The sequence below is a fragment of the Vicugna pacos genome, chromosome 1, assembly GCF_048564905.1.
Source record: "Vicugna pacos chromosome 1, VicPac4, whole genome shotgun sequence".
NCBI lineage: Eukaryota > Metazoa > Chordata > Mammalia > Artiodactyla > Camelidae > Vicugna > Vicugna pacos.
The window spans coordinates 58,320,697-58,564,489 of record NC_132987.1 but is presented as its reverse complement, the minus strand read 5'-3'; the positions used below and the strand labels follow the sequence as shown (position 1 = coordinate 58,564,489).

Below are 243,793 nucleotides of genomic sequence, written 5' to 3'. Positions count from 1 at the left end.
ATTTATAAATTTTGTTGTGGTTGTATTTCCTTCCAGCCTTTGCTCATGTGCAGACATAATTTACATTTGGCTTTTTTACACTGCATAAGAGGAACCATTTCTCATTCTGCCTCACAGTTATTATAATGTAAAATGGCTATTAACATTCAATTTCTCATGCTCAAATGAAGCCAAATGGTACTTATTGACCATTTCTTATACCCAGGCCATGATTCTTGGCCTCAGAACCTTTGCATGTGCTTAAAATGTAGGTCCATCTTTACATGTTCAAATGCTACACATTCTTAAAGGCTGAGTTCTAAGCATATGATTTCAGTACAAGTGTTCCTGATCACCTTTTCTCCTACCCTCCCCAGATAGGGTCCACCCCCCTCTTTCTCTGAATTTCCAATTAGGTTTCACTTGCTAACTTGGATTTTTCCCCCTTGGTCACAGTTGTGCATAAAGTGCACTCTTTCGCTTAACTACCAGATCACTGGGGAGAAAAATCCATGTCTGACCCTTCATTGTGTCTTCTACAGCAACCAGTACATATTGGAGACAAATAAATGCTAACCAAATAAGTGATATGCATGCTGTATTCATTTTCTATAGCTGTCGTATCAAATTACTGAAAATTTGGTAGCACAAAACAATTTTTAAAATCTTACTAGTTGGGATTGATCAGAAATATAACCCAGTTCTCACTGTGCTAAAGTCAAGTTGTCAGCAGAGTTATCCTCCTTTCTACAGAATGTTCTAAGTAAGGGTATGTTTCTTTGCCTGTGTCTTTCTTCTGTGATTACATCTTATTCTCTCCCTGACTTAGCTGGGAAAGTTGCTCCGATTTTAAGGACTCATGGGATTAGACTTGGTCCATCTAGAGAATCCCAGATAATATCCCTATCTCAAAGTCTTTAATCATATCTGTAAATTTACGTGTGCTGTGTAAGGTACATATTCATAGGCTCCAGGGATTAAGACCTCAGTATCTCCGGGGCACCATTATTCTGCCTACCATAGATGCTCACATTAGGGTTAAAATAGAATGGAGCTGAGAAGTATTTTAAAATGATTGGGAATATCACCTTCTTATACAGACAAGAAAACATATTCAGAAAGGACAAATTTCTTGCCCTGAACACCAAATATAGTAAATGGAAATTTAAGATCTTGACTCACTGCGCAGATTTCCCCATTTAATTTTTCCATTTAATTACATATATTCCCAACATCACAACTACTTATTAGAAACAGAAAATAATTTATTTTAGAAGATGTATAAGGCTCAAAGAGGTATTTGCTCAAAGGCCTGAGTTTCTCATCTTTATGAATTCCATTCTAGTTATTTCCCTCGTACACCACTCTGGTCACCAACCCCACATAAATCCAATAAACAAATGCTGAAAACATCCAAATAATGACTCACAATAACAAAAATGAATTTATTTTTAATAGTCTCTTTTTTTTTTTAGAGATTCCCTTCTACTTGAGCCTCACTGAATGACTGTTTCTACACCTGCTCCTTTCTGGGATCCGAATGTGTGTGGAAGCTGTCCTTCATCTACCTTGTTGGAAACACAGAGTTTTTGTGTTTGGGACACAAGCCTACCTAGAGATACTGGGAGGCCTTCGCCCAAACTTGGTTTTACAAGGCAAACTGCCTTTACCTTAAAACCGGCTCTAGAAAACAGGCTGAGAAATGGGGGTAAGTGTGTCTAGAGATAGTCTCAACAATAACAAAAGGTGTTCTTAAGCTAAGTTGTCTAGATTCCCTTGGGGGTTGAAATGGTGGTGGGGGTGCTGCACTGCCACCTCAGAAGGAAATTCTGCCCGAGAGTCTGGACAATAAGGTAATACATATTTTTTGTAAGGACCATAAAGTATATCCTCTTTGAGTGCCCATGGGAAAAATTAAAATACTGGAGATAACATTAGGCTCAAGGCAGGCCAAGCCAGGCCAACTGTATTGGTGAGGAGAGTGAGGATTCTAACGATCATCACTGCTCCACTGAGCAAGGGATAAGAAGCCCCAAGTTTTTGGCAAGAGTGAAGTAACCAAAGGAAAGAATTTCTCAAATTTTTCTACAGAAGGAAAGCTAACAGCCCTATAACCTATTAGAATTTACATATGACTTTCACAACTCTCCAGTTAATTCTCACAATACCTTGTGAGGAAGGGGTTCTTCTCATCCCCAATTTACAATTAGGAAAATTAGTCTCTTATCATCTTAGAGGGACTTTGCCAAGATTTTCTCATAGTTACTCTCACCAAATTTTTCTTATGATGTCATTTTGCTAGTCTTCATATAACTACAAATTAAAATGGTCACAACATTAATCAAGGGCCTAGATAGAAAAAAAATGAATATAACTGATTTTTGAGCAGTCTTTTTCCTTACCCCCTCATTGCTAATTATGTGCTCAGGGAGCTCTCTTGGACAAGCTTTTCATCTTCCATATAAAATCTACTATTTTTTTCCAGCTTCTAAACTAATGTTCCTCTTCTGGGGACAGTTGTATCTGTTGGGGACAACCATCTCCAATGGGTGCTGCCATTTCTCCCAGACAATGAACTGCTTTCAGTAGATGCTTACAAGCTCTTTCTGGGTACCACCACCTTTCCTTGGTCCATATCTGCTTCTTCTTGAATCTCCATGTCCACTGCTTACAGAACTTGTTTCCACTAGATTCTGCCATGTTCCAGTTACCTTTATGTGCTGTTATGTCTACCAAACCTCACAATTCCCATTAGGCCCTACTACCAACATCACTAAGTATCACTGAGGTCCTAGAGATTTCACTCTGGAGTAGAGTTCTATAAATATTCATTTGATTATTTTTGTATTTATTCAGTTATCAGAATAACAAATTATCAAAACAATGATTCCCTGGACCCTAAATGCCTTACAGAAATTTTAATAAAAATAATCATCTTAGATTAAACTTATACATAGTCTATGGGAGCCTTCTCTACTCTGACAATTAAAACCTTTTTGTTCAAACAGTCCTGACCTATTCTCTCTTCTCTTAGATGCTCTCTTAAAAGGTTCCTCAGCCTCCCAGGAAGATTTCTAAAAGGCTCATTTCCTTATGATTCAGGCATGAATTGATCTATAATATAGCATTACTTTGACCAATTAATGAACTGCAAGAAAAGAGAATTCATTTGGCCTTGACTTGCAGAAAATCCTCTTTAGTGACTCATAATATTTTAAGATTACATTTCCTTTTCTCTACAGATCCAATTATACAACTTGGTTCTGCAGTGAATAAGATTTACATAATCTTAATAATGTAAACACTGTTGGGTTCTGTTTTTCACAGTTCCGTAAACAAAGTGTAGAATTCTCAAGCCTATAAACCATGGAAATGTTAAAATAATGCTAAAATTCTTAGAAACTAAGAGATGGAAGAAGGGAAAAAGAGAGACAAGGAGTTTATATCTGAGAAAATTGCATCTTTTGCTTTTGGAATAAACTGCTACTGCTAAAAGCTAATGAACCAAGAAATGCAGCTGCTATGTTTCTTTCTTAAACTTATGGGTGGTGAAGTAGGGAATACCAGATATCCATCAGAAAAATGTAAATCAAAGAAAAGTAAAAGAGATTCACTCTTGCAGTAAACCTACAGTGAGCAGGTGGTGTGGGAGACTTTCTATTTCATGCTCCGCCATAGAAAGAGAATATTTTGGGGATCAAGCTGTTGCATTTACTTGATTTCACATGGACTTCACCTACCCTCGGCAATATACATGAAGTGCTGGTTGGAGAGTATCAGCCTATTGTAACACAGAATGGGGATCCCTGGTTTTCTCACTCTTACTCTATTCCAAGCAAGAAAAGTCACTCACCACCACGAGAGTCCTAAAGATCAGGGACACAAATCCTTATCTGACCTGACTTTTCTGCCACTACAGTCTTTTGCCTCCTTAAGCCATGCTGTAGGCCAAAGCCCAAAACCAGGTCCATGAAGAAAGCTGTTGTAATTTATAAACACTGAGGTTTCTCAATTATTTATATATGTGCTATCATGAAACGGAGGACAAATCCCATGCTATCCACAAAAGAAAACGTTGTAATTCAGGTAAGTAGAAATACACCACACACGTGATGAGGAAACAAGGAAACAGCACATATGAAGAAAGGGTACTGCCTTGAGCCATTTTCTGGTAACCGCCTTTCAGTCCTGCATTGTTTGATCCCTGCTTATAAACTGCTTGTCACTTAGAAGAACGACATGCACCAGACTAGCCTTTTAGAAGAGTCCTGAACATGCTAATAAAAACTGTTAAAAAAGAAATCTTGTTCTCTTCTAAAATCATAAGGTCAATGTTTGTTAACCAACAGGAGCTGTAAAAGCTTATATCACAACATCTAGGAAGTCCTTTAAAACCATTTATTGAAAGCAGAAATTATAAATAGAATATTAAAAAAGGTAAACTATGTTGCCATAAAGGTTTTTTTTTCCCTAAGATCACACAAAATGAGAGCGTAAAAAGAAGCTATGAATTCAATTGCCCATCAGACTCCTCTACCATCCTTTTTGGAAAGTAGGAATAGAGAGATATTGTTTCTATATCCAAATTACAATCCACATGTGATACTTACTAGGAAATAGGGCATTTTGTATATCATAGTCATAAATCTTTTTTTTTAAGTCTGTAACTGAATGTTATTTTTCCCTGTTGGAATAATTTTCAAAATTATCTGGACTTTCTAAAGTTTATAAAGCAGTGAACTGTTCTTTTCCTGTTTTTTTATCCTGTGGAATAATTCTTCCAGCAGTTAGAAAGCATTTGGGTACACTGCTGATTTACAGTCTGCAAGGATTTTATATATATATATATATATATATATATATATAGCCATAAACACTAAACTTTGGATGGCCCATCTAGTGCACGATACTGATTCTAAGATAGCAAGGGATTAAGTGAATTTCAAGACTGCAACTCACCAGAAGAGGCCCAGAGATTATATCGATCCATATGTGTTTAAACTGCAGAGTCATTCAAGAAAATATTGCTATTATAGCTCCAAGCCTGGAAGTGATTCCTGATCATCTTTGACATTTTCAAAAATAGAAAATTATTTGGATTTATTTTAAATGTCACTCCTCTGCAGGTGAAGAATTTATTCATTTCGGAGAGTGCAGGATGAAACAAACTGTGCTGGTGCCTACTGGCTACAGAAAGTTTGGTAGAATTGACTACATTTTTGTGAAACAGACTTTGAGTATCTGCTGAATCACATGAAGGCAATGATCAAAAGAGAAGCTTATACTTAATCTTCAGAAGCAGTAAGGTGTGGTGGGAAGTTTCCTGGTCTAAGAGTCAGAATGCAGGATTTGAGTTCCAACTTCATCAATTACTAGCTCCGAGTCTTTCGGCGAGTCAGCCTCAGTCTCTGTGTCCACACTTGCACCAGCAAAGGTAGTACTACTAGCTCTCTGGTCTCTTCAGAAGTCTTCGCTTCCTCAGAAAGTCATTTTATATCTCATCCTCAGTCTCCTCATCTGAAAAACAGGGCTAAAACTCCAGGCCCTGATAATGTCAGAAACTCCGAGAATACAACTGAGAACATGGATGTGAAAATCATTAAAAAACCCGAAGTATTTATTAATTTATATAGTTGCAAAATAATATATTAAAAAAACTATTGCCTCTATTTGCCTAAAATTTGTTTTTATTCTAACCAAGTATTAAGAATTTTGACAGTTATGTTTATAAACTTAATTTATTTGAATTGATTGGCTATTTCTAATTTCTTAATTCACATGGACATGTTATCTCTTAGGAACAGATACGGAATTTTCTTTCTGGATGAGAACACGAATAGTTGAGCATTTGGACCAGTTATTCTCTCAGTCTGTATCAAAAGCCTGCAGCCTGGCTATTGAAATAAAGGGAAAGTAGCAAGATGCAATCATAGTCATCAGAGTCAGCACCTTTTCTTTTTCTTTTGGAGCACTGTCACACCAGTGTCATTGGAGAAATGCAGTGGTATTTTTTTTTCTCGATAGGAAAGAAAGCTCATAGCCATTCTGAAGCAGCTTCATGCTTTCTTACGTGAGTCTCTTCATTGTTCTGCCCTTCTGCCATTCTGTGTGGTTATAAATTTGGCATCACCTGAAAGAATTCCTATGATGAATATTCTTTGTAAAACATCTCTCCCGACATTTTTTTTCTGCCATTCAAAAGCGTTCCCTACAGTCTCTACTGCTACCCCAATCAAACTCAATTTCTCACTAGTCACTGTATATTACCCCTTACTTTCCTATTTCTGCTCATGCTCTTCCTTCACTTGGGATCCTATCACTCAGTGGTTGCACGGTCAAACTCTCTCCATTTTTCAAAGTCCATATGAAATGCCAACCACTGGATGAAGACTTCTCTGATGGCCTTGAAGGCTTAAATGTCTCCATCCTCTGGAATTCCATAGCCTTTTAACCACATTTTAGAAGGTATTTATCACTTTTGCTTTTGTTGTTTATCTACCTCACCCCGCCCCCCGCCTCTTTTTTTTACAGGGAACAACACACTTTGTTCGGCACCAGTAATGCAGTACGTGCAGCACTCGGGTCACCAAAATTCATTCCAACACTGAAATGCTCACCCCGGTAGGGATGGTGTTTTCTGAACTGGAATCCACGGTAGCAGCACATTCCAGTCTTTTGTTTCTTTGTCCAAGTTTATGTAAAATTCGGGCGGCCAAGTACCACCACCACCCCACCCCCCACCGCCGTCACATATTGTCACTCGACTTTTGACTTAGCTCACAGGCTGCTCTGCTATCAGATTCACGGCGAAGTCTTCATTCACCTTTTTCTAACGACCTACAAATCGAACTTTCCTGTAATCTTTATCGTCCTAAACCTGGCTGGTGTGCGTGACTTACCCCCGGGCGGCCTAGTTCCGCAAGCCAAGGCATTTGGCGCCAGACGGCAGGCTCCGCGCAGCCGCCGCGCCGCTCCGCCGCCCAAGGGACACCGCTGCTGCCGCCACCTTGCGGGCTGACCCTTGACCTGGCGCGCCAACGCGCCGAGCCCTGACGCATGCGCACGGCTCTCTCGTTGGCCTCTGCATCCAAGTGCCTCCAGGGCAATACGTGGTCGTTACAGTGTTTCCAGGAGCACTTGGCACATAATAGTAAGTGTTAAATGAATGGTATAGATTGTTAAATTTAAATGGCACTAATTATCTCAGTTTTCAGCAGGCTACTAGTAAAACTAAGGTCTCATTACATGAGTAACTGAATCTTATTAATTCTGAGTCTCTAGCACCTACTGGAAATTCAATCCCCTGCAGAAAGAGGCCTTTTCACCCCAGTCTTTCTGAGAATCACCCAAGGAGTCTGCTCGTGTTTAGCTTAGGAACGTTTGTAATGTTCTGTAATGGTTATTCAGCGGATGGTACCTCATGTTGCCATACTTAGTCTCTTTGAGGTCAAAGGCCAGGTGTGGTTCATCTCTGCAGTTCTTACATTACCTGGTACATTACCAAGTACATAACTGTCGATCAGTAAACATTGGTAAAGTCTAAAGTATATGAACTACAGAGGACAAATTCAATGGAATTTCAGCATTTGCCTTTCAAATGCTGTATCACAGTTGTGCAAACAGCCCAGTAGCATTAAACAGAAGTAGAGTACAAAGGCTAAGAGCTCCAGAATCCTAGCCCAGGGCCCCACTAGATGTGTGGCTGTATCTACACCTCAATAATCTTGCTTCTCAAGGAGACACAGCTCTGGGTATGTCTACAGTCACCCTGAGACAACAGTGGTATTGGTAAGACTCTCTTACTCTCTCCCTGACTGTCCCGAGTTGTTCAGTTCCACCAATTGCCCGCTGATTGCTCTGCTATTTTCAGCAATGCCCTGGTACTTTATTTTCACTCTACCTACTAATCCATTCAAATTGTAGATCCTTTAAAGGAATAGTTTCTGAGGTCAGTGCTTGGTATTTGTTCTTATCCCAAAAGGACTCCTCTCAGCTGCCTCATTCATGGTTCTCTTCTGCAAACTAGTCAATCTACTAGTCAATAGATTGTATCTTCATTAAATCCACATATCTCCCCCCAGGAGCTGTAGGCAGGCACAATGGCAAGCTTCTCTTTGAGTGAAAACCCCACAATAGGAGCTGAGCCCCTGGTAGGTGAGTGAGGGTTCAGCCAGTAGTCTGAAATCATCTCTTCTTGTGACTCCTCTGGCATCTAGCCTCTGACTCACAAGCCAGGGCAAGGACAATTATCGCCCCCATATTCTCAGCAAATTGCACCCAAGGCAGAGCCCCCTTTTCATAAATAGGGACTGAATAGGAAATTAAAACCCTCACCTCTCAGCCAGATGTGCCCAGGACTTAGCTTCAGCAGTATCAAGGCAGAAGTCCTGAAGTCCTGCTCCTTCCAGTAAGAAAGCTCTCTTATTGGGAGCTGAGGGGAGAGAGAGTCCTGTGTTCTTGGCTATAGCATTCTGAAGTGAATTCTCCACCTCACTGAGCTGGGAGGATTTAGAGAGGGAGTTCAAACGCTACAGATTCTGGCCTTTCCCAATTCTTAAAGATTTTCTTGAATCGATATTTTTTTCATTGGCTTCTTGCTCTTGCTCTTGCGATCATTTACAGAAGCTTTAAATGGTTGCTTTTTATAATTTTCACTGTTTCTCTGGGAAGCAGGTCAAAAGAGTTCCTCACACTGACATGCCAGGAGTCAGTGGGCTAAACATTTATTCGTAATAAGAAAATTATGGAAAACTGTGCCAAGACACTATTATTAATCAAGCAGATTAGCAAAATGTAAGTGTGTTTCAACACACTCTGTTGGTGACACTGTGAAGAAACAGGCCCTCCTACACCATTCAGGTTGGGTATAAATTTGTATGCTCCCTAGAGAGGGTAGTCCTGAAAAACAAGTTACAAAAGCACTTACCCTTTGACCTGGCTGTTCTACTTTTGGCCTTTATTCTACAGGTATATCTGCATGCATAGCATTACTGCTAAGAACAAAATATTGGAAATAATTGAATATGAGGGGCTAAATAAAGAATGAATATGTGATTTATGTCATATGAAAAGAGCTCCATGATATATTCAATGGGGGACAAAGGTGTATATTAACTTCTATGTGAGAAATTGATGGAAAAGACAAATATATATTTATTTGAATTTTTATAAAGAACTTCTGGAAAAGGGTATGAGATTAAGAGATAAAAACTACTATGTATAAAATAAAAAAGCAACAAAGATATATTGTACAGCACAAGGAAATATAGCCATTATTTTCTAACAATATTATATGAAGTATATATAATCAGTCAAAATATTGAATCACTATGTTGTACACCTGAAACTAATATAATATTGTAAATCCACTGTAATTCAATTAAAAAATTTTAAAAAGAATCTCAGAAGATATCAAAGAAATCAATAAAAGTGGAGATTACTACAAAACATGGTAGATATGGCAGGAGTGGGAATGAGGTTTCCATGGTGTTCTTTTGATATTATTTTGCACTTTGAACCATGCAAATGTATTGCCTGTAAATAAAAAAAAATTAAATTTACAAAAGAATGAAAACAGAATTTCTAGTAGGATAAAGTTACTAGGCAGGAAGTGGCCTTTGTTATCATCATATTCAAGTCCTAGAATTTACAGATAAAGAAATAAAGGTTTAGATAGAAAAAGGGACTGCACCAGGATCCATGCCAAGTTATTGGTAGAATTGGGACTTAAATGTTCCAATTCTAAATCAGGCCTCTGCCCACTTCTGCATATTTGCTTTTGATATTAGAGAATCCTGTGTTTAACTTCTACTGTGTATAATGGAAAGGAAGTATCATACTGAAAAATAATATACTCTGAGCCCTTTCTGCCCTGCAGTGCCCTGTGTCCATCTGGAGTGTGGGGCCTGCTTCATAGCAGCCTCCACATCGCCCCTAATGAAGGCATGACAGCTCTATATGCTGGGAGCCCTTTATTAAAAATTCACAAAAGCAGGCTCCACGTTCTGCAGCATTTTCTTCTTGCAAACCACTTTATTGTTTTTCTCTTTTTGACCATCTTAGGAATACTCTTTAGGCATCTTTCCACCTTGATGACGGCATGAGCACCCTAACATCACTCACAGCCTCGGTAATGCTGCAAAACCACCTGTCCTGGAGATGGCAGGGAGAGTGTCTAAGTTACTGGTTACTAAATCGGAGATGAAAGCTGTAGAGAACAAGGCTTCACGGAGGTAAATTTAAGCACTTTCTACAGATTTTTTTTAATACACTGGCCCTGGCTGCTTCTCAAACTGTACAAAGTGGGCATAATTTTTCTCTGTATAGTCTCTCCCTATTAATCTTCTCCCCTGCCCATTCCCAGTCCCTGAGGTTCCAAGACTGTCGACTGCACCAGCTTCAGGATTAGGCATGTGGTCCAAACGTAGCCAGAGCACCCCATCCTCCTGACCAGGGAGATTAAATCAGGGCAGGCATATAACTCAGCCTAAGCCAGTGAGAACACAAGGAATTTTGCTGGCTATATCCAAAAAAACCTCACCTTTCTCTTGAGGTTGCTAAACTGGAAGAACTTAAGTCTGTAGATTCCAGTAGTCAACTTTACTCTCACACCAAAAAGTCCAAATGCAAACCAACACGGAGAAATCAGAATCTGAAAGACTCTGGATGGCAGTGTTTATTTAACACTGTATCCATCTGTGTCCGAAAATGTGTCCCTTGAATTTCCCAGTTCTATGAAAAGGGAAAAATAAAATTCCTCTTTTTGGTGGTTATTTAGGCTAGATTTGAAAAAAAAATTTTTTATCGACTTATAGTTAATTTACAATGTTGTATTAGTTTCTGGTGTACAGCAAAGTGATTCAGTTATATATATTTATATATGTGTCTGTGTGTGTGTGTATATATATATTCTTTTTCATATTCTTTCCCATTATGGTTCATTACAGGATATTGAATATAGTTCTCTATGTTATACAGTAGGACTTTGTTATTTATTTTATATACAGTAATTTGTATCTGCTAGCCCTAAACTCCTAATTTATCCCTTCCCCGCCCCTCTTTCCCCTTTGGTAACCGTAAGTTTGTTTTTAGGCTAGATCTGAGTATCTATCTCATGCAGCTCCAAAATCCAAACAGAAAATTTTTCTTATTTAATTATAAGATATAGATACATTTTAGAAGTTTTAGTGTTCTCCAAAGTGTAAGTATATTATTTATTCTTTCCAATAAAACCTCGATTAAAATGGAAAGATTATAATTAAGGAAGCAGATATTCAACATATGTTCCTTACTTTAATCTCAAATTCTCTGGAGCACTTAGAAATTTTTCAGTAGAAGAACAATATCCTGGAGAAAAAAAAAACATAAACGCTAGGAATAATAATTTTTATAATCCCTATTACAAGTTATAAAGCATCATCATATGCTAACAATTTCATTCCCCTACCCCTGTAACAAGGCTTTTAGGTGCACAGCGTGTTAACAATCTCATTTTGAAAGTGAGCAAAGCCGAATTTCAAAAACCATTACTTACCCAAGATCACACAGCTAAGGAAGGGAGCAGGAGTTGAACACAAGTATACCAATTTATTCTTCATGTGTCCATTACTCCACGCTGACTCACATATGGATAAACAAAATCTGACTGGTCAGTTGAAGGATTTAATCTCAATTGCAACTGTTCCTTTTCACTTGGGTTCTAGAAATCATATGGATTTCCTCTTTTGCATTTGCAAATCAGTAAATCTTCTGGTCTGTTTTTCCTATACCAGCGCTGCTCAAAAAAATCCGTGTTCACATTATACAGAGGTATTGATTTTGCTCACCCAAGAAATATTTTTAAAGTGTTATTTATGAAGAGTATAGGGGAAAACTTCTTTTGTTCATAAGAGGAAAGTAAACAGTTCTTACAAAGCTGCCTGGGGCTGCTTTCAGATAATTTAATTTGACTCAAAAACCACTTACAGAGTTGATGCATTTGTAAACCCTGTGAAATGGTGTTATTTTTTTATGGCAGATAAAGATGAGGAAAATGATCAAGCGAAATAAGACACAGTCCCTGTGCTAGGGAGACGGTGGGTGGGGAGGAGGATACGATGTGTTTCTTGGGGTTTGGAATTGCAAACCACAAACTTCCTTCCATTTTACGTAAAAAAAGAATCTGCTTTGCACGTTAGGTGACTCAAAATACATCCAAGGTAGAGACAGAGTCAGAATTGGATGTGTGCCACCAGGAGCAAAGTCCAGGGACTGCTTCTGCAGGCGACACTGTTACCACTGATGAGGGTGTGTGCTGCAGCTCTCCTGGACGCTGGATGCCAGAGCCTCGAACACTGCTGTCCTCAAAGGCCAGACAGTTGGCCACCGGGCTTGCCTGAAAATGGCTCCCATGGGGCAAATGCTTCCTTAGGTTGCTCTTTTGTGAGGGTGTTTCTGCTTGGGAGGGTCTCGGTCACATGCTCTGCTGCAGGGAAGACCAGGAGGACAAATTTCTGGATTCTAAATTGAGAATAGGGACACCCATTTAATTGAGGAAAATTCCTCAAACATAGAAAGGATATATAAAGGCTCCTGGCATTTTCTAAGCATATATATGTCTACAAGATAAATTAGAGGAAACACAAAGGAAAGTTTTTAGCAGGAAATCTTACATCCTGTGATGGAAGATGTGGCAGACAGACTTGGACGTATTACTGAGAAAGATTGTTCTTGAAACACATTAGGCAGCGAAGGTGTACTCCGAGCGCCCTAATTATTCTAGTCCCTTTCCAAAAGGCTTCCACATCCCTTTGCTCTCTACTCCTTGTATACCTCAGATAAAGTAACTGTGCACTAAAGATGATTTGAGAAGCTTTCAAGGTGTTTTTATAGAGATAATAATACTAAAATGTAAATTGTCCCCCTCGTGGTCTCAAACATCAAAGTTAGATGTCAAACTCAAAACTGAATCCAACTTTACTGAAGTAATTTGGCAAATGGACAAAACAAAACTCCAAAATGTTAAGGTTAACATCTAAAAATCTAATGATGAGTCAAGCAAAGTGGTTCACATCACCTTTTTGAAGTGATCCCCAAAGTGCTGAATTATGATAGCCCTGAGCTAGCATAAAGCTGTTCTAAAGAAATCTTTCATCCCTGCTTTAAATGGATGACAAGCGGAGCATTAGAGGAAGAGGCCAGACTCTGCTAAAGAAGAGGCAAGTTTCATGATTATAACATCCTCCAGGGCATTGTGTACGACACCGGGTCACAGGACGCCATCCCCAAGCAGGCCTCACTAACACTCCAGCCTGTGCCTCCCCGACGAAATGAGTGACTTCCAGGTGGACTGTTCACCCAGCCGGACCCTAGTGCATTTAAACTTTTTATTTGGGGTTTAAAAGAGCAGTAGGAAAATGGACCATACTCTCGCTTTCTCAATGTCAAGCATACATCATTTACATGGTAATTTTATTATTTCTGGAATTCATTCAGTTAAAAAGAACATCTGTTATTTAAAATGGAATACCATGCAATGATTATAGTTATGTCTGGGGAGAAATGAAGATTGCTAAATATCTTTGATATATTTTTGAATGCACAGAAAAAAATCTGCAAGGATATATACTAAGTTTGGATTTTGTGGGGTGTTTTTTACTTGGCTTTTACTCCTTCTTTATACCTTCCTGGATGTTCCAAATCATCTATAAAACATATATATTACATTAATAATTAGAAAAGTAATAGTGAATGTTTCATTTAGGGTATCAAAGTCACGATTACTTGAGTGCAATATGAAATACATGATAATTTATTGGTGTTTTGAATATATGTTATCCCCAGAAAATTATTTTCTAAATTACAAATTTTAATAAACTCTTAGGGAAGTTGAGCTTTCTAAACTGGCCTGCTTCCTTACTGAGACAGAAATAGCAAGCTTAAGGAGCACTAGGTAACATTTTCTCGAGGCCTCACGTCAGCATCCTGGACACTCACAAGTACTAAGAAGGGGCTGACATTTTTTACTGCAACACTTAGTGTCTCGAGACTCCTCCATTTCTGAGCGCTTTCATTGACACATTGTCCTCTGGTATGCACTTCTGTGAGGCCGGGCAGCTATGACCATTGCCCCCCTGAAGCCAGCACCACTTTCTCCTGCCCTCACTCTCTCCTCACTTCTCCTCGTAGAAGAGCGAGTGGAAGGAGCATGCATTTTGGTACCACACAGCTTGCATTTGAATTCAGATTCTAGCATTTACTCACGCTCATGGTCTGACCACTTAATCATCTATAAAGTGGACATGTGGATGAATAATAGTAACACAGCCACCCAAATAGTATCCAGTAGTAACCAACAGTAGTAATACCCAGCAAACATTTAATTTGTTGGAAAATTGAACTGGTCGGGACACATGAAAGCAGCTTTCAAACTATAAAGCAATGTGCAAAAGGTTTTATTCTTTTCAATTCTAAATTTGTTCCTTTTAATAATAAGCCATGGCTTGAAAAATCAGATAAATGTATTAAGTATAATTAAGAGAAAACTAAAATCTAGCAAATGAGTTTTAAGTGTTGCCAGGGGTCTGAATGGAACTAAAGATACCAAGTTTCTTCCAGTCTAATACATACATATTGACCCACAGTTTCAATATTTCTAAAATTGGGGGTGGGCCTTAAACTGATAGTGTCTTATAATTGGCATTTGGGACGTGGTCATCACCTGCCTAGGGGCAGGCATCAAAAGCACTACCCTCAACCCTTGCAAAATGGGTGTCTGCAGCCTGGAAGAAAGTCCCAAAGTGAAAAAAAAAAAAAAAGAAACATAAATACAAAATGGGAACAGACTCATAGACATAGAATACAAACTTGTGGTTGCCAAGGGGAAGGGGAGTGGGAAGGGACAGACTGGGATTTCAAAATGTAGAATATATAAGCAAGATTATACTGTATAGCACAGGGAAATATATACAAGATCCTGTGGTAGCTCACAGCGAAAAAAATGTGACAATGAACATATATATGTTCATGTACAACTGAAAAATTATGCTCTACACTGGAATTTGACACAACATCGTAAAATGAATATAAGTCAATAAAAAATGTTTTAAAAAAAAAGACATGAACTCGTTTACAAAACAGGCACAGATTCACAGACATAGAAAACAAACTTGTGGTTACCAGGATGTGAAGCGGTTGGGAAGGGATAAATTGGGAGTTTGAGATTTGCAGATACTAACTACTATATATGAAATAGATAAACAGCAAGTCTATACTATATAGCACAGGGAACTATATTCAGTATCTTGTAGTGACCTGTAATGAAAAAGAATATGAAAACAAATGTATGTATGAATATGTGACTGAACTATTATGCTGTACACCAGAAATTGACACAACTTTGTAAACTGACTATACTTCAATAAAGAAAAAAAAGAATGAAGAAAAAAAGAAAGTCCCAAAGTGAAAGGTGAAGCACTTCTTTGAAGAAATGCTGCAACATCAATTTTCCTAGTGGCACAGGGGATGATATTGGAAGAAATGACAGGGATGTGGCAGTGAGTCCAAACACATCCAAAAGAGTCAGACTCTGTATGTGGAGAAGCTTCAGGAAAATTTAACCCATTTTTTTGTGTTTTCATTTTTTAGGTATGTATGAAGACAGATATAATTTCATAAACTGTCACAAATGACTTAAAAAGCTCTCTCAATACAAAAATAAGTGCAGAGTGGCATAAAAACATGTAGTATTATTTTTATTGACAACGTTTTCTCTGTTATTAAACAATAATGGTGCATCTTACAATCAGTGGTGTCTTGGATACAGTGAAATAGGGTAAATGTCCAGTTGTTCTTTTTTTTTTAATCCTGTTACCCCAAATACTTCATTCAGCAGGCTCTCTTAGGAATAAGAACATTGTCTTAGGGAATCGTGGTACTGTTAATACATCACAGAAAATGGACAATACTTCCATAATGTCATCTAATATCCAATCTATATTCAACCTCCTGCAAATTGTCCAAAAATGTCTTTTATGGTTTTTCTTAAACCAGCAGCCAGTCAAGTTTCATGCATTACATTTGACTAAAATTGTTATTATTGTTAGCCCTGTGTACCAACTACTCAGTAGAGACAAATTTACTTTGTTTTAAACCTGCCCCCCTTTATCTTTTAGGGCATAAGTGTTCATTTTGTTTCATCCTGCTTTTATCTTATGGAGCTTTTTTAAGGTAGGAAGTATTTAGCAACCTTACCAAGAGATTTGCCCACTGGAATCCATATTAATTGTTTTACTGAGTTTCTTAATCTTTCAGAGGTAGGAATAAATAGAAGGTTATTTCTGAACTTCACTGTTGCATTGCAGCAGGACTAAGTTGCTGTAATGAATTTATCAAATTGCTCTCTGGGGCAATACATATGTACACCAGAAATCCCAAATATCTGGAGAAGCATTGCCTTTTGAAAGTTCAATGTCATGTTCCCTGAGTGTTTTGGGTTTAGCCGATTATGAGTAACTTCTTTATTTTGACAAAATATTCCAATCTTCTGGTTGCCAAATTAAAAATAGTTCCTTTCATATTTCCTTTAGAAGGGAGTTAGTGCTTTGAATATGATGTTCGCATCTTGGAAAGAATAGCATTTCTTGATGAATGAAAACACGTCTTTTCAACAAAGGACTTGCTGTTCCATTCTTTTATAAAACGGTTTAGTGCTGGTGTGGAAAAAAATGTACAGACTTGAAGAAAGTGTATGGACTAAAGAACAAAACAAATTGGATGTTCAAGATAGCAGGATGGGAACACTGCATATTTCTTATTATGCTTTTCATTTATGTTGAAGCAAAAAAAAAGGGATTTGGGGGAAAAATTGGATACTAAAAGTCACATAATACCCAATATAGTGTACAATAGAGATTATCAAAGTTACCAAGTTATTTCTTTTTGATTAAAGAGTTTTCTATCAAGTATGCCAGAATATTTAATTGAAACTGGCAACCCTACTGCTGAAAGTGTGTTGTATAGTCCTGTTTTAAGTTGTTCAGAATGGATATTTTGTCCGCTTCTAGCTCTTAGTAGGGTTTTCTGTAAGTAAAACATCTAGACAGTGGAATTCTGTACAGGTAGAGTTTTTCTGCTTATAAAAATTTCTTATTTGTTATTCAGTTGTTAGTAAATAATAAGCTAACCCAGAAGTGTGCAATGTCTAATGTGTGTCTAGTCACTGGTTTAGCATAATGCCTCTATTTGGTTATTATATAGATTTACTATGTTAACCAGTTTCACAATGGATTAGTCTTAATTTCCAGTCAACTGATAACATTAGTGAATAAGTGGACAGACTCTATCAACAAACATTCCCTCTTCTTCTGTTTCTACTATACTCCCAAAGTAATCATTTTTAAAAATGAAGCTATATAATATTGGAATGGAAGTTTCCTTGATTATACTTCTATGCGCCATCATTACTGCCTCGGCACTAGGACCTCAGTGGGCAAGTAAAGTCCCAAGGCCATTTCTATTTTTTGAGGTTCCCAGTTGCAGAATAAAGAAATGCCAAAATATGGCTACAAAACTGATGTATGTTAAAAGTTCACATTTAACATTTTAATTATGTTTATGCTCTAGAGAATTCAGTCACTGTGTCTGTGACATTGTAGAGATAATCTCAAAATTGTATTTTTGAGGCTCAACATTCTGAGAGACCCTGGACTCTCCAGTCACTCTGCAACGTATGGTCTCACGTTAAGTCCCGCCAATCACACATTCACTTTGTTAATTACATAGAGTTTTGATTTTCCTATCATCCCCAACTCCTATAAACTATTTTCAACTGGTTACTGTAGCTTTTTTGTCATATTTGTATGTAAACATGTGTCATAGTACAGTACCAAATACTGATACCCACAGCAATAAAAAAAGATTGAAAAAAATTGATCAATATCTTGTTCCACATAACTTTCGTGAGGACAAATCCTTTTATATTTTTAGTATACCATTTCAATTTCATGGAGGCTGTCCAAATTTACAGGAAAATATGTTTGCAAATCCCCAGAAATATTGTCATTTCTTTTTTTTCAATCACAGAGGAGATTTCTCTTACTTCCCAAGGTATAGGTCATCATTCAATTTCCTCCTTTCACCCCGTCGCTGTCCATCAATAAACAACTGTATCTCCACTTGCTCTTATCATTTCTCTCCAGCCTCACAAGAAAGTTGATCTTATATATCCAGTCTAAACATAATCCTTCAAACTGTGCCCTAAATCGTATTTTCCTTCCTTAGAAATCTCACAATATCTTCTTTCTTTTCTCTTTCCTCAACAGCTGTCTCCACTGCTTCCCTTCTCTTCACACACACATACATATACATCTCTCTCCCATTATTAAAATTTAAATGTGTGGTTTAATTTCCACGGTCTTCTAGGCATCCTCTCATCTCCCTGATTGCCTCTGTAACCAGCTTCTTTTAAAGTAGTCTACATTTCCTCCTTTCCCTTCTGCCCTCCCCCACTGCTATGTTATCTCTGCCCCTCTCTCTCCAGGAAACTTGTTCCCACAAGAGTGATCAGTTACTCCTTTTTTCCTAATACAATGAATACATTTCAGCCCTGATCTTACTTTATTTCTCTGAAATATATGGAAGACTGAACCAAACTTTTCCTGAAATTGTCTCCCGGAAGACTTCCATGACACAATTCACTCCTATTTTTCCATGTACATCTGCAGCCACCTCTTAACCTCCTGCACAAATTCATTTTCTTTCAGCTACCCTTTAAAAGAGGCACCTAAGGAGACATGACAATTAAATGTAATGTGGGACCCCTGGATGAGATCTTGGGACAGAAATAGGACATTAGGTAAATACTGAAGAAGCATGAATATATTACACATGTATCATTTGATCTCTACAGTCATGTAAGTATTTTTATTTTTTTACTTTACAGAGTTGTAGTAGGCTAAGAGATACTATATTAATTTGGAAGATCATATACATACTAACTAGTAGATCCTAAAATTGATCCCACATCTTTAGATACAGAGTCCAGTATTCTTTCCGATACTTAATTCTACAGTGTGTTCTTAAAGACATAATATTAAAAAGAGTGTAATACACTTTTTCTTCAACAAAGTTATTCAGAGTAAGCATATCAGGTTATAAATATATAGGGTTTCAGTTGTATTTGCTTTGTTGAGATATGCTTTCATTTTAAGAAAAAAAGTACCCAAAGTTTTGATTCTCTAAGAAGTAGAAACCACTATTAAAAGATAACTATCATGAAAAGAAAGAGAGAGAGAGAGAGAGAAAGAAGAGAGAGAGGGAGGGAGGAAAAGGAACGGGAAGGAAAAGAAACATCAGATACTTCATTTTCAAGAAAAAAATGGTGCATTAGATATGTAAAACCATCCATCTTTTAAATCTCCAACTCTTATTAGCAAACCCTATATAAAATTTTGTTCATATAAATATGTGTGATTTTCTGGAGAAAAGCGTGTAAGGTTTTCATCGTAAGTGTTGTATTATCATCAGGGAAGTCTGTCTCCCAAAATAAGAAACTGTAAGAGACAGAAAATAATGAAGCAAAATGTTCTAAGAGTAAAGAAGAAGCAACTGAATAAAGCAGAGGGAATCTTGGAGGGGCTTATGAAACTCAAGGAATTTGTGACAGGTTGACTTTCAACAGGAAAGGAAAAAGAGGAGCGGCTTTGTACACTAAGAGAAAAGTAGGAGCAACAACACGGAAGGAAAATGTACATTTGAGAAAACACGGAAGTTGCAAGGTAACTAGAACTTAGACTGGGTTTTGGGGTTCAGGTGGGTTGGAGTGCTTCATGAAGGGAATTAAGTTTATTTTCTTGTTTTGAAAGCAGGTTATGTTAGCTTTGGTGAGAATAGTAACAACAGAGTCTCTGACCTACAGAAGATTGTGTGTTTTCCCTTCTTTCTTTCACAGAGGAGAAACATGAGCCCTAAACGTAGCCTCCAGCCCTGCTCTTTCTCCCTAGATCTTATATATAAAGGACAAGTCTACGTTGGATTCCGTTACAGAAAGCCTCTGTAACTGCTTGTTACATTGACTGTGCGTGTTTCCTGCCTCACGCTCATGAACGATGTGGTAATTTCTCCCACCAAAGAAATCGAATATTTTCCCCTAAGTGTATAGACAGAGAAGACCTCAGAGCATATTTGCCTTTTGGATAGTGTGGATTCTAATTATAACTCTTTGAAACAAGCTGAGTTAACATCCCAACCTAGTCCATGCTTGCTTCTTTTTGAGTGCTTTTTTCTCATTCATCCACCTAAAACATTGCCAAGTCATACAATTCAAGAAAACTGGGTTACTTGAAGTCACGTGTGTCGAGAGTAAATTTATGTCATCCTTTTCATTGCTATCTCAGTCCAGCACTGAAATCTTTAAGGAAAGAATTGTCTGTGGTATGGAAATTACTTTGGAAACTTAAGGTTCATTGGTTAGATGAGCTCTAAAGTGCTTTTCTAAATACGCTATTATTTTATGTTCTCAAATTCTTTTTCTCTAGAGGAAAGTAAGTTTTTATATACTTTGGTGATTTTTAAATTGCTTTAATATGTTTGAAATTGTCCTAGATTATTATGGTGTCGTGGCACCTTATATAGCGATTAATTAAATGCTAAAATCAGCCCAGAAGGTGAAAATGCTGTATTCCAAATTACCCTATATGTGTGTACATGTATGTGTAAATATTCATATGTAAAATATACTATGGTAATTTAAAATAGAGCTTATCAAAGATACAGAGACAGGCAAATCCATGAGTTACAGAATGAAAAACATATGGAGTTGAAAATTAGTAATCTAAAATGCCGTTTGATGAAACCTCATTATATATTTAATTACAGGACCCTGCATTGATGGTAGTGTATTAGTAAGGGGAAGTGTGCTAAGAAATTACTCTCTTGGCATTAAAAATTACTGTGATTATGTTGGTTAGTTATCAGTTTGCTCACCCTTCTGTATTCGTTTCATCCTGTGAGATACTGGGGCTCAGACTGCACCAACTCTATTTCCCAGATTCCCATGCTGGTTGGCTGACTGTGATCTCCACCAGGAGGCAGCACTCCGAGAGCAATCCTGGAAGGTATAAGAAGGGGACAAAGAATTTCCTTTCAGCCTAGGTCCCTACCCCTGTAGCTCCTATAGCAATGATACTTGGCCAAGCCTGCAGCTTTTTTTTTTCTTTTTTCTTTGGTTCCCCAGATCAGCCACACTGTGTCCCTTATCATCACTATTTCCTCTTTACCCCGGCTTCTTCCTGTACCTATTATCCTAGGTCGCCAGTGTTTCCTTTTTGCTCTTTTAGCTCAACTACTGTGTAATGACATCCCAAATCAAATCTAGTTCATTTTCAATGACTAATGGAGTTTCATTTTCCCATTAAGGTTCCAGTTGATGCTCTTAATTTTCAGTTGAATGCCAGTCTGTAAATGCTTGACCATCTCCTACAATGACCATAGATGGGTATGATGAGAAGCCAGGGGTGGGGGTAGGGGATAGGAATAGCTGACGACAGTGTCCTGCCCTTTGGAGGCAGAAAATAGTATAGTAACAAACATGTGCCAAATCCATTGAGCAAAAGATATATTCTCTGAAGTTACTCAGAGCAAACCAAAATTCTGTACACATCAATCACTCAGGAAAGAGAAGTAAAAGGAGAGCAATTTTGTAAGAGAGCTTCCTAGTAGAAAGTGGGCCAAAAGTGGGGGGAGGGGTTGAGGGACAACTTTTCTTCACTTCAAGAGTTTCAACATTATTTCATGCTTTTCAGCTTCAAAGTGGCTTTGTTCATAAAAGCTTTATGAGTAATTTAGGTATTTTCTGCAAAGAGGTACAGAATATACAATGAGTTTCTGAGTTCAGGGTTTTTCTCCATTAACAACTGATGTCTGATTCCTCTTGAAAGGCACCCGAGACATGTTGTCTTTCAATTATCACATTCTTATTCAGGGAAGAATTAAATGAAAACTGAATACCATCATTTTAACGTAACCTTGGGGATAAAGGTAATGGTATTTTATTTTATTTTTTATGTTCTTTTTTTTTATTATTCAAGAATAGTCAGTTTGCAATGTGCCAATTTCTGGCACACAGCATACTGTTTCAGTCATACATACACATACATATATTTGTTTTCATATTCTTTTTCATCTCCAGGTCCATCCATGTTGCTGCAGATGACATTATTTTATTCTTTCTTATGGCTGAGTAGTATTCCATTGTATAAATATACCACCTCTTCTTTATCCAGTCATCTGTTGATGGACATTTAGGTTACTTCGATGTCTTGGCTATTGTAAATAGTGCTGCTATGAACATTGGGGTGTATGTATCTTTTGGAAATAGAGTTCTCTCCAGATACATGCCCAAGAGTGGGACTGCTGGGTCATATAGTAAGTCTATTTTTAGTTTTTGAGGAATCTCCATACTGTTTTCCCTAATGGTTGCACCAAACTACATTCTCACCAGCAGTGTAGGAGGGTTCCCTTTTCTCCACACCCTCTCCAGCATTTATCATTTGTGGACTTTTGAATGATGGCCATTCTGACTGGTGTGAGGTGATACTTCATGTAGTTTTGATTTGCATTTCTCTGATAATTAGCAATACTGAGCATTTTCCCATGTGCCTGTTGGCCATTTGTATGTCTTCATTGGAGAACTGCTTGTTTAGGTCTTCTGCCCATTTTTGGATTGGATTGTTTGTGTTTTCGTTAATAAGTTGTATGAGTTGTTTATATTTTCTGGAAATTAAGCCCTTGTCAGTCACATCATTTGCAAATATTTTCTCCCATCCCGTAGGTTGTTGTTTTGTTTTGCTTATGCTTTCCTTTGCTGTGCAAAAGCTTGTAAGTTTAATTAGGTCCCATTTGTTTCTTTTTGCTTTTACTTCTATTGCTTGGGTAGACTGCCCTAGAAGAACATTGCTAAGATTTATGTCAGATAATGTTTTACCCATGTTTTCTTCTAGGAGGTTTATAGTGTCTTGCCTTATATTCATGTCTTTAAGCCATTTTGAGTTTATTTTTGTGTATGGTGTGCGGGGGTGCTCTCACTCCATCGATTTACATGCAGCGCGCATCTTGAGCTAGAGATCACAGGGACCCTTGGTGCTGGTTTCTCTCAGTTCTGTCTGCCAAGCGACTGCTGCTTCCCCCTCTGAGCCTCTGAAGCTCCCGTTCTGTCCCTGCTGACCTCCCCACTGGAGAAGGGGCACCCCAGAGTGAGGGCACTTTTCCTCCTTTGCTGCTCCCTCCCCAGGGGACAGGTCCTGCACTGATTTCCTTTTCCTTTTTCTTTTTTCTCTCCTATCTATTTTTGTGAGGAGTCTTCTTGTATTTCCATAGTAAGAGCTATTCTGCCAAAGTTCAGTAGGTATTCTGTGTGAATTGTTCAGTCTGTAGACATGATTTTTGGTGCATTCATGGGAAAGGATGAGCTATGCGTCCTTCTACTCTGCCACCTTCGCAATCCCCCCAAGGTAATGGTATTTTAAATGTTAAATGTTTTAGTTCCAGAAATCAGCATGGCACTTAAATGTCTATTAGAATGAAGGCAATAAATGGCACTGATAGGTCACCTGCCAATGTATTTTTGAGCCATAATTTTATGGCTACAGCCAACTTAAGCCTTTGATATGTAAATTACGACAGAATTGTTCTAAGGATTTCAGTAAGCACAGTTGTATTGAAACCCCACTGAGTGGTGCCTGTAGAAGTAACATAGAACCTAATAAAAGTAACCAAGGACCTTCAAGAGCTCTGAAATAGAGAGGCATGTATAGCCCACAGGTGTTAAGAGCAAGCTAGGTTTTCCTCCTCATCTGTGAATATTCGGACAGAACAATTAGTTCATTATATTGATGTTCCTAGAGACAGACTATTGTAGCACGGTAGTTTTGCCCCTGCTCATTTCAGTCTTTTAAAAATACAATCATGTCATTTCATATTTTAGAAGAATGTATAAATTCTTTCATATCGCTTAACTAATATGATCCACATAGAAGCATCACTCTAACTTGACAAATGAAAGACATGAACACTCCTGAAAGTGGGGCCTTGGGCCTGATTACACAGATACTGAGTAGGGAGCCCAGGCTGAGTCAGAATCATCAGAAAGCTGGAGAACGTGGCCCTCAATATTCTCAAACAGAGAGGATATACTCGGGGTTTGAATTTCATTTTTTTTTCCCAAAGGAAAAAAATAAAGGTTTTATTTCAGAACTGTTCCAGGGATATCAGAGGATAAATTGTTTCAGCCAGACCCAAGCAAGATTTTATCCTGTCTTCAGAGGGAAATGAAAACAAATTATTGAGTGAAATAACATTCCTTTGGAGCCAAAGTCTTTCTTTCAAAAAGGAAAGTCCAAAGAATAAAACGTTTGGTCTAACACAACCTAGAACTGTCCTTGAATGACTCACGTGTGTATAACAACATAAAAGATGTTGAAGGTGCTCTGTAAGCTAAAAAGCACAGAAACATCTAATGAATAATTGTAGGAAAGGAGAGTTCCCAAAACCTTAGCATAGTCAGGAGCAGTGGTTCTCTGTGATTCCTGGATCAGCAGCCCCAAATCACTAGGGAATTAGTTAGAAGAGCAAAATCCTTAGGCTCCACTGAACCATAAACTCTGGGGGTGGCACCCAGAAATCTGCCTTTTACAAGTGCCTCCAGGGAATTCTGATGCATACAAAAGTTTCAGAACCTTAGAGCTCATGAAATAATTAAAAGTCATGAAATAATTTAAAATAATTAAAAATTTAAAGTCAAATTTGAATTTGTAGAAGTGTCTACTGTGTAATCTAGGATAAATGATTCAATTTTTCATAGCCTAGATTTATTTTCTGGCAAAATGGAAAAAAAAAATCTCCTTGCTGTATTAGAATTTGAAATAATCAGGACAGCCAGTGTTCTCATGCTGAAAACTCAGCCCAGATAGACCCTAGTGAAGAAGAGAAAGAGAATCAAATAACTATTCCACAAGGAAGCTACTACTGAAATAAAATCCTGTAGACACCTGCTTTACTTTGAGCAATGCTTAGGCCATAAAAGTTTAAAAACCACAGAGGTTGCTGAAAGACTCCACACAGAGAAGACCATTCTGTAAGAATGCTGAGAAGGGTTTATGCATTGAGGCAGAACTCAGGCCTCATCCATATTGCATCACTCTTTTGAAGAGTGGATGTACAAGATTTCAGACCATAAATAATTTACCTAAATACCCATGGATCTTCTAAGTATTAGGGCTGTCTTTTTAAATAGGCCAAAACCTGTGAAAATTTGCCAAAGAGAGACAGCTATGCCTAGAGCAAAAGATGTTCTTTTGTGGGAGCCAGGGGGAGTAATGGAACGGCAGACGTTCTAGGACAAATCTCACCCCTGGAGTTGGGGGATTTTCTCATTCTCTTCCCACTGGGTCTGCAGGGCCTCAGAACCTCACCGGGGTCTTCCCAATTGCTTCCAGAACAGATCTAATCTAGCCAGTGTCGAGCTTTAGAAATCTAACTTTCTGAAACCTTATGCACACAATGCCAGCTGGTCTCCCTGATCACACAAAGTTGAGCTGATTGTGTCCTGGGAACCCCGAGGAATCTTTTTCCTGACGCTGTCATGAGGCAAACCCCACTCCCCACCCAAGGAGAACGTGGCCCTAAAGGCCACGGGAGTATTAGAATCCAAGATGAAGATCTCAAAGACTCCTTCACATCTTCTGGAGCAAGCCAGAGTTGTCACTTGACCTCTCGGCTTAGATCAAAAGCCAGCAGTCATTAGTCAGCATTCCTATCGAAGTTCTAGATGAAGTCTGTTGAAATTCCATCAGTGCTGACCATGCAGGTCTCATAGTCACACAAGGAGCCACAGATCAACCGTGATGAGGTTGATGCCCTCAGGAACTGGACTGAAATCTACCATTAGAGATTGCATTATGACTGCATCCAGAGAACCTCAATTCTGAGACCCCTGGAAACTCCCACTCAGCCTGGACAGTTAATATCTCTGGACTAGAGGAGCCTCCTAGGTGAACTTGACCAGATTCTTGGGGAGTGTTGACTTTATGTGAAGAGATACTATATGACTGAATATCTCAGGTGCAGGAGCCAAATTTTAGCGGTTTTTACTACCAAAAACAAACAAAACAGCAACAACATCAACAAAAACCAGGCTAATCCAAGTGTTTAGGCGCCCAGCTGCCAAGGAATTCCGATAGTTAATAAAAACCCTCCTTCTCCCTGAAGTGGGACACCCATAGAAGAAACACCTCTGCAAGGCACAGAAACTCTCTGATAGTAGCGACCTCTAAGAACCAGGGACTCTGGTGAGCCATTCTGGAGTCCATTTCACAGGTGGTTACTCTGCGGTCAAGTTTAGCATTAGCTGACACTGTTACTTCCTTAACAAAGGTCCTGGAAGCCAACTATTTTTAATAAAACTTGTAAGTAATACATGTTTGCTATAGTAATTTTAAAGTATAGTAATGCTAAAGTAATTTTTTAAAAAATACAGTTATTTATAGAATAAAATTGTTTCTTCCTTTCTTCCACTTCTTCTGCAACAACTTGGCATGTATTTGTTCATACTCTTTCCTATGTGTGTGTGTGTGTATATATATATATGTACGCATAGATATGTAAAATATATACAGGCACATCTATATTTGACTGTTGGTTAAATTCTTATTGTGACACTAACAAATAGAATTATGCATGTAGCACATTCAAGATAAATGTCAAACAGCCTAAGGTCTAGGTACTGGGCCAAGCACCTGCACTTTATCATTCAGGTGCTTTTTCAAGTAAGAAGTAAATGATACCTATGAGCTGCTGCTATACCAGACAGTGGTACAATGAACAAGGTATTCAGATCTGGGCTGATGGCTTCCAGGAGCTCAGCTTTGTCCCTGTGACCACATGTCCCGAGTGTGTAGTGATTCGAGGATATTACAAGCTGTGTCTAGTAGTCAGAAGACCCCACTCTGCCTGTGTCATGCGTGATCTGTTGTTGCCTTTCATGGATCCTGTCATTAAGTGAAGAAAACTTGGTGTTGAGTAAAGCGTATTCTTTTTCTCATGAGTTTATCAACTCAGACCTAAGATGAACACCCCTGGTCAGGCAGAGCAGGCCTTTCAGTCTTAACTTGCATCTCTCTGATTACTGTTAGGTTCCCACCTGCATTTCTTCTCCAGACCATCTGCTTATATTTTTTAAAACCTTTTTCTGCAGGTTGTTTGTGTTTTTCTAATTACTTTGTTGGGATGTTTTGATCCTAGGTATAGTAACCCTTTATCAATAAGTGTTAATTTGTTCTCCCAAATTATTGTTTGTTTTGTGACTTTGTTTTGTGTGCCTTTGGCTGTGCGGAAGTTTTTATTTGTATGTGGTTAATTTTGTCCTTTTGTTGTTATTTGGGGCGAGTACCCTTTATCTTCTTCTCACAGTTGTACTTTAAATTTGTTACATAATTTATTTGATCTTTTTTTCATTTAGACTGCAGTGTACCACCTACCACTGTAAACTGCATACCAATCTTCATTACGTTCAAAGGAAGGTCAGCTGTCCCATTGCTATTTATTAAATGATCTGTCCTTTTTTCTTTTCTCCTGAATGGAAATGCAGACTATTCAGATACTAAGAAAATATATATTTACCTTTATATTTAATTCTGTTTTCATCGTCTGTGCTGATCTACTGGTATACTTTCCTGATATCTATTCCTGTTGTTTTTGGTTGTTAAATCACAGTAGCATTAGAGTAAGCTTTAAATCTGGTATGCAGGTCTTCCTCCATTATTATTTGTCAAACTCTTCTTGAGTTTGTATTGGATGTAAGATAAGCTGCAGGGTATGTCTTGTACAGCACGGGGAACATAGCCAGTATTTTGGAATAACTGTAAATAGAGTGTATCCTTGAAAATTATATAAAACACTTTTTAATATCAAAAAATAACGCTAAAAACTCTTCTTCAGTTTCTGTTGGATAACGATGAAGTGCTTACACTAGCTTTACACAGATGTAATTGGGCAGGTCACGTTCCGTCCCTGGAACTCATTTAGAAAATTAGCCGAGTAGTTTTCATTGTGTCCCCCTGGCGGTTCAGGTACTTACCTTCGAGTTTCCAGTTCTCTCCTTAGTGTTCCCGGAGGTGTCTTACCTCAAGCTCAGTGTGTGCTTTCAGCAGAACGTCAGTTCCCTTTCATCCAGTCCCCGGAGTAGCTGTGTGTGTCTCTGTGTTGTAGGAGGAAGTTTCTGCTCATCTAGTCGGCCATGCAGGTAAACATAATAGAAGCCCTGCCATCTCTAAGTCTCAAGGAATTTGTCTCTGAAATGAGGGTGTTGAACCAGGTCTTTGCTCCTTTGTGTGCTCCCTGGGGCAGCAGCATGGGCATTCCTCGGGAGATTATTAGAAAGGCAGACCCTAAGCCCCCACCTCAGACCTGCACTTTTAACCAGACCCTCAGGTCTGGTTTGCGTATTTGAGTTTGAGGAGCATGGAACTAAATGTTCCAGCGTTACAGAAGTCAGTAATTCAGTTATAATCCTGGTTTACCTGATTATTTCCTACATACCAGACTAAATTAAATCTGGGAACATGCTCCAAATTTTAAGAACTTCTCAAAAGAGTTAGTAAGAGGGAGAGTGAAAAGCAGTTATGAGGTTTTCTTGTAATTTTCCCTGTTCATGATAAAGAACAGCCCTCTCGTCTGTCTCTCTCTCTTCCATTCTTTCTGTAAATTTCCGCTCCCCTGCTCAACAGCCTGTAGCTGACTCTTGTGCTCCTGACCCCACAGCTCTGCTCCAGCCTGTGCAGGGTTGAGAATGGGCTCCCTGGTTAAGAAAGAAAAAAGAGAGAAAAAGAAAAACAGAAAAAGAGCTCATTCATTTCTGGCATTCCCATATTTTTGTATTTTACTATTAGTTAGAAAATGAAAGATAATTTACACAATACATATATATAGCCAATAAGCATAGGGAAAAAAAGGTTACACTCTCTAGTAATCGAGGAAATACAATTTAGACTACATAGTACTTTTTACTCTCAAATTTACAAGGATTAAAAATAATGTCCAGGGTTATACACGATAAAGGTGTTTCTCAAAGTGGGAGTACACAGCATTGCCCACTCTGAAGGAAGAAATGGGTGTCAAATTCTTTTAAAAATGCATAGTAATTATATTTCCAGGAGTTAGTCCTAAGAAATTATTTAAAAGGTACACAGAGATTTAGCTACAGAGCTAGTCACCAAAATGTTGTCCCCTTTAGGAAAGAGAGAGGGGAAAAAAAAAAAAACTTGAAATGATGTAAATATCAAATAATGTGAGCTAATTTCAATTGCTTATGATACTATACAATGAAACATTTACATGGAAGGATAGTCACAGTATACTAACTGTAAAGGATGTGTTACAAAATAATACGATCCCATGTTAGTGAAATAGATGTGTGTTTGCATGTGTATTTGGCTTGAGGAGAATGTGGATGGCCTCATCTTTTGCAAGATGTTTTCCCCTCCTGCTTTCTTTCGTGCATGTTCTAATTTATCTGCAGTATTTATGGCTTTTAACTAGAAAAAATAAGAAAAGAAATATTAACTTTTAAAAAGTACGGAGTCTTTCTCCCAAGGCTGATGATGGATGAGAAGGAGATAAAACCTAAGGAAAAATTCACCTTGCCTTTTTCAAGTCCCTATCTTTCATTGTTTTTAGATGAAGGTTCCAGATTGCCAGCAATGTCTGTCCCTCTGTGGCCAAACTCAATTATTTGGGGATTGATTATTCATGAAATAAAAATGTAACTCCTGTTACCCCTTCAGTAGAGACAGTGTCCAGGTAATTTGTTTCGTCAGGTATTCTCTGTGCATGACTTGGCACTTTTTAACACCTTCACCAAATGGGTTCAAGACAACTGTATGTATATTTACCCAAAAGGCTCAATTTGTCCATTTTTATCGGCTTCAGTTAAAATTCAAGTGTTAAAATAGTTGAGAACTGTTAGTTAAAGTTTGAGAAAGAACAAGAGGTTTTTTTCAATTTTTTTCATGTCAACAAGTAGGAAAAAACAAATACAAAGGAAACCACTGAATTGCTGATTTCAACAAGGTTAAAATAGGCACCAACCTTTTGCAAATTAAGATGCAAAATAAAGCTACTTGTAATTTTAATTTCTAAACAAGATGGAATAAAATCTAATGAAGAATTTGCAAGTATAATAATTCTGTTGTTTTCTCATTTGAACAAATAATACAGTCATTTGAATAAGTTAAGAAAAAATAGACAAGCAAAAGGAAAAATATATTAAAATTACCCATAAATCCCACTGCTAAGTAATGACTCTTCTTAACATTTAAAAGCTTTTTATATATTGTTTCAGTCTATTTTCTGTTCTAAAATATACATGCACACATAGCTTATGTAACTTGAATCATAGTTTGTCTGTTGTTTTATAAGCCTTCATTTCATTCAAATATAGATCACAAAGATATTTTATGGATTAAGATTTTATCATGTAAATGTAACGGCAGCAGGATGAGCTACATGACCAGCTGTCCAATTTTTTTTCATTTTTTATATTGAAATTTTAGATTCACAGAATAGTTGCAGTAATAATACTGTACAAAGTAATCCTGAAATTCTTTCACCCAAATTCCCTAAATATTATTTTACTGCATGTGTTTGTCTCTGTGTTTCTCACTGTGTGTGTGTGTGTGTGTGTGTTACACATTTTTTTTTCCTGAACCATTTAAGAATAAGCTGCAGACAGGATGATGCCCTTTCACCTCCAAACACTAGAGTGTACCTTTCTATAACAAAGGACATTATCTTACATAAACACAGTACAATTGTTAAAAGCAGGAAATTAACATTGACATGATACTTCTGATATATAGACTTGATTCAAATTTCTCCAATTGTCGCGTTTATGTCTTTCACATAAATTTTCTTTTTCAGAAATTTTCTTTTTCTTATCTGGGACCCAATCAAGGATCACACATTGCATTAGTGAATTGGGTAGGAGCCAAATCATGGTGGACAGTAAAATATAGGTCTATTAAGAAGTTGTTACTTCAAATTTCTTCTATATAGCACAGGGCACTACATTCAGTATCTTATAGTAACCTTTAATGAAAAGTAATATAAAAATGAATATATATATGTATATGTATGACTGAAACATTATGCTGTACAGCAGAAATTGACACATTGTAACTGACTATACCTCAATAAACAGAAAAAAGTTGTTACTTAATTTTATAAAAGTAGAAGACATTGGAGGTTTTAAGCAGGAGGAAAGAGTCCCAGACTGCTTTGTGCTGTTTTTTCAAAAAGGCATTTCTCTTGATATTACAGAAAATGGTTTTGCAGAAGAATGCATTCTAATAAATTCCTGGAATGGTGAGAGGAGAGAGGACAAGGTGGAGACTGGATGGGTGGAGAGGAGGGAAAATAAGAGTTGGACCAAAATCCAGTGTGCAAAGGTAACCCCGGCTCCTACACTCCACAATAAGAATAAGACAGTTAAAGTTTGTGATGCCAGACCTTCTCTTATCACTGGGATGAAAATTCACATCCACACAAGAAAGAGGGCAAGAATAGGTCCATGCTTTTAACTAATGCAGGCAAAGGAATGCTCTAAGGCTGAGTCCATATGGGTTGCTTATTTCTTAGTGGAAAGGCTAGGTCAGTATCACACCTTCCCATTTGATTTCTAAAACCCTTTTTATACCATCACAGTCCCCTGTGTAGCAAATTAAGACAGGGCCCAAAAGGCTTTACTTTATCCAATAATCAGCATAGTTTAGAGATCAGCTCTAGATTTGTACTTGATTTCAAGTAATCATCTCTTGAGTTACCTATAATGCTAAAAACTTTTGCCATGTAACAAGCTAAATTAAGGAATAATCAACAGCCTTATGAGTTGAAATAAAAACATATGCACAATGTATTGTTTTCCAATCCTGTAAAGCCTGAAAGTCTATCCTGAAAATATACCCATCAATTAAATGTCAGAGTCCAGCCTGAGACTTAGTGCATCACAGATTTCAATTTGCATTTGACTCTTCTGGGAATTGAGTTAAAATGTAGATAGATTCTATGGGTTTGGGATGAGGTCTAAGAACCTGCATTTGAATGTTCTGCTGGGTGTATCTATGAGGCTGGTTCCCAGATCACATTTTGAATAAGAAAGATATAGAAATCATCAATTGCTTATTGCTGGGTAGTAGATTTTTACTTAAAAATGGAGGTGGGACAACAGGTTGAAAAGAGCACAAGCGTGGGGTCAGGGTAAGAAATCCAAGACCTGGGTGCCATCAGCAAGCCGGGTAACATGGGGCAGATCCTGGAATTGTTTGGGGCCTCAGTTTCTACAGCGTAGAAATCTGCAGCAGAAGAGCGAATTGTTTTCTAGGACATAACGCATGTTTTCAATAAAAATTGAACACAATCTAAGGCTTCAGAATGAATTAGCTACAGTGGGTTTAATGGCAGTAAACATTTATCTCAAAATGGTAAATGTTTTCCTGCCGAGAATGCAATTCCAAATAGTTGCCATGTGATTATAAAGAAAATGAAAAACTGTGTTACCTCGATGAGAAAGTCACCCTTTCTCTTTATGAGGCCACAGTCTGAAACAGTAAACAAAGATGTGGCCAAAAAACTGTGATCTGGGAGATTAAAATATCCCTTCTCATATGGAAATGGACACACTACTTTTCTGCCTTGAGCATGGCTTTTAGTGAAATCTGCCCTTTGAATCTGGAAAAAAGCAGATTTTCATTTCATTTCAACATCTGGCTCTGAACTGATGGGAGGCAAAGAAAAAGCAAGTGTTCAGATGAGTCTTCACAGAGCACTCCGAGAAATAAAACTGGAACGCTGAAAATCCAAAATTGTAGACACTGTACAAAATATGTCTTAATAAACTGCACCTGGCAAAACAGAAAGGATGGAGTCTTTAAATGCAGGGAGAGATCACTTAACTTGACCGAGCCTTATTCGTTCACTTTCTCACCATCTTCGGGATCAGCTGTATTTTTGAGGCAGGCGGGTATCCTGGGGTCACCTTTTGCCAGCTGCCTGAGTCCTGTGGTTTTTGCTCACTTTCTCTGGCAGATGTGATGTGATTCTTTTTGCCAGCTCACTCCTCTGCATCTGCTAACTTGGTGCCCATCTCACTAGCCGGGCTGCCTCTGGCTGAAAGCACTGCCTCCTGCCACAGGCCCCTGTCATCCCCTGACAGCCCAGACTCCCACAGCAGCTCTCCCTCTGGTCCTGGTGTCAGATTCAAAGGCCTGACCTGCTTCCACCAGCAGAAGCTGCCTCTTCGTTGCTAGAGATCAGAAGGTACTGAATGTGTCTATTAAAACAGAGTGGAAGAGGGGAGAGAGCAAAGTAGGAAAGATCTGGCAGTTACCAAGATAACCCATTTCTTGCTGGGCTGTGGCTTTCTTTGTGCCTCGTGGTCCTACAAGATTAATGAGCAGGTCATTTCTCACCAACACCATGAACACAGCGCCCGGTTTCAGCACCTATCTCCTTTGCCCTACTCTCGCAGACTTCTCTTTCCTATAATTTGTTCTCTTCTTTAGCAAAAGGGTTTGTCCCTGGAACTGCCTACACATTTCCATGAGAGAACCTTCCAAAGCACACATACAGATATCATGAAAGGAGAGGCCCCATTTCTTTTCATTCACCCATTTGTCCTTTGTCCTTTCCTATTACATTCCACTGATGTGACTAAAAATTTGAATTTTAGAGCCACAAGGGGACTTCACTACATAGAGTCTGACAGATGAGTGAATGGAGGCCCGGAATGTTGAACTGACTTGCACGGGGCTCCACAGACACCCTATTTCCCACCTCACTTTCTAGATGGTGCACTTTCATTGCATAGTGATGTTCCCAGGCTCACTGAATTTCAAGAACCTGATCTAAGACCTCGAGAGGCCACCACATGTGGGGTTGAAAACCAAGCATGCTGTGCCACGTTGGTCCTGCCCCTTACCGGCTCCCTCCTCCACACAGTGGGAAGGTGGTCAGTGTTGGCAGAGCTCTCCGGCCCTAATGTCGGTGAGTCCTACTCTACAGACTCTTACATGGAAATTAGAAGTCAGAGGAGGTTGATGGGTTCAGGACAAACCCAGAAATATGGCACCTGAGCATACTGAATATCTTAAGCTAAAGGAGGTGGGGAAAATGCCGGAGTTAGAAAGTTCACCCTGACCTCCCGCCTTGCCCTTCTTCCCTGAAACAGGTCATCAGACTCTCATGTGAATGTGCCCTCCTTGTTTCAGGAGCAAAGGAGATGTTCTTATCCCTAGAGATGGGGAGTTTGGAGCCGGGAAATCTGTACGAACAAACCTTATTAAACTCACCCTTATCGTCCTGGTTACTTTCTCCATAAGTTAGTGCCTCGAGCCCAAACACCTTCATCCTGTCAATTGTTCACAGATATATTGTTTCTTTGTCCAAAAGGTGTAAAAGCCTCCTGCTCTGGTCATTTCTTCAGCTCTTCTTTCTCTTGTGACAGCTCCCACGGACATGTGAAAATTCAGTCAAATGTGTATGCTTTTCTCCTCTTAAATCTACCTTTCTCAGTTTAATTTTCAGACCCTGCCAGGGACCCTAAGAGGGTCGAGGAAAACTTTTTCCTTCCCTACAAAGTAAAGCCTTTTTTTCTCACTCAATTTATTTACTGTATCTCAGTAAGTTAGAGATCAGCACTCTCTCATTTGGTAGATCGACAGATTGCCAAATTCTATTTTTCCAATTAAGCAAATAAAAAAATTCACTTACTAGCACATCTATCTTATAAACTAAAGGACACCTAAATTTAAAATAGCAGAAAGGGTACAATATGAAGAGTAAAAACAATCGTTCTCAAAAAGGAACAAGACTTTTGCTTCTGATGAGAAAAATGCTGTCCTGGGCCAGTGTCAGCACAAACCCTGGGGCTCACATACCCATCTCCAGCTCGTCTTCTCCTAGGAAGGAAGAAGCATGCTGCCAGAGGCTGTCTGTAGCCCCTTTCCCTCCTGCCTTCCCACCGCAAGGCTCAGGGGCTCTGACTGAAGACAATTTCCAGGCTTCTAAATAAAGCAGCTGCCAATCACCCAAGCCTCCACCAGTGTTCTTCAAATCTGCACATAAATCCAACTTGCCAGAATCAGGAGCCCCCAGAATCTTCAAAGGTAGACGACAGGCAAATCTACAAAATGAATCGTAACCTGGAAAAAGAGCAAGCCCTGACCTTTGTTGCAGAATCCACCTGCGCTTCTGGGGAAGCCCATAAGAACGGTGCAAGAAAGACAGCCAGCCAGCCTAATAAAAGATCAGCGTGGGCTTTAGCTGCATGAACTGTATCCATCCTTCGGATGGTGACGGCCCTACTCAGTTTTGTGGACTTCAGACCGTGCCTGGAAGTGAGGTGCCAACAGTGACAGAGACAAAGACAGGCAAAGAGGCTATCCTAAGTGCCAAGGCCCTGGGCTGTATCATTAAAAGGACCCTAACGACCCAGGGTCGACTTGTGTCGGAGAAGCAGAACGTCAGGGAGACACGGTCACTATCTTCAGATATCTGAAGAGCTGTCATGAGACGAGAAAATAAAACTGCCAGAGGGCATAGGAAAGTCAAATGATTGGAAATAAAGAAAACCAGATTTATGCTGCATAAAGAAAAAACTCAACTCTTACAGCTGTCAAGAGGAAAGGAAGGTAGGGCGGGGTGATGAGAGGACACTAGGTTCCAGCAAGCAGCGGGGCACCTGAGAATCCTGCAGTTTAATCTTGGCTTCTTTCTCTGTCTTCCTTTCCCCACAGTTGAACCTGTTATTGAGGATGAACTCAGAGCATCCTTCTGGTTTGGATATGTTCTGGCTTCTATCAATAAACATGTCTGGGCTGGGTTTTCCCCCTTAGTTTTGATTAAGACAACTATCATTTATTGAATATTTTCTATGAAAAGACTACTGTAAATTTTGAAAGTAGACTATACTATTATCCCCATTTTATAGATAGGGAAACTAAGCCTCAGAGTTGATAAAATATAATTTGTCCAAACCACACAGCTGGCAAGAGGGTCAAAAACTTATTTCTAACCCAGATCTATCTGATGTTCTTAGATCCCGGGGTGCATGGCCTAAAAACGGTTCAAATGTATTATCTTGAGAGTATTCTCATTTAACTCTAGCAGCCTTTGCCTCATTGCCACGTTCTATGCCTTGAAATGAGACAAATTCTGGTTACTCAGAGATTACCTTGGAGATTAACATCATGAAATTTTTGCCCTTCCCAGATCTTTTTCTTTGTTACTAATGCAAACCTCCATGACAACACCTTCTGCCATGTTCTGGGACTCCGTGCCCACGTAAGTGACACTCTGGACCACCAAGGGTTCAATGCCCTTTCTTGGCACTGCACTGCAACTCCTTGGGCTTAAGTCCTTTTCTATATCTAAAATATCCTCCTTCTGACCAAAACATTTCATTCTTTTCTCTTACTCCCTTATTGCCTGACCCTTGCACCCTGATCAGCGTGCTCTCTTGGAGAACTGTTCCTTCTTACTTAGACACATTACTCCCCTGCCCCTGAGCCTCATCCCAAGATCTCATGGGGCCTCACCTCAGCCTCTTTCTTCCTGGCCCTTGGACTCTGCTACGCATGCCCATTTAAACCCCAGCGATGGATCACTTCCAATCATTCAGATCTTCTGCTTCTAAGTATGGGTTGCTGATGCAGCTGCTATGAACCAAGCTTTCATGAAGACGGATGCCCCTGTGAATGCAGACAATCCAGTCACAGCTGCCCTCACAATTTCCAGTGCTCAGCAATCCCCAGTCAGTCCCCTTCCTTTCCCTTGACCATTTTCCCAGACTGTCACCATTCTCCACTGGCTTCTAAATCACACTTCTTTTGACTGTAGAATCTTTTGACTGTAGAATAGAACCTTGCTTCTTATTTCCCACTCCCCAGACTCCCAACCTTACACCCTCATTCTCACCACAGGAAATTCTCTTCTGCTACACAGAAAGGGAAAAAAAGGAAGGATGGAAAGAAATGAAAGACAGAACTTCATCCACTTCTACTGCCAAATCTATGCCACCTACACAGTTTTCTCCTGCCCTCATATTATACATGATCTATCTATAATGTGATCTATAAGGCAAATTCATATTCATGTCTTTGTCTGTTATACACATATAATGTGTATGACTATGTGTCTCTGCTCCTCTGTCAGAAATTTTATTCTATCAATAGTGAAAACTTTCTATTAATAGTGCAAGTTCTTCAAACTCTTTTCACCCTGGTTGATCAATCTTATCAGTTTTTAAACACACTCATATCTCTCTGAAGCTCTCATTTCCCCTAATGTGACTACAATTACATGGAGTTTAATCTTATGTATAGAAGAGAGCCTGGAACAGAATGTAGTAAATCGTGTTTGTGGTTATGTTTTGGAGGGACTATGGGTGACACATTAACTGATTTAAATTCTACTTACCACAATTCAAAAAAATTTCTATAATCAATATATAATTTTATAAAGTATTGCTTTTGTAAAAGTTTGATTTTTTGTAACGGAACTAGTGTATTGGTTTTTATAGCCAGCCAATACAGTAGAGTGCCAAGTCTGAGCACGTCACGGTTTAAGCTTTTTTGCCAGTTCCGAGCGCCCTCTGCTGGTAAATTGTGGGTACAACAATCAAAAACGGAACTGACAGTTTGGTGAAGGTTAAAGAACACCACTTCGTACTGATCAGTCACTTTGCAACTTATAAAATATTTTCACATCCATTATTGTTTAAGAGCTAGTTAGCTTGTTAAAATAGGGTTCTCCCTGTCTCCGTTTGAGCTGATGTATGTAATGTATCTGTGCTGTCCTAGACAGGAGCCACGTGTGACTCCTAAGCCCTTGAAATAAGCCTAGTTTGAATCAACAGGCCTATGTGTGTAAAATACACACCATACTTAAAACGTTATTATGGGGAAAAAATAAACATACAGTTAATAATGATTGGACTGATTGTTGAAATGATAATATCTTGGATGCATTGGGTTAAATAAGATATCTTATGAAAATTAATTTCAATGTTATACTTCTACCTCTGTATACATTACAGCATGCTCAACACAAAAATAGTTTCCACCCATCACCATAGAGCTGGTCCCCTTTACCCAATTTTGCCCTCCGCCCCTCTTTGCCTAAGTAACCATTACTCTATTCTCTATGTCTGTGTGTTTGTTTTTGATTTGGTTTATTTATTTATTTTGGGTTTTGTTTTATTTTTATACTTCACATATGAGTGAAATTATTCAGTATTTGTCTTTCTCCGATTGACTTACTTCACTTAGCATGATACCCTCCTGGTCCATCCATGTTGTTGCAAATGGCAGGATTTAATTATTTTTTATGGCTGAGTAGTATTTCATTGTGTGTATATATACCACATCTTCCTTATCCATTCCACTATTGATGGGCATTTAGGTTGTTTCCATATCTTGGTTATTGTAATACACATTGCAGCAAATATGTTTTCAAATTAATGTTTTCATATTCTTTAGATGAATACCCAGAAATGGAATAGCTGGATCATATGGTAGTTCAAATTTAACTTTTGAACAACTTCGATACTGTTTTCCATAGTGGATGTACCAGTTTACGTCAGCAGTGTATGAAGTTTCCCTTTACCAAAAATCCTCATCAACATTTGTTATTTCTTGCCTTTTTGATAATAGCCATCCTGACAGACGTGAGGTGATATCTCATTATGGTTTTGATTTGCATTTCCCTAAAAATTAGTTGATATTGAGCACCTTTTCATGTGCCTGTTGGCCATCTTGTATGTCTTCTTCAGAAAAATGTCTATTCAGCTCCTCTGCCCAATTTCTAATCAGGTTGCTTTTGTTGTTGTTTTGGAGTTGTATGGATTCTTTATAAATTTTGGATATTAACTCCTCTCAGATATATCATTTGCAAATATCTTCTCCCATTCAGTAGGCTATCTTTTTGTTTTGTTGATGGTTTCTTTTGCTGTGCAAAAGCTTTTTAGTTTGGTTAGGTCCCATTTGTTTATTTTTGTTTTTGTCTTCCTTGTCTGAGCAGACATGTCCAAAAAGATACTGCTGAGACTGATGTCAAAGAGTGTACTGCCTGTATTTCCTTCTAGGAGTTTTCTGGTATCGGGTCTTAATATCAAGTCTTTAATTCGTTTTGAGTTGATTTTTGTGTATGGTGTGAGATAGTGTTCTAATTTCCTTCCTTCCTTCCCTCCTCCCTCCCTCCCTCCTTCCTCTACCCAGTTTTCCCAGCGCCACTGACTGAAAGAGACCATTCTTCATTGTATGTTCTTTGCTCCTTTACTATAAATTGTCCGCATATGGGTGGATTTATTTCTGGGGTGTCAATTCTGTTCCATTGATCTATGTATCTGTTTTTGTGTCAGTACCATACTGTTTTCATTACTGTAACCTTGTGGTGTGGTTTGAAGTGAGGGAGTGTGATACTTCCAGCTTTGTTCTTTTCCCTCAGGATTGCTTTGGCTATCACAGATCTTTCATTGTTCAATTTTAGAGGTTTTTGTTCTATTTCTGTGCAAAATGCCCTTGGGATTTTGATAGAGATTGCATTGAATCTGTAGACTGCTTAGGGTAATATGGACATTTTAACAATGTTTATTCTTCTAATCCATGAGCACAGAGTATCATCCCATTTATTTGTCTTCTTCAATTTCCTTCAACAATGTCTTATACATTTTAGTGAAAGGTCTTTTACCTCATTAGTTAAATTTATTCGTATGTATTTTATTCCCCACTTTCATTGTATTCCACAGACTTTTTGGTATGTTATGTTTTCGTTTGTCTTCAGGTATTTTTCGATTTCTCCTTTAATTTCTTCATTGACCAAATAATTGTTCGTAGTATGTTCAGTCTCCACATACTGATTTTTCCAGGCTCCTTATAGTTGATTTCTAGTTTCATACCATTGTAATAAAAAAAAAAGATGCTTGATATGATTTTAATCACCTTAAATTTATTGAGACTTATTTTGTATCTTACCTTCCTTTTTTCCCCTGGCTGCCTTTAAAATGCTTTCTTTGTGATTGACTGTGGACAGTTTTAATATAATGTGTCTTGGAGAAGATATTTTTGCACTGAGGTGATTAGGTGTTATGTTCTCTTCATGGACTAGATCCTTCCCCAGATCTGGGAAGTTCTCAGATATTATTTCTTTAAATAAACTTTCCACTCCCTTCTCACTCTCTTCTCATTCTGGGATACCCTAGTGTTGCCCTTCCTAAAAGAATCAGATAGTTATTAAAGAACTTCCTCACATTTTTAGATCGTAATTCTCTTTTCCCTTCTACCTGTATCGTTTCTAGATTTGTTTCAAGCTCACTCTTCCTCTCTTACAAATGGTCTGCTCTGTTTCTAGTGTTTTCTAATGCATTCTCATCTCACTTACTGACTTCTTTAGTTCCAGAATTTGTTTGGTCTTTTTTAGAGTTTCCGTTTCCTTGATAAAGTATTATTCTCTTCATTAATTTTATTCCTGAGCTCATTAAACTGCCTTTCTGTGTTTTCTTGTGGCTTATTGAGTTTCTTCATGACAGCTATTTTGAATTCTCTTAACAGATTGCAATATTTTGTGACTTTAAATTTGGTTTCTGAAGAACTGTCACTTTCTTTCTGTGATACAGTTACTGTGGTTCTTCATGGTACTTAACGAGTTGTTCCTTTGTTAATGCATTTAAAGTAGTGAACACCTTCCTTCTTCAAAGTTTCTTTTCCCTTTAATTTGATTCTAAGGATTCAACAGGTTACAAATTAGAAGTCTTTCTTTTATTTCCCAGTAAGTGGCATTATAGCACAATGTTTTGGTTTCTCTAATCTGAGCTGCCTCTGGTTAAATTTGAGATCCTGCACTTTCCAGCCTCCACCACCTGTCGGAGGTTTCACATCAGCTCTTACTGCTGCTTTTGTCACTGGGGTTGTCGGTGCCTCGCCACTGCTGCTGTCCTGGCATTGCTGTCTGGGGCACTGGGATGGTGGCACTTCTGCAGCATGCAAGATCTCCTGAGCTGCAGGCTCTGCTGCAACAGGGGAAGGGAGAAGAGGAGAGGGGAGCCAAGGTCACGGGTGCCCCCACTGCAGGCAACCGTCTCGGGGGCTGGAGTCGTTGTGCACCACCTTTCCTGCTGATGCCAGGTTCTGTGGTGCCGCAGGCTCAGCTGCCATGGCCGGGGGAGGGGACCAGGGTTGCAGGCACCGCCTCCACTGTTGCCCTGGTTTGAGATCTTCTATCTGTTCCACTCACCTTTAGATGTACAGATGTGTGGAATTCTCTGGCATCCTGGTGTGTTGGGCCGAGGCATCTTTGCCGAGTTGTGGATGTTTTACTGGCTGTAGATTGAAACGGAGGGACAAAGGAAATATCTCACTCTACCAGGAGGTCGGTATCACTCGCCCTGTGTTAATTTTATTCTGTGTCCTGTAAAAGCCTTCCACCCCATTTTGCAGTTTGCCAGAAGACTCCACTTCATACTTTGTCCACTTAAATAGTTTGCATCACCTAAGTTGTCTTGTTTTTTAACACTCTGCGTAGTAAATGGGGATCCTAAGAATGTCAAGGTCAGAAAGCCCTTCTTTCCATTCATCAGTTTATTCAACACTGAAACTCCCACACTGAGCTCCTACTATGTGTGAGATACTGTGCTCGGCAATAAGATGTAATCCTAACCAAGGTTGTATTTAGTGAGAAGTTAGTTTCCCGGCGTAGCCCACTTCACCTTGAGAAATTTTTCATATTGGATTCTGTTTACATCTAAAGTGAAATTACTAGAGTCTCCATGTTTGGAGAAGGCGCGTTTAGAGTGGCCGGAGCACAGTTTGATGGGCAGCTTGCTACCTCCTGAGGCAGCCCCCCAAGGCAGCTTTGACTGTTAGAGGAGTTCATTTGTGCACTTTGTCAAAACCATCCTGGTTAGGTGGAGTCTGCACATTTACGAAACGTTCCTTTTTACTCTAGGGGCATTTCTACTAGTGTTTGCCATGTCGGATATCTATCACAGCTTTCTTTCGGTTAGTGTTTTCGTGGGACTTTTTTTTTTTTTTACTTTTAATCTTTCTGTATCATATATTTTAAATATTTCTTATAAGCAGCATATAATTTGGTTTTCTCCATCGGATAGTCTATGTCTTTCAATTGGATCACTTAGTTCACAGTTAATATGACTAAGGTATTCAGGTTTGAATTTGCCATCTGCTTTATACTTGTTTCATTTTTTTGTTTCTTTCAGATTGATTATATTTTGTTATTCCATTTCCCTCACTATTATCTTAGTCATTTTACGTTCTTTTACCACTTTTTGATGTTATAATTAAGATGACAGCAAGCACACTTGACATATCAAAGTCTAACAGAAGTGTTTTTACCTCTTCCACAACATTGCAGCAACTTCAGCTTGCTGCTCAGTGTGTTCTTAGACCGGCAGCATAAAAATCACCTAGGGGCTTGTTAAAATGCAAAATCTCCTGTCCCAGTCCAGACGTTTTGATCAAAATCTACAATTTAACAAGATCCCTAGATAATTCGTATATTAAAAGTTTGAGAAATACTGCTTTCCGGTACTTTAACTCCATTTACTCTCATGATTCATATACCACTTTGCGTATTTTACTTAATACTTTAAACCCACAAGGTTACCTTATCATTGTTTTAGACAGTTGATACTCATTTATATTTACCAACAAATATGTACTTTTCACTTATACTTCTTTCTTTCTGTATTTTCTTTCATCTCAGATCTTTTTTCTTTTGCCTGAAGAACACATACATACTTACTTTACTGTGGCTTTTTGTAGTTCTTGCTTGAAAATTTAGTTCCGTGTTACTTTTAAAAATTTACTGTGGACATTTTCAAACATATACAAAAGTAGAGAGAATAGTATAGTAAATCTGGCTTACCCATCCCCAGCTATTGATACATAGCCAATCTTTTCTTTTTTATACCCCAGGTATGCCCTATCCCCTGACACTGTATCATTTCATTGATAAATATTTCAGTATGGATTTCTGAAATATAAGAATCCTTTTTGTTTACAACACAACCCCAGTGTCATTATCATACCAAAGAAATTAACACTAAGTTCTTAGTATCATCAAATATTGTCAGTATTCACATTTCCCCAATCACCTTATAGATTTGTCTATTTTCAACTAGTTAAAGTATCACTTGTATCTTTTATCTTTCCTTTTCTTCACTTTCTTTAAAATTAAATTTATTTTGGAGAACTTTTGTTATTTGTTTTATAAAGTTTCTCACGTTTACTATTAACATCCATTTTCAAAATCCACAGAGTGTCGTGTGGTGTAGACTCAGTTGCTGCCCTCATGGAGTCTTTAATCATTCAGATGATTGTGGGAATATCCAGCTGCCCGATTTTCCCTTAAATACATCAACCAAGCCACCAACCACCACGCACAAAACAAAGCCACTTTTCTAACCAATTTAGACTTGGGAGTATTTGTTGAGAATTTTAATGTACTAGACATTAAGTTACAGTAAGCAGACGGAACTGGAGTAAGAGAAAATGCTACTGTTGTTAAGTAAAGATATATTAGGGCTAACTCTGTAAAGAAGAAAAAACAAATTAATATTCCCAGAACGTCCCATCCTTGAATGCAGTAAAGAAAACAAGAGGCAGAGACCCCTGACTTAACAAATGGATGACTTTATTGAGAGAAGGACAAGACTGGTGTTTGCCTCAAACCACTCAGGAAAACAAGCACACAGACTTATACAGTACTTTGGTTTAAAAATTACTTGTAGTATCAATGTTGAAGCTGATGTTAAAAGAATCAAATGGGACACAAGGCGTAAAAAACGAACAGCTGAAGCACAAGTCTGCATAGATGAATTAATGGAGAGGTGTAACCGGCACTGGAGCCTGAACGACGTTACCACCTCACCCTCCCGAGACACGTGACAAAGCCTCCAGCACCATTTTCTCATTTTCCCCAGTGAGGGCCCGAGCAGGACCTGCGCCGTGTGAAGGCGACCAGCCTAGCCCACAAGGGTGCATACACACCCACCGGTACCCAACACCAGTCACCTTTAAGGCATCCACAGTGTCCCTCACAGTTTCACTTAATCTCTTCACAGGCATGTGGCTTGAGGTGGCCTCTGTTTTCTGTCCTCAGCCGGGCAACTCTGTTCCATTAAGGTTCTGCTCAGGTCCATGAAGTAACTGTATCAAAGCTGCCTTTCCCTTGGGGCTCGGCTACAAGCTGATGAGCAGCTGGGATAACATCTCACTTGTATTTAAACATCTACATTCCAAATGTCAAAGGAGTTCTGACCAAAGGGTCCAAAACCACCTGGGCACCGTGTAGGATCTCTCCAAAGGCGGTACTTTTCCTAATTGTAAGACGAATGTCAGCACCACCTCAAATTTCCTGAGCAACTCGATTTCCATGAGCAAACTCTTGTACTTTGTAATTCAGCACGTTTTCAAAATACAATAGCGTGCTGGGATGGGTTCTTCTTAAGGAAAACCGCATTACAGAGAATTCTCGCTCTGGAACGTCATTTTTCTATCCTACCTTCCCATAGTACTTTATGGACTAAATACCAGGCAGTTGCCTTTAAGAGGCAGGTGAACAATACAGCCGTATCCGAGAAAGGGCGTTCGGCTTTCAGTTCATGGGAAAAGCTGAAGTTACAGCCTACAAGAATCTCAGAGGCTGATTCAGTAAGCAATTTAAAAAATTCTGACATGAAGAACCCTCTCACTAAATTTAACAGCAAGAAACCATTGTAGCAATTAGAGTCTGAAACTCAGTGCGACAGAGACATATCCTCAGTATATGCTGGGCAACAGTATATTCTCTCAACCATCTGCTCTTTGCTGTTCTTTAATCCTTGCTCTTTTGTGAATGAAATGTCGCTCAAACCCCGCCTTTCAATTCCTCCATTCTTTCTATCGGAACCTCAGCAACGAATCATGGGGCACTAAGCTACACAATTAATTCTGTCCTTATCTGAAATGCTGAAACCAGCACAGTGCTGGCTCCCTATACTATGAAAATTTACTCAAAAAGAGAAGAACATTTTCTAGTTTGCTAAGAATACACACAAACATTTAAGTCTATTAGGAACATATTTCTAGGCAGTGTTCACAAAGATTTAAGGGCAAAGAGAATGGTTTTTGGGACCAGGTTATTTCCAGAAATCAACATGATTTCTTAGCTGATTGTGTTAGTTTGTGGCATCAAATACAACCTTAAAAAACACTCTGGGGTCTTCCCTCCCGTAGCAAAAGTTTTCCTGGTGGATGTTCTCTTACAAGTAATAAAATAGAAACACTCTTCACATCAACAGATCTCCCATTGGAGCAAACGTCTCTGTTTTGTTTGGTTTTCTCCTTTTTCTTTTTTGTTAATGTATGCATTTCAATACACAAGAGTGTTGGTGAAATTCTTACAACAGTAACGAGTGACTTCACTGCGTGACAGAACCTTTGGAAATATCTTCTACACAGTCCTGCAGGAAAGGAGGACAGCCAGCTCTCCACTAGTCAGGAAGTGATCACCTGGAGGGCCTGGGCGGGAAGGTCTCTCTCCTACCACCAGCCTTTATGATCACTGCTCATTCATTAGAGAGGCCACTTGAAATGAAATGATGTACCTAGCAGTGTGCATGTCACCCCCAGCTCAGGGGGAGGACGTCCACAGCTACTGAGGACAGGATGTTTGGGGCTCACCTGTGAATCTGGCATCTCAATGGAGAGCTGGCAGTCATTCATTCACACACAGAAATACAGTACCCCGACCTTGGTCGGAATCAAACTAATTTAAGGCAACCCTGCTCCTCACAGACATTGCTGGCAAAAAGTGCAGGTCTCATGAGAAAAGTGACTCTGTAGAAGTGACTGTTTCCTACTTTACCCCTTCCTTGACTTCTCCAGAAGTAAAGTTCAGCATTTCTAGCCAGAGTTCAACAGCAGGAGCAACAACAGCCTCAACTCCTCGCGTTGACAATCGCGTCTATCATCAGGTGGAAAAGAGATTCTTCCAGGAGAATGTGGGCGACACTGTGCCCCATGCGGAATGACTAGGACCATCTCCAGTCTGCGCTCCCTGCCCGGATGACCTATGATGGACTAGGGAGGAAAAAGGAGTCTATCAACAGGAAGAGAAGCAGTTATGGCTTTAAGACTCCCAGGCACCACCAGATAGAAGGAAAAAAATGGGACCATTTTTATCTACTCACTTCTCTGACTCTGAGCAGTAAGCAACGGGCAAAGTACTTTAAGTCTGTTTTTCTCTTTTTGCTGAAAGAGCAGGTTTTGATTTTTTTTTTTTTTAATGCTTGTTTCTAAAAAGCCGATGTTATCAGAACACGGCGCACTGTGGAACAGGAACATTCACCTGAAGTCTTGCCTTTCTGTATTAACGCTGCCCAAACAGCGCTTTCCCCAAAGGGGAAAAAGCCTTTGAGGGCAAGTCCTTTTGTTCTCAGTCCTTCAGAAAACTGCTTACACAGGCATCTCCCTCCTTTATTAGGCTGAAGATATTACAGCCAGTCACTCCAGTTTTCCTTCAAGAAAACTGTCATTGAAGAAACGAATAATCTTGGTATTCCCCAAAGTGAATTTCATACAAAGACAAACACTCATTAAAAATCAAGGCCCTAAAATGTAAACCACTTTACATGGTAAACTGAACGCACCCTATGATACCAGGTGTTTCCAAAGAGCAACTTGGCACAAGACAAAATTCAGAGAATATCTGACAGGATTAAAGAAAAATAATTATCAGTTAAAAGTCAGTTATGTTTATACTGAAAAGTCCTGCCACGGTGGCAAAGGTATGGACAAACTCAGCAGCGGATCTAGCATCACCCGGTCCAGCTGCAGGCCACAGCAGAGAAGGAGAAGGGGCAGACAGGTCCGGTTCATGATTTTCTCAAGTGAATTCAGTGAAACACAGGGCCCAAAGTCACACATTTTAGAATATGCTGATCTAGATCCCAATGGCCACTGCCCTTCTAAAAAGGTTTTCCTCTCGGGAGCATCTACCCGTATCTTTTCTAGTCGAGACGTTCCTCTGTGATCAAAAACCATGTGGTCTTTTCTGCAGTTCACTGGCCTGTTGCTGGTTGCTGTAAAGTCATTTGAGAAACAGTAATTCAGTGGTACGCGAAGTCACCTTCTAAAAAGCTCAAATGTTATTTTAACAAAACTGTCGAGTCTCCCAATAAAATTATACATAACAGTGGTTTGACACTAGAGACAAATTTGTTTTAACTCAGAACATTTAACTTAACCTGACCCTTATCTAACCTTGCTTCCAGGCGATGATTTACAAAAAGTTCGGATGGGGGGCGGGGGTACCATGTCCAATAGCCTGAGGATGAGGCGCCAAAACACACTGTGCTCATTCAGCAACACTGATGTTAACAGGGCCTGGCCTCCAGAGAACAGAGGTACAGGAACAGAAAGATCTTCCAAGGCCACAAGTGTTAGTTTACATCACAACATTGAAGCATAATACATCGTGGACCTGGACGCTAGATCGCGTGTGTTCCAGCAGTAGGAATGGGAACCAAATGAATGCTTCTGTATTTATATAAAACTGACAAAGTGAAAAGCAGAGAACGCAGTGAAGAATGTTTGGCAGTTCCTTAAATACAGTTGGCAGTTGCTTCCACAGTCTCAAAGGTAACAGGTTATCTGAATGAGGATAAGAGGATTCAACTGCTTGAGTTCACTTAGTCTCCTTATTCACAGGGAAAGAATTACTCTGATGCTCCTTAAAAAGTGTTTGCTTCACAAAAACATTGCATTAAATTAAAATATTTTAAAACTCTAATCTTTTACAAACCTTAAAAAAAATAACAAATTTTCAATACAGATGCTGAATTGCGTATCACAAGGGAAACACCACCTCTGGTCACTCACTAAGACAGCTGAAACACGAACATCTGGTTAAGTGCTAAGTGACCTAACATTTTTTGAGTGAAATATATCCAGTTAGCATTTTCAGTAATAAATACGACTGGATGAAGTAGTACATGAGAGGCAAGAGAAATATAGAATTTTAAAAGCAGAACTGATCATTGTATGAGATAGAAAAATAAACATTTATAAAATAAAAATACGGCAAACGATGTTGCCCATTTGCCTGATTTTCAAATAAAAATACAGTTTTTTTTTTCTTTAAAGCTACCATAAAAAAACTTTTTAAAAATATGAAGCAAAATCACAGGGCAGACAAAGAAAAATATAGCATTCCTATAAATCAACAATGTCTAACCTTTGGATATTGAAGCCACCCTCTGGAATTTAAGGCTACGACCTCCATTTGGTCTGCCCTTGAGGATTTGTCCTCATTCATTTCATCACGGCCATTCAAAATCCTGTTATTTCCCTCTTCCTTATTTCTCCAAAGTGACTACATCCCTAAAGTTTGTTTCTTTGCAGATGATCATTTTCCCGAAACTTAATTCTTAGGGTTTTTTTATACAAGTTCATACAATCCAAAAACTTTATGGAACTAAAGATCTTTCTTGAAAGGAAAAACCCAAATCCACTCTGAGAAACTATTCTAAAAGCTTCCTGAATACTGTCCTACTCTGAAGACTATCTGGAAAGATAAGGCAAACAGAAGGCAGCTCCCAGTGGGGGGAATGGATTCTCCATCTTTTCCTCAAGTCACCTGTAGATTTCTTTCCTAAACAAACACCACACTAAAGTGCCAAAAATGTCAGACTCACACAATGAAAAATAATAGGCTGTTCAGCTGAAAGGGTATTTGTATCTACAGCATGGCTGACATTTATGCTAACTAACTAGTCTGGGGGAATACGTGTTTCCATGAGGTTAGAAGCTGGACAGAAATTCCAGACTTCTTGAAGAGGGGCTTAAAGGCCCGGCACAAAGGAATCCAGTGCCCACGTACTACCACTAACAAATGAGCAGAAACAAACCCTTGGATGAAGAAGCACTTTATCAGCTTCAACTTCAAGTCCAGTGAAATCTACTTACTGACAGATACACAAAATATGTTGAGAGGTTGCCGAGCAATACTATGTTTTCCAAGCGAGAGAAAAATTCTGATCTAGAGCCAGAGGAAACGATGGCACCATCGCTTACATAAACACCTCCCCAGTTCACTCCGTTTCCCCAGGCTTTGTAAGTGAGTGTAAACTGAGAGAAGGGATACCAGGTTTTTCATTTTCAGCTGCTTTTACATAGACCTGGGATTTCATAGAAGTAAATTTTTGCCAGTAAATACTAATAAATGATCCAATGCCCAGAGGCTTCAGAAAGCCTTGCTCCGAGGAAGCAAGAGCAGAGACAGTGCTGGAGAATGATCAGTTTTCCCAGGAGAGTGTGTAAGGATATGTAAAATCTCTGCAGTCCTGGTGGTCAGAATTACGTAATCCAACTCTCCTAGGTTTTTTGTGTTTTAAATACTTTATGGCTGTGATTTTTTTTTCTTTTCCTGAAGGGTTAAAAAAGGAAAAGTCTCTGTCTTTCAATATATCATACACTAATGCACCAAAAAAGGCTATTTCTTACATTCTTTTATTCTGCGTTGCATCCAAACAGTATGTTTTACTTTACTCTCTCCACAAAATTCTAGTTGCTAAAGTCTACTCCCTAGATATCAACACTCCATACCTAATGAAAACGACATTTTATACAGCTCTCAGATACTATCCCAGGAAGCATATGCAGCATAGAGGTGGCCAATATTCAGAAGCTAGACTTCCTTGTACTGCCCAAGTGATCAGGAATAACCAAAAAGTTTTAAATGAATGAAAATTATTTATGGTCAAAAAAAACACTTGAGGATAAATCCCAGGAATACAAAATACAGGAGGAAAAATATAAGCGTGGAATGCGTTCTGTATCATCCAGTAATTTTGCTACAGTGAGTCCGTTTTCAAGGCAGATTCCTAGGTTTTTACGGCTTATAATGGTAACCTGGGGAGAGGAGGAAAAAGAAGAAAAATGATTAAGGAAAAAATATCTTTCAAACTGTTTTTCTCCCTGCTCAGACAAAATACTTTATCTTTATTTCTATGCCATTTCATGTGGTTCATCTTTTGTTTGTTCTTAGTTCTAAGAATATAGTCAGCTCTCTATATCTGCAGGTTCCACACCCACAGATTCAACCAAACATGGATCAAAAATATTCGGAAAAAAAAAGAAAAAACTTCCAGGAAGTTCCAAGAAGCAAAACTTGAATTGTCCATGTGTTGGCAACTATTTACATAGCAATTTTACATTGTATTAGGCACTATAATAAGTCTAGAGATGATTTTAAGTATAGGGGAGGATGTGTGCAGGTCATATGCAAATACCATGCTATTTTATGTAAGGGGCTTGCATATCCAGGATTTGAGACCCTCAGGGTTCCTGGATCCAATCCCCTGCAGATAACTATGGACAATTGATTTATACTCAGAATCAATGTATTATTTTAATATTATGTATCCACTGTGTCAAGGACAGGAAGGCACCACTTAAAAAGTAATGCGTGTATGTAATTTGAGACAAAAAATCAGGAGCTACCTCCAGTTAAACAAGGGATGGTGAAAAGGCCACCAGATGATAAAAATCGTAGCATATAGATTGTTTTGATAATGTCCAACTAACCTCATCTTTTAAATGATGTCTTTTTGTCTTATTGTCAACATTGGGTGAATATCAGAACGACAGGGGAGCAGGAGGAGAGCTTTTAAAAAAGTACAAATGCCTGGCAAACCCTGCTCCCAGAAATTCTAATTTAATTATGACCTCATTTTATGAGTGTCATAAAAATACACATAAGTGAATACATATGCTTGGTAGAGGGACTAGACCCAATTACTCCTTTCACTTTAAAGACGTGGTCCTAATTAGATCTCATTTTTTTTCTCATTTTCTTTGTCTTATTTTTCTTTTGCAGAAGAGTTTTGTGTGATGTGTGTATGTGTGTATTTTAATCTAATTAATAAGAGTCATGGGCAGATGGGAAACGAGCCAGAATAGAAAGAGCCAAGTAGATCTAAATGGGGAACAGAGTCACCCTTTACAAATGTGATAAAAACGTATGAACTCTCCCAGGAGAAAACGCAAGTACAACTGACCTTTGAACAACGCGGGGGTTAGGGAGCTAGCTGCACAGTTGAAAGTCCACGTACAATTTCCAGTTGGCCATCTATATACACATCTGCAGCTTCGACCAACGTGGGATGGTGCAGTACTGTGGTACTTATTACTGAAAAAAATCTGAGTATACATGGACCCCGGTGCAGTTCAAACTTGTGTTGCTCAAGGGTCAACTAACCACACACAGAAAATCCTGCATTCAATTTAAGATGTCTGCTTTCTGTTTTTTATTCTTTTTTGTTTGTTTTTAATAAATGAAGAATACTATAATGATCTGCTGAGAAGGATAACTTATTTTTCCACTCTAGTGATTTGTAAGACAGCATCTGATTTCTCCACCATAGCGTGAGGATTATGAAAAAAGATCTTAAGCCTGACCATAGATTTTTCTTACCTTTATGAGAAGACTCTGACTTTGAGAAATGACGTGTAGAATTATGCTGGTTTGTAAAATGAGTGTAAGCCAAATCCTCAGCATCTGTCACGGGAGGTGGTGGTGGCCTGAGGGAGGTCAGAATTTAAAGAGATATTCTAAGCAGTGATGACCACAGTTCCACCTCTCACTGGGTCACTTGGTAAAAATATTTTTGGTAGAAACACAAAGCCAGAATATTGTATAATACTCCTGTTGATTCCTGACCAGTTGCATGACTGTGAATAAATTATTTAATCTTACTGTTCCTTTGTTTTGATACACAGAATTCAGTAAAAAGAAATACTTGCTGAACACCTAACGTGTGTGGCATTTGTGCTAAGGGCTACAGAGCAAAGATGGATGAGATGTGATCACTGCCGTTAATGATAAATTTATTTTGTTTTGGTGGTTTTTATGAAGAAAAAGAGAAAGAAAGGAAAGGACAGAAAGGAAGAAAGTAATTAGGGGAGAGAGGGCGGCAGGTAAGAGAGGATGGAGGGGAAATAGGTCAACATAGAAAAGTTAGAGCAAAGTTCCTTACACCACTAGGTGGCAGAGTAGAGCTTAGAGAAGGAAAGGTTAGAAAGACATCTGCAACTTTTCATGTCAAAACAAGAACAGTAAAAAAAAAATTAGGAAATTTTTAATACTCCAAACTTTTTATTATATTAATTATTAACACAGATTTTTGCAAATATTTGGCATTGGTAAAGATGTAGAACAAAATCTCTCCTGTTTGCACTTGTTTCCCAAAAATGTGCTCAGACAGCATTAAAGCGTGGGACAAGATGAAGTTAAGATTCGTCAGATATACAACCATGCTGTGGAATGTGCTGTATAGTTCTATATACCATCTGGAAGGCATAAGTATTCTGAAATTTGGGAAGTTATGGTCAGTTTGGTACAGTGGGTTCTGTCATATAAGAATAAAGACAAATGTTTTCAAATTTCTCACCCTACCCAAAGCAGGAGGTCTCTCCCTGGGTTCTCAGTGTCTGGAAGAGGTGAGCATGGGATGCAAACTTGTGTACATACTGTGGACCATACTGTGGGCTCTACACAGAGGACCTCAATCAACTTTCAGGACAAGTTTGCATGGGAGCCATCGCACACACATCTTAGAGTCAATCAGTGAAGTGACCTGTCCAAGTTTACGCAGTCAAGTGGCAGAGAGGGCGCAAACTCAACTGGGCTTCAAAACCAGCGCTCTTACCTACTATCTGTGCTCTGCTCGTCAGGTGTGCATTTTTGTCAGCAGCATTATCTGCATTCAAGATTACACACATACACACACACACACACACACACCCCTTATACTTTCAAATGGTACATGGCATATATTTTTATACTTTCATACATTTTTATGCACATATGATTAATATGACCCTAACATTTAATATGGCACTTTTCTTGTTTTTCTTTTTGAACCATTTGTTTACAAATATTAGGAATTAAGTAAGTGTTTTCCTTTCATTATCCACTGGCATTTAGAACATTTACCTTTAAAAAGCAACATAAGACTTGGCAGGAGGAGTGAAAACAAAGCAATCTGACTCCAGGATTAAGAAAGTTAACTAAAGAAGTCACTTAGGCCCATGAAAACAGAATTGGGTAATCAGGATGGCAGGGTTTATTTTTTACTCTTTTATTGTCCTCATTAGGTGACCGGACACCAAAGACACAAGCCAAGTGGTACTGTCAAAAACAACTCACCAACAATTCATCTTCAGGGAGAAGGATGCTGAAGTGAAACAGCACAGGACACAAACAAACTGTGTCGGACCCCCACAGGTAAGCAAATCAATCTAGAAGGCCCTGTGCTCCCTTGGTGCGCTCTGTTTCCTTTTTGGTTACGTGGGGAACAAACGCTGGCTTACTGGGTGCAGGGTTCCTACCACATTACTTGTTGCACTAGAGAGAGTTGTTTCAAAATTAAGAGTATTCACATCCAAAGTCAGAAAAAGCTTTTTAACCAGTATTTGTTTTATAGTTTTTGATGTATTGGGATTACCTGTTTTCCAACCGTTCTTATGAAATTACTTGTATTTGTGATAAAGCCAAAGATGCTTCAGAATTCACTCAAAATCACTTCTTCAGGAAACCCTCCCAGATACCCAGAAGAGGTTAAGTGTCTCCTTCTACTCTTACAACAGCCTCTACTTTTCACCCACAGCATTTCACACAATCGTAATGGTTATTTGCATAATTATCTGTTTAGATGATACATTTCGTAAGAGCAGGAAACAGTTCTTGTTGACTGCTGCTTACTTCAGTTCTGAGCAGTTACTAGGGTGCGCAATAAATACTTCGCAAATGAGTAAGTGGAGACTAATATATTTCATATTCATAAGAATACTGTAGGAACAAAGTGAGATTTATAAAATCTTCAAGTTTTTCTAAGGAAAAAAAGCAAACAAGATACCAAGTAGTAGTATTAATATACTATCCTGTAGTTAAAACAACTGGGAACTTGGGTTGAAACTTTTTCCAGTTACAAAGAATTAATTTAGTTTGCCAACTAGCTCTCTGTTCCCTTAGAGAGAGTAGAAATCTTACACTTTTAACCATGACGACTACAAGCTCCACACGAGCGTCTGTTCCCCTCTGCTTCAGTTATCACTGCACTGAAGTCATCATCTTAATCCTCCTAGGAGGCTCCACGTTTGTCAGTCCTTGAAACCACCTCTTTCTGAACAAATGGCTAAGGAAACGTCCACCATGATGAAGTGTGAAAGAGGATACCATGGACCCTAACCCGGAAGCGCACATTCTAGTATTAGCTGCACAGGATATTTATAATAAGGTGGTGCGGCTTTCAGTTTTAACTATGAAAATACACGTTTCATAAAATTCTTATTCGTTTATATTTTGTCATACAGATAATCTTACTGTAAATGACACGTAAATACAAATATTCCTCTCAAGTCAAAAAAGACTTCAAGTCATAGGCCATTTTTCATATACAAAAGCCATTTTTAACACAGGATCATTTGATTATTCATTCTTTCAATATATCGAATAATTTTTAGAGTACTTCTTACATTACAAAAACTTGTTTTCAACTGTAATAAATCTTTTAAATAGACATTTCAGACTGTTCTACTGCATCTGCTGTCAAAGTTATTAGTGTTCTAAAAAGCCCAAGGACTTTGAAAACTGCAAAATAACTCTTAAGATGATTTTAAATCCCTTGATTAAAAAAAGCATAATAAGCCACACCACTTGCCTACTGAGAACAGACGAGTTACTTACTTACTTTGATATTGTAGGGATATAAACAAAGCTAAACTATGTAGTTCTAAATCTGCTTTAGAAGACATTTGGTACATGCTTAACTAAAAGCCATAAGAACCAATTTTACGCAATTAGACAGATTACACTCCTGTTGCCCTAAAAGCTTTACAACCTGATATAATTTTCTGAAAGGTATTTATCTTCTGAAAGCACGTGGGTTTAAAAATAGAGTATGGTTTTTAAGGACACTAAATATATTCACTTTTAAGGAAACAAGTCCAGCAGATTGAGTGTGAGCAATGAGTGGCAAGGACAGTGTATATTTTTCAGTGTGATAAAAGTTATATTTTAACAATTAATTAATATATTATTAATAATCATGTCCAAAATACAAGGTTTTAATAATTTAGAGTTTTCAAAATGTTAGATTTAGTGTCATTTTTGTCTTTTTCTATTTAATGTTTTATCTTCCTATTCCAATCATATTTTCCTTCGAAAAGCAACAGAAAGCAAAAAAGAAAAAATAAAGGTTGTTTCCCCAGAGACTTAAACGTTGACTATTTGAGGTGGAAAAATAGCAGTTGCTCCATAACCGTGACCCAAGACTGCCTGAGGGAAGTCAGAAAGCACACGCAGCACAGCCACAGCTGTTAGATCTAGTGGGGCGCTGAATGGTCTGCAAGACTCAAATGACAATTTGCCTAGGACGCTGAGACTCACACAGGAGTGAATTTAGGCATGTGTAATGTCATGCACACACCAATATGACCATGGAACTCAGTAACTATTTAAAACCTGAGATTCTACATAGGAAAATGGTTAATCCCGTCCCTTCTTAGCTGAGGGCAGTCAACTGAGTGAATCCAGAGACAAGAACTGGTCCTAACAAAAAGGACATCTTTCCTTTTACAGCCCAGCTTCTGTAAAATTCCCCATCTTCCTGATTTGACCTGTTCAACCCAATCTAAAGCTGGAAGCCAAGTTTAAAAATAAGCCTGCAAGACTTGATACCACCTCACGATGCAGATTTCTGGATCGCCTCTCCAAAGCACACACACGCTTCTCGGAACCAACAGCCCCTTACTCACCCCAAAAGCAAGTCCCTCACTCTCCTTTTCAGGTGTCATCTTACCGTGCTGGCCTGTCATTCTTAGAACGGTGAGGTTCATCGCTCTCTTTTGACTTCGAGTGTGCTGATTTAGCTGTTTTGGGCTATGGAAGGAAGGAAGGAAAAAAAGAAAAGAAAAACACACACACATACAGAAAATAACAAAGAGAAAGATTAGATTTAGAAATTATCTTAATGATGCCAAATTCTCCTTTAGTAATTTCAAGTTACTGACATCCAGTTGAGCACCATATAATAATTTTAAATACAGTCACTCAGAGACAAAAAAAAAATTACAGCCACGAAGGTGTGTTGCAGGCTGTCAGTGCAGCCAGACGAGTGGGCTAAACACACAGGAACATGCTCCCCACAGAGATGCGCGTGGCCGCCCATTATTAACGCAGCAGCTCCGCAGCCGCTGCCAGGGCCTGGTGGCCTCCCAGAGTCTACGGAGTCTAGCGTCATGTTCTTAAACTTGTTTCTGAACACCTGACTTAGGGATGATGATTTTCAAGCCCAGAAACTAAGACATATTCAAGCCAACTTTTCTAGGAGAGAAACTATTCCAGAACCAGTTAGAGCATCTAAAAATTACAGAAATCCTGATACTTGCTAGAAATGTGGCCTTCCTCCCTTCCTTTCCAGGTTCGTAATCCTTAAAAACACCTACTCCATCACAGCTGAGTTAACAAAGAACTAGGCAGCCCCTGGGCAGTCACTTGTGGCTTAATTTACGTAACAGAAGCATTTGGGACCCTTCTACTAAAATGAAGTATGTTTGTTAGGAAAAATCCTGAATAACTAGAGGGTGAAAGAGAGAAAAATAACTGATAAATAATAATTAACATGGAAATAATACCTTAATTTGCTTTTAGACTGACAACTGGGTAAGTGAGAAACCGTAAACAGTGGAGCAGTACTATCACCAGGATTTCAGTGTCTTCATTTGCCTCACAACATATGCTGAGCCTGTGACAGGACCAGAGGCCCAAAGGGCAGAGGGAGGGGGGAGAGGGAGGGGAGGCGGGGAGGAGAACAGAGCTAAACATCGATAATACCGTGGACCCACACCCTGGTTGCATCCTTCCAGGCCTAACGTAAGTTCCCTCCCTAAGAGCCTTTACTGTGTGAATTCCCACTCCTCCTCTGTTGTTCTTCCATGGGGCATTTTTCAGCCGGCCTGACCTTAGCTGCCAACAGCCTGTCTTCCTCTCTACATTATACATTATTATAGGGAAAATCTATCTTTGTCTTTCCCTAAGTTCAGAGTGCTGCTCTGCAAACAGTGACTGATACGTAGGATCTGTTACACTGAACTTGCACATGACCACATACAACAGCTAGTTACAGCAGAACGAACTGCAGTCACTGACTATTTTGTCCACTATTTCTAATCGACAAGGGGAAGGTGACATTTCAAGCTCATGCCAGACGGCTTCGTAAGCAACGGCTGCTGGTGGCAAGAACAGCTGTCAGTCTGCCGTGGATCAAGAGATGTCAGAGGAGAGACAGCTGGTCCCGACCCAGGAGGAGGGGCCACCAGCAAACAGGGAGAGTGGAGAGAAGGCCACCGCGGAGACCTACGAGCACGCGCAAGCACGGTGTTCTCCTGCAGGGAGAGCACGCTACAGCCAAGACGGCTCGTGGCCAGAGGCGCCCGCCTCTCGGTTGGCCTTACAATGGAGGGAGGGGAGTTTCCAACCTTAGCAGTAACTTTTCACATAGTTACTTTCAAGAATTCGGTATGATTTTTCACAGTGGAACAACTTTTACAAGTCAGATTCACCTCGGCAACACAGATCATTTGTGAGCTTGCCCTAAAAGAGGACTCCCCATTTCAGGTCTAATTTTATTTGTAGCTAAAAACAAACAGACCCTACCTTCCACTCGGGGTCATGCTTCCTTTTGTCCAGTGATGATTTCTCCCGCTCTCTGGCTTTCTTGTAAGCTTTCTTTTCTTCAGCCATTAGAAGTCTAGCGATTTCCTAAGCAAAACCCAGTCAGTGTCACCAACTGCAGGCTTACAGGTGGAAAATTACTGGGATGCTTTGAAAGAATACCGGCTGAACAAGTGAACAAACGTGAACTCACCTCATCCTGAGCCACCTGAGCTGCTCTCATGTCCACCTGGGTAGCCTATGGTACAGAAAATCCAAAAAAAAGTGTAATTTAGTTGGACTCTACGTTGTCCATTAAAAAAAATCTTACATAAAAATAAACTGGTATTTGAAACTAGTTGTGATTAACATCCCTGAAGTTGATAATCGGTGGGTATACTTTCATTAGCCAGAGCGGGGTCTCTTTTTATCAAATCCAGCAGCAGACTCTCAGAGAATTATCAGAACTCAATAATGGAGAACCAGGGATATGGAGTTCTGTGGTTAATGTTGACTCAGTAACTAAAACTGGACCCTCGATTCCTGGTATTTTGATTTTTTCATCATAAAAAAAAGGTATCAGTTTCTCAACAAGACAGAGAACTGTAAAGCTCAGTAAATAATGCAAGATTGATTCAATTCACAAAAAACCTATTGATTCACCTAAAATTTTGCATTAAAGTTTGCTCACCAAAATTTCTTCTTCTTGCAGTTTTCTGGCAATTTCAGCATCATACCATTCCTGATCCCTGTGGCTCACCCGTGATGGAGTAGAGACAGCGTCTTTCATCACTCTGGGCTTCATTCCTAGGAAAAACTCAGTGTAATAAGGCAACTGAGTTGTGTTTTCTGAAAAGCTGCAAAATTTAAGATAAAGAAGTATTTAACAGTGAAAAACTGTCTGCAGTTCAAAATTCAGTGTAGGGTGCGCTGGAAATAATTTTCCCCCTAGCCATGTGAGTAGTGATGCAGATAATCCAGACATTTACACAAAGTTACCCATCCAAATCTGCCTGGTAATAACTTCCCCTCACACAGCTTCTCCAAGAGGAGAAAATCATATAAGGAACTGTAAGAAAGGCTTTTGCAGAAGAGGAAGTGAAAAAGATTAAGTCACTGAAATAAAAAGGATTTAGAGAAAAGAAAGTTAGATGGCGTCTTAAAGATACTGTCAAGGCTGGAGGAGATGAGAGGCTTCCCTCTCTCTGCCTCAGCCCTGCACACCTTGCTTCAGAGGCAACACACACAGCACCACTGGGGAGCTCTTGACGGTACTTATTAACCACCCAGGGGCCCTGGTTTCGTAGTTTGTTTTAAATCTTATTAGTTGACTCTTAATTGCAATAACGATTGGTACTACCAGTTTCATGTATTATGTCCATCAAAATAACTGTATGTGAAAACATTTTTCATCAGAATGTTTCATGACACGATTCACTTGCTTTAAACAGAAGAGGAAAAAGGAGAGAAAAGAAAATACAACTAAATTCTGAGCAAATGAAGAGTTTAGGTTATCTGGTGAAGCCTCCCTTTGTAGAGCTTTAAACCCAGTTGTGTGGTTAAATCCAAAAGCCACAGACTCATCTGCTTTACCCACAAATGTAGACTATTAAACCTGACTTTCTTAGCTGCAGGCCTATTAGTACCTGATCACCCAGAATACGGAATCCACTTCACACCATCTCTAAAGCCACTGAATATTAACGCTGGGCAGGGCTGGTTTTAACCCAGCTTTCTGAGTGGTCTGGGACAGTCACGAAACAGTGGCGTACTCCCAAGAGTGGATAAACTGCCTTGGGTTATGATTAGCTTGGTCACAATTAGAAAGGAAGATTTCAGGGAAAAACACATGAAATTACGTAGGAAAGCTGGCACTGGGCGAAGTCAGTGGACAAGACAGGTTGCTATACCACATGCCTATCTACAGAAAAATGACAATTCCATGAGCAGCCAGAGCGTAACTGAGGACTATAGGAGAGATCACAATTTTGCCTTGCTCCTTCAATTCTGCCATCTGGTGAAAGAAACAGAGTGGAATGTGCCCAGATTTCAAGAACTAAACTTTTCCCACTATTATGCCTCCTCTCCACACCACAGAATTAACTGAGAAAACGCTTTGTTCTAATATCTATCAAAGATGCTTGGAAGGCATTCAAATGAAACGGTCAAATGAAGAGACTTAATTGGTTTGACAGGGTGATAAGATTGTGAACTCTTGGCAGCTAAAAAGAGAATGACACATGGATCAATAGAACAAAACAGCGAGCCCAGAAATAAGCCCGTGCATATATGGTCAATTAATTTCTGGCAAAGAAGACAAGAATATACAATGAAGAAAGGATAGTCTCTTCAATAAATGGTACTGGGACAATTGGACAGCCACATACAAAAGAATGAAATTTGATCACTAATTTATATCATATGCAACAATGAACTCAAAGTGGATTAAAGACTTGAAACAATAAAACAGCTAAAAGAAAACAAAGGCACTAAGCTCCTTGATACTGGTTCTGGAGATAATTTTTTTGGACTTGACATCTAAAGCAAAGGCAACAAAAACAAAAAGAAGCAAGTGGGACAATATCAAACTAAAAAGCTTATGCACAGCAAAGGAAACCATCAACAAAATAAAAAGGCAACTTACAGAATGGGAGAAAATATTTGCTCATTATTTATCTGATAAGGGGTTAACATCAGAAATATTTAAAGAACTCATACAATTCACCAGCCAAAAAAAAAAAAAACCCACCAAATAATCTGATTGAAAAATGGGCAGAGAATTTCAATTGACATTTTTCCAAAGAGGACATACAGCTCGCCAACAGGGATATGAAATGGTGCTCAACATCACTAATCATCAGGGAAATGCAAATCAAAACCACAATGAGGTATCTTGGTTCACACCTGCTACAATAACTATTTTTAAAAAGACCAAAAATAATAAGTGTTGGCAAGGACGTGAAGAAAAGGAAACCCCTCTACACTGCTGGTGGGAATGTAAATTGATGCAGCCACTATGAAAGTTCCTCAAAAAATTTAAAAAATATAATTACCATAAGATCCAGTCATTTCACTTCTGGGTATTTATCTGAAGAAAATGAAAACACCAACTCAAAATTATATATGCGCCCTGTGTTCACTGCATCATTATTTATAATAGCCAAAACATGGAAACAACCTAAGTGTCCACTGATGGATGAATGAATAAAGAAAATGTAGCGTAAAATATATATATAAATGTAGCATAAAAAATAAACACACACACACACACACACACACACACACACAATGGAATGTTATTCAGCCATAAAAAAGAATTAAAACTTGCCATGTGTGACAACAGGGATGGACTTGGAAGGCATCATGCTAAGTGAAATAAGTCAGACAGAGAAAGGCAAATACCATTTGATTTCACTTATATGTAGAATTTAAAACAAAACAAAATGAAAAAACCAGAAACACCCTGAGCTCAGAGATACAGAGAACAGATTTATGGTGGTTAGAGGAGGGGGTGGGGGCGGGCAAAATGGGTAAAGGGAGTCATAAGGTACAAACTTCCAGTTAAAAAATAAGTAAGTCATGAGGATATATTGCATTATAAGACTAAGTATTGCACTGTGTATCTGAAAGTTGCTAAGAGACTAGATCGTAAAAGTTCTCATCACAAGAAAAAAAATGTGTAACTATGTGTGGTGATGGATGTTAACTAGACTTACTGTAGTGATCATTTTGCAATATACACCAATATCGAATTAATATGTTACATATTTGAAACTAATATGTTATAGTCAACTGTAACCCAATATAAATTAACAGTTAAAATTAGAGTAATATCTGCCTACGTCCCAAATATTTAGAAGGAAAAAGAAGAGTTTATCTGAAATCTGGACATAGCTTTGAAACTTGCATGTCTCGTAAGCCAAGAATCTCTATAGCCTGGAATATCACATTTCTGGACTGACAGGGCTGCCCACTAAACGCACTATCCTTCGTACCACAGGTGAAAAGAGCTTTCAGAAGTGTCTAAGAAGGAACTTCAGATAGTGCAGTGTAGGGCTGTCATTACAGAAAAGAGATGCTTTAAAATGGTACTAAATATAGTTAACTGAAAGAAATTCATGAAAGTGGCTGTCTTCATTTTGGTGGCCTAAACATAATCTGGAAACTAGCTTTCAGAGAGACAGGTGAGCCGTATTTTCAACAGTTCCACGTTCATTTCTTAAAAGAATTCTTGCTTGTATTTTTCTGTTCATCATTCTTCAGTTTGAGGACACAAGAATCCAACCCCCACCAATAAACACAAAGGAAAGCTTACCTTTAAAGAAATTCTGATAAAGTAACATAAAGGTGTTGAAAGTACTGATATTCAAGATAAACTTATTCCAAGCTTGGAACAGGGTAAAATGACACATGGATCCTTTAATAATCATAAAAGAGTATTTCGTGAAAAGCCAGCCTGACACGAGGGGAATGTCATAGCAGAATAGTGTTTTATGGTTCTGAGAGGCTGGAAGTTAACCTACAGAAAGTTAATAAGCTTGTTACAATTTAATAGTTCAATAGAGATGTTACCCTCAAAGGTGGCATGGTATTATACTGCCCTTTAGAAAATGAATCAATCTTACATTTAATTTAGCAATTTCATTTTGTATCCCTTTTTCAAATGATTATAAAACCCTGTCCTGAAAAATCAATGCTCTTAGAACTAGCTCTTTCCTTATTAATAAGTTAAATAAAACTTTGGCTTATGCTAACAACTTTAAGAACTGTGCATTTACAACAGCAAGGACAGGCCCTGAGTAACTATATTTTAATGTAATCCCCTTACCTATGGGGGTGGAGGTAACAAAATCAGATGCCTACAGGCCTACGTGGGTAAAATTTGCAAAGTAAGTTGGATATAAAATTACAGACACCAGCAGCTCTGTTGTAACCATTTTAGTACCTACCTAGTCACATTGGTTTTTAAACCTTATGCTATTAAAATAAAAGAAGCAAAACATTTGCCTACAACTCCAGTAGTAGGGTCTGTGAGTCAGTGTTTGTTTCATAAGTTTTTCTAAGCCTGTTTAAGATACTCTCAAGCATAACTAAAAGCCATAAAGGTTACCCAGCCCTCAGAGCACACGTATGAGGTCAGATTCACAGAATCCGAAATGCAATGGTAGATGTAATCACCACTCCTCCCCCATGCCTTTTAGACTTCAACAAGTCTTTCTAAATCTGGATATGGTGTAATTTACACACAAGGTCAATTCCAGGTAGATTGTATCACTTCCTCCTCTGTTGCTTCTTTGTTCAAAGTGTATCTAATTTGCAATTGCTTGTTTACATATTCATCTTTCTGGCTTGACTTACAAAGCTTCTGAGGCTCAGATCCAAGCAAAAATCCCCAAACATGAAGCCTGTGAGGCAAGTGTATTTGTGGCAGAAACCTGGTACGGCCTGCTGAACTGAACTTCCTTGTTCTTTGCCACCAAGTCCTTTATAAGCCTTTAAGGACTAACAGGATAGGGAGAGACAGCTTGACAGGAAGAACCGACTGAATCAACCTGAACCTGCAACCAGAACCCACTTTCCAGACCAGAGTCGAGGCTGGCTGGGCAAAAGCATGGGGGAAACAAGAACAGGAGCCTCCTCGGTGCTCCTTCCCAGTGACCCCTGCGTCTCTGTAAAACTCCAGGAAGAGTGAGACAGAACCAGGGAGACGAGCATGGTCCAACTAGAGCACCGGAAGTGCAGCGCTCCGACCCGAGTGGTGCAGCCACATGGAGACCGTCACAGCGGCGGTTCCCAGATGAGGACAGCGAGAACCATCCCTGGGTCGGTTCTGGACTTCAGAGCCCAGAAACTTGATGCTTACATCTAACATTTACCTCATTCCTGCACAAATACCAAGAACTCACCTGATACCGGCACTCCAGAACACCAACTGTCGATGAAGAGCTGAAGAAGATTAAAGCCCAGGAAGTCACTCAGGGCAACCGTTCTCAAACTTTAAGTCCCTAAGAACCATCTCCAGGTCTAAAACGAGCCCGAACGCCAGGCACTCCAGAGGCGGCAATGTATGTAAGGCTCAGAAATCTGCATTTTTAGGAAACAGCCCAGCTAATTCTGATGAAGACAAGCTGAGGCTCACAAATGGAAGACACACTGTCTGAAGAGGTGCCTAGCCAACCTCTCACGTTACAGATGGGAAAGATGAGGTCAAGAGCACGCAGTCCTTCCGGACCTGCTGGTCTTTTAGTTAGGTAAATACTACGAAGGCCATGTCACCAGGCTTCCGGGTTCACAGAATTAAAACCAGAAATTCAAGAGCATTGATTGGGTATCAGAATCACCGAGGTATGGTCTTGGCACATTAAGAACTGTATCTGGGACGGGCACCTCCACTGCAATCCGGGGCTGGAGGAACCTTGTCAGGAATCAAGAGTACTCTCTCAGAAGGCAGGAGGGAAAAGGTACGAATACTTTCCTCCTTGAGATCTGAAATTAAGTAAATACCGTTTGTAGTATTTGGCTCTAGGGTTTATTTCAAAGCCATGAGCACAAACCAGAGCGAAAGAACAGGCTGCTTAAGATGCTTAGTAAATACACTTGTTTGTAAGTATATACAGGATACCGGGACTTGCAGCGAGACTGTCCTTCATTACCTGTGTCGTGGAGCGGGAGCCGCTCCTCACTCGGCGAGAAGGGAGGAGTCCTGGGCCTGCGCTTCCTTCCTCTGTGCTCACCTCGCCCCCGCTCCCTCCCACATACGGCTTCCTTGCAGTGAAGCCCTGCTTTCTGTGAGGACTTGGGAGAAAGGCGGTCCTGGTGGCGGGACTTCTTTTCCCAATTCCGAGTCTGACGGCTGTGGTTAGCCTCCCAGTCGTCCTGCTCGGTGCTCAGAAACACCTCACCACTGACTCTGGGAAGAGGGGGTCTCCGCTGCCTCTCGTGGCCGGGCCGGCTCTTATCGCGCTGCTCAGGGTTCAATTGGGGATCGTCCCTCGCTCTACCCGAGCTAGAGGACAACAGAGATCTCTCCGATGAACAAGGCTCTTCTGGTTCTTCCAAGTTCTCCTGGGGGTGTCTGGACTCCTCCTTCCGCTGCTTCGCAGTCTTTGCATCACTTTGGAGTCTACAAGGCCTTGAGGCTCCAGAACCCAACTCCCTTGCCCTCCTTGACCGTGGCTGGTCTGAGTGGAGGTGGAGGAATGTGAAAAATAGAAATGCAGGTTAACTTAATGAGAGTGCGAACTCTCTACGTGAGAGAGACAGGGCCCAAGACTACCATGTGACAACGGAGAGGACTACTTTTCCCAGTTAACAAACTGAAAAGAAGGGGCGAGCATTTACTGGAGTGGTCCAGGCACACATGAGCGATTCTGAGCACACAGCCAGACAGGGAGAAAACTAAAACGAAATCGAGTGAAGTAAATCTGAAAGAAAAGCTTGATCATGATTAGGGAGAAGCCAACATGGTACTTTGATATTTGCCAATAACAAAAGTTCCAGTCATTAAAATGTTAAATTCTATTTCTAAAACTATTTTGGAACTAGTGTCTTAGTATTTGGAGGGGAAGTGAGAGCTAAGGGAGTCTTAGAAAACAGAAAAAGAAGTAAGCTTTGTGACTTCAAAGGCTTTAGAATATCCTTATCGGAAATAATTGATCTGTATCAGAACGTTGCTAGTGTCTACTTAGTTCCAGAGATGATCTGCCGATTTTCGTTTTCCTCCATCCTCTCCCTTTAAGTGGCCAAAGCAAACACTCCCAGGCATACTTCAGTTCAACGTGGAAGAGGATGGAGTAAAGGAGAATTTTAGTGAGTAAATGACCCTATTGTCTTTGGATAACTCTGCTCCTAATCTTAATTGAAGTTTGGTGGAGGGAAAAATTAAGAAGAGATGCCCAAATGGAATACATAAAAAGGAGTCACTTCCTAATTAAACATATTTCAAAAAAAAACTTTATATTGTATTCTATGTATAAAAATACAATATATTCTAAATATAGAAGTCCTTAAGTTTAACATAAACTTTAGGAACAGCACGTAAATGGGTGCTTTTCTGTCAGGTCCCATTTAGGAACAAGCAAACTGTGAAAACAAAGGAAGTAAATTAACAATGCACACTGCAAGGGCATATGTCTTTTAACATTTTCTAAGACTTTTACTACCATTGGGAAATAACAAAAAGAAATCCAAATTCCATGGAAAATTGCTAAGACAGCCAAGATTCCCTGCTAGAATTAGCCATTTGCTGAACTGCATTTGAAACAGCTACCCTAATTTGATAGGATGTACAAAAAATAAACGACTGTAGATTTTCTTAGTTATTAGGGTTTGTGTTTTTTTTTTTTTGGAGGGGGCTGTTTTGGTTTGGGTTTTCTGTTTTTGTTAAAGACTGTTATTGTGAATCTGACAGAGGAACAGAGGAAGGGGAGATATGTGCTAAACGCATCACTGATGCCGTAAGCTTCCACTCAAAACTGCAAGTTGCTTCTTCTTGAGCTTTCCGAAGAACATTTGCCTCAAAGGTGACATCAAAATTAAAAGCTGTCCTCTAAAAAGTCTGTAAAGGCATTTATTTTGATAATTTATAGTAAAAATTATTTTTACTTAAAGCAAAAATGAAACAGAACAATTACTCTCTGGAATAAAAAAGTATCTACTCTTTTAACCAAACTATTATTTTAAGTGTATACTGACAACTGAGAAAGAATCAATTCACTACTGCCGTGAATTAACAGAATACCGACCAGCTACTTAAATGATGACCACAACCAGGAAACAGTGGTTCAGTGTTAACACCAATGTTCCCACAGTGAGCTGTATCCATGAAGTCTGCCTTTAGGCCCAAAGAGAAACATGAAAGGTTTTGTTTTCGACATGGATTTATGAAGTTATGATTGTTTTGTTGTTGTTATTTTTAAGTCTTTCTAAAAAGTTAACAGATATTCCTAGTTTTATTTTAGCAAAGTGTGTTGCAAGAATTAGAACAGAACTGTCACTACATTTTCACACAGTTTACAGGAAAAAAATATTTATTGTCTACACCACTTGTTATATCTTTAAACTTGGGAAAGAAAAAAAAAAAAAAGACAGGGGTGGAGGAATCTGTTTGAATCCTTTAAAACCCTGTCCAGTTAAGGGCTGAGACTTTCATGTTTTTTGAGACCAAGTTATTTGGCAAATATACTTAATTTCCTTATACCAATACATATATATACATGCACACATACACGTATATATATGTAAACGTTTTATTTGTGTTCGTCCATGTTTATCTTCCAAAATAAATTGATTTTTGTTTAGGTAGACAAAATACTATGTTGTACACATATTACATTGATATACGTATAAATAATAGTACTTTAGAGTTTATCGAATCTTCAGAAAAATTATATTGTTCAATCTTCTCACCATTCACCTGAAGGATGTATTTGTAGGATCTCCATTTTATAGATGAGAAAGAGACTTAGAGTGTTTGTAGTAGATAACTTCCCTAACATCACAATTTTTCTAAGGAAGGGACAGAACTTGAATCAAGATCTTATGACTCCAAGGACCATGACTTTAAAAAAACCCACTAATATGCTTGTGATACAGGTAAGAGGCTTTGAAAGAAAAACATGGATTCATAAATGAATAAGATTCACCATTTCAGTTGATATAAATCTGATAGATCCTTTGGATAATTTCAAATTTGTAGAAAATCTATAAATGATCATTTTAAAGATTAATTTATTAAAGTTTAAGTAAAATAAAAGCTACAATAATCACATCTGTAATTATTTGCTGGGATTATTATGTAAGACAGACAAAAATCATATTACACATTAAGATAGAGAAGTACAATGAAAGAATGTCTGCTAATAGCGTGTTGGGAAAGGACCACTGCAAAGAAGACAGGATGCTTTGTGAGTACGAGCTGGACTGCAGTGTGACTTCGCGGGAACTCAACTTGGTCGAACTCAGAGGCATATAAATGAAGATCACATGCTCAGCAATATATAATCTCCACAAACTGCAACTGAAGAGAAATTCCAATAGTACTCTACACGCACAAGCTCAGGAAGGCACCGTTTTCTATTCCCAGTCCCTTCCAACTCCACAAAAGTAGCACATATGCCATTCTCTACAAGTTCACAAAAGCAATTAAACATAGATTTAAAAAATTTTTACGTTTCCCTGAAAATCCACTGAATTCTTAATGTGGTCTAGAGAGATGAATCAGGATGACAGCACTCTAGTCAAAACAACCAGGTTTGAGTCCCAGTTCAAGTTAGTAAAAAGTCTTAACAGAGGAATGCTAAAATCAGTGCTTTACTGTACTGAATTTACTTACCACCCTAATGGTTTTAGACTCAAAAGTTTAAAACGGTTATTTTTATTTGTAACGAACATGTCTTTAAGGCAGAATTACAAATACAAACAAACAAAAAACCCCACCAGACCACATTTCCAGTTTTAATTAAAAGCTAAAGAGAAACTCGTTACCTTCTGACCTCTATGGCAATATTTTTCTTCTTAAACGATGTAACATATGACTTGATTAGAAAAACCAGCATAAGGAAAATGGCTATCAAAAAAGAGCTGAGCATTTTAAATACGGGACAACACAGCAAGCAATAAATAGACAATCAACCTGCTTACTAATTGTGTCACAGGGCTGAGCTCTGCTGGTAACAATAGCTTTAGAACAATGTGACTGCACGATTGTACTCGAACTATAATTATTCTATCGTCTACATATAGAGATCTTTCATTCTATTCATCTAAGACAAACACCTACTTACCTTTTATAATGAAATTATAGAAAAGCCATTGATAATGAATTTTCAGGGAGCTTTGGGATTACTGACCTTAAAATCTTTACTCTCCAGAAGCTGCTTTTAGATTTTATTTAGCTGGTATCCTAAGTATGTATGGTCTATAAGTTGAATTACAATAAATACTGACACTAAAAACTATAGGAAATGTGCTTCCTTTGACAGATCTTTAAAAAGGACTGAACAATATTTGCAAATACTCATTTCCCAACACACTGTTAAGATAAAGAATCGCCACCATGAGTGCCACCACTACACCATCACCACCACCATCACACGGCAAAAGCAGGCACTAGAGAAGGGACTTTTCTCTCTCAGAAATTTTTCAATAGATAATCAAACAGCAAAGAAAGCACCAAGAGCAAAAAACGAACAGAGAATCTTAAAATTTAACTTTGTCATCAGCAGGCTAACCCATCGGCTGAGGTTTAAAAGGTAAGAAGTGTGAAAAAAAAGCTGTGTGACCCAGTAACTGATAAATGGTGTATCTCCTTTATTATCTGTGCCACTTTGCTGCTTTAAACAGTACTGCCCAGATTTCCTTGAGAAAGATCAAGCCCAGAGACTCATGTGCCATTTTTCACACCCCTTTTTATGTGCTTAGAATGTAATCCAGCATTCCAAGTAGCAATAGTGCAAAAGAATGCACACCAAACCTTGCTAAACCATACTTAAGTTTTAACAGCCATAAAAATAGCCCTGGTCAACCAACTGCAGAACAGATGAATTCATTGGATAAGATAAAATTCCACCACAAATCTAAATATCTCTAGTTTAGAGACAAACTTAAAGGGGTGTCTTGCAACTGAGTCTAAGGACAGAGGAAGTCATGAGTCATGATGCAGGAATCGTTACCTCCGTCTTCATAATAGTAACTGTCACCATAAGCTTTGCCTCCAGAGGACTCTGGAAAGTGCTTCTTTCGCTTTTTCTCCTCCTGTAACTCCTTTTCTTGCAAGAGGCGTGCTATGTCCTGCAAATACAGAGAGAACGGAAATAAATATTACCGGAGAAGGAACACAGTCCATACAGTGGCCCCACATACAGGTCAATGGTTTGACGTTCCACTGCCAGACTTTTGTGGGCTCTGCCTATGGCTCTCTAGACTTTCTGGCATTAAGCTCATACTATCCAAATGCCAACGATGACTGCTCAACAGGAGTGGCACACGATCCAGATGACGGGTAAAAGTGTTGGTTTTTTTTAATTGAAATTTCAATCTAACTCAACCTGAAGATGTTCAAATGTAGTATTCCTAAAGCTGGCTATAGGACAGAATTTTAAAAATATGTATTTGTGGGTCCTTTTTCCAAGATGATGATTCACTAAGTCTGAATGAGAAAGAATGCTGTAATCTATGGAACTTGATAAACTGTATTTACAACTTAATTTAAAAACTTTTCTAAAGCGTCTTTCAATTGACCCTGTTTTAGCTGCACATTAGAGTTCCACCGTCTTAACTGAAAACGAGAAAACCGTCTTCCTCCTGCCTCCCCTCTGCTTCATCTCCAGGCAAGTTTTTAGGAGTCACTAAGTGATGACTAGCGTTCTGACCCTGTCCCCAGAGAGATTACCATCCCCTCTATGAAAACAAAGGTATACACAAATAACCACAACACAAATCAACTATAAATGCCTCAAAAAAGAGGCTAAAGATGTCTATGAGAGCACAAAAGAGGGAATATTATTTCTCCTTAAATGCATTAGTTCAAGGCTTTGCATTTATGTTAGGTTTTGAGCAAAGTAACTACAGTCCAATAGGCAAAAGGAGAGAGAGAACATGAGCAAAGTTACAAACACTTCAGTGGGCATCAATCTAGAGAACAACCCATAGCCCCACGAGAACAGAGGACGTGGGGGGTTACAGAGAAAGCTGAAGCTAGAAAAAGTCAGAGGCTGCATCGTAGGCACCCCTTACGGACAATCTTAAGAAGTCTGAAGTCTATAAATAAGGAATAAAGGACTACTAACGGTTTTGAGCTGGAATGTGACAGCGTTTTGAATCTTAAAGAGTATTTCTGTGAAAGGTCCAATGAAACAGTACATAAACTTTGTGCAGGTATACTTTTTTAGAGCGAAGATCCCTAGCTGTCACCAGACTCTTAAAGATCATACAAACACAGCAATACTCTCTGGTGCAAGTGAACGGTAACAATAGTCGCAGGTGTCTGAGATGCTTACTTCATCATATTGACAATGAGGAATACAGGAAGTGCTTAGATGTTAATGATGCATATTTTGAAGCAAGAGTTAATCACCACTCTTCTTTTTGCAATTTTCTGAATAAGTCAAAATGAAGAATATCCTAAGGCTGCAAGACGGATTAAAAAAATTCATTTAAATAAGTCAATTTCTCTCATGTCAGGATAGAAATAAATAGGGTGCTGAGGCTAGGTTAATTAGCAACAACTACCCACATACTCGGCTTTTAATGTTCACGAAACAGTCTTACAAATCTGCCTTTATGTTAAGTAAATGCCTAAATTCAAACTTATAAATATATTATTACTGTATAATACTTTAACTGATTTCTATGCTGTAAATTTCTCATAAAACTATGTAAAAAACTATATATATATATAAAATAAGTAATCTTTGTAAAAGCACTTACACTATGTTGCAGTTCAGAATGAAAGGTAAAGAACACAATCCTACTTAAAACACAAGTATCATTTTCATGCAAAGAAATCTGAATTTCTAATACTTTCATGGGGAAAAAAAAAAACCCCAAATCTGAACGGTTAAGATGATCTTCTTTTCCCTTCCAGTTCAAGTCAGATGCTTCAGAGACACTGGAGGAGACATACTAACTAATATAATGGATTTCTTTGGGCTTGAATTCTTTATCTGTAAAATGAAGGGTTTGAACCACTCAATCTTAAAGTCGAAAGTCTTGACTCCTAATGCACCATTTTAATAAATCTGAGTGTTACCAGCTGCCAGCCCCTTTGCCAGGTACTGCACTTGACGTCTTACAAAGCAATACGGCCATGAGGAAGAGAGACGGGTGTGACAAGGTAAGTTGTTCTCCCCAAACTAGTATCTGTTAACAGAATTTCCCAAACCCTTATACTTTTTACTGTGGAAGTAGGTAGAAAATGTAAATACTTCCCTGAATGGTCACGTTTACTAAGCACCCAACACTACATTTTCCTAAGTGGTTTCTTTTACTGAAAACAAAAAATTTCCCTTGATGTAACAGTAAAAATATAACAGAAAATTATCGGGTCCAACTGCCAGTGGAAATTATTAAATTGTACTGCAGGGACTTTATAATCGCTTTCCTGCTATTGAATTTAGTCGTAATGAATGCGGAGTGAATATATATATAAATGAATAAGCCACTTGCTCAGTGTGAAGAACCAAAGATGAACCAAAGAGAAACAAAGATGATGCCCCTTTTTTGTACAAGGCGGCAGCTAGTCAAAAGGAGTGCTTTTATCCAAGTAGAAAAATAACAATCATAATGCGTCATGTACCTTAGCATCCAAACCTCTTGCTTTTTTAACTCAGCTCTTTTTTGAGTAAGCTTCTACGGTGTGAGAACGGCTAGCTGGACTTGAGGAGGGAAAGGATAAAGGATTCAATGGAAAACTGCTGCCGTATTGTAACTGTGGTTTAGCCCAAGTCAGTTCTCCTCCCTGCTTTCTGACATTACTGCCCAATGGGCTTAGTTAGGCGATTTCAGTACAAAGAATTTCCCCTGCAACAAGCTAAAGATGGGAATTGATAGTCACAACGCTTGGATGCAGATTAGTCAACCCTGACACAAACAACCTCCTTGGTCCTCAGCTTCCTTCCTATAAAAGGTTAGTCGAGAACAGTACTTCCCAAAGCTGTTTTTGAGAACACTGGTATTAAAAGGTTCTCCAAGAAAAAAACAAAAAAAAACCCCAAAAAAACCCAGAAAGCATTCAACAGAAAACATGTGTTATATCTAACTCTTTCAACCATTTCAAAATGTGCTAATATATTTTGAAATTTTGATAAAAGAAATCTGTTATCTTCCTGTAACCCAGGAATTTCCAAATTCATTTTGTGACAGAAGGCTTTTTGTTACATAAAAAATACAAACCTTATGAAATTAGTGTTTGATAAAATGTAACCTGGGGAAAAAAATCTAAAAGAACTCATAAGCCTTTTTGAAGTTATGTTCATTATTTTTTTCATTAATCATATTAATCAGGTAGACTTACTTTCAGCTAATATGCAGAAATAACTCTGTGGCATAGAAGACTTTCTAGTAAGCACATGTATTGAAATAAGAGTTTATCATTACATCCCATCTCTCCCTTTTCTGTTATCCAAGCTCACTCAGCTCTGGAAAATTTGAAGCTGTGAGCTTAAGCGCACTGGTAAGGATGGGTAGAATGCTAGAGGAAAGTCATTTTAAGAAAAACACAGATTCACTGATTCCCTTCAATGGGTCAAACATTCTGCTAGACACCTCCTGTAGCAAAGAAGATGTGTGGTCAATATCATTAAAGCTCTTATCTATGAAGTGTTAGAAGCAAAATGACCAAGACGAAAAGATGAGTCCTGTAAGAGAGGCATTAATACAAACCAGGTGGGAAGGAGGCAGAGGAGCCCCACTGAAGCAGGTGACAAATTGCTGAACCACCGTGTTGGGTTCCTTAGGGTATTTTTATGATTTACATAATTTTATATCAGGGTTACTTCTCCCTTGAAGGTTCCATCTCTATCGTACAACAGTAGTGGGATTCAAAATGAGGAAACCTTGGCTATAAAGACAATCTAAAGGAGGTCTGAAAATGTGATTGTCAAATCACTATCAGAAGAATTTAAAAAGGGAAAGCCATTCCGTTAGATTACTAAACTTATTTTATTAACTAGCAATTAGTATATTAGCATCTAACTCAGTAGGGAACTCAAAGCAGGTATAATCCCCAAAGGGTTACTCTACAAGACCAGAAAAACAGGGTAACACCAATTATATGGATATAAAAACCTCACTATAACTAGGGTAAGACGAGAGAAGAATTTTCTCAGCCAGAGGCCTCCCACTCACTTCCCTTGTCTGGCTATATTTGTATAAACTTATTTTCTAAGTGCCAAAACATAGGAAAAAATTTTAGCAGCAAAAATTATTCCTATCTGAACTATTCTCCAGATTTTATCAACTTAATATAAATATTCTTTTAGAACATGAAATTCTGATCACCTTAAGAGTGCTATGAAAAAGCACCATGGCTCACACCAGATTAATTTTTAATGTAAATTGGTTACTAAGTTTATCCCAGAACAGCTCACATTACAAAATGGCTTCAAACTGTTGGACTAATGCCACAGATGTCTCATGACATGGTTGGCCACGCTACTGCTGTTTACTTTAGGGGAAAAAAAAAGGTTTTCCCTAAAATAGTTTCATGTTCACATATATTTGGACCTAGGTTCCAAAACACACACATGTATGTCTACATTCACTCACACAGTTAAGAGTTTTATTTAAGAATAACTAAGTTAAATGAACTAAACACACATTTCTTGGCTTTGTAAATAACACTGGCAAATGCTTACACTGTGACCAAAGAGAAAGATCCCAATAAAATTAGTCCACCTGTATTAGCCACATACTCATACAGTCCAGTGTTCCAAAGACTGCAAGCCCCTGCCTTGAACAGGGCACCCAGAGAGAAATGCAACTATTACTGTATTCAAGACGCTGGTGTAAAAGAGTTAAAAAAAAAAAAAAAAAGCCAGGAAGAAAGGAAGGGAGGACGAGGGAGGGAAAAGAGGGAGGGAAGGGGAAGGCCACAATGCTAGTAAGAGTACAAGAGATCTTTTTCTTTTTTTTTAACTTTTCTACATCTGTCTCCCCAATGGAAATGCTACTTTCCTTACATCTGGGCTCTGTTAAAAAAACACAAAAAAGACAAAAGCTAGACAAGCTAATTCACCCAAAATTGTATAATTCTCTTCTCATGAACAATGTTGTTCAGAAAAAAAAAAAACCTGTCCCAAGAGAAAAGGGGCCTTGAATTCCACATCTGGTTGTTGTGGGTGATTATAAACTCCCCAAGAGAGTTGATTCCAAAAATCTCTAAAAAGAGATTTGGGTGAAAATCCAGAGAGGAATTTGCCACAGCCCTGCTGCTGAGTAAGAATTTAGCAGCTAAGCGGCCTCTACAAGGAAGCGGAAGAGCAGAGGGAGGAACAAAGCAGAACCAGGCCAGCTGACAAGGAACAGGCCATGCTCTCCCAGGAGCTGGCCAGGAAGATGAGCGCTGCCTTCGCAGTCTCAGTCTTCCCTGTGAAGCATCCTGGACTGAAACAAACTAATATGCACTGTCATGCATCCTTCAACGTCAAACTTACGCAAATCTTGTTTATTCAATATTACAACATACTAGTCAGCGGGGAGTCACATTTTTCTACGATAAAAGAACATTTTGGCAGGACAGCCATCTTCTAATCTCAGGCATCAGTGAAAAGTCCAAAATGTCTGCAAGGAGTTTTTTAAAGGCTAGTCTCACTGAACCTCCACGACTGGACTTCTCATTTAATCTTCCCACGGCACCGGGGGCGGGGGGCCGTTTCACTAAGTCAGAAGTGGAAGTGGGCGAGGAGGTGGGGGGCCTGTGAAGGGAAGGAGGCTCCTGAAGATGCCTCAAATTACACCATACTGGAATATACTTAGGCCCGTTTAACTTTCCCCCTCTCTAACTTAGCACTTCTCTCTGTGAGAGAAATCTGAGCTGTTATAAAAGTCAGAATGGTGGGGAAAACACCTGGCAAGAAAGCCAAAAGGGAAAGGCAACCATTAACTTAGTGTGCAGCAGAGACCTTATCCACATGATCTTACTTAAACCTCACAACAGCCCTTTAGGGTGGCGTACAGTTATCTTGACTTCTTGGATTTGGAACCTGAGGTTCCACGTGGCTAAGCAAGATGCTGAAAGTCGCAGCTAAGAATTAAACAGTTTAGATTCAAACCCAGGACAGCCTAACTCCAAAGTCTATGTGTTCCATTTTGTATCACAGTTTAAGTCAGAAGCAGTCAGTCAGGAGACTGAATTGTACAGACATTCCTCTGGCATCTTACTATAGCTTGGGACCAGTCATTTACTTCTTCAACACTTAATTTCTTCATCTGAAAAATGCAGTCATTCACTACACTGCCTACTTTATACAGTACTACAGTGAGATGTATTGTGATAGCTGTTTAGTTTTTACATGAGTAAAATAAAGTGTTTTGGTTTCTCTAATACTGTTTTTCCCTGAATGGGGGGAAGAGGGGATCACAGGACACCAGAAGCATTTAGAAGAAGCCAACTTCATTACTCTGTTATTTTTAAAATAGAAGCTTTCCTGTCTACAAAACATAATTACTTCTTTCAGTTCCTAGTTTCATCCCCAAAGCAGTCTCGACTACAGAGAGGCAACACATCCAGCAGTAAGAAAGGGCTCCTGTGTTGGTAACAGGAAGGATGACAAGGAATCCCTAATTCCTACTTGCAATTCTGATTATCATAGTCATGACTTGTTTCTTAAAGAAACAGCTAAATACACTCACACCAGGTGTCTCACACTCACCTGGCACTGAACAAGGAGTTCTAGAGGAACCAGGATGGCTCAGCAGGAGGAGCAGAAGATGTGGGCTGGTTCACTGATGACCCTGACCGTACCTACTTAATAGGGTGACTGTAAGTGCCAGTTTGCCCAGGAGAGTCCCAGTTTATGTAAGTATTAATAGTGTCCCTTTAACCCTGAAAAGTATCATATAGTCATTCTACTACTAAAAGTGATAAATCACTTTTCCTTATTATAAATCAAGACAAAGGCCAAGAATAGCATAATACATGTGAAAGAGACAGACACAGAATCAATGCATATTTAAAAAGAACTGTTAGTAAGAAATGCTGAAGACACAAAAGTAAGTGATCACTGAGTACAAATCAAGTCTTCTTACAAACCATATCCTACTGCTAATTTTAGTCATTTTCGGCTTTAAACACAATACAATTTAAAAATACACACAGACTCAAACAGACCACTGCTTTGAGGCAGCTTATCATAAGAGAGTGAAACCATTAACAAAAGAGAGCGAGAGCCATGCCAGTCCCTGACTCCTGTTCAGGCTAAACTCAAGGTCTGCTCTTCCTAAAGCTGTGGGAGTAGCCCACAGCCAGCCAGCCTGTATTGGGTTGAAGTGTCCCTTAAAATTCATTTATACCAAGAACCTCAAAACATGACCTTATTAGGAAATAGGGTCTTTGCAGATGTAATTGGCTAAGAGGCGATCTTAACAGTGGGTTACAGTGGGTCCCCCATCCAGTGACTGGTGTCCTTGTAAGAAAACAAGAGAACAGGGAAGAAAGCCACGTGACAATAAAGATTGAGACCAAAGTGACGATTACAAGCCAAGGCATGCAAAGACTGTCGGGAGCCACCAGAAGCTAGGAAGAGGCGAAGAAGGGTCTCTCCTAATAGGTGGCACGGTGCTGCCAACACCTTCATTTCAATTTGCAGCCTGCAGAACTGTGAGAGGATACATTTCTGCTGTTTTAAGCCACCAAGTTTGTGGTAATTTGTTACAGCAGCCCTAAGGAACCTAATCCACGCTTTATGTCAAATTATCCTTTATCATCATCTTTTAAGATTTCACCACTTACACAACTGATCAAAGCAATTGAAGGTGGTCCACGGAGAGTGGTACTTGAACTATGCACCCCAAAAGGGGAGCGTTCTGCTGCACATCCAGCAACCCTCATCTGAGGCTATGAACACAGAGAGTCTCTGCTCCGGAGCTGAGCAGCCCTTCCTCCTGGGGGGGCGGGGCATTAACTAGGTGGTACCTCATCCTTCTTCTCCTGAATGCGTCGCTTCTCTGCTTCAATAGCCAGCTTCTCCTGAATCTCCTGAGCAATTTCACAGTCTTGTTGTTCACTAAAAAACAAAGGTGAAAACAACATGGATAAAGAAAACAAAGAATGATTTTTCCTAAACAGAACACAATTTCCTGAACACTATGAGCCAGTATATATTTTTATCTCACTTAATCCTCACAATAATGATGCAAAGAGGCTGATACTGTCACATCTTACGGATGAAAAACTTGAGGCCCAGAATAGTGAAATCATTTCCCTAAGATCACACAGCAAGTAAGTGGTAGAACCAGAATTTGACACCCAGACACTTCAATGGAAAGCTCCATGCTTTCTCTATACCACCATATCACCTTGTCCTACTGGAGCCGCTCTACAGAGACACAGGAATGTTTCCTCAAGACTCTGCAAAGGAGCTCAACACTATGGGAATGATGTCCACAAATATCCAAACAAGCATAGAGTACACAGACAAAAACTGGGAGCGAGCTCACTAAAATGTCAGTAATACTGTGGCCACCTAGAGGTGGTTTTCTAAATTTTTTAATTACATGAATTTTTTTTTTCAGTTTCCATAAAACTTTAAACAAAAGAAAAAAAATGTATATTCCCCAGCTTCAGTTCTAAGTAGAAACCTCTCTTGTTGATGCCAGTGTTCTTAATACTCTGGCCACTAAGAAAACCAAATGTAGTAAAATACTGCTGCTGCCACAGTTTTGTTTCGTTTTCGCATTCACGCACTCAAAAAAAGATTTAAACAGCATCTGCTATCATCCAGGCACCATGCTCAACAATGAGGATACAAAAATAAATAAAGGATGAAGATCCTGAACTCAGGAGTTCACAGTACATCCTGGTGGGAGAAAGGAGACAAATCATTGTGTTGGGAGAAAAAGATCCTTTAAAACAGCGGTTCCAACAGAAAATGGGGTTTGGACCTCTCAGAGATGGCTGTAAGGACACAAGTCTTCTGTCTCAGGTTTCAAGAAGTCAGTGGGCAGCTTAAAACTCCAGAGTGTGGTACTGCCAGGGAGCCCACCTTTACACAGAACTGTTAGCTAGGAAACAGACATAAACAAGTTTAGAGTTTACTATCTAAAAAGATGCTGGGATAAAATTACCATTGTGGTTTATATATGTAGTTCATTTGCTAAACAAATATTGCCTCTTATTGACCTGCTGCCAGTTGAACTTAAACTACTCAGTGACTCCAGGCTTGCATATGCCAAGTTTAATGGCAGTCTTTTGTAACCGAAAAGTGTTGGAGGGTGAGGGGGCGATATCCCAACTTTTCTGGAGGAACCAGACTCCCCATAGTCTATTCTGACAAAAGTGAGCGGATGAACACTGTTCTCATTTGTATAAGGAAATGGTCACTTTCAACATGTCTGGAAATAGATACAGATGTTGGTAAACTTGTACACACGGGTGTGTATGTATGTGTGTGCGCACACAGGACAGAAAGGGAGGAAGAGAACACAAGACGGAGAGCACAGGCCGGAACTGGAAATGACAAGCTATTTTAGAATCGGTAAGAAAATCACCGGAAAAGTTGCCTGCAGACCTAACTTCTGGTCCTGCTGCCGTTAACCGGTGAATCATGTCCTTTCATGTCATCTTATCAGTGATAAAAGTTTCTGGACTTAATGACTTCATACTAAGGTCTAACACTCTAGGATTCTTAACCATTCAAACCACAGAACTAAAAATAAGTATCTACTCAGAACAATTTTCATTTCTATATCCTCCTTCCATTCACTCACTTCAAATAGTTAAGAATCATACACAGAATCATACATCTTAGTTTTTGAAGATTTGTCTACCTGGATCTCCCAAACTAACATAAATCCGCACTGGAGTAAGCAACTACTAACTACATGCAAGGTGCTAACAGCTGGGAAGAAAGCAGAGGAGCACAAATCCAAACAAAATGCTGAGGGTCACAAGTGACACAGAAGATGCATCTCCCAGATGGAAAATAAAGAAGTAAAGTTTAGGCTGAGCCTAATTATTTCAAACCATATTTCCAAGAAGGACCAGTTCTAGTTCCCTCAGCTATTGGTACAGAATCCTCAGGAAGCAAAATCAAGTGAGAAAGGAGTCGTCAACCGTCGGTCAGCCTGACTTTGGACCAGGGCCCCAGGATCCAGACAGACCAGGTGAAAGGTTCCAGTTTGTTAATATCTATAGCATTTCATCCTTCCTTTGATGTTCAGATGGCAAGACTGCCAGGCTGTAAAAACTGAAAAACTTCCTTGTTTCAGCCAGGAATACCTCCAAAATCTTGAAGTCCCAGGCAGAAATATAATACCTAGTTCTCTCACTTAGGACCTATAAACCATCACTCTCTAAATTCTGACGTATAATCACAGTGCTTCATTTCGATAATCTCTGAACTTAAACTCATTATCACTGCCCTACTTCTTAAACTTCTGCATCACCCGGAGAACTGGCCTTGATAAAAGAGCACTGAGAAAAATGTAAAAGGCAGCAGTTTAGAACTCTGGACTATTCTAGCTCTAGCTCTCATCTTCACTATGTTTGACACTGAGCCTCCCATACAAATCAAATCTGCCTCTTCTAACTCCACTAACACTCCCCTGAACTCGAGCCCCATCCCCTCCCTCCTCTCTCTCTGTCTACCACCCCCTGTCCCCAGTTCAAGCCTCCTCATCTCTTAATTTAACCACTGTTCCCTTCAATCTTGCCCCCTCTGATCCTTTGCCCCAGAGGTCCCAAAATGAAAATCTAAAACTCCTTTGATAGCCCTCTATCACTTACAAAATCTACAAAACCTAAATTCTTTAACATAACCATGTGACCTTCTGGTCCAACTTTTGACTGCTTTTCTGGCCTCATCTCCTGTCTATGCCTCTAATTATATTCTCCACTCTAGCAATACTGTACACCTTACAGCTACTGTGAGATTCCAGGTCCTTTCACCTCTTACCTTGATGACTGCTATGCTCTTTGGCTAGAACAGTTTTTCCCAGTTATCACTATAAACTCCCAGTTGGCCATCAGGGTTTGGATTAAATACACAACCTGCATTGGGATAGTTTTCCTAGTCTCTAATCTTCATAGGCATGGAACCTACCATTTAATCTCCTGTGCCTTGTGCACCTGTCTCTAGATACAGAATGCTCAGAGTTTTTTCCAGAGGCCTTTAAGGGCAATGGCTAAGTTTTACTCATATCTACGCTCTCTGGTGCCTTTCATGGTGTCATGGTTAACACGTGTCAATAAGGATGTTTATGTACAAAATAAGGAAGCTCAATAAAATCATGAATAGAGTCCTCTCTGCAAATAATAAAACAGAAAGATAAATCTTTCCTCCAAGTCAGCAAAAGTGATGGGCTTTCCTGTTTATCCAAACACGACCACGGAAGTAAATCGAGGGGTCCCTTCACGTCTTCCTTCACCCCTCCCTCTTCAAAGCAGTATCTTGTGGTTATGTCCACCATTAGAGATTTTAGGTATAAAAGCCACTCTCAAAGAAGAAATATACCCTGTAAGCTTTTAAAACACTGAAAAAGAATAAAAAGTCATTGTGCTGGAAGAGACCTTAGGTAGGATCTTTCCGTTTAGGAGGAGACTGAGAAATAACTAGTCAGAGACTGAAGTTATGAAGAGAGCTGAGGGGACAATTCAGAGCTTTCTAAAAGACTCTGCCTCTGTTTAAAAAGAAAGGGGTTCAAAGAAAAAAAAAAAGCAAACTGCTAGGAAATAGCAAAGGAACTCAATACAACTCATAGGCTTCTTTGATATCCAGTATTCCGCTGGATTCCCCGAAACCACCCGTGAGGCAGAGGGGCCAGCGATCACTTCCTCATGTGCAGGGAAGGAAAACTGACTCAGAGAGGCCGACCAAATGGCTCTGAGTCATCCAGCGAGACGTGTGAATGGTTCACACCAGAATCCACATTTCCCGAAACCTAGTATTCCAACAACAAAGAAAAATTTTCAAATGGAAGAAAACTATGGGACAGCCACTCTAGGACTTGTAATCTAATAGTAAAAGGAATCAGAGGGACAGATGGAGAGCCCTCTTCCCCGCCCTGGTTGCTGTCTCCAGAGAAAGCCCGTCCTGGCATGACCCCCCCCCCCTCCGCCGCCCACCGGTCCCCGGGCCTCACAGGTCCTTGTAGCGCTTCTGCAGCTGGGCCTGTGCCTTCAGATCTTCCTCTTGAAGCTGCTTGGCCACCTGGAGGTCATGCTGGACCAGACGGTTCCGCTGAACATTTGATGCCAAATGATGCTCAACTGGAAATAAGGATGGGAGAGAGGAATTACAATGCTTTTCCTTGTTGAAAATAAACCTAAGAATAAACCCGAGACGAGCCTTTCCATTAAAAAGAGCCTCACATCCATCATTTCATCTTATGCTCTCAACAACCTGTATAATAGGCAGCATGGCAGTTTTTATTCTCATCTTTCCATTAAGTAAAAAGAGGATCAGAGAGGTTAAGTAATCTGTTTTTAGTCACGTGGCAAAACAGTGGCAGTGCCAGGACTTTTACTCAAGTAATCTGAAGCCAGGGCTGGCGCTCTTTCTGTTCCACAAGTTGACACTTTACTTATAAACGGCATTTTTCAACGCTGAATTTTTATACTGACACACGAATTTAATGATTCACAGGTTAGGTATTCACAAAGACGTACCTTTGTATAACACGTATAACTTCGATTCACTTTCCATAATCACATATATAAATATTCAGAAAAAATCTACTATCTAAATACTTCATTGTCTGGGAAAAGGTGTCCAGGCCCCTAGCAGGGGAAGGAATATGTCTCTCTGCCAGCCCTCTCCACACCCCAGATACATGTATGACCAGTGTCTCCCTCCTACTACACTAAAGCAAAAGAAATGGCTCAAATCCCTCTTTTCCTCTGATAGGCCCAACAGTCCTCTTGTTGCTGGCAGCTGTACAACTTCAAAACACCTTCATTCTTCACTGAGGTCTCATTTACCTAGACAGATCCCTCAGGGAGGATGGGTGGTGCAACCCGATGGCTGTTTTCTCCAGGCCTCACCCTAAGAAATCTGCCTCGAGCTACCACTAAAAAAGGCGCGCATATGCATGAGGCTATGATTACTCACTCTCTTGTTCCTGCAGGCTGTGGGCCAGGGTGTGGTCCTCCAGGACAGCAAAATCTCGGCACACTGCAGAGGATGAGGGAAAAGGGCAGACAGGAAGGCTCATTAATAGCGCTTTAACATACAAAGAAAAGGATTCTGTTCGGGACTTCAAAAAACCAATTCTGATATTTCAGGATGATCACCTTTATAACCAGCAATGCACAAAATAGTGACTAGTCAGTATAAAGTCTTCATTCACAAAAACCCACATAGTACCTGCTCAGTGCCAAGCATGAGGTATTACAAACTAATGGCTGGCTCTGGCCCCTGGCCTAAGGCTATGAGCCACAGACTCAGAACCCAGAGGTCCAGAAGTTTTAACCCACTACTACGAAGGGAGGGCAAGCACTGCTGTAATAATAAAAGACACAAGAATGTTTTGCAGACTGCAGCTGAGAAAAACCTGAGCTTTTGCATGGTCAGAGGAGTTAAAAGAAATCTAGCCTCTGCCTCAGCCATCTGGGGTTCCTCCCAGAGGCTTAACGTCTGTCTATCCTGGTGCTCTTAAGGAAAAACACATCTTCCTTATTAGTCCCTTAGGCGGGAACAGGATAATCACATTCTTCCATGGGTCCACACCCTCAGACAGGAGTTAGAACTGGTTCTCTAGGTCTCTCTAAATGCAGAGCTGCCTAAAAAGAATCCACAAACCAAAAAGACAGTGGGAACCTTGGAGGATACCAGGCATCTGCCTTAACTCTGCCCCAACTCTACCTCTACCTGGAGATGCAGGCAAGCGCATTTTCTGGTCTATTCTCTGACACAAATAGGAAGATGGCCACAAAGGTCCATTCTACTACCCGAAACTGCAATTTAAACTCCTCCTTAAAACAAACAAAGGCATGAAGGACTCCTATCATGAAAGATGCTGTTTCGTTTGTTTTAAGGACATGTAGTTTAGGTGATGTGTTCTTATTCTATTCCAAACCTGCAACTCACATTAAAGAGGAAAGTTCCCAAAGCCTCAGACTACTGCCATGTGCAGGACTCGTGAAACTATTTTCTGGTGCTTACTGGAGTTTCTGGATTTCTTTCTGCAGCTCTGCCTTTGTCTGTGAGGACATTTAAGTAAAGCGGACTAAAGAAACACCCCTTTGCCATTCTTAGCTCTTAGATCTGTTCACATACACACAAACAGCCCCATCCCTGAGAGAGAGTACAACACAAAGGCAGTCAGAGCTTGGCGTCGTCAGGATTGCTATGGAAAGGTCTTATGATGGAAAAATCATTTATGCCTAAGAACTATATTCAACTAAATATGACCTGCTTACCCCTTGTTCAAATGCAACTACAAAACCAGTGATTCCATTACAAAGTCCCGTTCTTTTACATCAGATATATTCTCAGCAGATTCTAGCAACTTGAGGCCTGGGTCAAAGTTCCCCAACATCTCACAAAATGAAAGTGCTTTCAAGAAGAGCTAGTTAAACCTCTTATTTAATAGGGGAGGAAAATGAGGGCCAAAAGGAAGAAAGGACTTATCAAGTCTACAAACATAGTTTGTTGGTGGCAGGACTGGGAGTCAGCTTCTGAGCAAGCAAGAGTTTTTTCTTTTTTTTTTTGACACCATGACAGCCCTCCTCGACTCCTGTTAAACCACAGACAGAACAGACTGACGGGAGACATTTTACACTGACCAGCATGCATTCTCTAAAACACTTCGCTAATTAATTAAATGGCTAAGACATAGGAGGACTTAATTCATAGAAAACAAATATTCAGAATGAATTAGCCAAAATGAATGTAATGAAACTTTGTACAAAAGAATGCTAATACCCTACCTTGTTATTTGAAGCATTTTTATTTTACTACAAAAGCTTATATTTGTATACTAAAGTCAGTATTAATTTTAGACCAAGATTCAATTTTTTAGATTAACCTATTATTAGCTCATAAAATCAATTTACTGAGTCTGGGACAAGCATCTCAGAATGAATAGGCTAGAAAATACAGAGTATATCACACACAGGGTATATGTACTATATCACACAGTGTAAACTATGGTTTGGAGAAATTTTTTTCAGTTTTACATATACATACCTGTGCATATGATACATACAACTGTATGTGTATATGATACATATAATACATGCGTATATGACACATACACATACGTGTGTATATGATACGTATTACGTCACAATGTAAAACATTATCATTTGGCAGATTACATTCAAAAAAGTTTAAGTCACTTCAATTTATGTTATTAGGGCAGAAAATTATGCCAAAATAATGGATTTTATATTCATTTAATATCATGCTGAATAAAACAAAAATAATAAAATGTCTTTATGTGGGTAACCATGTGAAAAACTGCAGTAATGTTATTTTATTTTAGCATGACATTAAAAATATCATGTTTACGGATACATACACCTGTAGTAAAAACATGTTTTTAATATTTGGCACTGACACAAACCTAACTGAGAACAGTGGTTACCTGAGAGAGAGGAGCAAAGGGCAGAAGATCCTTCACCACATATGCTGCTCCCGCTGCTTCACAAACAAAGCAGAGAAGACTGATGCAAATGAGGCAAAATATTAACATTGATTAAACTGGGTGGTAGGTTCCTCGGTTTCTGTGTTTTCTGTAATGCTCTCTATATATTACATTTAAATTCTATAATTAAATACAAAACTTTTTAATTCACAGCTTTTATTTCATCAACAGCATATATTTCTAAACCCTAAAGATGAAGACACATTTGACATACCACAACAAGCCAAGGAATTTATGAATTACTGATAGACATAATAATGACTCATCTCAATGCTTTCTTAATGTTTAAAAAGCAAGACTAAGGTGCATTCAGTTATTGTGATTTGACTCTGGATTACAACAGTTTACAAGAGCAAAAGTTTCTTTAAAATCCTTGAGCCACAAGTGAAATGATCAGGCAGGAGGAAAACTTTGGATGGGAGTCTTGTCATCAAAAATAAATAATTTCATGAAGCTGCTTGAGATCTGAACCAAACTAAAAACAAGAAGGTGGGGGGCTTGAAACATTTGAAGAACCCCCTGCCCACAACTCTGTAGCACCGTGGGCCGAGGGAGGGAGGGCAGGAGACCTTGGCCACACCATCTCGGAGCAGGAAGTCGTGGCTGGATAGGAAAAGATCTGGTTCTGATGATGCAGAACTGCACTTGTGACACCAGAGCTGGGTCCGAGGAGCAGGGCAGGAGGATGGTGGTGGCAGAGCAGAACCTTACTTAAGGCAGAGGCTGAATTGGTACCCACAAAATAAGGGCAGGGCCTGAGCTACAAAAGATCCTAGAAGATCTTCCAGGACTACAAGGAGGTACACGCACTCATACACACGCGGAGCTATACTGTTAATAGACTGAGCACTTCAAAGTTTACTAAGAACTTCCATATATATTACCTCATTTACACCAAAATATTATTTGCCTATTAATCCATAATTCCTTATGTATCCACTCTAGTTCCTTCCATAATCTGCCTCTGTAGTCCCTGCCTTGCTACTCTAACCCACGCTGGAAAAGTCACACATGCAGCCACCTCTGTAAATCAGTAACCAGGCTGGCAATGACAGAAAACATTTTTCAGCCAGGACAAGTTCAGAGCGTGGATTTTGCTCCTCCTCTAATCTACTCCACTCTGAAGTAAGCAGCTGTAAACAGCACTGAGGATAAATGGGCATACTCATCTCACTACGTTTGCCTGCAGGCACATTTAAGAGGAACCATTGGACACTGGGCTTTTATGATCACACTTCTCAAACTTTTTGCCTCCTATGTTGACTTTCATTGACCCCAATCTCAGGCTGATCTTTTTCCCATTAAGCCAACCCCATCAGTCTCCTTCATTCCCATCCAGACCTCAAGGGCCCTATAATCTCTGTACCTTCCACACAATTAGCACTGGATATAGTATATAGTAAGACGTCAGAAGATGCTCCTTAATAGAAAAAAATGAAGAAAAACTGGTTAATAAAGACAAAAAACAGTTTAAGAGTTCCACAAAGGAGGAAAACAATGTTAAGAACAGAATTAAGTTCTGCTGTTAATGATAGCATCACAGAGACTTGTAAAAACTTTTTAGACAATTAAATAAAAACTAGAAGCCTCTTCCATTCCCATTAAAAGAAAGCTATATTCGACATCTTACAGTAACCTATAGTGAAAAAGAATATGAAAAAGAATGTATGTATGCCTGAAACATTATGCTGTACACCAGAAATTGATACAGCATTGTTAACTGACTATACTTCAATAAAAAAATAAACAGACCTTTAGTGATTTTTTAAAATCCAGATATGTACATGTATATGGTGAATTAGTTTACATTAAGCCAAGCAGGTCTCAGAAATGGGAAGTAAGATTCACTTAGGCAAACACACACACACCCCCATCAATTTTCCTTGAAAAGAAAGATCATTTTCATTCCTCTGTGGATCCCCCTAAATAAACAAACGGCATAGTCTGCACGTAGTAAACACGTTTATCCAACAAACATTTGCTGAATTCTATTATTAGGATGAATAAGTCATTTACAAGCCATCAAGGAGGTAGAAATGACAGAAAGGTAAATAAGCATAATATAAAACTTGATAAAGGTTATAAAGATCTGTAGAAAATTCTCTGAAGGCATAAACATGGAGCAGTTCTACCTGTTATAAGCTGGGGCAGCTGTAAGCAGTGGAGGTGACTTGGCAGGGTGGTATCAGGAAGCCTTAAAGTAGTTAACATACAAAACCAATCTCAGAGAAAGATGGTACCCATGGGCACCAGTGGTAAGCATTCTTAGAAGGACCAGCTGACCTTCTACAAGCTAGAAGAGGAGAGAAGCCATTCTCTTTTTGTCATTTTTTTACCTACATCTCAAAACTTGCTGAAAATACAGTTTTTGTGACTCAATCTTAACAAGCTTCCACTCGCGTAAGAATGCCTGGATTAGTAATACATCCACTAGAAACTACTTTTTTCAACTGTGTATTTGCCTTTTATGTTCTGGTATAATTTGGTGAATTATTCTGTTTTTGTGTAAATGCTACGAGTAGCAGATAGAACACATACTCATTGCTTTGAGGGCTGTGTTTACTTTTGCTTTCCTTCTGTTCACATGGAAACACCCTCTATGAATGAGGAAGATGTTCCAGACACACACTTTGTCTTGAAAAGTTTGGGAATGATGGGCAACCACACCTGACACTGATACACTGCTCTGTAGATTACCATGCACTTTCACACTTACCCTTCCTAACCATGTGAAGATACAGGTTTTATCAATATCCTTGTTTTATTTCTGAGGAAATTTAAGGCTCAGAGAAATAAAGTGACTTTACCAAGATAACCCAACAAATGAATTGGAACAAACTGAGCTCTTCTAGCCCCAAATACTTCAGCTCAAAAAACTAGACAAAATGGGCCTATGTTAAAGCTTGTCAGAAAAGAGTGGTAATATTAAATACTAATTAAGCCAAATATGCATTAGATTCTTTGAAACTGAGAATGAAATAGAATTCAGGTAAGGGTGGTACATGTGTTCAGAAGGTGGGTTCCAGGTCCTAAAATAGAGTGATAAATATGGGACACAGTTTACTCAGTCTATCTTCCAAGAATAAACCTCTAGCAATAACTGTTGGCCTGTGTTCCCTTCTGAAAGACAAGGGCAATAAAAAGTTCCTGTCATTTGCACTGTGTTTCATAGGTGACCTATAAGAAAAACCCTAGGCAGTGACTGCAGTGGGAAATTCCAAGGAAAATCTCCCTGTGGAATCTAACCACTTCCCCCATCTGCCCCACTGTCCATCCAAAGTCAACGACTTTCCTTCCCTTTGGTAAGAGAGTATTGATGAAATTCAGACTAGTATGTCTAAGAGTTGTTAAAGACAATTTTAGCTAAGAAATGATAACATCTGTAAACCCTGAAGCCTTTTGCTCCCTGCCCTACAAAAGAAATGTCTCTAATATATTAAAGAAAAGTCTCTTCCCTTTATTTAAAGTTTTAATAAAACTGTCTCAGTAGAAGAGAAATGGGATGCAGGGAAATTGTGAACAGATCTCATCCTAATGTGAAATCTTCCACATTCTCAGCCCCACTAAAGCTATTGTACACAGGGGCTGAGATGACATCAACTTCGCCACCCATAATACCAGCACCCAAACCAACCCCTGACCCCATCACCCGATCAGTGTCTACACCAGCAGCTCAGGAGCTTCTTGGAGATGCTCAGCTATAGAGCAGAGACACTCTCCTAACCATTGGCCCCAATTATGAGCCCTGAAATAACAAACACAGCTTTGAGTCACTGGTTACTCTGACAACTGGAATTTCCCACTTTCAGGCAGAAAATTGAAGACAATGAGAATAATATGTAAGTAACGTTTGAGCAATTAATTTATTAGGGCTAAAAGGTAATGCAAATCCTTGATTCCTCTCTGACTTTTTGGTATCTATAATTTCCGTCTTGTTGAAATTAACAAAATCCAAGTGCAGTATGACAGAGGGAGCAGGGTGGCACCTAATCTGGGCTGATGCCAAGGTTGTAAACAACACAGGAGTTCCATCCTCATTTACTTTGTCCTAGTCAAATTAGCCAACGGCAGGGCTACTTTTCTGATTAAGTGTCCAGATCGCCTGTTCTTTCCAGTAAACTATGGTTACTCCGTCTGTCTGGGAGATAGAAGATCCTTCTGAGCAGAGACCTATAACATAATTAAATCAGACCCACCCTTTGTACTTTTTATCCTTAGAATAATTATCCCCCCTTACTACACTACCCACAGAGCACATAATTGATTTCTGCAGTTCCTTTATGAAAAACGACGACTTTCATTCCACAGATTGTACAAATGATTGGGGCATCGAGTATCATTAACGAATGTTTCAATTGTTTGGGGATTTTTATGTTTATTGGTTTTGGTTTATGTTTTTTTTTTTTTTGGTCGGCTGGTGTGGGTGTGAAACAGAATGGGAGAGCCTTGCAAGGCTGAAGGAAGCAGTCACCATGACAAAGATGGTGGCGGGAAGAACTCTGTTCTATCAGTTCTGTCTGTGGCACCACTCCACTGTCTAAAAAATTCTTAACCTTCAAAAACCTCATTCAAATGTCACCTATTAATCCAATCCTATAGCACATAACAACCAAAATCATCACAACTAGTGAATTTACTTATTTTTTTCCTCCAGTGATTTCACAACATGTAGTAACATAGCACTGGAGGATTAATCATACTATAAATACTTTTACTCATTTGCTTTCCCAGCTTATATTCAAGATCCTGAAAGGCAGGAAAAAAAAATCTTACGGATCATTTTCTCTCTAATTTCTCTCTAACTTATCCTAGGCCCTGGGATAATGATTTTCAAATAAATCCTTGTGAAAAGGAGGGCTCCTGAGAAAAATGATGACTGGTATAAATGATGTTCAGTGGAATCTTGCATTTTCTGCAGGTGTGATTCATCCACATTCTCCAGCTCACATAAACAAAGCTAAGGAGCTGCACGTCTATCCACACAGCCTTGGGTTTCTGCTCCCATCACTGCAAATTTCAGGTGTATTATAATGGGAAAGCTACCTACCTGATAGACTCCTAGAATACCCAGAAAGGCTGTACATCCAGGTAGGTGGTCAACTGTTGGTCCCTTCAGATGACAATTAAACACACCATTCAAAATGGCTCTGAGAGTTGGAATAACATGCCAAAGGTCACAGGTAAATAAGTGGCACTTCCAAAATGAGACACAGGTCTATCAGACTCGTGTGTGTGCATGAGGACATGGTTGTTAAGCTAAACAACCTGACAGTGTACATAGGATGTATGTGGCATTTCGAAGCAGAATGCATTGTGTGCTGAGGTGCTGGCATGAATCTTCAGAATCTGGAGTTAGTCCTCTGAGTTATTTGTTTAAAAAAAAAACTGTCCCATGTCCTCAGAAGTCCTCTATAGCTGCAGGCTGCCACACAGTCTTGCAAAGCATATAATGTTAATAAATTGATTGTAACGTGTAAAAAATGTCAAGGTTGACAGAACCAAAAAAAAAAAAAGTGGGTGGAAAGAAAAAATTTGAGAAATACGGTAAACAGAAAGATGCTTTCAGGGTTAATTATCCCTCCAAAAACATTACAGAAAGATAGAAAGCTATCTTCTTCATCAAAAGCTCCACAAAGAACAGAAAAGTATAACTGAAGATTTTCTGCAAAGTTCTACCAAATATCTGATTCTGCTAAAGTCACTACTTTGGTTAGAATTCCAAAGTGTTTTAAGAGTATCAAGAGGTTTTTAATCTCCTCAAAGTATCTCTGAAAATAATAAAGGCCTTGGATGACAGATTGAGTTCCCAAGTTTCCTCAGGTATTTCTAAATTTCAGTCACTGTTCATGAAAAGGTGCTAAATGATTCATCACTTTCTTAAAATTAAAGAAACTGATTATCAGAAGGAGCTTGAATAGATGTCAAGCCCAGCCTTATCCTGTCCAAATAACCATCCAGATTCCTCTCAAATATTTCAGCCACAGGCAGCCCACTTCCTTTCAGCACAGCCCCCCAGATAACTATAAAATGGTCTGCAGGTGGACAAGACCTGTCACTCTGCAGGCAGGACCCACTGGTCCTAGTTCCAGCCCCGGAGCACTCACGTTCCCTAGATTGTATGTGGGTCTTTTCTATAAACCACCGGCACTCCAAGTCTGGTGTTTTACGCACACTGCAGACGGCCAGCCGCGTGGTACTTCATATGAGCCACACACAGATGATATCCTAAAGGTGCTCTCCATGATGTGGGCAGGGCCCAGGGCTGGTGTGAGCCTCTCTATAGCATCCTCTGAAAAACCTCACTTTTCAAGTTAGATTTTATTTAGAAAATACTAGAAAGGATAAACATCAAAACCCTAACATTGACTACGTACTATGAATTACCATGTAGCTTATTTTTCTTTAAAAACACTTCTATATTTTCCAATTTATCTACCGTGAAAAGAAATCTTATTATTTTAGTGGACCCATCAATATTAGTTAAAGTATGAGTTTTAAACATGTGCCTACACACACACACACACACACACACATACACACACCTTGAACAAAAGCACAAGACTGTGCTCAGTGAAGAGACATTTTTAAAAACCGAAACAAGTGATTTAATCCCACCATTTAATTTCGATGCAATTTATCAAAATAAGTCCCTGAGCATTTTTTTTTCTCCTAATTCACCCAATTTAAAGTTAAATGAAAACCCCAGTAACCCAAACCACTTGCTTGGCAAGGAGATGTATTACAGCTAACCACAGACAGACTAGCATTGCAGGCAAGTGGGTTTTGAAAACGCTGAATTAATGTAAGTCCTCAAATCAGAAGTACTTCAATATCATAGACCACTACATCATTATCGGAGACCACAGAGTAACTGGGTCACTCATTGGAAAAGTGAAAATGGCTGAGTCAGAAATTTCCATCTGACAGGGTAGAAGATTGGGGGGTAAAGAAACAGTGAAAAAAGGAAGGAGGGTAGCAGGGTGGAAACAGAGCCATTTTCTCACTCAATCTGGTAGAACTGTTGAATAGAGGTAAGATTCTGCATCAGGAAATATCTGACTCAAGTTCTCTTAAATGATCAAAAAACACCCACCAATATAAACGCCCTACAAACTTCCCTGTGCTTCAGGCATAAACTTTATGGTATGGTGCTTTGAGGCCAAACCTTTTTTGCTGGCAGTAATAAGACAAAAAAGCTACCCAAGAAAAGTTATAACTCTCCAAAACCCCAAGTGAGGTGCATTCACATGGTCCAATGTTAGATGGAACAGGTATCAGAAAGGCCTTCCTTAAGCTGAGCCAAATCTGTATGTTCTACACATCCATCATTATTCTATCCACTAGGGTCACAAAAATTTTTTTCTCACAGTATATGGTAGTCACTAGTCACATATAACTATTTCTTTATAATTAACCAAAATTAAATTATAAAAATCCAGTTCCCTAGTCTCACCAGCCACACTTCCAGCACTAAATAGCTGTATGGGGCTGGTGGGGAACACAGAACATCTTCCACCGTCACAGAAGTTCTGTTGGACAACAGTGCTCTAAACAATAATCACAGTATGACAGAAAGGACAGTGCCAACTGGATCACTTAGTAGCATTTAAAACCATTTTAACCATTCATATGTGTGTGCGTGAGAGAGAGAGACAGAGAGAGAGCGTGGGGGAGGGGGGAATGCATGCTTATGTTTTAACCGACAGATACAACTCACTTTGCCAGTATGCACAACCAAGGGTCTTGAATCTACTTTCGGTCTTGTGGTAGCTACTGATTTATCTTTAAAGTGCTTGTATATCATTTCTCCCATTTTTTTTTCCCTCAGACATTAAGGTGATGGTAGTTTTGCTAACCTCAGCAGGGTGAAAAGAACAAGAGTTGGTCTACATTTATCAAGCAACCACTGTACAGATACAGTCACAGAAACAAAGTGAACAAATACCCTCTTGGAAAGGAAAGTGAATTGTTAATTCAGCATAGTTAAGGGAATTCAATTCTGTGAACTACTACTGCTACCAAGTAAACTCACCAGAGCTTTAAGATCTTGCCAATCACTTCCTGAAGAACTCTGGATCCTGACTAGCTGATGCATGCAATTGTGAATTTCAAGTGGCCTGGAAAATTAAACTGATCATAATCAGAGAAACATTCTAAAACTTACTGGTTTGGTGCCTTCCTTAAAGAGCAATTGCAGGAATATACAAATTTATACAGCAGCTAAATAAGTAATTACTATCATAAAAATGACTTAAAAAGAAGCACTGTTGCTTTATAGTGATTCAGTTGATTTTTAAATAGATTTATAAGATTCCACAACTAAACATAAAAAGATGACTACCAAAATTACACTTAGAAAAAAAGAAGACTCTTAAACAGTGTTTACTATCGTACACTGTACAGAGCACTGGTAACATGAGATATTCTGGGAGTCCTTACTGCACACAGATGTACTCAAGAGTATTCTTACTTGATTCCAATCCTGGCTCTAACACTCACTAAATGAATAATCTTTAACAAGTGAATAACTTATGTTTGCTCACCTGTAATATCAGAGTAATATTAACCATTCTAAGTATTTAAGCACTGCAGGAAATTTGTATTTTTTTTAAAGTACCCACAAATTATCCTGATGGAGATAAACCTTCTGTGTAGAAAACAACAGGCCATTGATTAAAAACACGGGTCCTCAAAAGGGTAAATACCCTCAGATAAGCAGTAGTAGATAGAATTTTTTTCAAAGCAATTTTCCACTAAGAATAGCCAGACAGTAAGAGTTTATTTCTTTCATTGTGATTCCACGCATCCCTAAAGAAACTCCGACCTTCTGTTCCTTTATTTGAATGGCACTTTTCCTGGCACTTAAGCCCTCAAATGGTTTGGCAGCCCTCGAATGGTTTGGTTTCTCTGTTTGCCTTAGCCTAGAAAGAAAAGCCACCCATCCCCTTAAACCTCTTAGGATAAACCCAGCCATGCCCATTAAAACCCAAATGATCACATCCAACCCAACTTAAGTACAAGTTTACACCGAGGGAAGAAAAACCATTTTGGTTTATTGGCTTCATATGACATGAGAGTTTCCCTAAGTACCAGCTACTGCAAGTTCTATTTATCGTTGAGTCAGATTATTTCCACTTTCAACCTTTCTTCTGCCAGTAGATACTTCAGCTAGCACTTTCTCTCCTATTAAGATTAGTAAATTCATTTCAACTTCAAAAAACTGAGAGTAATACTCAAAACTAAAAACCAAACAAACTTTTAAAGTGGTCATAGGATACGCAGACATGGGAAAATTATTCTCTTAGAATCTTATTCCTATAAAGCAAATTCCAACACTCACAGTTCTGCTCTGGTAACCGTCTGTCAGAACTCTACACACATTTCTAGTAATCTTGGATTAAGTAAATCTGGAAGTCCAGACATTAAACGAATGGGTAAATCTTGAGATTTCTGGACTTCTACTCTGATATGCTGCCACATGCTCAATAATTGGCCATGTTTACTGACTAGAAATGTGTTTTTCTAAAAGGTTTCTTGAGATCATGGGTACATTCCGAAGCTCAACTCTGTTTTCACACTTACAAGGGGAACGAATGCCTCCCCAGAAGACCAGGAGATTTATCTTCCTAAATATAGTACAAATAGGCTTACATTAAAATCAGCTTTCCTGTCCTAGAAAAGCAGACTCTGTAGAAGAAAGTGAAGGTAACGTCCCAACAGTAAACTGGAAGCAGCTAGCCTGTGTTTCAAAGTATCCCCAGAAATTTCCCACACAGATAGCAGGCGGTTGTGCGTAGACTCTGTCCATCACCTTTGCTCTCTGTGTAAGTTCATCAGAGGGGATATTTTAACTTTCTTTTTGAGAAAGAAATTTGTATTCACTTTAGTGGTATTTGAGTTAGATACGAACTTTTGATGGTTCCCTACTCCCAAAGAAAGCTGGAAACTCAGCTAGAGCGATGGAAAGAGAGAAGCAAAAACTGAAGCTAATAAGGAGGAAGCTGAGATTCCTTCAGTGCAAAAGTAAACGGAGTACATAAAATGGCATCACGGTTCTGATTTGAATTTTACCTAATGTCTGAAGACTATTTCAGAGAAGGAAAGACAAAACAAAAAACCTTTGGAGCTATGCAGAGCAGGATTCAAATACTGCTTTCTTACTGGCTAAAAGACCTTAGGCAAGCTATTTGATCTCTTCGAGCCTCAGGTTCCTGATCTGTAAAACGAGGATAAATGTTGTGAGGACTAAATTAGGTAAGTGAAGGGCCACAGAAAACATCTGTCACTTAATAAGAGGAAGTTCAATAAATGGACCGACTATTATTGGCATCATCAGAGATGAATGAATTCTTGATGAAAGAATTAATGAATTCTTATGATTATTTTCTATTAAGTATTTCTGCTAGCCAAGTCCCACTAAGTCACTGATTCACACAGACCTATCACTTCTCTGGTATGGCCTCTATAATGGAATAGGCAATCACTGCTTCCTCTTATGAATATATGGAGATGTTTCCCGACAAAGAATTACAATGTAATCAACAGTCTACCACATCTCAATAGCTCCTTCTAACCTCATACGGCCAATTGAGGGAGAACATGTTTCCTATACAAACATACTGTGGGCTTGAATTAAAAGGAAATCAATATGTCTAGAATGTTTAATAAGTTCCACCACTCCACATTTTTTTCAGATGAACATCCAGGATTAGAAAGCAAAGTGGAATTCCATCAGAAAGTCATGTAATTACAGTTTACTAAAATAGAAGAACTATCAAAGTATCATCATTGAGGATAACAGGAGGGTAGACTGTTGAGTAGAAGCATAGCCAGTCAAAATCTAAACAATACACTTACATGTAGATTTAAAATACTGCATGCTTAAAACTAGCTGGATTTTCCTAATTCCAGTTTCTTGAATTGCTCTAGTAAAAGCTTCCTGTCAAATCCACAAGGCATTTTGGTATCTTTACTATAAGAAATGTAAGCATCCCCAATCTATAGAAATATAATGGCTTTACTGTAGCATGTAAGGAACAAAGTGCAAAGTACAAACAGCCTAGTTCTTCATTCCAGATACCTGTCAGAATTTTAGTTCTGGCTCTGTCACCAGCTCATCAAGTGACCTCTGACAAGTTACTTTCCAAATCAGAACCTCAATGTCTGACCTATTAGGAAACAGTCCAAACTATCTTTAAGAACTCATCCAACTTAGAGATAGGGTAGTGTGAAACGTAGATGGTCCAGTGTAAATGATGTACACTTGTATCCTGGATGCAAGGATGTCATCTAAAACATCACAATCTTAGCCTATGTGAAGGACTATCCACACAGGATGACTGCTATGCTTTCTTCTGCAACAAAGACTGCTTTCTTCATTGCTGCTGTTGGTTTTACCATTTCTACCAGTGAAAACTGCAAACATCTGTTTTTATCCTTCAGTATAGTAGCTCTCACCACCAGTAAGTTTTAAAATAACCTTTCACTCAATCTAGTGTCCTATAAAAAGGTAGCCTTATCCTGTCTCACCAGCAGTTCTCACACAGCCTTTAGTATCAGGATAAAGTGAGACCATACGATCATTCATTTACTGTCCAGGAAATACAATTGTGGACTATGCCGTTCCCTAAAAGGTTAACTTGGGGCCAGATGATCAAATTACAGCCTAGGAAAGCTGTTCACCTTCCATATTCAGAAGTCTTCTTGAAGATCACCAAATTTAAGTTCAACTAGACTGTGTTCTAAATGTCCTGGATTTCTCTACATATTGTTACTGAAACTGGCTTCAGTACATCCTACGGCATATTTGGTTATCATGTAATTCCCCTGCAGAGGAAGTGAAAGAAAATCAGAGGCAGCCTGCATCTGTGAACAGGAAGACAAGCTGTCCAAATACCTTTCTGCTCTAAGGGAGTCATCTGTCTCACTTTTTTTTTTTTTTTAAGAATTCAGTCATTTTGATGATTTTTTAAAACCTGCTAAAAAATCTACCTAGAAACATAAATTTGTTTTTTGTAGCATTGCATGTTTTTAAAAGTGTTAACTTCTAATACACCATACGAAGCTAAAGAAACTGAACAGTATGCTGTAATTTAGAAAACCATCCTAAAATAAGTATGCATTAAACATATCCATCCCCAAAGCAAAAACTCTCGAGAGCTTTCACTCATGCTTTCGCACCCTCTCTTGAACATAAACCATCCCAAGTTTGCAATCTGTACACTCACCTTTTTAGTTTCCAACCCCAAACTTTCAGATTCTTCACAATTATCTTTCTTCTCAATCAAGAACTTAAAAAACACGTTATATGTGATCTATTTCATTAAAACTTTATAAGAACTTTGACCCCTTTATCTAAAAATATATCTAAAGGAGAAAATAGTAAATACAAAAATTCTGAATAGAACCCAATATCATCTAAGAAACTAACTGGACCCTCTAGTAACAGCAACAAAATGACACCATTATCACATTCCTGGAAAACGTACACACATTACCAGGGTCTTGCATAACTAAAATCAATCCATAAACAGGTAAGATTATTGCCTCCAAAGGAGCCTACTATGTGTTTAGACCTTGAGTTAACCTTAATACCAATCAGTCTCCTACAGAAAGGCGATAGATGGGGAAAATTCATGCAACAAATATAAAAGTGGTAAGCTCCAAGGCCTCTATTCCTACCCCAGTGAATTCATGCAAATTACCAGGGCTCTTATTCTAGTGCCATTCGTCCAGTTATCTCAGGTCAGTTTGCCCACAGAACATAGGTCATCAGATAGTCCAAAAAGTTTTCTGGAGTATCTTCTATGTGTAAGGATACCCAAGAAATGCTGAGATCAGTCGGCGACCATTCTTGTCCCGACAGAGAGCTAGCAGACCAATACAGGAATGAGACATGTTCCTTAAGGAAGAAAGTACCTCAAAAGTAGGTTAAAGAGACATACAGGAAAGAAGCAGAGTAGACTTAACAGAGAATCAGCATTTGAGCTAGGTCTGGGGAGGTCAGGGAAGGATAGGGGGGTAGAAAAAGGGTATATCTGGATAGCATAGAAAAAGATACCATGTTAGAGGGTTAGGGTTCAAAGAAACAATGGTCTGGGGAAAGGAAAGTAGGAAAGCAACTTGAACAATAATATCACTGACACTGTATGTGGAACACTACATTTTACAAAATATTTTCAAATCCATTTCTTCAATTAACTCTCATCACAAGTCCATATATTAGGCATAGTAAATATTATCTCCAAAAGATAAAACTGAATCTGAGAGATTCTGAGGGTTTTCTCTGAGTCCTTACACCAAATGAGTGGTAAAGATGAGATGTGGAAGCCAAGTTTTGTAAATCTAGGTTCAAAGTACTTCCCTTTACAAAGACTATGTCTGCTTAAGTTTTATACAAGCTTGACTTCAATCTGGACAAAGTAATTTGTAAGCTAGAGCAAATACCACAATATAATTCTAAGAGGAGCTCAATTACTAAAAAGATACACAGGAGAAATATAAAGAGTAAAAAGGTAGCCTCCTACCCTATTTAAAATGAAGAACAATGGTAGTTATATTGCATATCGCGAGGTAAGTAGGAATCAGAAATGTGTGCATTTCCTACCTCCCTTCAACAGCACAGATCTTTTCAACATCCATTCGCCACATCTGGGGGGAATATATGCAGAGAATTCATAAATAGGAAATGGAAAGAAAATTGGCTAGATGAAAGAATTTTGAGAAACCTAAATATGAATAGCTACATGAAACCCTAATATTTTTACTACATCCTGCAGGACTTGTTTCATTTAGTAACCCATTATGAAATAGAAAACACATTAAGAACCTCAAGACAGTCTCTGGGAGAGAGGCAGGTGCCCTTCAGGTTTTAAATGGCAATGAAAATTTTATATATTCAGAAAGGGTTTTTTAACAAGGACCTCACGGTCAACATATCCAACTGCCTGTGATATTTCAGCAATGTCTCCTTCAGTTGTGTGGTCACGAGTACACACCTCTTTCGGTAAAATTATTAGAATCCCCCTTTATACTCACAATGTGTCCAGGTTTGGCCTAAAAACTATTTGGCGGCCCTGGCCCTGCCTTTAAGCCTCAGTAGTTATCCTAGTTTGGAGAGCCTGAGTGACATTGCATCCTGGAATTCAGGGATGTTAAAGCAGGGTAAAGGAGTCCATCAATAGCTCCCTAACCATTTTCTAAACCTCCAGCTTTTCTCCTCCAACATACACACATGGCCAAAATGATCTTTCAAAGATTCGCTCTGTGGAGATTTAATGGGGTAACTATAAAGAGAAAAGAAAAGAAATGGTTCATGGGTACGCCAAAGCCCCATTTAAAATAATGAGGTATGACCATGGAAAACAACAGAAGCAGACACAGCAAGTTAGAGTCCAGCCATCACTGACACAATGAGAAACTGTTGGAAAGCAAAACCAGAAAGCGATCTGGAAATGCAGACACTGAGAAGGCACAGTCCTTTCTAACACAGCTGTTGGCAGATGTTAGGCCAAACTCAAGATGTGCAGGTGGGAGGATTTGAATCTTAATCGAACCCCTTGTTTCTCTTTCTCTACTTCTGGTTTCCCATCTAGGCACTAAAACCATTTTGACAGTATTTGCCAACCCTAACATTTTATATTTTACAGAATTTTATGATATAAAAGAAAAAGCTAATACTTAGAAGCATTTGATGGAAAGGTACTACTCAAAAATTAGTGAATGTAATAAAGTAAATCATGGACTCCTCTATACAGACAAAAAAGGAAAAAAAAATTGTTGTTGAAGGGGAGACAGTGAAGAGGGAAAGATATCCTTATAAGTCATTCATGCCTTACTATATGCAGTTAAAAGTCCTGGAGTCAAGTCAATGGAAAGTGACTCAGCCTTTATGACTCATTACAAAAATAAAAGCCAAAAAAGTCCAGGGGAGACTCCCCTGATATTTGGTCATTGAGAAGCTATATCAGGACTGGAAATGCTTATCACACACTAAGCCTTCAAAGTTTAGTGGCAAATCAACCTAGGTACCTCTGATACAAGTTTCCAAGAAGACAAAGTGACACTTCATTCATGCAAATGTTGGTAACACATTTTGAAGAGAGCCAGTGAAAAGTAACAAGCGAAGGTATAAGAATCATAAGCAAACTTTTTAAAAAGCTGAGTTCATTTACTCCTGCACTTCACTCATCAAAGTCCCACAGACCCTTACTCGGAGCTGGTATACAGAATATTCCTACTTCACAAAAGATTTCTACCTTGATAATCAGTTGTGAAACCCCTAGAAATTTATGTGGAGAGCAAATTTTCTTCTTAAAAAAAAAAAAAAAGAAAGAAAAAATCAGGATGTTAAGTCTATATTTTTAAAAGTCACTACAGAAATAAAACATGCTATCATATGAGTTCAACCGACAACAGTCTCCAACAGCACACCACTGAATTAAAGAAAAGTTCTGGTAACTGATGTTCATGGTAATAACAGAAATATCCAAAGATATTAAATAGGGAAGTTTGTTTTAAAAGGTTTCATTGAAATGGCCTCAATTATTTTTTTTCCATAAAGTACCATAGAGTCAAGAATTTAATCTCTGCTGATCAGTCTCTTCTTCCACAATTACTCAGCTTTAGCAGCATGAAGACGGCCACAGACAATCCGTAAACAAATGAGCAAAGTTATGTTCGAATAAAACTTTAGACACTGAAATGTGAATTTCGTATCATTTTTATCTGTCACAAAGCATTCTTCTTCCTCTTTTTTTTTTTCAATCATTAAAAAATGTAAGAACTACCTTCAGCTCACTAGTGTAAAAACAAGCAGCGGGTGTGCTGGACTGGCCCACGGGCTGTTAGTCTGCAAACCCCTACCTTAGAGGAACTAATTTCAATTACTGAAAGGAAAGAAAACACTGCTGCTCATTTTTAACACTGATAGAAAAATGAGCTGGCGCTGGAAAACATGTAAGAAATTAGAGTAGGGTAGAATCGACCCCTGCATTAGGGTGGCCACAATGTTCTTAGTATATTCCAAATGCCCACGGTCTAAGTCCAAGTGCATAATCTAGTATAAAAAGTACAAATTCCTGGGACCACCTCGAAGAGATTCAGCAGATATCAAGTGGGGCTATGAATGTGTTCATAGTAAAGCTTGCCACATCATTCTAATGTTGTAACAAGGTTTAAAAACCACTCACATTCGCAAAATACATACCTGATTAAAGACTTGAATTCAGAACATGTAAAGAACTCTCAAAATACAATGAAGTTTATATTTTTTTTTTTACAAAAGGCAAGTTTGGAACATACACTTCAACAAATGATATAAGAATAGGAAATAGGCACAAAGAAAAGAGGCTCAAATCATTAGTCATTGGAGAAATGCAAATTAAAGCAACATGAGATTATATTACATACCTACTAAAATATTTAAAATTAAAATATATATATGTTGACAACATAAAGTGGAGAAAAGGATGCAGAGCAACTGGAGCTCACATACATCACTTGTGGGAATGTAAAATGGTATAGCCACTTGGAAAAACACCTTGGCAGCTTCTTATAAAGCTAAATATACATTCACTATGTGACCCAGTAACCCCACCCCAGATGCTTACCTAAGAAAAACGAAAACATGTTCACTACCCCCTACCCCCCAAAAAAACTGTATGCAAATATTTACAGACGATTTATAGCCACCAAAAGTGAAAACAACCCAATGTTTGTCAGCCAGTAAGTGGATAAGCAAATGGTGGTACAGTCATACACTGGGACTCAGCAAGAAAATGGAACAAAACTACGGATACACACAAGATGGTATCAGATGGATTATGCTAAGTGAAAGAAACCAGACTCAAAAAGCAACCTATTGTATGATCCCATTTATAGGACATTTTTATAGAGGCAAAACCATACGGCCAGAAAACAAATCAGTGGTTGACGGAGGTGGGGGAAAAAGGGTGCAGCAGTGTGGGGGGTTATGTAACTGGTCTGTGTCTTGTGGTGGTGGTTACAAGACTACACATTTGCCAAAACCCAGAACTGCATACCAAGAAGGATGAATTTTTATTGCATGTGAATTATACCTCAATGAATCTGACTAAAAAAGAAAAATATTAAAAAAAACTGATATAAAGCAAGACTGGTTACACACTGCTTCTAGTTTAATAGAAAGTTTTCACTGTTTTTATGTCAGTGTATGGTTACCAACTATCATATGAATACCTATGTATCTTAGCACATGTGTGTGTTTTAATGAAATAACGGCAAAAAAAAGCCTAAGTTCTTTTGTGTGTGCATGTTTGTCACGTCCCTTTTTTAAAAGTAATATCTGGGAACTTTTTTGTACCAGTTTCTAAATTCAAACATCTGGACATAAATGGTCTAAATAATTCCCAAGGTATATAAAACCAATTCTCCTTTGTAGGTCTTACCCAAGATCTGGGGTATCCTAATTTTACAGTTTTGAAGCACAGAATGTCTTTAAATAGGTCATCAGTTAAAAGCAATCCAACAGCCATTCCAGTGGCTACGTCTGAAACTGCAAAAATAGCGGAGATAAGGTTTATTTTCTCCCCGATAGGTCAGGGTAGTTAATTTTAAAATACACTCCTGTCCTTAGAAAACTGGGATTTTAAACAGAGTTTACTTACGTTTTGTGATATCATACTGCTTTTTGATACTGAAGCAAAATTTTTATCAGTCAAAACTCCTATGTCCCCGGAAAGAACTAAGGAAAAACCACGGCCTGTGGCTTTCTTTATGCCCCTTATACTTTTAATCTTAAACTGTCCAAGCCTCTAAACACTAGCCACTTAAGGCTGAGTGTACCAGAGAGGAAATGTAATTTTCAGACAGAAAAAACATGGAGGCAGGAGTGTGACCTCCTGTAGTTTACCCAGTAATTCATTTGCTGAATCAAAATAAAACCTAAAAAAAGAAGCTTTTAATTAAAAAATAAAATGAAATCTATGTTAACTCTTTAACATTCACATCAAACATTATCCCTAAAATAACTTCAGAAAAATCTCTGAAATTGCTTTTCATTATTTTTATTTCACTGTTTTAAACATGACAGTATTAATGAAACACATCAGGAGTTACTCATGTATCTACAGAATAATTTAAAAGAAAGAGAAGAAGAGGGAGAGGGGTAGAGGATGGGAGGAAGTGGGAAGGGAGAAAGAAAAGAAGACTGAGCTATGTGGATATGCAGTTTTAAACTTTTCTAATTCTAAGCCCCAATGTGCTGCTAATTTTTAGCCTCAGCAGTTTGGTACAACTCACTTCCTCAACCTGGCTCTCAGATTTTCATCTGGAAAATCTGCTTGGCCTAGATCAGTGGTTTTTAATGCTTTCTACTCTGAGATCCTTTTTAAAAATAGCAATTAACTTCACAGTTTCCCACAATGGAGAAGTTGTCCTTTAACTACTTGTTTAAAAAAAAAAAAAAAAAAGAAAAGCACTTTTCAAATAAATTATTAAAAGAATCTTTATTTGACAAACAATAGCTATTTCATTTATTAAAAAGCATTGATTCATTTAAGAAGGCACTGCATACCTGCATATAGCAATAAACTGAAAGATGTTTCTTCCCTTTTGTGAGAGGCATCTTGGGTACACGGATGGAACATCAAGGGTTCTCCACAACTCCTTGAACTCTTCAGGACCGCCTCTCCACCACAGTGACGATCAGGTCCCTGCACACAGGGCACTCTTAATTGGGAAACTACCTTCATGCCCTAGGTAGCACACTGCACATGAACTTTTTAAAGATATGTTTCTAAATTTCTTTCCAGCTTCCACATTATGCGATGTTGCTTTGCACTTCAAGAAAAAATTAAATCTATTACTCAAAAAAAATCAAAACCACAACACAGAATTTTTAAAAATGTTTTTACTAAAATTTTATTCTTAACAATGACTACCTCCAAACCAGAAGAAAGGCGTGCATTACCTTTTTTTCACTTTCTATATAACTATGTTGGATGGATTCTATTTATAAGATGCATCTATGAGAAAACAATAGAAAAAAATAGATTAGAAGTTTTTATAAATTTACTACTGGCATGATGAAATGTAATACCCATGGTTAAAAGGCATTATCTCTGCCCTTTGAGAGCTTACACTCTGAGAAGGAATATGAAGTAATTATGCCAGAGACAGGACTCCTAAACCAACAGGGAATGTCTAGTATTCAGGATTTACTCATTCATTCATTCACTTTCAAATATGTGCTGAATTATTTGCTGGCTATGTAAAAGACCTGAAGCCAGATGACAATAAAGAAAAAAGTCACAAACCTCCTAACTCAAGATCTAGCCATGGTCTCATTAAAAAACAGGCCCCCCCTCCCCCTGCTCAAAAGACTGCTGTGGAATTTTGAAGAAAAGAGAAAGTGAGTTTGCCCTGGAGCCAGATAATGTATCTCTCACAAACTGCCATCACATTAAATGTCCTGTGTGTGTGTGATATGCTTTAGATCTCTGGGACTACTTGATCAATTTATTGCCCAGACAATTTTGTATCTTTCCCCTTAAACTTCTGGATTTATGCCATTAATTTAATTTACCCCATTATGCCACTGGAGTATCCTGGACCTAAAATGAATAGATGCTTTCTAGGCATATTTCTGAAAATGTGTTAACTTTTATCTTTCTAGAAAGAAGGCTTGCTCTCAGAATAGCTAGCTATCTTTATTTCAAGAAATATCTCTACCAAGTGCACCAATTTCAAATGCTAATTGTGATTGCGTGTGGGCGCGCACGAAGTGTAAACCAAATGTGGAGATGGAACCTTCCATCTGAAGGACAGTAAGAATACGTAATACATAATAAAATTCCTTACTGCTATAAGGAAAGAAAAAAAAAGGCTGGCCTTGGGAGAAGATGGGAGGGTTGGTATATAAATGCTAAATGGTTAAAAGTGGGAAAACTCTAATGACTAAAAAACTGCAAAGGAGCTAATAAAGTTTCAAAGGGTCTAGGAATGACTTTGATGGACAGGTCAAGTCTCTCAGAGCAAAACTTTAAAGATAATGCAAAACCTTTGTTAGATGGGGTAAAGGGCGAGATTATAGCGACTGGTGAGCAATTCAAACCAAGTAGAGAATGGAATCAGCCTGGAGAGAGCACAAAGAAAAGTAGGGGGTCTGGATTGTTGTTTCAGAAAGAAAATTCAGCAAAGAAGCTAAAATTGACCAAAAATCTAAATTTGTTAACTAATGAAAAGTGCTCCCTTTTTAGGGAAAAAAGAGCTCTGATCTAAGCTAAAAAACTTTCAGAACATTGGAATGTTTGTCTATTTGCGAATACCTTGTCTAACATTCACAAACTGCATGATGCATTTGAGTTATACATCTACTGATTAAAAAAATGGCTAAGAATTATTTCAAATCTTGTTGCAGAGAACCTCAGAAGAAACAATGAAACAGAAACAAAAAGAAATAAACAATTCTTAAACAATGACAATGGTAACTTCCAGTACAAAAAGTATGCAGATGTTCCAAATATGCTTTTAAGCCAAAAATAATGGTGTGTGTTGACATTTAGTTAGACCTCATTCTTTTCACTACATATGAACTCAAACATGTCCCTCCGTCTCCTATGTTAAGAGAGATATCCTAAGGTAATAATATTGCTGGAGTTATTTTTTTCAAAGGTGTGTGCAAATGATGAACATCTTTGACCAGTTTAAAACTAAATAAGCAAGCAACCTAGAAAAAAACAAAAAGCTTTCAAATATTCCCTTTCCCTGCTGTCAGCTGCTACCATGACCTCCATTGAGATGTTCACAACAAAGGTCCCAGGGCTCTCCACCCCCTCCTAAAGAAAAGGTCAGTGGTAACGGGCAGACATCCATTGCACTATTCTTCTCAATCTCTACTGGAATCTACCCCATGATCTCAAATTTTAATTGTCTAGGAGAGAAAGATTTGTGCCAGAATACTAAGCAAATCATTACTAAATTTCCTTTTCAAACTGAGTTGGAGTTTCAGTATTAAGAACAGTCTCAATGTTTGTGCGTGCTTTACTCAATCATGGGCACCAACTTTATTTTCTTTAATTAGGGTCCATAAATATTGTTAGGGAGTAACTGGGCCATAATTAAGAGTTATACTACCTAAAGATACACTTTATTAGATGTGACTACTTCCCAGATCAAAAAACAAACTACCATTAGGACGTTTCTAGTATAGTACATTACTTCCTTTGATGATCTTTGAATCAGAAAAATCAGATGCTTACAGAGACAGTGATGTTCTCAACAATTTCAGACCACCTTCAAAGCAAATCAATATTTAATTCTAACTTAATGAAACAGCCACATAAATTTCTTTACCACTTTACCAATACTGTGGAAACTGGACTGCCTGACACCATGTTGCACAAAATGAAAGCCAATTCAAATGTGTTAAACTCGAGTTTAGCAATGGAAAAATCCTGCAGTTACAGGTGAAATCCTTCAGAAAGAATATACTAGAATAAACCATTCATGTCTTGGTTAGAAACCAGAAGACCTAAGAGTCATACAAATGCATACACAGAAAGTGAGTTTCAAGTTTGTTTCAGGTAACTGACATGTATAGGGAGCTAGATAAAATCAAAACATTACATGACTAATACTTTACATATTAAAGTTGTTTGAACTCCAGTTCTCATCCTACTCATCACTCACCCCCAAGGAAGCACTACACACTTTTTCTCTAGAGACATCCCCTCCACCACACACATACAGACGCACACCTCTCCTACCAGAAAGGTTAAGGAGAGTCTCAAAGACTGCGACTTTGCCTTTCCTATAACTCAGGCTCCAGTCCTGACAGTGCTAAGAAGAGTACATTTACATGTGAATGCCAGAATCTTCACCAAAGCCAGGCTGGCTGGGAACTAAAAGGTTGAAAAACACCACTTGCTAAAATCTCAGGCCTAAACTCTATTATCCTTCAGGAACAATAGGACAAGCCCATAGCCCCATTAAAAATTCTACATAAAACCAGAGATTCTGTCTCCTAGTGCTTGGAACTCTGGGAAATAAAACAGAGAAACTTTCTTCATATTTCTAGGGTCAGCCTGAGCGCCCACAAGCCCATTTGAGTCAAATCAGGTTGGCAGTAAGACACACAGTTCCAAGAAAGCAAAAGATTCTTACTTTCAATTCCACATTCCCAAGACAACTAAGACCACTAAGACCACAGGAGTCAGCTGAAACAAATGACATCCACAAGAGAGACAACCTTAGCAAGCCCGGATAGCACCCTGAGGCTTCCATGCTCTCTAGGGCTAAACAACAGCCAAAGAAAACTAAATACTAAGGCGGTCCAGTACCCAAGACCTCAAGAAAACAAAAACAAAACAAAACAAATAACTAGGTCTTGAGGATGGAAGGGAAGTCAACGGGCTCTTGCTAGTAGCCAAGCAAGACCTGCAGTAATTAATCTTGATTTTCCTGCTCATTAGTGTAGCGAGGCAGTGAAAATGAAGGTCACAGTCAGTCCCCTGTCCCCCCTCGCTCACTGCTTTTTGTGAAGAGAATGCTTAGAACAGCTTCCCGTCCGCCTGCCCGTGCTGGGCAGTGCCCAGACTAAACTTTTAAACCTGGAGAAAGGTGGGAAAGTCAGCCAGCCAGACGCAGGGCTAGGAAAAGTAGACAGAAGGAGGGAAAGAGTCAAGTTTCAAAACAAAGGCTCCACACGGAACTGAACGTCAACCCCTCCCCACTTCCCAGCCTTCAAGCCAGCTAGGCTGGGCCTTAATTTTTCAGAACACAAGTAAGTCAGATGTACCCAGTTGTGGGGCGTTCACTACGGGCACTGCTAGTCCCTAGGACATTTGCACAACCACTTGATGCGAGTGGTGCTTGCCTCTCTCCCCACCATCTCCTCATATAGGAAAAACCCGAGGCTCAGAACGTAAGTGACTGGCCCAAGGTCCCACAGCAGACCGTGAATTCGATTCCCTTCGCGGCCAGGGAAGCCCGGACCAGGTGGGCGCCAGCGAGGGCGGCGGAGCACGCCGAGACGAGGCCCCCGCCCGGAGCAACGCCGGGCTGGGAACCGGAGGGGCCGACTCGTACCTTCTTTGACTCCCGGCAGCTTGGACTGGTCGATGCCGACTTCAGCCATGTTGGCCCGGGGTCCAGGCTGCCGTTGGCCTCCCGCTTCCCGGCCGCCGCCGGCACCGAGCGCGGCCCCGCGCCCAAGAGCAGCAGCAGCGCCCGACGCGGCGCAAAGTCGGGCCGGCAGCTCGCGCGGGTCCGGGGAACTGAGCGGCCCGCCGGGCAAGGGCTGGCGACAAAGGCGGCGCGAGACGGGCCCGGCGCACCAGGCGGGAAGCCCAGCTGCCCGGCCGCAGCCACCTGCTCCCGCGCCCCCGGCCTTGATCGATACCAAATACCCGGAGCCCGGAAATGGACTCGGGCCGGCCAGTACGGAGGCGGAGAGGAGACAGAAAGGCTGGCGGGCGGGCCTGGGTGGGGAGGGGGAGGGAAGCTGCAGGTCTGTAACCGCAATCGCGAGTGGCTGGCGAGAGAGGATCGGCTCCCGCGGCCGCCTCCCTGCTGTCTCCTTTGTGCCGAGTGACGCGCCCGAGGCTGGGGCCCCGCTGTGCCCCCGCCCCCGCGCCCGGCCTCCCTCCCAGCCGGGGGTCGCGTCTTTCCGTGGGGGATTTGTGTCCTGAAGGCCTCCGCAGAAAGGCCGCAGGGGTCACCCCGAACCCAGTCGTTACTGTCTCCTCTGTAGTCACCATTCTGTCGGCATCCACAGGATGCTTCCTGTGTGCCTGGCTCTCTCAGGCACACTTTGCTTCCCGGGATTAGAAGAAAGATAGTATACGGGCATAAAACAAAAACAAAAACAAAAACAAAAACCCTCTACTACAACGTCCAGGACTAAAGAGTAGCTGGTAAAAACCTGGGCCAGTTTAGAGAAGAGTGTTCACGACCAGCTGGGGGAACTGAGTCATTCATTCATCAGAAATGCGTGAATGTCTAGCAAGTGTGATGTTCGGTACTGAGGGTGGTAACAATATTTCTCAGACATCTCTCTCTTCTGGCATGTCACACATTGGACTAGAATTGTGACATGTTTATCTCCCCGAAATAGACAGCATCTCCTGGCAACAGAATTCTCCCACCCTTTGGGAAGCCCTCCTCGGGCTCTTCTCCCAAGCTTGTGCAATCAAAATCTCACCACTACCAGCACCCTGCCTCCCTCACCCACATGCATTCATCTAAGGATGAGTGTGTGACCAAAACAGGTCAGGCAGACTACTCTCTGGGATTATTACATGAAGAAGGACAGAAAAGCATTCTATTTCTTGTGGAGAAGGTTTGCTCTTTCTAGTAGGCAATGAAGCCATCCTGAAGACAGAAGCCAAGATAAGAAGAGAGAGGAAGAAGGTGTGTTCTGATGTTACCACAATAGCGAACCCGCAGGTCCCTGGAGCAGCTGGGATTCTGCTCTGGGTTCTGGGGTCTACCCCTCACCGTCCTCTCAATTCAAGCTAGTAAAATTACTATATTAAACTTGTAAAAGTTGATTTTGTCCCTCAGAGCTCACAGTCACAGTATGAGAGGCCACGTGGAGGGGACTTTATTTGGACTTGACACTGAAAAAATGGGCAGACTTTAAGCTAGCAAAAAATTAAGAGCAGGCCAGAGGGTGGCAAACCCTGGCCCACAGGCCTAATCCAGCCCACTGGATTTGAATGACTGCTTTTTAATGTGTTTAAATGATTACATTTTAAGTGGTTCTGTAAATACAACATAATATTTTCAATTTTGCCTCTTAGGTCTCAAAATACAAAATGTTTACTATTGGACCCTTTTCAGAAAAAAGTTTGCCAACCACTGTGGTAGGCAGACAGAACACCCAGTAAATTAAATGTGTAAATAAGAAGGCAATAATATTAGAAAAACAGTTTTTCATGGGGATTTTGAAGTTCCCTGCCTTCTGTGATTTTTTTTTCAAACTTCCTGTGGTCACAGAGAATATTTAGAAGCATTTTTGTCTGTTTCCCTCCCCAAATCTATTGTCTTCACTTCTCTGTCATGCTCTGCCCTGGGAGGTTGACGTTTACGAACAGATCACCAGGGCCTTCTGGCCCTGTGGCTTCCTTTTGAGTTCAACCAATGTGTAGCACTGGCAGAAGATCAAAAGAAAGGAGGCGAAAAATATCAGGGTGTGTATTTTTTTTCATATTTCAAATAGTTTAATTTTTAATATATTCTATTCAGTGCTAAAAAATCTCTTCCCTCCCTGTTGCCCATTTCCATTTTCTTAAACATTTTTGAAACAAAAAATAAAATCACGAAGTTCAATGGAACATGCAGATTTAAAAAAAAGAGAACTTTCTAGAAAATCTGAGCTGAAGGATTACTTTGGGGATGGATACTGTTGTCAGAACCTCCGATTCTTACTGGGGCAAAGTTTGTGGCAGCAGTGCTGGGGACTGTGGTGAGGGGCAGGGAATACTGGAATGAAATGTTCAGGTGGAAATAGGAAAGCTGTGTGTGTGTGTGTGTGTGTGTGCGTGTGTGTGTGTTGGGGGATGGACATGGTTGTAGTGGGAGACAACCGTAACTTTTATGCTAGGCTAAAATTTTGGTCCCGTACTGCGTCTCTTTGACTACAATGCCTATCTAGAGCCTCATTCCCACAGTGCCAGCTCTAGTGGGTCGCTAATGATACCATTTCCTTCAGGCCTATGATGGTTATGGCTTCATGTTGCTAGTTCCCTTCACTGTACCCACACCTTTGGAAGTAGTCCCTTCATTTTAGCTTTTCCAGTTAAACCATTTTGAGTGTGCCTTCTGTTTCCTGCCTAGACTCTGACAGATATAGTAAGATATGCCAAAGATTCATTGTTTTGTGTTTCTTAAAAATACCTACGTTTCTTATGATCGATCTCTTAAAATCATAAGACATATTAATCTGTTCGTATGATCGCCATGTCCTATTCTCCCATCCCTTCTTGAACCTGTTCCAACCATACTTCTTAGTCCCACCACTCCAAAAAAAAAAAAAAAAAGTTATTTTCATTAGAATTAACAATGACCTCCACATTGCCAAATCCAGAGGTCAGCTCTCAACCATCCTCTTATTGGGTAACTATTACCATGTAGTAGACTTGATTCTACCCGTTTTCTTGAAATATCTTTTTTGTTTCAGTTTTGTTTTGTTTTGTTTTTTCTTTTTGCTAATCTCATTTATCTCCCAAGACATTTCTACACCACTAGCCACATTGTTGAAAATGACCTACACTGATGAAAGCTCCATTTGGGGGTTCTTCTGGATAGTGGTATCTGCCAATTATTGGAGATAATTATAGACTAACAGTTCTGCCCAAATTGTTTCTACCAGGTTACAAAAAGTATGTCTAAAACCAAATTCTTAGATGTATATACACACAAGTTTATTAACAAGTAGGTACAAAAAGTCAGAAAATATGCTCTGAAAACTTGATAAAGTCCCAATTTCTTGTCCTTTTATGAGCTCTAACTACACAGTTCATAAAAGATTTGTACAAACACAGACATTATTTTGGAATCATGCCTTGGGCACTGCTGCATAGAGTACAGGCTGAAAGGCTTCCTTGGTTCTTATACCCTATTCAAACAAGAATGGAGAATTTCTTTTGAATATTCTTTTGAATCTGCATGTCTCTACATATTTCAAATACCCACAATTTTAAACTCATTTCTAATATTCATTAAATTATGCTATAAAAGCTCTGCTGTTAATCTAATATTTAAAAAAAAATTACCTTAAGCTCTTATAATTCCCTTTAGAGTGTAGCCTTCTGATAATATCCCAGGTTACAACATCTGCAGTTTACACTCCTAGATAGAAAAATCACCCACCCCTAGAATGTACACCGAAACCAAACACACACACACACACACACACACACGCACGCACATTCACACTCCTGTATCACATTCTTTAGGGGTTCCTCCCAATTTCCTGGACCTTTAATGTTGGAGTGTTTCAGACAGCCCTTTAGTTCTCAAACTATCCTTTCCCAACTATTCTTTTTACTTTGGGTGAGTCGTTGTCTCTTTGCTTTAATTGCTTACTCTCACGGTAAATGAAATTTCCAATATGGCACCATTTTGACTGAAAAAATTAACAACGTGGTTCAACCTAATATTCTGACAACTCCTAAATTTATATTTTCAACCCAAACTCTCCCATGAGTTCCATATTCATGTATCCAACTGCCTAGTTTTCATATTCATTTGAATATTTAATTGATTGTTAGGGGCTGAATATCTATGTCCTCCTAAAAGGGTCTTTGGCCCAATTCCAATGTGTGTGTGGAGGCTATCCCACACCAACATGCAGTTCCTGGACACCAGCAGGGTGTCTGAGAATTTTACTCAGTCCTGACACTATCTACCTGGAGATATAATCAGATTCTACAGGTAAAGAACTCAGTCACACAAAACCACCCTCCACTTTAGACTTTAATCACAAGCCCAGGTTGTTATCTGTGCTTCTGACCAAATTAGAGATTCCAATGATCCCCACCTTGCATTCGATTAATTTCCTAGAAGTTCTCACAGAATTCAAGAAAACCATTTATGTCCTAGAATGCCAATTTAAGGATACAAAGCAACAGCCAAATAAAAATATACTTAGGGTTAGGTCCTTCAAACAAAGGAGCTTCTGTTCTCATAGAGCTCGTGGCCCCATAGCATGACACGCAGAAGTGCTTGGTTTCCCAGTGTGGACGCTCTCAAAACCTCGTCCTTTTCAGCTTTTATGGAAACTTCACTACATTGTCGTGGTTGATTAAATCATTGATCATTGGCAATTTATTTAACCTTCGGTCCTTCACCCCTCTCTGGAGATCAGAGTGGAGTTTAAAGTTCCAGCCCATGAATCACAGGACTGGCAATGAGCCTCCATATTTAGGTGAGGTCCAAAAGTCACCTCAGTAACATAATGCAACACCTTTGTTGATCTCATCAATCAGGAAATTTCAAAGGTTTTGGGAGCTGTGAGCCAGGAACTGTCATCTGAATGACCAAATATATATTTTCTTATAAATCATCATATCACAACCCCCAAGATTCATATGTTGAGGTCCTAATCTCCTGTGTGATGGTATTTGGAGGTGGGGTCTTTGGGAGGTGATTACGTTCAAGTGATGTCATGAGAATGGCGTGCCCTGATGGAATTAGTGTTTTTATAAAAGAAGAAAGACCAGAGCTCACTCTCTCTGTCATGTTAAGTCACAGACTGAAAGCAGTTATCTGCAATCCAGGAAGAGGGCTTGCACCAGGAACTGAATCCCCTGGCACCTTGATCTTGAACTCAGATTCCAGAACTATAAGAAATATCTGCTGCTTAAGCCACCCAATTCATGTTATTTCATTATAGCGCACAAGCAGACTGATACATTGGCATTTAAACATGAATGACTAACACTGATCCCTTCATTTCTTCAATACTTCCTGCTCCTGCTATGTACTTCATCCCTTTAGAGAACACCTGAGAACACGGTTGCTGGGGTCTGAGATGTTGGCCATCTATTGGCTCCTTTCATTCTTTTGTACCCCACATCTATCCATTAGCAGATGCAACCAACTCAATCTTGAAAATATAACTACGGTTTGACTACATCTCATTACCTGACTGCTACCACCATAGTCTGAATTCTCATTATGTCTCACTTGGATATTTGTTAGTCTCCTTTCCAGACTTCTTGTTTCTGCCCTTTCTCCTCTAGAGTTTATAATCTATGTAGCAGCCAGAATCACTCACATATTTTTTATTGAAATACAGTTGCTGTACAATATTATGTAAGTGATGGGTGTACAATAGAGTGATTCACAATTTTAAAGTTATACTCCATTGTTAGTTATTATATAATATCATTTATTTTCCCCATGTTGTAGCTCATTTTATATATGCGTATATCCTTATAGCTTATCTTATACCTAATAGTTTGTAACTCTTGCTCCCCTACCCCTATAATGCTCTTCCCCCTTCTCTCTCCCCACTGGTAACCACTAGTTTGTTCTCTATATCTGTAGAATCACTTACACTTTAAAATATAAGTTAGAGAATATCACTCCTTTGCACTTAAGCCTCCAGTGCCATCTCTTCTTTAGAAAACATACAAAGTGCTTACCATAATTTACTAGAATCACCCCTACTGCTCTGATTTCATTTCCTTCTTCTTGTCCCCTCACTCACTGCCCTTCTCTTACCCTGACATCCTGATGTTCCTCCTAGGCCGTGTTTAGTCTTGCATCAGGGCCTTTTCACTTAATTGGTTCCTCTTCCTAGAAAGCCTTCAGCCAACCCCATCCCTTGCCCAATAACTGCGTGATATGCTCCCTCAATTTCATTAAATCTACCCAAGCACCACCTTCTCAAAGAGACTTTCCTTGACTTTCTCTAAAATAGTAATACAATCTCTGTCATTCCATATATTGTCCACTCTTTATTTCTCTTCAAGTCACTTATCACTGCAGATATTATATGGTCATATGTTTATTTATTATGTCCTTCCAATCTAGTAAGAGGATTGGAACTTGTCCATGTGGATTATTACTGTATCCTCAGTACATAGAATAGTGTTGGCACATAATAGCTGCTCATTAAACATGTATTGAATAAATTCTTGGCTAAAGTACTTGGTAAAGAAGTATTAAAGCATATCATGACCAAGCTGATCAAACAGTATTTTTTAAAAGTAAAGTTTTCAGGAAAACGTGTTTTGCAAAAAGGAATTTTAGGGAAAAAAAAGCTAGACCTTACTAGATAGTAGCATAATTAAAAAGATTTAGAAAAACACCTAGATTAAAATACAGAGAAATCTTGATTTTCCAAGAGGAAATTTTAGCTTACACCGCTACGCCCTGAAGCCTGACTCTTGTTTAAGGAGCATTTATTTATTACATATAAATCATTTCTAGTGTGAAAAATAAGAAACAAAATTATGGACACCACTGTCATTTGGGAGATTTTTTCATGTCTGCCATGAGATTGCATACAAGAGACAATTATGAAGAAAGTGAGTCCATACGGAGTGAGGACAAGAAACTCTTATCCAAGAGACTTGGCAGGGACTAGGATAGGATGTCAATAGGTTTCATATCCAGAGATATTAAACATACTGGCACAGGTTATGATTAGTGCAAGGAGGACCATGATCTAACACAGAGCTAAAGCAAGATTCAGCAGTGTGAGCTATGGTAAAAGGTTCTTAATCTCTGGGGTGCAAATATCCGGTATGCTGGAATTATCACAACGAATTTCACCAATTTATATACATATCAAGAATTACCTGTAGACTACATGAGTTATAACTCTCATTAAGCATATTTCTATTTTTGAATGAACTCAAGTACTTTTGTGATTAATATATAAACATTTATTTACACGTATTACTAAGATCAGTGTAGCTTTTTGTGATATGTACTTTTTTTTCAACCAACAGTTACTTAAAAAAAAGGTATGGAGGGAGGTCTTAATTAAAAGGAAATCTTTAGCCTAGAAGACATTGGAATCCACTCTGAAAGGTGAACTGCGTGGTCAGGTTTTCTGCAAGAGACCCATTATTTAGGAATCTTCTTTCTGCATGTTATTTTCCTCATCATAGCGGTAACTAGAAGGGCAGGACTATAAATTCACATTGAGAGAGGGAAAGAGGGTGAATCTGTGTAACTCAAGCTGTCAGCAGTGTAATGGTAGATTAGCTGATTCTTAGGTAAACACATCTAGGGAATCCCTGTCCTATAACACATTTGTGAGACTCCTTCAATATTTTGCTTGGCTCTATATGGAGAATGCTGGAAGTATGAAAGGCATTCAGTGCTAGAGAGAGCTGTACTAATGGTATAAAAATATGAATGAGAAGTTTACACATTGATGACAGTGGCTACCTCTGAGCAGGGGGAGGGGGAGGAATAGAGGATGTGGAAAACTGAGTCTTAGATTACATTTGAAAAACTGGCCACAATATTGGTTCCTATCACACATGCCCTCTTGCAGTATGACAATGTAGCCTTCCATCAAAACGTGGAGTCTAATTCCCCTCCCACTGAATCTAGGCTGAATCTGTGACTACACTGGCCAAGAAAATGCAGCAGAAGTAGCATTCTGCGACCCCAAAGCCCTGGTGTTAAGAAGGCTTGGTGACTTCTGTTTCGATGCTTTGAAAGAAGTCAGTTGCCTTGTAAGAAATCTGACTATCCTCTTATCTCTATGCAGTGAGAGACTCAACTAGCCATGTGGAGAGGCTGTCGGGAGGGGAACAAAGCTCCCCAGCCAGAAGCCCTCATGGAGCTTCCAACTGACAGCTAATACCAAGAGGTCTGCCAAGCATTTTGGAGATAGAGCTTCAAAAGCCAGCTGAGACATTCCAAATAAAGCCATGTGGGACAAAGATGAGCTGTCCTCACTGACCTGGTCCAATTTCTTGAATATTAAACAAATACATGAATGTTATTGTCTGAAGCTAAGGAGGTGTAGAGTGGTCTATTACATAGCAATAGATAGCTAAAAGAGTATGTTTCTATTATATCTGTAAAGTTTCCATTCTTTGAGAAAAGGCCACGTATTTGAGACAAACATGGAAAAATGTTGACCTTGGTCTGGATGTGATGAGTTGGTGACTATTACATTTTCCATTTTTTTCTTTACATACAAAATACTACATACTTTATCATTCACAATTTATAAACATATTTAGACTTGCACTTCTTGCTAGGATAGAGTGAATAGTTCCAAACATGTCCTCCCCCACTAAGCAACTACAAAACTGGAGAAAATGGATGTGGCCACAGTTTAAAAGTCCTGGGCTTTAGGTAGTATGACCCCTGAGAGAAGAGAAATACATGGAGTGAGCCTCCTGTGCTCTTGCCAACTCTGCAGCTTAGCACAATTTTCCAGCTTTCATAAAGGGAGAGGGAGCCCAAGCAGTGTCTCTCTGAGAGGCATAAAACAGAGTGTAGGGATGCTGACACAATCAGACCTTGTGGGTTAGGGGACTGGAGAAGCAGGAGCTGCACACAGGAGTTCCCAGGTGCTTGGTCAAAGTCCGCACTGCGTATCTGCAAGGTGAAACTCTGTGAAGCCTAACAGAAAGCAGAATCCACAGAACAGAGGATAGGATGGCAATCCTAGAGGGTTCTAGGTGCTGGGAAGGTTTGATTAAAGATCCACTGCACAGTATTATATGTAAAATAGAAAAACGACTATTTTTAAAATGACCTACTATACAGCACAGGGAACCATATTCAATATCTTGTAATAACCTATAATGGAAAAGAATCTGAAAAAAAGTAAGTTTTCATACATGTATAACTGAATCACTTTGCTGCACACTTGAAACTAACAATGTTGTAGATTAACTATGTTTCAATTTTTAAAAATGGTTTAAAAATTTTAAAAAAAGACCCACTCAGAGTGGAGAGACCTCATTAACACATCTGGTATTCAGGTAAGCTGCCAAAAAGGCCATAAGTTAGAGGGATAGTCTACTTGCAAAGGATGCTCTGTAGGTAAACTAATAGAGCCTAAACTAAGCTTTCACAGAAGGAAGGAGAGTTTCTAGCAAACAACGGCCTGCAGAACAAAATTCAACAATCATTTAAAAAGAGGGGGGACGGATTTAATCTAGACTCCTTACAATGTATCATGCAAAATCTCCAGCAAAAAAACACAAAAAACAAAACACACACACACACGCAAACACCCACCCCCAAATCCCAGTTTGCCCAACAAAAATTACTGGACATGTAAAGGAGCAGGAAAATGTGGCAAATAATCAAGAAAAAGGGGACAATCAGAGGGGACAAACACCAAGGACCAAGATGTTGGAATTAGCAGCCAAGGACATAAAGAGGATATTATTAGCAATTATTATAAATGTTTTTAAGGACTTAAAGCAAAATATATGGTCATAATGGATAAGAAGCTAGAACTCTGAGTAGAGAAATAGAAACTACACAAAAATCAGTGAACAGACATAGAATTTTAGCAAATAAAAACCAACAATGTAAGTGGAAATTCTACAAAAACAAAAAGTACAATATTTGAAGTGGAAAAAAAAAAAAACACTGGATGGGCTTAACGATAGCTTGGAGGTGGCAGAATCAGACTCAGAGAACTTGAGAGCAGATGAATAGAAACTATTCAGTCTGAAAAAAAAAACCCAAAACATAAAACAGATGAGTTTTTTTTTTTAAAAAAGACCTTCAAGTTCCAGTGGAATAATATCATACTGTTTATAACACATGTGCTTAAGAACACAGAAGAGAGAAGGAGAATGAGGTGCAAAAAAATAAAAAAACAACAACAACCAAAAAATGAAAACTAAACTTGAGAAAATAACGGTTGAAAGTTTCCCAGGTTTTATTTCGAAGCACCAATCTACAGATCGAATAAGCTCAAAAAACCCCAAGAAGGAGAAATACGAAGGAAAAGCATCGAGGCCACTCTAGTCAGACTCTATGACAACCACAGGTGAACAGAAAACCTTCAAAGCACCCAAAGAAAAATGGCATACAGGGGAACATTATATAAATTATGTCTGGCTTCTAATCAGAAACAACACAGGCCAGAAAAGAGTAAAATTACAATTTTAAAGTGATGACAACAGCAAATACCTGTCAAATCAGTGTTCAATATATAACAAAATTGTCCTTAAAAAATCAAAATAAATATATTTTCTGATAAACAAAAGCCCAGAAAATTTGTAAGCACCTTATCTACACTACAAGAAATACTAAAAGGAGTTCAAGAGGCTGAAGGAAAGGATAACAAATGAATTTCAGATTAAAAGGAAAGAAAGAAGATCTGAATGTGTAAACTTTTGACAGGCTAGCTTCTTCTCTTTTTTCTCTTTATTTCCCTAAAAGATAGTTTATTGTTTAAAGCAAAAAAAAAAAAATCGTTATAAGCTAGAGTTTATAAAGTGTGTAAAAGCAAAATTCGTGACAACAAAAGCACGAAGTAATGTGTGGATAAATGGAATTAAATTGCTATGAGGTTGAAGTGAAAAAGACTTGCATGAGTCAGGAGGAGGAAACATGACCCAATTTATTTTATGTCCCTAGTGTAACTCTGAATACAAAACCTGACAGAGATATTATATGAAAAGAGCAATATAGACCAATATCCCTTATGAAGGTAGATACAAAATTTCTCGACAAAATATTAATAAATCAACAGGAATACACAAAAGGAATAACATATCAACACCAATTGAAATTACTCCCAGGAATGCAAAATTGATTTAATATTCAAAAATCAGTCACTGTAATTCAACGTCTTGATCATTTTAATAGAAATTATCAAAAAACAATTCTGACAAAATGGAACACCAATTCATAATTTTAAGAAAAGCAACTCTCAGCAGAGTAGGAATAGAAGGAAGCCTCCTCAGCATTGTAAAAGGTATCTAAGAAAATTAAAAAGCTTGGTGAATTATTGTAGTATTTCCTCCTAGGTTGGAAACAATGGAAGGATATCAATTCTAATTTTATTCAACATTTTTCTGTGCTTTTCACAGTACAATAAGAAGGATAAAAAATAAAGTCCACTCAGATTGGAAAAGAAGTAAATTTTACTTATATATGATATGATTATTTACATAGAAACTATTTAAAAACAAATCAACTATTAGAAGAAATAAGTTTAACAAAGGCACAGAGCACAAGGTCAGTATACAAAAATCAGTTGTATTTCTGTAATCTAGCAACAATTAGATAATAAACATTTAAAAAGTCAGTTTCCTATAGCATCAAAACACATAAAATTCTTAGGAATAAATTTCACAAACACATGCAAGATTTCTAGACTGAACACTACAAAATATTGCTCATAGAATTTGAGGATCTAAGCAAAGACTCATTCAGTGTTCATATATTGGAAGGATTAATATTTTTCAGGGGCCAATTCTCTTAAGACTGATCTATAGATGTAATGCAATTCTTTTTAAAATGACAACATGCTTTTTTGGATAGAAATTGACAAGCTGATTCTAAATATAAAGAGATTAGGAGTTCGGGATTAGCAGACACAAACTACTATATATAAAACATATAAACAACAAGGGCTTACTGTGTAGCACAAGGAACTATATTCAATATCTTGTAATAACCTATAATGAAAAAGAATATGAAAAAGAATATATATATGTATAACTGAATCGCCATGCTGTGCATCAGAAACTAACATAACATTGTAAATCAAGTATACTTCAATAAAAATAAATAAATAAATACAACAGAGGAATGCAAATGATTAAGATGGTGAAAACAATTTTGTAAAAGTATAAAGTTGGTGGATTCACAGCACCTGTTCTCAAGGCTTAGTATAGAACTGCAGTAATCAAGACGGTGTACTATTGGCAGAGGGAAATAATTTAGTGGAATAGAATAGAGAATCCAGAAAGAAACTTACATATATACTTTAACTGATTTTTTCTTAAGAATGTCAAGATAATTCAATGGGGAAAAGTTAGTCTTTTCAATAACTGAAGGAACTGGAACTCATACATTACCTCTGTGAGTGTGAAGTATTACAACCCACTTTGGAGAACCGTTTGATATTATTAATGTTAAATACACACTTACCCTTTGACCCTTCACTTTCTGTAAAAAATATGTTCACCTTGTATTTATTTTCCCTTCTTTTTGCCTCATTCTCCTTTCCTCTGTATTCCTGTTGCCTCATACCTCCCAGCAAAGTGTTAGCTTATAGTAGGTTTTGCCACGAGTTCTGCTTTCAAATGGCCCCAGGGAAAGATAATTAATAGAAAAAGTAGCCCTCTTTGTATCAATTATCTTTGATCTTCTAAGTTCTAGAACATAGGCTTCACTCATGTTCTGGAAGCCAAAGCAATTCACTCCATTGCTATTGCAAAGTGAAGTCACAAAAATTCCCAGCCTGTAATGGAATCACAATTAATAAAGCCTTTGGTTAAGTGAAATGAAGTGTAGGTGGAAGAAAACATTAGGGCTTCAAGTGGCTGTTACCCCTGGTGGGTGTAGAGGCATTTATAATTACAAAGTGCAGATTTGATGGGATTCCTAAGACAAAGGAAAGAAATGAATCCCTGAGGCCAGAGATGAAGATATTTGGGACTTTGAACCTCCTAAATTTCCCGATCTCACATGGCCAGGAGAATCAGCTCTTTCCACTTGCCAGAGGGAAACGGCCTAGCCTGAAGACCATGTGGTAACCTCACTAAAAGTACATGACTTGTAATATGACCATTGATGTCCTCAAGATCTGTGACTATCGTTCCTCATGCCTTCCAGAGCTGGTAGCCAGAATCAGGGAGACAACTGTAACCTTAACCAGATTATAACTACAATCACTGCTGCTCTACCAGGCATCAAGAACTGGGAGGGGTCCGAGATTTTACTCCATCTGCAAGCTGGTAAGTTAGCCCGTCACAGTTTCCTGGACACTGGCACCAAAGACAAGATTCCTGGGTTAGAGACAAAAGTCATTAATTATTCAGAGAAAAAGCAGTAGACAAAACATCGACATTTGCCCCCGTTCCTCAAGCCCCAGTGCACACACGATGATGCAAAGAGAAGCAGGTGACTCTTTCCAGCTCAATGGGGTGTATTATGGGAGAGGAACCCCAAGCTTAAGGATCCTGACCCTTTTACAACAGAAAGTAAGCCTGCTAGACCTTTGTCTTGATGGGAGATATTATCTTTCTTATCCTGGGCTGTAAATGAACCTACCATTTGCTCTAAAAGGAGATCCTTTCACTGTCTTCCTTGGCTGTTCACTACATAAACATCCTCTGAAAGAGCCTAGAGCAGAGTAAGTCAGTGCCTTTGCTCACAAGATATACAGATGTGTCTGATACCCTTTGGGAAATGACTCCTGATAGCAGGTATATTATTTTTATTGAGGCGTATTAACAGTCTCTGGCATTTGGTATGCTATTATCAAATTAGTATGGAAGATTGAATGAAGTTTGCTTCACACGGCTATGTTAATTGTACCACTTTCTTTTGGAATATAGTCCTCAGGTGTCTTGACCACGATGATCACTCTCAGATTCTGCAGAATATTCCAATGGTCTACTCTACAGATGATCATCATTCTGATTGGCCCGGTAAGTAAGAGGTAACAAGTATTCTCAATACTTTAGTAAGATACATAGATGCCAGACAGTGGGAATAAAGCCTACAAAGACCCAGAAGTAATGTTTTTAGTGTCTGGTGACCTGGGACACACTGAGTCATTTAGTCTAAAGCAATGATTATCAGCCAGGGATAATTTTTGTCCCCATGAGACATTTGGTGCTGTCTGGGGACATTTTTTGGTTTTCAAAAATCAGGGTGAGTAGGTGGCATCCAGTGGGCATCAGGGGTAGAGGTCAGGGAAATAACTAAAGTGGGTGGAAGGCACGGAAGCAACTAACCATCATGCAGTGCACAAGAAAGTCCCCTCACAACAAAGAATTATTCAACCCTAATTCTCAGTGATGCCGAGACTGAGACTGCTTTAAAGTGACGTATATGATATTGCCCCTTGCAACTTCTACAGGACAAAAACAGATAGAGTACATGTAAGCACCTTTAAATTTTGCAGGTAAATTTACAGCAGTTGATAATATATTACTGTGACCTTGAATTGAGTGACTTAGAGGCTATACTTAAGCATGTGACCCTGTACAAGAGAGTGTTCTGTTGCAATGCAAGCTGCCCTGTCACTTGGAACCTAGTTATGTGACTCTTCTCTACATTTACTCCTGGCCCGAGCATTTGCCTTTCTTCCAGGCTACAGAGGTTTTAGCAATAGCTCTTGCTATTCCTGTGATGATAAATTTACAACTCTTTCTACTTCTCCCACCAACACTAAGAAAAGACCCCCTGCATAAGGCGCTGACTGACAAGGAGAAATCACTGCCGTGGCTTACTGGCGGAATGAAGTTGAAGAGGCTCTGACTTCCTTAGCGGAAACCTTGGGGGCAAAGAGGGAAAATAATACAGCCTGAAAGTTCAGGGGAGATAGCACTGCATGGAGTAGACCAGTAAGGCACGAGAGATGAGATGGAGGTAACAGAGAATCCCTTGCGTTTCCAGTCCACCATGGACTCTTGAAGTCAGTCCAGATTTATCTCGCAGGACTCAGGTGACTCAGGGAGACTGTGGCCAGCACAGCAACACATCACTCTGTATTCAGTTTCCCTCCTTCCATGCCTGACTTTTCCATTTTGTCTCATGCCCCGTGGTACCATATGAGAGTCAGAATTGTACCTCTAATCCTCTTCCGGGTTTTGGTTGGGACTGAGAATTAAATTGGCATAGACAGATTAAAAGGAGAAAAGCATAAGTATGAATTTAATCTAAGTTTGATATGACAGAGAGCCCTCCTAAGTAAATGAAGACCCAATGAAGCAGTTAGATTTGAACGCATATATATTCTGAATTGGACCAAGAGTAGTAAATTGTGAAAATGTAACAAGGTAGAGGGGCCAGGGTGGGTAATTGGTAGAGCAGTGACTAGAAAGATAAGTGTTAGTTTAACAAGATTTATTTTTGTAGATTTCTCAGTGATAAGAATGTGACTTTCCTCTTGGTGTAAGAAGGGCATGTTCCAAATGGGGATTTTATCTCCTGCTTTCAGGAGGAAACAGGGGAGGTCACAGTGCCCTTCTTTCACCTGCTTTATTTCAAGAGTCTTCATCTCAAAATAATCCTTATGTCAAAGTGGCCTATTTTAAGGTGGCATATTCTGTCACTCTTTAGTACCCTCCAATAAAACATCAGCATGTAACTCTGCCTCAGGTTTTCTTTTCCAAAGGATTGAGGCTGAAGCACAGTGTACTAGAATACGGAGGGCGTGTGGAAGTGTGGTCAGCACGGAGACTGCAGGGACAGGTCGAGGCCAGATCACAGAGAGCCTTCAATGTCAAGCTTAGGATTCAATGTCAGCTCGGGTTCCAAGAATCTGTGATTCTGTATTCACACAGAGCAGTTGGAACAGAATTCTGCATCAGTAAAGTGAGTGAGTGCCTGTCCAGGCATTCATTAGCTAATTAAACTGGGGAGCAAAGATTGCTGATTCTTTCCCTTCGCGTAATTCCTATGAATCTCTCTTTCACTTAATTATGTGGGTTGCACTCCCGTTCCTGTCAGTAGCCCATCTCTCATGTGCTGGGGAAGAAAGGTCTGCCAGAGGTGAATCAAAGCTTCTTCAGGGAATTAGTTAATGAGAAATCTGCTGCAACCTCAAGCATGAAATTTCCCCTCCTTACTGGAGGGGACTATTTAGTGCCCAAACAGTTGAAGAACCCCAAAGCAGGTCATTTGTGCAAATATCAATATCTCTATGATGCTTTAGGCGATTTCTGAAACTAATGTGGAGTCTGGTGACTTAAATTTTGGGGGGAGGTGGTAAAACAAGAATGTAAACTAACAAAAATATATGACAAATGGATCCTTGCAGGACATTTGGTCCTGTCCAAAGCATCCATAATACATTTGGTCCATGCAAAAGAGTCCTTGGCATTTGGTCCTGTCCAAAATGTCCATAAGACATTTGGTCCGTAAGACATTTGGTTCATGACAAAATGTTCTTATATTCGCAGAACCATTTGGTCTTGCCCAAAACTATTTGGCATGGACCAAATATGCTCATGGACATTTTGAATAGGACCAAATGTCTACTAACCCCAGTAGATTATTTGAAAATTGTAAGATGTGCTAGAGTTAAATCATCATTATACCTAATTCATAGATGACAAAATCAGTGAGCAGTAATCTCTGAAGTTAATTTGTGCTCTTTATGTTTTTACAGCAATGTAGTCTTTATCTTACAGGGTAAGTGAGGGAAGAGATAAGCAACACACACATATCTTGTGTTTGCTGAGTTTCTGTACAATGGAGTTTTGATGTTAAAAGCAAGATTGAATATCATATTCACATTGTATTAAATGTGTTTTCATACACTTTCTGCAGAAGCACACCTTGAGACAAGGATTACAGCACAAATAGTTTATTTGGCAGGAAATAGCAGAAGAGTTTGATGGGGAAGTGGAGGTGACCCTCGGAAAGGAAGGAAGCCAACTGAGTGTTTATCAAGCGAGTTACCACAGTGGGTACCTGGAGCATAATCCATAAGGGAACTTGGGGTGACAGTGAAGAACATACTTCAGAGTTGTCCCAATCAAGGTCAAGGAAATCAACATAACTATTTTTCAAATCTCTTTCACTGGTCAAAGGCTGCTTCAGGAGTTCTCTTAGATATGTTTTAAAGCCATCTGCCAAATCTGTCATCGGCAATATAGCCTTCACCAAGTTGGACCTAAACAAGCATCCTCCATCTTATTCTGTGTCTGGCTACACAGAACGCTGTACCCCAGATGGCTGGGTATGGATCAATATCATGTGTATAATACTCCACAGATAATAAGCAGTTGTTCATTGTCATCAGCCTGAAATACTGGGAAGAACAATGGATGAGGGAGAAAATAAAGGAATCAGGACTCACCCATTGTCATGACATTCACGAGGAGTGCATCACAGATTGAATTTAGGCATTCTGAATCTTAGTGATGGGTTCTTACCATTATAGAACCCAGCCTCTTTAATGATTTTATCCCTCACTACTTGACTCACTGATGGTTACATGGTTGGTGATAAATAGGTACTTGTGAATTAACTGTGAGGTTTTTTTTTTTTCCGAAAGAGGATGTGCTCCTAGATACCACTGTCAAATTCTTGTCTTAAATTCTCCCTTCCCAGAGGAAATATCTGTTCAAGGGATGTAAGGGGTGCCTGATGGAGATGTCTCACACCAAAGCTATGTAAGGAGCTGAATCTCAGCAGTTAACAAAATTGATTGTTTCTACATCCTTCATTTTCCAGGGAGTCTTCTCCTCTCAACTGACACTTCTTAGCAAAGCTCCCAGGAGTGGCAATAAATCTGAGCTCATCCTGTAATAGTACTTAATGGACTTATGAGCAGCTGAGCCGAAAAGTCATACCCAGGCAGGAGTTACAAATTATACAAGTCAGGATAAAAGCGTCATAAATATTGACTGCACCTAATGGTTTGTGTCAGAGGAAGAAATCTCATTATGATAATGGCATCTCCTCCCTAAAGCGCTGCTCTTTGCTGAGCTTCTCTAGGTGTGTTAATGTTGTCAAGAATTTAGTTAATAAAACAGATTTGTTCAATATCTAACTTCATCCATTACTTAATGCATTGATAACCTAGATGATTTCTCACAGTAAAATCATGATAAAGATTGTGGTGAGAAATGAAAGGAAATTTGTGGATGGCAAAGTAGCATCACGAGTCAACCAGGACCAAGCACCATGGGGTATGTGAAGCCAAGGATTTTGAATGACTTTGCTTTCCAGTCAAATCTTCAGTCTACCAGCTAGAATGAGACACATTCTTTTGCTGGTTTGACTAAAGCTTATATACATTCTTAAATCTGTTTAGCCACTCAAAAAAAAACTTCCTGGAATCCACTAAAATGAAAGGCGATGGCTCAGTCAAGGAGAGGAAGGTGACATACTGTGGGTGAGCAGTAAACAGAGTATACTATAAATGAAAGAAAAGGAAGTAATAACTAGAATGCACACACAAAAATAGATTTTTCCTCAAAAAAGGGTAGCCATTTTTAAGTGAAACAAAGCAGTGATGTGCTCATAATTTAAATCAATGAGCTTTTGGGAAGCTACGTGTGGATCTATTATTGTGTTAGGTACTACGTTGGGTGTGAAAATGTATGACAAGAACCTTGAATTACCTTTTTAAGATGATTTTGCATGCTGCAAAAAGCCTATGAGAAGGCATTCAGCAGAATATTGCCACAGAATGTTTAAGAGGAAAGGATTTCAGATATAATTCAGCATCTTACATGAGGAGAGTGGAGCCCAGAGCTTAGAAGTCCCAATGCAACATGGTAGAGCAAAAGATATTAATTTTCCTCCTAAGATAAGTGACCAAAGAACATTTAACCTGGCTGGACAACAATGTGAATATTTCTTTACTACATTTTATGATGAATAATGTTTTCTTAAAATTAGTTTTCTTTGTAAATAGAGATCATTTGAATGAAGATAATGAATGGTAGAATAATTATTCATTTTAACCAACATTGATATCACAAACTACGTGGCATGCACTATGCTTAATTTCTTGTGTCTCATGTTTTCTCATTTAATTCCCACCACGCACTGAAAGATATCTATTACAATGAGAAATAAGGAATTACTATCCTTGTCTTGAAGAAACTCAGATTTAGAGGGAGACTCAGACACTGACTTAACCAGTAACAAATACAATGCAACAAGTGCAGTAACATATAGAGTTATTTTATACTATAAGTATATAAAAGAAGAAGCAATTTATTTTGCCCTAAGGAGACCTTGGAAATCTTGATTGGAAAATATTATCTTGGACCTCCGAATTTTAAAAAAACGGGTTCCCCAGTAGGTTAAATGGAGGATAAGGATCTTCTAGACAATGGGAACTTTATGAACAAAAGCATGAGCTCTCGAAAGTATTCTCCAGTCTCCACTGTACAGTGAGGCAACCTGTAAACCAACTCTCAGAGTAAGAGAAAGGAAAAAGCTGAAATCCGAGTCAGAGAAGAGCAACCAGGACTCCCAAGATTAGTTCCTAACCAGAGTCAAGTCAGGACAATGGCCAGACGCAGATGTATGACTCCATGCGTCAGACACACAAAGGACAAAACTTTTAGTTTAATCCATGGTCCAAAGCCAAAAGTGGAGATTGGAGAGACTCTCAGACAAAAATACTTTTTGCTCCTGACCTCCTGGAGAAAGAGGCTTGATTCCAGCCCTGTGGGACCTGCAGGATGCCTGCCAGTTTCCTTTTCCGACATCACTTGGCTCCCAGTACTGTTCTTCTTCACAGATAATGGCATTCTTTCTCAAGCATAGCAAGCATCATTGTAGTTTATTGCCTGGTCTATATCCACATTAAGGTGTTAATGTATTATTAGCTAATTTGCCTATGAATTCAAAGACATGTTTGGTTCCCCTTCACCAGCTAATTCTTCACTTAGAAGGAAAAAATGAACATATGCCAGTCTCTGCCTTTTCTTTTCCTCCTTTTCTCTGGGCACTGAGTTTCTGAATCCGGAACCTCAGCCCTGCCGAGTTTTGGAGACCCCTGTCCTCCCACTCTCCCTGAGACAGCCCTATTCCACGTCCGGAGCAGCCAGGAAACTTCTTCTCTCTAGCAGATGGGGTTTCAATTAGTCACACTAATGGAAGGCACCCAAGCACACAGAGAATTACAAATGGACTCATATTCTACTTATTTATTCAATTTTTAATTATTAGATATTCTGTGGGAGACCATCGTGGGCCAGGACTTCTTCTGGTGGCTGGGGATATAGTTAGAAACAAGGCAAACATAAACCTTACAGGCATATTGGATCTTACAGTGCAATGGAGACAGACAATGCACAAAAATGTATGTAAGCAATTCATTTAGAGTTAAGATATAAGCTATCCAGAAAGATACAGCACAGTGAGAGGTTATGACAGAAGGGCCCACTCAGTCTGGAAAAATCAGAGATTTTGTTGAGGAAGTGACAATTTTAACTGAGGCTTAAAAGGGAACATGCGTGTGTGTGTGCACGCCTGCACGCAATTGGGGAGAGGAGAGCGTGCTTCTCTGCAGGTACAAAGTCCTTGTGGCAGACAGTAATGACATATTTGAAGAACTGAAAGAAGATCATTGTGGCTGAACTGCGGCGAGGGAGAGATGGGTCTGGACAAGACTGAAGATGGAGGTAGAGGCAGATAATGCAGGGCTTTATAGACCATATTACGACTTTTGATCTTTACCCTAAGTGTAATGGAAGAGAATCAAAAGATTTTAAGTAAGAGTATTACAGACTGGTATTTGCAGTTTCAAAAGGTTACTCTAAAAGCTTTTTGGAAAATTGCTTGAACGGGATGAAAGTGGGTGTGAGGAGAGTTGGCGATAAAGGTACTTCAGTAACATAGGTTTGAGATAATAGCTTCTTAGTCTAGGATGGTGGCAAGAAAGAAGTGGAAAGATTTGAAAGATACTTAGGAAATTTAGAGAGAAATTTGCAGTTGGCTAGAAAAGATGGACGGTAAGGGGGAAGAAGGGATTTCTTGAATGAATAACTTGGTAAATGACCCTACTTCCTCAGGTAGGAAACATTGGGAGACAAGTGAAACATTAGAGTAAAAATGAATGTTCACTGTTGGATGTGGTTGAGGAGCTTATAAGAAGTCCAGGTATGGTAGTTAAGAGAGGTGAAGTGAGAGGTAGAAACTTTGGAGTCACTGGTATGTAGATAGTGATTAAAGTCATGCATTTCCCAGAACAGACTGAAGCATGATAAGAAAAGAGAATCTAAAATCAAACCCAGAGAAAGTTCATCTTTTAAAGGTCAGAGGAGGAGGAAATGGTAAAAGAAACTGATGAAGAATGACTAGCAAAGTAGGAGAACACCAGGGAGTTTTTTAAGAAAAAAGGGTGTGGTCAACCAAGGAGGTTCTGAAAAGATATCCAGGAAAAGGAGGAACTAAGTGTTCATTGCATTTTGCAGCAATGAGATTATTGGAAAGGACCATTTCAGTGTCGTTGGAAAGGAGACGGTGAAAGCCAGGTTTAAGTAGACTGAAGCAACTATATAGGAAAGAACTGGAGGCAGGAAATGATTTCAGGAAGTTTGGCCTTGGTGGGATGGAGAAACTAGGGACAGTAGGGGAGAGACTACGTGAGTAATCTCATGAAGTTTATTTATTGTCTTAAAATGGGAAAGAAAAAAGGTTTGATTAAATGATAGTGACATATGGAGGTCCTGATACTTGGTAGGAGGATAGACCGTCTTTACAACTTCATCTGCGTGATAGCTGAAGGAAGAAGGTGAATTTAGAGACATTTTTCATAACTCAGGACCCCTGTTGGCTGAGGAGTCTATGCTTTAAAATAAAGCCCAAACCATTTTCTTGACGGTTTCTTCCTCTGTTCTCAATTCTAAGAGTCTGGTTTCCTGCCGCTTAGAACATTTTTAGGATTAGAGAATCTTTTTTTCTTATACAGACACTGTTTATTTAATTTTGTATCCTCTAACAGAGCCTGGATTTTGAACCCAGTTTTTCTTCTCTTTCTGTTCCCATAGATTTGTGTTTCATATAACTTCTTGCTCAGAGATTTCATCTGCATTATAATTCTGAACGATGTTCCATTTTGCATCACGTACAACAAGTGGAGAACCATATATTTGATCCTTGACTTTAAACCTCTAGTCTGACCAGAATCTAAGCCCCTACTTAATTTCTACTCAGGTACTTACTATGCTCTCAATCATTATCAGAAATGTTACTTGAAAGCAGACTAAATTCCCACATTACATTGTGTCCATGCCCAAAAATTCCTGCTGCCATGCCCATCCATTGGAGTAAAGCCCCTTCAGGATGTCAATTCTTGTTGGTGCTCAACAGTAAGTGTATACATTATCATTACCATTACTCTGCCCTGGGTTCTGCCAGAGAGGTCTCTGTATCTCTTGGCTCTTCTTTATAAATAAGTGACAAATATCTTAGGGTTTCATTTCTAGATTTAAAACATACATAATCAAATTCCAAATTACTGCTAATCTTACAGAAATAAGAAGGCACATAAAGGAACACTATGAAAAATTTTTATTTCTTACAGAAATAAAAAGGCACATAAAGGAACACTATGAAACACTAAAATGGTTGGTTTTCTAGGTTACCAACCATTAGATAACCTAGATGAAACAGACACATTCCAAGAAAAACACAAACTGCTAAAACCAAATCAAGACATATCATAGACCTATAATAAACAATGAGATTGAATTAATATTTCAAAAAAAATTCCCATGAAGGAAAGTCCAGGATGAGATGACTTCACTGTTGAATTCTACCAATTATTTAAAGAAGAAAGAACACCAATCCTTAGAAACTCTTTAAAAATGAAAAGAGGAGAGAAGGCTTCTCAGTTAATTCCATGATGCTAGTGTTATCTGATACCCAAACTACACAATGACATAACAAGAAAAGAAAACTACATAACAATATCTCTTATAAATATAGGTGTAAAGAATCTCAGTAAAATACTAGCAAACTGAATCTAGCAGCATATTCATAAGAAAAATACACTATGACCAAATGGAATTTATTCCAAGAATACAAAGTTTATTTAACATACAAAAAACTGATCAGTGGAATACACCACATTAGCAGAATAAAGAATAAAACCACATGACTGTCTTAATAAATGAGAAACAACATCTGACAAAATCCAACACTTGTATAATAAAAGCACTCAACAAACTAGGAGTTGAAGGGAATTTCCTCAGTCTGGTAAAGGGCATCTACAAAAAATCCAAAACTAATATTGTCCTTAAAGGTGAAATTTTGAAAACTTTTCCACACAAGATCGAGGAACAAGGTAAGTAGATCTACTCTTAACCATTTCTGTTCAATATTGTACTGAAGGTTACAGCCAGACAATCAGTAGGAAAAAGAAACAAAAGTCACCTAGATTTTAAGGAAGGAGTAAAAGTATATTTGTGGATGGCATGATCTTCGAAATGGAAACTCTGAAGAAATCAGCAAAAACAAAGAAAAATGTTAGAGCTCATAAATGAGGTCAGCAAGTTTGGAAGAAACAAGATCATTATACAGAATTAATTGTTTTTTGTACTGCAGCAATGAACAATGCAAATATTAAGAAAATAATTCCATTTTTATGACATCAGAAAGATAAACTATTCAGAACAAAATTGGGCAAAATTAGTGTAAGACTTGTTCGTTGAAAACTACAAAACAGCTTTAAAAGTAATTGAAGACCTAAATAGTTAAAAAGATACCCTGTGTGAATGGATTGAAAGATGTAATATTTTTTAAGATGGTGATATTTCCCAAACTGATCTACAAATTCAAGGCAATTCCTATTAAAATCCGGTTGTCCTTTTTTCATAGAATTTGACAAGTTAATCCTAAAATTTATATAGAAATACAAGAGATCTGGAAAAAGAAGGACGAAACTGGAAGTCTCAGACTTCCTAATTTCAAAACTTACTACAAATCTACATTCATTGAGACAACGTGGTACTGGCATAAGGATAAACAAATTGATCAATGAAATAGGACTAAGAATCCAGAAATAAAACCATACATCTATTGTCAATTGATTTAGACAAGATGCTGAGACCATTCAACGGAGAAAAGAATGATCTTTTCAACGGATGCTGCTGGGCCAACCAGATGTCTGCCTGCAAAAGAAGAAAGCTGGACCCTTTCCTCACATTATATGCAAATATTAATGCAAAATGGGACAGACGCCTACACTTAAGAGCTAAAACTATAAAACTCCAAAAAAAACCCCCAAAACAAAAAACCCATAGGCATAAAATCTGCATGATTTTGGATTAAGCAATAGTTTCTTAGATATAATACTAAAAACACAAAAGGACAAAAGAAAAAATAGATAAGTTGGGGACTTTATCCAAATAAAAACCTTTATGCTTCGAAGGACACTACTGAGAAAGTGAAAAGACAATCAACAGAATATAAAATATGTTTGCAAATTATACATCTGGTAAGGGACTAGTATCCCGAATTCTAAGAAGTCTTATAACTTAATAATAAAATAACAACCCAATCTAAAAAATTGCCAAAGTATTTGAATAGACATTTCTACTTTATTTCGACAAATAAAGGCCATTCAGAGCTCTTAAGAGAAATCCAGGTCCTGGTTTGCCAGAACGCCCGAGCCTCTGCCTTTCCTTCTTCCCTCTGCCGGCTGTTTTCACTCTCTTATTTAACTTTTTGTTAGGAATTTTACCAAGAACTAACAGGGTCAGGGAGAGGTCCAAACGAAATGGTTCCATTTTCCTACTTACTGGGAAAAAAAAGCCCAAGAGCTTTATAGAGTCAGAAAGTAACTATTCAAATGTGTTTGAGTCACCACACGGGCTGTATCTGCTCTTTTGGTGTCACTCATTATGAGAAATTGTTCGGGTATATATGAATCTTAGAGCTTTCTGTAAATTATAACTTGACAACGTCTTTATTGAAAACATAGAAATGCTATTGACATGCTACAATTGAAATACAGACTAAGTGATCAAAAAAATTGCTCTTGAAAATGCAAAGTGTAAGTTTCTTAAAATCAGGGTCTCTGTTATTGGAACAATTGATCATTTTTCATTCCTGTTTTTCCCGTTAAGGGTGTGGCTTTGCAGTTGGATAGAGCTAGTTTTCCTTTGCTGGAAAAGGTGAAATATTACAACAATTTTATAATTATTGAGGGACTGTGATAGGAATTAAGGAGATACTAAATGTGGAGTGTTTAGAACATGGTCTGGTATGGGATGATTGCTCCCTGAATGACAACAATAACCTTGCTCTGTATTACTACTGTGTATACTAATGGCTACAGAAACAAATATTTTAATTTCATTTATCTGGTCAATACAATCAGTAGTGAAAATTTGTTTTTATTTCAACAATTAATTTGGTTATACACTCATGAGAGAAATTTAGCAAAATAATTTAGTTATCAAGGAGAGAGGGATGAAAGATTTAATGAAAGGTCTTTGTAAGCTTTTTTCCAAAGTGGATGGATGGATATGAATAAGGAATCTATTTTTCATCACTTTGCTGACATCAAATAAAATACCACAGAAGAGAAGATTCAGAAGATTGTATCAGATTTCCTGAAACAAGCATTTGTGAAACCATACATATATATACATAATTTTGTTTAAAAATGAGTCACCTTATCAGAGAAGGCAGATCAATTATTTCGCCCCTTTTAAGAAAGCAACCCCTCACACTCAGTTCACATTTAGAATAAGGCAAGGTATTATTTTAGTGAAAAATAATAATGCCACCTGATTCTGTTAATGCATTAGTAGTTACTAGAAATCAACAGAAATTGAAAAAAAAAGAAAACTAAAAAAAAAAAAGACTAAAGCAAACAAACTAAAATATTTAATAAATGTGTTGAGATTGGTATTAACAACATTTACCAAACACTGAATGCTGAATATTTTGCATAAACTCAACGTTTAGTCCTAACTATAGGAAACATAATTTTCAGTATATGAGCCTAATATGTTTGATAAATTTAATGTTAATTTCTATCATGTTTTTATAGTACTGTAAATGTTAATTTTAATTCCAATTTCCAATTGTTCATTGCTGTATCACAGAAATATGTTTTTCAAAGTACTGATTTGTATTGTGTAATACTCTAAACACTTACTTGTTCTATCTGCTTTTTATGAATTCTTTATGTTTTTCATATTCATGATCAAGTCATAATAAAAGCAAAAAAAAAAAAAAAAAAAAAAGAAAGCAACCCCCATGAGAATTGGGGTTCCTTGCTCTTATAACAAAATTTTAAAAAATCTGAACAATCTTATTTACATATATAATCTTTTTTTTTTAAATTAAGGAACCATGAGCTGAACATAATACTGGCTCATATTTAACTTTCTCATTTCATCTGGTAATTTATTCTTGGGTCTTCATTTTGAATTATTAGATTTACTGTCAGTATATTTTATATATGATTGATCAGATTTTTATCTGTATATTACATACATGATCTTTACTTTTTTCTTTAATGTTTAACTTGCAATTATACTATTTTTAATCATATTTGTATATTGTTTGTCCATCAAATGATCTTGATACCAATTTTCCATGTTGGTATAGTTGTTAAAAAATAGAGTTTAAAAAGCTAACCTAAATAATTCATTGAATAAATTATGATAGGTAGCAACAAGGTGTATGAATGACAGAAGCATGATAAACTTTCAAAATCAAGTTTCAAAGACAGTGTTTATTCTTGAATTTTTAGACTCATGATAAAACAATTCATTGAATAAATTATGATAGGTAGCAACAAGGTGTATGAATGACAGAAGCATGATAAACTTTCAAAATCAAGTTTCAAAGACAGTGTTTATTCTTGAATTTTTAGACTCATGATAAAACAGACACATAAAGGATTGCAATTATTCTTTTCACTTATTTTGCCTTGTAACTAGATATAATGCTGGAGAGCATTACCCCATTTGCTTTTAAATTACCAAACAGTTCACTCACACAACATTGTAAATGAGTTATTCTTCAATAAAAAAATGTTACCAGACATTTCAGTTATTCTTTATTCACACATCAACTACGTTTTCACTTATTTTTCCTTTAAATCATTCTGATTCTTGCAGATAGGATAGAAATGACTTTAGCAATAACTGCTTTCAAAGTATCTACTATTTAATAGTGGAGGCGGACACACTGTAATGAAAAGAAGAGTGGGTTTTGAGCTATGATAGATTTATAAACAAAGTGTTGTGGCAGTGCAAAGGAGGCAAAAAATCAAAGTTATAATTATAAGGAAAAAAGAGAGAGATTCAAAAGAGTAAACAGAGCTGGTGGCATTTGATCAGAGGCTGTGGACTGAGTAGGTGAAATGGTGGTGGAACTGATGCAGGAAGAGCGGATGTGGGGCCTGAGGAGGGCCCGTGTCCCAGGCTTCAGTTGAGTCCCTGGGACGTGCCCCACCAAGTGTGGGTCCTTGGCTTTGTGCAGGGAAGAATTCAAGAGCGAGGCACAGTTGAGTAAAGGTGGATTTATTTAGAGATACATCAAAAGGCAAGAGAAGGGCCATGAGCTGTGGGGGTTGGGTGCTCAGATTAAAGTAAAAGTAGGTACACACTCCATAGACAGACTGTGGGCCATCTCAGAAGACAGAGAGAGAGGGGTCGGCCACAAGGCTCTGTGTTGCCAGTTTTTATGGGCTCAGTGGCTTCATATTCTAATAAGTGGAAGGACCAGTCTAACTAGCCCGGGGAAGGGGCTGGGATTCCCAGGAAGATGGCCATTTCCCACTCTTTGACCTTTTGTGGCTAGCCTTGGGATTGTCATGGTGCCTGTGGGCATGTTATTCACAATGTTAATATATTATATTATAATGAAGCTCAAGGAAGTTAAATCTCCCACCATCTTGAGCCTCAAGGCCTACTGGGGGTTGAATCTTTTGCCATTCTGGTGTTAATTGCTGTGTTGTTCCTTGAATGGCTGTGCCCTGCCCTCTTCCTGTCTCAGAATGAAGGGTCCAGGCAGATAGAAGTGTGTCAGCAAAGCCCTGGAGTGAAGGGAGTGCAGGGTATGTTCAGGAATTGGAAGTCTGCGGTGGCTTTTACATGTAGTGGAAAATGACTCTGTGAAGAAAAAACAAGCCTGAATATCAAACTAAGCAGTTTAGACTTTATTCAGAAAATGTATTAAAGCAGTAGGTTAGTGAAAAGTTTGATCATTCCGCGTCCTTAACATTGCCATGTGCTGCAGTTTATGCCTGTGGAACTGAGTCAGTTTTAGAGCTAATGCCTCGTAAGTCTCTTGGGAGAAGGAGTAGTGGCCAAGGCCAAAGGTCATTCTTGTATCTTCAGAGCCATAAAATTGGAATTGTAGATATACTAAAAGACTTCGACTTAAAAATAAAACCACCACAATTAAAGCAAGTATTAAAGAGAGTAATTGGTGGGACATTTGCCAACTTTGAATTAATTAGATTCAGTCTTAATTTTTAAGAGTGCTGGCTGCAGCAAAATGAAACCATCCTTCTCCAATAGAGTGAGACTTTAATGTTCCCATTATGATTCATTTTCATTTGAGGTCTTCCCAGCTCAAATCTATTTGGTAGGTTAAAAATGAAGTGATGGTTGCAAATAACATAACTATCAAGAAGACCACATCTGGCTGTAAATTAGCCAAATGAAAAGTATTGTTCCCTTTTCATTGTTATGACAATCTAACCCGCAGGGTTCTACAGTCCCAGCTTTTGCTTTATGCTGTGCATGTGTCTCAGTGCACAGGCATGTCTGCTTTTAGTGAAATGGGCAGGTATGAGAAGTATTGATCGGGTTCTTCTGTCATTAACTGAGTAGCAAACCTGTCACTTCTCCAAGTAGTGAATCATGTTGACAGGGTGCATTACATTTTATAAGTTGCATTTTTTTTTCCCCTTCGTCCAGATCATTTGTAGTTGAAGCACACTTGCCGCCTTTTAAAAGTGATTTCTGCAGCATTCCAGAGCCATTGAAATATTCGTCTCGATCTGGATAGTCAGTTTCTCCACTAGTGCAGAAGAAGAATTTTAACATGAACAAGATCCTCTCAACCATCATTTGTTTTGGACTCCTGACTTCGTTATCTGTAACGATCTTTTTAGAATCCGTGCAGGGACTGCCATATTTTATCCAAGGTATGTACATACGACTCTAAAATCCTACATGTGGGGTAAATAACCTGTATCTTCCTGTCTGCATTGCTTTGACTTTTCTACCATTGTGACAATAATGTTTTAAACATCAATATAATTAATCAGCACAGAACTCTACAGTAGTTACTGTTTAAAATTAAACATAATCGGTGATGTTGTTCTCAAGTAAACTAATTTTAACCAAAATTATACTAAGTTTGTTTCAACTACACTTTTTTTTTTTCTAATCATGGGGCACAGCTTTCTTATTTCTAGTCCATGACCAAAGATGGGAATGTATAAACAGTAATACAGTGCTGTGCATATTTCAAAAGTACATCTTAGGGAAAGAAAAATGAGATTTTCAGTAAGTTAGTTTTTAAAGGAGAGTGGCTCAGAGAAGAGCACAGCAAGATAGAAACTTGTGCTTGCAGAGATTTGGGGGGAGAAATGCATGGGGAAATTTATATAGTATTTTTAGGAGGATGATGCTAATGCCAACATTATGCATTGACTGTATTTATCAAATTTCTAACATATTATGTTAAGTAAAATAATTTAGCTTATGACATCTACAGATATGATAAAGGTAGAGAAAATAATTTTTTGCTCTTACAATATTGTAACTTGTATTGATCTTTAACATGTTCAATACATTCTGTCATGGAAACAGCTGTTAATCTGGGAATCAGTCGAGCTAGATTTATTAGGCAAACAACCTCACCTCATTGAAACTTTTATGTATTTCTTTACATTTTAAAATCAGTAACTTAAAAATAACACTCTTTAATATCCCTTCCAGTTTGAAATTCTGAGGTTATCTACCATTTAACTGACCTCTTTGTCAGGAAGAGGGTGATAGCCTTTTATTTTTGTCTTAGGGGAACCAAGACAGAATGTAATAAATTTTGTTTACGTGACACTGGGTTGAGAAAAGGGATCAAGTTTCTCTTTTCGGATCTAATTCAACTTTACTAGACCATGTTGCCTCAAATGTGGTTTTAAAAGTCAGTGAAAACTAGAGCAGTTCTTTTGGCAGTGGAAATAAAATTCCATAAACCCTTATTATCTATTTATGGGGATTTTCCCTATGAAAAACAAATTGTCTCAGAGACCTAAATACAAGCCTGGGAATGAGATTCTGGATTTTACCCACGGCACTCACATTTTGTCCTTGGCCAGCCAAAATCATTGTACTTGGTAGGCCTTCATTGTTTTTCCTGTAAACTAATGGGATTTTCAGTGTTCTTAACACTGTAAATGTGTGAGGAAACCTCTGGCCATTCATTGAAGACTTTGCAAAATTAGGGTATTAGTGATGACTGTAACTTCTGATGTCATGTGTGTTGACTGAAATAAATGCATAACCTAAAAGCTGAGGGTTATGTTTTATTCGGTGAACAATTCTGAGGACTCTGCCCAGGATGACAGCCTTTCAGATGGCTCTGAGGGACTGCTACGAAGAGGTAGGGGAGGAGCTAGGATATATAGGAGCTTTACAACAAAGACCAGGTAGTTGGAACATTAAAAGATTGCTTGTTGACTAAAGAAAACCGGACACCTCAAGTTAAACAATTTAGCGTTTTTCTATGTATGGGAGGAAGCAAACATGTGGGCTCATTGAATTCATTCCTTTGGCAAGCACCTAGCTCTCTAGGGCCAGTATCCTATCCTTTCTTATTCCGAGTCCCCTCAGAGGGCACCATTGTGAGTGGCTGCAGAGGCTGGTCTGCAGGCTTGTCTTCACTGGGGGATGGCAGCAGCCGCTGATGACTTGATGGCTTTAGCATTCTTTGTTTACTGATAAGGCTTGCAGTATTTTTTGTTCACATGTGTATATGAAAAACAGAAAAATCCAGCTCAAACATTTTGCTAGATTACAGCTGAGTAACACTTCTGACCCCAGAACATCACCCAGTGAAATGCATGTGTCACTGGCAACATACAGGAACGTTTTCTCTCTGGGCCCCTCTTTGATCTCAGTTCATTAGCTGTAAATGGAGAAGAGGAGTTACTGGTAAGATTATTTTCTAATCTAAATTGTCCGTGATTAGACAGCCTCTCTCCATGCACATTTTTCAAAGCAACTAAGTGTTTGACTTATTTCAGTCTTTTAACACATTGTTTACAAATAAAGCATTTGTCTATTGACAGACTAATAAGATGAGGTTGCCATTCTTCTCTCTGTGTGAGACACTATCCAAGACTAGAGGCACAATCTGCCATATTTCATTCAGTCGGGGTCTCAGAAAAGCATGCCTCAGTGGATGGACCATGAAACTGGGCAAACTGCCTACCGCAAAAGGTGGAGAATTAAATAGCATGACCAGAAAGACCATAGAAATTTAATTTTTTGGATATATTATCATTTTGGGGGAGTGGTTTCCAGATTTTTTTTCTGGCAAAATTTTCTCTATCTCCAGTAAAAAAAACTTCACATTTGAATGACAAGCAAGGAGACGACTTATGTCTTTTAAGGGTCACCATCCCAAGTATTAATGAATCAGTTTTTTTTCAGTCTGCAAAAGCAGTCACTCCCTCATGTCTGAATAACTTTGCCATCACTATGATAAAAGTTTGATCTTTTTTAGGCCACCTAACAAAGTTCATTTTGTTTGTAACACACGAGTTATTATTTTAATTGCTTTATTTGTTAATAGATATCTTGTTGCATCTTCATGTTTTATAGCTTGAATAAAGTCTTTTTTCCTGATCCTACTCTGGAATGAAAATATCTAAGAAAATTTGGATGATTTTTCTGTTTTTAGAGTGCTAAGAGAGTTGCGCACCTGACCAATGAATGGTCTGGGAGGTAAACGAACAAAGATGGAAAGATATCAATATGGAAAAAGAAGGCACCAACCTGCCTCTTCCACAAGATTTTCTTGAATGTTTCAAAGGCAATTCTCAGAACACAAAATGGCTCATATTTAAATGGGTCTATCAAATAAATCTTAACATCAAGTGTTATTTTTCTTTTAAAAGCTGATTTTAATTGATATTTCTTATGTTAAACACAGTAGAAGAAAAAAAAAATACACAGATTGAAAAAAAAACCCAAAAAAACCCCAAAAGTAAAATTTACCTGCAATTCTACTGCCCAGAAATGATTATAGGTAAAATTTAAGCTATAACCTTCCAGGCATATTCTCTGTCTCTGCCTCCCTCTCTCTCTCACAATTTCTCTTGGAGTGTTCAGAGACACACTCAGTGATTTTTTTAAAACAGCCCATCTTCTTGGATTACACGTCTCTCCACACCCCTTTTAATGATGAGAATACATATTGACAGTTACCTACAGAACCTATTTAATTAGAAACACTTCCAGTGACACAGATTGAAAATTGAGCTTTCATTACATGAGGGTGATTATTTACGGGGAATAAATTGTTTCCAGATAAAGAAGACACAAATCATGAAGATCTCTTGCTGGCTCTACTAACTAACAATTTTGATTTCCAAAGAGCTTCCAACATTGGTGAGTTAAGAATAAAGTCAAACTTTATTTATTTTATCTTCTGACCTGTTCTTTCTACACTTTACCTTAGCCAAAAGGCCGAGAAACAATGACCTGTCCTTTGTTAAATTACATTAAATAAAATAATGACTACTAATTTTAATGCTGCATTGAAGGCATCAGTGTTTTTCTTATTTTATATTCATGCTAAAATCAATGGCGTTATTAAAAAATATTGAAATGCTATTTTGTTCAATTAGAGGGCCCTAAAGAGATAGCTAACCATCTAGTTATAAAATGGTTATCTTTACTTATATTTTCCTCTCATCTGTCCAACTCCCCACTGGGACAGTTAATGTTTTCTTTTACTAAATGCTTTAAGAGTACTACTCAAAGCTTCAAATCTGCTCACAGGTTTCCACTAAAAACTTCTCAAACTTACTGTGGTTTTGTGGCAGTCAAGTTAGCACTTTTTGCAATCAAGTCTTCTAAATTTGGGAAACGGTTGGAGTAGAAACCATTGGGAAATGTAGGCTACACCAACTGAGCTTTTTTTTGCTTCTTCTTTGAAGAACAGAAAAAACTGATTTACAGTTAGGCATCAGACTGGCCTCTAAGAAGTGACAAATATTGTCAGAAAGTTAGCAACTCTAACCTAACAGAAAATATGACAATGTGGTACCCTCTCAGAAGACATCTGTTCTAAAAAAATTGTCTATTCACAGGACAGTGTACCAGTTAAAACAATGCTTTACTAAATACTGTAAAATACAGGATTTGAAAGTTAGAAATAAGATATTTTCATTGAAAAAAATAAACAAAATTATAAAAAGAAAAATTTTTACTCAAATTGTAAAACCTAGAATGGGTTATTGTTAATATTTTGGGGAATTTCCTTCTTGATTGAATTATATAGATAAAATTTATGGCCTGCTTTTTTTTCACTTAATATTGTTTCATGAGAATTTCCACATGTCAGTAAAATAGTTTATTTCTGAATAGTAGTCTTTGTTAGAACTACGGTCTCTTTTAGAAAACTTTGTGCTTATGGACAGAAATGAATTATTTTGTCATTATATTACTGATTACATTTCAATATTAGAGGCATTGAACAAATGTTTGGGGCTTTATGTTAGAGACAGGTGGGTGATCTCAAATTATATTAAAAAGACCTTTATCTTTCTGAATGTGTGACGTGAAGTGAATTAAATATTACTTGCAATGTACCTTTTTTATATGACAAATGTATCTTGCAGATGCAGAACTGGCTAACAAATTGGAAGAACTCAACCAGGTGAGAATGTGAAATACTTAAAATTTCAATTTTAATAATAACTATGTGGCAATTTCTTTTAATGCAATAGTTTAAAAAATTACTAGTACTGTATTGTACAGCTTTATTCCTGCTAGAGAAAAAGTGAAATAATTCACTAGGAAAAAAGTAATCAAATTCCATTAAAAAAAAGAAAAACAGAAAAAGAAAAAAAACTATAGCTGACGTGATCGTAGGATAAAATGTCTAGAAATTTGGATTCCAGGCTCAGTTCTCCAATTGCTTAACTATGAGACCATGGTTAGCATTAAAATTAGAATGAAAATTCTCTAGACCTAAACCTCTTTTGTCTGTAAAATGGAAGACTGTAGCTAGATTGATGATTTTTCAAAAGCTATTATTATTTTTTAAAAGTGGAAGTACTTTTTTCCAAACAAAATTCTATGGGGGTCCCAGTAAATAAAACCCAAAAGTGGAGCTGTTCTGCTTGAAGCAGCTAGTTTGGGGAGGCCAGGAGTGCCTTCTTGACCTGCAGTTGGTTTCTGTGCAGGGAGTCCCCTCGCAACCTTATCCCCCGACACCCTGCTATGAAGAAAATTGGAAAATCATTGGATTAGATTTCTTAACTCTTTCAAACACAATTGCATGCGCATCCATTATTACACAAACTGTGTGGCGGTTTGTGAGAGGGAATTATGCCCCGTCACTCCCAGCAGCTAGGACACAGACACCTGCCGTAGCTCAGGATGAATTCTATTTTGGTAGAGTTCAACTTTCAGGGTTTTGGCACTCAGAGAGCTGGTTAAAAATTAACATGGCTTAAACTCTGCGTAGAAACCCTAAGGCTTCAAAATACTTCTCCTTTCCTGCTAGAAAGGACAAATATTTCAGGAAATCCAAACACTCACGTAACTCCTTGGAGCTCCTTGGAAAAGACCGCTCACCATAGCTTGGCTACACAGGCTGTGTTTAGGCTTCCTGTTCATGAACACCCAGACCTGACCAGACTTGACATACACCTGTTTGTTTCTGATCTCCTGTTGAGTCATTGACCTTTTCCAACCAGTCTCTAAGTGCAAATTTCCCTTTATTTTTAAAATTTAATTCTTTTTGTTTATTTTTTATTACTCTTTGTTTTCTGTTCATTTTCTCTCTTTCCTCTTTTCTTCTCTTTTCCTTTATTTGATCCATCTTTCTTCTCCTTCGATAGAAAACAACATTGCTACCATTAAAGACTAATTTTCATATTTGATTTTTAACAGCTGGAAAAGCTAAAACAGCAGCTCATGGAAGTAAAAGATGCTGAGCTATCCTATGCTATAGATGATCTGTCTTCTCATTCTAATAAACGAGGTAAACTTTCACTTCAAAGATTTAAAATTGACTTCTAAAATATAACTTTTGCAATTATTTCTGAAAGGGAAGAGATTAAGTTGACATTTCTTAATCCTATGGTGATGATCAAGATCAAGGTTCATATTTTTTAAGAAGATTCCAATGAAAATGTTCTCATTTGAATGTATCTGAGTTCCGTGAATTTGACAACACTGGGTAGCAAGGTCATACCTTCCAGAGTTAAGTAAGGTAGGCCCTTACTATTTTAAAACCTATGTCCTACTCTTGCTATTTTGTTTAAACGCTGGGGCTGAGAGGGTCACAAATAGAAATAACCAAGGTTTAAGTCCATTCAGAATTTCAGAGCATCTTCATTGAAGTAAGGAGTACCCTCATTGCAATCACACTTAATCCAAATTTTGATTTATAATATTTAATTTTAGAAAGATTCATCTTTTGGATTCCTCTAGCTTTTTATAACATTTCCTGGAAAATTCTTGTTTCTTGCTGAATTAGTTCTTATAGTTGAAAAAAAAGGTATGTATGTTTCTCCATTCCTGGGGTGATATGAGATTCCCTAAGGTACTTTTAATTCATTCTTGCTTGCTTGTCCTCTTCCTCCCAGATTTGTCTTTCACTTCGGTAAAAACCAATCTTTATAATGGAAGAGGATGAACTGGCATTATTTAGACACTTAGCATATACCTGACTTTTTATATTTCAGTATCTCGAAATGTCACGGTCGCACATGTAGACTCTATGGCTGGACTGCCTGGGTTTAAATCCTAACACGGACCCGTCCTACCTGTGGGAACTTGGACAATTATCTGACTTCCTGTGCCTCATTTTCTTTGCCCCCCAATGCAAATAATAATAATTATCTTTATGAGATTGCTGGGGGGTATTTTATGTTAAAGGCATTCAGAATCATGTCTGGCATATAGCAAGTACTATGTGAACCTAACTTTTTTTTTTGTAATTGTTTTGGTTATTATTCCAATAATTATTATTTTACTCTCATCAGAAACACCATAAGATAGCTATTACTATGCCTGTTTTATAGATGAGAAAATTACTTCTCAGAGGGGTTAAACTGTATGCTGAAAATAACCCAGCTGCTAAGGGACTTCAGTAGTGAGCCCAAAGGAGAGATTGGTAGACAATGAATTGGAAGGCGGAAGGGAGAGAACCTGCAGCCTTTTTAAGGACTTTCACTCTTACTAGCTACCTTATGGGAAGTCATCAGAAAGCTTTGAGCAAATGAGAAATATGAAATGAGTTTTAACAGAACCATGCTTTGTGGCAAATATACTTTAAGAGAGGGGCAATGATGAAAGCAGAGAGACTGTTAATGAGGCTAATTTAATGGTCCAGATAATAAATTGTGGTAGCTTGAATTAGAGCGGCAGTAGAGAATTGTTAAAAAAGGGATCTGATTCTGGATATATTTTGAACAAAAGCCAACAAAATTTGTTGTAGGGTTATATGTGGGCTGTTAAAAAAAAAAAAGGGAAAAAGAGAAAGGTGTCAAAAATGACCCCAAGTTTTTTTCCACAGCAGCCAGGCAAAAAAGGGTAGTATCTGTTTATTGAGCCACAGAAAGATGGAGAAGAAAGGTCATGGTGGAAGAGTTTGGTGGTGGGAAAGAGCTGAAGCAGAGACTTGTTCAACCTTTCCATAGTTAGTATTGTGTAGGCCATGATGTGTTACCAATTTTAATTCAAATCTCAGAGGCCTAGTATAATAAAACCCAAACGTAAAGTGCAGTGCATCTAGTACAACCCTCTTCTATTTTGTGGCTCTATTATCTAGATCGTTGCTATACTTGACTGCCTCCAAGGTGACCAAGACCCAGGAGAGGAGTAGAGATGCATCCTATCTTGCAATTGCCTCAGTTCAGGACTCCATATGATGACAGGCATCACTTATACTGAAGTCTGTTGCCTGCAATTAATATCTTGGGCTGCCACCAATATATTAGCCAGACAGGCTAATAAACGTTGGAAAGTACTTATAGTACTTGAGGAGTACTGCTTCAACCACAGCCAATCCTTTGATCGTTTCTTAACCACATAGGCTGTACTCAACCAATGATTCCCATTAGAGACAACCCCAGACCCTCTTCATTGCTGCACCCAGAAAAAAGAACAGGCTCTCCATGAGACACTTACTAATCTTTACCAAGCACAACATGGCTCCTCTTCAGACTTGTTAACTAGAAGGACAAATTCAATAATTGGCCAAGGAATAAGGGCAGGCTAACCACAATCATTAATTTGTTTCTCCAAAATCTTATTCATAAAGGACAAGAACAAGAGCCATGAATGCTGATCTCCAGCCATTCTGAAATCCCACTGGGAAAATACCATAAATGTCTCCTACCCAGGAGATGGAGAAAGATTTCTTGATTAGAACCTACTAGTGTGTAGGAGGAGTCCTCTGCCCATTGTACTGTTTCCTCTAGCTCCACCCTGTCTGAGGTTTTTGCTTTTTTGGCCTTTTCGTTTTCATCTCTGGATACATCTTATGTGGTTCTTGAGGAATATTCCCTTCTGGAGGATTGTGCAGTTTTCTCAGATCTCCTCTTCACTCCCTCAAAGTTGGAGGCCCAACGTTTATTTTGTCTTAAATTGTCAGACATCTTTTATTTCAGGGTTTATGGTTTCTTTGGCAATGATGCACTTGTAAAAATTTAGTAAGCTTCTCAAGTATTTGCTAAACATGCTTTTTTTTAAAAAAAAAATCCAAGTTTAACTATTTTGCATTCTCACTTCCATCTTAGTTGCCTTGAAGATGTCTGGAATGCATCTTGAAAACTACACACAATCTGATTTTGCCCTGAGTTCCTTATTCTTGGTATTTACCTGGCCTCTGTCACTGAGAGTCATTTTAAATCCCATTTTATAGTTTTGGGATCTAGAAACAGCTCTCTCAATATTTCAAGATCTTGTATTTCTGAAGTATATTCCCTTTTTATTTGTTTGCAAAGACACCACTTTCTTCCTAAGCTCATTGATTTATTGCAATGCATTGCTGAAAGTATTTAAGAGCAACCTTAAAATATGTCCAATATTCTATTTTCTCACTTCTCCTTCTAGAAGTTCAAGAGGAACACAGTCTGAATCTGAACTGTTGCAGATGTCAGTTTACCAACTACTTTGCTGCTTCATAAAATGGCTCTTTGTTTTTCCAGCCTGTGATACCAATTTCCTTGTCTGCCATTGACCAGTTGCTGAGACTGGGTCATAACTTAGGTTCTTCTTAGAGTAACACCCTGCTTCAAGTTATCCATGTGAATTTTGGAATACATAGGTAAACTACATTAACAAAACAACCTTCCAATCTCAGTGATGTAGGTTGCTTTGTGATTTATTTTGTGTTTACATGAAGCCTATGTACTTGATTATTTTCCTTCACTATGTGTCTGCACCCTGTGTCCTTGTAGCAGGATAGGAGAGACATGGAGGTAAATATACACAACTGCCAAAATTAGGCACATAATCTCAATGTGACTTTTGGGGAAGCACCTGGGAAACATTGAGGAACACAAGGAACCACTGGAGAGTCCTACCTCAACCACAGATATTTTGAACTTGTTACGTCAGGTACAGCAAAATCTTCCCAGTAGTGATTTGAGTAAACCATTGAATATATAGATTTGGAGTTTAGGGAAGCAGTCCAGATTGGAGAACTAAATTTGACAGTTATCTGCATATCAGTGTTCCTTGGTATCGTGATGACAGTATCTAGGGAATCACTCTAGATATAAAACAGAAGACATCCAAGGCCAAGTTCCAGGTCACTCCAAGGGTAGAGATTGGGCAGATGAGACAGAATCAGCAAAGGAGTTTGAGTGGACCAGCTACCAAGGAAAAAGATGACAAAGAAAAAAGTGCTTCAGAAATCAAATTAAAAATCGGTTTCCAGGAAGACAGTTCAGCTGTTCCTGAAGCTGTGATAGGTCCAATAAGATCAGAACAGAGACTTTTCATGTGAACAGCAATAGAAAGGGTTTTGATGGCCTTGATACAAATTATTTGATAGACTTTTGGTTAAAGGGAACATGATAAAACAACAGGAATGACTAACAACAGACAACTCTTTTGAGGAATTTTGTGCTAAAGGGTAGTAACAATTGGGATATTAGCTAGAGTAGCTTGAGGGAGTCAAGGAAGCTTTGTGTTTGTTTTTAAGCAAGGAGATATTAAAACATATACGTATGTAGTAGGAACAAAGTATTTATGGTGATAAACATGAATTAGAACCCTAGGTTAGGTCATGAAAACAAGCCACATCATATCTGAAGTGGGGTTTTTATTGCTATAACTAGAAGCAATCTACCATGAATAACAATGTATGAAGGTGCAAAAGACCCAGAGACTCAGCATAAAGCAATAGTGTCTTACACGTGCTGTGAAGTATTATAACTTGTTTAATCATTTAATGTATAGTTGATAGGCACCTGATAAATTCTTCCATCCTTTAAAAATGTAGCTGTCTGACACCTAGCATCATGCTAAAAACAGGGATTACAAGAGTGAATCAGATAGACATTCTGGGACAACAGAATGCTGGTTAGGGTTTTCCCTCACATAAATGACAAACGGTAGATAAGTCTTGAGGAGTTGGCCCTATTGGTGATACCGTTCATGACAGTTCCACTCAGCTGGTCCAGAAAATTTTCTGAACTATATTTTCGTGCATACTTAATTGACCTGCTTTTGTGGTGTAAACCTTGGATTTGTGTAGATTTATATTTTCCTTCAGATTGAGATACTCAAAGATATCCAAATGGATAGAAAGGGACTTTCCAAAATATACTAAAAAAAAGAAGACTGGATTAGAGGGCTAAGCTCTTAATGTTTGAAAATAAACTTCTGCTTTCATAGGATTTGAATGTGGTTTTGTTTAAAGAAACCTCTGTCTCTTTTAGAAATGAAAAGTAGACTCTGAGTGCTGTCCTAACACTGTGTGTATATGTGGTGATAAGCACTAGGGTCACAGTTTGCAGAATGGCAGAGTGAGTAGAGTTAGAAGCTTGGGCAGGAAGCCATATATATATATATATATATATATATATATATATATATATGAAAGCCTATCATTTATCATTTATATATCACAGAAGGTCTTAACTGTACTATGAGTTTTCCACTTCATTTTTATTGTGCATCTCATTGATCAGCAGTGAATTGAAGACCCATATCCCCAAGGTCTTAATTTTATAAACCATTTAGATTGGAGAAAATTAGAGAATTTTGTAATTAATTGGATGAAGCTACTGAAATTCAGACAATTGATTGGGAACAAGCTACAGAAGATTTAAAACAACTCATGCATGCATTTGAAGATTAAAATGCTATTAGAATTGGTTTGATTTTTCTGAAGCATCACTTTATGATCAGAATTTGAAGACTCAGTGTGACAATCAGATTACATAACTATCATTTGGTGGTTTGCAAGTGAACTTTAAATTCCTTCCTTCTTTTTTTCTCCAATACATAAAAACATATTTATCACTGATTTTGCTTATGTGACACCCTCTTTGGGACTTTAGTTACCCCAACTATAAAGTAGAGGGGCGCATCTAATAAGGTGCTATATTCTCTGAGCTGTAATGCAGAATAGTGCTGTCCAACAGAACTTTCTCTAATGATGTGACCATTCTCTAAACTGCACTGTCCGTTATGGTAGTCATTGGCTACTAGTCAGCACTGAGCCCTTGAAAGCTGGCTAGTATGATGGAAAGGCTGTATTTTCAATTTTTATTTAATTTTAATGAATTTAAAAATCCACATGAAGTGGATAACTCTCATATTGAACGTGCTTTAGAAAATTCTCTCTCTTGTACTTAGACATACATAAGCTATTTTATTGAAATGTAATGTTTCATCAAATATATTTCTAATAAAGAATTTGTTTTATTTCTTTTTTAGCTTGCTTTTGGAAATACTGTGTCTAAAATTTTTTCTCTGGATGCAAAAAAGACAGGAACATTAGAGAAAGATGTATATCTATTCACTCTACTACTTAAAGATTATAACTATTTCAAGCATGAAGAAACTGTGGCAGAATTTCTCCTGCATAGTATATGCTTAAAGTTTATGCTGTGAATAATAATGACAAATCAGTTGCACTTTTGAATGGCGTGGGACTATCAGAATGGCTTTGTAGAGTTAATGTTGAGAGCTCTGTATCTATTGTATGCTTTTCATTAATTCATTGTCTACATATAGTTTTGTCTGGTGATGACAAGGCTGTTGGGTTACCAATTAAAATATTTTAAAAAGCATCTTGGAAAATTAAAATAAATTCTGTCGTCTCAATTTATGTGGCAAATATGCATCATTATCCTTTCTCTTTTTTATGATTATGCTGGCTACTATCTCTTTTCTGTTAATTAGGACAAGTGTCACTGAGATGACAACAACCAAATGAATACATTACTAGGGAGCAGAAAATACATTGTGTATTGGACTCTAGGAGAAAGTAGTATTAGATGTCTCAGAATAGAAAAACTTTCTTACAGAACAATTTGCCTTTGGGTTCCTTAATTCTCATCTCTGCCTCTTCCACGACATCAAAAATTATTTGAGACTCTCAGCATTGTCTTTGAGAGACTAGACTCAGTGTGCTAAAACACATCAAACAAAACAAAACAAAAACCCACTGGATTTTTCTTGATTCTTTTTTTTTTTATTTTTCAGATCTATGCATCAAACCACCCTTGCTTACATCTGAACAAACTTTATTCAGTCAATTCAAGGCTGGGAATCCAAATTCACTTTTGTTTGCTACCTGTGCTGCCACAGAAACATTGTTGAAGTAACTTTATAATGAAAGAATGTCCATGATTAGAAAAGCTGGCCAGATGAGTCTGCAGGTATTCCCTTCCGTTGCAGTATGGGGAAAACACAGTTTATCTCCTTGATGTTAGTTGTGTAGTGCTTAAAGGTAAAATTATCTCATGAGACAGAATGGACAATATTGCTTAAACTAAAAAAAAAATATTAAAAATATATAAAACAGACCAAGTTGAGTAGTATGCCTGTAGTGATTTAAATATACTTATTAGGAGCTGCTTAAGTGTACGTAAATATTAGTCTCTCAGTAACCCCTGAATATTCCCGTGTATTTACATCTGTTGTGAACACAAACATATTATGATAAAGAAAGACAAAACCCCTGCTTTCAACATCTCGTGTTTATTAACTTTGGAGCAGTTGAACAACATTCAAGCATTTTTAAACTTTAGGGGTAATGCCATTCAAAGAAGCGTTTGATACTTCTACCTTTTAGAAGAACCCATTCAGTTATCTTTTAACAATTTGCTTTAAAAAGTTTAATTCCCTAAGGATATCTGTCAATGAAATGTAGAAATTGCTAGATATTTTTTGTGTGTATAGCCAGGAATTAACATCCCCTGTTAAAAAACTGGTTATATAATTAATGCCAGAACTCAGAAATCTATCTTCACAGTTTGCCCACAGAAGGTTCACACAGGAACAAAGAGAAATAAAAGGTGATATATTTCTTTGAAACTAAATGAAAAGTCCCTTCAAGCTGCTGACTTCTCAATAAAGTATAGCTGGATTTAGCAATGTACATCGGACAAATAGATGACATGACTCATCATGTTCTTAACAGAAATTATGCCTTCATTTGCTGCTACGTTAAAAGAATGCCCTATTTTAAACTAGCATACCACTGACTTATTTTCTGCTCTGTATAAAGTAGTGGTAAAAGTTACAATGTGAAATAAAATAGTTGTAGGTGGAGAAACCACTTTTCTTCTTTTCTTCATGGATGTCTTGTTTCGATGTGATGAGACAAATGCATTACACATTAGAATAGAGTATACATGAATATATTGAGAGTTCTTTAATTACACTGGATGCCATAGGTGTAGTTTTGAATTTAAGAATGTAAAGAAGATGGGAAATCAATTTGTTTCATTTAACTTTAAATCTCTACCATGAGAACTTTTGAAGCTAAAGTAGGTTTTAATACCTCTTGTCAGAGCATGAAGCAGCAGCATCCAGTTGGATTAGCAGCTAAGAAGTATCCAAAGGGGAGAGAAAGCAAAGGAAGAGCTTCCAAAGAAGAGGACATATTTCTATAATTCATCAGAAAGTTTGGAAAGCTGGACAAGAAAATGGTGACTTACATAATTCTTCCAAATAGTGGGCCCTGCAGAATATTTGTCTATGTGCCACTGCTAACTTTCGAATGCAAGTTTATGAAAAACAGAATCGGCTAGCTTTCTCAAAATTCATTTCTCTTTGCTGTGGCCTCTTAATCATTCACTTTCTGTTTCTTCCTAAACTTAAATTTAAAGATTTTCAGCAGCAACTTCCCCCAAATGAAGAAGTTATGTCACAAAACCTCTCTGTATTCTAAGTATACATATTCATTTCTATGTCTGAGTTAATTTATTCTTTGGATCTTATATGAATTCATTTTTAATTAAGGTCAACAGCTACCCATTTCTCTCCTCTTCTTCTAGTATGAATATAACCTCTCATTAACACTCTTACCTTTTAGGCTAAAGTAAACCTACTGGCCAAACTTCTTACTCCCAAAATATCAGGTCCATTTGACAGTGATTACTGGGGTTTAAAGAAGTATTTCCAAAGGATTTTTAAACTTCTGCTAACTTCTGCTAAATCTCTGGTCCAAGGAATAAGTTGTCTTTATGTTTTGAAAGCACATCCAACACACAATGGGCTTATGCTCCTAAATTACAACAACAGCACAGCTTTTACCAAGAACAGAGCTTTCCAGAATATCAAACCTTATGCTTTGATAGGCCAATTAAAAACAATTTGAATCATTTTAAAGAAATCATTCTTAAATATATTATATTCTTCACTGCTTTATTAAACACAGTATATGAAACAGATTAAATGGATTCTTGGCTGAGTGATTAACATCAAAAGGACTGCTTATTGCAATGCGCTAAAACATACGGTGCTACAGTTGGGTGAACCTAACTGGCCCCAGCTGCTCTGGTGGTTTCCCACTTGGTGATTCTTTGACTTCCTCTACACTTTCATCTGTTACTTCTGTGTGTAGTTGTTCTCCTCACAATCAGCCATTGCTGCTCATAATTAACTATAAGTTATAATTTAGAGAAATGGAAAGCTGTTATGAGATGCGAGATAGCCAAGCTTGGCAAGTGAGTAATATCCTTCACTTCCTAATTCCAAGTCTGTGTGTTCTCACCTGCAATGTTTCTCAGTTCATTTGCAGAGTAAAGTTTATGGGCTTCATTACCGCTATTTTTGTCTTGCTCAGAGACCTGTTTTCTCTTATTTCTGGAACTGGGACTGTGTTTCATTTGGTTCAACCTGATTGAAATTTGAATATAAGAGAAGCCTAATTTCACAATCATTACCCAAGAGGCTCACAGACAAAGGATAAGAGAGAAGTGAAGGTATTCAAGAGAGAATATGCAACATTGTCTTTCCTCGTTTCCCAATAATAAACAAATGGATTATGCCTAAATTTTACAGAAGGAAATCACTCTTCAGCTACTATTCTTCAACTGTATATATGTAAATGGTAAATGAATATAGAAAGCATTTCACTGTATTGTGTTTTTTGATTGTTTCTTAGAAAAGTTAAGTTTTGGGGCCAAGCAATCATTTATGAATGATTAAAATATATATTTTTAAAATATCTATGCACTGAAATTATCTGCATAATTTAATTGAAACTATAACAATACTGTGATATGATAAACTGAAGTTCAAGCTCTGGAAAGGATTACAGAAGTTTTCTTAAAAATTTAATCAATAAGGAGTACGAAGACCTTCACTGAAGCATCTTCCTTGTTTCTGTGACATTTCCCCCAAGGAAGTTGAGTCTGCAAAAATGAAAGTTGAAATTGTTAAAGCTACTGAGAACTCTGTAAATAAGGGGAAATCCATCAACTTCAGGAGAGAAGAGCTAAAACTCTAATTACATGAGGTTTCATTGTAGCTTTTATGTAGGTGGTATTTTTTTATTGTAGAGACAATAATGCAATATGATAATTTTGGATCAAAATTCATTAAAAAAGGGTATTTTTAATGTAACAGCTAGGTGCTTATGCTGAACCCACACTTCCTTTCTTCAGGTATCTCTATTTCTTTTGAGTTTTCAATCTTAGAACTGAAGCTTATTAAAAATTCAAAACTTTGGCTCAATATATGAATGGTTGGAGGAGGACACTGTATTAAAATCAGTTTATCTTTCTTCTCAAAATACCTATGGGGAAAAGAGATCAGTATTTGTTCTGGAAACTCAGTAAGACACAGCAGCTGCATCTAGACTTGACCTCAAACCAAGAAAAACTTCCATAATTAGTGCCAGTTTCACTTTTAGTGTGAAGACTTACAGTGAAACCCAGAAGGTGAAAACCCACAAATAAAACTGCTCCAAAAGGGTATTTATTACCTCCCACAGAAGTGAAATAAAGATCTTCATAAAATCTGAGATACTGTTTCTGTTTGTTTTAGAAATCGATTAGCAGTGAAGTCAGCATCCAGCAATGACAATTTAGCACCTAACCTTACGAACGGTCAGGAAGAAAATGCTGGCCTAGAAGTCCAGAGAGAGTGGGTCCTAGATCTTGCTCTGTCCGAGAGTTCACAAAATTGGGGACAAATCAGTGTTCTTTCATAGCCCCAGTGTCCTCACTTTGTTTTTAAAGAAAGATTTAGATTAAATGAGACTTTACATTCTTGAATCTCTAATGATTTAGCTGCATGATTATGTGAAAGTTATTTAATGACTCAAGTTATCTATTAAATGATGGACATATTATGCCTCCTGTTTAATTCAAAGGAATATTGTGATAACAAGAAATAATATACCAAAAAAGAATTTTGAAAAGTTGAAAGGAAGTTAAGAATATGTTTTTATGGCCTTTATAGTTTATTTAATATAAAACATGAAATTTCACATGAAGAAGTCAGAAAGTGTCTGAGAAATCTTGGTGATGGTGGCAGGAAATAGTGAAAAGAAACAATAGTTGAGCAAGTGAGCCCACAATGACTGACAAAAGGGAATTAGAAAGCACATGATGTGAAGTTCTTTTCTAAGCCTATTCTTTCGTGATATTACTAGCTTGAGATTTTAATAGTAAGGACAGTGACTGTCATGACACTTTTAAAAGTCTGTTAGGGAACTGCATTCACTATCTTGTAATAACTTTTCATGAAAAAGAATATGAATATGAGTATGTGTGTGTATATATGCCTGACAGGGACATTGTGCTATACACCAGAAATTTACACATTGTAACTGACTATACTTCAAAAGAAAAAAAAATCTGTTAAGTGAAGGAGATAATATCCTAACTTGGATTTCACTCAACAGTGATTCAGGAAACATTAAATTCAGCTCCTTTTTCATAATTTAGTAGCTTTCTGGAGTTTTTACTCTCTAAAACTTCACATAAAAGTTTATAGGAAAAATGAATTTCTTGTATGATTTTTTAAAAATCATAACCTGTTTTGGTTGAATTCAGAAATACTAAAATGGTAATAAATACTAGGGTTACAAAGGTGGAAGGATACATGTGGAAACCAATTGAACTTAATTATTTTAACTTAGTGTCATGATGTTATTAATACAGAAAGAAACTACAGGACAGTGGCCCTGATGTCAAGGAGAGATTTGATTTTTAACAGCGCTTAGTTCCTATTCAGATACAATGTGGTGATCTTTAACAACCCTGAAGAGGGACCATACTTGGTATAGCTCTAGATATAAGGAGTTCAAGGAGTGTTTTGAAGATGGTGCTATTCAAAAGGCAGTGTTATTGGCTAAGTTCAGTAAGTCCTCCTGTATTTATGGACATTCAGTAACTTCATCACCTCATTGATCAAAGACTCTACAGAGGAAAAAAAAGACAATTATTTTAACCAAGTCAGTCTGAGAATGAGAAAGCTGACAAAAATGCTGACTTTTCACTGTGGTTTAGAGTATTCGATAAGGAGAAAAAAGTGGCATGATTTAAATTCAAAGAGGGACAAGGCTCATGTAACGCTTCTGGGACCTCTGTATCGTCAGTGTCTGAGGATTATCCTGAGAAAACCAGAAAGCAGAGTTTTCTCTCTGTAGCCTGAAGTTGTTAAAGCAGTTACGGGTTGTCTTATCTGTCTGGGAGGAAGGTTACATCTTCCATAAGCCCTACCGGGAGAAAATACATTGCCTAGATTTTACACCCAACAAATATTTAGTGTTTAGAACATAAAATATTTGTGATTACATATATTGTTTAAAATATAGGCTAAGGATTTAAGCCTTCTGGAGTTGAATGCTACCTGTATCACTTACTGGCTATGTGACACTGTGAGATAATTATCTAAGCTTTCCACTTATTTGCATAATAAGAATAATAGTTATTGAGTACTTAACACATGTCAGGCACTATTCTAAGTGATTAATGTATATGAACTCATTGGTCCTCAGGACAATGCAATGTGGTAGAAATTATTACTATCCTCATTTTATGAAAGGGGTTTTCAGAATTTAAACAAGTTGCCACAGCTGACAGATAGATGACCTGGAATTTGACCCACAAAGCCTGATCTACTTACACCCTTATACTGTACTACTTCTCAAGATACTGAAATAGTAATAGTTTTTACTTTATGGAACACGAGGACTAAATGAAACAATGTATGTATAGCACTAAGTTTTGGGGTCAGCACAGAGTGAATTTTCAGGACTGTAATATAAGGTATTACCACTTGTGTGTCCAATACATCCTAGGACTAGTACAAGCATCTAGTTTAATCCTCACAAAATCTTTATGTTATCATCTAAATGTACAAGCTGTAAAGAAATAAGGTGCCTTGATGGGAACAAGATAATGAATGTCAGAACCAGGATTCGGATTACGTGTCCTGATTCCATGGCGAATACTCTTTCTTCTACATCATTCTCTCTCCTATGTTCCATGGTACTATATTCTAGTAATGTAGTTATTGGCAACAAAATGATATGTGTCACTAGGATGTGTCTTCTTCATGACAGAGGTATGGTTACATGTGAATATATATTTATGAAGGTGATTTATTGTTAATTAGAATTGCAATCTTTTTTGGGTATTAATATTCAATAATTATATAGGAGTCTGTGAGAATTCTTAAGTCTTTTTATTAGGGTGAAGTAGATCTAAGATATTGTTTTTTTTAATATCATTTAAATTATTTAGCATCAGTATACTGATTGAATACAGTAATGTTTGAAATAGAGAATTCATAAGCTAAGAAATCAAAAGGGGGACTTACAAACCAAGATGGGTCAATCGGCCCATTGTGAGATGTTAATCAAAGCCTGCATGGATTGTCACTTCAAATTGTACTCACAATTGCAATCTGTTAGCCTCTGGAATTTGAAAGTCGGTTTCTGCCAATCCGATCCACGGGGATACCAAATCGCCTTTTTGGATTATCTACTACTTTCCTAAAAACGAGCCAAAAATAACATTTTTAAGCTAAATTCCAAGTCATCAATCATTACTTTCACACTTTTATTTCATATATATCTAGTGGCTTTCTACCAGGGTTGAAATAACTGTGAGAGCTTTCATTCATCAGCACCCGCTCTGTGTCAGACACTAGCTCATATCTTTTCAACGTCTGTTGAAGTAGGTCTGACTACCTCTGTTTTACTTCTGAGGATACCAAAGCTTAGAGAAATTAAATAACTTATCCAAAATCAAGTTGCCCAGATGAAAAGCCAGGTCTTACCGGCATACCAACTTGCCGAGTGTTTAGTTTGGGTAAGTCCTTTTCTCTTTTTAAGATTTTGGTGTTTTCCTCTGTTAACTGAGGAAGGTTATACTAGGTCAGTGGTTTTCCCAACCCCTTTCTCAGAATGGTTCTTCTTTGGAAGGGTGGTGGTGGGGGAGGAAAGTACTGATGCCAAGACTGAATGTGGAGTAAGTGGGCCTCTCATGTCTTCACTCAGATTTTACCTAGAGGAGCTTTGTCTGTCTGTGATGGTCTACGTTTGTTATACATGCTCTGCGTCAAATATTGCTTGGGAAAAAATATTTCATTATTAAAATAAAGTTTAAAAAATTCCTTCAGGAGGCCTTACGGTTTGTATATTCCATAAATTATTTCTTTCAAAAGAAACATTTTAGCTTGATTTGTTGTTGTCATCACTTGGTGCTAAGAAATTTAGCAGGAAAGGTCCCAGAACTTTGAGTGCATAATGTTCACTGACCTTGGAATTAAAAGAAGTTTTCAGTCGTCTAAGTGAAGATAGAAACTGAGAGAAGCTAAAAGAGCCTGTGTTAGTGACTTGTCTCACAGCTGATGGCAGTTGACTTACAGATTTGTTAGGCTTTTTATTGGTATAATATACATGTAAAAAGAGGACAAATATTTTATAAGTGAATATTATTATATATGTACAGATTATAAGCACAATAAGGACCCAAAATCAAGCACAGAACACTACCAGCAGTTAAATACTTCTGGAATAGGAAAGAGTCTTAAAGGTTATTCTCCCACAAAATATTAGAATTTCTGCTTCAATTTTTGACCAGCACATCATTTGAAAATCTCAGTGACGAAAGGCTAATCACCTTATAAGACACCTTAGTCAATATTCAACATTTTAAAAGATTAAACAAGGTTTGTTTCAGAACATTTTCAGCAGCTTCTTTAGTTTTTTCTACTTACTTGTTTTATATTGTCAATATATACTACATGATTTAAACACTAAAAATGAATGAAAACTACAATATCTATGATTTTTTTATAGTATCATTTACTATGTAACTGCTATGTATAAATTTCCTTTTGTGGTCGTCTTGGGATCAATACGTCAGAAATAGTCTTTGCTTTCAAAAGCCTGTAAGTAAGTACTGTAATATTGGCAATGATTTTATAAAAATAGTAGAAGAAAAAATCCTCTCATTTTTCTTGATGCCTGGTTTTTAACTTAAGGCAAAATTTTTCAATTTTTCTCATATCACTATTAGGTAAATAATTTATTTTAAAAACTCTGAAGGGGATAAAGAACAATGAAAATGAGAGGTTTTTATTACTGTATCTTGCACATAGAAAATTTTGTAAATGTTGTTTAATTCTAATTAAAACAGTTAATTTGAAAGCAATTAATATTTATGTAATGCTTTCAATATGCTAAGTACTGTACTTAGTGCTGTGTATAGAAGGATGATAAAAAATAGGCATTGAACCTGATGGGGAGCTTACCCTCAAGTGATATTATAGAAATAGAGTCATATTATTTGTTTTTAATCTAATGTAGCCTTCTTTTCTGCTGATTCACATCTATCTTCCTTTCTAGGCTGGCCCTTAGTTTTGCTAGTCAGTGCAGACAGCATCGGATGCGTGATCTTATAAGACTGTCTCTTAGACAGCAGTTTGATCAACAGGGGAAAATCTGGGGAAAAAATACTTAGTACTTATCTTTAACCCATCCATATTCTACTCTTCAAATTTCTGAAAAACACACCCTCTTAAGTGGTGCCTATTGTTTGCACTTCTGGATTTCTTGATAAAGTAACTACATATTTTTTCAATTTGATAATCAACTGGGAAATATCTGTAAAATTAGCCCAAAATTAATTGTCAAGAGAAATAGGAAACCATGCATGTGAGTTGTGCTGTAGGTCTTCTGATGTAATTATAAATAACGACTGTTGAAAAAATGTCTTCTTTATATTTTTAAATTATTTTTATTCACATAAGTAAATTTATAGACTCTTTACTTAAGCAGTTGTTTTCCTGTGGTCACAGTAATGGTCCCCCCCACCTCTGCTGCTGTAAAGGATGTCTGTGTCACAATCCACAGAATCTGCAAATATGTCACCTTGCTTAGCAAAAGGGACTTTGCAGATGGGATTAATAAAAACCTTGAGATGAGAAGATTATCCAAGATTATCTGGAAGGCCCTGTCTAGTCCTTAGAAGTGGAGGACAACTGAAGAAGAGTCTGTCAGAGAGCTGCAGTCTGAGACCTTAACCCACCAGGTTGCTGGTCTGGAAGGCGCAGGAGAGAGCCACAAACCAAAGAACTCTGTGGCCCCTGGTTGTTCTCAAAAGAAAATGGGGACCTCTGTCCTATAACCAAAAGGAACGGAATTCTGCCAACTTAAATGAGCAGGAAATAAATTCTCTCCTAGAGCCTCCAAGAAGGGGCACAGCCCACCTACCCCCTGACTTCCTCTGTGCCTTGCTGGTAGACCAGCTGAAAGAGACAGCCCAGAGCAGCACACAGAGGAGCCTTAGGGGCCACCCACTGGTTGGCAATCAGTCACGTCGAGGTTGGACAGAATGATACGTGGTGACCGGTGAAGATACACTGGACTTCTGACCTACACAACTGTAAGATAACCAGTTTGTGTTGTTTCCAGTCCAGAAGTTTGTGGTAATTTATTACCATAGCAATAAAAAATATATATAGTTGTATGATTTAGGGCTGATGTTTAAGTGTTATGTAGCTAATAACCCCCCCCTCAAATTAAACTGATGGGATTTTTATTCCTTGAAACCTTAAATTCCTTCACGGACTACTCCCATTATAAGTCTAGGGAAGGGGTAAGGCAGAAGCTGCCTGAGGTTGGAGAATAGTGCTCAAGGAAAGTCCCAGACAAACAGGAAGAGGAAGTGAGAAACCAGCCCTTCCAGATGTTTAAAGGACTGGTGAGAAGAGGACTTGGCAGCTGGGAAAAAAGTAGTGCCCCACGTGTGAGCTGACCTCCCAAAGCATCTGCAGAATGAAGGGCGCCACAAAAAATAATCCTTTCACTTTTTTAAAGAGGAGTCTGATAGTCCCATACATCATTATAAATTAGAACAGAACATTTATTAGTCCATACTACCAATGTATTTTTTTCAAAAGTGACTTTAAAATAAATGAAAATAACATTTTTTTTCATTACTACAATTAATCTACTTTTCCTGCTCAAGTAAAGGAGAGGGAGCTGTGGTATGGTGAAAAACAAAACTAACCCCTTCTTTTTTCTTCCTTCTTCCCTGATTCCCTGTTCTTTCCTTTCCTTTTTTCCCCCAGATTTGATAAAAAAAAGTATTAGAAACCAGGAGATGGTTGACTTTGATTCTATTTATTTCTCCTACTTACCAAAAAACAACAATAGCTCAGTAAGTTAAATAGTTTTTATATAGTTTCCACCTATTCAGAAGCCAAATGGCAAAACAGTATTTAACATTTCTTGCTGATACGAAATGTATGTAACACATACACTGACACAGTATGTAAAATATAAATGTTAACATAGGAAAATACTCTTAAGACCAAGAGGGAAAACTGTACTTTCTGACTATCTAGTCCCTCTTGTGACAAAATAACGGTATAACACGGCTTACATAATGCATCCATTTAAAACAATCCACCTTTTCCTTTCTACAATATTCTGAAAGTAGTTTAAGGATACAGAATGTCTATCAAAGTAGTGTAAGGAAGATGGATTATTGTAAATATAACTTTGAACTTCACGCTAAAATACAGACTTCTTGAGCCAAATAAGATTTTCTTTCAAATTTATATTCTTTGATAATTCAGTTTCTAAAGGTGTTTGACATTCTAAAAAACTATCAGAAAACTTGGATTTAAACTTTTTGTATAGAATCACCTCACACAGACAAGAGCCTATAAATTTATCTGTGTGCAGTTGAAAAAATAAAATGAACATCCCTATTGGTAGCACCAAGTTAAGAAATAAATATCACCAGTGCTTTAGAAGTCCTCAGTGTTCCTCCTCCCAGATTGACTCCCTCTCATGGCTTAGTCCCAGATGTAATCTGTAAGATGAATTTTGATTTAATATCTCCCTTGGTTTTTCTTTATAATCCTTCATGGCTTAGTCCCAGATGTAATCTGTAAGATGAATTTTGATTCAATATCTCCCTTGGTTTTTCTTTATAATCCTTACGTATTCTTGGTTAGTTTAGATGATCTTAGAATTTTATTTGGAAGAAGTTATGTGTGAATTCTTTGACTTTTTTCAGCAAATATTATGTGTTTTGAGATTTGTCCATGTTGACATGTGTAGATGCAGTTCTTTTATTTTACTTATGTTGTAAAGTAATTCACTGTGTGAACATACAAAGGCTCATTACTGTGTTTTACTGTGAAAGGGAATTTGAGGCATTTCCTTATTGTTATTATTCTTACGTACTGTTCAACTAAAACATTTCTTACACGTGTCTGTAATGCACGTTTAAGGATTCCTCTCTGGTATACTTTTAGAAGTAAGTTGCTCACTCTGCCTATAGTTCATTTTATTACCTAGTGCCAGACTGTTTTCCAAAGTTGTTATATCCATTTACACATCCAGAGCAGTGTACGACAGTTCTTACTGTTTCAAATCTATGCTAACCCGTGCATTGTGAACCTTTAATTTTGCCAGACTAATGCATTTGTTATTGTATCTCATTGTGGTCTTAGTTTGCTCTCTACAAATACTAATGAAGTTGCACATCTTTTCCTTCAATTATTGGCCACTTAGGTTTCTTCTTTTGGAAGTACCTGTTTAAGTCTGTTGTCTGTTTTTCTATTGGTTTGTTTTTCTTTTAAATATTGATTTGTAGGAGTGTTTCTTATACTCTGAGTATTAGACTTTGTCAGTTATAAGCAAATATATTTTTCCATTTATGGTTAATCTTTTTTATTGTGTCTTTTATGAAAATCTTTAATGTTGTCTTAAAATTTATCAACATTTTTACATTTTGTTTATTAAATCATCTCTATAATGTTATGAAAATACTCTTTCATGTTGTCCTAAAATCTTTTTGAAGTTTTGCCTTTCACATTTGCATTTTTAATCCTTTTGAAATTATTTTTTATTTATGGGGTGACATAGTGGTCATGTTCCTTTCTTCCGTTTTTCTCTGTATCTGTAGCTAATTATTCATAAATTTTAGATTCAGCTTGTCAAGTTTCATGGAAAATCCTTTTGCAATTTTACCTGGAATTGTATTGAAGTTAAGGTATAAATAAATTTGGAGAAAATTGAAATCTTTATAATACTGAACCCTGCCATCCATGATCAGTTATTTAAGTTATCTTTAATGTTTCCTTATATTTTTTATAATTTTCTCCATAAAGATCTATAATTTTTTGGATTTGTTGCTTTTTTAAGTGATATCACACGCATTCAGAAATAAACCAGGAGCACTGAAATCAAATAATGAGATTGAAAGGATTTACTGTAAAGTACCCAGGCATGCTTGATTTGGAAACTACTGTAGGGCTGTTGGATTAGCCAGAAAGGATTTTCACTTGCTTGGCTCATGAACCTCTTTGAGAGGCTAATGACACTTGAAAGTTCTATCCAGAAAATGAATTTACACAAAAAATGTCTTCTAGAATTTTCTTTTGGGGGGGGAGTGGGTAATGTACATTTCAAAGTCCATATAAAGAATCAAGTATTACCTCTTTTGGGAGAAAGTTTTAAACCTTCATATACGAGTTAGGGTAGAGGGGAAAAGGTAAAGCAACTGTGTCTTTCTGTGAAGTTGAGATGGGGTGGAAAGAGGCAAGCAGTAGAGAGTAGTTATTGGGAGAAATGGCCCGAGATCAATGCTCAAGGCATTTCCTAGAGCATAGCCAGGCTTTTCAAATATGAGGAAGAAAACATGGAAATAGGGCACCACACTCTGAATCCTTGTTCTGTGGTTTCCACTCTGAAATGAAACCCATTTTTGAACTACTTCCTTTGGGAGTTAACAGTTAAGAACTGGAAAAGAAATAGCAATCGTGAGATACCTAGGATGGCCTTGGTCTGGGGCACGGCTTCCTGATGAATTAGAGAGGTGAAGTGCTAGGATTTTTAACCTTTAATCTTTGGCCCTGTCATCGAGAAGGGCAATCGTATCTGACAAATTAAAGCTGGAATTGTCACTCTCAACTTTAGCCTGAACTTTTGTGTCTGGCTTTGGATAGAAACACATACATCATTTGTATGGTTTTTCCAAAACGATTTCTTTAATGCATGCATTCTAAGTGAATCTCACTGTTACTGACCTTGGACAAGTGCCTTCTTCACACATAACTTTAATTTCTTTACATAAGCAGCTTATTTAAGTGGAAAGTCGTTGGTGTTCAAGCTAGGTTATCTCAGGGTTATTATTTTATATCTGTGAAAGTATACCAATAAAATGAGGATAATATTTTCTTAGGACATTATAGGGATTAAAAAAACTGTACCAGAATGTTAAAATGGGGTTCTTTCTATCTCAGCTTTTGGCTGTGGCCCAGAAAAGCTGAGGGACAAAAAGAAAAAAAAAAAAAAAAGAGAGAGTAGTCGTTCCTCTTGGATTCCAAAGTGAGGTGCTAGACTTTTGCAGTATTTGTAAAGGAGTTTGCTACAAATCGTTTTTCCCAACTTTAATCCACTAAAAAATGATATTGAATAGATAAAGAAGGAGGATTTCTCTGGAGCAAGTTATTGAAGAACAATGACAGTTCCGCTCTTCTTTTGATAGAGAAAGAGTTTCAAGAAAAGCTCGACATATACCCACTGAAGCAGAGTAGACCCCATAGAACAGACTGTGAAATCTAAAGCACAGAGTGAGGAGATGGGTTACACAAGAACAACTTTCCTTTCAGTGACCAGAGTCAAGGATGTGGGTTTTCTGGGGAGCAGATAAAGAGCAAGCATGTGGGTAGAGTTGGTCTAGGTTAATTATAAAAAGCAGCTTCCCCGAAGGGCTGCCTGCCTGGGGTTATGGGTGAGGTGACCTCAGCAGGATGCTGGTAGTGGTGTCAGATGAAGAAGCTGAGAGGGTAGGGTGACAATGAGGAGGAACACTGACCTGCACGAAGAGAAGCATTGCTGGAGGCAAGGGTATTTATGGCAGTGTTCTCAGCAGGGGGTTATACAATGACCCCACAAAAACAGCCCATGGTAAGTTGTCAGCTTTGAGCATTTCCTGAGGCCAGAGAGCATACAAATCAGGTCATGGTGGTATCAGTCATGCACAACTTTTCTTTACCTCTCTGCACCTCCATCCCCAGTGCCTGGGGAGACAGAAGGCAGCTTACTGCGGCTGGGAAGGGGTGAGGAGAACCTGACTGCAAACCGCTTTCCACTGCAGCTTTCCAGCTTGAAAAGGAGAAACTTTAATAATACTCAGAGTTTAGTCTAGGACTATGAATGGTTATTTTAATTACTTAAATACAGTTATTTTTCTAATAAAAATGAGGGGCCAGATATTTCTTATTTCAATGTGACCTGCAGAGCCATAGTACCTGCCTTTGTTTTTACCCAAGAGATAGGAAACAGCTAGCACTGAATGTGTTTGAATGCATGTGGGTGGGAGATAAAACTGCTTTTCTGATTATGTCCTATGGAGTCCTCCTCTTTCAATTAAGTAGTTATCACAACAATGATATGGATACAAGTGTTTATTGACCTGATTCTGTAGAATGTGTGTAACTGTGCTGAGTATCTTCTGTCTGCTCACCAGATATATTCTCTGCCCTTTCTCACTCTACTTTCAGTCCAGAAAACTAACCTGTCTGAATCCCAGAAAAGTTCCTGCGCTCCCTGTCTTTGGTTTGGGGCAGGCAGTGAGCAGCTTTGGCAGGAGAGACCGGAAGGAGAGAGGAAGTGAAAATCAGAATAATTCTCCCCTCACTCCTTCCTTGCAAGATCACTTCCTCTTTAACCAAAGGTCAGGGCTTCTTCAAGGCATCTGACTCTTCAGTCCAGAGTCCTGGGTTGCTGCTCCATCCGTTGTGATTTGTCTCTACTCAGCCTTTTGAAAATAGTCTTGCTGTGTCTAAACCATCCTTGTATTTTCCTGTTTCAGATATGCTACCTGTTTCCTGCAGGAACCCAGACTGACACAATAGTACTACTGTTTTGCTGACCTCAAGATATTAATGGCAGAATTAAAACAACAGGAGTTGTGAAAATGTTTCTAGCAATTAAATTCAAATATAAAGTATTATACTATTGTTAATGTTTTACGAGGCATTTTCAGTATTGTGTGAAGTGAGGGAAACCATCCTTTAGAAGAATTCCACGCAAATCATCAACATTTTCTAATTAAAAGGTTTTTTCAAAGAGTAGATAATATTTTGCCAGGAATATTGTCATAGCTGCTTCTTTTTATTTGCATAAACTGAATGTTCACTAACTTCAGGCTTTCAGCAAGTGAACTGAATGAAGAAAATATTTTGGATTTCAAAGAATGATTGAGCTAACTTTGTGTTGAGAGTTAAAGTAATTCTCACATCCAATTGAAAATGAAGCTAGGGTCATGTTTAGATGAAAAAAATGTTGACTATCATATAAAATGGGAAATAATAGATGGCTCTCTGTTTCATTTCAATATGATCTGATACTGACTTTGCCCTGTTTAACTTTTTAAATATTTCTTTTCTTTTTTTCTTTTTCCCCTAGCTGTTCTTTCATTCTTATATTTCTATGTCTTATAGACCTTTTTAAAAGCAGAGTTTAAAATTTTTCTTTTCTGAAAACTTTATAGTATGTTAAACTAAAACAATTCATTTCTTATGGTTGAGACAGAGTTTTAAAACCCAGGACCATGTCCCAATGTAATTCAGAGATCCATAAACATGGATGGGAAATGTTATATCTTTAGTTTCATTATCCTCTATTGAAATATAGCATTTTCTTCAGTTATGAATGTAGAAAACAAGTCACAATAGTATTGGCAGTAAGTAGACCCATGCCACAATTAGAAATCACAGATACATTCAGATCACATTTTTGTCATTATGGATACTTTGAAATTGTTTTTATGTTCCGCATTATTTGAAATTATTGTTCTTTTTTAGAAACATCTCAGATCTTATTTTATGCCTGAATAAAGAAGCATATATGTTGTTGTATTACAAAGTGATTTTTTTAAGTCTTTTGATAATTCTGTTTCTATATATTGGTAACCTTGAAATTTACGACTTTTGTTCATTTAAAAACAACATTCTGAGAAGGGGTTCATGGGTTTCACCAAAGTGCCAAAGTGGCATGACACAAATAAAGCTTAAGAATTCCTGGATTAAGAGATGGGTGAGATCTTTGAGCTACAGTGTAGAAAATGAATCTTGGATCTATAACCTTGTCTTGGTGAGTATAAGAAAATAGAAAATGCATGTCTGAGAAGCAGAAAAATTGATGACATATACTTGAACAGCACAGTTGTTTATACGCAACAAAGAAAGTGTTTCGTATACATTCATGCTAGTAAGGTAACAAGATAATTCCCAGCCTTGTGAAGAATTCAAAAACAAGTAAGGAAGAAATAAAGCTGTCTGGACTAAAGGACCAAAGCTATTATCTCATGTAATGTAATCAAAGAACAGCCAATAACTTTATGTACAGCTCTCCTAAGCAAAATTATTATAATTTTTATGAACCTTTTTAATAAAATAGTTGCAAAACTCTAAACTGTGTATTCTTGCTACAAAATATGCAAAAACATTCATTTTAATCCTGTGACTTTATTATATATATTTAAATGATGCTCAAATAATCTTTGTAACAGATGACAGGAAAATTTAACATTTAATTTTGTTTGAGTTAGCATTATACTTTGAAAGAAATCTAAAATTATTATTCAGTTAAAACTCAAGAACGTGTATAGAAATCCATTATGCAGTAGCTATTACTTACCTCCCATTGTTTTCCAACTCTTTAATATACAAATTTAATATTTACTTTAAGACCAAGAACAAGAATTTTTGTAAAAAAAAGTGAATCCTGAGGAAAATTTCACAGGAAGTATCCTTGGAATCTAGTTTGAAGGAGTAAAACATCAACTATGGAAAATAAAAATATAAAAAACTTGTACGTAAATTATAAGTAAAAAAAGAAAATTATTAATTTGTATATGTCACTCTAAATAAATTCTAAATAAAACAATCCTGACATTGAAGGTCACCTCTGTTGTTAAGCCATAGAGTACAAAGGAGCAGTCTGTATTCTGATCTGATCGCACTCATGAAGCAAAATATAGAGTAGAGATTAGGGGAAATCCTCAATTTTTCAAGCCCCTGGGCAAACATCTATGCAAAGGAAAAATAAAAAAATAAGGTCTCTTTAATACTTCCAACCTTCTGGAAGTAGTTGAAGGTAAAGGAAAAGAGAGAAAAAGGGAAAAGAAAACTGATACTTTTTGACCTCTGAAGATCATCAATTACTCTACTTAAATTCTTTCTTTCTTTATACGACACTGGATGGGACCATCACAGTTTGGTTCCAGAGACAATGACTAGGGTTATAGAGGCTTTGTACTGCATAGTCCAGAGGTGACAACCTGAATGATCGCTGAATACAGCATCCCTGTGTGGTCCCAACTGTCCTCCCCAATGTCACTTCTTGTCCTGCTTCATCACACCTGATACTGAGCCCACATCCTGCTATTTAGTCCTCCCAAGAACATGCCCTGAATATTTGAGCCTCTAAGCCATCACTTACATGACTGCCTTTTAACAGAATAATTGTTCTTAATCCAATTAACTTTTCAAACATGGTACTAGTTATTTGGGCCAAAAAATGTTGTTATTGCTGAATTTGACAATCAACTTTTTTCACCAATTCTGGAACATTATTGAAAAAATGCCTGGGGGTGGGTATAGCTCAGTGGAACAGTGGGTCCTTAGTATGCACAAGGTCCTGGGTTCAACCCCCAGTACCTCCACTAAAAAATCTGCATAATTAAAAAAATAGTGATTCTGTTCTTTTTGTCCCCACTAAACTCTAATTAGATTAAATTGTATGTTATAATTTCCCATTCTATTATCCATATTTTTGTGATATATTCTGAGTCATTTTCTCAGAGTTATCATATGATAAATGTATTTACTCTTCTGCCAGATCTGCTTTGTGGTTTATCTCACTGTTTAATTTTATTTCTTTAATTTGTTATGAAGCATTTCAGACACGGACCAAAATAGGATAGAATAACTGACTCTTATGTGTGCATCATTCTAAATTAACAATTACTGATTATGGCAGGTCTTGCTTAATTTATTCCATTCCCACTCCTGCGTTATTTTGAAGCAAATCCTAGAAAAATACCTTCAACTAAACATTTAAATGACAATAAATCTAACTTCAATGTAACTCATCCACAGAATGAGTGGATGAGGTAGAAATTCCCCTTTATAGAATTATTCTAAGCTAACAAATGAAGAAAGAATGATAGAATGTCTCTATTTTGTAAACCCTAATGAAATGATGGCTCTATACAATGATCATTAATTTCAGGTGATCATATTTAAAAGTAAACAATATTTTAAAATTAAACATATTTATTTACTAAGTATAGTTGATTTTTAATATTGTGTTAGTTTCAGGTGTATAGCTTAAGATTCTTTTCCATTATTACAAAATATTGAATATAGTTCCATGTGCTGTACAGTAAATCCTTGTTGTTTATCTATTTTATATATAGAAGTGAGTATCTATTAATTCCATACTCCTAATTTATCCCTCCACCCACCTTGGTAACTATAACTTTGTTTTCTATGTCTGTGAGTCTGTTTCTGTTTTGCAAATAAGCTCAGTTGTATTTTTAAAAAAATTTTTTGTTTTTAATGTTGTTTGTATTTTTTTTTGGAGTGGGGAGGTAATTTATGTGTTTATTTTTAGAGGAGGTACAGGGGCTCAAACCCAGGACCTTGTGGAATGCTAAGTTTGCACTCTATCACTTGAGCTATACCCGTTTATATTTTTTTTGATTCCACATATAATGATATGTAGTATTTGTCTTTCTCTGCCTGACCTACTTCAAAAAGTAAACATATTTAAAAGTAAACAATCGTTACTTAAAATCATCAAGTAGCCACAGTTCACCATTGCCTCATATATGTTAATTTTAAAACATATCATTGTTTGAACTAGGACCTCCCCCCCAAAGTATGATTGGTTAATAAATCCCTTAAAACTATTTAATCTTTTGGATCCCCTTACCCCTCCATCTCCTCTTGGACTTTTTTTTTTTTTTTTGCAATTCTGTTTTATAGGTAGTATTGAGTTCTTCCATCAGGGGGCATGTAATGACTTGCTATTTTTCCTCTTGTGATGCTAGCAGAAATTGATGATCACTGTCTAGAGCCATCATTTCATTAGAGATTGCCAAATAGACATTCTAATACTATCGTTCCTTCTTCATTTACTAGCTGAAATAATTCTTTAAAGAGGAATTTCTACCTCATCTACTAATTCTATCATTTCTCTCTTTTTTATTGAAGTATAGTCAGTTTACAATGTTGTGTCAATTCCTGGTGTACAGCATAATGTTTCAGTCATACCTATATACACATACTCATTTTCATATTCTTTTTCATTATAGGTTACTACAAGATATTGAATGTAGTTCTCTGCGTTTTCCTTTGATATATATTGTTGCTCTCTTTCATTTTTAATTTATATGTTTTTCTTATATAATTAGTCCATTCTTTTGTTGTCAATCTTTCTAAATCTCTTTGTTTTTAGTTGTGTCACTTAAATGCATAAAAGTTGAATTTTTCTTTATCAGCCAATTTGAAAATAAGTGTTAATTCCATTTACATTTATTGATATGATCAATATTTTTTGAATTTATCGTATTTTAAAGGTTATATTTATACATGATTCTTTCACATATAGTTTTTCACTGTCTTATTTTATGTTGCTCTCTTTTTTATAGGAAAATTTTAATTTTTATTCTTACAGTTATTTTTTGTATTCATATTTTATATAAAAAACTTGGTCATCTTTCTTTTCAGTTTTTGTCTTTTATTCTTTTAGTAAAAGATTCACTAAACTTAGTTTGCAATCTTTTCTTTTCTTTCTTCTCAATGTTCCCAAGCAACTATCTGTGGTAATAATATCCCTTTATTCCCAGTTAATAGCCATGAAACAATCAAAAACTCATTCAAATTTTTATAAGCTCTCACTATTGTCCCTGAATTGTTTGATAATTTGCTGTATCTATATTGTCAGACTGTATACCTATAACACTGGGAGCTCTTGTTTTTTTTTTGCAACTATCATTTGAATTTAATTCTAAAGTTATGCTCAAACCAATTCTTATGATAATATTTCTCCAGTCATTTTGATTGTCTGAAGAAATTAATCTAAGTAGCTTTCTCAGGAAGTGCTCATGAGAACAATATTCTCTAATTTTTGCTTGCTTATAATAGTTTATTTTTAGCCTTTATATGGAAAATCTATTCAAGTGCATATTAAATGCTTGCCAATTTCCCTTTATTTCTTGAAAGCTGAACTATTTTCGAACTATATCTTCTAATGTAGTCTCTCTTTATAACACTTCCTAATGAAACTATGATGAAACTTCAATGTAGTTTATATATATTTATGATATTTATGCAATACAATTTGGTGTATATGCTTATATGCTATTATAAATTCATGTATACATATTTACATAAACATTTATATGTTGATTTTCAAATTATTTAGTAGACTATGTTGCAAGGCTCAAGTTTAGTAGACTATGTTGCAAGTAATACTTATTAGAAGGCATAATATTTTCTTCACTTATATTTGGGATTTCCATGGACTACTTTATAAATTGCCTTTAAACATATCTCTTCTTGCTTTATGTTATAATTCATTATAAATATTTCCATGTTTTTTATTGGTATATGATTTCTTTGAGGGGCAAAGACTATTTTTCGACTCTGTACAACATAACCCACCACAGTGCCTAAAACATAAGTGGAACACGTTTGAATTTGTTCAAATAAACGAGGGTCTGAATTTCAAGATACAGATGTGGGATTTGTTTCAAGTACAGGTAGGATAAATTACAGTCCCAAAGTGATGATTTTATTTCCTGTTGTAGCTTTGAGACCCTTTCAGAACAGAAGTCTAGCAAATTGCATCCTGTATACTAAGAAACATGGAACAGAGTAAAGTCATGGGCCAGGGATAAGCACGGCAAGTTCTGGAGCTACCTGTAACAAGGTGCAACTCAAGCAGTGATGTGGAGACGAGTGCATGAAGTAATGAAGTGCTGGATTATGAAATTCTTCACAGAATTTCCTTAAGGAGTTTGCTTTTGTCTTGTAAGTAATGGGAACATTTCATGAACAGATTTTTGTGTGAGATGATCCCCTGGCAGCAGAGTAAAGGATACACTGGTGATAAAGGGGTGGGCAGGGTGGTAGAAGCGGAGATGAGCAAAGACTGGAGAAAGAAGACATGTGGAAAGGATGATTTAGCCCAGAATTCGGACAGCCTTAAAGTGAAAGATATTTCACATATAAAACAAATAAGAATAAGAGAATTTTGTGAACACTGGAATGTTTAAGGTGAGCTAAAGGAATCCCAGTAAATTCCCCAAATTCCAGACTATGGTCAGTGGGTGGTCTTTTGTGCTCGTGCTGATATGAAATGTACAGCACGAGGAACAGATATTGAGGGGATAGGAAATGAATTCAGCTTGAATGACTGCTTTAAAGATCTGACAGTCAATGATTAAAGTAATTAGAGTTAAAGACTCTAACACAGTTATAATGGTTAACAGTTTACAACACACTCATTTGATTTTTTTATGGAGGAAAGTAATTATCCCCATTTTACACATAAATAAGCTGAGGATCACAGAAGATAGCATTCTTATACAAATCACATGGCTAGAAATGATCAGAAATTTGACTTAAACACATGTGTTCTGACTCCAGGTTCTGAGAGTTCTTCACTACTTCTTAGTATAGGAGAGTGGACTTATTCACATCATTTGGAAAGCTTTGTATCACGGGTAAAAATAAAAATGGTATTCTGGTTATTTCTATTAATTAAAAAACTCAGTTGACCAGAACATTTATGTCAGAGCACACATGTTCCCCCCCGCCAAATGCTGTTATGTCTTATAGCAATTATTTCATATCTGCACGCAGCAGAATCTCCCTCAGAAAACATTAGGACAAAAATATTAACACATACCGTGGCAGTCATTTTGACCCCTAAACAGCTATTTCCAAGATATGATGCCATGAAACTCAGAATTAGCTAACACACTTTTAAATCTGTTTACCTACCAGGGTTTCATTGTATTTTCTTTTTTTTTACCTTTATTTTTTATTGAAGTATAGTCAATTTACAATGTTGTGTCAATTTCTTGTGTATAGCATAATGTTTCAGTCATATGTATGCATACATGTATTCCTTTTCATATGCTTTTTCATTACAGATTACTACAAGATATTGAATTTAGTTCCCTGTGCTATACAGAAGAAACTTGTTGTTTATCTGTTTTATATATAGTAGTTAGTAACATTTCTGAACCCAGAGTGGAAGAGTTAGAAAATGTTCCTTCTCCAGGAGGTCTCTTACCTCTGTTTACCTTTGTGATCCACAGAGCCAGCTGAGAGTCTGTCCAGGGGAGAACCAAAACCAGAGAAGCTTCTTTTCTTCTTTGTTTCAATCACATCATTCTCCAGAGACACAAGTTCATCAAGAAGTAAGAGTTTTGCTGCCAGATCAGTGGCTGATTTCTCTTCCCTGACTGTGGGTGGCGACTGAACACCCGTGAGTCCAGAATCAAAGGCCTAGCGGGCGGGAAGGGTGATCCCGTTCATTAAGAGAGAAAATCTGTACGATCAACTACATTTGGCTTTTGCTATTTTTGGCTGACATGCCTGTCATGACACTTGACTTCTCATGGAGTTATGCTCCAGAGTGAAAAACTTTGGGAGACAAAAACACATAGAGATGAAGTATATCCAGAAGAAATTAAAAGAAAATAAAACACACACACACGCACACACACACACACACACAAAGCATGTACTCCAGGCCTGCCTCTCCAATTTAGTACATTAACTAATCCGTCTTGCAGATTCTTTCTCAGTAACAGCTGCCTCCTTCGTTATCACTCCCGTAGCACTGTACCTACACTTCTTGCATCACTGCATTCATTACATTTTCCCTTGTATTAGATCAGCTGCAATGTAATTGTATTGCGTATCAGATTGTGACTAACTTGAGGGCAAAGACTATGTCTAATTAGTCTCTATCCAATGCCTCTCCCAGTATTTCGCTCATAGTTAGCACTTGTAAATTCCTGATGAATATTTATTGAATAAATTCTGAAAAATGTCTAAACCTATGCTATTTTCTTTTTGCCACTCATTCATTCCTTAGTGGCTGGATTGAGCCATTAAATCCAGCGAGGAGACTCTGCATTAGACCCAAGAGATAATAATGAGCAAAATCCAGTCTCTGCCCTGAGGGAGCTTACCATCTCTACCCAAGTGATTTATTCTTATTTTTTTTATTGAAGTGTAGTCGATTTACAGTGCTAGTTTCAACAATTCAGTTATACACATACATATATACATATATTTTCAGTAACTTTTCTTTTATGGCTCATTACAAAAAATTAAATACAGTTCCCTGTGCTATACAGTAGATCGTCGTGGTTTATCTATTTTGTATATAGTAATGTGTATCTGTTAATCCCAAACTCCTAATCTATCACTATGCCCCCTGTCTCCCTTAGTAGCCACACTTTGTTTTCTATGTCTGTGAGTCTAATTTTGGTTTGTAAATAAAATTTGGGTTTTGGGGTCTTTTTTTTTTTTGGATAACTACATATAAGTGACATCATATGATATTTGTCTTTCTCTGTCTGACTTAGTTCGTTTACTATTATACTCTCTAGGTCCATCCATGCTGCTGCAAATGACATTATTTTATTCTTTTTTATGACTGAGTAGTGTTCCATTGTATAAATATACCACATCTTCTTTAGCCATCATCTTGTCAATGGACATTTAAGTTGTTTCCACATCTTGGCTATTGTAAATTATGCTGTTGTGAACATTAGGGTGCATGTGTCTTTTTGAATCATACTTTTTCTCAGGATATATGCCCAGCAGTGGGATTGCTGGAGCATATGGAAAGTCTACTTTAAGATTTTTAAGGAATCTCCATATTGTCCTTCCTAGTGGCCACACCAGTTTACATTCCCACCAACAGTGTAGGAGCATTCCTTTTTCTCCACACCATCTGCAATATTTATTATTTGTAAACTTTTTAATGATGGCCATTCTGTCCACCCACATGATTTATTAACAACTATTTGTGAGTGTCTGTGATAAGGCAAAGCTAGCCCAATGATTTTATTGTTCCATGTCAAATTTCTTGTTTATTTATTTATTTACACATATTGCCACTTGACATGTCATTCAAGTCATAAAAATGTAGGTGTCCAGTTTGTGAGCCTGTCTTTTCCTTTCTTAGGACCAATCAGAGCATTTTAAAAAATGCTCCTATTAACGATCTGGAGTTATTCTATAGTCCAGGAGATGTGACGTCTTTCCCAGGAGCCTGTGAATGTTCCTCTGTGGGTAGAAACATTAATCACAGGGTTCTTTTCTTCCCTTTTCCTCTTTGGTCACATTCTTGTCAGACTCGGTTTTGGCAAGAGTCTTCACTTCCTTTTTTCTGTTTAAATTATTTATTTCATTCTCTTTCTATTCTCTTCCTTTTTTTCCCCCCAATAAAATGAAAGACTAGCACTTTCGAAGCCTTTTCATCATCTGCTCAGACAGTTCTTGTCTGAAACACTTAGAGTCGGCCTCAAAGCTCTTGAGACTTAAAGCTAGTGAGCTTCCTCTTTCCTAAGCTAACCAAATCTGTACCAAGTCTGGCCAGTTCTTCCTGGAAAACCCCTCTTGGCCTGCTCTTTCTGATTCACATCGATAATGATTTATATCAGACCCTCTTAACTGATTAGTGCACACTCGTCATCACCTTATAACTTATTTATCTCCTCTCTCACTGTCTTTTCTAATCTATCCTGAATGCTGCCATGAAGTTATCCCCAACCATTACTTTCATCAGATATAGAGAAAATTAAAAATCTCTATCCAATTTGTTATTTACAGTGCAAAGTCCACAATATGGTTCCAAACTCCTCTGAAAATCTCAGCTTCTGTCACTTCCCCATATAAGGTTGGCAACAAGAAACTGAAGAGGGGAAGGATGCTATGATCACGAAAAAGAAACTCTAAAGAGCAGCAGACAAAACTTCAAAGGGCAAAGGTACAAGATCTTTTCTTATCTCTCAGAGTTTCCTCCAAAAAAATGTGTTCATTCTTCCAACTGACATACATACAAAGTAGATTTTTTTTCTTTTTAAAGATATTCTTAATCCTCAGCAAAAAAACACCACAAAACTTGTATAAAATTCATCCTTCAGTAAAATAAATTTCAGACTCCCACTTTATGTTACTTAAGAAGTACAAAGAATGTATGTTTCTATTGAGATGCAATGAGCCAAGTTAACTTTTCTCTGGGTAGAGATGTCCTCACATTTCATTTCCTTTGTAGTTTAGTCTTGGCAGCAAGAAAACATTTGTACAGTGATAATATTTTGGCCAAACTACTCAAATTTTGACATATAAACAAATTCAAACTTTACGGAAAAGCACTTCATCTTTAAGCAACTAACTTAATTATAAATATGGCTGAGATGATAATGAATTTTCTCTTACAGGTTTTGGTTTATGGAATACAAATCTTTGTTATTACTTCTAGTTTTTTTTTTTATCTTAACATTCAGATATCTGGCTTTTTCTGAATCCACAGTGAGAACAAGACATAGAAAGAAATGTCTATTTTCTTTACTTTGTATTATCAAGGCATCTCCCTAGTTGTAAATGGCACCTGTTTCTGACAGTGATAAAAATGGCTAATGTTTATAAGAAATATATGGTCCCTTAAGCTAGTTTCCATTACCTTTGTCGTGACATCCACTGAGAGCACTTTTCCTGAGCTCCAGAGAATCAACGTCAAAGCCAGGATAGAATGTGCACTTGCCAATCTCCAGTCCAGCATCTAAGGGGCACATGCATCAGGGTTCACATTTACTAGTTTGGCATACATACAAAGGTAGAAAACAAAAACTATAAAGCTTGCTATAGGCAGGTGATAAACTAAATTATTCAGCTTCTATGTGCTGGAGTGCACCTTGGGAAAACTTAAATTACGTTTAATAGAAGATGTCAATCTTCCAGAATGAATTCTATCAAGGCTTCATTTTCATGGAAACCTAGACTCAGGTTGTAAAGCCAAAATCATAATTTAATTCAAAGTAATCCACAGCCGAGAAATCTAGTTTGTGTAACTTTATTTTTTGACTGTCTAATCCACAGATCACAAAGTCATATACCTAAGGGAAATGTGTTAGATTGGCTAGGTATGAGAGTCTGAGGCCTGGTAGGGTCTATGGCGAACAAGAGAAAATGTGCCATGTTTAAAAGTAATTAAATTCAAAATTTCAAAAAACACCACAGATCCAGTAGGATAACATCTTTATGTCCTTGCGGTATGTTAGGATTTCTTGAGCAAGACTCAAAAGGTAGATCTCATAGAAAACATTTAAAAATTTCATTATATCAAAATCAAAAAATTCTGCATGATAAGATATAATAAATTACAACAAAAACAAGTTACAGGTGGAATATATTTTCAACAGATATAGAAAAGAAAGATTAGCATTTGGAACATCTAAGTAACTCTGATAAGTAAAATTTTAAAAAGAGACACACAAGTAAGCAAAAATGGGCCAAAATTTATAAGAAGACATGTATCTGAAAGTTCAGTCTCATTGCTTATAGTAGTAAAAACTGAATCAGTCCAACCAACCCAATCAATCCATTACCTTGCTCAAGAAGAAATGGATTTATCAACTGACGTATATTCATACTGTGGACTTAGAGCAAGCAATTTAAATTTATGTGTATCTACTCCAAACAAATGACCTAAACATTATGTGTACTTATATGAATGGATTTTTAAGAAAACGGATTTGAGGGGAAATAAGAAGTTCCAGAAAAATCCATATGGCATGCTACCATTTACCTAAATTGGAAATAACACAAAGCAATTTCATTTATTTTGAAATCTATGCATATAATTAAAATATAAACCAACGGAACTTGATTCATGACTATGATTGCTTCTGGGGAGAGTGGGAAGTAAATAAGATTATGGAAGAAACATAAGGGACTCAGGTTTTATCTATGCACATATTTTAAAGCCAACATGTCAAAAGATTACATTTGTCAATTCTGTGTAGTAAGTACAAAGGTGTCTCATTTCTGCACTTAGGAATTTTTGTACTAATAAAACACTGCATATCCAACTAAAGCTTATCTACGATCTGAACCAGGCCTGCTGGCGGCCAGTCTGGCCACTAGTTACAGTGGGAAGCCTCGCTCTGCTGGGAGGAGATCACGGGCTGTCCACCACAACAGAGCGGGCTTGACTTCCCCATTTAGTACGCGACACTTAGCACTCCCTCAAGCCATCCTTTTTGAATGAGAAGTCTCAGTAAACTTTTATTTCCTTAAAAAAAAAAGTATTTGGAAATCTGCAGAGCGTGAAAAGAAAGGAATGCCAAGAGCAAACTGAAAAACTGGATCTGAGACTCATTTTTGCTTCAGTAATTGTATGACCTTGGGTGTGGGTCATTTAACATGAACTTCATTTTCCGTGTTAGTAAAGTGAGGAGTAATTCTCACCTCAGAAGAGCTTTAAGAGGATTGACTTGATTCATGTATAACCTTTTCATCCTGTTTAGTATTTATAATAATGTGTAAGTGAAAGAACATTTATGAGATGTTACTGAATATTTCTTTAGTAACTACATTTTCTTTGGTGTGACCCAAGGTTTTCTTTTATGACATTTCCTTAAAATATTGTTACTGTGAAATCTCAGTGTAGATTTTAGTAATAAATGTATCCTCTGTAATACAGACAAATAAGTGTTCTATGTCGATAGAGTAGCATCTTATTAACCATGCATACTAAGACTTAAAATGGCAATAAAATATTTTAGCATTATCTATATTATTTATTTATCAAATAAAATCTTAATTTTCATGTAATGTAGTCTAAACTAGCTCTTCATTATGTCACCAATTATTCTATTTTGGAATCTAGTCACATAATGTTGGTCACTAGCTGCTTCTCTGTATTCAACACTTTCTGGAAGGGAGCAGGAAATTCTTTGTGTTCTCTTTCTGACAAGTTGATATTTGATATTTGATATTTGAGTTTTTTGGTGAGTATCAAAAAACAATTAATCATGATTATTTCCCTAAATTGAGACAGTAGAAAAATAACAAGAGCAAATGTATCAGTTATCTGGTAAAAATACCAACCCTAAACTGCATTATTTATTCCTTTAAAAAAATCAGCCTTGGAACATATTTTTTTCCTTCTGATTTTGCTGATGTCTCTGACTTTTCTCCACAAAAGGGAAGATATATTAAAAAAAATAACTGTGTTTTTAAAATGATCTCATATTTCTGGCATATCTTTTTTTAAAAAATAGCTCTCTCATTCAATCAAAGATAAACTGCAATTTGCCATGTTTTCCTTCCTTATTTTTTATCATGTTAAAAACAGGTTACAAAGTGTGAAATTGCTCAATTTTATAAGCCTTTCCATGTGGATTTCCTTCAACTATTTTTATGCACATTTTACTAACCAGGTTTCCCTTCATCTCTGCAGTCTTATAAATGGTACAGGATGATGGGTGTTTATAATATTGATGATTATGTCTGAGGCATATATTTTTGTGCTTGGGTGTATATAGGAAAAAAGTCATAATGCATCGTCTTACAGATAACCACATCCTGATTATTTGGATAGGGAGATGTAAAAATAAATGCTGAGTTTAAATACACACATTTAATGGTTTAAAGCCATGCTTGTAGCCAGTTAACCAAAAGGCCAAGTTCCTAAATATGGCAGTTGGTACACTAATGAAAACAAACACCCTGGCACCTGCCACACAAAAGACATTTGATTAACTAGTTGAAACTTGATTGCTACAAAATTAGAAACAGAGGAAATTATAGGGAGGGAAGGAAAAGACTGCGTTCAGCTCTGTTTCCCTATTTTGTTGATAGTGGGTAAATATAGCCAGTGACTTAAAAATCTACTCGGCCCCATGCACGCTCCAGATCGCAGAAATGACACTCAAAGGATATTCACTGTGTGACTACACCATAGTGAAGGTGTTTGCAATTTTTTCAGTACAATGATAATTTTTATTGAGTAATTTCTGAATAATATTCCTCTGATGTGAGGAAGTTTAAAAGGGACAGTGGGCATGGCATCCACCTTATAAGAAGATTAGGTGTGTAACTCATTCATTTTCAGCCAGTTGGTCTACCAAGTGAAACTGTTTCAAAGACTTTTCACATGTAATTCATTATATCCCGAAGGGGTCCTCCAATCTCTGGCGGGAGAGGTGGTGGAGGGAGCAAGGTGGGGAGGTGTGAAGTTTGTCACTGAAGTGTGGGATGCAGCTCTACATATTGTATGTTCCTTTAGAACATCGACAGTGCATACCGACGTTTTAAATGCTCTAAAAGTCCAGTAGTAAAATAACTGGTTTAATTATATTTAAACTAGGATTAAATGAGAAGCCTGTTAAAATGAAGAAAGACATTTGCATTATTGAGAATCAGTGCTGCAATGAGTCATTGTTACTGTGGGAAAAAAAAATCTCTTAAGTGGGCTGAGGCAGAAAAAGAAGAGATTGGCAATCACTGATCCAAGCTCTCTGCCTTTGAGGGCTGATGTTGAAGAGAAATAAATCACTCAGGTGACTAAGGAAACTGCTCTTCAACAACGTCTGACTTAGGGATAGTAGATCTAACCACTAGAAACTCACAAGAGGACTGAGTTTTGGAAGTGAATCTTGATGATTTTTGGGAATTTCTTATTTATCCTAAGTTCTTGACTGGAATTATTCAAAATAGACTCTATTCACCTTATTTTCAAAAGAAATTAAAAATAAAGACTTAATTAAAGGTAAGTGACTTAAAAAGTAATTAAACTTAAAAAAAAACTTTCTCCTTCTACTTTGACATTGCAGACATTTAAGTGAGATTTAACAGGACGTGATATGAAGGGTCCCTAGTTCTGACATGGGGAAATGACTGCGTGTGCCTGCACACAACCCTCCCACAATCTCCTTTCTCTGAAGGTGGAGGTGGTCTCCTAGGCAAGTGGTGAGTCAGCTGGGCCCCCCAGTTAATTTGTTAAGAAGGAGTGAGTTCTTCAATGTACCTTTACCTGCCCCGTAAAGTTGTGATCACTCAGGTCATTTTGATAACAGAGAAAAGCTTCCAGGATAGTAGATAACAGAGTATCTGTCATTTTTTATTTTAAAATTAGACTTGAAGGATAGGGCTAATGACTTTGCTGTGCTAGATGACCTTAAGCAAGAGGCTTAAATGGTCAAAATTGTCTAAGGAAACTCATTTTATGAATTAACAACATTCTAACTAATTAATTTGAATTGAAAACTATTTAATTAATTCACAAAAAAGGTACGATGGTTAACACACCATCTGTGTGGCTTGTTGTGGTAGAGAGGGACCTGATCCAGGGGTTCTGAGACTCAGGCCCTGCCTTGGCTCCACTGCTCTTTCACTGAATGATTTGGGGCAAACCCTTTCCTCTCCAGGCTGAGGACAATGAGCTTAGTCTCCCTGCCCTCTAAAGTTGCTTTGAGCTTCCATTAAGTCTGAATCTGGCTCTTTTCTGATGAAAGCACAGATTCTATATATAGGTCATGACAATAGTTGGTATAGGTTTGGCTGGGAAAATCTTTCTGCTGTCCCTCAGATTTGCTGAGTATATGCATAGGAGTTTGCACCTAGGTATTCACATAAATATGCTCCTCTTGAATTTTTAGTATTTCTAGCTGAAAAGAGGAGCCTTTAAATCTTTGATTTTCAGATGTCATTTATGGTAAGAGATCCCATTTTAAAAATGTATTTTAAGAAAGAAAAAGGGCTACCAGTTAAATTATGATGTGCTATCAAGTGTAAGACTCATTCTAATTTCAGAGATGTTAAATGTCACACCAGAATGGATGAAATATGGTATATCTATTGACTTTCAAGCGTTCACTTGATTTTTTTTTCAGCATGCTTAAGTCACTATACTCAATTCCTCCACACTTTCAAAACAAGAATTGTTAGAAGTGGGGATTGGAATTTTTGATAATAAGAATTTTCAGATATCTGAAACACCACCAATTTCACTTATACAGATACATATGTACATATATTTTTCACATGCTGTTTCTTCAAAAATCTTTAGATATACTAATTTAAAAAATGAAACTCTTTTAGTCAATAAATAGATATTCAGCATCAGAAAAATATTTCTGTGATGGTGAGGAAAAACTCAGAATTAGACTTCAAGGTTAAGAATGTGTCCTTGCTGTGCCAGGTGACCTTGAGCAAGATACTTTAACTGTCAAAATTGTCTAATAAAACTCATTTTATGAGTTCACAACATTTTAATTAATTAATTTTAGTTAATTTAAAACTAATTAATTTACAATGAGAACAAATCATTATGGATTTGCCTTATTGCCAAGTAAGAGCAAAGAAACATTTAATTTTATATTTAATATTATTAGCAAATAAAGATGTACATTTATCTGTGAAAAAATACTGCATCTTTTTTAATCTTATTTGATCATAGGTGAAACTTTTCAATGGGAACTTGCATGAAAACAGTTTGTAAACTATAAAGGTAATGTGGAAAGATTAACTACATGATATAAAAGTGATTACTACTGAGCTGAAGGCAGGTGTTAGAAGTCAAGTCCGGGGAAAGTAAAGCTCATACTCAGCAACTACCTAAGGGACTGGAAGCCATTCACAGAGACAATCAGCAAAGCTCATGTTACAGATCAAGAGGATACATCACAGTTTGACATTATACAGATAATCTTGATACTTCAATGAGTGACATTTGAACATGGTGTTGATGAAAGAAGCAACCAGGTGCTTGAGACACTTTCTTGCTGAAGTCCCTTCTTTACTGGCACTGCAGCTCCACAGTCTTTAGTGCCATCGGCTCCACAAACAAGAGGACCAAGTGTGGCTGTGGCACTTAGAACTTCGGAAGTGGGGGTTAGTTTCTGATCCTCATGAACTCAGATGTAAAATTTAAAATCGTTGAGAGATTTTCACCCAAGAGCAACTGAATTACAATTTGTGGCTTCTGTCATCGACATGCGTATCATCTATGCCATTCTCACAAAGACACATCTGAGAAACACTCCTGGTGTTGAGCCATTTACTTAAAAGTCTCTCTGTGAAATTTGCTATTTTCAGTAGATTGTGCGATAGGCATTTGCTTTGTATTTTGAGTATGATTTTGCAGGGAAGGTGCAAACTGAGACCGAGACATTTAACATTTCCGTTTTTTAAACATTTAAAATGTCAGGAATGTGTTATTTCTCCTTTCTCATTGCTCTTCAATCATAGTAGTAAATTTTCCAAAGTCACAAAGCCAGTTAGAGGAAGAGCCGGAGCAACAGTGTACACTGTAAGACTCTCAGTTTCATGCTCCTTCAAGTATAACCTATTTGTAGAAGTAGAAAACATTTTCCCATCTCCAAAACAAATTTGCTTATAAAGTAAAATGTTTATGGATGAGATGTTCTTAATGTGGCAGACACTTGCATTTTAAAATGAGTTTCCCTGAATGCTACAAATCAGGAAGAATGATAATTTACTAGTATACATGTGTTAACTGATTTTTATTCTATCTAGTATCATTTTCATTTTTTTTTTCAGACACAATTGCCTTCCAAAATCATAAAATTCTGTGGTTAAATATCTCCATTTTTTTTTCTATTTGGAATTTTCAATCATACTACTAATATTTTTCTTGTAAACATTTAAGAAGGCAGAAACCTACCATGATACTTTAAAGGAAGATCTCATTATTAAAAAGTCCATGTATGTGTGTTTAACAAAGTGTTTAGTTGTTACTGTAAACTCCTTGAGGGTCAGAACCATGTCATCACCATTGTATCTCAGCACCCAACAGAATGCTTGGCATAGAGTCAACATCATTTGTTGAATGAATGAATGAAACAGCTTTATGTGGTAGGTAAACAGAAATGTGGTGGGACAGTTATTCATGTCTCAGTTTTATTGATATAGAAACTGAGGCTTAGAGATGTGAAGAGATTTGTCCAGGTTTTAAAGCCACGGTAATATGTGTTGAAGTTCATGCCAGAATCCTGGTATGTCCATTAATGTTTCACATCACAGATTCTCATTCTAATGAAAGGAACATGCATCAATATTCCCTAATAATTATCCCAGTATAGTTTAAGATTTCTCCTTGTCAAATATTAATTTGCACTTAGATCCCTGAATTATTATGTTTTGTCATATGAAACTATGTCTTCTAAGAATAGAAGAGAACTTTGTGTATGATTCTGTACAGTTCTGATAAGCAAATTTATTGTTTAATTCGAATAATTAGTAATGGTGGAAACAAGAATCTTGAAGACCATAGATAAGGAAAAGCTGGTAGAGTTGCACATAAACAAGCTACTTGGGCATTTGACACCTAAGCCATTTTTATGTGGTATAAAAAAGCTTTCAAAGGGCAAAGTTGATACCCTTTGATATCCAAATGATAGACGCAGTTACCTATGGCATATATAGGAATCAGGATAATGTGGAATATTGACACCTCCTTCACCATTTACCCCACATATAATATTAATAATTATTAGATTACATTTTAATTACATTAAACTAGCCAATATAATCAACAAAAAGTAATCTAAAATATAAGTGAAGAGCGCAAAATATAAATTTTATAATCCTCAACAACAAGATGTTGAGTGCAAGGTATGCACTGTATATCAGGCACTAGGAATATAAACATGAAAACACACGCTCCTGGTCAGCTAGTTGCTCACAGCCTGATGGAGGTGGAAGCTTTTCAACCGCTTGCCCTGCCCAGCCAAGGATCTCCTCCTGCAAGAGCGGACTCTTCCTTCAAGTACAATTGTTCAAATATATTTCCTTCAAGTACAATTGTTATAAATACCTTTTTTTGAAAAACATTTGCGTAGTACTTTATTATTTTGAAATCCATCTATCTCCTTTCATCTTCACAACAGTCATGTTCAATCTGTATGGAAAATCTTATAATCTATTTTTTTTAATAGATGAACTGACACAACCCGGGCTACTTTAGAACGCTCGTCCCCTGACTCCTGGTCTTGCATGCATACTTCCTAGGACAACAAAAGCAGTGAGTGGAAAGAGACTGGTTTGTCTTCAGTTACACAGACCTGGATATGTCTCCTGACTGGAAATGTTACTTAGCCCCTTTGTCTTTGTGTCTTCATCAGGAAAATGGGGCAAAGACTTACTTTGTAGATTTATCGTAAGGATTAGAAATAATACGGATAAAGGGACTAGCACCAAGTGGTTACTCAAAAAACAATAGTTATTATCCTGATATTGTCTTCTAAAAATGGCAAATTTTCAAAATATGTCTTTCTGCTTTTTAATTTTTATGAAAAAAATTTTATCCTTGTTCTTTTAAGGAATAAAATTAGTCCTTGGAATCTAGAATTATAGCAGAGTGATAGGAAATATAATAAAGAAGGTAATACTGATTGGGTGAAAGGAAATATTGTTAAAAAGAGTTATAAGTGGCAATCATTCTGACATTTAACGTTACATTATCATTAATACATACAACTCTAAAGGATACCATAATGAGAAGAGAACAAAGGGAAGATATCTCAGTTATACTTAAAATGTAATTATTTTCAAGCTCTAATTAAATCAACAAAAGTAAATTTTTAGATGAATTTTAATATAATTTTATATGATATATATTTTGTTTTATAGTTCACAAGGTATCTCTATTAATTTCATTTAAAAAAATCACTGTGTTGTTAGAGTCATGGCCTTCACAGGGTTTTTCAATATTGGCAGTATAGCATCGTCAGGCTGTGTCATGGAAGAAGAGGCACCATAGGCGTTATGGGAATTAAGGACCTTGTTATAGGAACTAGACTTTATATAAGCATGGGAGCAGCTGGAGACGATTGGGCAGTGGAGGAGGTAGAGGAAGAGAAAATGTCACTTTCCAATCCTCTTGGAGCCCTGGAGTGAATGGACAAGTCAAGAGTTTGCAAGGAAATGCAACCACCAAAGTGGGACCACCGGGAAGCCACGGGGAGGTCCATGGAAAGCCATCACTTGGTGGGTCAGTAGTCAAATTAGCAGGAGGAGCCCAAGTGATATTTTGAAAGTGCATTTTTCACGTGTATAAACTCTTCTGTGTTATAGAATTTTAGAAAGAAAGGGGACGCTCATTAGAAATTGGGGAATTTACCCATTGTCAGTAGATGGAGAAAGTCAGACTCAGAGGTAACTAACTTGCCCAGGGGAGAGGAGATGAAGGGGAGATATAACATGGATGGAGAGGAGGAGGGGGCAGGAGGAGGCATGGCAGAGGAGTTGTTCCTGGACGGAGAGGGTGCTTTGTTCTGAGGCTTGAGTACTGAGGCATTGATAAGGGAGAGCGGCAACAGCCAGTACAAGCCAACCAAGGCACCAGCAGTTACTGGCAGGTGATGCTAACCGTTGCTCCAGAGAGGTGCTGAGAATTATTTGGAGAAAGGAGAAGGAGGGCTCAGCTAAAAATAGCTCTAATCTTCAGACACATGGGAGTTGGCCTGTGTAGAGAGGTGCCCAGGGCTGGGAGGGAACTTGTGGCTCACCTTTTGTATCCACATGGACCCCAGATTTACTGAGGGGAGAGGAAGCCCTTAGGAGGCTGAGCAAACGCTACTGAAGTCAAGACTGGGATTAGAAGTCTGACTCCAAAGCTGTGTTCCTCCAATGACAGCATTGAACCTAAGCAAAACTTGTCTGGTGGGTAGAGGTCACAGTGGATGAAACATTGGCAAGGAGATTAAACTAGATGATGTTTGAAGATTAGCCTCAAGATTCCGTGATACTCAGTCTTCATTCTCTAATTCAGGGAACACTGACGTGGGAGCTGCCAGGTCACCAGGTCAGTGCTGCATTCGGCATCCCTGGCACTTTAAAGTTCTTTCATCTTTTTCAATAACAGCAAAATATTGTTGAGTCCTACTCTATGCTTAAGCCTGCCTGAAGCTGCACGACTACTTAGTGATGGAGTTGGGGTAATATTTTGGGACTGCTTACTTTAAGTTCTGTTCCTTGGAGACAAACTCAATTAATCTAATTTTATTAAACAGATGTTCAAATCATTTACAGTATTTGAATAAGAGGTTAAAATTATAGCCCTGAGATCTCCAAACCTAATTTGCTGAACATATCTGCTTCTTTATTGCCCATGATTCATTGTGCAAAAATCAGTTTAAAACCCTGAAAAATAACAGGGAGAAGGCAAATGTCCACCTTAAATATCTTATTGAATGAAGCCACAGTGCAATTCACTTAGAAAGAGAAGATGAATTCATATCTACAGGAGGCTCTCCCTAGAAAAATTCTACAGGGGTTCTGAAGCGTAGTACCAAAGAGAAGACACAAGACGTGCCTGAGGTTTGTGGGGAGACCATTAAACACAGTCCTGTCAATTCTATAGCTTATGTGGGCATTAACATCATCATAAGTCACTGTTAAAATTATCTAATTTCTAGGAAGGTAACTTATAAACAAACAGTATTCACATTCCTGTCCTAGAGATTCTGATTCAAAGGAGCAATATTTGGTATTGCTAGACTGAATTTATTGAGTATACACAGCTTCTGCCTATCAAAACCTAAAACAAAATTTTAAATTTCTTCTTAAACAGAACTCAGATGTGTATTTGAGATTAACTCTTAATTCACTAACTTAATAGCAAGAACACTTTAAATACTGAAGAAGAGACATGATCTGAGTCTAACCTATGTTAGCAATATCACACTTGCCTATTTGAGTTTTATATGAAGAAAAACAGAGTGTGGGTTTGAAGAAGGTAGAAGATGGAATTTAGAATTTGATTAATTTAAGGATGTTTCTTAAGTTCCAATATTGACAGAAATCAAGATAAGAGAAAACCTTTCTTTTCTACCTGCATTTAAAAAATTAGACCACTTTGTACATTTAAGAATTTCCTAACACTGGACATATTTGATGAAAGCAAAATTAATACATCTAACATACATATAGAATCATTATCCTGCGTTCCCTTTCTCTTTGTTTTGAAACAGAAAATAAAACAAAAATAATGTAATAAATATAAAATGCCTGAGCAAGCAATTATCTCCACTCTGCATTACAAATATATCTTAGAGTTTTTACTCATTTTCAGAGAGGAAAATAGTACCAAAAAAGACTCTAATTTTAACAAAATCAAGGTATAATCAAGACATCTAACAAGTATGTGAAAAAATTTTTTTTCAAAAATTAAAAGGAAAATAAAAAAGCCTAAATCTTTATCAGCTTTTAAATAACTTACCTTGTGAAAAGTCAGGAGATTCTAACTTTAGAGTCCTCTCTGTGCAGTTTCTCCCAAACTCAGCTCTGATGGTGAGTTTTCTCTCTGAGTTTTTATAGTCTCAGTTATACACCCCTTACTCCAATCCCTGCCTCTGCTTTCTCTTACATCATTTCTACAGATTTTCCACTGAATATTTTCCCAAGCTTCTCGTCAATCTCTCTCTCTCATTCTTTTTTTCTCTCTTTCATTCTTTTTTTCTCTCTCTCCCAGTCCCTGTCTCTCTCTTGTCCTCTCTATCTATTGCTTTGGATCATGGCATTTAAGTATCAATGGGAGAATGAGCTGTGGAAAATTTAAGTACACATTTATTATAGTGTTCAGCCTTAGACCTATCACCCCTTCCTGAGGTTTTAGTCCAACTTTGATAATTACAAATCACATTTGGGAAATAGGATGCACTAAGATTTGTTTTAAAAATAAGTCACTAGGGTATTTCAAAGTAAGATTTAGGAAGACAAAATCAGAAACCCAAACTGATTTATTGGTGGATACTTTCGACCTTTAAATTAAATGATCATGTATGGAAACGGTGAATAGTTTCACCCTAAGTCAGGTGCACAAGCTTGTCGGTGAAACTGACAGCTACTTTGCAATTAACGTTGCTATACTGGGAAGGCTGTCACTAAGAAACCTATAAATACTGAACTGCGGCATGTGGACTACAAATGCAGACGTTGTAATCATTTTTATCTTGCTCTTGTTCTCTGGTACTTTAATTTCCTTTTAACCAAAATATTCCTGCCTCTGTCTGAAAGTTTCTTTCATTCCCATTTCCTACTAATCACATTTGCAACATTACAGACATGAATTTTAAAAAATAAGTTATTAAGTCCAAAAGGTCGTTATATTGTCAGGTCATTTTTAGCTCATTTAATTCACCGTTGGATCCCCATTTGATAGATAAGGAAACTGAGGCTAGATAAGTTAGGTAACTTTGTAAGATCACACAGCTAGGAAGTAGCAGCAGAGCCAGATTTCAAATACAGACCTTCCTAATTCCATATCCAGTCTTTTTCCCACGACTTCATTCTGTCTCACTATTTAAAAAGCTGGAAAAGAGAACCCAAGTCAGATTATGTTTTTACATGAATAGAAATACATTTTCTCTTTTTGGTTTTGCTTTAAAAGCCATTTAAAATACTGCTCACTACTGTAGGAACTATTACATGGTTAATTTAGATCTAGATGGAGAACTGACGAGAGCACACTGAATTGGTGGGACAGTAAAATGCTTCATTTTTATGAAGAGTTTCCAGGGATAACATATGTCTCAACAAGCTTGAAATTTGAGTAGTTGGCAGTGACAGTTCACAAGTCAAGATAAAAATACAGCCTAATTGTGGATCCTTGTTTAGACATTACTGCCATAAAATGATTATGTTAGCTTGAATCCACATGATGGAAAACTCTCAATATAGACTTAGTGGACACATTATAATGCTACTAGAAGCCAATCTTCTTGACGTACCTTCTACTCTTATTTGAAACGCAACCCTTAGCATGCTGGCAAGTGATATCTGTGGCTGATTTATTCCAGATCTGTCCCTGCTTAGACAGTCCAAAGATTCCACCCTATTTGTGGATTTTGTTGACCTAATTCAAAGGTTTGACTTAACTGTTCTGTAGCAGTAGAAATAGCAACAGTTTATTCTAGGAATAAAACCATGGTACATTTAAGCCATTTTACAGGCTTCTGCACATTATATACCCCTACGTAAATTACTTATGCATTGACACATGATAGAGAAATTCTGTTACTTTAAAGTAGAGGTAAAAGCATATGAAGAAATAGGAAGAGAAGAGGAACACCCAGTGATAGATGGAGAATCTAAAATGAGAAAGGGAGAAAATATGACTGAAAATTTGTATCATTATTTAATTCTCATAACAATCTTGCTAAGGGGTATTATTATTTACATATAACAGGGTAGAAAACTGAAGCTCAAATACGTGAAGGGGATAGCCCAAGTGCTCACAGCTTAAGAGGAATGAGACCAGGAGTTGAGCCTCACTCTCAGTATCAGGATTCTGGCAGGAAAAAGATGGCACATTCAAATTGAGTACTTTGAGAAGAATTTAATGTGGGCAGGGTATAGAGGAATCAGGAAGGATAATGCAGAACACTGAATCCCCAAGAATAGCCAGGCATTCTTAAGCCTGAAGGGTTAAAGGTGATTACGGGGACCTGGATCTGGGTGGAGAAAGTTCCCTGGCAGAGGTGTGACCTTTCATCAAGGGACACAGCTAGGCAAGAGTGACCTAATTTATGAAATAAACAGAGATCTCACTCTGCTTCCCGGATACAATCTCCTGTTGTGTTTATCTTTGGTCAAACCCAAGTGATAAAGGACCCAGCTCATTGTTTAACCTCAAAACTGTGCTAAGAGACATATAAATGAGATTCTTTGTTATCAAGTCAGGTTTATTGAGGTGTAATTTATATACAAAAAAACACCCTTTTAAAGTGCACAGTTTGATGAGTTTTGACAAATGTGGACAGTATGTAGCCTCCACTGCCATCACGATAAAGACCATGTCTACAATCCTCACTCCCAAATTTCCCTCCTGCCCTTTACAGTCAATCCTCTACCCTACCCTCAGGTCCTGGTAACCACCAATCTGATTTCTGTCCCTATAATTTTGCCTTTTCCAGAAGGCTGTAGGAAATTATACAGTATGTACTCTTTGGTGTCTGGCTTCTTTCACTTAGAGTAATGCTTCTGAGATTTAACCATGTTGCTAAATGTATCAGTACTTGGTTTCTTGTTGATAATAAGAGTGTTCTATTGGATAGATGTGCCACAAATTGCTTATTCACTCAACAGTTGGTGAAAATTTGAATTGTTCCCAGTTTTTAGTGATTGTGAATAAAGCGTCCATAAACATTAATATAGGGGTCTTTGAGTGGATATGTGTTTTCCTGTCACCTGGGCAAATACATAGAAGTGGAATTCCTAGATCACGTGGTAAGTGCATGTTTCACTTAGTAGGAAATAGCCAAACTGATTTCTAAAGTGGCTCTCCCGTTTTGCAGTCCCACCAGAAATGAATGAGATTTCTAGATGTTCAGAATCTTTGTTAGCATTTGACATTCATTGCCATTTCCAAAAATTCAGCAATTCTAATAAATGTGTACTGGTATCTCACTGTGTTTAATTTGTATCTCCCTAATGACTAATGATGCTGAGAATCTTTTCATTACTGCTCCTTTGTATGTCTTCTTTGGTGATGGGTCTGTTCAAATCTTTTGCTCAGTATTCAGTCATGAGAATTCTTTATATACTCTAGATACAAGACTTTTTATTGGATTTGTGTTTTGCATTTTTTCCCATTCTGTAGCTTGTCTTTTTGTTCTCATAGCAGTTTGTTTCACAGAGCAGGCATTTATAATTTTGATGAAGTACAATTAGCCAAAAAACAGAGCATGCTTTATGTGCCCTAGGAAGTCATTTCCTCACTCGGGTTTGCAAAAATTTTTCTTCTGTTTCCTTCTGTAGAGGTTTTCAAAATTCTTTCGGCTATTCTTGGTCCTTTACTTTTCCCTACAAATTATAAGATCAGCTTATCAATGTATACAAAAGAGCTTAGCTGGGATGTTATTAGGAAAACTGACATTTTAAAGTACTCTGATATGTGAACACAGTATGTTTCTCTTTTATTTAGGTCTTCCACTTCTCTTTACAATGTTTTTAAATTTCAAAAGCATACCAATTTTGTACACATTTTGTTAATGTATCACTAATTATTTAATTTTTTGATGCTGTTATAAATGTAGTTTTTAAAATTTCAATTTTCAGGTGAACATTCCTAGTTTACAAAAATACAATTCATTATTGTGTCTTGATCTTTCATTCTGTGATCTTGGTAAGCTTATTTATTGGTTCTAGTGGTTTTTTTGTAGATTAAACAGGATTTTCTATGTGTATAAAATCCTTTTGTTTGTTTGGGAAGAAAAACTGCTTTGCATCTTCTGTTTCATTCTGTATGTCTCTTATATCTTTATAATTGTCTAGTCTCAGCCAGCTCCTTCAGTGCAATATTGAATAGAAGTGGAGAGTGAATATCCCTGACTTGTTCCTGATTTTGGGGTGAAAAAGTCATTCATTTTTTCACCATTACGCATGTTGATGTAAGGTTTTTTTTAGTTGCCCTTTATCAGGTTGAAGAAGTTTCCTCTGTTATTAGTTTTCTGAAAATCAATTATAACCATGTTTTCTGAGATAAACTCCACTCGATCATGATGTATTGTCCTTTTTCTACATCGCTGGATTTGGAGTACTAATATTTTTTATGGATCTTTATTCATGAAGGATATAGGCCTTTCACTTCCTTAAAATATATTTGTCAGCTTTTGGATCAGGGTTGTGGTGGCTCATAGACTGATTGAGAAGAGTCACACCCCCGTCTTAGTCCTTTCAGGCTGCTGTAACAAAAATACCATCGACTGGGAGGCTTAACCAGCATTGTTTTCTCATGCTCTGGAAGCTGGGAAGTGGAGGTCAAAGCATCTGCAGATTTGGTGTCTAACGGGGGCTCCCCGGTTCATAGATGATGAACTTCTCAATGTGTCCTCACATGACAGGGAGTGTGGCAGAGTTCCCTGGGGTCTCTTTTAAAAGGGCAGTGATTCCATCCCTGAGGGTTCCACTTTCATTATCTAATCACCTCTCAAAGCCCCCGCCTCCTGATGCTATCACATTGGGAGTTAGGATATCAACATGTGAATTTGGGGGGACAAACATTCAGCCCACAACAATCCTTATCTATGTTCTGGAGGAGTTTGTATGGAATTTGAGTTATTTTCCCCTGAAATGTTTGGTAGAATTTGAGTGAAGTCATCTGTGGCATTAGTTGCCTTTTGTGGGCAGGTTTTTAACTAAAATGTCAAATTCTTTAATAGACGTAGGGCTAATCATTTTATATAGTTTTCCTGAGTGTAGTCTCACAGTTTACATCTTTCACATCAAAAGTCCATTGCATTAAATTATTAAATTAAAGTTATTCATATTATTGTATTTTTGTTATTTGTACGGTCTGTGGTGATGTCCTCTATTTTATTCTCAATTCTGGTATTCTTTTTCTTCAGTCTTTTTTCTTGATCAGTCATTCTAGAATTTTATCCATTTTATTTATCTTCTTTAAGAGGCATTTTTATCCTTTTATTTCACTGATTTTGGCTATTTTTTTCTTTCTGTTTTTCTGATTTGGGTTTAATTTGCTCATCTTTTAAAATTTTCTTAATGTGGATGCTTAGATTATTGGTTATATTCACTTCTTTTCTCCTAATACAGACATTTAGTACTATAAATTTTCCTCTGAGCACTGCTCTAGCTGTATTTTATACATTTTAATATGCTCTGTTTTCATGTTTTATTTAATTAGGGTTGCTTTCTAATTTTCTTTAAAATTGTGACTATTGGTTATTTAGATATTTGTCATTTAACTTCCAAATACTGGTGATTTTCCATATATTTTTCTGTTACTGATTCCTAATTTAATTGTTTCATATTCAGGACACATACTCTGTGTTATTTCAATTCTTTGAAATTTGTCAAGATTTATTTTATGGCCAAGAATGTAGTTGTCTACTTTGGTGAAGTTTCATGTGGACTTTACAAAGAATGTGCATTCTATTATTATTGAGTGGAGTGTTCTTTAAATCTCAGCTAAGTTAAGTTGACTGATAATGTTCGAGTCTATATTTTTAATGATTTTTGTCTGCTTGTTATTTCAATTACTGCAAAAGGCATTCTGATGTCTTTAAGTACATTTTGAAATTTCTTTACTTCTGTTTTCAGTCCTTTTGGCTTTTGCTTTATGAATGCTTGAGCACTTTATTAGGTGCATAGCTTCTTTATCATTATGTAATTTACCTTTTTACCCCTAAAATTCTTTGTTTTGAAGTTTACCTTGTCTGATATTAATATGTTCATATAGCTTTCTTTTGATTATTGTTGGCATGGTGTATCTTTCCCCACATCCTTTTTCTTTTAGTCAATCTATACCATTATATTTAAAATGTGTTCTTATAGAGAAGGTAGAATGGGTTTCTGTTTTTTTTTTCCCAATCTGACAATCTCTAAATTGTAATTGGTGTGTTTTGACCATTTGCATGTAGTATAATCATTCATAAATTTATTTTTTAAGTGATCATCTTAAAAATTGTCTTTTTTTTTTTAGGCTGGAGGGTATAGCTCAGTAGTAGAGTGCATGCTTAGCATGCACAAGATCCTGGTTTCAATCCCCAGTACTTCCATTAAAATAAATTAATAAACCTAATTACTACCCTCCCAAAAATATCTTAAGCAAAAAGAAATAAATAAAAAATTCTTAAAAAAATTTTTAAAATTTCATCTGTTCTTTGTTCCCTATTTCCTCTCATTCTGCTTTATTTTAGATTATTATTTATACCTCTGTTTTATTTTTAAGTTTTTGCTATAGGCTTACAGAATGCATCATTATATTGTCACAGCCTTCCTTCAAATCATTTTTCTGCTTCACATAGAATGTAACAGTCTTTCAATAGTATAGTTCCATTTTATACCTCTTATCCTTTGGAGTATTATTGTCACAAATTTTAATTTTCCCTGTTATAAATCCAATTCATTTTTCTAGTTTTGCTTTACACTGTTAATAATCTTTAGTGATTAAATCCCTAAAACACTTATATTTACCTACATGTACTGTGGCTGATATTGCTCTTTGTGTGTGTGTGTGCGTGTGTGTGTGTGTGTACATTCATATTTCCAAGTAGCACTGTTTTCCTTTTGTTTGGAGAACTTTAACATTTCTTACAATGTTTTTGTAAAAGAAACTGCTTAATTCATCTTCATTTAAAAATTTTATTATTGCTCATGATAGAATAACGCGGTGATAGCTTTTCTTCTTTTGATGTTTTAAAGTTAATGTTCTATTTTCTTTTGCATTGCGTAGTGTCTGATGGGACATCTGCTATCACCTGTTTGTCTGAGATGTACTTAGCTGTATTTTTTCTTTATATTTATCTTGAGGGTTTCTGAGTTTCTTGGTTGTTTTCTTTCATTAATTTCAGGAAAAAATGGCTATTATCTCTTCCAATTTTTTTGTCTTATTCTCTTTTTTTTCCTTCTGTTATTCTAACTACATAATCATTTGATATTGTCCCACACCTCTTGGAAGGTCTGATTTTTTAAAATATCTTTTCTTCCTGTAATTCAGTTGAAATAGTTTCTATTGATCTAGCTGCAAATTCGTTTACTGTTTCCATTCTTATTCCAGTCTCTCATATTGTGTGTTTGTGTGTGTGTGTGTTTAATTTTAGCATACTGCCAGGGGTTTCTGTGTAGCTTAGTGGTAGAGCATATGCTTAGCATGCATGAGGTCCTGGGTTCAATCCCCAGTACCTCCATTGAAAAAAAGGAGCTTAATTTTAGCATACTAAAGGCCTAGCATATGAATGACGATTTCACTTACATCTTGGGCTTCTGGGAACTCTAAACTCTCATGCAGCCTACACACCTATTTTAAAAATTTGTTAAAATGTCACCTGTTGTTTAGTTCTTAACCACTTTTATGTTGGCTTCCTCGTCTTAAAGTGCCCTACCAAAGGTGAAACAATTTGTGTGCCCTCTCTCCCCTCAAAGAAACTGCGACCATTTGAAATTTATTATCCTTGGTTGTCTATTGACCTCAGCTCCCAGAAGGGATCAAAAAAGGTTCAAAGTTTTGCATAATTTTGTCAAAGTGACATTGTCTTTAACCTTCCTATATACTAAACAGAAGCACAAGTCTTCTTCCTTATATATTTTTCTGCTTGTTTTGCAGTATGACAACATTTCAATGACTCCTTTCCATTTATTTTTTCTGGCAACATTGTTTTTATTATCATCCCAATTTTGTAGATGTGAGAACGGATTTTAAAGTACTCACCCTACAGAAATAAGATGCAAGCATGTCTCTTGGCTAAGCCCTACCTTTTCCACTGCATTTTTCATCTGTATAAATCATCCCTGCAATGATGGAATTCAGAGAAATGAGACCTGTGCCCACAAGCCTCCTCCTATTTTCCCTGGTATTTATCCTGAAGTGAACCCCTGAAGGTTATATTTCCATATTCTAATCTCCCAATCAGAAGACTGATTTCTGCTTCTGGATTCCATAGGACTCCTCATGTTACTCCGATTTGCATTGATTTCTGATATATTCCACATACAGGGCAAGTTGCCTTTATGTAGTTGCTGTGGTAGGGGATTTTACAACAGACTGGAGGTTTACAGAGGAACTTGGAGCCAAAGAGCTTAGTTTTCACCTTTATTTTATAGGGCTAGAGCCTCAACTAGGCTTGTTGGCCTTATTTCAAGAACTTTTACAGCCACAGCATTTGCTGACCCTGATGGAATGCCCTGGCCATTTGATACCTCCACCCTTTACAATCTTCCCTTATTAAGATCATACCCTGCTGGTTCCATTAACTACAGCATTCTATCTGCTGAATTCTAACAGTTCAAATCACAGACTTGATCAGTTTAAGAACATGAAAAAGCAGGGAACGCTGGAAGCCACAGCAGAAGACCAATTGCCATGTATTTCCTCAGTTTCATCACACACACACTTATACACACACACAGATTCCGGGACCTCCTGGAGAAAATCACTTGCCTACAGTGGTGTACTAATATGGTAATTACAGCCTATCAACAAATAGCACTTCAAAATTTACAAATCTGTTTATAATTTATATTACTGCTGTAATAATTGTTTTCTTGTTGATACTGGAGTATTCTTAGGTAATGGGGCAACTGTTATTAACACCATTATACACCACCAGCTACAATTAACACCAAATGCAGAATTGTATTTACTTTTCCCCTTTGATGTGCAAAGAATTCTGCTGTGTCTGGAAGTCGTGGTCCTGCTCTCTAAGAACCTTTATTCTAATAGGGAAGGCAAAATTGAAATGCAAATAACTCCATACTATTCTCTGAGGAACTCAACCCTTGTTTAGCTCTTGTTTGAATCATTTTTGTAGTGTTTCTTTTCCTAATGGAGCCCATGATACTCTGGAAACTTTTCTACCAATTATCATATCAAGTATGTTTGTCTCTCATGTTGATCAGAAACTATTTGTTTTATGGTACAGTTATAGGAAAATAGGGGTGGACACTGTGTATTAAGAATAACCATTTTTGATTACCTTCTATGAGACAGGTACTTACTATAGGTTTTTTTTTAACAGTCATTGTAATAATCAACATAATTAATTGAGAACTTACCATGTGACAGCATTATTGTTAAATCTTCAATTCTATACAGTGAAGGAGAAATGATTATTACCCTTCTTTACCAAAGGAGAAATCAAAATTTAGCTAAAATCAATAAACTAGTTAGTGGTAACGCCAAGATTTAAACCAATTTTTTCTGATCTTAAAGCTCATATTTTTAACAATTACACTGTATGGTCACTCCATCTAATCCTAGAAACATTTTACAAAGTTAAGAATTATCCAAAATTAAATCATGGGGAAACTAGGTTTAGAATATGTTTAAAGCCATGGAGGTCTAAATACAAAAGCTGGAATTTGTGTTCATGAAGGGCCACTCCAAAACCTTGTATTTACAACTTTCTCAACACCGCTTTCCACTCTACTACACCAGTGACACTGAAAGGTCAATGTGACAGCGCCAGCATCCCTGACATTCCTGGAATGCATCTATTTAGGCCATCAACTTCCATCATTGTGGAGAAGTAGTGTCTCTGTGAATTATATATCCCTGAAATTCATCTCTATGAATTTGCACTGGGACGGAGCCTCCGGCATCGCAAAATAAATAAACTTTGTTCAATATGCCATAACTAAGGTAAGAAAGCTGGAACTTCTTAAGTAAGTAGGAAATGCCACTGACAAGGTTATTAAATTCTCTTAAGCATCTAATAAAGCAAAGCATGACTCTAAGTAAAACACCGAGTACAAATCAACAATGGAATTGATGCCTAAAAACTTTTGACACAGACATGATATCCAAGGATGAAGATAATAGTCTATGCTTGTCAGATTGCATCATACTTTGAGAGAGACACAGACAAACCAGAGTTTCCAGAAATGGGGACCCAGCACAGGGTGGGATCTGGAAGTCAGTTACCCTAAAAATCACTTTGAAGTATGGATATGTTTAGTTTGAAGGGGAGAAAGAAAACCTAGAGTCCTAATACTTATCTGGAGTTGTAAAATACAGGAAGGGAGATCTGAAATCAATAGAAACCAAAAGATTCATAAATAACATTTTTATTTAGGTGTTTTGACAACAGAATTCTTTCTCTCAAAGAACAATTAGCTCTCCCGGAATAACAGCAACTTAGGAAAAGGGATTTCTTGGAGTGTTGAAGAAAAGACTGACACTTCAAAAGGGAGGTTAGATTAAAGAATTGGTAAGGTTCTTCTAAGCTCTGTGATGGTATTAACAATCGTGAAAAGTAGAGGCAAACTTATATTCAAATAGACAAAGAGTGGCTTGTTTAGATAATCTGTCATATATATTGATCAAAGTTATTACCATGTAAAAGTATGAAAATATAAAACACATATCCTGGTGTGGCTGCCAGATATGTTGGGCAAATCAAAATAAATTTTCATGTGATAATGCTCTTCTTTGCCATAAAGTCAATTTACATCTTGCCACCTAAACAAGTACACTGGTTGAATAAAACATCCATGTAGTATGAAGCTAGAACACACCCTTACACCATATACAAAAATCAACTCAAAATGGATTAAAGACTTAAACATAAGACAAGATACAATAAACCTCCTAGAGGAAAACATAGGCAAAACATTATCTGACATACATTTCAAAAATTTTCTCCTAGAAGAAATAAAAGCAAGAATAAACAAATGGGGCCTAATAAAACTTACAAGCTTCTGCAGAGCAAAGGAAACCAGAAATAAAACAAGAAGAAAACCTACGGAATGGGAGAAAATTTTTGCAAGTGAAACCGACAAAGGCTTGATCTCCAAAATATATAAGCAGCTCATACGACTCAATAAGAAAAAAATAAACAACCCAATCCAAAAATGGGCAGAAGACCTAAACAAGCAACTCTCCAAGGAAGACATACAAATGATCAAAAAGCACATGAAAAAATGCTCAATATCACTAATTATCAGAGAAATGCAAATCCAAACTACAATGAGGTATCACCTCACACCAGTCAGAATGGTCGTCATTCAAAAATCCAAAAATGACAAATGCTGGAGAGGCTGTGGAGAAAGGGGAACCCTCCTACACTGCTGGTGGGAATGCAGTTTGGTGCAGCCACTATGGAAAACAGTGTGGAGATTCCTCAAAAGACTAGGAATAGACTTACCATATGACCCAGGAATCCCACTCCTGGGCTTGTACCCAGAAGGAAATCTACTTCAGGATGACACCTGCACCCCAATGTTCATAGCAGCACTATTTACAATAGCCAAAACATGGAAACAGCCTAAATGTCCATCAACAGGTGACTGGATAAAGAAGAGGTGGTATATTTATACAATGGAATACTACTCAGCCATAAAAGCCGACAACATAATGCCATTTGCAGCAACATGGATGCTCCTAGAGAATGTCATTCTAAGTGAAGTAAGCCAGAAAGAGAAAGAAAAATACCATATGAGATCGCTCATATGTGGAATCTAAAGACTCATGGACAGAGAATACAGACTTGTGGTTACCAGGGGGGTAGAGGATGGGAAGGGATAGACTGGGATTTCAAAATTGTAGAATAGATAAACAAGAGTACACTGTATAGCACAGGGAAATAACACAAAATGTTATGATAAATCACAGAGAAAAAAATGTGACAATGAGTGTGTATATGTCCATGAATGACTGAAAAATTGTGCTGAACACTGGAATTTGACACAACATTGTAAAATGATTATAAATCAATAAAAAATGTTAAAAAAACATCCATGTAGTATGTGACACAATCATTAATCTATTTTGTTTCAGAATTAATTATCTTATTACACTATATTTGCTCACAAAATTAAACAATTATCCAATCCCAATTGAAATAGACAGGTAGTAGGTATGAACGTAAGTCCTAGTCAGGAGTATTCGTTGTCAGATTTCGCTCCTCCTTCTGATTATTACTTCCACATATTAAATAATACTGATTTACTCAAACCACAGGCAACCAGTTCTGGAGGGGTAAACTTGTTTTCTCAAGCAAAAAAAACGTAGTTTTCTCTGTCTGTCTTTTTAGTAATGAACTCAAACTGAGGAAGGAAAGATGAGAGAATGAATTATAAGTGATTTGGAAGTTCTTTAAATTCCAAATTTCTTTTCAAGTTTCAGGTTAGGAGGCATATTGAAGGATTTATAATTCAATGTTTAGGCATTGGAAATACATTTTAAAATAAATATTTAATATTTATTGATTACTCATCCTGAACCATATGCTGCTCTAAGGTGTTTTACATGCACCAGTTTATTTAAAATCATCACAATACTCCTATGAAGTTAATTTTAAAATTATATTTATTTTGAAAATAGGGAAACTGAGGTATACTCAGGCTAATCAACAGATTCAGTTTGGTCCAGAGGCCAGATTCCTGGCCATTATTCCCTATGTCCTCAAGTAAATTAAGGTCTTGCAGAGAAGAGGGCTAATTTGATATCTTAAAATTAAAGCTTTATATATTAATTGATTTAATTCAGTAAGCAAAATTGATTTATTTAATTTAATTTAACTTTTTTAGTTGATTTAAAAATACTGATTCTGGGTTCAAAATATAACATTTTACGCTTAAATTCAAAAGCACTAAAAGTGAGTTTAAAGATGAAAAGCAGTGCAATCTTTTTGTTATCACCTCATCCGATTTAGACCATCTTAAACAGCTTTTACTATCTCAAAAGTCTTGTTTTCTTTCCTATATTTCCTATATTTCTTTCCTATATATACTCTTATTGAGGCAGAGGAAAACTTTGGTTCTCCAAAAGTTTCTTTTCAGATAAGTTTACATCTGCTTTAAGAAGAGATTTGCTTCCAAGGACCCTGTAAGACAGACCAAGTAGACTGAATAATACATGGAAACAGAAATTTAAAAGGTGGCTTTATTTCTGGTATCCACTATTCATATCTTCTGATATGAAGGACCAGCACCTTTTCTGTTCTTCTCAGGCTCTATCAGATGCTCCTGACCCACAAAAGCCTGTCTTGAGTTTGGCTACTGAAGTCATCCTTGATCCACTTCGGGGAACACTTCCAGATCACTTCCTTTTGGTCCACTCTACAACTTTTTATCCTTAGTTTTTCTGGTTTCTCATCTCACCAGTTGGTTTTGTTACTGGCTCCCACTGGTCACCTTAATATTTGGTTTGACTATTTGATTTTTTTAATTGCCATTGGATTTTAATCTTTGGTGCATGACTTCTGGGATCTTTCCTCTCTCTATTTTCAAGTTATCAAAGTAAAAGTTTCCCATTCTAAGCTATATTTCAGTTGTAAGAAACATGTCCTACTTGGAATCACCTTTCACTCATATTCCATCTGACAAGGGAATAGAAATTATTTTTCCTTTACCACCATGGAGTGAGAAATGTGAAGAAAGTAGGGGGATAGTGCTTGGAAAGAGAAATATCCATAGAACTGGTGTGAAAAACTAAATTTATTCACTAAATATTAAATTAGAATGATGGAACTTAGTTAGAATTACGGAATTTCATTTAATTCCATAATTAATGTATCTTCAAAGACAGTATTCTTATTTCCCATTTCATAGATCTTATTAAAAAAGAAACTAAATCTGATTGTTTTGCACTCCAAATTTGGCTGAATTTCTGGAAGAAATGCAAAACATGAGCTAACTTTGTATCTTTACAGGTTTTGGTGCTGTCTGGGAATATACTTTTTAGATAAATTGTGAAACTGTGTTTTATTTTATGGTTTAAATTCTGATGATTAATATATTTTGGTCATATGATAACAATTCCTTACATCTGACCAGAATTTAGATTTCATTCTGGGGACACATGTCTTTTGGATACACATTAACTAGAATATAGCACCTCAATAATTTCCAAATAGACTAGATCCTCAAGAAGATATATCTAAATAGTACATAATAACCTTATGTTTAATATCCCTTATTCCCCATTTATCAAGTACTACTCAGTTCCCAAAGATCACATGAATGTTATCTCTTCTGTAAGACCTTCCTAATCTTTCCTTCCAGTTGGATTAGTTCTTTCTTTCTCTGACATTCCACAATACAAATATTTTTACTTCTCTTTGCTATTAGCTTAAATCTTTTACTACATCTCGGATTCCTCTGCTAGATTATGTAAGATCCTCTACCATATCAGCAGCATCAAACCTTCTTCATTTTCATCTTAGCAGTCCAGCTTGTTACCTGACATGTGTTAGGGAGAGATAAGCTTTCCCATAACCAAGGGACAATCACTTTTAGTTTTGCCAGGATCATACAGCTTCTTCTGAGGTTCCATCTCATGATCACTTTTTTGATTATTTGCTAAAATATTCTTAGATTTTAAGTTATTTTGTTAAAAATAAAACAGCTCTTGTTTGAAAGCTGATTGCTGGTTTATTGTCTTAGCAACTTTATTTTTACACTTGATAAAAATCCATATTAACTGAGTGGTCTTCTCTCCCTGTTCATTTGTCATATTTCAACTATGGCTGGATTCCTATACTAGATATATTCTCCTATACACACATGTGCACGTGCACACACACACATATATTTCTGTAGAGAGTGGATGCTGACACTTATTCCTTAATACTATAGGGATGATTAAATTTAATAATATATGTAAAGCAGGTGTAAACGCTTAATATGTATTCGATAAATGGTGACGATCATCACAGTTTCATATTGAATCAAATTTTATAAAATAGTGATTATCATTATCATATTTTTTTGGTTGAGGACTTGAGACAAATTGAAGTGGCCAGCTCCAAATCACATATCCAATAAAGTGCAGAGATTGTCTTGAACCTTGGTCAAATTGTTCTCTCATTCTCAGATAATGTGCACACTGGAAAGTATCAGCACACTAACATGCAGGGAAATGAATGGTTGATCTTTCCCAGCAGTATTTGCAAGTTCACATAGAGCTGGGCAGTGATGTAGATGAAGACACTCTGATGGCAGAAGGTCTGGCAACTGAGGCAGCTTTCTATAGTTTCTAAAAAGACAACAGAGAACAGGTCTCCTATACTGTCTATCAATGAATGTCTTCTGCCTCAGCCACGCAGACGGGAACCACTCTTTGAACCAAATGATTGTAACAAAAAGTGTGAAATGGTAAATATCCTTCCATGTCTGAAGTCTAATAAAATGCATATGTGATAAGGGGTGAGATGCTATGGGAGAGAAGATCCAAAAGGCAGTTTGGCTCTTTTACCAAATCATTATTTTTCTCAACTATGTTCCAGAACTAGGCTCAAGAAGCCACTTCTGTCCCCAGGAAACTCATTCTGAGTGAAAAGGTAGACAAATAAGCATGCTATGGTAACAAGTGCAATGGCTGCTGTAAATTCAGTGGGAACGTGAAGGAAGTAGCCTAACTGCCTCTGCCTGGGGGAGTGGAGGACGGTTTCATAAAGTAGGAGATATTTGCATTAAGATTTGAAGGATGTTTAAAAACACTAAGTGATGAGGAACACTTATGTATTTGTGGATTAAAGTGCACATTCTAGGAAAAGAAGGTATTCAATTTGGGCTGGAATATACAATAATTGGGGGCAAAATCTCTTAATATTAGACATAAAATATTTAAAAATTTTAAATAAGTAACAAGATGCTTGTCTCATATTTAAGAGAAATTTAATGCAGCTCTCCTACCAAGTCCAGATTTTTATGCACACTCCCCTCATGCCTGTGATTAGAGCATTTTGTCACAGACCTGGATTTTCAAACCAACATATGAACTAGGTAATAATCACAACTTGCTTATTTTCATCGAGCTATTCAATACACTCCATTTTGAAGTAAGGAGATTAGAGAAGTATGAGCTCTGTATAGTCAGAAAGACTTAAAACCTCAGTAACTAGACCAGACCTTTGCTTATTGGCATAGGTACACAGAAGGATGTCCTCTCCTCACATTACCAACATGTCAGGATTTTTAACAGATGTTATTAAGAGGCCACAGTAATGCAGGGACATATGTAAGCTGAGAGCATAATCACTATGAGGACTGAAGGCTGATGATTTGACTGTGTTGAAATTACTCCGGTGTCCCTCTAATTTGTCACATGACTTAATGTTTGACTCTGGTACATGGTTTTAAAGTCTGGATTCTTGATGATTTCTTTTGCTTCTTCTTTTCATGAAATGGATGATGATTTGTAAACTGACTCTGCATGTTCCTAAACCACTGAGCACTCTAAAAATTAGTTTCCATGAAACAGAAGTGGTTTCAAAGGAAGTCTTGGCTCAAGTAGCTTCTGTTTGTGGACTTTGACTACCAGGGTATGTATTCAAAGAAAGATGGTGATTTCTAAATTATTCTATTTTTACTTTGATACCTTCCCTGTAACTCTACAGTCCTCTCCATGCTACTTACCAGGATCTCCCTCCTGTTTGTCCTCAGGGTATGTTACCACTAGCAACTGTTGTTACCAACCCCCCTTCTTCCATCAACTACCAAGTCTTCGGGTAAAAGTGGAAAAACCTTGCAAATATAATTGCTGAACGAAATATTTCCACACGTACTTGGGGTGATCTTAGCATTCCTTTTTACCATGTTGATACGTGAAAAGCAGGTGAGAATCAAGAAAATAATCTTGATTATTTAGCATAAACTAAGCCAAAAAATTAAGCTTAATATAAAGACACAACAGTTGATTTTCCTCTTGTTCTTTTGAGTTGACTTAATTCTTTTTATTTCTGTGTAAACTTGAACAAAAAACATGAACAGAATGCTTAAGCTTGTATATAAACTATCCACATATACCCATTCTATTCCCCAAATCAATATTATTTCCCATAAGTGCAGTTTTCATGTCTAAATTTCCTTTTATTTTTGACTCAAGTAAGTCACGTAGGTGTATTATGAGGTCTACTATTTTAGCACTGGTTAAATATTATAGTCTTTATATATTTGTTCAATATTAATTTAGAGGAGATGCTGACTACTGTGTCAGGGAAGGGATCTGGGCCAAAGAAGAGAGGACAGCTGATGCTATATCCAGTCTAACACCCCAAAATAGACTATTTTAAAAAAGAAGAGACTGAGACACCTTTATTTGTCAAGGTCAAGTGCTGTCCATTATCAGTTGTTATAGGGGCTTGATAGTATGTTGATTTCAATAAGAGAAATACTCCATATTCTGATTATGTGTATATGTATATTCATATGTATTTTTATTTATATATACATATATAGTTATATATTCCAATATATAATTCTAATGTATAACACATATATGAAACAGATTGTAGAGAAAACATATTTGCACAGTTCAATTAACTATCACGGAGAGAACATCTATGTAATTGTCACCCAGTTGAAGAAATGGAATATTGCCAACACCCATTCTCCCTCCATTCACTATTTCTTCCCTCTGAATAAACATAATGCTAATACTAACTGCTAATATTACTCTTAGGTTTTGCTTATTATCCTTTCATTCTTGAATTATATATAAATGGAAAATACAACATATATTATCCTTTACTGAGTTCTTTAGACAAGCATTTGGTTAATAATGTTCAAATATGTTGTTGCCTTTGACTATAGTTTATTTTCATACTATTCCAGTGTATAAATGTGCTCTCAGTTAAATATCCATCCTTCTGCTATTGGTTTTTTTCCTAATTCTTGACCATTATGAATACTGCTCCTATGAAGAATTTTGTATGTGTCTTTTGATGCCTCTATGTATGATTTTTAAAAATACGATATTGAGCAGAATTCCTCCATCATAAGGCAAGACGTATTATTTCAACTTGAGTAGAAAATGCCAAGATCCTATGCTCTAAATTACTTTGTTTAGTCATTTCCTATGGGTATTCCAAGTGTTTTTGAAAGAATGTGTATTCTGCAAGTGTTGGGTGAGGTGTTCTACATATTTCAACTGAGTCAAGCTTGCTAATCCTATTGTTCAAATTTTCTCTACATTTACTGATTTCCTTTTTTCTGTTTGTTCTATCAGCTAGTGACTAACTTGCATTAAAATATCCCCCATCAAGTATTTGTCTATTTCTTTTCATAAATGTGTTATTTTTTTGTCTCACATATTTTGAGACAAAGATATTGTGTACAAATTTACATTTTATGTCTTTATTTTATATAACCCTAGTGGGTACTCTTTTACCATTTGATGTGTCTGGCTTTATTTCTAACAACAATGTTTTGTACTAAAGTTTGCTTTGTCTGACACTGATAGAACTTAAAAGCTTTCTTTTGGTTAATGTTTATATTCTATATATTTTTCCAAATTTTTAACTTCAACCCAGCAATACTCATATATTTTAGAAAATGTTTCTTGTAGGGAGTATATTATTATTTATGAGACCTATAGCTTTCCTTTAATTAAGGAAATTAGAGCACTTAGTCCACTTACAGTAATGTAACTATTGATATGGTTGTATTAAAATCTGTCATCTTTCTATTTAATTTGTATTTCTCTCTCTTCTCTCTTGTCTTATTTCTACCTTCTGCTAATTTTGGGTAGATTATATATTTATATGGCTCCATTTTTTTCTCTGCTAGGTGAAAGTTTTTTTTTATTATTCTTTTTCTGAATATTTTAGGAATGTAATATTCTTGACTTAGTCAAAATTGATTGGCACTTTTACCTTTAAAAAAATCCAAGAGACTTAAAACATCTTAATTCCTTTAACCACTACATCTTATCTATGTGCAATTGTTATATATTTTAATTCCCTCTCCCCTCTTTCTACATTTATTTCAGACATTATTAATATTTGATATAGTAATTATTATTTAATATAGTATATATTTATTTAGATTCACCCTGATATATACCATTTTTATTGTTCTTCATTCCTTTCTGTACCTCTCATCTTCCATGTGAGATTATTTCCCTTCTGCTTGAAAAATACTTCTTATAATTCACTTTGTTGGGAAAGATTCTCAATATCTTATTTATATGAAGGTAATTTTATTTCCCATTAATTTTCAAAGCTGCTTGTTTTATTTTTTTTTCTGGGTATAGCAATCTAGATTTGTATTTATTTTATTTTAGCACTGTAAAAATAGTACTTCACTATATTTATCTTATTTTATTTTATTACTTCTGTTGATGATTCAGCTCTCAGTCCACATATTGCTCCTTTGAAAAAAAATTTTTTTAGCTTCTTTTACATAGTAGTTTTGTTTCAAGTTTTCAAGAGTATGAGTAAAATGTAGTTGGTTAAGAATTGCTTGGATCTCATATACCTTCATAGGTATATGTTTTGTTTTTATCATTGGATAATTCTCATCTATTATGTCTTCATATATGGCTGCTAATTTCTGCTTGAGAGTTTGCTTCCCAGGGAAACCAATCTATGGCAATTGGTTACGAGGCTGAGGTTCTGTTTTGAAAACTGGGTAATAGGTTATTTAATGAGCTAGGGAATCACAGAAAAATAGGCTTATCTTAAGAAGTAAGAAGTTCTAGGTGCCAATGTGACAGTCTAGGTGGAGCTATTCAGACATCTCTTAACTCTTCAGATCTGCATTCTGGAAGATAAGCCATGGAGGTTGAGAATAAAGGAGGCAGGTAACGGAATTAGAGAATTGACTAGAATGTTTGAAATCATGATTGGGTGCATGGGAAAATAATTGAGTAGAATATGAAAACACAGCATAAGCTCTGAACTCTACTGTGAAGAACTATACTTTGGCACATGTTTTACATGAATTCTTATAAAAATGAGAGGGACTCAGAAAAAATATCATGGCAAAGCTACCTTTTTTTAACATGAGACCTAAAGTTCAGTTCTTAGGTGACCATATCTTCTATTGAGCCTGGTTGAAATGTTTCTGTAGTGCTCAAATTTAACCAGCTAAGAGGGACCAAGAAACTATTTCAATTCATTTGACAGAAATCTTCTGACACAAAGAATGCATCCCAAAATAAATGTCTCTGGATGAAAAAAAGCATTACAGTAGAGAGGAAGTTTGATCCTGTCTTTTAAGGTCAACAGCATATTTTGGCTTTGGTGTGATTCTCAAGATTCAAAACATCTGTCCTTATTAATGATGTGGTAAAAAGGGTCATGTAAGATATGGCACCAAAGGATTGGTTACCCTAAAAACCAACAGAGAAGATACTGTTTAGGTGCTTCTTTGGATCTGCTTTGCAGAGGAAAAAAAAGAAAACTTTGTCGTACTGAGAATTGCCTGGTCAGACAATTTTTTGCTGAGTAGAAAACTATCTCAGTCACTCATAACTTACTTTTTATTGACCAGAAACCAGATCATAGACCCAATTTTTCCATTTTATTTGAAAAGATATTAGATACACAGAAGAAAGAGATTGCAAGTATGTGTCAAATAGAAGCTCAGAACCAACACATGATATTTATTAATACAGAATATATTTATTTCCCTACCATGGGAAAAAACTGCTCACTTCACTTCTCTCCCACATGACTTGGGATGTTACTCTCGAGTAACTCCACTGTTATTAGTCCTAGGTTCTTGCTCTATTTCTCATACTTTCCCTCTTTTAGACCCATAGCTTTGACAATAATCTGTTTTGAAACCCTCCTCCAATTATTTAGTTTGAGTGTGCCATTTTTTTCCTGCTAAGAATCTAGATTGAACTACTTAGATAAGGGTTAATATGTTATTCCAAATTGGTCTTCAAATCTCCTTAAAATATTGGCATCAGAAGTAGGAATTAATCAACCTTAAATGCTATTTTAAAAGTATTTGCAACCCTTTAACTAAGCTTCTAAATACAGCTGACCCTTGAACAACAAGGGTTTAAACTGCTTGGGTCCACTTTTATATGGATTTTTTTTCAATAGTGGTTGCTGCAACACTACAGCGTCATCTGCACCTATAGTTGTTCGAATAGTGGATGTGGAACAGTGAATAAGAAGGAACTGCAGATGTGAAGGAACCACTGAGGAAGACTGACTATAAATTACATGTGGATTTTTGACTATGCGGAGGGGCACCCCTAATCCTATCATTGTTAAAGGGTGAACTGTGTATACATTCATTATAAATGGACGATTTTTTTTATTACTTACTGTGTGCGTGGAACTGGGAATGGAAATGAATCAACTATCAAGCCAGCTCTCAAGATGCTGACTATAGGGTAAGAAACATGGAGCATATTAAAAAATGTAGATGATCGCTTTGGAAATTTAGCACATGTTCCATATTTTGGATTACTAGTTTTATATTTGATTTTGTTTTCAGTTTTCTTTTGATCTCCTTTACTTTTAGTCTGTGTTTGCTTTGTTTCAATGTGCTTTTGCTTTTGTATTTTTCTGGTAATTTGGGCAGCTATATTCTGATTGCTATTTTTTCTTTACTTAAAACTGTTTTCCTAATTTATAAACTTTGAACATTATCTACTATTTCACCATTGTTTCTCTGCTTTAAAAGGATGAGGAATTCGTGTACATATTTCTTCCTACCTCCTATACTTGCTTCCATCATCTAAATTTTTATCGAGTGGTATTTTTACAGTGTGATGATTTACAACTTTACATCATCTTCTATGACCATAATTTTCAAAGCTGTTTAATATTATTTATATTTAAAAGAATTCAGTGCTTATGGAATTTTCTTTCATAGCACAACTTCATCCATTTAGAATTATTTTGGATCATTGTTTATTTTGGTGGGTTTTGATATTAATAATTTTTATGTGCTCTTTTTATAGTTAAGAGATATTTATTAGCATTACATGTTGCAGATATCTCCTCCCAGTCCTTTACCCTTCCATTAACATTGTCTATATCTGTCATGAACACAAATTGTGAATTTTAAGGTAATCAAGTTCCTTAAGTGCATATCTTATGATTTATATTCTCAGAATTTAAAAAGAAATTATCTTTATTAGATTTATAATTTAATCTTTCATACTTAATTTTACAAAATTCATCTGGAGTTCTTAGTGTCTTTTTTTTTACCAGATAGTGCACCAGTATCTGCAATTTTGTCTACTAAAGCATGCACATTTTCCTTTCTTTTTTTTCCTTTTTAAAAATTTTCTATTTTATTTATTTAAAAAATTTTATTGTGACATAGTTGACACATTTTCCTTTCTGATATGAATTAATAATAACTAATCTTTATTGAGCACTTACGCTCCACCCACTAGTGGTCTAAGTGCATTACTCAACTAATCCTTATAAAAAACCCTATGAGGAAGGCATTATTTTGTTTATAGTATATATATTTGAAATATCAGCTTTATTATGGTATTATTGACATAGGAAATCGTGAAATATTGAAAAGATACACCATATCATTTGCTATATTTTTATTTTATTTTTAATTTATTTTATTTTTTAAATAGTTAAATTTTTTTCTCCATAAATTTCTTGTCCAGGGTTAATTCTTTGTTGGATGAATTTCTGTCTTTTTTTTCCTATTATGAATGGTATCTAATATATACTCTATACTAATCTAGTTAGATATTACCAATATAAATACATGTTTTTAATTAAAAGCATGCTCTTACATTTTTAAAGTTCATTTTGTGTTTAGAAGCTCACCTAAACTCTCTAATTCTAAAGTAATTTTCACTCTACTGACTTTTCAATGTAGTTAATTCTATCATCTATAGATAATAACAGTTTTGTCTCTTCCCTTCTTATCATTTTATCCTCTAATTTTTTTTTTGTGCCAACCATTAGCCTGTGCTTCCCGAGCTTTTCATCTTGTTTCTGAGCTTAAAGATAATATAGACACCTAAAGTTTTACCTGGAATCATGAGCTTTCCTATGAGTTTTTGATCTAATTAAGAAAGTTTCAGATATTCCTAGCTTTAGATTCTTTTTCTAAACATAAATTCTTGTTAATACTTTTCAAATGCTTTTTCTGTGTCTATTGAACAGTCCTTTGATTTTCTCCTTTACTTCACTAATGTGATAGATAATCTGAAGCTCTGAGTTAAATCTACTGAATTAAATATATTATTTTAAAGTACTTTTGAGTCTGACTATCAGACATTTTGGCTTGGATTTTCACAGTTATTTTCATTGGTGGACTAGAGCTATGACTTTTGTGCTGTACTCACTCCACTCTCAGGCGTGGGTTCCTTATAAAGTGGATTGCACAGCATCCCCCTCCCCCCCTTTTTTCATAACAATGAGCTTAAAGCAAGTTTGTGAGAATTGGTCATACAACTGTTTTGATTTGGAGATTTTTTTTTCAGAATGAGGAGGAGTTGTTCTTTGATTGCCCTTTCAATTTTTAAGAATGATTATGGGACATGTCAATGTTCCTTTTTTCGTGTGTCCAGTTTTCCATTTGATAGCTTTCTATCCTGTCCATGTAGGTTTTCAAATCTTGCAAATTTCCATTGAATCCTATTTATCATATTATTGATGACATTCTTTTACTACCTTATATAAAATGATAAAATTATAAGAAATGTTTTACCTTTATGTTTGCATTATTATCAAAATATTTATGTAATTTTCATGGATATGATTTGATTTAGAGGCATTCTGTTTATTAATTGATAAAAATCTTTTATAATTTGTAAACCTTTGTTATATTATATTGCATTTATTATCCTTTTTTAATGCTTTATTTTATTTTATCATTTGGGATTTATAAATTTCCTCATCCACTTCTCTGGTATCCACAGGTTTAGTGTGATAGACGGAGCCAGGGTGGCTTGTTATTTTGCCGTATTATCCTTCACTAAGCAGCATATCTCTTAATATATATATTTTCCATTCCATTTATGTATTTTTCTCTTCTTTGGAAATACTATTTATTTAATATCTAGATTGGGTCTCTTTTGCTTGCTTTCCATAGTTGCTGTCTTTCAGCATTTTTGTCTCAATTTTTTCCACTTGGTTTTTCCATGTTTACTCCATCCTCTACCTCATTGCTTCTCTTTCAATGCTCTCTATTTTATACCTTGCAAACCTTAATGTATTTTCAAATTTTAATATTTTTCTTGTTATTTTCAGTGTTTTTCCTTATCTTTTCTAGTTTACCTTTCATTTCTTCTGTCTTATCACTTTTTTCTATTTCTTGTACTTATTCTTTGAAGTTTCTTAGCAAATAATTCACATTCTCTTTTTTTATAATAATTAAGAAATTTTACTTAAGAAAATTCCATTTTCTAGGTATGTTGTTTATTTTCACATTGTTTACTTGTTTTATTGCTTTCTTTATCTTTTGCTTAAGAGTAAAAGTATCCGTTGCAGGTTGCATATTTCCTTCTCATCATCTCTGAATATTCACCATCTGCACCACCGTGCAGACTGCTCATTTGCTCAGTGGTGTAGTGAAGGGTGTAAGTGGGCACTGTAAGCCGTGGCAGCTAGTGCTCATTTTCAGAGTATGTTTCACATAATTTGTGGTGTTCTCTGCTGCAGTTTGTTTAATCTGAGTCCTCTGGAGGTGTGCAGATTACACGAATGAGGGTCGTTATTTCTCACAGTGAAGCCTCATAGATCAGAATTCCCTTGCTTTACTTAATGATTACTTGAATCTTCTCAGCCATTTTAGAGCAGAGCAACAAAGTTGATTTTAGCTGGTGACCACATTTGTGCTGTCCCTCTCACAGGTTCCCCTTCCCTAATACTCCTTGGAGTGGAAATAATGACTAAGGACCCGTGAGGAGTTACTTCTCTTCTCAGTGGCTCACTGATACCTGTTTTTCTTTTAAATTATTCCTCTCTGTCTCACTGATATCTCTGTTTTCTTTTTCTAATTATTCCAACAGAAGAATCCTGATTATGTAATTGAGGAGCTTCTCACAAACTTTTAGTAAAATACGTACACAGCTTACTTCCAAAAGTGAGTATTGTTCTTGTGTTCTCCTATGATTTACTTCAAATATTGAAACATTTGCCAACTATTCTTATTATGGGGTTTGGCAGAGGTCACTGCCTAGTTTTATTAAAGAAGAGATATATACACTTTTTGTTGTTATAATTGTTGAATTCCTCTGTTTATATTTCTTATAACATATTCCAAATCTCAAAAAGCAGTGCTAATATATTTGCATAACTGATTGAAGGTAAAATAGGTAATCATGATAATATCTTTTGTCTGAAATGAATGGATTCAGAATTCATGTTAATTAAATCGAGTCTGTGTTTAAGTTTGCTTTTGAAGTATCTGCCCCATCCCCACTCCTGTTTAAAAAAAAAAAAAGTGTGGAGGTTGATCAGTATTCTTAAGATTTGATAGGACGTTTCACTTTAACTTATTCTTAAAATCTTGAATTCATTAATTATGTTTACATTTATTAGCCAACAGTTATTTAGCACTTACAATATGCTGCATACTACATCAATCGTGGGCTACACATTGACCCATTTCATTCTAATAACTACCTCATAAGGTGCATGTTATAATTATTTCCACTTTGCAGATGATAGAATTGAGGCATAGAAAGATGAAAGTGCTCCTTAATGTCCCACATAGTTAAATGGAGGATCTGGTTGGTCGTGTTTGCTAATCAGAATGGATTTTTGTGAGTTATTGTCATTTATAATTATAATTTATGAAATTTATGAATTTTATATGTTTATTTTTTATATTTTAGAGTTACAGATGAGGCTTTTTTTAAATTACAATAATCAATTTGCAGGACAATCAACTAGAATAGGTCTTAGAGGCTACTTGGTCCAGTTTCTTGATTTTGCAAATGAGGGAAACAGGTCAGAGATCCCTGTCTTCACTGCTGAGTCATCTATCCTCATTATCCCATTTGCTGGTCTTTGAAATAATCAGAGGTCCAGCTATTTATGAATCACTTTGAAATATATAAGGACTGAGGAATAAAATCTATCTGTCATCACTTTTCCTTTATACACAATAATAAAGCAAAAATATAAGCTAGAATATATAAAAACTAGAAGACAATTTGGACCTAATGAGTAGTCTAAATGTGCTTTCATAAAATTATTTGCTGTCTCCTAAACATTGTTCTACTCCAAAATTGCATTCACTGTGATTTAGGGGAAAGAGAAATAGCTCAGTGGTAGAGCGCATGCTTAGCATGCAAAAGTCCTGGGTTCAATCCTCAGTACCTCCATTAAAAATAAATAAGTAAATAAAAAAGGAGTCATTTAAAAAAACAAAATAAAAAATAAAGTGAACAAGCGTGCCTACCTAGACCTAAGAAATAAGTTTTTGATAATTCAGGATTATAAAATATATTTTCTAATGTATATCTAGTGAATGCTTATTAAGTGCCATGCATTGTCAGAACAATGAACATACAGCAGTGAAGAGCTGCTGCTCTTAATTCTCTGCCACCATGGAATTCATAGATACAAAAGTAAACAAACTGTCATTTAGTATAAACATGTAGTGAAGGCCACAAAGGGAATGGAGTGATGAGGTTGGGGGTGGCTTTTAAATAAGTTAGTGAGGGAGGACCTCTCTAAGGAGATATCATATGTGGAGACCTGAAGGAAAAGGTGAATTGAACCATGTAATAATCTGAGAGAAAAGCTTTTCACGGAGAGCATGAGCTGGGTGTATCTGAGGAAGAGCGATGATTCTAGTGGTGGAGGGTAAGGTGACCAAGGAGGAAAACGGAAGGAGATGCTGCCTTACAGGTAGGCAAGAGCTAGCCCGTTTAGGGCCTTGTAGAACCCATAAAGAGTCGGAGTTATTCTAGATGTGTCTGTAGCCACTAGAGGATTTAAATCTTGAAATGAGATGATTTGATTTATGTTTTAGAAAGACAATTCTATTACTGTTTGAAAAAGAGGCTACAAAGGCAAGAAAGGAAATCAAAATCAGACAGAACACTTTGTGGATTGTAAACTCACAAATTGTGAACTGATAAAATCAAGCAGATTGCTTTCCAATTATCTTTAAGTTGTTACTGGAATACAGTTTGGTATATTCCACAGGTATCTTTTAACCCTACATAAGAGAGCTCAAATGTTTACGTAAAGGGCATTTACCTCAAGTGGCCATGGTCCCCTTCACTGTTCCTAAATAGGTTGGTTCCTCTGACCTAAAAAACAGTCTGGTATTATCTAGCCTAGGGCATTGGAATCATATCATTTAAGTTTAAATTCCGGATTTGCTACTAAACAGCTATGCCTCTTGCCAACTCTGTAACGTCAATCAAGTTTCTTAAGATCTGTTTCATTATGGATGTATTTTATAGCACCCACTTACTAAGGTCATTTTGATGATTCCATAAAACAATCTATGAAAGGATTTTAACCAAGAATTTGATGCAGAAAAGATGTACAGTGAACACTGGTTGCTGTGCTGTTATCCACTCCGACCCTCATAAATGTTTTTCACATGTTGGTGTTCTCCAGCTCTAACTATCCATGACTTGTAGTTGTTTGTAGGAATTTGGGTCTAAAAGAATTAATTGTAAGGAATGAATTGAAAGTATAAATTAGAGGTGACAATAATCAAAGTACTATTAATGATAATTTTATCAAACATTTTCTCAAGATTAAGCTTAAATATACATGGGTCCCTTCATTCATTCATTCAAAAAACCAAAAACACTTATCTAGGCAACAGTAATATTCCACATTCTACATGAATTGCATGGGCTGGAGAAAAGATTCAGAGAACAGAAAGAAAAGGAGGAATATCTTTAAAATTGTTTCCTGACCTTTGTAAGTTAATATCCAAATAGGACATAAATATCTTAAAATTTAGGTATACTTCTTTTTATAAAAGAGAATGTTTGATATATTAGATAAAGCTGTATAATTTAGAATATGAATGACCTTCAATGAGTAGAAAAGTTCAAAATGAATGAATAGAAATGAATCTGAAACACTCTGGGTATATTTACTTAATTTTACCCTTTAATATTATCTATTGCAGAAAACGGAGCTATAATATTTACACCTAAATCTAAGTCTGCAGACCCATGGGTCAGACACCTCCACATTCTTTAAGAAATCCCCTCCCTGTAGTGTCACTGCCCTGAAACAATATTTTCTTAAACAGTCACAATTTTTTTCTGAAAATTTCCGTAAAACCTTGTGTTTTCAGTCTCATTATCTTTAAAAACATGAGTCTAAAAAAGGTAGGGGAAATGTTAAATTTGTAACGAGTATTTGCTCTTTTAAATGAGCAGTTTTCCATTTCATTGAATAATAAAAGAGAGCAAAAAATATATAGGTTTATACTCTAGGTGGTAAAAAAATAACCTCCTCTGTGGTATTTATTGTTGCTTCCACCCCACCCATGCCCTTATAGAAGGAACTGATTTGAATTTGAGTGAGTCTGAATACAAATCAAGCAGGATGATGTATGTTTGAATTTAAAAAATCTACAGTTTAATTTATTTGACTATAAACTGTCCAAAAATTACTAGCCTCATATTATTTCTCGGCATGGTATTTTAAACCACAGTGCAACACAGTATGACCCAGTAAACTGGAAAACTCAGTGAGGAAGCCATTTTCTTCCAAGTTCTTTTTTCCCCCTGTTATTTCTTCTAGCTTCACAGATACGGCGTATTAAAAGGATATCTATTTACATTTGACTAAACATCCCTAGAAGGCTTCCTGTTTCCTCTCTTTTTAGGTTATTTTCCTTCCACTCTTGAAATTCATTATTTAAAAAAATCTGATTTTATTAGAATTCAAAGATAAATTGGTTGTTTTTTTTTCCTAACCAGTGAGATAATTAATGATGAAAAATAGGTTGAAAATTGTTTTCTTTCAAAACTATTTACTTTACCATATTTGAGTGAGAGAAAGAAGAATTTGTGTCAATTTAGTAGTTGATAGACTAGAACTAGAGGCTGAAACTTCACATTCATGGACATAACTATGTTTTTGTATAGTTAGCTTATCATGATCTGGGGTACAGTTAAAACAAGACTAGGTGTGGGAAGTTGTGTTGTATTCCTAGCTCTGCAGTAAATGTTCTGTAGCCATATTAGCCTTTTTCCCCTTCTAGGCCTCTGTTTTCTTATATGAAAAATAGAGAGTGGGTCAGATGGTACCTGAGTCCATTCTTATTCTTAATTCTTTGGATCTATGAATTTAGAGGATAAATACAATGTGGAATTGCAAACAGAAAATTAAATTAAAAATTTTTTTTCTTGACAATTCAGCGGCCATAATTTTTATACTGAGTGTACAAGACTTCAACTTAGCAGCAGGCTAAGTGACTGGAACATTTAGCATACTGTTTTAGCTATCAAACTTACATGATGAGATTTTCCTGGAATAAATTCTACCTAAATAAATTTCCAAAGCAGACTATGGGATTTTAATTTGATGTCCATAAATTATTATACAGACCTAAGTGTTTAAGAGTCCAAGTTATTTTTACAAGTTGAGTTGATATTCTAAAGTATGCCATGCTTACAAGCCATCAGCTCAATGGACATTGCATGCACCTGATTGCTATTAACCCTTTTTAGTCACTGTTCAGACCACCAAAACACTTGCATCCTAAATGTGATGCTTGACATTGTAAGCCAATTTAGAAATCTTTTGCTCGTAGAAATAATGACTACCCAGGTGAAGACATAAAGTTAAATGGACTTCTTCATAAAATCACATTCCAGGGTTGACATGTTTTTCTGGCACCCGGAGACCTATCATAGAAACTGACAAGCAAGACTAACTAGGCATGAGGGACTGTTCCAAAAAGATTTACAACCCTAAACATTCTAGCTAATTGAAGAACAAGAACAGGGTCACTTCTTGGCTGTTTCTAAAATTACAGCTTTATTGTTTGAAAGCTTAAGCAGGATCTGTAATTTGTGCCTGGTGCAATCATTTCAAAGTCACCTGAGGGGAACAGGAAAGACAGGACTATACCAGGTACTTTTCTGGCGTCTCAAATACGGGACAAAATGATAACAAGGTGAAACAAACCTAGAATAGCCTAAAACTGGCCTCTTTTCCTTGGGGATTTCCAGTTCATGCTGTCCTAAGTGACCACAAAAGCAGTCTGAGAAAAGCAGCTTTGTTAAGAATTTGAGGTTTTCACAGACATAAAAGATAAACTTGTAGTTACCAAAGGGGAAAGTAGGGGAGAGATAAATTAGGAGTTTGGGATTAACAGATACACACTACTAAATATAAGACAGATAAACAACAAGGACCCATTGTATGGCACAGGGAAACTATATTCAATACTGTGTAATGACCTATAATAGAAACGAATCTGAAAAACAATAGAGATATACATACATTATGTATAACTGAATCACTTTGCTGTATACCTGAAACTATCACAATATTGTAAATCAAATATACTTCAATAAAAAGTTATTTGTTTTGAAAAACAAAAAAGAATATGAGTCTTGTAGAGGTTCTAGTTAATTATAAAATCAAGATTGTCACTTTAGTAGATGTTAAAAGGATAAAGGGGCTTACTCGAGGTCAAACACTAAGTTGAATAATCAGAGTTGCAGCTATAATTTTATCTTGCCTTAACAAGACAGCCTTAGGCCCCTGCACTGAAATCACTGATCGATACCTGCATGGGTCTGGGCAGTTGTGTACTGTCCGTTTTTCCTTCCAGCCCCTTGTCCTGGTGCTTGCAGGCTGATCTCTGAGTTGCTCTTTAGATGGGACTCAGGTGTCCAAATTTGGGACCTAGCACTATTTATCTACGTTCTTCCCCCAGCCTCTTCCAGGTCCACCCTTCTCCTTTAGGTCCTTACAGACAAAAGAGATCTTTCAGCTTAGTTTCTGCCATTAGGAAGGGGCTCAGCTCTTAACACCTCATAAAAACTATTTACTTTCACACTAAAGTAGGGAGGTCCCAGGCCTTAGAAAAACAACAACACAACTATTCTCTACAGAGAAGAGGAAAGTAATTTTTTCCCTGAGCTTCTCCTCTACAAATATAAAGTTGGGCTGAGATATAATGGTGAGAAGAAATTAGAAGAAATTAGCAAATGAGAGCAAACAGAGAATGGCTTTCCAAGCACAGCGATGGTATAAGGAAAGACTCTAAGACAAGTGTTCAGAATGTGTGAGAAACAAAAAGAAATCTACAATGGCTGGAACAGGGAAAGTGAAGGAAAAATTGGAAGAAAGTAAACAGAAGTGGCTGGATTGAAAAAATATATGAATGTATATGAAAAAATACACACTTATGTTTCTATATGTGGATAACATCTCATTGCAATACTAGAAAATAGGAAACATATATAATAGTTAGAAGAATTATGGAAAGAAAAAACAGATGCAATTGAAATAAGACTGCAGAAAATCATAACTCAAAAAACACATAAGATACTTTTGAGGCAGTTGGGTACACTCTAGTGAATAAGACACTCAATAATCTTATAGAGTGTTCACTTCAATGTACACTTACCAAAAATTGAAGCATTACAAAATAGTGTCCCTACTTCATACAAGCATAGTTTACTTCACACAGTAGCAAAACTTGTTGGAAAAACTCCACTCATAAGAAAATATATTCATAAAATAATGTATATTTATATGGTAGAATACCATATTAATATTTAAAACAACTGAACTGTATAAAATAGCTAGAAGTTAAAATGCAATATTGAATGAAAAAGCAAGATACAAACAATATCTGTTGTAGAATGGTAGTTGTATTGCTTAAAACACAGACTGCATATTATTAAGGATACCTTCCTAGGTAACAGTTATAAAATGTGACTTGAGATATGCACCTCTCATGATAGTAGTTATCTCAGCAAATGAAGGAAGAGAACTGAGAAGGTGGTGATTAGAAGAGACTTCAGATACACCTATAAAATACAACTGCAACAAAATATGACAAAATATTCAGCATTTGCTGTGAATACTAGTATTAGTTATTTCCTTTGACCGTTTATATATTTGTGTTAAAAAAGACCTCAAAAATAAGGTTTAATTTTAGAATAAAGACAGATTAAGAACAAATAAACGACCACAAGATTGCCCTTTGATGCTAAAAGCCAAAGACGCAGGAGGCATGAGAGAAAAATATGAGACAGGTAGCATGGATCCTGAAATTCCAACATCAGTGAAATGGAGTTACAAAAGGAGAGTGTAAAGATAACGTAGGAGAGAAATCATTAGTATTGAGAAAAAGGAAAAAAAAAACAAACCCAGCAAAACAGCTGATAATATAAGATGGCAAGTGCCACGCCTAATAAATGAACATAAGAGTGAGAATGGTGAAGTTGCCGTGAAAGCTCAGGAAGTTAGAAACACAACAATAATGAAGATGAGGATAACAACAGGTTACCTACAAAAGGAGCAGCTTGGCATTAGGGTTCTTACCGGCAACAATAATTGCTTAGAGAACACAGAATAGTCTTGTCTACTTTATAAGGAAATGATTTTGAAATTGAAATCATTTATAGTCAGCTAGCATCCTAGAGGAAAGGTAAAACAAAGACATTTTCAAATAATCAAGGGTTCAGATCATTTTGAAGGACCTGATTTAAATTATATTTTAATGAAATTTAAAAAAGAATACAATAACCGGAAGATGTAGAATACAATACACTGGTGAAGAACTCAGTAGAGCCAAAGTTTATATAATTACTGATGAAAAATTTTTAAAATGATATAAATAGCAATCTGTAATTAAATTTCTGGTTTCTGTACAGTGAGAGATATCTGAGATGGGGTGGAGGGAAGAAAGAAAGTAAAAATTGAGCTAAGGTTTCTTTAGCTCATCCAGTGGATATAGATACTAAGTAAACCTAGATGGCAATAGAAAAAAAAACTTAAATTCAATTATAATGACTGGAAATTACAAGATATGTCAATATATGACAATGATATAATGTATCACCAGAGGTACAAATGTTGAAGAGACAATTCTATAAATTTCAACAAAATATGTGAAAGGAAAAAAACAAAAAACACAACTGCTTTTCCAAATTTCTATTTACTTAGAGAAAAAAATGGATGAGAGAAATAGAACTGACAGATAAGGATCACAGTAAATATAAAAGGGTTGCTTCTCCCCTTCTAAAGACAGACAATTTTCAGTTGGGTAAAATCGAGCTAGCAAGTTAACAGAAAACAAACAAAAATAACCAGTTCAATGCTATTCTGAAGAGACAATTGTAACTTTTAAAATGTTTGAAAGTGAAGTGAACATTTCATATGTTGAATTTCTATATTAACAAGTTCTAACAAATTACAGAAACATCAAATGAGGGAAAGAAGATATCCTCGTTGTGTTCTTGGGTAATTTTTAATTTTTTCAGAATATATTACTCTTTCAGTTCACTACTTGTCAGATTTTTAGAAATACATTGTTCAGGAGATTTTGAATCTAAGTATACAAATGGGACTTTGTTTAGAGGGTGTGTGTGTGTTGGGGGTTTGGTATCTAACATCTTACAGTGAGTTGAGGAGTTTTCTATCTACAATTTATGATTTAGAAGAGTTCATATAACAGGAAATGTTTGTTCCTCTGGGTCAAAATACACCTTTAAATATACTTCTTTATTCCTTAGGTGGTATTGAATTTTCAGTTTTATAGCTTTTTTTGAGTATAAACTTGCTCATTTATATTTATATATCTATATATATATTTAAATATACATTATATATAGACCTAGTAACATGTATTTAAATATATAGATATAAATGAGCAATGTTTATATATTTTAAACATCTATTTTGCTAGATTTTTAAATATATTAGAATAGAATTTAAGGGACCAATGCCTCATTTGTCCATTTGTAATTTCATAAAGAACCAATATTGTAAAGAATAAATAGTACCTCTCTCTTCTGTAGAAATATTAAAGGATGATAATTTATAGCTTTTCATTTGTATTTTCACCTGCTAGGCTTGAGATTCGGAACTTTATATAAATTAATTCATGACTTCTTTTATTCAGGAAGCATCTGATCTCTGCAGCTCAATGTTTGCCTTGCAGAAATAAGGTGTTACTTTTTTTTTTTGCTGCTTCTCTCATAAATGAATAAATGCAAATGTAATTTTCTGTTTTAGTCTTCTAAGTACTCTGGAATTGCTGACGTGCAAATCCGTCAAAGAAAATAACTTTTTTTCATTTTTATATCCTGAGAGCCTAGGATGGTTCTTGGCATATATTAGATGATCAATATATGTTTACTGTTTGAACTGTAAGCTGTGTAAGATTCAAGTCTGATTCCATATTTTTGAATAGTGAATATAAGTGATAATAATGCTATCTACTAAAATTATAAAATCGGAGAATGAAAGGATCATTGTAGAGGAGATGAGAAGCCAATTTACTGAAATACTAATCTCTGCACTTGAAGGCTTCATATGTTGCTGCCATTATTATTACCTTAAATTGTTATATCCTTGACTGTTGCCAACCTCGATGTTTGCTTAAATTTGCCAGTTTACTGAAGGATTATGTATTGGAGCCAGTCACCTTCAGGGGAAGTCAGGAAATCAAACAATCACTTGGGAGCTATTTATAAGTTTAGGCTGAAGAATGTTTCAGAACTCAACAACACCCTGAATGTATCACACCATGGCTTCCAGGATGTAAAAAGGCTTAGCCATCTACAGATACTTGGGTGCTGTTTAAGGGTCCTAATTTCCTGCCACGTCCTATAAACTCTTTACATTTTTCAGGAAAGGAAACAATTCTTTTGTCCTTCTTTTCAGAGCTCTTTACTAATTACAACCTTAAAAGGAATTTATCATCACTGTAGAGAGGAGATTTATGAGATGGTGGTAGGATCTTGGCCCAGGAAACTGCAACTATTGGCAGTGCTACTAACACTTGCAGGTGGAAAGGGAGCAACTTTGGTTTTAGAAACAGAACACCTGGATTTCCAACCTTAGGTATATGCTGGGTGATCTTATATAATTTTCTTTTTTTTTTCACTTTTTTGAACTTTAGTTGTTGTTGGTCTACATGATCTGTAAGATAATATATATATATATATACACACACACACATATACATATATATATATGGACATTTTAGGCTATTGTATTAATTTCTATCCTAGGTCACTACTTGATTCCAAGTGACTTGACAACCTATTTTGAAAACTTTACTCATGTCAAGTGAACAGTAAAATTGATCTCGTTACTCTTCTCTGGTTGAATAATTAATGAGAAGGAATTAGAAAACTCAGGGTGTTTAGATACTACAAGAACAAAAATCACTTACGGCACAATAGGAGAGGACCTGTGAAACTCAAGTGCTAGCTTAGATCGGCTACTTCAGATCTTGAAACCATTTAAAGACATTAGAGATAGTGCTGCTCCCTCCCATATTCCTGGATCCATGAAGAAAGCACCAGTGTAGACGACAGATTGTCGCATTCAGGGAACATTTCTCACATCTTAGAATTTTTAATAGTTAGCTCCCCCAATGTTCAACATGGAATTACATTGTTCATAAACTGGATGTCCATGAGCTGGGACGTGCCCTCCTCCAGTTATGATAAATATTCTTTGCGTTATAGATAATTAAAGCTGTAGAAATTTAGAGGAATTATAAACCTCCAATAAACCTTATAACTCTACCAAGTCTTTATATATATATATCTTTATATAAGATAATACAATAAAAATACCTCTGAGACATATTTTCCCATTTATGAAATATGGGGATGATCTCTAATGAAAGAATGGAGTTTTCATGACAAGTGCTGTTTCATAAATGATTTTGAGCTGGACCATCAGTGAGAAGCAGTGATGAAGGTGAAGAAGGAAAAAGAGGAAAGGAGTCTCACTGGGGGATAGAAAGAAGCAGATTATTACAGTGGATATGAATATGGCATTTGTGGAGCAGTGGCAATACCTCTACATGGTTAATTATCAGGCTCCGTGAGTTTGGACAACAATTAGCAGTTTCCTTTGAAATCTACGCTGCAAATATTTCACCCAAATCCCTTGATGATTTTATTCTTTGGGGGTCTTGGATTAAATCCTAATTTCCAATGAAGACATATTTCATTCAGACCTTTGCTGATCCTTGAAACAGCATTTTGGTGCTTTGCAGAGATGGAGACACTGAACGGTGGTTTTGTTTTGGTTTTGTAATATGACATTTGGTCACTTCACCAGTCCTCACATCTGCTTCCAGTTTGAGGTGAAACCACTTAAACCTCATGCATCCACTGAAAGCTGTGGTTTTGTCACAAAATTTTGTCACAAAAATTGCATAAACATATAAACACAGGAAAAAGTTGCTGGCTTTGTTCTAAAGTTTTGGTTTATTCCTCTGAATTCAAATGAAACAAATTCAGTAAAAACTGAATATCAACAAAATTATGCTAACCAAACCAGCCAGCAACGTTGCATATGATCCTTGAAAATCAGTATAGATGTCTAGCATTGAATTTAATTGTTTACCTATTCAATGTTGGCCGAATAGTATATGGGATCAACTTCTATCTTAGACAACTATATTTTACATTTTATTCCTGATTTGGGGAAAGAGGATAGCTACTTTTATTTGTTTTTGATATGCGGCTGTTCATAGTAAAATTTTAGTTATAGTTGGCCTGTTTTCTGTCTTAGGGTAGAATCATCACACTTTTAGACATGGAACAAATCTTAGCGTTATCAAATATGTCCACTTCCCACTTGCCACTATACAGATGTGGGCTGGATTCAAAGAGAAACTAACTCCCAGGTGATATTGGCCAGGCTCTGGTTTTACTCCTATCACATAACTGTTCATCAGTTTCTTTTGTTAAAGGGCAATAGTGATGAGGTCAGTGTTTCCATTCGGATTACTAGAAAGGAAGGCTAATTTTACACTCTAATGGGAAGATATTGTAATCACAATTCAGGTTTAGGTTGTCACTCATTTCATGGGAGATCAAAGTGTGACCAAATAAGGTCAGACTTATTCGTTATGCACTTAGACCCATGCATGTGCTCACTGTACACAAATACACACACGGACAGAACCTCCAAAAGTGCACAAACAATCATGGTTACCAGGGGAAAGGGGGTGGGAAGGGATAAATTTTGGGAGTTTGAGGTTTGCAAATGTTAGCCACTATATATAAAAACAGATTTAAAAACCCCCCAAATTTCTTCTGTATAGCACAGGAAACTATATTCAATATCTTGTAATAACCTATAATGAAAAAGAACATGAAAGTGAATGTATGTATGTGTATGCATGACTGGGATGTTATGCTGTTTACAGAAATTGACACTGTACAATTGTAACTCACTGTACTTCAATTAAAAAAAAAAACCTAATGAATCCTCAGTAGCTACAAGAAAAAAAGCCCAAATGCCTGAAGTTGGCATTCAAAGTCAATCAGAACTAGCTTCAGGTTCGAAGTCTAGCTTTATTTCGCACTACGTCCCCTCCAGCACCCATGTTCAAGCTAGTCAGAAACAGCACTGTATTCTCAACATGTCATGTTCTTTACGCTCCTTAGACATTAAGCTTCCCCTTCTATTTAGCACACCCAGTTCTTCCTACTCTACCTGGGAAATTACCACTCAGCTTTCAGGCTAGAATTTATGTCTTCAGTTAAGCTTTTCCTTTATTCCTCTTTTTTGCTCACAGCAGAATCATCAGAATTCTTCAATTTCTTCCCAGTGTTTACACACCATCTTGTGCAAACCTGTGGCATAGTATTTATTACTTCTGGTCAAATTTATTTATTTATATGTCTATCTACCTGGTTTGAATGTCAAGTTCTTGGGACAATGCATCCAGTCGACGTTTCTTCTGAAAGCAGACTACAACCCAACCTCTCCTCAGTTTTTGCCTTCGTCTTTTTGCTCTTTACTATGCCATCAGATTGCTAATTTTTCCCCCTGCCTTCAATCTTTACCTACTTCTATTCCCCTTCCATGCTCCTTTCTGATGACCTGTTTCGGAGTATTGATCATGTCACTTCCCTTCTTAAAATTTTCAGAGCATTTCACTTAGTGTAAGATTGTTTGTGATCCTTATTCCTTATACTGACAACTCATCAACTAACCCTGAATTCTTTACCTCCTCATAAGTGATCTTGTCTTTCATCCGACTTTGACTATTCACTTTGATGGAAACAACTAGATTGTATTAAATATAAGTAATTGTAATCTTCACACCCCCAGGCTCTAAATCCATCTCTATTGCATCTAAACTCCAATACTCCAGGAACTATGCTTTTTAGACCTTATCTTTCCGCTGTACTTATATCCCCATGTCCGCGTATAGCTTAGGATCCATCCATGCATCATACTGCCCCTCACATCATCCTAATTTTACAAAATTAAAGTTGATTAAATTCAACACTGACCCTGCAATCATAATAGAGCAAAACCTACATGCTTTACTTAATGTCACTTTTAAATGCATGTCCGCTAATCTCAAACAGGCATTGTATCCTGACCTCTACTCCATTTAGGGAAAGGTACTTTTCCCCTCTTACTTCTTTAGGGGATTCCTTTAACTCTTCTCTCTCCTCTAACCCCTATAACCACCTCCTTCCTGGCCTCACTCACAGCTGATGCAACTGCCTTCTATTTCATTGAGCAGAACAAAACAATTAGAATAGAAAATTTCTACAAACTTTTGCCACCCCATATACTTACCTGTAAACATTAGTACCAATACACTCTGCCAGACATGAGTACGGATAAACTATCGGCGCCCTAGAAAATAGCCCTCCTGACTTCTCAGATGCATCATGTCTGCGCTTCTCCTTCTCTGTCTCATTAATTTCTCTCTCGCTCAGCTGGCCCACTCCAGCAGAATTCAGTTAAACGAACCTCTCTCCCATCTCAGGCAGACATTATTTTGACTGTATCTCTTCCACCAGCTACTGTCCCATTTCGTTGCCACCAAAATTTTGCAACAGAACTTCTCAGAAGAGTTAACTTTCATGAATTCTTCTCTGCCTTTTCTCTCTTAATCCTACTTTGGTAAGGTTTTAATTATTACCAGTCCACCCTTAGTGCTCTTGTCAAGGTCACTGATTGCTTCCCCAATACCAGATCCAATGGTCACTCTTCAGTTCTCAAAATACTGTAAAGTATTTGTCACTGTTGATCACTCTCTTTTTCTTCATTAAGTTATTGGAACACAGATTCCTTTGGACTGTCCTATTATCTCTTTCCCCATTAGCACTTATCTCCTTTGCTGGTTCTTTCTCCTCTCCCTGGCCTCTAAATCTGTAGGACTCAATCTTAAGTCTTCTTTTTTCGATATAGATTTACCTCATAGTTCATGTAATCCAGTCACAATGTGTTACATATCATAAATCTCCTGATGACTCTTAAATTTTTATTTCTAGCCCAGTCATTTTCCCTGAACTTTAAAACCATACATTCAGCTGCCTATCAAAATCTCCACTTAGTTGCAAACAGGCTTCTCAGACTATGTCTACAACTGACTTGTAGGTTGCCTAACAAGTCCCTGTTCTTCTGGAGTTTTCCTCACCTGAGTGAATATCAACTCTATTCTTCCAGTTGCTTGGACTAAAAAAAGCTTGGCATTTGTCTGACTCCTCTCTTATCAATATTTGCCCCATTATCAAGTTTTGTCAGTTCAAAGTGTTTCCATGATTTGACCATTCTCATCACTTTCTCCATGAAGACCCAGCTCCAGGCCACTGTCATCTCTCACCTGGATAACTTCATAGCCTACTGCTCAGTTCCATCCTCTTTGGCTCTTTTCAACATGGCAGTCATAGTGTCCCTTGACAGTGGAAAGTCAGAGTATGCTACCATGCTGTTCATTGTCCTCCAGTGGCCTCCCAACTTGATGTCACCTACGAAGTGCTTCATGTCTATATCCCCTGGTTCCCAAAGCACTTCTGCAATCTCGTTTCCTATCACTTTCCAGCTCACCACCAATATTGCAATTATACCTGTATCTACACTTTATCCTGAACATTCCACACATGATCCCCCTTCAGGGCGTTTCCACCTATTGCTTCTGCTTTGATAACTCTTTCCCACATGTTTGCATAAAGTCAGTCTCTCATGTCCTTCAGGTCTCAGCTATAATGTCACTCATTAAAGAAGCCTTCCTTGATCAACCTTTGTAAAAGTTTAACTGCCTACTAACAGCCTTCCCTTACACTCTGCTTAATTTCCTCCATGGCACTTGCTCTAGCACCTTGTGCTGTGTTTACTTGTTTATTGTTTGTCTCCCCCTACTGGACTGCTCCGTAAGAGCAAGGACTTTATCTCACTGCTGTTCACTAGTAACTAGTATGGTATCTCCTATACAGTACTTGCTCAATAAATATTCACTGAATAAATAAGTGAATCAATGAATTTCCCTTCATCACCTCACATATATGACCAGTATCAGTAACACGTAGCTAAGTGCTGTTGCCTGCATGCCATAAAATGTCTTGTATTTTTCTTTCTTGTCTTAATCCATTTTCCAGAACCTCCCCATGCCCCCATTTCCACACACTCAATTCATATCTGTATGTCAAGACTCAACTTACATGCTATATTATAAGCAAAGATCTTACCAACTGGAAGTTATATTAGTCCTTAGAATAGCCAAAATACTTTATAAATATAATATGGTATACTTGAGACTTTCAGCACTTTTTCTTCTATCTTCTATAAATGTTTAGAGAATAAGTACCAAGTCTCTCCTCTTGTCTACTTTCTATACCGGTTCCAGACTCTAGCACATAGGAGTTCCTCAATAATTGCTTTTTGAATCAAAGTTTCATTTTACTAATGAATGCAAAAGTATACAGAAATTCTTACCATGGCTTTAAGAAATAAAATCCAGGGCTTTAAGAAATAAAATCCAAATTGCTTATATATACTACACAAACTTAAAAGACCTTTCTTACCTGATCTTACATGATCTTGCCAAATCCTACAATTTCACTTTGAAGTATCCCCGCCATCAGTCACCATGCTTTTGTTATACTAGCTTTTTTTTAAAAATTTTTCTGGAATCTTCCAAGCTGTGTTCCACCTTAGGACCTTTGCCCTTACTGCTTCTGTGCTTAGATTTTCATGCATTTTATCTCCTTTCCTCTCCAACCTCCTACCTCCCTCTTCCCATAACCCATGGCTCATAAAACTACAGCACGTCTTGCAGGAAGGGCATGGACCGTCTGCCTTTTTCACTGCTGTGTCCCCCGTGCCTAAAATTGTGGCACCTTATAGGAACTAAGTAACCATTTGTTGTTGTTTTTTTTTTTAAATCCATCTCTTTGCTTCACTTTTCAAATAACTACTATAGTGCCTTCATTAATGGCAATGTTCCCACATGTATTAATTGAGCAGGATTTCTTGGTTGCGCTCCTGTCATCCCAGGAACTCATATTTATGTAAAGAAGGGAAGCACATCTCGAGTATGTCTTTTCAGTGATACACTAAAGGCAAGAGAAATCCTGAAATGAACTGTAATTGATTCACAAAGTCACCTCTAGCTGTCCACATCTGTGAAAGACAAAACTTAGATCCTAAAGTAAGCACTTACCTTTCTACTTAAGGAACTATTTTGTGCTGATGGAGTCATACAGCATCAATAGTTTCTGAGAACAGATAGTCTGAAAATAATTCCCCAAATCTCAAAAGGAGAACTAATCCAGGATGCGAATTATACACAATAATATTCCAAATCACTAATACTTAAGAACTATGGTATCTTGGGGGCAAATGTGGCTTCCCATGCTTTTGTGTGCATAGATGAGACCAAGAAAAAAGTCTGTATAAACATGTAGAATTGACACCATGTTGAAGATTCATGTTGAAGGGTTTTACAGTTAGCTGTCTTAATGTTTTTCCATTGTGGTTGACATTTGCTGAAGACAAATGGAAAGATCTTGTTTTCACATGCAGCTTTCTGGGATTCTCCCAAGCAGGCACAATGTCTCTTCTTCCTTTTAAATCCAAAGCTGTCTCTTCGTCTTTCTTTTTACAGTATATCACATTCTACCCTGTATTCTAATTATGTCTCATTATTCGAAAGAATGAAATTTGTACTAACCTCTGTATTTTCCCATCATTTTACATTGCCTTCATAATTTGAAATACAATGGAAGGTATGCAGTAAATGTTTATGGAATATACAAATGTAATATCTGCATACATAGGTTCTTTTGACTCTTTGAGGGTCAAAATTTCCAAAGGAACAAATTGACAATGATTGTATTTTTTCATTAAACTTACTTCTAGAAAGAGAAACTTACATAGAATCATGTAGGACATAGCTTTCCAGATTCCTAGGAAGCTGAAATGTCTAACTCTGTTTGTAAGCTTTTAAAAAGTATCGCGGGGTACTTAGAATTAATCTATAAACCAATGGAGGAAAAGTCATCAGTATGTATACAGCTTCCTAAACTTTAGTACAATGCTAAGCAAGATGATTATAATGCATTTAGATGTGGAAAAGTGGAATTTAGACACCCAGAGCTGCATTACAGTCAGGCCGAATGAATAGGTCTAGGAATTGGAAATTTTAAGTTTGCTCAGGAATGGCAGTTGCCTGTCTTATATAGAGAGGAGGATGAATAAAGAAAAGTAGTGCAGGGCACTTTGAGAAGGAAGCTGCAGACTGATACAGGTGCCAGACTATTTGAATGAGGGTTTGAGCTTCATTTCTTCACTTGGCAGGCAGCGTTTTCTGTGCAGGGCAGTGATGTGATCAAAGAATGTACAGGAAGTACATGCTTGATAAATTGACTAGGGACAACTGAGGACAAACCTTTTCAGGAGCTTTTTTGTGGACATTCTGGGTAATTTTTTTTCCTACGGGAAAGTAGACAAACTAAAATTTTCTTGCTTCTTGATGTGTAAAGGCAAAAAGAACAGTAACCAACGTATCATATATATGTGATTTTTCTTTTTAGATATTCATGTATATATATTTATTTTTTGTTAGAAATATTGCTGACTGCTTCAATTTATAGACTTAGGCATTTGACAGTGTGTGAGATTTAGAGCCCAGGTATAAATATCAGAATGTTCTTGTTTTATTAAATTGTGTAACTCAGAGCCCTGGTCACAAAAATCGATGTTCAATTTCATAGATTTTGTTTTAGAAATTTCCATTATAAAGGTGCTAATGGCAATTGATCTAGAATAAATCTTAACTTAACATTATGTGGCTATGTCAGATGTCATGTCCACCCTCATAATAAAGGATTTTCATATGCTTTTTGGAGAATCTACTGTCAAAAGAAAACAGGCAACAGGCAAGAAGATTCAGTGAAGGATTCAATAACAGGATAGTAATATTTAAATATTGTCTGGAAGGATGAACACATTAAGACAGTCGATTTTAGTTATTTTATAGCACAAAGCACAGACCCAGGCACACAGAGTCTTTCTTACTAAACTCTTACTGAATCGCCAATACAGTCTGACCCCTTGTTGGTTATGAAGTACAATAGATCTCTTGCCAATAGGAATATTTAAAGGACTAGGAGACATGTCACAGGTTTCTGATTAGGTTTAGTAGCTTAAATTATTTTTTCCCCACCAATGCTTGTATCAACCATTATTAGCTTTCTTTTTTTTTGCTTTTTAAAAAATTAATTTATTAATTAATTTGTCTGGGAAGGTTATACCATAAAAATTGGTCTTAGTTCTCTGATCCTGACTTAGAAAACTTTTAAAGCATATTTAATGGTGGTAAATAGGTATAATATAAAATTAACCATTCTTAAATGTACATTTTGTGGCATTAAATACATTCATAATATTGGGCAATCATCACCACCATCCCTCTCCAGAACTTTGTTGTCTTCCCAAACTGAGACTCTGTCCCCATTAAACGCTAACTCCCCAGTGCCTCCTTCACCAGCCCCTGGCAACCACCATTCTACTTTCTGTTTATGGGAAGCTGACTACTCTGGGCACCTCATACAAGCGGAATCAGACAGTATTTGTCTTTCTGCGACTAGTTATTTCACTTGGCATAATAACTTCAAGGTTCATCTACGTTATAGCATGTGCCAGAATTTCCACCCTTTTTATAAGGCTGAATAATATTCCATTGTATGCATATATAACACATTTCATTTATCCATTGCATTGCTTCCACATTTTAGCTATTGTGAACAGTGCTACTATGCATGAGTGAACGAATATCTGTGGAATTCTTATTTTCAATTCTTTTGAGTGTATATCCAGAAGTAGACTTTCTGGCTGAGATGGAAATTCAGTGTTTAATTTTTTGAGGAACTGCCACACTGTTTCCCACAGTAGTTGTGTGTATTTACATTCTCACCGGCAATGGATGAGGATTCCAATTTCTTCACATCTTGATCAACACTTTACGTTCCGCTTTTGTTTGTTTACTTTTGTAACAGCCATCCTAATAGCTGGGAAACTGTGTCTCGCTGTGGCTTTGACTCGTATTTCCCCAGTGATTAGTGATGCTGAGCATTTTTTCACATGCTTATCGGCCATTTGCAATCTTCTTTGGACAAATGTCTATTCGAGTTCTTTACTCATTTTTAAATTTGAGATGTCTTATTTTTGTTACTAAGTTGTGGGAGTTTTAAAAATACATATTCTGGATATTGAACCCATATCAGATATGCGATTTGTAACTAATTCCCCCCATTTTTGGGTTGCCTTTTCACTCTGTTGTTACTGCCCTTTGATACAGTAAAGGTTTTTATTTTGATGCAGCTGAATAGATCTATTTTTTTCTTTTGTTGCCTGTGTGATCCTGGCTTTTTTTCTTCTTTTGTTTTATGATTTATTTCTTTATAAATGTTTCACTGAAGTAATATGACAACAAGTATGTAAACTGTTAGATAATGTAAAGGGAGAGTGGTTACTGTAAATGGACTAGTGATATTTTATGTAAAGGGTGTTGGGGTGGGCCTGGGCTTTTAAGTGACTGGATCCTGCAGAATGGGCCAGACAGAATGAGAGCATTTAATGAGGTGACCGTAATCTAGATGCGGTCCTCTGCTCTGCTGTTTCAAAATTCATACACAAGGAACTAGAATCCGGAAGGCTGAATCAGACTGAACCAGCTTCCTCAGGAATGGCTGATAAATTAGATGCCAATTAATTATGAACAATGAGGGAAAAATGCCTCCAGTGCCTGGACAAACACTCATCTGTTACCCAAGAAATAACCTTCTCACTTTCAACGAATGTGGAATAGAATCAATAACCAGAATTTTGCTTTGTGAGCACAAACTTAGGCCACAGAGAACTGCATATGCTCATAGACTGTTTCACTTAGACTATGGAGAAACTTGATGAATTACTTTTACCCCATGGTAGACATTGGACAAATAGATTTTTCTCACTTAGATCATTCTTTCGAAGGAGAATCTTGCCTGTATGCCACTTGTACACTTTGTGAGCTGTGCTCTAAGCTGAAGGAAGTTCAGTGTAGTGTTTTTGTAGGATATTATTTCTACTGTACACATAAAAATGTGAATAAAATCAATTGCATCATTTTTATGTGTGTATTATAAAATTATCAGTTTAATGTTAATCATGACTAATATGTGTTGAGCACTTACTACATACCAGAGACTCTTCTATTTGTGCTGTGTAATAAATTCACTTAACTTTCATACAACTCTATGAGGTAAGTACTAGTTTTGTCCCCATTTTCATCTAGGAAATGGATTCCCAGGTAAGTGAAGTAAATTGCCCAAAGTTGTGCTGTTTGATGTGTGGATTCTGGGAAGCTGTGCTCTAAAGAACACATTCATGCATTGTTTTGTCATGCTGCCTTTTAATTTGCTGCAGAGAATTTAGGATGCATCTTTTCCAATCTATCGTTTCCTTTTTGAGGAAATAAGTCCAGGATGTGCAGTGACTTTCCTAAGGTCATGTAGCTAATGATTGCATTTTTGAAATGCCTTTTTTTCTTTTTCCTTCCTTATACCACATAAACCACTGCCCCTGGATTTGGGAAAGCTAGTTCATATCCTGTTTCTGTCATTTCTTTAATGATAGTTTTTAGGTTAAGTCACAGAACATTGTTTTTCCATATACATATTAATTAAGCAAATTAATTCTGCATTAATATATTATTATGAAGCAAAATCCACTTCATACAGGTCATTTTGATGCCAGTGAATTTTGTGAGGGCAAATATCCACTAGGTCTAAGAGTATAACTGCAATTCAAGGTAATTTGAAATTTTAAAATATCTTAGAAATAATTCACTGCCTTATTTTTCTTGTTAGCATTATGTTAACAACTATAATTTTAATTTAATGTAATTTGAATGCCATTATGCTTATGCCCTGAATCAGAAACACAAAGAGATACATGTCACAGTACTTGCCATCAAGAAAATCATAGTCTAGTCCAGGAAAATGTACACTTTAAATAAAGAAGGCAAAATGACTGTGGATAAGAATGATTGGAGTGGCACTGACAGTGTTCTGGTTCAAGCACTTGAAAATAATGATTAGGTCATACACATACACCAAATGTTCATCTGTGTCACTAAGATTTCAAGAAAGACGCCAATAGCACTGTAGGAAAAGAAAGTCTTCAATGACGTTTCTGAGAGCAAACAATTTAAAACTAGTGAAAAATGTGGATGTGTGGGCTTCCTCTTGCCTTCTTTTGTTAGAGCTGCCGATTTTTATTATATGAAATGTTACGCTAATGGAAATGGAGGAACTGAACTTCAGTGTAGAAGAATATCAATATTTACTTCATCAACATTAATGCTTAATTAAAAATAAAAGTTAATACTATAATCAAAAACGTATTTTAACTTACGTTGATTGGTATAGCTTGTTAATAGTCACTGATGAATTTGTTCTTAACTTAGTAATTCCATTTTCAGGAACTTATCACGTAAATACATTCACACACGAAAACATTTATAAAAACGTTCATTGCAGCAATGTTGTATTAGGAAAAAAAACTGAAAGTAGCATAAGTCCGTTTCAATAGAAACTCATTGATTTAAGTATGTCATTGGTCATCTGTCCATGAGATGTCCTATCATCATGGACTGGGTTGGCCTTCAACACTGTGGTCAATTTATATGTGCTGAATTGGAAAAATGTTCAACACAGATTTTAAATGAATAAAACATGTTTTAAAATTGCATGGTTAACCTCCTTTTGTGTATATTTCTATATTTTTCATACGTATGAATAGACAAAGTGGGAGCAAGCAAGAACATCTCAAATAAAACAATGACCTCAAAGAAATGAGGTAACAGGTCCAACCAGCGACACTGTTACTTTTCACTTGAGCACTTTTCGAACTGTTGTAAAATGTGTAATAGGTACAGCTCTTTGAAAAATCAGAATTAAAATGACAAACGACTGCTTTAATCTGTTTGCTATATTATTAATTCCCTCCTTTTGTACATTAACCTCAGGACCAGGAGAGTACAAGCTATTCAAATTGTTGAACAGAAGTCCTGCAAGTGATATTCTAGCAGCTGCAGCAGTGATCCCTGAAGACAAGGTGGTTTAGGAGTAAATGCCTGACCACTGAGATTTACTTTTATTGGTAGTATCTGATTTTGGCTCTGCCACCATCGATGATCCTTCAGAATTGTGCCAAAGATTTGCCTTTTTTTCACATAGCTTCCTAGAGGTTATTGCTATAGAAGGAAATGTGCTTAATTTTCCCTGTAAGGTAAGCTTTTAAAAACCGAAGCAATCCTTTATACATCGCCAAATCTCACCCTTTTGTGAGGACATTGTTTTGTCAAATGAAGTGATACGAACTTGCCTTATAAACTCATAAAAAATGCTATAACCATGACTGCCACACTGCTCAAAAATGTCGTTATAATAATAATAATTATTATGAATAATAGTTCATTATTATGAATTATTCAGTTAGGAAAACTGAGCTTCTGAGAGGGAAAAACCTCAAACCTGGACTACTACCCAGCTACAAAAAAGAATGAAATGATGCTATTTGCAGCAACATGGGTGGGCCTAGAGATGATCATACTAAATGAAATAAGTCAGACAGAGAAAGACAAATATCATATGATATCGCTTATTTGTGGAGTAACTGTTATTCTGGCTTCTAGCATTACAGATTAGTTTTGCTTGTCCTTGAACCTTCTGTAAATGAAATCATACAGTGTGTCCTGTGCATGTCTGGCTTCCTTCACTCACTGTGATAGGCAGAATAATGAACCTCCAAAGGTATCATCAATCACTTCAGCTAAAGTCAAGGACACACTTCTTACCACCTTTTCTTGTTGAAGTTAAGGTGCTTGTAACAGTTTGGAAAAGCTATATCAGGGCATTTTCCTGCATGAGGAAGATATCAGTGTTGAATCTTAAAGAAAAAAAGGTCATTAATGTATCTCTTTCTACTATATCTCTGGAGGTTTATATTGTTTCTTCCACAAGTGCCTGGATTATTATTTTACTTCTATTGCCACAGAGTTGGTATACCCCTTAGCTGTATCTAAAACATTTCTTTCAGCAATCCCCGACTCAAGCCAGATCATTATCCAGAAGGTTCAAATGTGAAAGGGAAAAAGACATTCTCATAAAACTCAACAGAGATTCATTAATTACACAGCAAAGCGGTTCAATTATGCATGTACGTATATCTGTCTTTTCAGATTCTTTTCCATTATGTATTATTACAAGAAATTGAATATAGTTCCCTTTTCTATACAGTGGGTCCTTGTTGTTTATCTGGAATAGCTATTTTGCAGATACACTCTTGTATTCTCATCCTGCAGTCCAGAAGCAAATCCAGTATTCACAACTGGGTGCTACTCTCCTGTGACAAAACTATGAACGGATTTATTCATTCACTGAAACTTGAATCCGGTGAGTACGGCTTTGTATTCTTTCTCTCACCAACTCAGATGTATAATTCTACTTAAGAAGTAATCACAACAAGTAGTCACAGTGCTTTAGACTTTTCTTGCAGGTTGGAGCAGCCCATCTGGTTTCTGATTTAATATAGTAAACATGGCTTGTGCCACCTGACATACATACATACCCTGTAGTAGGTGAAATTGATTGCCTCAGTCTGTTTCTGGCATCAGAGTGTAGAAAAAACATTGGCTGAAGTCCACAATTATCCCTGCAAGTTTTTTGTTTAGGGCAAACACGAATTTGTTTCTATTTTCAATTTGATTTTTAGAAGTGTATTTTATCAGGCATTGTGATATTTGGAGAGCAGGGAGCAATGGAAAGTATTACCGGGTAGTGTGACATTAGAATTAAAATGCCTGCCTCTGGATTCTTGTAGCGGCTGATCCCTCTACAAGAAATACATAGTAAACCAACACTTGGTCTTCAACACTCAGACCAATTGAAGGCTTTCTCCTCTCCTTTTCACAGGAAGATTGAATAAGCCTTTACCTTAAGTCTTCAGCGCATTTTGTTTTTAATTTAAATATAGTCAGTTACAATGTTGTATCAATTTCTGGTGTACAGCATAATGTCCCAGTTATGCACAAGTATACGTTTTCATATTCTTTTTCATTAAAGGTTATTATGAACTTATTTATAAAACAGAAATAGACTCACAGACAGAAAACAAACTTATGGTTACTGGGGTTGGGGGGTAGGGGATGGGAAGGGATACATTGGGAGTTCGAGATTTGCAGATACTGACTGGTATATATAAAATAGATAAACAAGTTTATACTGTATAGCACAGGGAAGTATATTCGATATCTTGTAGTAGCTTATGGTGAAAAAGAATATGAAAACGAATATATATATATATATATATATATTCATGTGTGACTGAAGCATTGTGCTGTACACCAGAAACTGACTATACTTCAATAAAAAATTTAAAAAATTACAAAAACAAGATATTGAATATAGTTTCCTTTGCTACTCACTGCATTTTAAGCATATCTTTTTTTTCTGTAGCTCTTATAATACTGTATTGCCATGTTCTCATGCATCTTTTCCCTATGAATTCTGGGCTCCTTGAGAGGAGGTATCATATCATGTTCAAATCTCAATCATCAATACATAGCAATGTGCCTTCTAAATTAAGTACTCAATGAATCATTAGAATTAATTAACAAATTAATCAATTAAACACCTCAATTTAATTTCCAGGACTGTATAATCTGACTCCATACAAGTTCTGCTTATTTTTCCTGCTGTTTTTTAACAGCTGCCCACTGCACCAGCTAAGGTTATTGCCTCATGTTTCCCAGACATGCTGTGACATGCTTATTCTTTTCTTTGGGCTTTTCTCTTACTTGGAATATCATCTCCCTGCTTTGAAAATTGGTGGTGCATATGTGGTATATTTAGCAACTCTCTATTTACAGCAGTATTTTTAAATCATGAAATGCAATGGCCAATGCATATATTTTTAAAAGACATATAAATGAAAAGCCTCAGAGAAATTGTAGGGAAAGTAGGGGAAGTGATTCAAACCTAGGTGACATTAAACACAAGTTCAAGTTTCATTCTGACTGCATTGGTCTGAATTTCACTGAACCGTCTAATACGTGCCAGGGTTTTAATGGACAACAGAGAAATATAATGTCTGATGTGCATCATGGTGCAGTTTGCTTTCCAGAGGTTAGAGGGCTAAGGAGCTTATTTGGACTTTGCTGTTGCAAAACCACACAAATATCATGCTGACGTTAGAGCCTACAATTTGACTAAAATGTGTATTTGAAAAACCATGTGTATGCTCCATTCAAACATGACATTGGATAAAACAAGTAGCACCAGAGCAACTTCGCGTGTGTTTAAAGAGGATACCAATGTAGTATCTGGATTCATCCCACACGGTTTTCAATTCACATTTTTACAGTGTAGCAAGATACAACCAAAAGTGGAGTTTTCAAAGCTGAATCTGTTACTGGCATGTATTTCTGGGAGCGACAGTTTTCACATAAAGGAGGAATGTTCTCCTTTAAAAAAAAGTCCATCTGGTAGGAAATTCCAAGAGATTGATCAAATTTATTTTTCTTTTTAAAATTTTAGCTGCTAAATTTATGAAAGCCATGCAAGAAATGAGATAATTTCTTTTAATTTAAGCTTGGTAAGATATATCTCAAAACACAGGAAAATATATAAATTAGATGTTTAGTTAAATGTATATTAACTATATTAACTATAGATGCTTAATAAATATTTATTAGTTTACTGTTAACTAATCTGACTAAAAAAGTGTCTATGGATATATATAGCATAGAAGTTTAAGCCTACAGATTTTGAGTATGTCTGCCTGGATTTAAATCCCAGACTTGTCACTCTTGGCCAAGTTATTTAAGTACTCTCTACTTAAGATACATCTTGCATAAAATCAATATCTACCACATAGTATATTTTTAAGTGAATATAGTATAGAATAGTATACTATGTAGTATAGTATAGTATAAGTGAATTTCACTTACACATATATTTTTTCTAATCCAGTATATGTACGTAAAAATGCATATATTTATATAAATATTTAGTATTGTTAGAAATTGAAATTAGTGTACTTATATACATATATCTATTTACTTTTTAATAATGACCATTCTGACTGGTGTGAAGTGATACCTCACAGTAGTTTTGATTTACATTTCTCTGATTATTAATGATGTTGCACATCTTTTCATGTGCCTATTGGCCATTGATATAAAACATAACATTTTTAATCTTTCAACTCTTTAAAGTAACTCTGAATTATAATTTTATTTCTATGGCACCTCAGTGATGTGAAGTGGACAGTGAGATTTGTTTTTTATCATTTAATCCAACTGTGAACTAGGTAATTGATTCTGGAGAAATCTAAAACTGAATGGGTTAACATTGTTATGAGATGTCACTGGGCAGGTTGATCCATTGATCGATTTAATTTTGCAGTCTCAGAGAGAAGATGCTAAAACTGTAGAAGGAGAGATTTATATCAGAAATCAGAAAGTCCTAAAGCGATTAAGTCCTAAGGTAGACTTTTGTTATGGGTATGAAAATTTCCCTGAGAGTGTTTTGGAAAACAACAAGCAACAAATATTTGTAGAACAGCTGCCATGTAGATAAATTACAGTTTAAGCTCCCCCCTCTCCAAGTTTGGGGTTAGAATATATGAATTTTGGAATGTCTTTGGTTTAGATTTCTATGATTTGATACCTGACATAGCACCCAATCCTTTATACAGGTTGAATGAGAAATTTATCTGAATTTTCATGAACTATCACAAATAATTTTTTTAAGTATTTGAAATTATCCAAATGCAAGTGTTTAGCATAGCTTAATTATGAATTTAATTTTGATGTATAATTGCATATATTTTTAAGATGTAATTACGTTCTATAATTTGCTAGCCCTAATTTTAGTGAAGTGTTTACCAGCTTTGTGAAGTAGATGGTAATCAATAGACAAATATACTTATTACTGAGAGACATTATGAGGTTATTTATAGGTCTCTGAAGCATTAATTTCAGGATCTAGATAATGTGAGAAATGGCAGTGACTCTCTTATAGTGTAGTTTTGATGATTCTGTAAGATCTTGTTGGTACAGCATTTAGTGCTAGGCCTGGTGCATGGCAGCATACAATAGGTGTTAGTTATTATTATTAATGCAAATACTCATAGTTACTATTTTAAACACTTTTTAGTGACCAGGGCAATACTTTACTGTGCATATAACTGCCAATGCTTTTGCAAGGAAAAAAAAAAAAGAAAAAATCTCAAAAAGAATAAAATGAAATGTCACATTTTAAGAGGTTTTTACTGACTACTCTAAGTATACCAAAAATATAGGTATGTAAAAAAAAAAAGTGTTCCCCTGCCCCAGGGAGAATATTTGGTTCTGAGATATAAAGATTTTAAAAATATTTGCCTAAAAAATTGTTGCCAGTGTACTAGGCTGAATTAATTAGATATTAAATTGAACCCACACACTAGGAAAATATTCATTTTCTTAAGAGAATAGTTAATATGATATATATTTTAAGGTCAAATTTTGAAAACAATAAAAATCTCAAGAACACTGTAGATATAAATTTCAAAACTGGTTTTTGCTTAACAAATGTACCTATATTTATGGCAAAATTTGATCATATGTTATATAATAACCAAAACAACTTCAGAATTACTGTATTCTTGGTTTAATTTGTTCATGAATTGCTTTCACATTAGCTGCAGTATATTAAACTAATTTGACATGAAAAACAAGTAAGCGTAATAGAGTGACGTGAAAACAGTACTTGATCTCTTGATTTGAAAGCGAAGTTCCTTTCACTCTTACTTCTACAAATTTGCATTATTCAGCTTGGAGAGAAGACAGTTACAATGAGATTCAGTGTCATCTGCTCTATAGTAGGCTTTCCATTTCCCAGGGAGTGAGATATGAGCCTGTCATACATAAAACTGATGGACACGGTTGCAGTTCCTTAGCAATTAGTGGGGATGGGCACCAGGAGGGGAATTATTTGCACAGAAATCAAATTTAGTTTTCAAACCTGTATTTATGATTTTGAAAGGAGCCAAGAACAGGAAAAATTTAAATAGTTATTAGGGGTTTTATGGAAACTGAATAAATGAATGGTTTCAATGGGAAGCCAAATGTAAGTCTAAAAAAAGATAACTTAGCACTGGCAGGAAACCCTCAGGTCTTAAAATAATACATTTCAAAAATGAAGACAATCATTCTTGAAAAACAATGACAAAGCCAATCAAAAATAATTTTCCCATTTTAAGACCTCTCTAGAGTTTTAAGGCATTGTTTCTCTATTGACTTTTGTTTTTGAATTTTTAGTTTGACCTCAACTTTATAGGCGGTATAGAAGAAATGTTGTTACTTCTTAGAGACCTTTCTATATTCTACTTTCATTATTGAAGTATGGGTTAAAATCTTAAATATCCAGGCAGCTCCTTCTCTCTGTAAACTATTCAAATTCTAATAGTACATAACAAATTCTAATAGTATATATCAAATTCTAATAGCATATAACAATTTTATTTTGTTTGATTTATGTAAATAACATCAATTATTTATTCAGTGTCTGTGTGACAGTCACTATATTAGGTGCTGTGAAAAAATAGAATAATTAGATATAATCATTGGCCTGAAAGAAACTCACAACCAAAGGGGGAAGAAATGAATATAAAGATAAATTACATACATATAAATAGCTGAATGTATACATACTTGAGACAGAGGTGAAAAGAAAAAGAACAGTAAAATTGTAAAGAAAGTTATTAAAAAGTAAAATTTTGAACAGTGGCCTATAAAACATAGAAGGAAACTGAAGGAAGCAGTCAGAATTCTGGGGGATTTGGCCAGTTCTGGGGATGAGAAGTCTTATTGCAAAGCTGGGACAGTAAAAGGTGTGAGAGGTGAGAGGAAGGTCAGTACTGGCTGAAAACCACTTAAAGGATGCATATGATTCACTAGAAAGGGACAGAGGAGAAGAAATTTGTGGTAAATATAATAGCATGAGAAAAATGTGATCCCCTTACATAAAATGAAGGCATATAAAAAACCTAGTACTACACATATTTTTTACATTTTAAAAACTTCAAAAAATGTAAGCAAACACTATTAGAAGAGTGGGGGTTGAATATTATAAGAAGTTGCAAGTTAAAAAAAAAATTCCCCTTGATTTTTTTTTTCGAAGTGATACCCATAGACTGGAAGGAGGCTTTTCCTAACATTTGCAGAGCCTGGAGCAAGAGTACAAATAGAGGTCTATCACATGGGAAAATGTTCTACGCTGAACTAGGAGACCAGGTAGAAACTTAGAATTATCTATTTGCTTGGCAAGGTGGCAGTGCATGAAGAGCTGGCCCTGGTCCCTGAAGAGAAGACCACTCCCTTGATCCCCACCCTATTCCTATTCTATCCCCCACCCAATCCCATTGACCTGTACTGTGGGGGGCTGTGCACAAGGTGGCCATTCCATCCCACATGGCAAGCCTCTCTTTAGGTAGATACAAAGACACCCAGTGGTGTGATTCATCTTTGGGAGAAAGGACAGTTGGAGGACACTAAGTAAGCTTGGATAGTTCAGACAAAGAATTCCAAGGTCTTGTGTGTCCAAATCACGGTCTCGAAGTTGGGAAACGTTTCTGGTTAGGCATATCTCCTAGGTCCCTCCTATTTCCCACCCTGTGGGAGAAGCATGGCTGGAGGAGGGCCAGAATGCAGGATCCCAAAAGCAGTGCTACCCATAGAGCAGTACTCCAACTGACACCATCAACTTCTTGTTACTGGTCCATGATGAGATAAGATGCTTCACCAGGATCTAAATAAACTACATCACTAGGCTTGTTATTTACTTTTACTGACATTTTCCCTTTTCCTTTAGGATGACTTGCCTAGGAAACCAATATTAGTTTACATTCTGATACAAGTTCCTTATCTTGTGATGGATCCACTCATGAGGTGGTACTGCTCTAAAGGATGAGGCCAAAATTGGGGCCACTCTTGACCAAGTCTAGAAGTTAGAGTTACAAGAGACCAACACAAGCAAACAAAATGATTTTTTTTTTGATGCACAACATATTCCCAATAGGCATTTCCAATAGAGGATTAAATATCTGCCCTCTTTAAGACAGTCCTGTCAGAGACAAAGTCACCAATGAACTCACATTATAGTCTTCCCAGTAATAGCATCAGTTTAATTGGATTTAAAATATAAAACGTAACTAATTGGGATGTTAATTTGGTCTTATTCCATGAAGTCAGTCCTAACCTTATATTCTGTTTTCTTCCCAGATTAGTGTGACTAGTCACCGTTAAATACAATGATTTTATGAAAAGGATTTTGGTAATCTAATGTAAAACCATAGGTGTGAAAAAATTAATTAAAGTTTTCAACTCAATTAATTAACTTCTCAAGTTCAACTAATTAACTTCTAGGCAAATGACAATTGATGAATTATTAGGATACTGTGGACACTGCTTGAATTCTGTAACTAGAAGTTTTTATTTCGGTAGCATAGAGAAGATCAAGCTGGAGTTGTAACAGATGGTCCAATATCTTCTACTTTAAAGAGATCAGAAGTATTATCATTCAAATTTATAGAGTTGATTAATTAGAAGTGATGTCCCAGTAACTAGAGTTTTCCTCTTGGGAATCACTCTAAGGGAAGACATTTAATATGTTCGCCTCTTTGTCTTAACAGATGTACTATTTCACA

General features: G+C 37.0%; 3 protein-coding genes and 1 long non-coding RNA gene across 9 annotated transcripts; 2 read left to right on the top strand and 2 right to left on the bottom strand.

Annotated features, from left to right (window-relative positions):
* Positions 1–7,060: 7,060 nt before the first annotated feature.
* Positions 7,061–53,561, top strand: LOC140696855 (uncharacterized). 2 transcript variants are annotated; one of them, XR_012073436.1, is made up of 5 exons: positions 7,061–7,129; positions 10,042–10,211; positions 18,720–18,869; positions 19,637–19,733; positions 53,217–53,561. It is a non-coding gene; the product is annotated as an uncharacterized lncRNA (long non-coding RNA). The 2 variants fall into 2 exon arrangements; XR_012073442.1 differs by lacking the exon at positions 53,217–53,561 and adding an exon at positions 21,005–21,073.
* On the bottom strand, positions 43,690–108,795 carry CCDC50 (coiled-coil domain containing 50). 3 transcript variants are annotated; one of them, XM_072962788.1, is made up of 13 exons: positions 108,148–108,275; positions 104,030–104,084; positions 103,634–103,899; positions 82,542–82,604; positions 81,574–81,700; positions 77,408–77,498; positions 69,447–69,564; positions 58,466–58,581; positions 57,989–58,033; positions 57,778–57,882; positions 55,922–56,001; positions 51,535–51,641; positions 43,690–49,970 (listed from the first exon to the last, which is right to left on the bottom strand). In XM_072962788.1, exons 3-13 carry the CDS (start codon positions 103,809–103,811, stop codon positions 49,951–49,953), a joined length of 1,050 nt encoding a protein of 349 aa, XP_072818889.1. In that variant the 5' UTR covers positions 103,812–103,899; positions 104,030–104,084; positions 108,148–108,275; the 3' UTR covers positions 43,690–49,950. The 3 variants fall into 3 exon arrangements, with proteins under 3 accessions (XP_072818889.1, XP_072818888.1, XP_006201019.1); XM_072962787.1 differs by lacking the exons at positions 103,634–103,899; positions 104,030–104,084 and adding an exon at positions 64,428–64,955 and having other exon boundaries at positions 108,148–108,340; XM_006200957.3 differs by lacking the exons at positions 103,634–103,899; positions 104,030–104,084 and having other exon boundaries at positions 108,148–108,795.
* UTS2B (urotensin 2B) lies at positions 108,793–149,546 on the top strand. Of its 3 annotated transcripts, none has more exons than XM_072962792.1 (8): positions 108,793–109,470; positions 121,357–121,478; positions 122,082–122,174; positions 137,115–137,344; positions 140,739–140,819; positions 142,055–142,092; positions 143,334–143,424; positions 149,343–149,546. In XM_072962792.1, the coding sequence occupies exons 4-8, from the start codon at positions 137,242–137,244 to the stop codon at positions 149,366–149,368; spliced, it is 339 nt and encodes a 112-aa protein (XP_072818893.1). In that variant the 5' UTR covers positions 108,793–109,470; positions 121,357–121,478; positions 122,082–122,174; positions 137,115–137,241; the 3' UTR covers positions 149,369–149,546. The 3 variants fall into 3 exon arrangements, with proteins under 3 accessions (XP_072818893.1, XP_072818901.1, XP_072818897.1); XM_072962800.1 differs by lacking the exon at positions 108,793–109,470 and adding an exon at positions 120,973–121,076; XM_072962796.1 differs by lacking the exon at positions 108,793–109,470 and adding an exon at positions 121,158–121,273.
* A 3,532-nt stretch (positions 149,547–153,078) lies between these two features.
* OSTN (osteocrin) lies at positions 153,079–187,746 on the bottom strand. Its single transcript, XM_006200959.4, has 5 exons — positions 187,696–187,746; positions 176,131–176,229; positions 172,720–172,934; positions 156,771–156,867; positions 153,079–153,274 (listed from the first exon to the last, which is right to left on the bottom strand). The coding sequence occupies exons 2-4, from the start codon at positions 176,227–176,229 to the stop codon at positions 156,783–156,785; spliced, it is 399 nt and encodes a 132-aa protein (XP_006201021.1). The 5' UTR covers positions 187,696–187,746; the 3' UTR covers positions 153,079–153,274; positions 156,771–156,782.
* Between the last annotated feature and the right edge of the window lie 56,047 nt (positions 187,747–243,793).

What these genes read in the sequence shown, in the direction of transcription:
- OSTN (XM_006200959.4), bottom strand. Translation starts at nt 176,229, where the DNA reads ATGCTGGACTGGAGATTGGCAAGTGCACATTCTATCCTGGCTTTGACG. An exon ending in CAGTGGATGTCACGACAAAG is followed by an intron (nt 172,935 to 176,130) that starts GTAATGGAAACT and finishes CCCGCCCGCTAG; the next exon opens with GCCTTTGATTCTGGACTCAC. An exon ending in GATCACAAAGGTAAACAGAG is followed by an intron (nt 156,868 to 172,719) that starts GTAAGAGACCTC and finishes GCTCGTTTTTAG; the next exon opens with GAAAGTAGTAGATAATCCAA.
- CCDC50 (XM_072962787.1), bottom strand. Translation starts at nt 108,196, where the DNA reads ATGGCTGAAGTCGGCATCGACCAGTCCAAGCTGCCGGGAGTCAAAGAA. An exon ending in AAGAATGACAGGCCAGCACG is followed by an intron (nt 51,642 to 55,921) that starts GTAAGATGACAC and finishes GACCTCCCTCAG; the next exon opens with GCCACCACCACCTCCCGTGA. An exon ending in GTCAGAGTCTTCTCATAAAG is followed by an intron (nt 49,971 to 51,534) that starts GTAAGAAAAATC and finishes TCCTCTCCCCAG; the next exon opens with GTTACCATTATAAGCCGTAA.
- UTS2B (XM_072962792.1), top strand. Translation starts at nt 137,242, where the DNA reads ATGAACAAGATCCTCTCAACCATCATTTGTTTTGGACTCCTGACTTCG. An exon ending in CCAAAGAGCTTCCAACATTG is followed by an intron (nt 140,820 to 142,054) that starts GTGAGTTAAGAA and finishes TGTATCTTGCAG; the next exon opens with ATGCAGAACTGGCTAACAAA. An exon ending in AATTGGAAGAACTCAACCAG is followed by an intron (nt 142,093 to 143,333) that starts GTGAGAATGTGA and finishes GATTTTTAACAG; the next exon opens with CTGGAAAAGCTAAAACAGCA.